Genomic DNA, 288,358 nt, shown 5'->3' on the forward strand with positions numbered 1-288,358 from the left:
CGGCGTCGTCGGGCGGAGGGGATCGATAATGTGCGAGTGAGGGGGTGGGGGCGCTCGGGCCGGGTTTCTTTTCCTCTAGTAGTAGCGCTGGGTAGAGGCCGGCGCTACTGCTAAGCCCACCAGCTATAGTGCCCGTTCGAAACAACCGCTACAGGTTAGTGGGCTAGCGTTTTTGCCCTGTGGCCCATGTAACAGCAGCGCGGCCCAAGCTAACAAACGCTGTTGTTATTTACTAGTAGTAGCGTGTTTTCCACCTAGCGCTACTGGGAAATACCAGTAGCGTGGGGTCATAAACATGCGCTACTGGTAAACTTCTATCTATAAGCACTTTCCTAGAAGTGCGTCTCCATCGTATCTACTTTTCCAAACACTTTGACCTTGTTTTGGACTCTAACTTGCATGATTTGAATGGAGCTAACCCGACCAGCCGTTGTTTTTAGTAGAATTGCCATGGTGTTATTTTTGTGCAGAAATAAAAGTTCTCGGAATGACCTAGAACTTCATGGAAAATATTTTTGGAATATTTAAAAAATGTTGGCGAAAGAATCAACGTCAGGGGCCCACACCCTGCCCACGAGATAGGGGGCGCGCCCCAGGGGGGCGCCCCCTATCTCGTGGGCAGGGTGTGGGCCCCCTGACGTTGATTCTTTCGCAAGTATTTTTTAAATATTCCAAAAATATTCTCCATGAAGTTTCAGGTCGCCCTCCTATCTCGTGGGCCCCCTGAGGCTCCACCGACCTCAACTCCAACTCTATGTATTCACGTTAGGGGAGAAAAAAATCAGAGAGAAGGATTCATCGCGTTTTACGATACGGAGCGGCCACCAAGCCCTAATCTCTCTCGAGAGGGCTGATTCGGAGTCCGTTCGGGGATCCGGAGAGGAGAATCCGTCACCATCGTCATCATCAACCTTCCTCCATCACCTATTTCAGGATGCTCACTGCCGTGCGTGAGTAATTCCAGCGTAGGCTTGCTAGACGGTGATGGGTTGGATGAGATTTATTATGTAATTGAGTTAGTTTTGTTAGGGTTTGATTCCTAGTATCCATTATGTTCTAAGATTGATGTTTCTATGACTTTGCTATGCTTAATACTTGTCACTAGGGCCCGAGTGCCATGATTTCAGATCTGAACCTATTATGTTTTCATGAATATATGTGAGTTCTTGATCCTATTTTGCATGTCAATAGTCACCTACTATGTGTTATGATCCGGTAACCCCGAAGTGACAATAATCGGGACCACTCCCGGTGATGACTATAGTTTGAGGAGTTCATGTATTCACTAAGTGTTAATGCTTTGGTCCAGTACTCTACTAAAAGGAGGCCTTAATATCCCTTAGTTTCCAATAGGACCCTGTTGCCACGGAAGGGTAGGACAAAATATGTCATGCAAGTTCTTTTCCATAAGCACGTATGACTATATTCGGAATACATGCCTACATTATATTAATGAACTGGAGCTAGTTCTGTGTCACCCTATGTTATAACTATTGCATGAGGAATCGCATCCGACATAATTATCCATCACTGATCCAATGCCTACGAGCTTTTCACATATAGATCTTTTCTTAGTTACTTTTCCGTTGCCACTGTTACAATTAATATAAAACCAATACTATTACTTTTGCCACCGTTACCGTTACTTCCATATTAGTTTGCTACTAAATACTTTGTTGCAGATATTAAGTCTTTCAGGTGCGGTTGAATTGACAACTCAACTGTTAATACTTGAGAATATTCTTTGGCTCCCCTTGTGTCGAATCAATAGATTTGGGTTGAATACTCTACCATCGAAAACGGTTGTGATCCCCTATACTTGTGGGTTATCAGGCTGCAACTGCCCGCGCACAAGTAAAGGGGTACAGAAAGGACCCCTACTTTTTTACACCAACAGGAGCCCCCGGGCTTGGGTCACATATGAGCGCGGAGTGTTATTGGGCCAGGCCCAGAACGGTGCACGGGCGCGCATGCGCCGGGCTTTTACCGCAGTAACTCCATCGCCAGTTGCGCTTCCCCACGACCCGCGTTGAATCGTGACATGGGGGTCGTGCATGGGGTGGTTGATGCACGCCTGCGTCACATCGTGGTAAATGGTAAAGAGGTGGCCTGCACCTTCCCCATAAAAATAGGAAAACACAGGGGCGTGACTCATTTACTAAGTGGACTCGGGTCATGGCCTTCAAGGCGCCCGCCCCCCAAGATCACGGGGTGGAAACCGGTCGCCTCACTTGTCTTCTCGATTCTGGCTTGCTCGCCACGTGTCCCCCATGCCCCAAGGAGGATAGGAGGTGGACGCGGAGGGCAGAGGCCTTAATGGCGAGGCGGGAAACCGGGTCGCCTCTGATTGGAGCAGCGGGTCGGTCCTGATTCCTTGCGCCCCTGGCGGCTGGATTGGTTAAGTGGGGCGGCCGAGCCCCAGCCCCGCCCCTTTATAAGAAGGGGAGGGGGAAGGCACCCTTCAATCCTCCAACATCCATCTTCTTCCATCTTGACTCCTTCCTTCCCTTCGCTATGGCAAGAGGGTGCGCCGGCGCTCCGATGGCAGCGACAAGAGTATCTCCTCGATAGTGTGCTCCCCCTCCCCAAGAGCTCGTGACGGCCGAGCTGGCGGCGAGAGGAAGAGGGAGGGGCGAGGCTGATGCCGCCGTGGCGCTCGAGGGAGAGGAGGACGAGGCAGCGCACCGACCGTGCCTCCGCCAGCGGCTCTTCCCCCAATGGAGGGCCATGTCGGAGACCAGCCCCGCGAATTCTTCATCAGGCTGCACAAGCCAGTGCGCGGCCGTCTTTGTCTCCCCACTCCATCCGCTCAGGAGATGGAGATCGACCCACCACAAGCCTTGAGGCTACATATGAGGGGTTGCGGGAATGGCGGCATGCGGGTCAATGTCAACTTCCCCGCCCCTCATGTCATGTATCTCCGCCACGGGTGGAAAGACTTCGCCCGTGCCCATAGCCTGTAGGAGGGGCTCGTCCTCCACTTCAAGTTGATGTTGAATGGCTTGGTCTCCGTCAAGGTTTTTGGGCACTTGGGAACTTACCTAAGGTACTACGTGGAGAGTTCCACTAATGACGAAACCTCCTCCTCGAGCAGGAGTGATGAGGAGGACAGTGACAGTGGCGACGGGGGCGTCAGGTGGGAGGACGCCGACTTCGACTCCGATTGACCGTGCCGCCCCCTCGCTCGGCCGCGCACCTTGCCAAGGGTCTTCCTCGTCAAGCTCTCCGTCGGCGCGTTCCTGTCCCTTCCTTTTTGCCTTCACCTACCGTACCTGGGAGAAAAGGGGCAAGAACGGGGATTGCGGGGCACTTATCGTTTTAAGTTTTTAAGCCTGCGGGCATTTGTCAGATTTAAACCTTGTAATCCCCTTGCTCATGTTTGCATTCCATATGAGTTTTACTTGTTCGCAATGTATTAATGAAAAAGGGGGCTTGCCGGGTTCTTTTGTGCATGAGCAAAGCTCACACCAAGGGACGAGTCCTTGTTATCTTAAGAGAAGCACTGTTGCCCGGCAACAGACCTTGCCATCCTCCCACTTCATAGCTCGACCATACTCACGCCCTTGGCCGAGGCAGGGGCAAAGTAGGATTAGGCCCTTCGTTTGTTTCTTTGTCACCACAACTACCACCAAGTTCCGGCCGAAAGAAGAGTTCTTAGGCATAGGAAAGGGGGAGCATGGTGGTCCGGGAAAAAACGAAGTCTCATACATCCAAGTCCCATACAGAAATGCATAACAGGAGATAAAAGACTTATCTGAATCTGCAACCCCCGGCAACCTTAGCATGCTGTGGTCGGATACATGAATCTGCAGCCCCCGGCAATGGCTTGCCGGGGTCAAGGATGTCGGTCCGTCTCCCTGCTCTTAAATGGTTTGGCAGAAACGCTTGTGCAGCCTGCGAACCAAAGAAAAGACTAGAAAGGACAGAAAGACACACACTCGACCTCTATGATAGGGGATAGTTGCCACTGAGCACTATCAACCCTAACAAAGAGAGAGACTCAACCTAGCATTCATGCTAAAACTTAGGGCGCCAGTGCTTCATTTATTTGTGCTTAGGGTCTGCGCCTGGCTCTGTACAAAGGGTTACATGCCCTGTCGGCAAGGCTTGTATAAAAGGTGGTTTTCGGGAGGCCCGGCAACCGCGCCTCATGGGTAAAACTTACGAATATGTTCAATGTTCCAGGAGTTGCTCACTTGAATACCATCTTTGGTCTCCAGGCGGACTGTGCTAGGCCTGGTGACTCACATTACCCGATAAGGGCCTTCCCAGATCGACGTCAACTTGTTGGAATTCTTGGCCGACTGAACGCACTGAAGAACAAGGTTTCCTTCCTCAAAACTTCGGGCATGAACCTTGTGGCTATGGTAGCGGCGCAAGGCTTGTTGGTAGCGTGCATCTCGCATAGCCACCCAAAGACAATCTTCCTCCAGGAGCGTCGCGTCATCTTGCCGCAACTGCTCTTGCTCGAGCTCATCATAAGCGAGCACTTGAGGTGACCCGTACATGAGTTCCGTGGGGAGAACTGCTTCTGCCTTGTATACCAGGGCAAAGGGTGTCTAGTCGTTGGCTCGATTTGGCGTCATTCTGATCCACCAAAGAACCGCTGGCAACTCATCAATCCAACGCCTTCCACACTTGTGCACCCTGTCAAAAGTCTTTGTCCTCAGGCCCCGTAGTACTTCAACATTTGCCCTCTCCACCTGGCCGTTGCTCCGTGGGTGCGCCACTGAAGCGAAACAGACCTTGCTGCTGAGGTCCTGGATGTACTGCATGAACGTGAGGCTTGTGAACTGTGTGCCGTTGTCGGTGATGACCTTGTTCGGCACACCAAAATGGCAAACTAGCCCCATGAAGAACTTGACGGCTGACTGTTATGTCACCTTCCTCACCGCTTCCACTTCGGACCACTTTGTGAACTTGTCAATTGCAACGTACAAGTACTCAAAGCCCTCGACAGCGCGGGGGAAGGGGCCTAGTATGTCGAGCCCCCAGACCGAAAATGACCAAGAGAGAGGGATTGTTTGAAGGGCTTGGGCTGGTTAATGAAGCTTCTTTGAATGGAACTGGCATGCTTCACATTTGGTTACTAGTGCAGCTGCATCCTGGAGGGCTGTGGGCCAAAAGAAGCCTTGCCGGAATGCCTTGCCGGCAAGGGCTCCCGACCCTATGTGGGAGCCACACACGCCTCCATGTATCTCCACCAACAGCTCCAGTGCGTCCTCTTGAGGAATGCACTTCAGCTTCACGTTGTTTGGCCTCCATCTGTACAGGGTATTATCCACAAACTGGTACATGTTGGACCGATGGGCTAGTCTTTCTGCTTCTTCCTGTTCCTCAGGGAGTTCCCCTATTTGGAGGAAATAGACGGTGTGCTGCGCCCTTGAACCTCTTCGTTGGGCATCGGAGTCCATTCTTCTATGAACTCTGCCAAGGCCCGGCTCTTGATTGTTGAAGTACTTTCAAACTTGAGGCGAAAGCTCGATAGCTCCAATGCTCACTCCACAATCCTCCCTGTCGCATCTGGGTTGTGCAAAATCTGTTGCAAAGGGAGGCGGGTGATGATGGTGATCTCATGTGCTTAGAAATTGTGATGCAGCTTTCTCGTGGCCATGAGGAGGCCTAAAAGTAGCTTCTGTATGCTAGAATATCTTGACGTAGCCCCCTGCAAGAGGGAACTGACAAAATAGACCAGGTGCTGCACCACCTTCTTCCTCTGTTCCACTTCGCCTACCTGCACAGACTCTGCCTTGTCGGGATCGGGCCTTGCCGGGGGTTCCGCCTTGCCGGCGTCAGGCTCTGCTGGGGAGGGCCCAGGCCCGCCATCCGATGGCTCTGCTGCTACTACTGCTTCTTCCTCAAGTCCCCTCTGCGCCACCAGCGCAGCACTAACCACTTGATTCGTTGCTGCTAAGTACAGCAGCAACGACGCTTGTGGTTTAGGCGCGACTAGTATTGGCGCGGAAGAGAGGTGCCTCTTCAAATCTTGCAGCGCTGTCTCTGCCTCCGGAGTCCACTTTACTAGACACGCCTTTTTCAAAACTTTTAAAAAGGGGAGTGCGCGCTCAGCAGATTTGGAGATGAACCTACTCAGGGCAGCAACGCAGCCGGCGAGCCTACGGACGTCTTTGACCCGTTTCGGTGCCTCAATCTGCTCGATTGCCTTGATCTTGTTGGGATTTGCTTCGATTCCGCGTTGAGACACAAAGAACCCAAGAAGTTTGCTGGAGGGGACACCGAACACACACTTCTCTGGGATGAGCTTGAGGTTGATCTTCCACAGATTTGCAATTGTTTCTTCTAAATCTTGCACGAGCGTGACCCTGTCCTTGGCTTTGACCACTATGTCATCCATATGAGCTTCCATATTTCTATGTAGCTGGGGCTCTAAACCAATCTGGACTGCTCAAGCAAACGTTGAACCAGCGATCTTCAACCCGAAAGGCATTCGTACAAAACAGTACATACCACATGGGGTGATGAACATGGTTTTTTCTTCGTCTTCCTTCATCATGAAGATCTGGTGGTATCCTGAACAGGCGTCGAGGAATGACAGCAGGTCACACCCAGCAGTAGAGTCCACAATCTGGTCGATGCGTGGCAGAGGGAAAGGATCCTTTGGATAGGCTTTATTGACATATGTGTAGTCAATACACAGCCTCCATTTCCCATTTGCCTTACGCACCACCACCGGATTGGCTAACCACATAGGGTGGAGCACTCCTCTAACCAGGCCTGCCGCCTCCAACTTCCTGATCTCCTCGATGATGAACTCCTGTCGCTCCAAAGCTTGCTTCCTGACCTTTTGCTTGACGGGCCGCGCATGAGGACAGACAACAAGATGGTGCTCAATCACCTCCCTGGGAACGCCGGGGATGTCGGATGCTTGCCATGCAAACACATCGACATTCGCCTATAGGAAGGCGACGAGCATGCTTTCCTATTTGCTGTCGAGGGTGGAGCTTATAGTGAAAGCCCCGCCCGTGCCGTCCTCCTTGATGGACACCTTCTTGGTTTCTTATGGTGCACCCTTGGACATCTTGCTCTTTCCGGTGGAGCTCTTTGGCACGTCCTCAACAGGATCGCAGCACTCCGAAGAGGCCCGCTTGCCGGAGTGGGAGCAAGAGGTCTTGCCGGAAGAGGTCTCGCCGGAAGGGGTCTTGCCAGCAGAGGTATTGCCAGCCTTCTTCCTTCCCGAGGCTTGAGCGGCAGGAGCAAGTGCCTTGGCGGCAGTTGCTGCAACTGCCTCTCGGTAGAGTTGGTCGGCGCAGATGAGCGTGTCTTTCTTGCCAGAGGAGACGGTGATGATGGTCAACGGCCCCGGCATCTTCAATGTGTTGTAGGCGTAGTGTGACGCCGCCATGAACTTGGCCAGCGCTGGGCGGCCAAGAATCCCATTGTATGGCAAGGGGATCTTAGCGACATCAAAAATGATCTTCTCTGTCCTATAGTTTAGCTCGCCCCCAAACATAACAAGCAACGTGATTTTGCCTTTCGGCTAGCTCCTTCCTGGGTTGACCCCTTGAAACGTGCTCGTCTCCTCGAGATCTCCATCAGGAATCTGCAGCCTCTTGATCACAGTGGGCAAGATCAAGTTCAAACCGGCCCCACCATCAACCAGTACTTTTGTCACCTTGAGGTTGCGTATTGTTGGTGAAACCAACAAAGGCAAACTCCCGACCGCAGTTGTGTAATCAGGGTGATCCTCGGTGTCAAAAATGATGGGTGTACGGGACCACTTCAGTGGCTTTCTGGGCATCGAATGATGGCTCCACCGCAGTGTCCTCTCATGCCCACTATTTTAGTTGGCGGTGAGAGGTGTGCAACAAGGCGCCACCGTCGACGCACATGGCCTATGTAGCTTTCTGTAACTCGTGCTCGCCTCACTTGTCGTCCTTGTCATGATCATCGTCTTTCTCCTTCTTATCGCGGCCCCGAGCGGGCCTCTCTTGTTGATTATCTTTGCCGCGGTGACCTCCTTGGCCGCCACGCTTCTTGTCGGACCCCTCAGCACTATCCTGACCCTTTTCCTTGTCCCGCCTTTCATATTCAGTCTTCTGTTTTTCTGCAAGCAGCTCAACCTGTCGGCAGTTCTGGAGGTCATGGCCCTTAGTGCGGTGGATCTTGCAGTACTGCTTATCGGAGCCACCTAGCTTGTCGGCGGCCGCCAAGGCCCAGCAGGCGGCGCACCCGGCAACCTCCTTGCCGGGGTCGTCAGCCTTGGCCTTCTTGGCGGCGCCGGGGTCACCGGATCCCTCAACGGCAAGCACAGTCTTGCCCTTACGCTTCCTGTTGCGGCACCGGCCCTTCTTCATCGGGGCGACGACGTCTTCGTCCATGGAGTCGGTTTCCACACCGTCGTCCTCGCCGGGGTACTTCCTTCCTTCTTCAGCCCGAGCACATCTATCTGCTAGAACATAAAGTACGGCTACATCCTTGACCTTGCTCATTGCCACCTCTTCACGCATCTTGCTGTTGCATATGTTCTGATGGAACTCACTGATGACAGCGGCGGGATGAATATCTGGGATGGTGTACTGCACATGGCTGAATCTTTGTATGTACTTATGCAGGGACTCACCATCCTTCTAGGGGATGACAAGCAATTTACTTGCCTGGCCAGGAGCTTCATGGCCTCAGGTAAAGGTGCCAACAAACTCGTGGCACAGATCCGACCAGGAAGAGATGGAATCCACTAGCAGGTGCATCAACCACGACATGACGCTGGGCTTAAGCGCCAACGGAAAGTAGTTGGCGAGCACCTTGTCGTTGCGAGTCCCAGAGGCTTGCATCGCGATGGTGTAGATGTTGAGGAACTCCGACGGGTGAGTCTTGCCATTGTACTTTTCCCCAACATCAAGCTTGAACGTGCGGTGGGAGGGCCACTGGAACTGCCGCAGCTCTCGGGTAAAGTCCGGACAACCCACCTCGTAAGGCAGGTCGCCAGAGGCCCCCGACGCTGGGTGGTCCATAGCAGGCCCTGCAGGCCAATACGATTGATGGCGCACCTCCCGCCGTCGCTCGATGGTAGTCCGAGCGTTTTCCTGAGCTCGCTCTCGAAGAACTCGACGTTGGTCACAGCGGGTTCGCGGGCCGGACGACGCTGTGGAAACATTGTCATAGGCGTTGGCCCCATGAGCTGGTGGCTGTTGTCGCGGCTGTGGGGGAGGAGAGTGCACCATAGTCCCAGCATATCCAGTCCCGTCACCGCTGGCATGCACTGGCTCGATAGAACGCCGGCATGAGGGTCCTAATGGGAGCGGCTCATCTTTATTGGTGAAGTTGATGAGGCTTCAGATGGTGGTTCTCCACTCGTCGAGCTTCTCCGCAGCAGGGGGAAGTCAAGGAGCAGTTGCACGCGTGCTAGCGCTTCTGCTAGCGTGGGCGGTGGCGAAAGCCGTGTGTACCGCGACGCGCTCTGACTTCTAACCAGGTTAGAAGAAGCTCTGTCATGGTCTTGCGGTCGCATGTCGCTTTCGCCGGCATCCGGGTGCATAGGCCGGCTTGGTGCGTCCTGAGAGTGGCGCACAGGGCTCTTCCCGCGGCGGTGCCCAGGAGCTCCGACGTCGCGGTTTTGCTCATCGCGCGCGGCTTGGGAAGGCCGTGGCGTGGGTGCCGGCTGGGGGGGCGGTAGAGGTTACCGTGCCACTGATGGCCCACAAGTATAGGGGATCTATCGTAGTCCTTTCGATAAGTAAGAGTGTCGAACCCAACGAGGAGCAGAAGGAAATGATAAGCGGTTTCCAGTAAGGTATTCTCTGCAAGTACTGAAATAAGTAGTAATAGATAGTTTTGTGATAGGATAATTTGTAACGAGCAACAATTAACAAAAGTAAATAAAGTGTAGCAAGGTGTCCCAACCCTTTTTGTAGCAAAGGACAATCCTGGACAAACTCTTATATAGAGAAAAGCGCTCCCGAGGACACATGGGAATATCATCAAGCTAGTTTTCATCACGCTCATTTGATTCGCGTTCGGTACTTTGATAATTTGGTATGTGGGTGGACAGGTGCTTGGGTACTGCCCTTACTTGGACAAGAATCCCACTTATGATTAACCTCTATTGCAAGCATCCGCAACTACAACAAAAGTATTAAGGTAAACCTAACCATAGCATGAAACATATGGATCCAAATCTACCCCTTACGAAGCAACGCATAAACTAGGGTTTAAGCTTCTGTCACTCTAGCAACCCATCATCTACTTATTACTTCCCAATGCCTTCCTCTAGGCCCAAATAATGGTGAAGTGTCATGTAGTCGACGTTCACATAACACCACTAGAGGAGAGACAACATACATCTCATCAAAATACCGAACGAAGACCAAATTCACATGACTACTAATAGCAAGACTTCTCCCATGTCCTCGGAAACAAACGTAACTACTCACAAAACATAAACATGTTCATAATCAGAGGGGTATTAATATGCATATAGGATCTAAACATATGATCTTCCACCAAATAAACCAACTAGCATCAACTACAAGGAGTAATTAACACTACTAGCAACCCACAGGTACCAATCCCGGACATAGAGACAAGAATTGGATACAAGGGATGAACTAGGGTTTTGAGAGGAGATGGTGATGATGAAGATGTTGATGGAGATTTCCCTCTCCCGATGAGAGGAGCGTTGGTGATGACAATGGCGATGATTTCCCCCTCCCGGAGCGAAGTTTCCCCGGCAGAACAGCTCCGCCAGAGCCCTAGATTGGTTCCGCCAAGGTTCCGTCTCGTGGCGGCGGAGTTTCATCCGAGAAGATGGCTTCTTATTTTTTTTCCATCGAAAGACTTCATATAGCAGAAGATGGCCACTTGGGGGCCACCAGGGGGCCCACGGGGTAGAGGGCGCGCCCCCACCCTCGTGGGCAGGGTGTGCCCCCTGGTGAATCTCTTCTACTGAGTATTTTTTATATATTCTGAAAACGTCTTCCGTGAAGTTTCAGGACTTTTGGAGCTGTGCAGAATAGGTCTCCAATATTTGCTCCTTTTCCAGCCCAGAATCCCAGCTGCCGGCATTCTCCCTCTTCATGTAAACCTTGTAAAATAAGGGAGAATAGGCATAAGTATTGTGACATAATGTGTAATAACAGCCCATAATGCAATTAATATCGATATAAAAGCATGATGCAAAATGGACGTATCAAATCCCCCAAGCTTAAACCTCGCTTGTCCTCAAGCGAAAAGCCAAAATCGAAAAATATGTCCACATGTTTAGGGATAGAGGTGTCAATAAAAAATAAAATACGGACATGAGGGCATCATGATCATTCTTAGAACAGCAACTTACATAATTCTTGTCATATGATTTCTTATGCTAGAGTAATAATTCAATCACAATTTCAAGTATGAATCATAAACTTTATTGAAAACTAACAAACTATAATCTCAATCATTGGAGCAATTGCAATTTATCATAACATAGGAAAGAGTCAATGTATAAGAGCTTTTCAACAAGTCCACATACTCAACTATCATATAGTCTTTCACAATTGCTGACACTCACGCAATACTTATGGGTATGGAGTTTAATTCAGACACAGAGAAAGATAGGGGCTTATAGTTTTGCCTCCCAACGTTTTACCTCAAGGGTAATGTCAACAATAATAGTTCATGAAAACTCACATCCAATTAGCCATATATACCAGGATCTTTCCAACATACTATGCTTGCCAAAGGATAAAATGTCAAAAGGAAGGGTGAAGATCACCATGACTCTTATGCAAGGTAGGGGATAAAAGTAAAATATAAGCCCTTCGCAGAGGGAAGCAGAGGTTGTCATGCGCTTTTATGGTTTGATGCACAAAATCTTAGTGCAAGAGAACGTCACTTTATATTGCCACTTGTGATATGGACCTTTATTATGCAATCTGTCGCTTTTATTTCTTCCATATCACATGATCGTATAAAGCTTATTTTCTCCCGCACTAATAAGTCATACATATTTAGAGAGCAATTTTTATTGCTTGCACTGATGACAACTTACTTAGAGGATCTTACTCAATCCATAGGTAGGTATAGTGGACTCTCATGGCAAAACTAGTTTAAGGGTATTTGGAAGCACAAGTAGTGTCTCTACTTGGTGTGATGAATTTTGGCTAGCATGAGGGGGAAAGGCAAGCTCAACCATGTTAGACGATCCATGACAATATAATTTATCTCAGATGTAAGAAAACATAACCCATTAAGTTGTCTTCCCTGTCCAACGTCAACTCTTTAGCATGTCATATTTTAATGAGTGCTCACAATCATAAAAGATGTCCAAGATAGTATATCTATATGTGAAGACCTCTCTTTATTTATTACTTCCTATTAATTGCAACGATGACCAAAACTATGTTTGTAAACTCTCAACTTTTATTCATCATACTTTTTCTATGTGAGCTCATTACTCTCCATAAGACTCACATGATATCTATGTTTCTTTTTATTTCTTTCTCTTTTCTTTTATTCCCTTAGGATCATGGAAAAATAATCAAGCCCTTAACTCAACACTAATCTTTATTATATAGCTCACGGACTCGATTACATAGAAGGATTATAAAGAAAAACTCACAACTAGATCATACTAAAAACTTTTACTCTACTAGATCAAGATATTACCAAAAGGATCGAACTAGGAAAAACGGTAAAGATAAAAGTGATGGTGATACGATACCGGGGCACTCCCCAAGCTTGGCAGTTGTATATGAGCTAACTCGATCATCTTGAAAGCTTCGATCTCAGGTGGGGTAAGAAGATTTTGATCAAGTTGAAGGATGTCTTCTATCGCCGGAACTTGGTCCTCCGTGGTCTTCTTGATCCCTTCAACCTTGTTGATCTCCATGGGTTCTTCTCTCTTCAGCTCTATCTTCATTAGCCAAGCATCGTTGCCCTCATGGTTGGAGGAGGAGGGAGACAACATAATGCCTGGCCTAGATAACCCTGACAGAAAATAGCTCAAAACAAAGACAGGAGATTTTTGCATGATACGGGAGTCAAAACCTCCGGGAGAATATATAATGAATTTTTACCGAGTAAAATACGTGTCGTGTACGAAAACGGAGTCCGGAGAGCACACGAGGTGCCCACGAGGTAGGGGGCGCGCCCTCCACCCTCGTGGAGCCCTCGCGTCCTTCCTGGACTGCTACTTATTTTTCTATTTTTCTAAATATCCCAAAACGGAGAAATATTGCCTTAAAACTATTTTCGAGTCGGTTTACTTACCATACCACATACCTATTCCTTTTCGGAGTCTAAAACGTTCCGGAAAGTGTCCCTTCCTTTGGGGTTACGGTTTCAATAACATTGGTTTCAACATTTATAGGATTAACTGAGATATAATGTTTGATTCTTTGACCGTTCACCACCTTCGGATTTGTGCCTTCGAAGTTATTGATTTTTATGGCACCGGAACGATAGACCTCCTCGATAACGTAAGGACCTTCCCATTTAGAGAGAAGTTTTCCTGCAAAAAATCTTAAACGAGAGTTGTATAGCAATACAAAATCACCTACATTAAACTCACGCTTTTGTATCCTTTTGTCATGCCATCTTTTAACTTTTTCTTTAAACAGCTTGGCATTTTCGTAGGCTTGGGTTCTCCATTCATCAAGTGAGCTAATATCAAATAACCTCTTCTCACCGGCAAGTTTGAAATCATAATTGAGTTCTTTAATAGCCCAATATGCCTTGTGTTCTGGTTTGAGAGGTAAGTGACATGCTTTTCCATAAACCATTTTATACGGAGACATACCCATAGGATTTTTATATGCAGATCTATAGGCCCATAATGCATCATCGAGTTTCTTGGACCAATTCTTTCTAGATATATTAACAGTCTTTTGCAAAATTAATTTGAGTTCTCTATTACTCAATTCTACTTGACCACTAGACTGTGGGTGATAAGGAGATGCAATTCTATGATTAACATCATATTTAGCAAGCATTTTATGGAAAGCACCATGAATAAAATGTGAACCACCATCAGTCATTGAATATGTAGGGACTCCAAATCTTGGAAAAATAACTTCTTTAAGCATTTTAATAGAAGTGTTATGATCAGCACTACTAGTTGGAATAGCTTCTACCCACTTAGTAACGTAATCAACAACAACTAGAATATGTGTATATCCATTAGAGGAAGGAAAAGGTCCCATATAGTCAAAGCCCCAAACATCAAATGGTTCAATAACGAGTGAATAGTTCATAGGTATTTCTTGACGTCTACTAATATTACCAATTCTTTGGCATTCATAACAAGATAAGACAAACTTACGGGCATCTTTGAAGAGAGTAGGCCAATAAAAACCAGATTGCAATACCTTATGTGCAGTTCTATCTCCAGCATGGTGTCGTACATAAGCTTTGGAGTGACACTTGCCTAGGATCTGTTCCTGTTCATGCTCAGGTACACAACATCTTATACCACCATCTACTCATTCTTTATAAAGATGTGGCTCATCCCAAAAGTAATGCCTCAAATCATAGAAGAACTTTTTCTTTTGTTGGTATGTGAAACTAGGTGGTATGAATTTAGCAACAATATAATTAGCATAATCAGCATACCATGGAGCCGTATGAGAAGCATTTATGAAATTTAATTGCTCATCAGGAAAGCTATCATCAATAGGTAGTGGGTCATCAAGCACATTTTCTAACCTAGACAAGTTCTCTGCAATAGGGTTCTCAGCTCCCTTTCTATCAACAGTATGTAAGTCAAATTCTTGTAGCAAGAGAACCCATCTGATAAGTCTAGGTTTAGCATCTTTCTTTTCCATAAGATATTTAATAGAAGCATGATTAGTGTGAATAGTTACTTTAGAATAAATAATATAAGGTCTGAACTTATCACAAGCAAATACAACTGCTAAGTATTCCTTTTCAGTAGTAGCATAATTTCTTTGAGCATTGTCTAGGGTTTTACTAGCATATTGAATAACATTTAATTTCTTATCAACTCTTTGCCCTAGAACAGCACCTACAGCATAATCACTAGCATCACCCATAATTTCAAAGGGTAAATTTCAATCAGGTGGCTGAACAATAGGTGCAGAGATCAATACTTTCTTAAGTATTTCAAATGCTTCTACACAATCATCATCAAAGACAAATGGTATATCTTTTTGTAATAAATTAGTCAGAGGCTGAGAAATTTTTGAGAAGTCCTTAATGAACCTCCTATAAAATCCGACATGACCAAGGAAACTTCTTATACCTTTGATGTCCTTGGGACATGGCATCTTTTCAATAGCATCGACCTTGGCTTTATCAACTTCAATACCTCTTTCAGAAACTTTATGCCCCAAGACAATACCTTCATTAACCATAAAGTGGCACTTTTCCCAATTCAAGACAAGATTAGTTTCTTCACATCTCTGCAAAACTCGATCAAGGTTGCTTAAGCAATCATCAAAAGAAGATCCATAGACGGAGAAATCGTCCATGAAAACCTCACAAATCTTTTCACAGAAGTCAGAGAATGTAGCCATCATGCATCTTTGAAAGGTAGCAGGTGCATTAGATAAACCAAAAGGCATACGTCTATAAGCCAAAGTACCAAAAGGGCAAGTAAAAGTAGTCTTGGATTGATCTTTGGCTGACACAGGTATTTGAGAGAAACCAGAATAACCATCTAGAAAGCAAAAATGTGAATGTTTGGATAATCTTTCTAGCATTTGATCGATAAAAGGTAAGGGGTAATGATCCTTTTTAGTTGCCTTATTTAATTTGCGGAAATCAATTACCATCCTATAACCTATAATAATTCTTTGAGGAATCAGTTCATCTTTATCATTAGGAATGACAGTAATACCTCCCTTCTTAGGGACACAATGGATAGGACTTACCCACTGACTGTCAGCAACAGGATAAATTATACCTGCCTCAAGGAGCTTTAGTATTTCCTTTCGTACCACTTCTTTCATTTTAGGATTCAGCCGTCGTTATTGATCACGAACTGGTTTAGCATCTTCTTCCAAATTTATTTTATGTTGACATAGAGTGGGACTAATGCCCTTAAGATCATCAAGAGTATACCCAATAGCAGCACGGTGCTTCTTCGGAGTTTTCACTAATCACTCTTCCCCATGCCCTAAAAGGTTAGCACTAATAATAACAGGATATATCTTTCTCTCATCAAGATAAGCATATTTAAGAATATCAGGAAGTGGTTTAAGCTCAAACGCGGGATCACCCTTGGGTGGAGGAGGATCCTCTAAGATTTCAACAGGAAAATTTTGTTTCAGAATAGGTTCCTGTTTAAAGAATACTTCATCTATTTCCCTTCTTTCATTCATAAACATATCATTTTCATGGTCTAGCAAATATTGTTCTAAAGGATCACTAGGAGGTACGGCAATAGAAGCAAGACCAATAATTTCATCCTTACTAGGTAATTCGTCTTCACGGTGTTGTCTACTAAATTGAGAGAAATTAAATTCATGAGACATATCATCTAAACCGATAGTAACAACATCCCTTTTGCAATCTATGGTAGCATTACCAGTGTTCAGAAAGGGTCTACCAAGTATAATGGGACAAAAGCTATCTTGTGGGGAACCAAGAACAAGAAAATCAGCAGGATATTTAGTTTTCCCACACAAAACTTCAACATCTCTAACAATTCCCATTGGTGAAATAGTATCTATATTGGCAAGTTTAATTGTGACATCAATATCTTCTATCTCAGCAGGTGCAATATCATGCATAATTTCTTTGTATAAGGAATAAGGTATTGCACTAGCACTAGCACCCATATCACATAAGCCATGATAACAATGATCTCCTATTTTAACAGAAATAACAGCCATGCCTACCACCGGTCTATTTTTATCATTAGCACAAGGTTTAGCAATTCTAGCTGTCTCATCAAGGAAATGAATAACATGCCCATCAATATTATCAGACAAGAGATCTTTAACAATAGCAATATCAGGTTCAACTTTAATTTGCTCATGAGGTGTATAAGTTTTAATATTGTTTTTTCGAACCACAGTTGAAGCTTTAGCATGATCTTTTATCCTAACAGGAAAAGGTGGTTTCTCAACATAAGAAGTAGGAACAATAGGATCATTATAAGTGACAATCTTTTCTTCATCTTTAATAGGTGCAGCTACTTTTACTTCTATGGAAGGATGCTATTTAAACCACTTCTCGTTGGGGAGATCAACATAAGTAGCAAAAGATTCACAGAAAGAAGCTACTATCTCAGAGTCAAGTCCATATTTAGTGCTAAATTTACAGAAAATATTGGTATCCATAAAAGATTTAACACAATCAAAACTAGGTGTCAGACCTGACTCCTTACCTTTGTCGAGGTCCCAATCTTCAGAGTTGCGTTAATTCTTTCCAATAAATCCCATTTGAATTCAATAGTCTTCATCATAAAAGAGCCAGCACAAGAAGTATCAAGCATGGTGCGATTGCTATCAGAAAGCCGAGCATAAAAATTTTGAATAATCATTTATCTTGAGAGCTCATGATTGGGGCATGAATATAACATTGATTTAAGCCTCCCCCAAGCTTGAGCGATGCTTTCTCCTTCGCAAGTCCAAAAATTATATATATAATTGTGATCACGATGAACAAGATGCATAGGATAAAACTTCTGATGAAATTCCAATTTCAATCGTTTGTAATTCCAAGACCCCATATCATCACATAGCCTATACCATGTCGATGCATCTCCCTTCAAAGATAAAGGGAAGACCTTCTTCTTAACAACATCTCCGGGTACACCTGCAAGCTTAAATAATCCACAAACTTCATCCACATATATTAGATGCTCATTAGGATGTTTTGTTCCATCTCCTAAAAAGGGATTAGCTAGCAGTTTTTCTATCATACCCAAAGGAATTTCAAAGCAAACATTTTCATTTTCAGTAGGTTCAGTAGGTTGAGGAGCAACTATTTGCTCTACTGGTCGGGGTGAAGATACCCCAAACAAGCCCCTCAGAGGATTACTTTCCATAGTAACAAGTGACACTAAATTTCAGCACACTATATAAATTTTTCCTTACCAAATTCCACCTACCAAAGGCACTTCACTCCCCGGCAACGACGCCAGAAAAGAGTCTTGATGGCCCACAAGTATAGGGGACCTATCGTAGTCCTTTCGATAAGTAAGAGTGTCGAACCCAACGAGGAGCAGAAGGAAATGATAAGCAGTTTGCAGCAAGGTATTCTCTGCAAGTGCTGAAATAAGTGGTAACAAATAGTTCTGTGATAGGATAATTTGTAACGAGCAACAAGCAATAAAAGTAAATAAAGTGCAGCAAGGTGGCCCAATCCTTTTTGTAGCAAAGGACAAGCCTGGACAAACTCTTATATAGAGAAAAGCGCTCCCGAGGACACATGGGAATATCATCAAGCTAGTTTTCATCATGCTGATATGATTCGCATTCGGTACTTTGATAATTTGGTATGTGGGTGGACCAGTGCTTGGGTACTGCCCTTACTTGGACAAGCATCCCACTTATGATTAACCTCTATTGCAAGCATTCACAACTACAACAAAAGTATTACGGTAAACCTAACCATAGCATGAAACATATGGATCCAAATCAGCCCCTTACGAAGCAACACATAAACTAGGGCTTAAGCTTCTGTCACTCTAGCAACCCATCATCTACTTATTACTTCCCAATGCCTTCCACTAGGCCCAAATAATGGTGAAGTGTTATGTAGTCGACGTTCACATAACACCACTAGAGGGATGACAACATACATCTCATCAAAATATTGAACGAAGACCAAATTCACATGACTACTAATAGCAAGAATTCTCCCATGTCCTCAGGAACAAACGTTACTACTCACAAAGCATAAACATGTTCATAATTAGAGGGGTATTAATATGCATATAGGATCTGAACATATGATCTTCCACCAAATAAACCAACTAGCATCAACTACAAGGAGTAATTAACACTACTAGCAACCCACAGGTACCAATCCCGGACTTAGAGACAAGAATTGGATACAAGAGATGAACTAGGGTTTTGAGAGGATATGGTGCTGATGAAGATGTTGATGGAGATTGCCCTCTCCCGATGAGAGGAGCATTGGTGATGACGATGGCGATGATTTCCCCCTCCCGGAGGGAAGTTTCCCCGGTAGAACAGCTCCGCCAGAGCCCTAGATTGGTTCTGCCAAGGTTCCGCCTCGTGGCGGCGGAGTTTCGTCCGAGAAGATGGCTTCTTATTTTTTCCCATCGAAAGACTTCATATAGCAGAAGATGGCTACCGGGGGGCACTAGGGGGCCCACGAGGTAGGGGGCGCGCCCAGGGGGTAGGGCGCGCCCTCCACCCTCGTGGGCAGGGTGTGGCCCCCCTGGTGAATCTCTTCTGCTGTGTATTTTTTATATATTCTGAAAACGTCTTCCGTGAAGTTTCAGGACTTTTGGAGCTGTGCAGAATAGGTCTCCAATATTTGCTCCTTTTCCAGCCCAGAATCCCCACTGCCGGCATTCTCCCTCTTCATGTAAACCTTGTAAAATAAGAGAGAATAGGCATAAGTATTGTGACATAATGTGTAATAACACCCCATAATGCAATAAATATCGATATAAAAGCATGATGCAAAATGGACGTATCAGCCACCCGTGGGCAGCACGGCCCCGCCCCAGGACCCAGGGGCACGCTGCTCGTCGTCTCGGATCTGAATGACGCCCCTTGCCTAGCTCCGATTGCCAGAATGTCGTGGATGCTCACGGGCCACGTCTTCAGCACCATCCACGGCCACCCGGTCGCCTGCTCGTGGTGGCGCGGACGGGCCGGCTCTGGACGACCCGATCGCTGTGATCCCCTTCTTCTTGGGGGCCATGGTGATGATGAAGTCGATGCGCTAACTTCCTGTAACGCCCTCGATGCGGATATATCTCCCACGTGTCGAAGCACGACTTAGAGGCATAACCGCATTGAAAGCAATGTCGCAAGTGAGGTAATCTTCACACAACCCATGTAATACATAAGGGAAAAGATACATAGTTGGCTTACAATCACCACTTCACACAAATACATGAATAAAGCATTACAACATCCAAATACAATCAAGGTCCGACTACGGAACCAAAATAAAAGAAGAACCCCAAATGCGACAAAAATTGACAGGCGGCCTACCTACAACATAAAAACACCGCACGCCAACTTTCATCCCATTCTGAGAACATTTTCCGGCCACTTATAAAATAATATTTCGGACATGCCGCGGGCACGTGCAAGTGTACCTGGGCTCAGAACGGATAACGGAGAGAACGAGGAGACCGGGACGGATGCAAGTTTTGAAAACATGATGATGCAATGCACATGATGACATGATAAGATGCGACACGCAAGCAAATGACATGGCAACAACAACGAATAACTCGAAGACACCTGGCACATCGGTCTCGGGGCGTTACACTTCCAAACCAGATTTTCACAGCTTGCGCCCCCTACCTGGCGCGCCAAAGATGTCGGGGTGAACGACACCTATGGGATCATAGGGAATCCCTCCTATGGTCGGTGGGCGCAGGGCTATGGAAAGAGCGGGTTTAGGAGATCAACACGGGGGAGTTTATCCAGGTTCGGGCCGCAAGTGATGCGTAATACCCTACTCCTGCTGGTTTGTGTTTATCTACTATTCTTGGACTAGCTACAAAGCGTGCAGGGTCCAAGAAGTCCGAATTGTCTCACAGTACGCCGTGGGCCTCCTTTTATAGTCAAAGGGGTTGCCACAGTGGCACACAAGAGGTGGAAAGTTGTACAGTAGTCAAGTTTATCACATGACATCACGGGACAAAACGTATTATATGTGCTACTTAGCTGTCCTCTTGCTTTATCGGGGATGGCAGCGGAGCCCGTCCCGTCCATCACCACTTCTCCTTACTCCGACACGCGTCCAAGCCAACAAGGCATGGAGCGCCATGTAGGTTGGCAGGCTGCTGAGCTGGTGTGGTGGCATGGTCTTCAGGAAGATCTGCATGCCACCACGTAGGTGCTTGACTAGTTGTCTTAGGAGACAGATAGTGCCACGCGGGTACCTGCTTAGTTGGTGGGTCGGCCGCTGAGTTGGGCTGGTGATGGGGCGGCAAGGCCTTGTCATGGTCTTGGTGATCTTCCCGGCAAGGGTCTTGCCGGGGCCTTGTGAGCGCCCTCTGCAGGAGTCTTGCCGGGGCCTCGTGGGCGCCCTCAGCAAGAGTCTGGCCGGGGCCTCGTGGGTATCTTTGGCAAGAGCCTTATCGGGGCCTCGTGGGCATCCTCGGCAAGGAGCCTTGCTGTTGTCTTGTTTTTTGGTTCCTATCTAGGCCTCGTAGGCCTTTTGTCTTCACAAAGGTCTTCATGCCACCATGGAGGCGCCTCCCGAGCCTTGGTTCCGATGTGGTTGATGGCATCGGGACTCTTAGACTCGAGGGTGGCGGCCTTGTTGGTGTGGGGCAAGTTGCCCGGCAAGACTCCTGCCGGGGCCGTGAAGGTCACCTCGGCAAGGGCCTTACCGGCGGAGTTTCACCTCGCCCCTCTGCTTCTCGTGCCTTCGGCTTGGCATTGCCCTGGTAGTCTTGTGTCTTTGCTTCACAGGTGGCTGCGATTGCCTGCGCAGAAGTAAAGGGGAACAAAAAGGACCCCTACTTTTGTACACCAACAATTTACTGCACATGGAATTAACTCGCACACAATTACAGAAATATGATTTTTCAAATCGTTATGGTTAGCCGTTGCATGTAGATGTAGTTGAAATTTGAATTACGGTCATTAAATGGCTAGAAAATCACTTAAATGTCTTTAAAAGGTCATATGACCCCTGAAATTTTCCAAAATTTCACATGATAGTTGTATTAGTGCATGTTAAATGTAGGAAAAAAATTGAAGGCCGTAAGCGGAAGCTATCTCCCGTTCGTCATCAAACATGCATTGTTTCCTCTTGGAACCATGAGCCTTCTAGTGAGTTGCTCCGATTTGTGAGCGGGTGTGTCCAAACTTTCGTCAAACATTCCAATTTTTTACCACATCATCTTGGTGGCATGACATCACATCAAGCAAGGTTTCATGTTTTTCTGATCATTTTTTGATTTTTTAAATTAAAATGCCATGGCACTCCATGCATACATATGCATGTGTCCATGTCGTGAGACCAATATGTTTGAAAATTCCTTCCAATTTACTGCACATGGAATTAACTCGCACACAAGTACACAAATATGATTTTTCAAACCGTTATGGTTAGGCGTTGCATGTAGGTGTAGTTCAAATTGAAATTACAGTCATTAAATGGCTAGAAAATCACTTAAATATCTTTAAAAGGTCAAATGACCCCTAGAATTTTCCAAATTTTCACATTACAGTTGTAGTAGTGCACGTCAAACGTTGAAAAAAATTGAAGGCCGTAAGTGCAAGCTATTTCCTGTTCGTCATCAAACATGCATTGTTCCCTCTCGGAACCATGAGCCTTATATTGAGTTGCTCCGATTTGTGAGGGGTGTGTGTCCAAACTTTCGTCAAACAAGCCAATTTTTTTACCACATCATCTTGGTGGCATGACATTACATCAAGCAAGGTTTCATGTTTTCTGATCATTTTTTGATTTTTTAAATTAAAATGCCATGGCACTCCATGCATACATATGCATGTGGTGATTGTAAGCCAACTCTTCATCCCTTTCTTATTCAGTACATGGGATTATGTGAAGATTACCCCACTTGCGACTAAACCACCATGTGGTTATGCCTCTAAGTCGTTCCTCGGCACGTGAGAGATATAGCCGCATTGTGGGTGTAACAAAACACTTCGTGAAGGCCTGTATGATGGCCGCGTCCCCCCCCCCCCCCGAGCGCCACTGCCTGTGTCGAGAGCGCAGCTGCCTATGCTAAGAGTGCCTCTGCATCCGCATTGAGCGCGGCCGCTTTTGCGGAGAGGGCGTCTATAGCAGCCGACAGGGGAGCTGCAGCAGCGGAGACAGCTGCAGCTGCTGCTACGACAGCAGCTGCAAACACCAAGAGCGCTCGAGCTGCCGTCCGTGCCGCCGATGTCGCCCTGGCCCGGGTCGATACCATCCGCACCAAGATCAAGGATGCACATGCCAAGATATTCCAGGCCACCTCGGACTCCAGCATGCAACCCACGTCCGAAAAGGCAGCGGTGGCCATGGAGCACCTGCTTCCTCATGAGGTCGCCGAGCGGGAGCTAGAAACGCAGGAGGCGGCGGAGATTGAGGAGTGCCGAGAGGAGTGAGGAGGTCCTGGATTATGGGGTCCTGGGGTGTCCGGGCTATGTAACATGGGCTGGACTGATGGGCCATGAAGATACAAGGCATAAGACCTTTCTATGTGTCCGGATAGGACTCTCCTTTGCATGGATGGCAAGATTGGCGTCCGAATGTGTGGTTTCCTTCTTTTGTAAATCGACTCTGTACAACCCTAGGCCCCTCCGGCGTCTATATAAATCGGAGGGTTTAGTCATAGAGGCTATCATAATTCATATAGGCTAGCCAACTAGGGTTTAGCCATTATGATCTCGAGATAGATCGACTCTTGTAACCCCTATACTCATCAAAGTCAATCAAGGAGGAAGTAGGGTGTTACCTCCATTAAGAGGGACCAAACCTGTGTAAACATCACGTCCCCATTGTCTCCTGTTACCTTCGATCCTCAGACGCACATTTCGGGACCCCCTACCCGAGATCGGCCGGTTTTAACACCGACATTGGTGCTTTCATTGAGAGTTCCATTGTGTCGTCGGCAGAAGATTCGAAGGCTCGTTCAATCATCAACAACGATGCTGTTTCTGGGGAAACCTTCCTCCCCGGTCAAATTTTTGTGTTCGGCGGCTTCGCTCTGCGTGCCAATTCGATTGGTTACCTCAAACAGATCGACAACTACGCCCCTAGTCATCAGATCAGATTTGGGAGCCTGAATTACGTCGTCGACATCCGAGAAGACTTGATCTTCAAAGGGTTCACGGCCTCGACTGCTATTCCTCTGCTCTGAGAGGAAAACCCATCGGACCCATCATCAGGCACCACTCAAGGACCAACTATCATCCCCGCCCTGGCCTTAGATCCAGGGTAGGCTATGTCATCCGAAGATGGGTATCTGAAACACACCGGACTCTCTCCTACTCTGGAACTTTTCTCCGGAGACCCGGAGGCAACTATGTCCTCGGCGAGCCTGGAATCAAGCAGGACCCCCTGTAATCGGGGAGCCGAACCCGCCTCAGGATGCAAACTCCAAACTATCAAGGTCTATATCTTGTAAGCACAGCCTGGCAGAATATGCCATGCCTAGCTTTGCAGGTCCTCAGTTCCCCGTCCGACCTTCGCTCTTAGGCGAGGCCTTGGACTTAATGCGATCCCTCGCCATTACAGAAGTATCACCTCCGAACTATGCCTAGCCCGGACTAGGGGCTGAGAGCGGGGAATTTTACATCCCAACCACCACCCACTTAATAGCCACTATCGAGGATTTAACTGACATGCTAGACTACGCCTCGGAAGACATCGATGGTATGGACGACGATGCCGGAGACAAACAAAGACAAGACCCGCCATTCACCGGGCGATGGACGGCTACCTTCACATATGATGTGTATATGGTGGACACACCCAAAGAAGACGACGACGAAGGTAGGAAAGATCCGATCGAGGAAAAGCCCGCTGAGGCACCACCAAAGCATCGATGTCAGAGGCGCCACTCAAAATCGCGTCGTGAAAAGGAAAGAGGCACCGGAACCGGAGACAATAACACCCTGGGCAATGCCGAAAATCCCGAAGACCCGGTTGAGCCTGCGTCCGGCCAGGATGAATGGGAGGAGGGACAAGTCAATCCCGACGAGCTGATCGGGAATGAGGACTCAGAAAATAGTAAATATCTACCGATCTCCAAGGATGATGTCATACTCGGCAACGAAGACTTCATCGTGCTAGAGGAACCCCTCGAGCAAGAGCATTTTAAGCATCAGCTAATCGCAACTGCGTGAATCCTGAAGAAGCAGCAGCACCAGCTCGAAGCCGAACAGGATACCCTCAATGATAGATGGACCCAATTCCTAGCTGCGGAAGAATACGGCCTCGAGCGCCCAACAAAAGTTATCCGAAGCGTCGGCTACTACCACAATTTGACGACGAGGCCCTTGATCCAATACCGTCGATATATGACCGCGCTGATGAACGAGACCGACCACCACGCGGGAGAGATAAAGCGGCTACTTAAGACGAATACCAGCCCCTACCACCTCGCCGTCGAGGCAAAGAGGTACCGCTCCGGGTTATACCTACGACTTACGCTAGGACCTGGACAATAGAGCCGGTCAGGCTAGATCAATTTATGGATCAAGGGGGCATGCCCCAACACGAGACGAACGACCATCAAGCCTGGCGTGACAGGCACAACCCCACCCGGGCCGAAAACCGAATACAGATGTCATCTGAACTCTATCGCGACGTTTCCCGATACAGAGGCGCCGCACACCCCTTTTGCTTTACCGATGAGGTAATGCAGCACCAGTTCCCAGAAGGGTTTAAACACGTAAACATTGAAGCACACGATGGAACTACTGATCCCACGGTATGGATTGAAGACTTTCTTCTCCATATTCACATAGCTCGCGGTGACGATCTCCATGCCATCAAATACCTCCCCTTAAACTTGAAAGGACCAGCACGACACTGGTTAAACAACCTCCCAGAGAACTCCATTGGTAGCTGGGAAGATCTGGAGGATTCCTTTAGAGACAACTTCCAAGGTACCTATGTCTGGCCTCCGGACGCCGATGACCTTAGTCATATAGTCCGGCAACCCGGAGAGTCATTGCGGAAACTCTGGACTAGGTTCTTGATTAAAAAGAACCAAATCGCGATTGTCCGGACGCTGAAGCCCTCACGGCCTTTAAGCATAGCGTCCGTGATGAATGGCTCGCACGTCACCTCGGACAAAAAAAGCTGAAGTCCATGGCAGCCCTTACCGCACTCATGACCCGATTTTGTGCGGGAGAAGACAATTGGTTAGCTCGTAGAAGCAACAGTACCAGCGACCCTGGCACCTCCGAAGCCAGAGATGGCAACAGCAGGCCATGACGCAACAAACACAAGCATCGAAGCAACAATGAAGATGCTGAAGACACGACGACCAACGCCGGATTCAGTGGCTCCAAACCCGGTCAGCGGAAGAAGCCATTCAAAGGAAATAGGGAGGGTCCATCCAGTTTAGAAAAGATACTTGATTGGCCTTGCCAGATTCACGGTACCCCCGACAAGCCTGCAAACCACTCCAACAGAAATTGTTGGGTCTTCAAACAGGCCGGTAAGTTAAACACCAAACATAAGGGGAAAGGGCCGCCAAGCGAGGACGAGGATCAGCCCCGCCCACCAAACACAGGAGGCAGAAGAAATTTCCCCCTGAGGAAAAAATAGTGAATATGATATATGTCACTCATATCCCCAAGAGGGAGCGCAAGCGTGCACTAAGGGACGTCTACGCCGTAGAGCCGGTTGCCCCGAAATTCAACCCCTGGCTGGCTTGTCCGATCACCTTCGATCGTAAGGACCACCTGAGTAGTATCCATCATGGAGGTTCAACAGCCTTGGTCCTTGATCCAATCATCGACGGATTCCATCAAACCTAAGTCCTCATGGACGGTAGCAACAGTCTTAACTTGATTTATCAAGACACGGTCCACAAAATGGGTATTGACCCATCAAAAATCAAGCCTACTAACACCACCTTTAAAGGGGTGATACCCAGCGTAGAAGCCCGCTGCACGGGCTCAATAACATTGGAAGTAGTCTTCGGTTCACTGGATAATTTCTGAAGTGAAGGCTTGATCTTCGACATTGTCCCCTTCCGCAGTGGTTATCATGCACTGCTCGGACGAACCGCCTTCACTCGCTTCAATGTGGTCCCGCATTATGCTTACTTAAAGCTCAAAATGCCCAAACCCCGCGGCGTTATCACAGTCAATGGAAACACGGAGCGTTCCCTCCGCACTGAGGAGCATACCGCAGCCCTTGCGGCTAAAGTGCAGAGCGGCCTACTTAGGCCGAACACCTTATCGGCCATCAAGTCCCTGGCCACTGTTAAACGCGTCCGGTCTATTCTGCATGATGACAGCTCGGTGACTCCGGAGCTAGACTATCAGTTTTTCCTCATCGATCACCACACATAGCCATGGCACATGTACTGTGTGTGCATAATTACGCACTCAAAATACCCTAGGCAACCACGGAGGCAGAATACGAATAGGTCCATAGTTCGGCTCGACCCTATGCGACCTTGACCTTTTTCCTTTGATCTTTTTTTTCTTTTCCATACCACAAGTGCATTAAAACCTAGCTACTCTACGGTCGCAAAGGACTCTTTTCGGGCCTGTTTCTGTATAAATGACCATGGACCGCTCCTCTCAAGGAATCTTTTCCACAAAGGCCAAAGCGACGCAGACGTGCGGCAGGGCATCAATAAGATCTTCAAGACCTTTTTAGGCCTCGTATACGGCTTTCCCTTGTGTACAAATTTTGGCATGTAAAATAGCCTTGTCACTCTCTGTAATAACACGTCTTGACGTATCAAACAGATTACAATGAAAACAGTTTTTTACCAACCCTTGCTCGGACTTTGTGTGTTTCATAATCTGCATTCCTCTTTGGGACTTCCACATACACATTCTAGTACAGCTTCAATACCAGGGGCTCTATTCGACCACACATGTCTTAAAAAAAGACCGAGTACTTTTAGAGTACACTTCGGCGTCCCGAATATTGCATTATATGCATCAACTCTGAATCATGTCTTTGGTTAATAGTTGGGTTGCCCGGCTCCTGTGGTTGCTACCTTACGTTCCGCTTGTTCGGCTAAGGTGGTAAAGGGAGAACTACTGCAATTGTGTTTCTGGTTCGTCCAGTCAAGCACCTGAGTAGAGAAATCTTAAAACTGACTGTCATGATACGGCGAGAGCTAGTCAGCGATTCAGTGACTTATCATAAATCTCTTACGATTTGTTTTGCATTATACGAAGGACTGGCCTTCATCCAGTCACGCGCCTAAGGCATCCAAGTTCAGATAGCCGTACACCCACCAGGGGCTAGTTCCTAGTCCCATTGTCAAACTCCTATGGCTAAGTGAGAGTGATAAAGCCGCATAGTCTGATTGCCTAGTTCGCTGTGTAGGCACCTCCTTTACGGACCAAGATGTTGGGTCAAGTGTGGTCGTGCGCTATTCTTTACGGACCCCGGTATCATCTACGTGGGGGCTGAAGCTGACGACTGGTAAACTCTCAAAAATAAAAATGGCCGCACAGGAGGAAAATAATTTCAGATAAAGGCATAAATGTATTACAAAACCTTGGTTCATAAAAGAACACCTGGATAACTCGGATACATTCATAAAAACATGATATCCTTCAAGAATTGGCCCTCTACTATCTAGACACCCTCCAGGACGTTGTCAAAATACTGCTCCAGCTTGCGGTGGTCCTTGCCTTCGGGCGGGCCCTCGGTCGCCACGACGGCGGCCTTCATCTTCGCCCATTGCATCTTGACACGGGCGAAGGCCATCCGTTCACCCTCGATGCTTCCGAGCATTTGATAGCTTCAATTCGGGGCAGCACGTCAGTGAGTCGTTTCACCAGGCCGAAGTAACTGTTAGGAATGGGTTCGGTTGCCCAGAGCCGGACTATGACGTCCTTCATGGCCAAGCCGAACATCCTATGTAGCTTTGCCAGCTGCATCATCTGGTTGTTCAACAATGCCGGACGCTCTGGTGCCAGGTATTGTGACCAGAAGAGCTTCTCCGTGGTGTTCCCCTCCTGGGCCCGGAAGAATTGTGCGGCGTTGGCTGCACTCCTCGGAATATCCGCAAAGGCGTCTAGAGAACTCCATAGTCAAGTAAGGAAGGCATATTTCTGAGTGCCAAATTTACTTTGCAAAAGAAAGGGCTTACCAGCCGCTATCTATTCGGCCCGCCGGATCTCCTCACGAGCCGCCCGGGACTCGCTCCGCGCCTCCTTGGCCTCCTGGAGAGACTTGGTGAGATTGACCGATTGGGCCTTATTCTTCTCCTCCAAGGCCTCACACTTACTGGCAGTATCCTCGAGCTCTTGCTCCACTTTGGTCACCCGCTCTTCATACTGGCGGCGGGTGACGTGCTCGGCCTTTAAGTCCACAGCCGCTTTGTCAGCGGCTGCTTTGCTCACCCGTGCCTGATCCTTGGCTTGGGCGAGGGCGCTCTTCAGGGTCTCGACCTCGGTCGCACTACCTGCAATAATGATCAGGGGAACACACGAGCTTAGACTCCGCATTGGCATATTACTTCAGGTGTGTAAATAATTTCTCAAACATACCTTGCGCCTCATCAAACCGCTTGTTAATGCGGACGATATCATCATCGGCCAGCTGCAGCTTCCTCTTGATTTCGGAAACATCAGCGGCCTGGGCAGTCGCCGCTAACAGGGAAGTCTGTTTATCAGTAGATCAGTACATTACCTCCTGCAATTATTATTTGATCCTCTATTCGGCCTTTTTTCAAAAACCGAGCAGAGTCTCCGAGGCTACTATCTATACACAGGCATATTTTTCATATGAAAACGGCTAAGAATATTACATCGCATACCTCAAAGCCTATTAGCAGGTTGGTGAAGGCTTCGTTCAGCCCACTCTTGGCGGACTGAACCTTATCAACCACCACACCATCAGGGTGCGGTGCTCCTCCACGATGGAAGCATGTCGCAGTGCCTCCATCAAAGTGTTCGGCGCCTCTGGAATAATGGAGGTCGGCGTCAGAGTTGGCGCTCCCTTACTTTGAAGGGGGTTGCTCACTCGATTCCGAAGCCACATGGGTCTCCAGAATGGTGTTCAGCTGGGGGTCGGACTGGTCAAGGCCCCCATCGTCAGTCTCCATGGGGGTTGAGCCCCCATGTTCTCGGCAGCCTTGGCGGCTTCCCGCACCTCTCCGTGGCCCAGAGAGGTCCTTTGGGATAACACCTCGGTGTCATCTGCGGTGGGTGGTAGAGAGACTCGTGGAGGCGTCTCGCTCTCCACCATCTCCGGCGCTAGAGAGTTCCCCTCAGATGATGATTGTTGGGGGAGGTCATGGCCCAGACTGAAACACATAATATAATATGTTATCCTACAATCATAAAAGACCAGATATATGTAAAGCATCCTTGGACACTTACGATTTGGCTAGGGGCTTCACCCTGGGGCGCCGCTCGGGGATGGCTTCGGCATCTGAATCCGAGCCGTCCGAAAGGGATATCTTCCCTCTCTTGGACGCCCCCGCCTCCGGGTCTATGGAGGCTGCCCTTTTCTTCTTCCCCCCCCCCCTTAAGGGGAGAATTGCTTTCTGCCTCCTCCTCCTCCTCGTCGTCTTCATCTCCCTCATGGGAGGAGGGAGCTTCGGTCTCTCTGTACATAGCGTCTCAAGTACCTTTACGACGGAGGCCACCTTTGGCCTCCTTGCTCTTCTTCTTGGCCTTCTTGTCAGGCGCCTGATACGGCGTCAGGACCAGCATCCTCGTTAGAAGAGGAATGGCTGGTTCTTCAGGTAGTGGAGCCGGACACTTGATCCACTCCGCCTTCTTTGTTTAGCCCTGATTGAAGGATGGAACGCTCAGCATACCCTTTGATTTGTGAGCTGAAGTCATGTTCGGAAACTAAATGCTTACCGGGGTGGCCAGGTGCACGCTATCGAGGACGATGTCGTCGGTCGTCTCCGGCCACGTCTTTTGGGCCTTGAAGAGCAGCTTCCAGATTTCTTTGTGCGTTGTGCCGAAGAATCACTTCAGGGTTGTGGCCCTGCCAGATTGAACTCCCACATATGGAGAGGCTGGCGCTAGTAGGGGAGGATCCGGCGGAAAAGCATCACTTGAATCGTATCAATGAAACTGGTGTTCTTCTCTATCATATTCTTAATGCGCTTTTGCAGCATCGTCACTTCATCGGTCGACCCACAGTCTAGACCCTTGTTGGTACATGACGCGAGCCGCATTGGGGGTCCGGATCTAAACTTAGGAGTGGCTGCCCATGCGGCGCCGCGAGGTTCAGTGATGTAGAACCACACCTGTTGCCATATCTTGACAGTCTCCACGAAGGCCCCTTTGGGCCAGGTGATGTCGGGGAGCTTTCTCACCATGGCACCGCTGTAGTCCGCGTGCTGCCCGTCGACCACTTTCGGCTTCATGTTGAAAACCTTGAGCCATAGGACGAAGTGGGGGGATGCGGAGGAGCACCTCGCACACGATGATAAACGCCGAGATGTGGAGAAAGGAATTTGGGGCTAGATCATGGAAATCTAGCCCGCAATAGAACATGAGGCCGTGGACGAAAGGGTGGATAGGGAACCCTAGTCCGCGGAGGAAGTGCGGGATGAACACTACTCTCTCACCGGGCTCCGTAGTGGGGGTGACTTGCTTTTTGGCAGGGAGCCTGTGCGTGACGTTCGCAGCCAGGTATCCCGCTTCTCGGAGCTCCTTGATGTCCTTCTCCATAACAAAGGAGGCCACCCACTCGCCTTGTGAGCCGGATCCGGACATGGCTGGAGAGGTTGGTGGTGGTGGGAAGGATCAAAGCTTGGGCGCTCGAGCTCGAGGATGGGAAAGCAGAGGCAGGAAGAAGGCGTGAGGTAAAAAGAAGGGATCTTTATCCGCTTATATAGGTGGTGAATATCAAACACTCCCCTCAAGCCTTAAAATTCGCCTATTCCCAAGGGGTCGTGCAAATGGCACGGTTGGGTTACCCAAACCCGTATTGATGAGAATGCCACGATAAACGGACACGATATCTATTTTAACAAGACATGTCAGTAGAGGTCGCGCCTCGAAACGCGAAGCGGGAGATCAAAAAATGGTTCGAAATAATAAAGAGGCCAGACGCAACATTTTGCCAAAAAAGCTGTCAGTAGACAGACCTTTTCGATTAAGTGTTGTGTCCTTGAGGTTGAGGGTTGTGCTATACAGAGCCGGATACAGTCCTCTTATGCAGAAGACTACTTTGAAGTATTCGAAGGAGGAACCCACCTTGCAATGCCGAAGTCAACCTACGTACCGAACACATTGTCATTGAAAGACTGGTTCAGGGGTTACTGAGTGGGTCCTGGATTATGGGGTCCTCTAGTGTCTGGGCTATGTGACATGGGCCGGACTGATGGGCCATGAAGATACAAGGCAGAAGACCTTTCACCGTGCCCGGATAGGACTCTGATGACCCACAAGTTTAGGGGATCTATCATAGTCCTTTCGATAAGTAAGTGTCGAACCCAACAAGGAGCAAAAGGAAATGATAAGCAATTTTCAGTAAGGTGTTCTATGCAAGTACTAAAATTATCGGTAACAGATAGTTTTGTGATAAGGTAATTTGTAACGGGTAACAAGTAATAAAAGTAAATATGGTGCAGCAAGATGGCCCAATCCTTTTTGTAGCAAAGGACAAGCCTGTACAAACTCTTATATAAAGGAAAGCGCTCCCGAGGACACATGGGAATTATCGTCAAGCTAGTTTTCATCATGCTCATTTGATTCACGTTTGTTACTTTGATAATTTGATATGTGGGTGGACCAGTGCTTGGGTACTGCCCTTCCTTGGACAAGAATCCCACTTATGATTAACCCCTCTTGCAAGCATCCGCAACTACAAAAGAAGTATTAAGGTAAACCTAACCATAGCATGAAACATATGGATCCAAATTAGCCCCTTATGAAGCAACGCATAAACTAGGGTTTAAGCTTCAGTCACTCTAGCAACCCATCATCTACTTATTACTTCCCAATGCCTTCCTCTAGGCCCAAACAATGGTGAAGTGTCATGTAGTCGACGTTCACATGACACCACTAGAGGAAAGACAACATACATCTCATCAAAATATCGAACGAATACCAAATTCAGATGACTACTTATAGCAAGACTTGTCCTATGTCCTCAGGAACAAACGTAACTACTCACAAATCATATTCATGTTCATAATCAAAGGGGTATTAATATGCATAAAGGATCTGAACATATGATCTTCCACCAAGTAAACCAACTAGCATCAACTACAAGGAGTAATCAACACTACTAGCAACCCAAAGGTACCAATATGAGGTTTTGGGACAAAGATTGGATACAAGAGATGAACTAGGGTTTGAGATGAGATGGTGCTGGTGAAGATGTTGATGGAGATTGACCCCCTCCCGATGAGAGGATCGATGGTTATTTCCCCCTCCTGGATGTTTCTCCGGCAGAACAGCTCTGCCGGAGCCCTAGATTGGTTTCGCCAAGGTTCCGCCAAGGCTTTGCCTCGTGGTGGCGGACTTTCGTCCCGAGAGCTTGCTTATGATTTTTTCCAGGGCGAAAGACTTCATATAGCCAAATATGGGCACCGGAGGCCTGCCAGGGGGCCCACGAGACAGGGGGGCGCGCCCCCACCCTCGTGGATTGTGGGTGGTCCCCCTCTGGTGCTTCCTTCGCCCAATATTTTTTATATATTCTAAAATGACTCCTGTGGAGTTTCAGGACTTTTGGAGTTGTGCGGAATAGGTCTCTAATATTTGCTCCTTTTCCAGCCCATAATTCCAGCTGCCGGCATTCTCCCTCTTCATGTAAACCTTGTAAAGTAAGAGAGAATAGGCATAAGTATTGTGACATAATGTGTAATAACAGCCCATAATGCAATAAATATCGATATAAAAGCATGATGCAAAATGGACGTATCAGCTCCCCCTAAGCTTAGACCTCGCTAGTCCTCAAGCGGAAGCCGATATTGAAAAATATGTCGACATGTTTAGAGATAGAGGTGTCGATAAAATAGAATACGGACATGAGGGCATCATGATCATTCTTATAACACCAACATATATATATTTGAAGGAAATATGCCCTAGAGGCAATAATAAAGTTATTATTTATTTCCTTATATCATGATAAATGTTTATTATTCATGCTAGAATTGTATTAACGGTAAACATAATACATGTGTGAATACATAGACAAACTTAGTGTCACTAGTGTGCCTCTACTTGACTAGCTCGTTAATCAAAGATGGTTATGTTTCCTAACCATGAACAAAGAGTTGTTATTTTATTAACGAGGTCACATCATTAGTTGAATGATCTGATTGACATGACCCATTCCATTAGCTTAGCACCCGATCATTTAGTATGTTGCTATTGCTTTCTTCATAACTTATACATGTTCCTATGACTATGAGATTATGCAACTCCCGTTTACCGGAGGAACACTTTGGGTGCTACCAAACGTCACAACGTAACTGGGTGATTATAAAGGAGCATTACAGGTGTCTCCAAAGGTACATATTGGGTTGGCGTATTTCGAGATTAGGATTTGTCACTCCGATTGTCGGAGAGGTATCTCTGGGCCCTCTTGGTAATGCACATCACATAAGCCTTGCAAGCATTACAACTAAAATGTTAGTTGTGAGATGATGTATTACGGAACGAGTAAAGAGACTTTCCAGTAACGAGATTGAACTAGGTATTGGATACCGACGATCGAATCTCGGGCAAGTAACATACCGATGACAAAGGGAACAACGTATGTTGTTATGCGGTCTGACCGATAAAGATCTTCGTAGAATATGTAGGAGCCAATATGGGCATCCAGGTCCCGCTATTGGTTATTGACCGGAGATGTGTCTCAGTCATGTCTGCATTGTTCTCGAACCGTAGGGTCCGCACGCTTAACATTACGATGACAGTTATTATGAGTTTATGCATTTTGATGTACCGAAGTTAGTTCGGAGTCCCGGATATGATCACGGACATGACGAGGAGTCTCGAAATGGTCGAGACATAAATATTGATATATTGGAAGCCTATGTTTGGATATCGGAAGTGTTCCGGGTGAAATCGAGATTTTACCGGAGTACCGGGAGGTTACCGGAACCCCCCGGGAGCTATATGGGCCTTAGTGGGCTTTAGTGGAAAGGAGAAAAGGGGCAGCCCAAGGTGGGCCGCACGCCTCCCCCCTCCCCTAGTCCTATTAGGACAAGGAGAGGTGGCCGGCCCCCCTCTCTCTCTTTCCCCCTCGGGGAATCCTATTCCAACTAGGATTGGGGGGGAGTCCTACTCCCTGTAGGAGTAGGACTCCTCCTGCGCCCTCCTCCTGGCCGGCCGCCCCCTCCCCCTTGGATCCTTTATATACGGGGGCAGGGGGGCACCTCTAGACACACAAGTTGATCCTTGAGATCGTTCCTTAGCCGTGTGCGGTGCCCCCTGCCACCATATTCCACCTCGATCATATTGTAGCGGTGCTTAGGCGAAGCCCTGCACAGTAGAACATCAAGATCGTCACCACGCCGTCGTGCTGACGGAACTCCTCCCCGACGCTTTGCTGGATCGGAGCCCGGGGATCATCATCGAGCTGTACGTGTGCTAAGAACTTGGAGGTGCCAGAGTAACGGTGCTTGGATCGGTCGGATCGGGAAGATGTACAACTACTTCCTCTACGTTGCGTCAACGCTTCCGCAATCGGTCTGCGTGGGTATGTAGACAACACTCTCCCCTCTCGTTGCTATGCATCACCATGATCTTGCGTGTGCGTAGGAATTTTTTTGAAATTACTGCGTTCCCCAACAGTGGCATCCGAGCCTAGGTTTTATGGTCTAATGTTATATGCACGAGTAGAACACAAGTGAGTTGTGGGCGATATAAGTCATACTGCCTACCAGCATGTCATACTTTGGTTCGGCGGTATTGTTGGATGAGACGACCCGGACCGACATTACGCGTACGCTTACGCGAGACCGGTTCTCCCGACGTGCTTTGCACATAGGTGGCTTGCGGGCGACAGTCTCTCCAACTTTAGTTGAACCAAGTGTGGCTACGCCCGGTCCTTGCGAAGGTTAAAACGGAGTCTATTTGACAAACTATCATTGTGGTTTTGATGCGTAGGTGAGATTGGTTCTTGCTTAAGCCCGTAGCAGCCACGTAAAACTTGCAACAACAAAGTAGAGGACGTCTAACTTGTTTTTGCAGGGCATGTTGTTTTGTGATATGGTCAAGGCATCATGCTGAATTTTATTGTATGAGATGATCATGTTTTGTAACCGAGTTATCGGCAACTGGCAGGAGCCATATGGTTGTCGCTTTATTGTATGCAATGCAATCGCGATGTAATGCTTTACTTTATCACTAAGCGGTAGCGATAGTCATGGAAGCATAAGATTGGCGAGACGACAACGATGCTACGATGGAGATCAAGGTGTCGCGCCGGTGACGATGGTGATCATGATGGTGCTTCGGAGATGGAGATCACAGGCACAAGATGATGATGGCCATATCATATCACTTATATTGATTGCATGTGATGTTTATCTTTTATGCATCTTATCTTGCTTTGATTGACGGTAGCATTATAAGATGATCTCTCACTAAATTATCAAGAAGTGTTCTCCCTGAGTATGCACCGTTGCGAAAGTTCTTCGTGCTGAGACACCACGTGATGATCGGGTGTGATAGGCTCTACGTTCAATACAACGGGTGAAAAACAGTTGCACACGCGGAATACTCAGGTTATACTTGACGAGCCAAGCATATACAGAGATGGCCTCGGAACACGGAGACCGAAAGGTCGAGCGTGAATCATATAGTAGATATGATCAACATAGTGATGTTCACCAATGAAACTACTCCATCTCACGTGATGATCGGACATGGTTTAGTTGATTTGGATCACGTGATCACTTAGAAGATTAGAGGGATGTCTATCTAAGTGGGAGTTCTTAAGTAATATGATTAATTGAACTTAAATTTATCATGAACTTAGTCCCTGATAGTATCTTGCTTGTTTATGTTGATTGTAGATAGATGGCTCGTGCTGTTGTTCCGTTGAATTTTAATGCGTTCCTTGAGAAAGCAAAGTTGAAAGATGATGGTAGAAATTACACGGACTAGGTCCGTAACTTGAGGATTATCCTCATTGCTGCACAGAAGAATTACGTCCTGGAAGCACCGCTGGGTGCCAGGCCTGCTGCTGGAGCAACACCAGATGTTATGAACATCTGGCAGAGCAAAGCTGATGACTACTCGATAGTTCAGTGTGCCATGCTTTACGGCTTAGAATCGGGACTTCAACGACGTTTTGAACGTCATGGAGCATATGAGATGTTTCAGGAGTTGAAGTTAATATTTCAAGCAAATGCCCGAATTGAGAGATATGAAGTCTCCAATAAGTTCTATAGCTGCAAGATGGAGGAGAACAGTTCTGTCAGTGAGCATATACTCAAAATGTCTGGGTATAATAATCACTTGATTCAGATGGGAGTTAATCTTCCAGATGATTGCGTCATTGACAGAATTCTCTAATCACTGCCACCAAGCTACAAGAGCTTCGTGATGAACTATAATATGCAAGGGATGAACAAGACTATTCCCGAGCTCTTCGCAATGCTGAAAGCTGCGGAGGTAGAAATCAAAAAGGAGCATCAAGTGTTGATGGTCAACAAGACCACTAGTTTCAAGAAAAAGGGCAAAGGGAAGAAGAAGGGGAACTTAAAAAAGAACAGCAAGCAAGTTGCTGCTCAAGAGAAGAAACCCAAGTCTGGACCTAAGCCTGAAACTGAGTGCTTCTACTTCAAGCAGACTGGTCACTGGAAGCGGAACTGCCCCAAGTATTTGGCGGATAAGAAGGATGGCAAGGTGAACAAAGGTATATGTGATATACATGTTATTGATGTGTACCTTACTAATGCTCGCAGTAGCACCTGGGTATTTGATACTGGTTCTGTTGCTAATATTTGCAACTCGAAACAGGGACTACGGATTAAGCGAAGATTGGCTAAGGACGAGGTGACGATGCGCGTGGGAAACGGTTCCAAAGTCGATGTGATCACGGTCGGCACGCTACCTCTACATCTACCTTCGGGATTAATATTAGACCTAAATAATTGTTATTTGGTGCCAGCGTTGAGCATGAACATTATATCTGGATCTTGTTTAATGCGAGACGGTTATTCATTTAAATCAGAGAATAATGGTTGTTCTATTTATATGAGTAATATCTTTTATGGTCATGCACCCTTGAAGAGTGGTCTATTCTTATTGGATCTCGATAGTAGTAATACACATATTCATAATGTTGAAGCCAAAAGATGCAGAGTTGATAATGATAGTGCAACTTATTTGTGGCACTGCCGTTTAGGTCATATCGGTGTAAAGCGCATGAAGAAACTCCATACTGATGGGCTTTTGGAACCACTTGATTATGAATCGCTTGGTACTTGCGAACCGTGCCTCATGGGCAAGATGACTAAAACACTGTTCTCCGGTACTATGGAGAGAGCAACAGATTTGTTGGAAATCATACATACAGATGTATGTGGTCCGATGAATATTGAAGCTCGTGGCGGATATCGTTATTTTCTCACCTTCATAGATGATTTAAGCAGATACGGGTATATCTACTTAATGAAACATAAGTCTGAAACATTTGAAAAGTTCAAAGAATTTCAGAGTGAAGTTGAAAATCATCGTAACAAGAAAATAAAGTTTCTACGATCTGATCGTGGAGGAGAATATTTGAGTTACGAGTTTGGTGTATATTTGAAAAATTGTGGAATAGTTTCGCAACTCACACCACCTGGAACACCATAGCGTAATGGTGTGTCCGAACGTCGTAATCGTACTTTACTAGATATGGTGCGATCTATGATGTCTCTTACTGATTTACCGCTATCGTTTTGGGGATACGCTCTAGAGACGGCCGCATTCACGTTAAATAGGGCACCATCAAAATCTATTAAGACGACACCTTATGGACTATGGTTTGGCAAGAAACCAAAGTTGTCGTTTCTGAAAGTTTGGGGCTGCGATGCTTATGTGAAAAAGCTTCAACCTGATAAGCTCGAACCCAAATCGGAGAAATGTGTCTTGATAGGATATCCAAAGGAAACTATTGGATACACCTTCTATCACAAATCCGAAGGCAAGACTTTTGTTGCTAAATTCGGAAACTTTCTGGAGAAGGAGTTTCTCTCGAAAGAAGTGAGTGGGAGGAAAGTAAAACTTGATGAGGTAACTGTACCTGCTCCCTTGTTGGAAAGTTGTACATCACAGAAAACTATTTCTGCGACACCTACTCCAGTAAGTGAGGAAGTTAATGATAATGATCATGAAACTTCAGAACAAGATACTACTGAACCTCGTAGATCAACCAGAGTGAGATCCATGCCAGAGTGGTACGGTAATCCAGTTCTGGAAGTCATGCTAGTAGATCATGATGAACCTACGAACTATGAAGAAGCGATGGTGAGCCCAGATTCCGCAAAGTGGCTTGAAGCCATGAAATCTGAGATGGGATCCATGTATGAGAACAAAGTATGGACTTTGGTTGACTTGCCCGCTGATCGGCAAGCAATTGAGAATAAATGGATCTTCAAGAAGAAGACTGACGCTGACGGTAATATTACTGTCTACAAAGCTCGACTTGTCGCAAAAGGTTTTTGGCAAGTTCAAGGGATTGACTACGATGAGACCTTCTCACCCGTAGCGATGCTTAAGTCTGTCCGAATCATGTTAGCAATTGCCGCATTTTATGATTATGAAATTTGGCAGATGGATGTCAAAACTACATTCCTGAATGGATTTCTGGAAGAAGAGTTGTATATGAGGCAACTAGAAGGTTTTGTCGATCCAAAGGGAGCTAACAAAGTGTGCAAGCTCCAGCGATCCATTTATGGACTGGTGCAAGCCTCTCGGAGTTGGAATAAACGCTTTGATAGTGTGATCAAAGCATTTGGTTTTATACAGACTTTTGGAGAAGCCTGTATTTACAAGAAAGTGAGTGGGAGCTCTGTAGCATTTCTGATATTATATGTGGATGACATATTACTAATTGGAAATGATATAGAATTTCTGGATAGCATAAAGGGATACTTGAATAAAAGTTTTTCAATGAAAGACCTCGGTGAAGCTGCTTACATATTAGGCATTAAGATCTATAGAGATAGATCAAGATGCTTAATTGGACTTTCACAAAGCACATACCTTGACAAAGTTTTGAAGAAGTTCAAAATGGATCAAGCAAAGAAAGGGTTCTTGCCTGTGTTACAAGGTGTGAAGTTGAGTAAGACTCAATGCCCGACCACTGCAGAAGATAGAGAGAAAATGAAAGATGTTCCCTATGCTTCAGCCATAGGCTCTATCATGTATGCAATGCTGTGTACCAGACCTGATGTGTGCCTTGCTATAAGTTTAGCAGGGAGGTACCAAAGTAATCCAGGAGTGGATCACTGGACAGCGGTCAAGAACATCCTGAAATACCTGAAAAGGACTAAGGATATGTTTCTCGTATATGGAGGTGACAAAGAGCTCATCGTAAAACGTTATGTTGATGCAAGCTTTGACACTGATCCGGACGATTCTAAATCGCAAACCGGATACGTGTTTACATTAAACGGTGGAGTTGTCAGTTGGTGCAGTTCTAAACAAAGCATCGTAGCGGGATCTACATGTGAAGCGGAGTACATAGCTACTTCGGAAGCAGCGAACGAAGGAGTCTGGATGAAGGAGTTCATATCCGATCTAGGTGTCATACCTAGTGCATCGGGTCCAATGAAAATCTTTTGTGACAATACTGGTGCAATTGCCTTGGCAAAGGAATCCAGATTTCACAAGAGGACCAAGCACATCAAGAGACGCTTCAATTCCATCCGGGATCTAGTCCAGGTGGGAGACATAGAGATTTGCAAGATACACGGATCTGAATGTTGCAGACCCGTTGACTAAGCCTCTTCCACAAGCAAAACATGATCAGCACCAAGGCTCCATGGGTGTTAGAATCATTACTATGTAATCTAGATTATTGACTCTAGTGCAAGTGGGAGACTGGAGGAAATATGCCCTAGAGGCAATAATAAAGTTATTATTTATTTCCTTATATCATGATAAATGTTTATTATTCATGCTAGAATTGTATTAACCGAAAACATAATACATGTGTGAATACATAGAAAAACTTAGTGTCACTAGTGTGCCTCTACTTGACTAGCTCGTTAATCAAAGATGGTTATGTTTCCTAACCATGAACAAAGAGTTGTTATTTTATTAACGAGGTCACATCATTAGTTGAATGATCTGATTGACAAGACCCATTCCATTAGCTTAGCACCCGATCGTTTAGTATGTTGCTATTGCTTTCTTCATGACTTATACATGTTCCTATGACTATGAGATTATGCAACTCCCGTTTACCAGAGGAACACTTTGGGTGCTACCAAACGTCACAACGTAACTGGGTGATTATAAAGGAGCATTACAGGTGTCTCCAAAGGTACATATTGGGTTGGTGTATTTCGAGATTAGGATTTGTCACTCCGATTGTCGGAGAGGTATCTCTGGGCCCTCTCAGTAATACACATCACATAAGCCTTGCAAGCATTACAACTAATGAGTTAGTTGCAAGATGATGTATTACAGAACGAGTAAAGAGACTTGCCGGTAACGAGATTGAACTAGGTATTGGATACCGACGATCGAATCTCGGGCAAGTAACATACCGATGACAAAGGGAACAACGTATGTTGTTATGCGGTCTGACCGATAAAGATCTTCGTAGAATATGTAGGAGCCAATATGGGCATCCAGGTCCCGCTATTGGTTATTGACCGGAGATGTGTCTCAGTCATGTCTGCATTGTTCTCGAACCGTAGGGTCCGCACGCTTAACGTTACGATGACAGTTATTATGAGTGTATGAATTTTGATGTACCGAAGTTAGTTCGGAGTCCCGGATATGATCACGGACATGACGAGGAGTCTCACAATGGTCGAGACATAAAGATTGATATATTGGAAGCCTATGTTTGGATATCGGAAGTGTTCCGGGTGAAGTCGCGATTTTACCGGAGTACCGAGAGGTTACCGGAACCCCCCGGGAGCTATATGGGCCTTAGTGGGCTTTAGTGGAAAGGAGAAAAGGGGCAGCCCAAGGTGGGCCGCGCGCCTCCCCCCTCCCCTAGTCCTATTAGGACAAGGAGAGGTGGCCGCCCCCCCTCTCTCTCTTTCCCCCTCGGGGAATCCTATTCCAACTAGGATTGGGGGGGGGAGTCCTACTCCCGGTAGGAGTAGGACTCCTCCTGCGCCCTCCTCCTGGCCGGCCGCCCCCTCCCCCTTGGATCCTTTATATACGGGGGCAGGGGGGCACCTCTAGACACACAAGTTGATCCTTGAGATCGTTCCTTAGCCGTGTGCGGTGCCCCCTGCCACCATATTCCACCTCGATCATATTGTAGCGGTGCTTAGGCGAAGCCCTGCGACAGTAGAACATCAAGATCGTCACCACGCCGTCGTGCTGACGGAACTCCTCCCCGACGCTTTGCTGGATCGGAGCCCGGGGATCGTCATTGAGCTGTACGTGTGCTAAGAACTCGGAGGTGCCGGAGTAACGGTGCTTGGATCGGTCGGATCGGGAAGACGTACGACAACTTCCCTTACATTGCGTCAACGCTTCCGCAGTCGGTCTGCGTGGGTACGTAGACAACACTCTCCCCTCTCGTTGCTATGCATCACCATGATCATGCGTGTGCGTAGGAAATTTTTTGAAATTACCGCGTTCCCCAACAATATTGTCATATGATTTCTTATGCTAAAGTAACAATTCATTCACAATTTCAAGTATGAATTAGAAACTTCATTGAAAACTAACAAAACTACAATCTCAGTCATTGAAGCAACTGCAATTTATCATAACATCGGAAAGAGTCAATATAAGAGCTTTTCAGCAAGTCCACATACTCAACTATCATTTAGTCTTTCACAATTGCTAACACTCACACAATATTTATGGGTATGAAGTTTTAATCGAACATAGAGAAATATATGGTCTTATAGTTTCGCCTCCCAACCTTTTACCTCAAGGGTAATGCCAACAATAATAGTTCATGAAAACTCACATCCAATTAGCTATATACATCAGGATCTTTCCGACACACAGTGCTTGCCAAAGGATAAAATGTAAAAAGGAAAGGTGAAGATCACCACGACTCTTGTATGAAGTGTAAGACAAGAATAAAAGATAGGCCCTTCGCAGAGGGAAGCAGAGGTTGTCATGTGATTTTATGGTTGGATGCACGAAATCTTAATGCAAAAGAACGTCACTTTATATTGCCACTTGTGATATGGACCTTTATGATGCAGTTCGTCGCTTTTATTTCTTCCACATCACAAGATCGTATAAAGCTTATTTTGTCCATACTAATAAATCATACATATTAAGGGAGCAATTTTTATTGCTTGCAACAATGACAACTTTCTTGACGGATCTTACTCAATCCATAGGTAGATATGGTGGACTCTCATGGCAAAATTGGTTTTAAGGATATTTGGAAGCACAAGTAGTATCTCTACTTGGTGCAAAGAATTTGGCTAACATGAGGGGGAAAGGCAAGCTCAACATGTTGGATGATCCATGACAATATAATTTATTTCGGATATAAGAAAACATAACCCATTACATTGTATTCCTTGTCCAACCTCAACTTTTTAGCATGTCATATTTTAATGAGTGCTCACAATCATAAAAGATGTCCAAGATAGTATATTTATATGTGAAAACCTATCTTTCTTTATTACTTCCTATTAATTGCAACGATGACCAAAACTATGTTTGTTAACTCTCAACAACTTTTATTCATCATACTCTTTATATGTGAAGTCATTACTCTCCATAAGATCAATAAAATCTCTCTATTTCTTTTTATTCTTTCTTTTATTCCCTCATGATCAAACCAAGGTGATCAAGCCCTCGACTCAAAACTAATCTTTATTGTATATAGGTCACGGACTCGATTACATAGAAGGATCATAAAGCAAAACTCAAAACTAAATCATACTGAAACTTTATTCTACTAGATCAAGATATTACCAAAATGATCGAACTAAGAAAATTGGTAAATATAAAAGTGTGATGGTGATATGATACCGGGGCACTCCCCCAAGCTTGGCAGTTGCCAAGGGGAGTGTCCATACCCATGTATTTATGTCTCTTTCTTCGAAGGTGGAGGAGATGATGATGATGATGACAATTGTGCCTTCAGCTTTTTCATATTGTAATTGAGAAGAGCGATTTCCTCCTTTAAATCATCGACCTCCGATTTCAGCTTCAAGATCTTGCCACATAAATTTCCTTTGCTTTTCTGCCGAAAATGAGAAGGAATAGATCAGTTGTTAGACAGTTTGTCGGGGGTGTCATGCGACATATGCCAAAGGATGGCTTATCATGGAGGTGGCTAATAAGACGTCGCTGGTGCCAGGAAACGGGATGAGGCGAAGACATGCACGCCGACAAATCTTACCCAGGTTCGGGGCTCTCCTAGGAGATAACACCCCTAGTCCTGCTCTGCGGGGTCTCCGCATGATCACTAACTCAACAAGAGTGGCTACAAGATTGCTCCTTGAGCTGTGTTTCTAGTGGAGGAAGAAGGCAAGGCTAGCTCTCTCCTCTCTCTATGTGTGTGTATTTGCTAAAGATCTCAACCCTTTGCATGGGTGCCCTGGGAGGTTTATATAGGCCTACCCCCCAGGGGTACAATGGTAAACTGGCCGGGTGTAGGCCCAGGACGTTGGTGTCTCCTATGGCTGGCTTCTCCACTGGTCGCTGGGCCCGCCGGCTGGTGGGCCCCGCCGGCTATCTTGTACTTGGCCAACAGGCCACGCCCGCCGCTTGCGGGTCTTGCCGGGTGCTCATTACTGTAGCCATGCTTCTAATGACCCTTGCTTTGTCGGGGAGGCGTGGCTATAGTTCCGTCGCCTTGCGGTTGTTTACTGTAGCCATTCCCATCTCTTCTGGTTGATGGCACAAAAACTCCTAGGGAAGGGAAGGGCCGCCTGCTGGAAGCCGGCCCTCCCTCAAGCCGTCTGGCTGAGCTTGCAGCCCTCTGGCTTCTCAAGGGCAAGTAGGGCCCGCCGCCTGTGAGCCGTACCGATAGCCCATCGTTGGAGCGGGGGCCCCTGACCTGAGTGATGTCATGGGCGGAAGGGCAATAGTGCCGCGCTGTGTGGGAGATCACCAGCCGGTACAGAGCACTGTGGCCATGTCCTGTGCTGGATTCGAGGGTGGCAGGCTTCTCTGTAGCCATGCCACATCTCATCGCATTCATGGGGGCTTAGATTTTGAGGGTGCTTGGGGCTGCCTGCTAGGAGCCGGCCTCTCTAGAGGCCGCCTGCTAGGAGGCGGCCCAGTTCATGGTCGTCCTCTTGGTCCTCCGTCTTCTGGGAGCCGACTTCTTGGACCAGTCGGCCACAAGAAGGCGGTGATTAATCTTTGACACTTGAGGGGCGCAGTCGGCCCCGATGTCTTGAAATGTCATGGGAGGCAGATGAGGCTACCCATGGCCAAGAACTCCGACAGTAGTCCCCGAAGCTAGTGGGTCGCCGCGGCTGACAAAACGGGGGCCCCGGCAGCTTCCTACTCCTTGAAGTCCTAGTTGCCTGTCTTGTCTGTCTTTTGGAACACCGATTGCCAGAAGCCGCCCCAGGTCAGGCAAGCCGACTGGTGGAATTTGAATCGTCACGGCGGGAGGAACACGGCGTGCTGGCTAGGCGCTTACGCTTGCCGCCCCCCGCGTGCGCGCCACGCGGCATTAGCTGGCCGGGCCGGCCCACGCTCGATGGGACACATCAGCAGGCTGAGCCTGCCACTACCGGGCCTCGGCACGCGCGTGGATCCGCTGCGGCCGAGGCAGGCGGTTGGGATCCCTTGTGTTTTTACCACACGCCATTATGGCATGGTAAGTGCGGGGCCGTGGGGTTGTGGGCGCAGTAAATCCCATGCCCCGCCCCCTTGGCTTCGCAGCCAGAGGGCTATAAGTAGGGTGAGAGGAGAGGGGCAGAGGCACGCGTGCCCTCCTCTCACCCTTTCTTCTTCCTCACTGCTGTTGCACTCCACGCTCTACTGAAGTGCTGCCACGGTTTGCTGTCGTCGTCGAGCTTCTTCTTCCCAAGCCCTTTCTCCGTTCCATCGCAGGCCCGCGTGCTCTTCACTGCCCCTTTGCCTTCATCGAGCTCGAGTCAACATGGAGCGCTCCGTCAACTGGGACGGCACCAACGTCCACGAAGACCACCTCACTTTTCTTCGTGACACGCGGCGACTGCCCGGCGCAGACCGCGTCAGGGTGCGCGTGCCGCCCGCCAACGAGATCTCGCCGGTGCCCGAGGAAGGCGAGCGCGTCATCTTCCGCTCGCACTTCCTCCGTGGCTTCAGCCTGCCGGCGAGCGATGTCCTCCACACTTTCCTTACCTTCTACGGACTCCAGCCGCACTGTAACAGCCTAGTTTTTGGCCCTTTTCTTTTTGTTTTTGATTTATTTAGTTTTGCTCTGTTTTCTTTTTGGAGTGGTTCTGTGGCCTTGCCACCAGGGAAATCATCATCATTCCCCCTCCAAAGTGGCTCACCATTCTCAAAACCTTGCAAAGATCATGTCACTCCACTGCTTGACCAAACCCTAATTTCTTTTTCTCAGGAATATTCCTTTTCCTATTAAAGGAATAACCCTGTCTGCCCTAGGTTGTGAAGCAACCCATATTTCTGTCCATCCAAAAATTCCCAAATAATTCTCATAATTCCTTTGGGTCATATGTTGATCAAATATGCCCAAACTTTCCTGTCCTAGCCCAAGAATAATTCCCCAATAATTATTCTTCCTTTCTGTCCAGAGTGGCACTTTGTGAAGGAAGTGTCATTTATCTTATCTTGTTTGCTCCCAAGCTTGTTGGGCATTCTTTTATGTCCAAATAATTTCCACATGCCAAAATTAAACTTTATTTGCCTAGCCAATCTTCCCTAGTGATTTTTTAAAGTTTTTGTCAAACAGAAGCCACTCTGAAGTACTAGTAAGGAGAATCCAAATGAGGTTAAATTTTGCATGCCTCTTCTTGTGCTCATATTATCTCACTCCTACAAATTTCAGCCCCATCCAATCATCTATGTGAGCATAGGACCAAATCTTTGATTCTGCCAATATTTTCAGGTTGTGAAAGCAAGTATATTTTATATTGCTTCATTTTGTGTGAAAATTTACCAGAGCATTATCCTACGCAAATAACTTCTATCCACCAATTTTGGGATCAATTATTAAAGCAATATTTCATTAGAATTTTTGCAAGTTCCTGGACAGAGGGGATAGCTGTGTAGGAAGTACCATTTTGGTGAATCCATTTGGTGCAAACTTTTTACAGAATCTTCTTATGACCAAATAACTAAGCCTTGCCAAATTTGAGCTCAAGTTGATGCTCCATGTGAGTGCATCATCCAAATCTTATTTCTGGACCAAAAATGCAGTTGTGAAGCAACTATTTTCATTACTGGTCCAAATCTTCTCAAAGTTACCAGGATGAAAGTCTTTCTTACCCTAAACCTCGTAGACAACTCCATTGCTCGCAATCACTTTCCTGTGGATCACCAGTACACGTTCAAGTTTACTGCAGTAAACTTCAGACAATGATTACCATTTAACTAGTGCAGTTTTCATCTATCTACCACCGCAGTTGTAACCTCCCCTGGAAGAACTTACCCCTAGACAACAATTTCCAGCCCATCTCCCCCGCTACATGCCGGTGCACGCGGTGACCGCGTTAATGGCATCACTGTGCACGCGCTCAGTGTGAAGTGGCCGCGTCTAGTGGCCGTTTATGCTTCGGCACCTCCTCCTCTCATCGGCTTCGCGCACATGAGCATGTCCAGGAGTTTTACCGCGCCGTCGCCATCCCCCTGGAGCCATCTCCCCCTCCGTAAGCCCTCCGTCAGCTCTCGTCGCCGCGTGCCCACGGACGTGTTGTAGCCGACCGTCGTTTCCCTCCTTGGTGTCCTCTTCCTCTTCTTGTCCCCGTGCTCCGCTCGTCTCCGTGACCTCTCCGGCTCGTCCGCACCCCCCTCGTAGCGTTCCCGTGCCTCCCCGTGGTGGATGAGCGTCACTAGTGCTTTGACCTGGCGTGCACGGCGGCGACCGGCTCGGCCTCCCTCGCCCACCTATATATAGGCCTCCCCCGAGCCTTTCGAGCACACCAGCAGCCTCCCCGCACTCCACTACTCCTCCCCAGCCTTTCATTCGAGCTCGAGGAGCTCCCGTGCCCTCCATTGCCACCATGCCGCCGCGGTGCTCCGCCTAAATTCTGGCAAGCCGCGCCTCCTCTCCCCGTTCCAACACCACAAGAGCACTCCTCTCCTCCCCGTAGTTTGCCCCACCCCCTCTCCCTTCGCCGGAGACGACCTTAATGCCAAGAACCACCGCCGCCCGAAGCTCTCTGCCCTCCTCATGGTGCCACCCCTCCCCTCCATCTTGGTCCTCCCCGGCGCTGTCCAACCCTCTAAATGGATGTGGCGCCCCTCCCCGAGTCCGTTGGTGCCTCCCGCTCGGCCAGTGGTGCCCGGAGCCGGCCGGGCCGCCGCCGCGCCCCTCCCTCTGGACCACGGGCGAGCGCGGGCGAGCGCTTGAAGATGAAGACACCGACCCCCTACCCGTGGGACCCGCCCATCAGCCTCGTAGGCGTTGACCAGGCATTGATGACGTGGATAAGTGGACGCGCAGTTCCGGTCGGTACGTGTTCATAAGCTAAAAGCATATTCTCTAGGTAGTTCAGCTCAAAATACGTTCTTGTTATCCCGAAAGCGTATTTCCTCTCTGCTTCAGCCCTGAATGCATTTTTCTATCTAGAAAGCGTATTCCTGGAAAGGCACATTCTTTTTTTTCCAGCCGAGGGCCTGTTTGTGATGATTTCTTTACAGATAGGTCCCTGGCAGAAAAACCTTCATATCTTTTTGCCCACAACTCCAAATGACGTGATTCCAAAGCCAACTTCTTCGTCTCATCGAGCCCGTTCTGTTGATTTTATTTTCATCATGTGTTAATATTCTGGGGAAAGGCAAGCTCAACATGTTGGATGATCCATGACAATATAATTTATTTCGGATATAAGAAAACATAACCCATTACGTTGTCTTCCTTGTCCAACCTCAACTTTTTAGCATGTCATATTTTAATGAGTGCTCACAATCATAAAAGATGTCCAAGATAATATATTTATATGTGAAAACCTCTCTTTATTTATTACTTCCTATTAATTGCAACGATGACTAAAACTATGTTTGTTAACTCTCAACAACTTTTATTCATCATATTCTTTATATGTGAAGTCATTACTCTTCATAAGATCAATACGATCTCTCTATTTCTTTTTATTCTTTCTTTTATTCCCTTGATCAAAGCAAGGTGATCAAGCCCTCGACTCAAAACTAATATTTATTCTATATAGCTCACGGACTCGATTACATAGAAGGATCATAAAGCAAAACTCAAAACTAAATCATACTGAAACTTTATTCTACTAGATCAAGATATTACCAAAATGATCGAACTAAAAAATGGTAAATATAAAAGTGTGATGGTGATATGATATCGGGGCACTCCCCCAAGCTTGGCAGTTGCCACGGGGAGTGTCCATACCCATGTATTTATGTCTCTTTCTTCGAAGGTGGAGGAGATGGTGATGACGATGACAATTGTGCCTTCAGCTTTTTCATATTGTAATTGAGAAGAGCGATTTCCTCCTTTAAATCATCGACCTCCAATTTCAGCTTCAAGATCTTGTCACATAAATCTCCTTTGTTTTTTTGCCAAAAATGAGAAGGAATAGATCGGTTGTTAGACAGTTTGTCGGGGGTGTCATGCGACATATGCCAAAGGATGGCTTATCATGGAGGGGGCTAATAAGACATCGCCGGTGCCAGGAAACGGGATGAGGCGAAGACATGCACGCCGACGAATCTTACCCAGGTTCAGGGCTCTCCTAGGAGATAACACTCCTAGTCCTGCTCTGCAGGGTCTCCGCATGATCACTAACTCAACAAGAGTGTCTACAAGATTGCTCCTTGAGCTGTGTTTCTAGTGGAAGAAGAAGGCAAGGCTGGCTCTCTCCTCTCTCTACGTGTGTGTATTTGCTAAAGATCTCAACCCTTTGCATGGGTGCCCTGGGAGGTTTATATAGACCTACCCCCAGGGGTACAATGGTAAACTGGCCGGGTGTAGGCCCAGGAAGTTAGTTTTTCCTGTGGCTAGCTTCTCCGCTGGTCACTAGGGCCCGCTGGCTATCTTGTACTTGGCCAACAGGCCACGCCCGCCGCTTGCGGGTCTTGCCAGCTGCTCATCACCGTAGCCATGCTTCTAATGACGCTTGCTTTGTCGGGGAGGCGTGGCTACAGTTCCGCCGCCTGGCGGTTGTTTACTGTAGCCATTCCCCATCTCTTGTGGTTGATGGCGCACAAACTCCTAGGGAAGGGAAGGGCCGCCTGCTTGAAGCCGGCCCTCCCTCAAGCCGTCTGGATGAGCTTGCCGCCCTCTAGCTTCTCAAGGGCAAGTAGGGCCCGCCGCCTGTGAGCCGTACCGACAGCCCGTCGTTGGAGCGGGGCCCCCTGACCTGAGTGATGTCATGGGCGGAAGGGCAACAGTGCCGCGCTATGCCGGAGATCACCAGCCGGTACGGAGCACTGTGGCCATGTCCTGCCCTGGATTCGAGGGTGGCAGGCTTCTCTGTAGCCATGCCACTTCTCATCGCATTCATGGGGGCTCATATTTTGAGGTTGCTTGGGGCCGCCTGCTAGGAGGCGGCCCAGTTCGTGGCCGTCCTCTTGGTCCTCCGTCTTCTGGGAGCTGGCTTCTTGGACCAGTCGGCCACAAGAAGGCGGTGATTAATCTTTGACACTTGAGGGGCGTAGTCGGCCCCGATGTCTTGAAATGTCATGGGAGGCAGATGAGGCTACCCATGGCCAAGAACTCCGACAGTAGTCCCCGAAGCTGGTGGGTCGCCACGGCTGCCAAAACGGGGGGGGGGGGCAGCTTCCTACTCCTTGAAGTCCTGGTTGCCTGTCTCTTCTGTCTTTTGGAATGCCGATTGCCAGAAGCCGCCGCAGGCCAGGCAAGCCGACTGGTGGAATTTGAATCGTCATGGTGGGAGGAACACGGTGTGCTGGCTAGGCGCTTAGGCTTGCCGCCCGCCGCATGCACGCCACGCGGCATTAGCTACCTTGGCCGGCCCACGCTCGATGGGACACATCAGCAGGCCGGGCCCGCCACTACCGGGCCTCGGCACACGCGCAGATCCGCTGCGGACGAGGCGGGCGGTTGGGATCCCGCGTGTTTTTACCACGCGCCATTATGGCGTGGTAAGTGCGGGGCCGTGGGGTTGTGGGCACAGTAAATCCCACGATCCCACGCACCGCCCCCTTGGCTTCGCAGCCAGAGGGCTATAAGTAGGGGGAGAGGAGAGGGGCAGAGGCGTGCACGCCCTCCTCTCGCCCTTTCATCTTCCCCACTTCTGCTGCACTCCACGCTCCGCCGAAGTGGTGCCACGGTTTGCTGTTGTCGTCAAGCTTCTTCTTCCCGAGCCCTTTCTCCGTTCCACCGCAGGCCCGCGTGCTCGTCGCTGCCCCTTTGCCTTCGTCGAGCTCGAGTCGACATGGAGCGCTCCGGCGACTGGGACAGATCCAACGTCCATGAAGACCACCACATGTTTCTTCGCGACACGCGTCGACTGCCCGGCGCGGACCTCGTCAGGCTGCGTGTGCCGCCCGCCAACGAGATCTCGCCGGTGCCGGAGGAAGGCGAGCGCGTCATCTTCCGCTCGCACTTCCTCCGTGGCTTCGGCCTGCCGACGAGCTACGTCCTCCGTGCTTTCCTTACCTTCTACTGACTCGAGCCGCACTGTAACAGCCTGGTTTTTGGCCCTTTTCTTTTTCTTTTTGATTTATTTAGTTTTGCTCTGTTTTCTTTTTGGAGTAGTTATGTGGCCTTCCCACCTGGGAAATCATCATCATTTCCCCTCCCAAGTGGCTCACCATTCTCAAAACCTTTCCAAGATCATGTCACTCCACTGCTTGACCAAACCCTAATTTCTTTTTCTCAGGAATATTCCTTTTCCTATTAAAGGAATAACCATGTCTGCTCTAGGTTGTGAAGCAACCCATATTTCTGTCCATCCAAAAATTCCCGAATAATTCTCATAATTCCTTTGGGTCATATGTTGATCAAATATGCCCAAACTTTCCTGTCCTAGCCCAAGAATAATTCCCCAATAATTATTCTTCCTTTCTGTCCAGAGTGGCACTTTGTGAAGGAAGTGTCATTTATCTTATCTTGGTTGCTCCCAAACTTGTTGGGCATTCTTTTATGTCCAAATAATTTCCACATGCCAAAAATAAACTTTATTTGCCTAACCAATCTTCCTCGGTGATTTTTCAAAGTTTCTGTGAAACAGAAGCCAGTCTGAAGTACTAGCTAGGAGAATCCAAATGACGTTAATTTTTGCATGCCTCTTCTTGTGCTCATATTATCTCACTCCTACAAATTTCAGCCCCATCCAATCATCTATGTGAACATAGGACCAACTCTTTGATTCTGTCAATATTTCCAGGTTGTGAAGCAAGTATATTTTATATTGCTTCATTTTTCCTGAAAATTTACCAGAGCATTATCATAGGCAAATAACTTCTATCCACCAATTTTGGGATCAATTCTGGAAGCAATATTTCTTTAGAATTTTTGCAAGTTTCTGGACAGAGGGGATAGCTATGAAGGAAGTACCATTTTGGTGAATCCATTTGCTGCAAACTTTTTACAGAATCTTCTTATGACCAAATAACTAAGCCTTGCCAAATTTGAGCTCAAGTTGATGCTCCATGTGAGTGCATCATCCAAAACTTATTTCTGGACCAAAATGCAGTTGTGAAGCAATTATATTCATTACTGGTCCAAATCTTCTCAAAGCTACCAGGATGAAAGTCTTTCTTACCCTAAACCTCGTAGACAACTCCATTGCTCCCAATCACTTTCCTGTGGATCACCAGTACACATTCAAATTTACTGCAGTAAACTTCAGACAGTGATTACCATTTAACTAGTGCTGTTTTCATCTATCTACCACTGCAGTTGTAACCTCCCCTGGAAGAACTTACCCATAGACAACAATTTCCAGCCCATCTCCCCCGCTACATGCCGGTGCACGCGTTAATGGAATCACTGTGCACGCGCTCTGTGTGAAGAGGCCGCGTCTAGTGGTCGTTTGTGCTTCGGCACCTCCTCCTCTCGTCGGCTTCGCGCACATGAGCGTGTCCATCAGTTTTACCGCGTCGTTGCCATCCCCTTGGAGCCATCTCCCCATCCGTAAGCCCTCCGTCAGCTCTCGTCGCCTCGTGCCCACGGGCGTGTTGTAGCCGACCGTCGTTTCCCTCCTCGGTGTCCTCTTCCTCTTCTTGTCCCTGAGCTCCGCTCGTCTCCGTGACCTCTCCGGCTCATCCGCACCCCCCCTCGTAGCGTTCCTACGCCTCCCCGTGGTCGATGAGCGTCGACAGTGCTTTGACCGTCGCCCGCCTATATATAGGCCTCCCCCGAGCCTTTCGAGCACACCAGCAGCCTCTCCGCACTCCACTACTCCTCCCCAGCCTCTCATTCGAGCTCGAGGAGGAGCTCCCGTGCCCTCCATTCCCACCATGGCTGCCGCGGTGCTCCGCCTAAATTCTGGCGAGCCGCACCTCCTCTCCCCGTTCCAACACCACAAGAGCACTCCTCTCCTCCACGTAGTTCGCCCCACCCCCTCTCCCTTCGCCGGAGACGGCCTCAATACCAAGAACCACCGCCGCCTGAATCTCTCTGCCCTCATCATGGCACCACCCCTCCCCTCCATCTTGCTCCTCCCCGGCGCTATCCAACCCTATGAATGGATGCGGCGCCCCTCCCCGAGTCCGTTGGTGCCTCCCGCTCGGCGAGAGGTGGCCGGAGCCGGCCGGGCCGCCGCCGCGCCCCTCCCTCTGGACCACGGGCGAGCGTGGGCGAGCGCTTGAAGATGAAGACGCGGACCCCCTGCCCGTGGGACCCGCCCATCAGCCTCGTAGGCGTTGAACAGGCGCTGATGATGTGGATAAGTGGACACGCAGTTTCGGTCGGTACGTGTTCATAAACTAAAAGCATATTCTCTAGGTAGTTCAGCTCAAAATACGTTTTCGTTATCCTGAAAGCGTATTTACTCTCTGTTTCAGCCCTGAATGCATTTTTCTATCTGGAAAGCGTATTCCTAGAAAGGCACGTTCTGTTTTTCCAGCCGAGGGCCTGTTTGTGATGATTTCTTTACAGATAGGTCCCTGCTAGAAAAACCTTCATATCTTTTTGCCCACAACTCCAAATGACGCGATTCCAAAGCCCACTTCTTCGTCTCATCGAGCCCGTTCTATTGATATCATTTTCATCATGTGTTAATATTCTGGAAATGACCTTTTTTCCCTTGCACGTAAACAGCCCCTTCGAGAGAGAACTGTTTTCGGTAAATCTTTCCGCGAGCTTCTCGCACTTTCTCCCGGTGCTTTCTTGCACCCCAAGAAAGCCACACCCTCCATTTGCATGATTTTAATGCAGTTACATGGTTTATTTATTTGAACTTGTTTAAAATATTGCATTAGCTATGATTTGTTCATGGCATTTCTCGGAGTATTGTTTTGATCTTGATATTGCCATGATATTGCTTGGAGTTCTAGGACTCATGTTTTGATGATTATGTGGATGGCATGTGCCTTTGGATTCTTAGTGGCTAGTATGATTATTTTCATGATGGTATATGGTATAATTTTGGAGTATTACTTTGGATATCATGTTGCCTTTGGATTATTAGTGGCTAGTGTTAGTTTCATCATGATGCTAGTTGATATTATGTTTTGGAGTATGATGACGGAGATGATGCTTGCATGTGGATCATAGCTTGATAGTTAGTTCTTGATATTTGAGTAGTAGTATTATCGTTCTTGGATTCATCATGATAGTAGTGTTATACTGTCCTTGGAGTATTTTGATATGACGATATTAAGCTTTGGATTATTTGTTGGATATTTCTATGACTTGGATTATAGTTTGATAGTTGATATCGGAGTATCGTTCATCACAGTTATAAATTTGGGGATAAATTCCATCATTATGTTGGTCAGGTGCCACCGAACCGGGCTTTCTCTAGTGCAACCACATTTGCCTTTATGGGAAGGTCCTAATGCAATGCAATTGTCGTGTCTCTCGCCGGTGCCTCCAATGAGGGAAGGTTATGGGCGCACGCTACCCTGATCAGGTAGGCGGACATAAGCCTTCTGTGCCCGTAGTTGGTTTTCGCACGCTTTTGTCCTCGTATGGGACCGTTTTGTTTGCCACGGCGGTGGCCGTTGGTGCCTTTGGTAGGCACGGGGCCACCCAGGACTGAACCCAAAGGGGGTGTTGGTCGGAGTGGCCGGGAGAGTGTCATGGCAGTATGTGACGCCCCCGATTTGACCGTACACTAATCATACATGCAAACGTGTACGATCAAGATCAAGGACTCACGGGAAGATATCACAACACAACTCTACAAAATAAAATAAGTCATACAAGCATCATATTACAAGCCAGGGGCCTCGAAGGCTCGAATACAAGAGCTCGATCATAGACGAGTCAGCGGAAGCAACAATATCTGAGTACAGACATAAGTTAAACAAGTTTGCCTTAAGAAGGCTAGCACAAACTGGGATACAGACCGAAAGAGGCGCAGGCCTCCTGCCTGGGATCCTCCTAACTACTCCTGGTCGTCGTCAGCGGGCAGCACGTAGTAGTAGGCACCTCTGGTGTAGTAGGACTCGTCGTCGTCGGTGGCGTCTGGCTCCTGGGCTCCAGCATCTGGTTGCGACAACCAGGTAGAAAGGATAGAGGGAAGGGAAGGAGAAAGCAACCGTGAGTACTCATCCAAAGTACTTGCAAGCAAGGAGCTACACTACATATGCATGGGTATCAAATGGAATAAGGGTATCATATGTGGACTGAACTGCAGAATGCCAGAATAAGAGGGGGATATCTAATCCTTTCGAAGACTACGCTTCTGGCAGCCTCCGTCTTGCAGCATGTAGAAGAGAGTAGACTGAAGTCCTCCAAGTAGCATTGCATAGCATAACCCTAACCGATGATCCTCCCCTCGACGCCCTGTGAGAGAGCGATCACCGGGTGTATCTGGCACTTGGAAGGGTGTGTTTTATTAAGTATCCGGTTCTAGTTGTCATAAGGACAAGGTACAACTCCAAGTCGTCCTATTACCGAAGATCACGGCTATTCGAATAGATTAACTTCCCTGCAGGGGTGCACCAGATAACCCAGCACGCTCGATCCCATTTGGCCGGACACACTTTTCTGGGTCATGCCCGGCCTCGGAAGATCAACACGTCGCAGCCCCACCTAGACCAACAGAGAGGTCAGCACGCCGGTCTAAACCTAAGCGCCCAGGGGTCTGGGCCCATCGCCCTTAGCACACCTGCACGTTGCGTGGGCGGCCGGAAGCAGACCTAGCCTAGTAGGCGTTCCAGTCCAATCCAGCGCGCGCCGCTCCGTTGCTGACGTCACGAAGGCTTCGGCTGATACCACGACGTCGAGTGCCCATAACTGTCCCCGCGTAGATGGTTAGTGCGTATAGGCCAGTAGCCAGACTCAGATCAAATACCAAGATCTCGTTAAACGTGTTAAGTATCTGTGAACGCCGACCAGGGCTAGGCCCACCTCTCTCCTAGGTGGTCTCAACCTGCCCTGTCGCTCCGCCTCAAAGTAACAGACGGGGGCCGTCGGGAACCCAGGCCCACCTCTACCGAGATGGAGCCACCTGCCCCTTCAGCCCCCAACTCCGAACAGTACCACGGGTAATGTAACTGTGTAAAGTATATAGTATATGCCCGTGATCACCTCCCGAAGTGATCACGGCCCGGTAGTATAGCATGGCAGACAGACAAGAGTGTAGGGCCACTGATGGAACACTAGCATCCTATACTAAGCAATAGGATAGCAGGTAATGGTAACAACAGTAGTAGCAAGGACAGGCTATGCATCAGGATAGGAATAACGGAAAGCAGTAACATGCTACACTACTCTAATGCAAGCAGTATAGAGAAGAGTAGGCGATATCTGGTGATCAAAGGGGGGGGGCTTGCCTGATTGCTCTGGCAAGAGAGAGGGGTCGTCAACTCCGTAGTCGTACTGGGTAGCAGCAGCGTCGGTCTCGATGTCTAGCGAGAGAGGAGGGGGAAGAAACAATAAATATTAAGCAAACAGATGCATGACGATGCATGACAAGACAAAGTGTGAAGCTAGGCGTGCCCTAATGCGGTATGAGGTGGTACCGGTGAAAGGGGAAAACATCCGGGAATGTATTCCCGGCGTTTCGCGTTTTCGGACAAATGAACCAGAGGGGGAAAGTTGCGTGTTCGCTATGCTAGGGATGCGTGGCGGACGAACGGGCTGCGTATCCGGATTCGTCTCGTCGTCCTGAGCAACTTTCATGTACAAAGTTTTTCCATTCGAGCTATGGTTTAAAATATATGATTTTCTAAAGATTTTATTAATTTCTGAAATTTATTTAATTATTTAAATTAATTCAAAATTATGTTTATGACATCAGCATGATATCATGCTGATGTCAACAGTCAACAGGGTTGACTGGTCAACCTGACCAGTGGGTCCTACTGGTCAGTGACACATTTTAATTAATCATATCTATTAACCTAATCAGGATTAATTAGGGGTGGGCCCCACTGTCATACTAATTAATTATTTAACTAATAGTTTAATTAGTTTAGTTAATTGATTAGTTTAATTAATCAAAATTAATTAAGTTAACTATTTCATTAATTAATTAGTTATTATTTTTATCATATATATACTTTTTTTATTCTTTTTTTGTTTTCATTTTCGTTCTGGGCGTGGGCCCTGGCTGTCATTGGCCCATAGGCCAACCGGGGCGGGTGAGGGCGGTGTGACGCTGCGGGCGCGGGCGCCCGGACTGGGTGTGGCCAGTCGGTGCCACGGCGAGGGGAGGACGCCGGCGCGGCGCCGGCCGGCGACGACATGGCAGCGGAGAGGCCACGGAGGGGCGAGGCTATGGTGATGCAGGCGGTGCCGGTGCGCTGGGACGGTGTGTCGGGGCGGACGAGGTGAGGCCGGGGCGCAGAGGAGGCGAGGGCGCGCACGGGCGGCTGCGGATACGCACGGGGGAGGGGGCGGCGAGCAGCACTGCCGTGCGGCGTGGCCTGGCCAAGGAAGACGGGCGCGCAGCGCGGTCATCGCGGGGGCGCACGGGAGCACGCAGGCACGCGCTGGGTCGAGCAGGGGCGAACGGGGCGCGGGCAGCGCGCGTGCAGAGGCACGCCGGCCAAGGCGAGGCCACGGTGAGCAGGGACGCGAGTGCGTCGCGCACACGGGACGGCGCGGGCGCGTGTGCCGGCGTGGAGCTGCGGGACGAGGGAGCAGCGGGGGAGAGGGAGGGAGCGAGGAGACGAGCGTGGCGGCGGGGCTCACGTTGCCGGTAGGGGAGTGGCAGCGGCGGGTTGAGGAGGAAGACGACGACGACGTCGTAGAGGAGGCAGGACGGGGGGGTGGAGGAAGCAGTCCAGCGGGGGGGAGCTCCGGGCGCTGGCGTCGGTGTCGACGTGCAGGGGCGAGGGGATCGGGAGTCCTCCTGATCCAGATCCAGCGGGAGGTGGAGTGGGGCGAGTGGGGGGTGGTTAGGTTAGGGTTCGGGTGAGGGAGTGGATAAGGAGGGGGGGTAGTGGGCCGGCCGACTGGGCTTGGAGGGCGAATGGGCCGGTCCGCTGGGTCTGCTGACCCGGGGGGGTCTTCCTCTCTCCTTTCTTCCAATTTTAGTTTTAGTTTTTTTGTTTTGTTTTTATCTATTTGCTTTTCTGTTTTAAATCATTTTAAATTATTTAGACATTTTATAAAAATGTGTTTGCTGCACCATAATTACCTTTGTAATATTTGGCAACCACCGAACATTTTCGTTTCAATTTTTGAAAACTTTTATTGTCGACATTAATTTTAAATTTAAATTTGACGCAATTTGAACTAACGGACGTTTAGCAACAGTAATCGGGATGACGTGGCATGATTAGCGTGGGATTACTGTAGCAAGATTATCCGGGCGTTACAAATCTCCTCCACTACAAGAAATCTCGTCCCGAGATTTAGGAGGTAGAAGGAAACAGTGCGGGGGATTCATCACGAAGACGATCCTCGCGTTCCCAGGTGGCTTCGTCTTCAGAGTGATTCGACCACTGGACCTTGAGGAACTTGATCGCCTTCTGACGTGTGCAGCGTTCAGCTTGGTCGAGAATGCGGACCGGATGCTCTTTATTGGAGAGGTCCTGTTGCAACTCATGCACTTCATGATCCACTGCTCGGATTGGGTCCTTGAAGCAGCGTCGGAGTTGTGACACGTGGAACACATCGTGAACCTAAGAAAGGTTCGGCAGAAGCTCCAGTTGATATGCCACCTTTCCACGCCTTTCGAGAATAGTGAAAGGACCAATATAGCGGGGAGCTAGCTTTCCTTTGATCCCGAAGCGGTGTGCACCCTTCACTGGTGTAACTCGAAGATAAGCCTTTTTGCCAGGTTGATAGACCATGTCTTGGTGATGACGGTCATACTGACTTTTCTGACGTGACTGAGCAGTCTTGAGATTCTCGCGAATAACGCGAACTAGTTCTTCGGCCTGTTGGATAATATCCGGACCAAAGAGTGGACGTTCCCCTGTTTCTGACTAGTTCAGAGGGGTTCGACACTTTCGTCCATATAGGACTTCGAAGGGGGACATCTTCAGACTAGCTTGATAGCTATTATTATAAGAGAACTCGGCATATGGAAGAGATTCCTCCCATTTCTTGCCGAATGATATTACACAAGCTCGAAGCATGTCTTCGAGAACTTGGTTGACACGCTCAACCTGTCCTTGAGACTGAGGATGAAACGCAGTACTGAACGACAGATGAGTCCCCATAGCTTCTTGGAAACTTGCCCAGAATCTTGAAGTGAATAAGCTGCCACGGTCTGAACTGATAACCAGTGGAATATCGTGAAGTGAAACAATTCTGGCCATGTAGAGAGTAGCAAGCTGACTAGCAGTGATTGTCTCTTTGACCGCCAGAAAATGTGCAACTTTAGAAAGCCGGTCAATGACGACAAGAATAGCATTATTACCTTTCTGCGATTTGGGAAATCCAGTGACGAAGTCCATCTCAACATGGTCCCATTTCCATTCAGGAATAGAGATAGGTTGCAGAGTTCCAGCAGGCCTCTGATGCTCTGCTTTGATACGGCGACATACGTCACACTCAGCAACATAACGAGCAATGTCCTGCTTCATATTAGACCACCAGAATCTTTGACGAATATCCTGGTACATCTTTGTACTACCAGGATGGATGGACAGAGGCGTATCATGAGCTTCTTGCATAACCCTTTTAGTCTTATCCAGGTTTTTCTTCGAACATGGTACCACTAGGCGGCCTTTGAAATACAAGGCGTCATCGTCGGCGATAGTGAAGAATGAGGGCTTTCCTTCTGCTAGATGGCGTTTAATCTTATGGACTTCAGAGTCATAACCTTGTATAGTCTTTATACCAGCTACGAGATCTGGTACGACAGTCAGGGTATTTAGAGAACCCTTAGTAACAACAAGAAGATTCATCTTGCGGAATTCCGGGGGAGGGGGAGCGAGTGCTCCAGGAGGAACAATATGGAGGTTCAGCTTTCTAAATTCTTTGACAAGCGAGGGCTGAACTTTATGAACATGGAGGTGGTTGCAGTAAGACTTGCGGCTCAAGGCATCAGCCATTACATTAGCCTTGCCGGGGGTATAGGATATACCCACGTCAAAGTCTGCAACAGTCTCCATCCATCTCTGTTGACGGAGGTTCAGATCTGGCTGAGTAAACAGATACTTCAGACTTTGATGGTCAGTGAAGATCTCGCAATGATTACCGAGAAGGTAATGTCGCCACTGTTTCAGTGCATGAATGACAGCAGCAAGCTTGAGGTCGTGAACTGGGTAGTTTTCTTCGTGAGGGCGCAGTTGACGAGAGGCATAAGCAATCACTCTGCGCTCCTGCATTAGGACACAGCCTAATCCTTGACGGGAAGCGTCGCAGTAAATGACGAAGTCCTTCTTAGTATCAGGTGGGGCAAGCACGGGGGCAGAAGTCAACTTGTCTTTGAGCACCTGGAAACTTTCCTGACACTTGTCTGTCCAGTCAAACTTGACACCCTTATGCAACAGATTAGTCAGGGGCCTGGAAATCTTGGAGAAGTTCTCGACGAATCGACGGCAATAGCTGGCGAGACCGAGGAAACTTCGGACTTGCTTCACATTCTTTGGAGGAGTCCAATCGAGAATAGCCTGAACTCGTTCAGGGTTGATGGCAATACCATCCTTGGAGATGACATGCCCAAGATAGGTTACTTCGGGGAGCCAGAATTCACACTTGGAATACTTAGCATACAGTTGATGCTCCCGAAGCTTTTCCAACACAAAACGAAGATGTTCAGCATGTTCTTCCTTGTTCTTGGAAAATACAAGGATATCATCCAAATAAACCACGACGAACTTGTCGAGGTAATCCATGAATATATAGTTCATCAGACGAGAGAAGGTGGCTGGAGCATTCGTTAAGCCGAATGACATAACGGTGTACTCGTATGATCCATACCGAGTCACGAAGGCGGTTTTTGGGATGTCCTCTTCACGAACACGGATCTGGTGGTAACCCAACCTCAAGTCGAGTTTGGAGAACACTGATGAGCCAGCCAGTTGATCATAAAGATCATTGATCCAAGGAAGAGGGTATTTATTCTGAATGGTAGCTTGGTTTATAGGACGGTAGTCTTGGACTAATCAGTTTGTCCCATCCTTCTTCTTAACAAAGAGAGAAGGTGCTCCCCAAGGAGAGCAACTTGGGTGAATGAAACCTTTGACAAGAGATTTGTCGATTTCCTCCTTAAGCTCAATGAGCTCATGCGGCGGCATCTTGTAGGGTCGTTTAGCTATAGGGGTGGTGCCGGGTTTCAAGTCGATGATGAATTCGACAGCTTTAGCAGGGGGAATCCCTGGAAGCTCTTCTGGGAAGACATCTTGGAATTCACGAACGACGGGAATGTTTTCAATGCCCTCGAGTGGTGCAGCGTTCAACGCATTCAAGGCATAAAGCCGTGCCTCGGCGTTTTGCACCAGATGAGCTTGGTAAGTAACTATTTCGTCTGAAGGGTGTAGCAGATGGACGGTCTTAGTGGCGTAAACTATAGAAGCAGCATGCGCTTTTAACCAATTCATTCCCAGAATGAGATCAATGCTACAGGACTTCAGTACGATGGGAGAGACAAGGAATTCCAGTCCTTCGATTTCTACAGGGACGTCGTTGCAAATCATGGAGGTTCGACATTGGCCCGCAGGGGTGTGTACTAATAGTGAAGCATTCATGTCCTCACATTTAATGTCGTGCAAGCATGCAAAACCTTCTGACATGAATGAATGCGATGCACCTGTATCAAATAAAACGGATGCTGGTACTGAGTTTACGAGGAGGGTACCCATCACAGTAGCAGGCTGGTCTTGAGCTTCGCTCAGATCAATGTGGTTGGCATGAACACGACCATAAGACTTGGCATTGTTGCTACGGGGCTGGTTGCTTCCATGGCCAGTTGCTGGAAGGGCCAGTTGATTCTGGTTCTGGTTGCATTCCCTAGCACGGTGCCCTGGTTGTCCACACCTGAAGCACAACCCATTATTGGGAGTGGGAACAGGAGCTTGTGGTGGTGGAGCTGGGAGTCTTGGCTGCCTAGTCGGAGGAGCAGGCAGACGAGGTGCAGCATAGGTCTGCCTTGGGGCAGGTGCATCCGGCTGGTACATGCTATTGGGAATCCATATCTTGCGCTTCTGCGAGGACGGGCCCGAAGATGAACCCGTGTCACGGTTGCGCCTGTGAGAGCTCTGGTATTCCTGCAGACTAGTTTCGACATTGATGGCCTTGTTCACCAGAGTGGCGAAATCAGCAAAGTCATGCACTAGAAGTGCGAGCTTGATGTCAGCTTGAAGGCCATCACGGAACTTCTCCTGTCTGCGTGCATCAGTTGCAATGTCCTCTTCAGCATAGCGGGACAAGTCAAGAAACTCCCGTTGATAAGCTTCAACAGTCTTGTTGCCTTGGGTGAGGTTGCGAAACTCACGCTTCTTACGGTCCATGACTCCCTGAGGAATGAAGCGAGCACGGAAGGCAGCTTGGAAGTCTGGCCAGGTGATGATTGTTCCACCTGGCAGAGTACGCCTGTGGCTGTCCCACCATTGAGCTGCGGGTCCCTTCAGGAAGAAGGAAGCAAAGGTGACATAGCTGGCAGGGGCTACATCAGCAGACTCCATCTCATAGGTGATGTCACGGATCCAGTCGTCAGCATCCAGAGGCTGAGTTGAGCTGCGGTACACAGTTGGGTTCAAGCACATGAAATCCTGCAGAGTTACTGGGGTTGGCTGCTGGTTCATATTGGCGCGAGGAAACTGAGCCATCATATTCTCCATGAACTGGCGATTCATCTCAAGCTGTTGGATCATACCAGCCATGTACTCAGGCGGTGGTGGGAGGTTGCCACCACATCCACGACCACCTGGTCTAACCATCCTGCTAATATACAACAGGGGTAGTTCAGCATCGAGAAATTTTGCAAGGACAAGAATCATTCATGATGAAACATGCACAATGAAAGCAGCACGATAGATACTACATAGCAGTCGGCATATCTTACAAAAGAGATCATGCATAGGGTTCAGTACACAGAGTTCAGTACATAGACTAATACATCATAGGCGGCACGCAGGCTCGCGACGAATGCATCTAACACTAATAAGAAAGCCTTCATCAGTCCCAGGAGGAACTGTGGAGGTAGGTGTAGCCTGTCAGCTGGTAGTGACGTGAAGGGAAGACCTCCACGCGAGTAGCCTGGGGTCCGCGGATACTCTGGTGCGGAACCCGATGCACAGGTGGCAGGAGAGGACCAAGTGCAGGAGAGTAGCCTCCCACATCTGGCCAGCCGACGCCCTGGGGCATCACGGTCCTGGCAGGGTAGACCGCAGAACGCGCCAGATCACCCGATCGGACAGAGGGGTGCAACAGCGTCAGAGCGCGGTACAGGTGCCGACGGGTGGTGTACAACTCGTGGCGAAGAGCTCGGTTAGCTCTATCCAGCCCATCAGCATGCAGAACCAGGTTCTGATGGTAGAAGGGCTCTCGGGTGACGGTGGAGTAGGCAGCAGTGTAGTATCCCTCCGCACCAACATCAGATGCGATAGCAATGTGCCTGAAGGGGGAGGTGTCCAACTCCTGATACTCTCCGCGAAGACGTGTCAGAGCAGCATAAGCAGCATCGTGGACCGCCATGTCAATGGTCACTCCATCACCATGAGCAGTGTGCAGCACGGTAATGGAGTCATACTCTCGAGAGTAGAGGTGGATGATGGCACGGTACTGCTCCTGGTTCAAGTCCTGGTACTCCTCATAGACGGTGTATTCAGGGTGCCAGCGATAACCCAGATAGGTCATCATCTCAACCAACACAGCAGGCGATCCTGAGGCACCAATGGCCGTCGTGTGGCGCACGACCTGCCTCGTGGGTTCCATCTGAAAACAAAGATGTTTTCACAGGAGTCAAATGACAATGTGGATAATGTTCAAATACTACTCTAAAGAATAACTAGGGCTTATCCAACTTTGGGGTGAACGTGGTCACGGGATCCTGGCGTTAGAGTTAGTAAAATCGTTTAACCCGAGTAGGAGAGAGTAGAGAGTCCCAGAGTAAGGATCGAGGAGTAAAAGATCCTAATACCACCCAATGGCGACGTGGGCTCGTAAGCCACACAGTCATGTTAGTAAAAGTTTCGCAATCACTAGACTCGACTTCGGCCAAGGAGTGTGGAAGGGGGATTCCTACAGGTAGTCGGCTCTGAAACCAACTTGTGACGCCCCCGATTTGACCGTACACTAATCATACACGCAAACGTGTACGATCAAGATCAGGGACTCACGGGAAGATATCACAACACAACTCTACAAATAAAATAAGTCATACAAGCATCATATTACAAGCCAGGGGCCTCGAAGGCTCGAATACAAGAGCTCGATCATAGACGAGTCAGCGGAAGCAACAATATCTGAGTATAGACATAAGTTAAACAAGTTTGCCTTAAGAAGGCTAGCACAAACTGGGATACAGACCGAAAGAGGCGCAGGCCTCTTGCCTGGGATCCTCCTAACTACTCCTGGTCGTCGTCAGCGGGCAGCACGTAGTAGTAGGCACCTCCGGTGTAGTAGGAGTCGTCGTCGTCGGTGGCGTCTGGCTCCTGGGCTCCAGCATCTGGTTGCGACAACCAGGTAGAAAGGATAGAGGGAAGGGAAGGAGAAAGCAACCGTGAGTACTCATCCAAAGTACTCGCAAGCAAGGAGCTACACTACATATGCATGGGTATCAAATGGAATAAGTGTATCATATGTGGACTGAACTGCAGAATGCCAGAATAAGAAGGGGATATCTAATCCTTTCAAAGACTACGCTTCTGGTAGCCTCCGTCTTGCAGCATGTAGAAGAGAGTAGACTGAAGTCCTCCAAGTAGCATTGCATAGCATAACCCTAACCGATGATCCTCCCCTCGACGCCCTGTGAGAGAGCGATCACCGGTTGTATCTGGCACTTGGAAGGGTGTGTTTTATTAAGTATCCGGTTCTAGTTGTCATAAGGTCGAGGTACAACTCCAAGTCGTCCTGTTACCGAAGATCACGGCTATTCGAATAGATTAACTTCCCTGCAGGGGTGCACCACATAACCCAACACGCTCGATCCCATTTGGCCGGACACACTTTTCTGGGTCATGCCCGGCCTCGGAAGATCAACACATCGCAGCCCCACCTAGACCAACAGAGAGGTCAGCACGCCGGTCTAAACCTAAGCGCCCAGGGGTCTGGGCCCATCGCCCTTAGCACACCTGCACGTTGCGTGGGCGGCCGGAAGCAGACCTAGCCTAGTAGGCGTTCCAGTCCAATCCAGCGCGCGCCGCTCCGTTGCTGACGTCACGAAGGCTTCGGCTGATACCACGACGTCGAGTGCCCATAACTGTCCCCGCGTAGATGGTTAGTGCGTATAGGCCAGAAGCCAGACTCAGATCAAATACCAAGATCTCGTTAAACGTGTTAAGTATCTGTGAACGCCGACCAGGGCCAGGCCCACCTCTCTCCTAGGTGGTCTCAACCTGCCCTGTCGCTCCGCCTCAAAGTAACAGTCGGGGGCCGTCGGGAACCCAGGCCCACCTCTACCGGGATGGAGCCACCTGCCCCTTCAGCCCCCAACTCCGAACAGTACCACAGGTAATGTAACTATGTAAAGTATATAGTATATGCCCGTGATCACCTCCCGAAGTGATCACGGCCCAGTAGTATAGCATGGCAGACGGACACGAGTATAGGGCAATTGATGGAACACTAGCATCCTATACTAAGCAGTAGGATAGAGGTAATGGTAACAACAGTAGTAGCAAGGACAGGGTATGCATCAGGATAGGAATAACGGAAAGCAGTAACATGCTACACTACTCTAATGCAAGCAGTATAGAGAAGAGTAGGCGATATCTGGTGATCAAAGGGGGGGGGCTTGCCTGATTGCTCTGGCAAGAGAGAGGGGTCGTCAACTCCGTAGTCGTACTGGGTAGCAGCAGCGTCGGTCTCGATGTCTAGCGAGAGAGGAGGGGGGAAGAAACAATAAATATTAAGCAAATAGATGCATGACGATGCATGACAAGACAAAGCGTGAAGCTAGGCGTGCCCTAACGCGGTATGAGGTGGTACCGGTGAAAGGGGAAAACATCCGGGAAAGTATTCCCGGCGTTTCGTGTTTTCGGACAGATGAACCGGAGGGGGAAAGTTGCGTGTTCGCTATGCTAGGGATGCGTGGCGGACGAACGGGCTGCGTATCCGGATTCGTCTCATCGTCCTGAGCAACTTTCATGTACAAAGTTTTTCCATCCGAGCTACGGTTTAAAATATATGATTTTCTAAAGATTTTATTAATTTCTGAAATTTATTTAATTATTTAAATTAATTCAAAATTGTGTTTATGACATCAGCATGATGTCATGCTGACGTCAGCAGTCAACAGGGTTGACTGGTCAACCTGACCAGTGGGTCCCACTGGTTAGTGACACATTCTAATTAATCATATCTATTAACCTAATCAGGATTAATTAGGGGTGGGCCCCACTGTCATACTAATTAATTATTTAACTAATAGTTTAATTAGTTTAGTTAATTGATTAGTTTAATTAATCAAAATTAATTAAGTTAATTATTTCTTTAATTAATTAGTTATTATTTTTTTTATCATACATATACTTTTTTATTCTTTTTTTGTTTTCATTTTCGTTCTAGGCGTGGGCCCTGGCTGTCATTGGCCCATAGGCTAACCGGGGAGGGTGAGGGCGGTGTGACGCTGCGGGCGCGGGCGCCCGGACTGGGTGTGGCCAGTCGGTGCCACGGCGAGGGGAGGACGCCGGCGCGGCGCCGGCCGGCGACGACATGGCAGCGGAGAGGCCACGGAGGGGCGAGGCTATGGTGATGCAGGCGGTGCCAGTGCACCGGGATGGTGTGTCGGGGAGGACGAGGCGAGGCCGGGGCGCAGAGGAGGCGAGGGCGCGCACGGGCGGCTGCGGATACGCAAGGGGGAGGGGTCGGCGAGCAGCACTGCCATGCGGCGTGGCCTGGCCAAGGAAGACGGGCGCGCAGCGCGGTCATCGCGGGGGCACACGGGAGCACGCAGGCACGCGCTGGGTCGAGCAGGGGCGAAAGGGGCGCGGGCAGCGCGCGTGCAGAGGCACGCCGGCCAAGGCGAGGCCACGGTGAGCAGGGACGCGAGTGCGTCGCGCACACGGGACGACGCGGGCGCGCGTGCCGGCGTGGAGCTGCGGGACGAGGGAGCAGCGGGGGAGAGGGAGGGAGCGAGGAGACGAGCGTGGCGACGGGGCTCACGTTGCTGGTGGGAGTGGCAGCAGGGGGTTGAGGAGGAAGACGGCGACGACGTCGTAGAGGAGGCAGGACGGGGGGGTGGAGGAAGCAGTCCAGCGGGGGGGAGCTCCGGGCGCCGGCGTCGGCGTCGACGTGCAGGGGCGAGGGGATCGGGAGTCCTCCCGATCCAGATCCAGCGGGAGGTGGAGTGGGGCGAGTGGGGGGTGGTTAGGTTAGGGTTCGGGTGAGGGAGTGGATAAGGAGGGGGGTAGTGGGCCGGCCGGCTGGGCCTGGAGGGCGAATGGCCCGGTCCGCTGGGTCTGCTGACCCGGGGGGGTCTTCCTCTCTCCTTTCTTCCAATTTTAGTTTTAGTTTTTCTGTTTTGTTTTTATCTATTTGCTTTTCTGTTTTAAATCATTTTAAATTATTTAGCATTTTATAAAAATGTGTTTGCTGCACCATAATTACCTTTGTAATATTTGGCAACCACCGAACATTTTCGTTTCAATTTTTGAAAACTTTTATTGTCGACATTAATTTTAAATTTAAATTTGATGCGATTTGAACTAACGGACGTTTAGCAACAGTAATCGGGATGACGTGGCATGATTAGCGTGGGATTACTGTAGCAAGATTATCCGGGCGTTACACAGTAGATCGGTTTTGTCGGAACGCCGTTGGTCCACCTGAATGGGAGTGCAAGGCCATGGGTTCCGTGGTGTGGGTAAAGTGCGCTACCTCTGCAGAGTGTGTTTGTTTAAACAATTGATAGCCGTGTCCTCGGTCATGGGCATGGGTTCGTACTAGTTCACACCGTTCGATCAACACTCACATGACGGAATGACTTATAGGTGATTTATATGTTGAGCAGTACAGATTGGCAGGATGTTGATGATGATGTTGGAGACCAAGTGTTGGTCATGGTAGTGATCGCCGAAAAGATCACCGTTTGGTTACAAGGTAACCCGAACCAAGACCATGAGGTTGGTCCGTTTGTGATCCGTGAATGATCACCATTTGGTTTTAATCACGAGGTGATCGAGATGGTATATTGCTTGGCCGGTTAGCCAAGAGAAAAATGGTTATAGAGATCTGAGATGGTGGTTTATCAGTATTGTATTAGTTTCGTACCATGCTTAGTAGTTGCTTCATTTCATTTTGATGCAGGAAAGAAAAGAGGAACAAAACAAAAGCGGTGTTGCAGCGAACCACGGGGGCAGGCCTTCGGCGACGTCCCGAGCTTAGCCGGATCCCTCCTTGCACTTCACGGAGGCGCGGCGACGAGCCGACCCTCTACCACCTTCGAAGCGAGCGCGGCAGCGTGGCGGCTGGTCGTAGCCGCCACTACTAGAGCTCTCGCCAAGAGAAGAGCCACCGTAGTTGGACGAGGCGCGGTCGGCGGGCTCGCCCTCGTCGCGGCCATCACCGAGACCGAGCACCTCCTTGCCGTAGTTCGTCTCGGGGAAGCACCCGACGCGGCGACCATCTTCCCCAAACACCCTCACATAGAGGGTCACATCACCGTCATACTTGAAATGGAGGGTGCACCGCCTGCCCAGGCCGCGCGCGAGGGCGAACGTTTGCCAACCGCGGGTCAGAGCTATGTTGCCCGCGGCGGAGACTTCAACCGTGACCCAAGAAACCCTGCTAGAGTAGTCGTCTGCATGTGGCCAGAGCCCGCCTGGACCAAAGTCTGGCATCTCGTCGAAGAAGAAGCGCGGAAGCTGAAGCAAGTTGCCGGCCAGATCCTCCGACCAGACAACGAACTCCAGCAGCACCTCTGCCGAGTGGAAGCGTGGCCGGGGAGGCCGCGCAACCACGGCACGTCTCACCTCATCGACAGGGCTGCCGCGACCGGAGCGACCCCCACCATGCGCAGCGGCGCCACCCCGGAAGCGGGGGGCATGGCGGCAGTCGTGGTGTGCTTGTGGGGACGGCCGCGTCCCTGCTTGGGCGCCGGGGAGCCGGACCCCTCGTGAGGGGCCTTTCCTTTCTCCACGGCAGAGAACCTCTTCGACGGCGCCATTGGAGTCGGTGGGGAGCAGAGGAGGAAGAAGTAGGCGGAATGGCAAGAAGTGGGGGACGGGAGCTCCGCCCCCTTCCTCATTTATAGCAGGAGAAGGCCAACCAGCGCCACCCCCCCATGATCACAGGTAATGATGGTTTTCCTTGCATGTCGCAGGGACTTGTCAAGTCGGGCAATTGCCGAGGCAGCATGGGGAAGCGGAACCGCCCACGTCCAATCAACCACCACGCGTCAACCGAGGCCACAGGCTTTTGGGGCCCGCGACGCTCCGCGCTTGAGCTTTGGCTTTGCCCCAAAGCCAAGCCCGAGCGCGCCTTGGGCCCAGGGGGTATTGTCAGTGTTCTGGGAATGGGGGTCCCCAGACTTGCCTACCTGCGGTCCACGGCGTGGCTTAGCTAGCAGGCCCGTATGGCCCGTCTTCATTGACAAGGCATTCAAGACCCTCGCGAGGGGCCAAGCCTCGTGAGGCGGACGATGCAAGACCTTCTCAGGAGCGGCCTCGCCAGGCAGGATCACGAGGGGCGGAAAGATCAAGGCAAGGCAAACCTCGCGAGGTCCTCGTGACGTGAGCCATGACGATCGAGACCAGGCGGGCGCCAGCGCGTGCAGTGTCCTTGCTTTCTCTTTGGTGCCAAGGGGGCAAGCGCAAGCGCGGAGTACCGACGCATCAAGCAAAGGTTTCCATATCGGTGCAACGAGACCAAGACTAGCAGGACGGCAAGACGGAGGTCGCCAGGGAGCCCAAGACGGCCTCACCACCAGAGCCTGTCGCAGGCGAAGACCACTTTTGTCAGGATAAGCTGTACTAGCTGTCCCCTTTCAAATTGACCGTAGGGCCTATATAAGTAGAACTAGCCACCACAGTAGGGGGGACCGGAGGAACTGATTGGAGAACAGATCCAGAGGCATCTCACCCACACAAGTTTACCAAGCACAGGAACACCTCAACCTCAGGAGGCTGTCCTTCCCCTTGTACTGTTCATCATCAACCAAGAGGCAATCCACCACCACCACACTGGAGTAGGGTATTACACCATAACGGTGGCCCGAACCAGTATAAATCTTGTCTTTCTGTGTTGTGAGTTCATCGAGTTTGTCCATGAGATCTTAGAGAGCTAGGGCGTGGATCGATAGGGAGAAAACCTTCGCGCGCACCCTAGTGTTCGAATCTTGAGGGTTTTGCCGGAACCCGTGATCTGACAGTCATAGCTTTGCAAACACTGCACAGAGTTTAAACAACATATGCCCTGGTGACTTAACGTCGAAAACCAGGGCGGGTTACAACCCAAACATAATAGTCTTATGCAACTATGGAAAAGACTAGAATTAAAGCCATTCAAGCCTAAACTTACTGGCGACTTAAAGTCAAAAGCCAGGGCGGGTTATCAAACCTCGCATATTCATATAACCAGGAAAACATACCTGTATGATTGATTTATACTGCTGGCTTATATCGCCATATCCAATGAGATTAATAATCCAAAGATTCATAAGCACATGATTCCAATGGCGCAATCCAAAATATACTGGCGACTTAACATCCAAAGCCATGGCGGTTTAATCAAACCCAAAATATTTATATCATTATTGGAAGACATACCTGTAGATTAATACCATGGTGATGCCTTGATAATTATAATGTGGGGTTAATATCAACCCGGAATCATGAAATGTCATCATTTTGATTGTTCAAGGCAAAATATCTTGGTGACTTAAAGTCTGCCATCGTGGCGGGTTAATAAACTCCGGATATGCTTCAAATATGAGCCATAGAGATGAAGGCTACATGGCCTGAATTGTCTCAAGCCATATGTTAATATGGCGTAAATATATGAATCCCAAAAAATTCTCAGAAAAAATACAACAAATAAAAATCGAGAAAACAAGGCTTTCATAGGCTGCCAAGCTCAAAAATTCAAAAAAATTCATGGTGTATGAGCCGGACCAAGAGGGATTTTATAGCTATGATTCGAATACGATCAGGAAGCCCCCAAGTGGCTTGCGGCCATAAGTGTTAGTATTGAGCCGGTTAAAAGGGATGCTTTACAGCTATGCTTCGAATACGAGCAGGAAGCCCCCAAATAACCGTAATTGTGGCATTGTGCCGATCAAGAGGGATATTCACAGCTATGATTCGAATACGGTCAGGAAGCCCCCAAGTGACCATAATTCTGGCATTGCGTCGATCAAGAGGGATATTCACAGCTATGATTCGAATACGATCAGGAAGCCCCCAAGTGACCATAATTGTGGCATTGCGCCGATCAAGAGGGATATTCACAGCTATGATTCGAATACGATCAGGAAGCCCCAAGTGACCATAATGTGCCATTGCGCCGATCAAGAGGGGTATTCACAGCTATGATTCGAATATGATCAGGAAGCCGCCAAGTGACCATAATTGTGGCATTGCATAAATCAAGAGGGATATTCACAGCTATGATTCGAATACGATCAGGAAGCCCCCAAGTGACCATAATTATGCCATTGCGCCGATCAAGAGGGATATTCACAGCTATGATTCGAATACGATCAGGAAGCCGCCAAGTGACCATAATTGTGGCATTGCAGCGATCAAGAGGGATATTCACAGCTATGATTCGAATACGATCAGGAAGCCCCCAAGTGACCATAATTGTGCCATTGCGTCGATCACGAGGGATATTCACAGCTATGCTTCGAATACGAGCAGGAAGCCCCCAAGTGACCATAAGGCAGGATACCCATGTTTGAACCGCACGTCATGGCAGCAAATTCTCGTCGGCAACCTTTAATTTTTCTTGAGCCGGATTTTAAACCGGATATTAAGAGCTTCAACGCTTTGTGGGAGACAGATTTCCCTTGAGCTGGATTTTGAACCGGATCCTTCTTTTTAAGCCGGAAATCTTCTGACGGCCTTTAAATATTCGCCAATAAGACAGTAGCCTCCAGGGCCAGGTTATATTTCCCTCCAATGACCCGGAGTTCTTGAATTCACTAAAACTGGCCAATTCTGCCGAGTCATGTCATTGTAGCCCCTGAGTCTTAAGACGACTCAAGGAGTTGGCTTGAGATTCTCCGTATTTGACCGTGATATAAACTGGCATGAGTCATTCAATATCTTAGTGATATAATAGTCCCTTTTGAAGTAGACAACGTGTCCTGCATTAGATAACTTGCAAGCTAGAGTAATTGCTCTTTTAAAGAAATTAATATATAATATAAAAATATACTGGATGGATTTCACCTGATATATTAGGCCGGCCTTCTATCCACCACGGAGTTGATGATCACCACGGTGAAACTGGAACCAATCACGGCCGAGTCAGCCACGGGAGCAGACAAATGAGTCGTCCACAGTGTTGTAAGCCATCGCGGAAGGGCGACGCAATCGCAGGCGCGGTAAGCCGCGTGGAGGGGCGAATCAACCATGTCATATTGATGTAAATTGGGCCGTAAAAACGGCGGTTTTCATATATATTCGTTGAGCATCATGGCATGGTCAGATGCTAGCGCATGATAATGATTGCGTGAGCTATAAATCTGTGACACGACTATCGCTCTTGTAATGAACAATTGTCCTGCATTAAAAAATATAACAGGCCAGAGTGAATGTTTTCAATCAATGAATTAACACGTATAGAAAAATAGATAGGGAAAATAGCACCTAGTATTTCTGCCGCACGAACACGGATGCTGATGATCAAAGACATAGCAAATGTTTGATATAGCTCTTGACGTGAGCAGTAGCGGGAACAATCGATCCAACTTGCCTCTGCCCCACTGTTGTACTAGTTTTTTTACGTGCACACGCAGCAGTCTTCTAGTTAAGATAACCAGAGATATAGTGGCATGTTGTAGACGCCTTCGTTTTTTTAACAGCGCTGTCAGCCCTATGTAGTATATTCTTTTGGAATTATTTTTGCACAAGTATTAGCTGGCGCTTCTCCTCTCCCGTTCACCTTATGACGGCCAACACAGATCTCTGGGACTCGTGCTCCAGTTCAGTTGGCAGAGTGGTCTTCAAAGCAATTATGCATGCATGCACTTCCTTTCCACGTGAATGCTCTAATGGAAACAAACTTGTACTTTGACCACTATTGTTTTTGCTTCGTTCACTGAGCGGCAATGATGGAAGCCCAGTTTAAAAATGACTCAAACTGTAGTCGTTCGGCGAGGATGGCTTGAAGCAGTTTGACGCGAGGCGACAGGTGGCTCGCAGGCCAGCAGTGGGCCAGCGGTGGTGGCTCATGAGCAAACATGCGGGAGAGGCCGAATGACTCAAAACAACGCCGTTGTAGAGGCGGCTCAACCGCGGAGATGAATAACCGGCCCCGACGGAGACCATAGGGGAGCGTGAGATAAAGACAAGCGGCTCACAGCAGCTCGGCGATTTGAAGGTTGTGGTGGCGACCGCAGCGGCTCAGGGGCAGGCCATCAGGGCCGGCCACAAACGGATGGCGGCTCAAAGCACAGCAAGATGGCCCAGAAGTGGCCATAGCGATGGCTCGGCAGAGGTGGCTTACAGCCGATCAGTACAGGTGTGGCGACTCGGAGGAAAGTGAGGCGAGCGGAGGAGGCTGGAGTCTACGGCCAAGTCCGCTTCCGAGTCGCGCGTTTTGCCAAATCGATGTTCGTCTCAACCTCCAGGTCGTGGCTCTCCTTTTTTTCTTTGATATAGAGTCTGATTAGTAATGATGGTATGAATTAGGGTAGCCTCCCTCCTGCATGTAGTGGCTTGTCTTGTTGTGCACATATTCTTGAATAAAGAAGGAAAATCTCCTGGGAGTCCGTGATGTACCCAAAAAATTTGCCTTTTGGAACCAAGACCGGGTCTGTGCGGGTCTTCGCTGATTCTGTTTCATGGAGATGACCTGGCGCGGTTTGCGCGCTGCAGACATCACTGCTGGCCCTTCATGTGAATCGTCTTTAACGATGATATGATGATTTTTTTCGTTGCAAGCATCCGTCGAGTAAATAAATCCAGTGTACCAAGAATTCATCCAGTGCTTGTATTGTATGAGGGATTTGACTGATGTACAAATTCCATGTGACCTTCTCTGGGTGATTGGACAGTAGGAAATGCAGGATGCCTCCGGACACGCAGCCGCCTGCGACATGTAATTAGAGCTGAGCCCTAAAACTTTTTTTCTTTCAATCTCGACTGATGAACACAGAGTCGATATAGATCCTTCTGATGTCGGCTCTCCTTAACTCGGCTGATCACAAGCTACTCGATCCCTTGAAGATCTCCCTTCAAGAACTCAATACCACCATGAGCCAACTCCACGGTGGGCGCCAACTGTTGTGAAATTGTCACGGCAGATGTCCTACCAAAAGGATTATTCGTGGGGCCAACGCATCTATGTGGTAGCTTGTACGGGGTTGGTCGGAATCGAGAGACATGAGATTTTACCCAGATTCGGCCCCTCACAGTGGAGGTAAAAGCCTACATCCTACTTCATTGATATTTATGATGATGATCACGATTATAAGGGTGCTCTAACTCGAGAGCTATTGACTTGTCTGTCTAAACCTAACTTGTGAAAACCTGTGAAACTTGTCCCTCTTGGGGTGCCCTGGCCCTCCATATATAAGTTGGAGGGGCAGGTTACATGTGGAGTCCTAGTAGGACTAGGACTACTCTATTACAAGTGGAATCCTAGTCTTGCTCCCTTTATAAGAGAATATTCCTTATGCCTTAAACTGGCCTACTATAATATGAGTCGGCCTTCCATGAGCCGCCTTCTAGGCCACCGGGTCTTTGTTGCTACTTTGACCCGCCTGCCGGGTCACCAATGAACCGCCAACTCTAGGTGGGTTACTAGTTAGTCACCGGGTTAGGGCAGGTCACCAGCGAGTCGCCAAGTCCGTCCGGGTCGTTCATCCGGCCGGGTTACACCGCGGGGTATATCCCCGACATTAGCCCCGAGTTTAATTTGGATTTATCCAGGTCAGGGCAGGTCACCAGTGAGTCGCCAAGTCCGGCCAGGTTACACCGCGGGTTATATCCCTGACAGAATACTTTTATGGATTTGATAGCACTTGATATATATCTTGCATATGAATACTCGTTGTGACAATGGGGTATCATATTGATTAACTTGTCATATGTTTTCGCAGTCAACTCGCGGATTCCCGAGGTGACATTTGGGTAATCTACGCATAGGGGTTGATGCACGTTCTTCTCTTTGTTTCTCCGGCAGAAATCTTGGAGCACTCTTTGAAGTTCCTTGTGTTGGATTGAGTATTTTGAATCTGAATTTGCTTTGGTGTTATTTTAGTACGAACTCTTGATAGATCGATCGGAAAGAATAACTTAGTGTTAGTTTAGTACGAACTCTTGATAGATCGATCGGAAAGAATAACTTGGTGTTATTTTAGTACGAACTCTTGGATAGATCGATCGGAAAGAATAGCTACAAACAATTTCTTCTTATGTTCTCCGCTAGATAGGAACTTTGGAGTGATTTTTCATCGCACGTTGAGGGATGGTTATATGATCCAATTATATTAGCATTGTTGAGAGATTGCACTAGCGAAAGTACGGACCCTAGGCCTCATTTTCGAGCATTACAATACCATTTGTGCCCCGTTTTATCGATTGCTACCTTGCTGTTTTCATTGTTCCTATTATAAAAATCAATATCTACTATCATTACTACACTTTTATTACCATCTCTTCGCCGAACTAGTGCACCTATACAAATTACCATTGTATTTGGTGTGTTGGGGAAAAAAGAGAATATTTATTATTTGGTTGCAGGGTTATTTGAGAGAGACCATCTTCATCCTACGCCTCCCACGGATTGATAAACCTTAGGTCATCCACTTGAGGGAAAATTGCTATTGTCCTACAAAACTCTGCGCTTGGAGGCCCAACACGTGTCTACAAGAATAAAGTTGCATAGTAGACATCATTTAGCCCCATTGTCAAACTCTTATGGCTAAGTGAAAGTGATAAAGTTGCATAGTTCGATTGCCTGGTTCGCTGTGCAGACACCTCCTTTACGGACCAAGACATTGGATCATGTGTGATCATGCGCTATTCTGAAGACCCCCGTAGCATCTACGTGGGGGCTGAAGCCGACGACTGGTAAACTCTCAGAATTAAAAACGACCGCACGACAGGAAAATAGTTTCAGATAAAGGCATAAATATATTATAGAGCCTTGGTTCGCAAAATAAGGTCTAGAAAACCCGGATACATTTACTCGAACATGATATCCTTCAAGGACTGGCCCTCTACTATCCGGGCGCCCTCTAGGACATCGTAGAAATACCGCTTCGGCTTACGGTGGTCCTTGCCTTCGGGTGGGCCCTCGGTCGCCACGACGGTGGCCTTCATCTTCACCCAGTGCATCTTGACACGGGCAAAGGCCATCCGCGCACCCCCTATGCACGCCGAGCGCTTTACAGCTTCGACTCGTGGTAGGGCGTCAGCAAGTCGCTTTAGCAGGCCGAAGTAGCTGCTAGGAATGGGTTCGGCTAGCCAAACATAGACTATGATGTCCTTCATGGCTGAGCCAGACATCCTATGCAGCTCCGCCAGCTACATCATCTGGTTTTTCCACATTGCTGGACGCTCCGGCGCCAGGTACTGTGACCAGAAGAGCTTCTTTGTCGTGTTCCCCTCTTGGGCCCGGAAAAATTGCGCGGCGTCGGTAGCGCTCTTCGGGAGATCCGCCAAGGGGTATGGAGAACTCCATAGTCGAGTGACCAAGGCATATTTCTAACTGCCAAATTTACCCTGCAAAAGAAAGGGCTTACCAGCCGCTATCCGTTCGGCCTGCCGGATCTCCTCACGAGCCGCCCGGGACTCAGTCCGCGCCTCCTTGGTCTCCTGGAGAGCCTTGGCGAGATCGACCACTTGGGCCTTATTCTTCTCCTCCAAGGCCTCGCACTTGCCAGTGGTGTCCTTGAGCTCTTGCTCCACTTCGGTCACCCTCTCCTCATACTGGCGGAGGGCGACCTGCTCGGCCTTTAAGTCTGCAGCCGCTTTACTCACCCTCGCCTGCTCTTTTGCTTGCGCAAGGGCGCCCTTGAGGGTCTCGACCTCGGCCGCACTACCTGCAATCATATTCATGGCAGCGCATGGGCTTAAACTAAGCATTTGAATATCAGTTCAGGTGCGTAAAATAATCTTTTAAAAAATGTACCTTGCGCCTCATCGAACCGCTTGTTAACGCGGTCGATATCATCATCAGCCAGCTTCAGCTTCCGCTTGAGTTCGGAAACTTCAGCGGCCTGGGCGGTCACCGCCAACAGGGAAGCCTGTTTACCAATAGACAAGTACGTTACCTCCTGCAATTATTACTTGATCCTCTATTCGGCTGTTTTTTTAAAGCCGAACAGAGTCTCAGGGGCTAGTATCTATACACAGGCATATTTTTCACATGAAAAGCAGCTAAGAATATTACATCACATACCTTGAAGCCTATTAGCGGGCTGGTGAAGGCTTCGTTCAGCCCGCTCTTGGTGGATTGAACCTTGTCAACCACCACACCCATTAGGATGCGGTGCTCCTCCATGATGGAAGCACGTCGTAGTGCTTCCACCAGAGTGTTCGGCGCCTCCGGATTAGTGGAGGTCGCCGCCAGAGTTGGTGCTCCCCCTCCTTTGAAGGGGGTTGCTCGCTTGATTCCGGAGCCACATGGGTCTCCGAAATTATGTTCAGCTGGGGGGGCCTGGTCAGGGCCCCCATCATCAGTCTCCATGGGGGTGGCACCCCCCATGTTCTCGGCAGCTGGTGCATTACCCTCTGGCACCGTCTTTGCGGCCTCCTGCACGTCTCCGTGGCCCGGAGAGGCCCGTCAGGACAACACCTTTGTGTCATCCACGATGGTTGGCGGAGAGGCTCGCGGAGGCGTATCGCTCTCCACCATCTCTGGCACCAGAGAATTCCCCTCAGATGATGATGGTTGGGGGAGGTCGCGGGCCGGACTGAAACACGTAATATAATATGTTATATTGCAATCATAAAAGACTGGATATATGTAAAGCATCCTTGGATACTTATGATGCGGCCAGGGGCTTCACCCTGGGGCGCCGCTCGGGGATGGCTTCAGCATCCATATCCGAGCTGTCCGAGAGGGATATCTTCCCCCTCTTGGACGCCTTTGCCTCCGGGTCTATGGAGGCCGCCCTTTTCTTCTTCCTCCCCTTAAGGGGAGAATCGCTTTCTGCCTCCTCCTCCTCTTCGTCTTCATCTCCCTCGTGGTAGGAGGGAGCTTCAATCTCTCCGGACACAGCGTCCGAAGTACCTTTACAGCGGAGGCCACCTTTGGCCTCCTTGCTCTTCTTCTTGGCCTTCTTCTCTGGCGCCTGATACGGTGCCAGGACCAGCATCCTCATTATCAGAGGAGTGGATGGGTCTTCGCGTAGCAGAGCCGGACACTTGATCCGCTCCACCTTGTTTGTCCATCCCTGAATGAGGGATGGAAGACTCAGCATACCCTTTGATTTGTGAACTAAAGTTATGTTCAGAAACTTAATGCTTACCGGGGTGGCCAAATGTGCACTGTCGAGGCTGATGTCGTCGGTCTTCTCCGGCCACGTCTTCTGGGCCTTGAAGAGCAGCTTCCAGATCTCTTCATGTATTGTGTCGAAGAATCATTGCAGGGTTCGCGGCCCTTCCGGATTGAACTTCCACATATGGAGAGGCTAGCGCTGGCAGGGAGGATCTGGCGGAAAATCATTACCTGAATCACGTCAGTAAGACTGGTGTTCTTGTCTATCATATTTTTGATGCATTTTTGCAGCATCACTTCGTCGGTCGACCCCCAGTCCAGACCCTTGTTGGTCCACGACACGAGCTGCATAGGGGGTCCAGATCTAAACTCAGGAGTGGCCGCCCATGTGGTGCCGTGAGGTTCGATGATGTAGAACCACTCTTGCTGCCATACATTGACGGTCTCCACGAAGGCCCCTTTGGGCCAGGTGGTGTTGGGGAGCTTGCTCACCATAGCACCGCCGCAGTCTGCGTGCTGCCCATCGACCACCTTCGGCATCGTGTTGAAGACCTTGAGCCATAGGCCGAAGTGTGTGTGTGTGTGGGGGGGGGGGTGCAGAGAAACACCTCGCACGCGACGATGAACGCCGTGATGTGGAGGGAGGAATTTGGGGCTAGATCATGAAGGTCTAGCCCGTAATAGAACATGAGGCCGGGGACAAAGGGGTGGATAGGAAACCCTAAACCGCGGAGGAAGTGGGGGATAAACAAAACCCTTTCGCTAGGCTCCGGGGTGGGGATGACCTGCTTCTTGGTAGAGAGCTTATGCGCGACGTCCTTAGTCACTACCCTGCCTCCTGGATCTCCTTGACGTCCTTCTCCATCACGGAGGAAGCCACCCACTTGCCCTGTGAGCAGGATCCAAACATGGCTGGCGAGGTTGGTGGCGGTGGGAAAGATCGAACCTTGGGCGCTGGAGCTCGAGGATGGGAAAGCAGAGGGAGGAAGAAGGCGTGGGGTGAAAATAAGGGATCTTTATCCGCTTATATAAGCAGTGAATATCAAGCGCCCCCCTCAAGCCTTAAAACATGCTGTTTCCAAGGGGTCGTGTGAATGGCACAGTTGGATTACCCAAACCTGTATTGATGAGAATCCCGCAATAAGGGGACACGATCTCTGCTTTGAAAAGACGTATCAATAGAGGCTGCGCCTCGAAACGTGAAGCAGGAGGCCAAAAAACGGTTCGAAATGATAAAGAGGCCAGACGTGGCATTTCACCGGAGAAAGTTGTCAGTTGACAAACCTTATTTTGGTTAAGTATTTTTCCTTCGCTGTTGAGGGTTGTGACTATTATACGGAGCCGGATACAGTTCTTTTATTCAGAAGATTGTTTTGAAGTATTCGGAGGAGGAACCCGCCTTGCAATGTCGAAGATAATCTACGTGCCGAACACATCGTCATTGAAGACTGGTTCAGGGGCTACTGAGGGAGTCCAGGATTAAGGGGTCCTCGAGTATCTGGCCCGAGTGTTATGGGCCGGACTGATGGGCCGTGAAGATAAAAAGTAGAAGGCCTTCCCCTGTGTCCGGATGGGACTCTCCTTTGCCTGGATGGCAAGATTGGCGTTCGAATGTATAGTTTCCTTCTTCTATAAACTGACTCTGTACAACCCTTGGCCCCTCCGGTGTCTATATAAACTGGAGGGTTTAGTCTGTAGAGGCTATCAGAATTCATATAGGCTAGACATATAGGGTTTAGCCATTACGATCTCGAGGTAGATCAACTCTTGTAACTCGTATACCCATCAAAGTCAATCAAGCAGGAAATAGGGTTTTACCTCCATTAAGAGGGCCCGAACCTAGGTAAACATCGTGTCCCCTTTGTCTCCTGTTACCTTCGATCCTCAGATGCACAGTTCGGGACCCCCTAACCGAGATCGGCCGGTTTTGACACCAACATTGGTGCTTTCATTGAGAGTTCCACTGTGTCATCGGCAGAAGGTTCGATGGCTCGTTCCATCATCAACGACGATGCTGTTTCCGGGGAATCCTTCCTTCCCGGTCAACTTTTTGTGTTTAGCGGCTTCGCTCTGCGTGCCAATTCAATTGGTCACCTTGAACAGATTGACAGCTATGCCCCTGGTCATCAAATCAGATTCGGGAGCCTGAATTACGTCGCCGACATCCGAGGAGACTTGATCTTCGAAGGGTTCACGACCTCGTCCACTGTTCCTCCGCTCCAAGAAGGAAACCCATTGGACACGTCATCAGGCACCGCTCAAAGACCAACTATCATCCCTGCCCTGGCCTTAGATCCGGAGCAGACTACTTCGTCCAAAGATGGGTGTCTGAAACCCACCGGACTCTCTCCTACTATGGAACTTTTCTCCAGAGACCCGGAGGCAACTATGTCTTCGACGAGCCTGGAATCAAGCAGGACTCTCCCTTCAGAGAGCCAAACTCGCCTCTGGATCCCAACTCTAAACTCTCAAGGTTTGCGTCTAGTGAGCACAGCCCGGTAGAATCTGTCGTGCCTAGCCCCGCAGGTCCTCGGTTCCCCGTCGGCCTTCGCTCTTAAGTGAGGCCTTGGACTTAATGCAATCCCTCAACATTACGAAAGTATCACCTCTGAACTACGCCCATCCCAGACTAGGGGCTGAGAACGGGGAATTTTACATCCCACCACCCACTTAATAGCCAATATCGAGGATTTGACCGACATGCTAGATTACGCCTCTGACGACATCGACGGTATGGACGATGATGCCAGAGACAAACAAAACCAAGACCCGTCATTCACCGGGCGCTGGACGGCTACCTCTAGATATGATGTGTATATGGTGGATACACCCAAAGATGACGACGACGAAGGCAGGAAAGATCCGATCGAGGACAAGCCCGCTGAGGCACCACCAAAACGTCGACGTCAGCGGTGCCGCTCAAAATCGCATCATGAAAAGTAAAGTAATATCGGCACTGCAGACAATAACACTCCGGACAATGCCAAAGATCCCAAAGACCCCATTGAGCATGTGTCTGAATAGGATGATTTGGAGGAGGGACAAGTTAACCCCGAGGAGCCGGTCGGGAGTGAGGACTCAGAAGATAGTAACTATCTACCGATCTCCGAGGATGATGTCAGCCTCGGCAACGAAGACTTCATCATGCCAGAGGAACCCCTCGAGCAGAAGCGCTTTAAGCGTCAGCTAATCGCAACTGCGAGAAGCCTAAAAAAGAAGCAGCAAGAGCTCCAAGCCGAACAGGATACCCTCAACGACAGATGGACCCAGGTCCTAGCTGCCAAAGAATATGGCCTCGAGCGCCCAACAAAGAGTTATCCGAAGCGTTGGCTACTACCACAATTCGACGACGAGGCCCTTGAGCCAATACCGTCAATATATGACCAAGCTGATGAACCAGACCGACCACCACATGGGCTAGACAAAGCGGATGCTTATGTCGAACACTAGCCTCTACCACCTCGCCGTCGAGGCAAAGAGGTAGCAGCTCCGGGCTATACCAACGACTTACGGCAGTACCTGGACAATAGAGTCGGCCAGGCCAAACGCACAGTTACCTTTGTCTCCTGTTACCTTCCATCCTCAGACGCATAGTTCGGGACCCCCTACATGAGATCGACCGGTTTTGACACCGACACGCGGCATGAGGCTTCTCGTGGCCACGCGGCGCCTGAGGCCGACATCACCTTCGACTTCAGAGATCATGCCAAGACCACGGGTGCCGAGGGCGCTCTTTCCATGCTTTGCACGCCTACCATCAGCAACATCGCAGTCACTAAGACCCTCATCAATGGCGGCGACGGCCTCAACGTCCTCTCTGTGGAGACCTTCGACCTGCTCCAGGTGCCTTATGACCAGCTCGTGCCCACCAAGCCCTTCTCGGGGGTGGTCAAGGGCTCGGCCACCCCCTGGGCAGGTGCGCCTCCCCATCACCTTTGGCAAGCGCGACAAATCTCACACCGACCTGATCGATTTTGATGTGGCCCGCATCGTTCTTCCTTACAACGCCATCCTGGGGTCCTTGCCAAGTTCATGGCGGCGACCCATCCGGGCTACAACGTCATCAAGATGCCGGGCAGCAGCGGCATCATCACGGTGGCTGGAGACACAAAGGATGTGATCCGGGCCCTCAAGCTCGTCTACAAGGCCGCGAGGGCCTCGTGCACCAATGCCAGGGATGCCCCAGAGGCTGTGGAGGCCGCACCTGCAAAGAAAAAGCAGTTGTTCTCTCAGGACCAGGTCGAGACGAAGCAGGTGCTTGTCGACAGCGGGGGCCTGGGCCCCACCTTCATCATAGGCGCTGGTCTTCCCCCGGACCAAGAGGAGTCATTGGTTGGCTTCCTTCGAGCCAACAAAGACGTATTTGTGTGGGAAGTGTCTGATTTGGTCGGTGTGCCGAGGGAGGTGATCGAGCAGCACTTGGGGGTATGCCCCAATGCACGCCCGGTGAAGCAAAAGGTGCGGTGTCAAGTACAAGAGAAGCAAGTGTTCATCGTCCAGGAGGTCTGGAAGCTACAAGAGGCTGGTGTTATTCGGTAATTACAGTGCTCGGATTGCCTGGACAACCCAGTGGTCGTCCCCAAAAAGGGGGAAGGAGCACATGTGCATCGACTTCACAAGCATCAACATGGTCTGCCCCCAGGACCCCTTCCCGCTCCCGCACTGATACGTCTCCAACTTATCTATAATTTTTTATTGTTCCATGTTGTTATATAATCAATCTTGGATGTTTTATAATCATTTTATAGTCATTTTATATCATTTTTTGGTACTAACCTATTGACATAGTGCCAAGCGCCAGTTGTTGTTTTCTGCATGTTTTTTACATCGCAGGAAACCAATACCAAATGGAGTCCAAATGCAGCAAAACTTTTTGGAGATTTTTTTGGACCAGAAGACAACCAATGGGCTGAAGAAGCACCTGGGGGTGCTCCGAGGGGAGCACAACCCACCAAGGCGCGCCAGGAGGCCCAGGCACGCCCTGCTGGGTTGTGCCCACCTCGGTTAGCCCCTGGACTGCCTCTTTACTCTATAAATACCCCAATATTCTAGAAACCCTAGGGGAGTCGACGAAAATCAATTCCAGCAGCCGCAATGTCCAGAACCATCAAATCCAATCTAGACACCATCACGGAGGGGTTCACCACTTCCATTGGTGCCTCTCCGATGAAGCGTGAGTAGTTCTTTGTAGACCTTCGGGTCCATAGTTAGTAGCTAGATGGCATCCTCTCTCTCTCGTTTTATTCTCAATACAATGGTCTCTTGGAGATCCATATGATGTAACTCTTTTTGCGGTGTGTTTGTTGGGATCGGATGAACTTTGAGTTTATGATCAGATCTATCTTTTTATCCATGAAAGTTATTTGAATCTTCTTTGATCTCTTATATGCACGATTGCTTATAGCCTCGTATTTCTTCTCGGATATTTGGGTTTTTTTGGCCAACTTGATCTATTTATCTTGCAATGGGAAGAGGTGCTTTGTAGTGGGTTTGATCTTACGGTGCTTGATCCCAGTGACAGAAGGGGAACCGACATGTATGTATCGTTGCTACTAAGGAAAAAACGATGGGGTCTATCTCTACATAGATTGATCTTGTCTACATCATGTCATCATTCTTATTGCATTACTCCGTTTCCCCATGAACTTAATACACTAGATGCATGATGGATAGCGGTCGATGTGTGGTGTAATAGTAGTAGATGCAGGCAGGAGTCGATCTACTAATTGACAGATCACGGGTTCATGCAAAACCCTCAAGGTTCAAACACTAGGGTGCGTGTGAATATCTCCCCCTACCGATCCATGTCCTAGCTTTGCTAAGATATTATGGGCTAACTCGACGATCTCGTAACACAAAGGACACAAGATTTATACTGGTTCGGGCCACCGTTGTGGTGTAATACCCTACTCCAGTGTGGTGTGGTGGACTGCCTCTTGGGCTGAGGATGAACAGTACAAGGGGGAGAACAGCCTCCCGAGGAGAGGTGTTCTTGTGCTCGGTGAACTTGAGGTTGTTCTGGTCTCTCTTGATCCGACCGATCGATCCCCTAGCTATGGTGGTGGCTAGTCCTATTTCTAGAGGCCCTGGTCCTCTCCCCAAATATTGAGCGGGAAGGGACCAACAATGGCCAATTTGAAAGGGGACAACTAGTATATCTTATCTTGACAAAAGTGGTCTTCGCCTGCCAAAGGCTCTGGTGGTGACGCCGTCTTGGGCTCCACGGTGACCTCCGTCTTGCCGTCCTGCTGGTCTTGGTGTCGTTGCACCGATATGGGAACCTTTGCTTGACGCCTCGGTACCCCGCGCCTGCGCCTGCTTGCTTAGCACCAAAGAGGAAACAAGGACACTGTGCACGCTGGCGCCCGCCTAGCGCTCGTCTGGCGTTGGTCGTCATGGCTCACGTCATCGGAACCTCGCAAGGTTTGCCTGGCCTTCATCTCTCCGCCCCTCGCAAGCCAGCCTGGTGAGGCCGCTCCTGAGGAGGTCTTCTATCGTCTGCCTCATGGGGCTTGGCCCCTCGCGAGGGTCTTGAGTCCTTGCTGGTGAAGATGGGCCGTACGGGCCTGCTCGCAGAACCACGGCGTGGGCCCCAGGCAGGCAAGTCTGGGGACCGCCATTCCCAGAACACCGACACTAATCTTGGACGTGATGCCTATATAATGATCATTGCCCAGATATTGTCATGATTATTTGAAGTTCTATCAATTTCCCAACAGTAATTTGTTTACCCACCGTTTTCTATTTTTCTCGAGAGAAGCCACTAGTGAAACCTACGGCCTGCGGGTCTCTTCTTTAATATATTTGCCTTTGCGATCTATTTTATTTGCATATTATTTTCAGATCTATTAAACCAAAAATACAAAAATACCTTGTTGCAATTCATTCTTATTTATTTTATTTGGCGTCCGATCTATCAATCTACTACAATTTATTCTCGTCCGTTTTGCCAATTTCTGGCACCGTTGCCCAAAAGGGATTGACAACCCCTTTAATACGTCAGGTTGTGAGTAGTTGTTATTTGTGTGCAGGCGTCACTTACGTGTTGTTGCTTGGTTCTCCTACTAGTTCGATAACCTTGGTCTCATCACTAAGGGAAATACCTACCGTCGCTGTGCTGCATCATCCCTTCTTCTTTGGGGAAATACCGACGTAGCTTCAATCCGCATCAAAAGGAATATCTGGCGCCGTTGCCGGGGGGGGGGGGGGGGGGGTCTTCAACATATACCAGGTCCGTAATCACAAATCTGATCTCCTCGCAATTTACATTATTTGCCATTTGCCTCTCATTTTCCTCTCCCCCACTTCACAAAAATTTGTCGTTTTATTCGCCCCTCTTTTTTGTTCATCATTTTCTTGTGGGATCTGTTTTTGACTGCAATCTTGTTGCGTAGTCAACATGACTCAAGAGAACACCAAGTTGTGTGATTTCTCAAATACCAACAACAATGATTTTATTGGCACTCCGATTGCTCCTCCCGCCACTAGTGCGGAGTCTTGTGATATTAATTATGCTTTGCTGAATCTTGTTATGAAAGATCAATTTTCTGGTACTCCTAATGAGGATGTCGCGTCTCATCTTAATACCTTCGTGGAATTATGCGATTTGCAAAAGAAAAAAGATGTGGACAATGATGTTGTGAAGATGAAATTATTTCTGTTTTCTTTGCGTGATTCTGCAAAAAATTGGTTTTCTTCTTTGCCTCGCAATAGTATTGATTCTTGGAATAAGTGCAAAGATGCTTTTATCACTAAGAATTTTCGGCCTGCAAAAATTATTTCCCTTAGAGCCCAGATCATGAATTTCAAGCAACTTGAACATGAGCATGTTGCAAAATCATGGGAAGGATGAAAATGATGCTAAGGAATTGCCCAACTCATGGGTTAAATCTTTTGGATGACCATACAAAATTTTTATGCGGCACTACTGCAGGATGGTCCAAATGCGACACTATGATCAGTGACCCTTCGATGGAACTGTGTGCGATGCCATAATCGCAATCGATGGTATAAAAGAACCGTCAAAAAAGGTGCAAAACATATGCGATGACGGATGCATCAAACACGGTTCAGATTTTAGTTGCATGTGCGATGCAGGGCATACGGTTCAGTTCAATTAACTATTTGCGATGACGAGGAAGAAAATAAACAGGCAGCCAGATGAAGGTGTCTGCGATATACAGCATACGGTTCACTAGGATGAACTATGTGTGATTAGGCAACATAATGGAAATGGTTCCACTGAACAAGATGTGTGTGATACGCGACAAACAGGTTTGTAATCAGAAATGTGTGTGAAGACCAATAATACACAGACGATTGTTGCTAATAAGTCATGTGATTTTCTTTGTCAACAGAAGAATAACATGTATATATATAAATGAAATAAACGTCCAATTAGATAAGTGATTATACAGATCATTCGCACACACCTCAATAAACAATTGCATGCATTCTAAAGTAGGAGAAACGATGGTCTAGTCATCTACTTCTTGTGACGCTCCCGCCACTGCTCTGTGGCTCGATCCCTCGTCTAGGGCAGGAAGAAGACAGTCCTTATGTCAATGATCCGTGTGTACATCTCGTAGCTTGTGTATGCGTCCTTGGCTGCGAATTTGACGTGTTCTTCATCCAGTCTCTCATGCCAAACACTGTGCCAGGTGTTCTTGTCCTTCTTGCTCTCTTCCTTCATCTTTGTGTAGTAGGGGTCGATTATGGCCGAGGCGAGGTCAACCAGGGAGTTCAGTTTGTTGTTATTGCTCCCCCAGACCTTGTAGTTGTGCTCGATGTTGACAAGATTCGGGCATTTCAAGCCTTAAACCTTGAGCACTTTTAGATCGTTGGTGGTTTCCACCATAGCAAAACTGTAATCGGAGCTATTGATAAATCTGGAGAAACGCTCGCGAGGCCTTGTGGCTAGGTCGTAGTGGTAGACGAGCACATCATGTCGCACGCACAACTGGGTGATGGCAACCTTCTGATCGTGCCCGGCATGACCCATGGTGTACTCGAGGTCGAAGCCGACCACTTGGTACTTGTCCTCGGCAAGGAACTGCTCTATAGTTTGGATGGAGCTCTCCACCGAGACTAGATCGTTCATGTACACCACCGAGAGAGCCTTCCCTTCACGTGGGTGTCCACGACGTGTTGCATGGTGAACTACCCGCCGTTGTCGGCGGCGGCCGCTGGGAGCGCCATTGGAATCGCTGGATGTCCTCTCTGTATGTGTCCTCGTGGGTGTGCTTATTGTGTCGTATGAGATGAGAGATGAAGGTAAATGGCCGCAAGAATAAAAGGGGGCCGGGCTGCGTGGATTCTCGGCGCGTCCGCATGGCAGTTTTTGCAGCGGGTAACTGCATCGTCGCACCGCGCCCAGCGCAACCGCATGCACACGAACGTGCGTGATCGTGCTCTGGCCCCAAACACTGGCAGCGCACGTGGAGGGATGAGGGCAGAGCACCCGGAGGGACGCGAGAGCAGAGCGCGCGCGGTGGGACGCGAGCAGAGCGCGCCGCGGCCGCCTAAACCGCAAGCAGCCACACGCATAGAGCAGTTGAACATGCAGGAAATGGTCGCCTACAAGCCGGCCGACGGTTGTGTCGTTGCATAGAGATCGGCCGTGTGCTACTACCTCTGTCTAGTCTATAGTCCCCTTTATATTCCGTGCCATACTTTGCCCTCAAATATAACCAACAAAATGTTAATACATGTTATAAAAATTATATAATTTGAAACTATGTTCAAATACGAATCCAACAATATAATCTTTGGTGACATGCATTCGTATTTAATTAGTTAAATCATACTAATAAACCAGGGCGGGGGTATAGTAGGTAATTAAATCACAAATGTTTTTTTATTAACCATATGTATACGTGGCCTTTAATCCTCCTCTCGCACGTCTTGTCACCCCGCTGTCGCAGACGGCTTACAATGCAAGCTTGCGCAGCATGCGGGGACGTTCTTTTGGCCAAACGGTGGCGCCAATGAATCGTCGGTAAGCCCGTTCCCGCGCAACCTCATAGGTTCCCGCGCTAGCTTCCCGTCCAAAATCCCCATGCTTACCAGCATGCTATATAAACCCTCACGGCCGGCGAGTCCTGCGTCGCATTTCCCCTCCCTCCCTGTAGCTTATCTCGTCTGCTTCTCCCACAATCATCAATGGCACCGGTCTGTCTTGTCGCTCGGACACTCCGTCGTCATTAGAGGACAGCTCCAGCTAGGAGGCAACACCGCGGCGGCGGCGCAGTCCCTGGCATAATGTAGTGCGCCTAGCGTCCCTGTTGGGTGTGCGCGGACCACCCATCACACGGTCCGCCGCCGCTGTCCATCGATAGCTGTTGCCGGCCGCCGTTGCCGCCACACCACCGTCAAGAGCTAGGGCGATCTCCCGCTCCGCCGCCGCGGCCCGAAGGCGGGAGGTGGTCATCGTGGCTGGCACCCCACTGCCGGCCACCGCGGCCATCACCGCTCCGCCACCACGGCCCGAAGGCGGGAGGTGGTGGTGGCCACCACCCCATCGCCGGACGCCATGGCCACCAGCCCATCGTCGATCGCCGGGGTCATCACCCGCTCCGCCACTGCCTCCCGAAGGCGGGAGGCGGAGGTGGATTCCTGCACGTGCGTCAATGACCTTGCGCGCTACACCGAGTTCCTGCGGGAGGAGGAGGAGCGCCTTGTCGAGCACGCAAAGAGCCTTACCGCCGCCGTGGCCACGGCACACGCCGCCTCAGAGGCAAGGAATCAGGAGATCTACGAGGAGAACGACTACTTCGAGAGGGGTCGTCTGGAGCGGCAGAGGGCGTTCGAGGTGGGCGTCACTGAAGCTGCAGCAGTGGCAGGCACCGTATTGCAGTTGTCCAGCTCATCGGTAGGCTCCTCCTCCTCTGCCTCTTACTGAGCATGCTCGGCAAAGGAGAGGCAGCCGGAAGTAGTACAAAGCCCCTCTGTAGTAGTAGTATTTAGGGGCTATTTTGTTCAGTTCATCTTACTATAGATGTGGTGGAACTGTACAACGTACTTAAAATTAGCTAGTATATATAGTTGAACTAGCTATTTCAGTACATGGTTGGCAACAATTTGGGAAAAGTTTGATTGGTTCAGCTGTCGAGTTTAACTATTTGTATAAATTAAGAATGACTGCTTAATCTATGAATGAAATCTATGCTCAATTACTGAATTTTAGTTGCACAAATTAGATACAACTAGTGACTTTTAGCTTCATATTTTGATATGTCGCAGTGTTACAAGGTTGACAAATGGCAATGTTACTATATCAACAAATGTCAATCTTTCCAGTTTGACAAATGGCAACATACCCAATATGACAGATGCAAATCTTGCCAAATTGTTTGTAAGTGGATGCACACAGGTCATCCAAAATAACCGTTTGCGTTGAAGAGATGCACAAATCCTGCTCTCAATTTGCATACGGTGTTCTATCTAAAATGTTTGCGATCAAGAGCCGCAAAAATCCTGCCCGGCACATTTTCCCTTGGCTTCAGGGGGAAGCTCCCGGTTTGCATACGGGTGTAATTAAAACATTTGTGATGAGTGTTTTATATTTAAAAACCATTGAGATTTTTTTTCAAAAGAAAATCGTTTGATAAGTCTGTACATTAAGAGAGAAAATGCAAGTTGGCTCAAACCATATCTTTCCTTCAGTCATACTGCGAATTTATATTCGTATGATTGAGATACAGTATTAAACCCAAGAAAGAACTATTTCCGGCGGCGGCGGAGGCAGCGTGCCGCGCCGTCGTTGTCATTGTTGTCCTCCGGGATGCCGTTGTTAAAGTCTTCAATGCAGCACATAATGTTATTCACTTGTAAATCAAACATCATGTCATCCCGGGATTGATGGGCGTGGCACGGGAGGACGGCAGCTGGCGGCGCTGAGAGGTAGCGTTCGATGGCGGTGTACCATGCCGCTGAGGGGGGCGCGCGCACAGAGAGGAAGGTGAGCGGCCATGGAAGTCAAAGGGATCGCTTCCTAGGGAGCCTGCGCAGCGTACAGCTCGCACGCTTCCCTGTGATCCTGCGCATTCGAGGACATCTTGCACCCCTCTCGGTCAGTCTGCGCACCGGACTGCGCTCACATGCCTCCCGCTCAGTCAAGGTCAAGCAGCTGTCAGCACGGCACCTTCTACAGCCATTAAAACCAAGACACGTGGCATCACGTGAATGGTTAACAGAACGCACATGGTTTAAATTATACAAACATTTGACATATTAAAGTGGCAGCTATTTTTTCAAAATGCCTTTGTTGGGTGTCATTATTCGAGTGCGCCTTCTCTCAAAATGGACACGAAAAATACCACAGCATGTCGGGTGCCATTCCATGATAGCATGCCAAGTTTCATGAATTTAAGACGAGTTTTGGATTTACTTGAAATTAAAAATAAAGTATCTCAAGGTTTTGCTGGCAATCAATGGTGCCCTAGTGTTAGAAATTCATTCCCATTTCTTGCATGGGACCTAAGCATGCACCCAAGGACACATATTTGATTCTTTAACCAATTTATATGCATTGGAGCATGTGCATGTAGTTTGAAGTTGAATTATACACATAAATGCATTGAAAACTCAGTTAATGCATAAAAATGTCCAAACAAACCCCAAAAAATCACAAAAATTGACACAACACTCCTATTGTTCTATGTTGACACGAGAAATTTTTTGAAAGCAATAAGAGGCAATGGATATCGTTTTGTCCCCAAAGGTGGGACGTTCCCTACCGAAACCATCATGCTTGTTGTGAGAAGCTCTGGTTTGTGAGAAGCATAGACGCAAACCTGCCCCAAATGGGACAAAAATTTTACCATGGCATGTTGATGCCGCTCCATGATAGCATGCCAAGTTTCATGAATTTTAGACGGGTTTTGGATTCACTAGAATTTAAAAACCAGGTATCTCAATGTTTGCGGCTGAGTGACGGTGGCAGGGTGCTTGAGATTCATTCTCATTTCTTGCATGGGACCTAACCATGCAACCAAGACCACACATTTCAATTTTCAACCAATTTATATGCATTAGAGCATGTGCATGTAGTTCAAATTTGAATTATTCACATAAATGCATTGAAAACTCAATTAATGCATAAAAATGTCCAAACGAACCCCGAAAAATCCCCAAAATTAACACAACACTCTTGTTGTTCTATGTTGACACTAGGAAAAAATTGCAATCGAGAAGAGGCAATGGATGTCGTTTCGTCCAGAAAGGTGAAACGTTCCCTACCGAAACCATCAGGCTTGTTGAGAGAAGCTCTGGTTTGCGAGAAGCATATACCCAAACTTGCCCCAGATGGGACAAAAAAATTACCACGGCATGTTGATGCCGCTCCATGATAGCATGCCAAGTTTCATGAATTTCAGATGAGCTTCGGATTTACTAGAATTTAAAAACCAGGTAATTCAATATTTGCGGCCGAGAGACGGTGGTAGGGTGCTTGACATTCATTCCCATTTCTTGCATAGATCCTAAGCATGCAACCAAGGACACATATTTGAATTTTCAACCAATTTATATGCATTAGAACATGTGCCTATAGTTCAAATTTGAATTATGCTCATGAATGCATAGAAAACTCAGTTAATGTATAAAAATGTCCAAGCGAACCCCGAAAAATCCAAAAAATTGACACAACAATCCTGTTGTTCTATGTTGATGCTAGGAAAAAATTTGAAATCGAGAAGAGGCGATGGATATCGTTTTGTCCAGAAAGGTGAAACGTTCCCTATCGAAACCATCACACTTGTTCTGAGAAGCTCTGGTTTATGAGAAGCTTATACCCAAACCTCCCCCAAATGGGACAAAAAATTTACCATGGCATGTTGATGCCGCTCCATGATAGCATGCCAAGTTTCATGAATTTCGGATGAATTTTGGATTTACTACAATTACAAAAGCAAGTACGTCGACGTTTTCCGGAGAGCCACGGTGTCGTGGTGTTCGAATTTCATCCCCATTTCTTGCGTGGGACATAAGCATAAACCCATGGACAGATATATGATTATACAACCCATGTTGGGGCACCGGAGCACGTGCATATAGTTTAATTTTGAATTGTGCACCTGAAATTGCCAGAAAACCAATTTAATGTATAAAATATTCAAACAAACCCTGAATAAATCCAATTCTTTTATGACACACATATAGTTGCATGTTCACTACAGATAAAAAGGTCTAGCAATTCAAACACCATCCATTGCCGCTGTGACCTCATTATGTAATTCAAATCAAGATGAAAAATCGAGTAGATCGCACATAGTTTACTATCACCAACCGTGTGAGATGCAACACAAAATATCCTGGAGCACCGTCGGTGTATAGTATGCCTATGGCTTACGCGAGAAGGTGTGTCGCCTATAGTCCACAGCCGGCATCTCAAGCACACTAGCTCGCTCCCAAATATCATTTCACTGTTCAATCGCTGCCGATGAAAGATGGGCACATGGACCCGCGTCGTGAGGGCAACTTCGGTGACCCACTCCGGCGAGAGCACGACCGCAGCCGCCATGCGCGTGCTAACAAGGTGCATGAGCGCGGCCACAATCTGCGACCGGGCGGCCAAGGCAGCCCAAACGGCCGCTGTTGCTTCTCAGGTGGCGGCAGCAACATCTGCCTCGGGGATAGAAACTGGCGGGAGCGGCACAACAGCTGTTCGTTCCACAGTGGCGGCCTTAGCCCTGATGGAGGCCGCCCACGGCCATGTCGAGGCCACCCACGCCCAGCTCATGGCGGTCACCACACAAATCGAACAAAGCTTCTCCAACGACAGTCGGCAACCCACGGCCGAAGAGCTGGCAATCACCGAGAGCGTTCGAGCAGCCGTCTGTTCCTCCGCCGCATACCTTGCGACAATGGAGCCCGTCCAAGCCCAGATCATGGCCGCCCATGCCCAGCTCGTGGCGGCCTTTTCCAAAGAGATGGCGGACGTGGATGGCGAGATGCTTGCCGAGTATGGTGCGATGGATGCCATGGAGCCCCTTCCCCAGGAGACCGTCGGGCGCGAGCTAGACATGGAGGCGGTGGCGGAGATCGACGAGCACCAGCCGTAGTAGTACTCTTTGTTTTCTTTAATTAAGAGTGTTGGTCTTTAATTTGTTCGAGTAATGTTTAGGTCAACTAGCTCTGTTTAATTGCTGAAGTTGCTCGATTAAGAAGTGTAGGTGTGTTGTAGTCTCCTTTGTGTACCCAAATTATGCAATGACATGGATGACCACTGTAACCATGCAAATACGAACCAAAATTTTTGACGTTCAAACTCATCACACACGGGTTAAGCTATCTGAATCATTTGGGATGTTCACATGTCGTACACAGTTCTGAATAAGGGACCGTGTGTGATGACACTTTGCGCACCAGTTTTTTCGCTGAAGCGATTCCAAATTTTCGTCTTCCACAGAAATATCTACCTCCCCGCCCCTCCCCCTTACCAAAAGCCACATTTCCCCTGTTTCCGCCTTCTTTTCCAAGTTGAAACCCTCACTCCTTGATTGCAGCGCTGCCTCCTCGCCGGCGAGCCTCCTTCACGCTGCTCAGCCCCGTCTATCCAGGCAGGTAATGCACACTCGACCCCCATCCTCCTCCTCCTTCCACATCCCACATGCCCCGACCGTCAGCGCGAGTGCGACACCTTCCACCCAAATCACCGACCCCTCCGCCAAATAAGCGCCGCCCTAAGCCATGGTGCACGCAGTATAGCCAGGATCTCAAGGAGCATTTGGCAGCGGAGAAGCAAATCGCGGCCGCACACACGGATGAGGTCGCGATGGCTGCCATTCGTGCCGACCCCCAAATCTTGGAGGAGCACCTTGCCATTTTCTAGCTACGCCAGTTAACCATACTCGGTTTACCCGTTTGCGTGTGCTGCTCCTGCCTTTCCTTCACAAATTCTAGTGAATTGTGCTATCTAATTTTACCATGCATTCTTTTGCTCTAGTGTATATGTTCTATATGTCGTGCAGTGTGGTGCTCACTTATTAACTGTTTTGTTAATTATTTGTCGTCTTCAGTTAACTGTTTGGTTCAATTCTGCAAATGTGATGTTCAATTCTTCAGGCTGCAATTTTGTATTGTCTTCCATGTGAGAAATAAATTGAATTTATCTTTACAAAATACATGAGAAATGAATACAATTGCTATATTTCCAAGTTGTCAAGCATGCTTGGTTTGGTTATACATTGTGCAAATGTGGTGCTCAGTTAACATTCGGTTCATTTGTGTTGTGGTGTTTAGTTAAATGTTTGGTTCAATTCTGCAATGCGATGTTCAATAGTTGTTGGTGCATTTTGTTATTGTATACCATGTGAGGAATAAGTTGAATTTGGTTATAGTAAATACATGAGAAACAAATACAATTGCTATATTTCCAAGTTGTTAAGCATGCTTGGTTTGGTTAACTGTCTAATCTTCTATTAGGAGTATGTTATATTGTGCAATGTGGTGCTCAGTTAATGGTTGGTTCATTTGTTGTGGTGTTTAGTTAACTGCTTGGTTCAATTCTGCAATGTGATGTCCAATTGTTATCGATAGAATTTTGTATTGTTGTGCATGTGAGGAATAAATCGAATTTGGCTGCACTTAATACATGAGAAACATATACAAGTGCTATATTTCCTAGTTCTTAATCATTCTTGGTTTGGATAAATGGGTTTTCCATTTGTATTGAATTAATCTGATGAATCTGCAATGTGCTTATTTTTCATCAACATATTTTACTGATAGCATGCGAACCCTTACTTAACCTGATGACTAACTACCTTATATGTGTTGTAGGGAAACAATGGGAAGCACTGAGGTTTACAATCGAGGTTAGCACATGCACGATCCGTTTTCTAATAGCACATTATTGTGCAATTGCAAAAACCATTCTAATATTTAGGTTTTTATCAATTTGGTCTTGCACATGTAGGTCCTGCCCTCGGAGGTTTTGACCCACTGTTCGACCCTTTTGCATATGGGGAAATGAGTTGTCCATGAATATCAATCAAATCAAGAAACATAGAAAGATTGTTAGGATAAAGAAATTAGCAACAAAAAACAACAAGATCTTTGTCTGCACAATGAAGAAGACATCAGTTCACTACAAGATGGTACTAACTATTATACCTTGCCTTTTTTTATTCCTTTGCCCCATTTCCAATATAGAGAAGATATTTATGCACATCCTTGTTTTCAGGCCTTTCCAAAGCAGTTCACTAATGATTACCTCCCAAACCACCTCTATGGTCAGGAGGCGAGGAAGGTTTTCATACAACACCCACGGTGCAATATTGAAGTGTTCCTGAAGAGGACGAAGGACAGACGATCAATCATCCACAGGCACTGGCCTAAAGTTGCAAAGACCTTCAACATGAATGAAGGCTCAATATTTGCCTTCCGCTTCAGCAGTTTTCCAGATGAGATGCATCTGTCTATATACTATCTATGATGCTAATTTTGAAAGTTCTACATGTTGCATGTGAAATTTGGTGCTGGTGCAGTTGTGTAATGGGGTAGCTGAGTGCTGAAAATATATCATGTTGTACTCTGATGTATTTCAATTATGAAATTCTGCTTCCATAATATGGAAATGAAATATATTATGTGCTTAATATGAATGTCAATTAGATTAACAAATGGATTATTAATAATTGGGCAATTAGCCTGCTAATGGAAAATTATCCTACTAATTGGGTTTTTCTATTGCAAACGGTTCTTGAAAAAATACCGTGGGCGATGACCTCAGGCAACGCACACAGTTTCTAGGAATAAACCGTGTTGGATCAATGAACAATCACACACGACTTTCTCTTGAAAATTGTTTGTGTTAGGCCACCTTGCGCAAACGTTTACCACATAAAAACTATGCGTGTTGGACAGCCTTTGCCACGCAGTTTCTTCTACGGACCGTGTCTGATGCATTCAATAACACAAACGATAAAAGTGTTAATATCGTGTGCAATGGCAATGCTATCACAAACGATTTAACGGGAAAAATTGTGTGTGATGTACCTGTGAACGGAAACGTTTTCCTTGGAGCGACTATGTGGGATGTACATACGAACGAAAACGTTTAGCGGGGACTGACTGTGTGGGATGTACTTGCGACCGGAAACAATTTCGCTTGTATAATTGTATTTTTAGCTCTTCTGTACATATTTCCATATTTGAGCGCTCGGCGGTCGCACACGACCTCATTTTGCCGAGCGTGTGTGCCGGGAGGGCATATCCCCGATGGTTTCTGGGTCGTGTGGGAAGGACCCCCTATCGCCGTCACTCACTAGGCGACGGTTCCAAATGTCGTCGCGGAAAGGGGTTAAAAACCATTTGTATAACACCGACGCGTACTAGTGCGGGATTGAATTTTGTTTCTCGTAATCTTTTTTATTCCACTGCGGGTGGTACTTTTATGGAAATTACTTTGGGTGAAGCTACCAAATTTCTTGATAATATTATGTCAAGTTATTCACAATGGCATACCGAAAGAGCTCCTACTAGTAAAAAAGTTAATTCGGTTGAAGAACTTTCTTCTTTGAGTGAAAATGTTGATGCTCTTATAAAATTGGTTGCTAGTAAAAGTGCTCCTATTGATTTCAATGATATGCCTTTGTCTACTTTTATTGAGCAAACAAGTGATGCCGTAGATGTGAATTTTATCTCTCGAAATAATTTCAATAGCAATGCTTATAGAGGTAATTTTAATCCTAGGACTTTTCCTAGTAATTCCTCTAATAATTATGGTAATTCCTATGGAAATCTTTCTTATAATAATAATATGAACACCTCTGATCTTGAGAATAATATTAAAGCATCTATGAACACGCAAAAGGTTTTCAACACTACCATAGAAGAAAAGTTGAATAACATTGATGATTTGTCTAGAAGTGTTGATAGAATTGCTCATGATGTAGAAAATCTCAAGATGAAAATTTTTATGCCTAAAGTTGAGGAATCAATTAAAGCTCTTTATGTTTCTATGGATGGAAGTAAGAAAAGAACCGCTATGCTTAGAGCTAAAAGAAAATATTTAGAGAAAGCGTTTTCTAGTGATTGCTTTCATAAAAATGTTGAAGATCTTAAAATGATTGGTGTTTCTTCTATTGATTCCTTGTTTAGTAAAATTAAGATTGGTGAAAAATAGACCGGATAAGAGTCAACTTTAGTTAGAAGGCGTCCTGATAATTCAGAGGGTGAAAATCTTGAGGAGAAAATTGATGAAAGTGGGTTTGAAGAGGTCAAAACTTCAACTAGTGATGTGCCCACTCTTCTATATTACAACGACTTTAATTATGATAGTTGCTCTTTGATTGATTGTATTTCTTTGTTGCAATCCATGATAAATTTACCCCATGCTTATAAACAAAATAAAGCTTTTACTAAACATATTGTTGATGCTATGATGAAAGCTTTAGAAGAGAAGTTGGAATTAGAAGTTTCAATTCCTAGAAAATTGCATGATGAATGTGAACCTACTATCAAATTAAATATTAAAAATTATGAGTGTTTTCCTTTGTGTGACTTGGGTGCTAGTGTTTCTACAATTTCGAAATTTTTATGTGATGTGTTTGGTCTTACCGATATAAAAGAATGCTCTTTAAATTTGCACTTGGCGGATTCTACTATTAAAAAGCCCATGGGAAGAATTAATGATGTTATTATTCTTGCAAATAGGAATTATGTGCCCATAGATTTTATTGTTCTTGATATTGATTGCAATCCGTCTTGTCCAATTATTCTTGGTAGACCACGCACTATCGGTGTCGTGATTGATATGAAAGAAGGCAATATTAAGTTCCAATTTCCTTTGAGGAAGGGTATGGAAAACTTCCCTAGAACAAGTACTAGGACACCATATGAATCAATCATGAGGGCATATTATGGATCTCAAAACAAAGATGACAAAACTTATATTTTTGCTTTATGCCTAGCTAAGGGCGTAAAACTATAGCGCTTGTTGGGAGGAAACCCAATGAATAAAATTTATTTTTTCTTTTTGCTTTATGTTCTTGAGTGCTAGCACAATTATGCTACTGTTATGATTGTGTTTTTTGTGTTTTATTTAGTGTTTGTTCCTAGTAAATCCTTTAGGATCTTCTTGGGTGATAGTTGTTTGATCTTGCTGAAAAATAGAAACTTTTGCACTCACGAAAAAAATTATCATTTTTTACCAGAGCGAGGTAAAATACCAATTCTTTTTCCAGAAGATTAATATACAAATTTCTCAGGTTTTCCTAATTTCTCAAAAAAATTGGAGTTTCAGAAGTTTTCAAAATTTTCAGGTTGCTATAGGTTGTTCTGTTTTTGACAGATTCTGTTTTCTTTGCGTTGTGTGCTTGTTTTGATGGCTCTATGGTTTTCTTTGATGAGTTTTTGCCATATAAAAGTTGGAATACAATAGATATAATGCAAGAACAAAATATGAATTGGTTTTCTATAGTACTTATAGTAGTGATTTGTTTTCTTATTCTAACGGATCTCACGAAGGTTTTGTTGAGTTTTGTGTGATTGAAGTTTTCAAGTTTTGGGTTATCTTACGATGGATGAAAGAACAAGGAGTAAGAAGAGCCTAAGCTTGGGGTTGCCCAGACAAACCAAGCTATTATCCAAAAGAGAGTAAGTAACTAAGCTTGGGGATGCCCCAAGTGGCATGCCCTCTTTCTTCTAACGACCATCGGTATTTTACCCGAAACTATATTTTTATTCGTCATACACTATGTGTTTTGCTTGGAGCGTCTTGTATGACAAGAGTCTTTGATTGTTTTATTTTGTGTTTTAAGTCTTTATTCCTTGCTGGAAACACCTATTTGAGAGAGCCAAAATTATGCCATGACTTGTTAGAATTTCTCTCTATGCTCCACTTAAATTTTTATGAGCTATGGACTTGCTCTAGTGCTTCACTTATATATTTTTCGGCACGGTGTGCTTTAGTATTTTCGAAGAAATGCTCTCTTGCTTCACTTAGATTTATTTTAGAGTTAGTACAATTTTCAAGAAGTTCTCTCTTGCTTCACTTAAATTAATTTGAGAGAAAGAAAAATTATGCTCATGTTCTTCACTTATATTTGTTTGAGCTCAACATATGAAAATTAGTTCCAAAGTGATGGATATCCAAGAAGGATATAATAAAACCTTCATGAAGATCATTGGACAAAATAAACTTGATTCTTAGTAATAGTTTCTAGATATGATGATGTGATATGTGAGTCATGTTGATGAGTAATTATGCTTTAGTAAGAATATTGGTGTTAAGGTTTGTGATTCCCTATGCAAGCACGAAAGTCAATAATTATGCAATTAAATTATATCCTACTTGTGGTGCATTATTCGGTGTTAATTATGCTTAATGCTCGCTTATGAGATTATTCGTTTCTTTGTTGGTCGCTTCTCAATCTTTTGCTAGCCTTCATTTTGCACTAAGTATTATCACTGCTTGTGCATCCAAAAACCTTTAAACCAGTTTTGCCATATGAGTCCACTATAGCTACCTATATGCGGTATTCTTTTGCTATTCTAAGAAAATTAGTATCTGCCATCTCTAATATTCAAAATAAATTTCTCTTTTGTGTGCTTGTACCGCTAACAAGGCGGTGAGGGATGGCTAATATTTCCATGCTAGATGTGTTATTCTCACGATGAGTGTTTATTCACTTTTCATTGCATGAGAGTAAGGCAAAGCTATTAGGGATGCCCTATCCCGAAATAAAAAATGAGTTTACTTTATGTTGTCAAATAATAAATTCCTTGGAAAGTGTTGGTATGGAGGGCAACCGTCGATACGGCTAGCCATGGAAAGTGAAAGTATGGTTGAAAAAGGAATAAACTTTAATTTCTGTTTGGGAACCGCCTATGATATATCTAGCATGGAAAGTGTTAGGAACTCTAAGTCATTTTCATTGGTGGGAAAAGTATGCCTCTCAAAATGTTTTTATCTCTCAATTTTCGCTTTGAGCTCTGGCACCTGTACAAATCCCTACTTCCCTCTGCAAAGGGACTTTCTTTTACTTTATGCAATTTTTATTTTGAATTTGAGTCTCCATCTTCTCTTATAAATCACCAACTAGGAGGCACTATGATCGTACTTGAGCATTGGGTGTAGTTAATATGCGAGTGTGTTTCATGAATGGATCAATGATTGAGCATAATGGGCTAGGGATAGCTTATTTTAGTGTTGATATTTTGAAAGACATGGTTGCTCGTTGGAATGCTTGAGTATTTAAGTTGTCATGTCAAAACTAGACTATTGCTTTAAACAATATAAAAGTCCAAATGTCCATGCTATAAAGAAAAAGAATATGATATGACATGTTATGCAGCATTCCACATCAAAAATTCTGTATTTATCATTTACCTACCCGAGGACGACTAGGAATTAAGCTTGGGGATGCTGATACGTCTCCACCGTATCTATAATTTTTTATTGTTCCATTCTGTTATATTATCAATCTCGGATGTTTTATATTCATTTTATAGTCATTTTATATCATTTTTTGGTACTACCAAATTGACATAGTGCCAAGTGCCAGTTGTTGTTTTCTGCATGTTTTTTATATCACAGGAAATCAATACCAAATGGAGTCGAAACACAGCGAAACTTTTTGGAGATTTTTTTTGGACCAGAAGACAACCAATGGACCGAAGAAGGACTGGGGGGTGCTCCGAGGGGAGCACAACCCACTAGGGCGCACCAGGAGGCCCAGGCACGCCCTGGTGGGTTGTGCCCACCTCGGTTGCCCCCTCGCTGCCTCTTTACTCTATAAATACCCCAATATTCCAGAAACCCTAGGGAAGTCGACAAAAATCAATTTCAGCCATCGCAGAGTCTAGAACCACCAGATCCAATCTAGACACCATCACGGAGGGGTTCACCACTTCCATTGGTGCCTCTCCGATGATGCGTGAGTAGTTCTTTGTAGACCTTCGGGTCCGTAGTTAGTAGCTAGATGGCTTCCTCTCTCTCGTTTGATTCTCAATACAATGGTCTCTTGGAGAACCATATGATGCAACTCTTTTTGCGATGTGTTTGTTGGGATCAGATGAACTTTGAGTTTATGATCAGATCTATCTTTTTATCCATGAGAGTTATTTGAATCTTCTTTGATCTCTTATATGCATGATTGCTTATAGCCTCATATTTCTTCTCCGATATTTGGGTTTTGTTTGGCCAACGTGATCTATTTATCTTGCAATGGGAAGAGGTGCTTTTTAGTGGGTTTGATCTTACGGTGCTTGATCCCAGTGACAGAAGGGGAACTGGCACATATGTATTGTTGCTACTAAGGATAAAACGATGGGGTTTATCTCTACATAGATAGATCGTGTCCACATCATGTCATCGTTCTTATTGCATTACTCCGTTTCCCCATGAACTTAATACACTAGATGCATGCTGGATAGCGGTCGATGTGTGGAGTAATAGTAGTAGATGCAGGCAGGAGTAGGTTTACTAATCTTGGACATGATGCATATATAATGATCATTGCCTGGATATCATCATGATTATTTGAAGTTCTATCAATTGCCCAACAGTAATTTGTTTACCCACCGTTTGCTATTTTTCTCGAGAGAAGCCACTAGTGAAACCTACAGCCCCGGGGTCTCTTCTTTAATATATTTGCCTTTGCGATCTATTTTATTTGCCTTTTATTTTCAGATCTACTAAACCAAAAATACAAAAATACATTGCTGCAAATTATTCTTATTTATTTTATTTTGCGTTCGATCTATCAATCTACTGCAATTTATTCACGTTCGTTTTGCCAATTTCTGGCACCGTTACCCGAAAGGGATTGACAACCCCTTTAACACGTCGGGTTGCGAGTAGTTGTTATTTGTGTGCAGGTGCCGCTCATGTGTTGTTGCTTGGTTATCCTACTGGTTTGATAACCTTGGTCTCATCACTGAGGGAAATACCTACCATCATTGTGCTACATCATCCCTTCCTCTTTGGGGAAATACCGACGTAGCTTCAAGCTGCATCACGCGCATTAACCAAATCGTGGACTCCACCGCCGAGTGCGATCTGTTGTGCTTCCTGGACGCTTTTTCAGGATATCATCAAATCAAGATGGCGACAAAGGACGTCGAGAAAACAGCCTTCATTTCCCCGTGCGGCATGTACTGCTACACCTACATGCCCTTCGGGCTGCGGAATGCCGGTGCAACCTTCCAGCGGCTGATGCATATCACGCTGGGGCCGCAGCTAGGGAGAAATGTGGAGGCATATGTCGATGACATCGTGGTCAAGTTGCGGGAGGTGAGGACCCTAATCGAAAACCTGGAGGAGACGTTCACCAACCTGGGTAAGGTGAACCTGAGGCTTAACCCGGAGAAGTGCATGTTCGGGGTTCCGTCCGGCAAGCTACTGGGTTTCTTGGTATCACCCAGAGGGATCGAGGCTAACCCCGAGAAGATCAAGGCAATAGAAAGGATGAGCCTGCCTCAGACTCTCAAAGAGATGCGGAAGCTCAAGGGTCGCGTGACCTCCTTGGGGTGCTTCATCTCCAAGCTCGGCGAGCGCACCATCCCTTTCTTCAAGCTGATGAAGAGGAAGGGCCCTTTCAAGTGGACCTCGGAAGCTGAGGCGGCCTTCGAAGACCTGAAGAGATACCTCACGAGCCCACATATCATGGTGGTGCCTCGTCCTCGCGAGCTCCTGGTGCACTACTTGGTGGTGACCCCGACTCAGCTAGCGCATCACTCGTGGCCGTCCGGGAGGAGCATGCCGGCGCAGGCGCAAAGCAAGGTGACCCGCGAGGAGTCGCACAACCTTCCCGCCTCAGGACGACACTCTTGAGGATCTCGTTGCTTCATCAGCCTGCGGGGCTCCCGAGTCCCTTGCGCCCCACGTAGAGCAAGGCACCGTCGATACCTCGCCCCTCGTCGAGCATCTGGTGTACTTTGTTAGCACAGTGTTGTGGGATGCACGCACGCACTACCCCATGCAGCAGAAGCTCATGTTCGCGCTCCTTGTCGCCTCAAGAAAGTTGTGTCATTATTTCTAGGGCCACCCCATCAAGGTCTTCTCCGCATACCCACTAGAGAAGGTGCTGTGCAGCCCCAACGTCGCTGGGAGGGTTGCTGAGTGGAACATCAAGCTACGGGCCTTCCAGCTGGAGTTCAGCACAACCAGGGTTGTCAAGGGTGCGACCCTCGCTGATTTCATGGCGGAGTGTAAGGATGCTCCTGACCGGGTGCTGGATGAGGGCCAATCCCTCACACCTGGCGATGAGGCACCCGATGGCTAGGTCATGCACTTCGATGGTGCCTTCGCGCGGCAGGGCGCGGGGGCTGGAGTCGTACTCAAGTCGCCGACCAAGGTCAAGCTCTACTATGCCGTACAGCTTTGCTTCCAGCATGGCGAGAAGGTCTCCAACAACATCGCAGAATACGAGGGCTTGATTCCTGGCCTCAAGGCTGCAGCCGGCCTGGGGGTCAAGCGACTCTCCATCAAGGGAGAATTCCAGCTCCTCGTCAAATTTTCCAATAAGGAATACAAACCGAAGGACGAACACATGGAGGCTTACCTAGAAGAGGTATGTAAAATCGAAAATCACTTCTTGGGCTTGGAAATGAAGCATGTCCAGCGCGGCGCAAACAAGGAAGCTGACGACATCACCAAGAGGGCATCTCGCCGCGAGCCCCAGAAGCCTGGCGTCTTCAAGGAAAGGCTCTTCAAGCCTTCGGCAGCGTCCCCCGCCGCAGGCCTAGCGCTGGTCCAGGAAGAGACGCCTCTGGCCCCGCCCTCGGGTGCCCCGGCCTCTGGCCCAACCTCAGGAGCCCGCCTCCTCCTAGCATTGGAGCCTTAGGAAGGCTGCTGGAACAAGGAGCTCAAGGCGTACTTGCTCCACGGCGCCTTTCCAGAGAAGGAGGAAGACGTAGAACGCATGGTTCATCAGGCCACTACTTATTGCTTGCAGGATGGTGTGCTATACCGAAGGCGCCCCAACGACATCTCGCTGTGGTGCATATCCAAGGAGGAAGGGCATGAGTTGTTGGCTGACATCCACAGTGGAGATTGCGGACACGAGTCCTCATCGCGCACCCTCGTCGGCAAGGTGTACCGCAGCGGGTTCTAATGGCCTACGGCGCTCCACGACGCCACCGAGCTCGTGCGAAGCTGTGAGGCCTGTCGGTCCCACGCCAACCAGATTCACTAGCCCACGCAAGGTCTCCAAACCATCCTGCTCTCATGGCGCTTAGCAGTTTGGGGGCTGGATATCCTTGGCCCATTTCCTTGAGCAGCTGGCGGTTACCGCTACCTCTCCGTCACCATCGACAAGTTCTGTAGCGACCAGACCTCAAACAGTCTGATCTCTGTGCATTAGTGTCATCCCTGGATCGGTAATGCTGACACACACAGTACTTGAGGATTTATAACAGAGTAGCAATCACACACTTATTACATCGAATGTCTCAAAAGATAACTTATTACAATAAATATGGCTTAAGGCCATCTAATACGATAACAACGGAAGGCTTGGAAGATAAAGTGAGTTCATCAACTCCAACAACATCACTGACTGAAAGACCATGACCTAAGGCTCCTTACTCGTCATCTGAAAAGTCTGTAACATGATACGTTGTAGCCCGAAACGGGTCAGCACATGAAATATCCTGGCAGTGTAACACAAGAGAGTAATGAACAATGTAAAGCTATCACTACATGCATATATGGCTGGTGGAGGCTGTATGGTTAATAGGTTTTGCGAAAAGCCAATTTTTCCCTACTATAAAGGAATATATTTTTCTTAACTACAAAGTTGGTTGAAAAAAAATTGAGAAGGTAAACCCCCTCTCAATCCCAATTAAAAGTAATTAATAACCCAACAAAATTAACTTAGAGTGATGAGATCCAGATGATAATCCAAGAACTAGATACTCAAGATATCCATAACCAGGGACACGACTAACCATGATTAGTTTGTACACTCTGCAGAGGTTTGTGCACTTTTCCCCACAAGACTCGATCTCCTCCATTGGATTTCTCGCACTACATAATGTTTTGAGAAACGGATGACCGAGACACAGTCTTTCCGGAGAGGTCCCCTTAACCGATAGATAGGCCGGTACACCTGAAATCCCCTACATCTGCTAGCCCATCATGGAAAGGTTTCCCATAACTTACTCAACTATGCCAGAACCCATAATGGCATGTGGCTGCACACGAAAGTTTCCAGCATGAATAATCTTATGATCCCTTTGAGCCTGGGTGGCGGTCCATAGGAAAATCACATGGTACCCCAGGATTTCCAAAAATACAGGCAATCACTGGTTTCCCCAGGTGCCTCAATCCACCCAGATGTGTATTAAAGTTGCCACCTTAAGTTAACCATTAATTAACAACTCACATCTGTCATGGACACTCTCAAACCCAATCCACGTCTACGAGCATAGCATGGCAATATAAGCATAATGTAGAAATAACTCCCAAGGTTTGATAATAAAACAGGTGAATAGGTACCTCATCTACTTCCCAGCCCAAAATTTATTCAGATCCTAACCATGCAATTGTTTGAGGGTTGATCTAATGCAATAAAACTGGGTAGTAAAGAGGTATGATCAAAGTGTTACTTGCCTTGCTGGTGATCCGTGAAACCTAGAGACTCGATGTGGCACGCTTCGCACTCCGGGTACTCTATCGCAATAAAACAAGCATACAATAAGCAATCAAGCAAGGGCACGGGTAAAACTCAAATAAAAGATCTAACCAGAAGGTTCAACTTAAGAACTCCGGTTTGCAAAAAGAATCAAATCAAACGAAGCAACAAAACTCAAACGGCGAAAGAAACAAGCTTCATTTACTAATCTGGTCTAAAGACAAATTTTACCGTAGCAAAAACTTGTTTAAGTTGGTTAAACAGAAAGAGTGCTTCGAGACAAAAATCTAGGCGCTTGAATCGCCTGATTCCGATAAACGAGCGAAAATTTATAATAAAACGAAAATCGGATTAGAATTCGCGATCGAAAATAATCATGAAAAATCCTAGAAAAAGAAAAACTGACGAATAGGCTAACGAATGAACGTTCGCTACCTGCAGCTAAAAGGTGAAAACCATTCGTTAAAACGAACGTCCGCTAAATAACTAAACCGAAAAAACCGATCTAAAAATAAAAAACGTAATCTAGGGTTTTTGAAAAAAATTGATCTGTTTTCTCGCAAAAACCGAGGCGGCTACCTCAAGTCCGGCGAGGTCCGGCGAGACAACGGCGGCGGCGGGGCGGCTCCGGTGCGGCAGGTCGGCGGCGCGGGCGGCGGGGCAGCTTGGCGGCGTGACGGCGGGGCTGCTCGGCGGCGCGGCGGCGGGACGGCTCGGCGCGGCTAGGGTTTGGGCACGGGCGTGGGTGGGCTTCGGCGGCGGGGCTGGCACGGCTTATGAAGCCCCCCGAGCGGAGTCCCGCTCGGGTACGGCCCGGAGTCGGTTCCTCTTTTTTTTAAATAATTTCGACGTGCAGAAAAAGAAAGAAAAGAAATACTAAACGGACTCCAAAAATCCCGAAATAAATTTTCCCCATCCTCTAAAAATATGTCGGACAAGGTGAACATTTATTTGGGACTAAAATGCAATTTTGAAAAACACACATTTCTCCTAATTCAAATAAAATAGCGATAAAACTCCAAAACCAAATCTTATTTAATATTAATATTAAATCTTCTATATTTCTTTATTTTGAGAAAGTCATTTTATCCTCTCTCGTTTATTTTTTTATAAAAGAAATATTTGAAGAGAAAATAATTAAAATCAAACGATCCTCTTTTCAAAATTCAAGAAAACTCGAATATGAAAATAATGAAATCCCCAACTCTCTCTGTGGGTCCTTGAGTTGCGTAGAATTTCTCGGATCAACCAAAATGCAATAAAATATGATATGCAATGATGATCCAATGTGTATCATTCCAAATTGAAAATTTGGGATGTTACAAACCTACCTGTCGGTGTCCAAACCGGCGGATCTCGGGTAGGGGGTCCCGAACTGTGCGTCTAAGGCGGATGGTAACAGGAGGCGGAGGACACAATGTTTACCCAGGTTCGGGCCCTCTTGACGGAGGTAATACCCTACTTCCTGCTTGATTGATCTTGATGATATGAGTATTACAAGAGTTTATCTACCACGATATCGGAGATGCTAAACCCTAGAAGCTAGCCTATGGTATGATTGTTGTTGTCCTACGGACTAAACCCTCTGGTTTATATAGACACCGGAGGGAGCTAGGGTTACACGAAGTCGGTTACAAGGGAGGAGATCTACATATCCGAATCGCCGAGCTTGCCTTCCACGCAAAGGATAGTCCCATCGGGACACGAGACGAAGTCTTCAATCTTGTATCTTCATGGTCCAACAGTCTGGCCAAGGGATATTGTCCGGCTGTCCGAGGACCCCCTAATCTAGGACTCCCTCAGTAGCCCCTGAACCAGGCTTCAATGACGATGAGTCCGGCGCGCAGATTGTCTTCGGCATTGCAAGGCGGGTTCCTCCTCCGAATACTCCATAGAAGATTTTAAACACAAGGATAGTGTCCGGCTCTGCAAAAAAAATTCCACATACCACAGTAGAGAGTATAATATTTCCACAAATCTAATCTGCTAACAAATTTTCATAACGTGACATCACGCCCTGGCCTTGGTCATCATTCAAAACATTTTTCCCAACTAGCCACTGCACGTGTTGCGAGGTGGTTTTATTGGCAGGTCTTGTCGAAGCAGAGGTCGTGTCCCCTTATCACGGGATTCTCATCAATACGGGTGTGGGTAACCCAATCATGCTCGTTAGTACGACTACTTGATTTTAGGCAAGTTCCAAACGACCACGCGGAGGACGCTTGATATTTTCCCTCTTTATAAAGGGGCCAAAGCTTGTCCTTTTCTTATCGCGCTCAATCCCTCCCTTCCCCCACCCCGAGTTCCAACAGCCAAGGATCAGGCGAAGCTCTTCGGACCTCCAATCATGTTTGGATCCAACCTTCAGGGCCGGTGGATGGCTTCCTCTATCACAGAGGAGGACGTCAAGAAGCTAAGGGAGGCCAGATATCTGACCGCCAAAATCTCGCACAGGCTGCCTGCCCGAGGACAGGTTATCCCCACTCCCGAACCCAATGAGAGTGTTGTATTTGTTTCCCACTTCCTCCGAGGGCTAGTCTTTAGTCTTCATCCCTTCGTCAAAGGGCTCATGTTCTATTATGGGCTCGACTTCCATGATTTAGCTCCGGATTCCATCCTTCACATCTCATTGTTTATCGTCGTATGTGAGGCCTTCCTCCGCATCACCCCACACTTCGGCTTGTGGCTCAAGACCTTCAATCTGAAGCCGAAGATGATCGATGGGCGACATGCAAAATGTGGAGGTGCCAGAATAAGAAAAGGCGTCGATGCCCCATGGCCAAAGGGTTCCTTCCCGGAGATATCCAACTTATGGCAGCGGGAGTAGTTCTACATCACAGCTCCCCGAAGTACTAAGTGGGTGGCTGCCCCCGCCTTCCGTTCGGCCCTCCCCACCACAACTGGCGTCATGGGTCAACAAGGGGCTAGACTGGGGGCCGGTTAATGACGTGCCGACATTGCAAAGTCGCATCCGAGATCTCCTCAAGAGGGACGTCGGTCTCGTCAAAGTAATGCAAGTTATGCTAGTTTGTCGGGTCCTGCCATGCCAACGTCAATCTCTTCGTATGTGGGAGTTCAACTTGGAAGGACCGCGAACTATTCAGCAATTCATCAGCGGGACACTCGAAGAGATGTATAAATTGTTCTTCGGATCACGAATAAAGTGTCCGGACACCACCGAGGATGCGGGACTCAACTGTAATCGTCCAGATACCCAGGTAAGTATTTCCACGACCAAACACACTATCTTTTCATTTGCCCTAACATAATTCTAAAAGAATTGCTCTTGGCCAGGACTGGGTAAGAAAGGCAAAGATGATCAGGTGTTCGGCCCCCCTTCCCGAGGGGTCGCCGGATCCTGTACTAGCCAGGATGCTGTAGTACGCACCTTATCAAGTGCCCCCGGGGGAAGATAAAAGGAGAGACGAAGAAGCCGAAAGCGAGCCTCACGTATTACTCATCCAAGCCGGGGGAATTAGTACCTCCATGAAGGAGGATAATCGGGGAGAAGAATCCGAAATTCCCTCTTCCCAAGGAAGGAAAAAGGACCGCTCCTGAAGACTTGGAAACAAAGGTTTCCAAACGAGAGAAGAAACCCTTGCTAGGAGGCCCTGCCTCGGAGGGCATCCTTGCCGCCCAATGCCCGCAAGGGGGTCAGCCTCCACCAAGATGTAAGTGAACAAAAGTACTTTTGGTAAATATATTTTGCCTTATATTCCCGACAGAGTTCGTCTTCGGGGGATCTTCTTCCGGAGATGATGGAGAGCGAAACGCCTCCCCTTGTCTCCCTGCATCCTGGGGAGGATGACCCTGAGGTATCATCATGAAGGATTTCTCTTCATCCGCCAAGGTCAGAAGGTATCCCTTCGGCTACCTGAAGTCCGGAGTATTCGGCTCGTAAGGGGAGCGACAGAAAGAGTCTGGGATTGTCCGGTGTGTACCCGGACGCACTGATGAATCTTTTGGAGAAAGCGGCAATCTCAGAGGAGCATCGTACCTTAATGGGTATTGTGATCGAGAGGATCTCATCCGCCAAAAGTGGGTTGCATGAAGCTTTTGCGAGCTTGCTAAGAGGCTTTGAGGTATGCAAAGTAATATATAAATTTTTGACGGTACCGCACTCGCTAGGTGTGCTCTATACCGATAGTAGCCCCTGAGACTCTGGTTGCTATCGAGAGGCGGCAAACAGAGAATCACAATCCCAGGTAATGATCACGCTTCTATCCTATGCAGGAGGCTGACGGTCCGGTGGCTGGCCGGACTGCCGAGCTTGCCGGACTAAGCCGGCAACTTGACACGGCAGATGCCGACATTGCGCTTGTGAACAAACGTCTTAACAAGGCACAGGGTATGTATTTTCGGGTGGTCGACGGATATTAAGTGGAGCATGCTGCTAGTATCTAATGTATGATGTGACTGCAGATGGAGCTGCCGCCGTGGAGACCCTTCGGGCAGAACTTGCCCGAGCCAAGGAACAAGCCAGGAGAAGTGATGCGGCCGCCCTAAAGGCGGCCGAAGACTTAAGAACCAAACAGGCTGCTCATCGCAACAGCAAAGATAAAATAGCTAAGATGGCCGTTGAGCTGAAAGATGCCACCGGCCGGTATGAGCTTCTTGAAAAGGAAAGCCAAGTGAGAGCGGCTGACCTGAAGAGAGCCGTGGAGGCAGCCAAGGAAACCTGTTCTAAAATCAGAGCAGCAAAGGAGGAGCTCCGTCAAGCCAGAGATATCACGTCTGGGAAGCCCTTTTTGTTGCGGACGAAGTTTGGAGATCCGAAGTATGCCCCTATGGATCGATTATGCAGTGCTACAAATGCGTATGCGGACTTGGCAATGAGTGCTACTGATGCGACTGCATTTTTCAAAGATCAAGAAGATCACGAAGTAGAGAAGTTGTTTTGGTCGCTATTCAGTGCTCCGACGCGTCCGCTGCTCTTAAATGAGCAAATGGCCGAGTGGGCGGAGCTCCATAGGTTGTCCGGGCTTGCTATGAGGTATGTCGTGGATCATCTTTGGCCGGAAGGGCCAAAGACAAATAGTTATTTTGGTTTAGTGCAACGATTCCTTGGTGTTGTGCAGCATATCGATGCCGTAAAGAGGTCGACATGCATATAGGGTGTGCGGATGGCTCTTGCCCGTGTTAAGACATACTGGGCAGAGATGGATGCTACCACTATTGCAACCCAGGGTCCGGCCATAGGCCAGGTCTTGACCGAGCACTATTTAGGAGAAGTCCTAGAAGGCACTCGGTTAATAGAGGCGCAGTGCTCGAAGAGTATCATGTTCGAGTGACATGTGTCCCAATTGTAAAAACAATATTCTTTGAATTATAAAGGCTATGTTTATACTTTTGCCCGAAAGTATTATGATGCCTCCTGTGCGGCCGTTTTATGTATGTATATAACCTGCAAGTTTGCAGTCGTCGGCCTCAGCCCCCACGCACATAATGCAGGGGTGTTCGGAAAAGCACGTATTCACACTTGATCCAACGTCTTGGTCCATGAAGGAGGTGATAGCGCGGCGAACAAGGCAATCAGACTATATTTCTTTAACACTTTCACTTAGCCATAGGAGTTTGACAATGGGGCTACTATATAGCCCCTGGTACCTTCGCGCTTATCCGAATACGGTGTGCGTACATACATGACCGGGAAACTGGTCCTTTGTTAATGCGGAGGAATCGCAAAGATTCCGCTGAGTCATCGACTGGTTGACCAGTCTCGCGCTTTATCATGACAGTTAGTTTTCGGCTTTCTCTACTCAGGTGCTCACCCAGATGAACCAGGGCACAATCGTAGTAGTTCTCTCGGTGCCACCTTAGCCGATAGAGTGGAACGTAAGGTAGCAAAACACGGGAGTCGGGCAAACCCAACATTTGACCAAAGACATGATTCAGAGCTGATGCATATAAGGCCAAACTCGCGACGCCGAACACTCCCTAAGGTATTCGGACTTTACGACATATACCAGGCTGAGCAAAGCCCTTGATATTGAACCCTGAATTTACAGGTACGTGCATTACTCTGACATGGTGAAAATGCCAATAACGTCAGCATCCCTCTCGGTTGTGTTAAGTATCCGGAGGGCGTAAAGCAACAAGAGACAGTGAGAAAGGTTTACACAGGGTCTTAATCTAAAAGGAAACCTTTGAGCGGGGCCCTGCTACACGTCTGCGCCTGTGTCTCCGTTGTGCCGTGTCCTGGAAGGGTGTAGCACGATTTTCATCTACAAGAGAGGAAAAAACCCAGGTGAAAGCCTACGTGTGGAAAATTGGTTATTATTAATAGACCATTGAAATTCAATCTGAGTAAGGTCAAACCGAACTATAGTCCCGTTTTACATGCGGGAAGGCCCTAGCGCCACCTATGGGGGCATATCCATTGACCCAATCTCGGGTTTATCTGAACTGTTACAGCGAGGGAGGTGCCAGACTCATCTAGCCGTGTCCGCGGTCTTGACAACCGATCATTTCTTCTGGTTGGAGGGGTCGTTCAGTGTTTGGCTGCGAAAGCCGCCGTACATTCCTCCGCATGTAAGGAACGCTCTGAGTTTCCGCTAACTATGATGATGCCACGTGGACCGGGCATCTTGAGCTTAAGATAAGCGTAATGTGGTATTGTGTTAAAACAAGCGAAGGTTGTTCTTCCGAGTAGTGCTTGATAGCCGCTTCGGAATGGAGCAATGTCGAAGGTTAATTCTTCGCTTCGGAAGTTGTCGGGAGAAACGAATACAACCTCTAGTACTATAGAGCCCGTGCTGCGGGCCTCTGGGCCTGGTACTACTCCGTAAAAGGTAGTATTGCTTTGGCTAATTCTTGTTGGGTCTATCCCCATTTTGCGGACTGTGTCTTGATATATCAGATTAAGACTACTACCGCCGTCCATAAGGACTCGGTTGAGATGGTATCCGTCAATTGTTGGGTCTAGTACCAAGGCAGCCGATCCTCCATGTCAAATACTAGTCGGGTGATCCCTGCGATCAAAAGTGATTGGGCAGGCCGACCAAGGGTTGAACTTGCGGGTAACGGGCTCTACGGTGCATACGTCTCGGAGCGCGCATTTGCTCCTCCTCTTCGTTACGTGAATCATGTTCACTGTTTTGACTTCTGGTGGGAATTTTTTCTGTCCCCCAGTGTTTTGTTGGTGAGGCTCATCCTCGTCTTCACTTGGTGTCTCCCTCCCCTTGTGTTGGGTGTTTAGCTTGCCGGCCTGCTTAAAGACCCAACATTCTCTGTTGGTGTGATTTGCAGGTTTATCGGAGGTGCCGTGAATCTGACATAATCTGTCCAGAATCTTGTTTAGGCTAGACGGTCCATCTCTGCTGCCTTTGAATGGCTTTTTCCGTTGACCGGGTCGATAGCCCCTGAATCCGGCGTTTACCGCTGTCTTGTCTGGGCTGTCTTCGTTGCTTCGATGCTTTCTTTTATTGCGTCATGGTTTTCCATTGCCATCCCTGACTTCGGATGTGCTTGGGTCACTGGTGCCGCTGCGGGCCAGCCAACTATCCTCGCTCGCGCAAAAGCGGGTCATAAGGCTTGTTAGGGCTGCCATTGTCCTTGGTTTTTCCTGGCCAAGGTGTTTGGCAAGCCATTCGTCCCAGACACTATGTTTGAAAGCCTCTAAGGCTTCAGCGTCCGGGCAATTGACAATTTGATTCTTCTTAGTTAAGAACCTGTTCCAAAGCTTTTGGGCTGACTCTCCGGGTTATTGAAGTATGTGACTTAAATCATCTGCATCCGGAGGTCGGACATAGGTCGAGCTCTTCCCAACTTCCAATCGAGTTTTCAGGGAGGCTTTTCAACCAGTGCCTAGCTAGTCCTTTCAACTTTAAGGGCAAGTATTTGATGGTGTGGAGATCATCTCCACGAGCCATGTGGGTGTGAAGGATAAAATCCTCAATCCAGACCCCAAGGTCTGTTGTTCCATTGTATGACTCTATGTTCATGGGTCTGAATCCTTCTGGGAATTCATGATCCAGTACCTCGTCGGTGAAGCATAGGGGGTGCGCGGCACCCCTGCATTTGGGTGTGTCTGACAGTTGTAGTGTTCGGTTTTGATTCCGAACTATTATTCTGTCAGTATAGTCATTTGGGCGGCTATGATTCTGTGCCGAAACGCGCTTCTTAGGTCCATAAATGGACCTGGTCAAACCGGCTTTTTATGTAGGTCCTCATGTAGGTCATGTGCTGACCTGTGTACGTCATCGTTAGCCGCCCTGTCGTGATCACGGGGTGGCCTGTCCGTTTGATCGGCCGTTTTATTTTCCGGCTGAGTGGGCTCTAAGGCCTGATCGTCGAATTCAGGCAACAGCTTGCGCTTTGGATAGCTTTTTGTGTGGCGATTACCGCCGTACTTTTCTTCCGTGTCAAGCACTTTATTCCATCTGCTGTTGAGTGTATTATGCACGGTCTTAAGCCTTTGCTTCTCCTTCTTCAGGCTCCGCGCGGTTTCAATGAGCCTTTTATGAAGGTTCTCTTGTTCCAAGTGTCTTTCAGGGATGATGTGTGCATCGTCGTCCGGACTATTCATGTCTCCGGAGACAGGTTGATGAGTTTTACCCTCGGGGTCATTGTGACCTGACAGCGGCTCCGTACTATGTTTGCCGTCCGCTGGTTCACCCTACTCCGTCGCTGGGTTAATGTGGTCGTTGTCTCCTTTGGGGTCGACCGGGGTGTTACTCTTTCGTGCACTGTTATCATTGTTTTTGCCGGGGCGGGATTTGGAGCAGCGCTTACGCCGTGTCTTTGGTTGCTTATCGAGGGAATTGTCCTTCGCTTCTTCCTCCTGTTCCTCGTCATCATTTTCTTGGGGTGTATCCACCATGTATATATCATACGATGAGGTGGCAGTCCAGCGCCCTGTGGGTGGTGGTTCCTGTTCGTCTCCCGCATCGTCGTCCATACCGTTGATTTCTTTGGAGTCGAAGTCGAGCATCTCGGTTAGGTCGTCGACAGTGGATATTAAGTTGGTGGTGGGCGGGGAACGAATTTCTTCGCCATTCGCTTCCCACTTGAGCCGGACATAGTTCGGCCAAGGGTCTCCTGACAAGGAGAGAGACCGTAATGAGTTTAGCACGTCGCCTAGGGGCGATTGCTGAAAGATATCCGCGGAGGTGAACTCCATGATCGGTGCCCAATCAGATTGGATGGGCACGGACGCGAGTGGTTCGGAGTCTGTGGTCGGGGACGAATCCGAGTGTCCGGCAACAAAGGTCTCATAGGAGGTGAAGTCAGTATTCGGCTCTATCGCCGCTGAGTGTGCGGCCTCCGTGGCGGGGTCCATTCACCCGTCCTTGGATGGCGCGATCTGTTCTGGATTGAGGGCCGGAGTAGTTACAGGTGTGATCTCCCGAACACTTTCTGATGGCAGAGCTAAATCATGCTCATCTTGACTGTGCGGCGTACCTGACATGGGTTCGAATCCGTCGAAGATCAAGTCTCCGCGGATGTCGGCGGTATAGTTCAAGCTTCCAAACCTGACCTGATGGCCAGGGGCATAGCTCTCGATCTGCTCCAGATGGCCAAGCAAGTTGGCCCGCAATACAAAGCTGCCGAATACGAAGATCTGTCCGGGAAGGAGAACCTCACCCTGGATCGCATCGTTGCCGATGATCGAAGGAGCCATCAAGCCTTGATTGTGACGGCATAGTGGAACTCTCAATGAAAGCACCAATGTCGGTGTCAAAACCGGCGGATCTCGGGTAGGGGGTCCCGAACTATGCGTCTAAGGCGGATGGTAACAGGAGGCGGGGGACACAATGTTTACCCAGGTTCGGTCCCTCTCGACGGAGCTAATACCCTACTTCCTGCTTGATTGATCTTGATGATATGAGTATTACAAGAGTTGATCTACCACGACATCGGAGAGGCTAAACCCTAGAAGCTAGCCTATGTTATGATTGTTGTTGTCCTACGAACTAAACCCTCTGGTTTATATAGACACTGGATGGAGCTAGGGTTACACGGAGTCGGTTACAAGGGAGGAGATCTACATATCCGAATCGCCGAGCTTGCCTTCCACGCAAAGGAGAGTCCCATCCGGACAAGGGACAAAGTCTTCAATCTTGTATCTTCATAGTCCAATAGTCCGGCCAAGGGATATAGTCCGGCTGTCCGAGGACCCCCTAATCCAGGACTCCCTCACTACCCCCCTTAAGATGAATCGAGCCCTCGAGATTCGGGTTGGCTAGAAAATAGGTGTGGATGGTCTTTGCGTAGATCTTCCTCTCACTCCCAGGTGGCTTCATCTTCAGTATGGTGGCTCCACTGAACTTTACAGAACTTGATAACTTTGTTGCGTGTAACTCAGCTGGCAAACTCAAGAATCTTGACTGGCTTCTCCTCGTAGGTCAAGTCGCTATCCAACTGTATCGCTTCTAGTGGTATCGTACCTCTCAGAGGGATATCAGCCATCTCTGTGTGGCACCTCTTCAACTGAGAAACGTGGAACACATCATGAACTCCCGACAATCCTTCGGGTAATTCCAACTTGTAAGCAACTTCTCCCATACGTTCCAAAACTTTGTATGGTCCCACAAAACGTGGTGCTAACTTTCCCTTAACTCCAAAGCGCTTAACTCCTCGGAGTGGTGATACACGAAGATACACTTTGTCTCCAATTTCGTAAGTTGTCTCCTTGCATTTAGAATCTGCATAGCTCTTCTACCTGGACTGGGCTACCTTGAGTCTATCACGAATCAGCTTAACCTTCTCTTCCGATTCTTTAATCAAATCTGGTCCAAACAACTGTCAGTCTCCAACTTCATCCCACAACAATGGTGTTATGCATGTCCTTCCGTACAATGCTTCGAAAGGGGCCATCTTCAAGCTGGCTTGGTAACTATTGTTCTAAGAGAACTCTGTGTAAGGCAAATTATCGTCCCAACTAGATCCATAATCTAGCGCACAAGCACTCAACTTGTCCTCCAGAGTCTGATTGACTCTCTCAGTCTGTCCCTCTATTTGCAGGTGAAAAGCCGTACTGAACTCTAGCCTGGTTCCCAAAGTTTCATGCAACTGATTCCAAAACTTTGAGGTAAACTGGGTTCCTCTATCTGATACAATTGTCCTCAGAACTCCATGCAAACATACGATCCTGGTCATGTATATCTTTGCCAACTTAGCACTGGTGTAAGTGGTCTTCACTGGGATGAAATGAGCTACTTTCGTCAAACGATCGACTACAACCCATATCGAGTCATAGCCTGAACGAGTCCTGGGTAATCCTGCGATAAAATCCATGCCTAGCTTATCCCACTTCCATTCGGGTATCGACAATGGTTGCAGCAATCCTGCTGGCTTCTGATGCTCTGCTTTCACTCTCTAAAATACATCACAAACTGGTACATGCTCCGCAATATCCTTGTTCATTCCGGTCCACCAGAATCTATCCTTCAGATCTAGGTACATCTTGGTATTTCCTAGGTGAATCAAATATGGTGAGTCATGGGCCTCCTACAAAATCAGCTTCCTGATATCCTGATCATTTGGTGCATATACGCGGTCCTCAAACCATAGGGTATCATGCTCATCCTCACAAAATCCCCTGGCTTTTCCTTTGCCCATCCTTTCCTTTATATCAACAATCTCCGTGTCCGTCTTCTGCGCTTCTCTGGTCTTATCCATCAAAGTAGACTGAACCTCCATAGCTGCTACATAACCTCTCGGGACTATCTCCAAACATAGCTCACGAAGGTCTTCTACTAACTCCTTGGGTAACTCTCCTGTCATGAGTGTATTGACATGACTCTTGCGGCTCAATGCATCGGCTACTACATTAGCCTTTCCGAGATGATAATGTAATATAATATCATAATCCTTAATGAGTCCCAACCATCTCTTCTGCCTGAGATTCAACTCCTTCTGCGTGAAGATATACTTCAAACTCTTGTGATCCGTGTATACCTCACTATGGTTTCTGATGAGAAAATGTCTCCACGTCTTCAACGCATGTACTACGGCTACTAACTCCAAATCATGCGTGGCATAATTTAACTCATGGGGTTTAAGTTATTGTGAGGCATATGAAGCAACTCTTCCTTCCTGCATAAGCACTGCTCCAAGTCCTCGACGAGAAGCATCACAATACACTTCATAATCTTTGCGTTGATCTGGCAGAATCAACACTGGTGATGTAACCAAACGTTTCTTCAATTCCTAAAAACTAACCTCACATTCCTCAGTCCATTTGAACTTGGTGTCCTTCTTTAACAACTCCGTCATAGGCTTTGCAATCTTCGAGAAATTCTCAATGAATCTCCGGTAGTATATTGTGAGTCCAAGAAAACTCCGGATTTCTCCAACTGACGTGGGCGACTCCCAATTTGTCATAGTGACAACCTTGGTGGGGTCTACTGCTATTCCTTCTCCGGATATAACATGTCCAAGGAATCCAACTTCCTTCAACCAAAACTCACACTTGCTGAACTTGGCGTATAGTTGATGTTCTCTAAGCTTCCCAAGTACTAAACGCAAATGCTCCTTATGCTCCTCTTCATTCTTCGAGTAGACCAGAATATCATCAATGAACACCACAACGAACTTATCCAAAAACTCCATAACACATTGTTCATCATGTTCATGAAATAGGCAGGTGCGTTAGTTAGGCCAAATGACAAAATGGTATACTCATATAGCCCATACCTTGTGGTAAAAGTTATCTTAGGTATATCCTGCTCTCGAATCTTCAACTGGTGGTACCCTGATCACAGATCGATCTTGGAAAACACCTTAGCTCCTTGCAGCTGATCAAACAAATCATTGATCATCGGCAGTGGGTACTTGTTCTTGATCGTTACTTCATTCAATCCACGATAATCAACAACCATCCTTAACGATCCATCCTTCTTCTCCACTAGAAGTATTGGTGATCCCCAAGGTGAAGAACTTGGGCGAATATATCCTTTATCCAGTAACTCCTTAATCTGCTTCTTAATTTCCTCTAAATCCTATGCATGCATCCTGTACAGTCTCTTAGATATTGGCCATGTGCCTGGCAAAACTTCAATCAAAAACTTGATGTCTCTATCCGGTGGCATGCCTGGCAACTCTTCTGGAAATACATCCGGGAAATCCTTCACCACTGGTACTTCCTCCTGTACAACTCCTGTTAAGGAATTTACTTGAGTCCAATCGTCACATGCCGGGATACATACTTGATCCTTCTTCCTTCTGGGGTGGTGAGCAAAATCGACTTACTAGCGCAATCGATGTTTCCTCCATACATCAATAGCCAATCCATACCCAGAATCACATCCAAACCTTGCGACTCCAGAATTATCAGATCTGAGGGGAAAACATGCCTACATATGGCCAACGATATCTGAAAACATCCTTGGCTTGCCATATACTCAGCTCCTGGCGAGCTCACTAACATAGGTGTACTAAGAACTTTGGTGGGCAGTTTATACTTATCCACAAATCCCCTTGATATGTATGAATGTGATGCACCAGTATCGAAAAGTACGACTGCAGTAAAAGACTTAACCAAAACATACCTATTACTGCATCTGGCTAGGCTTCAATCTCCTCCATGTTAACATGGTTCACATGTCCTCTATTGAAAGGGTTAGGCTTCTTCCCAGAGCTTCCATTGCTGTTTCCGTTCTTAGCTTTAGGACATTCATTGGCGTAATGTTCGGTCATCTGGCACTTGTAGCAAGTAACATGGCTTAGATCTTTCTTGACGGGCGTTGCTGGGTTGGAACGCTTCTGTCCGTTGCTTCCTCCATTACCATTCTTGGAGCCACTATGCTTGTGAGAATTTCCTCCATTGTGAGTGTGGCCTCCATGGTTATGGACAAGTCCTCCCGAGTTTGGGGTAAAACGGGGTCTCTGATGAGCTCCAGAATTATACTTCCCTTGTCCATACTTCCTCTTGCGGTTATCAATCTGCTGCTGCTTCCCTTCAATCATGAGAGCTCTATATACCAACTGCATGCTCATCTCATCATTCAGTCCTTCCAAAAACTTCTCCTGCTTAGCTGCATCTGTAGCAACGTCATCTGGGGCATAACGTGCTAGCTTGCTAAAGTCATCCACATACTGGCTAACGGTGCGTCCTCCTTGGCGTAAGTTGCGAAACTCACGCTTCTTTATGGCCATAGCTCCTGCTGATACATGGGCACTGTGAAAAGCCTGCTAGAACTGGTCCCATTTAACAGTGGCTATAGGATAGGTGACAGTGTAATTCTCCCACCATGAGGCTACAGGTCCATCCAATTGGTGCGCGGCAAAACGCACCCTCTCAGCATCTGTGCATCCTGCAGTGGTTAACTCCCTTCCAATCCTGCAGAGCCAATCATCTGCCACAATCGGCTCGGTGCTACTGGAAAACACCGGCGGCTGCAACCTTAGAAAACGGGCTAAATTGTCAACTGGGGGTGGTGGTGGTGGGTTGTTGTTGTTGTTGTTGTTGCCTTGGTTCTGAACTAACAACTGCATCAGGGTATTCTGCTGGTCGATCAACTGAGTGAGCTCCGGTGGAAAGGTAAATCCAGGGTCACGTCTCAGAGGCATCTGAATGTTTAGAGGGAAGAGAATAGAATAGAATGAGGTCTAGTGAGAAAACACTACCCATATGCACATGAGACAAACACAATCATATCACTCAATCAATCAAGCAAGGGCATACAATTGGTCTAGAACTATCGTTACAAAGTCCTTGGACTATACTATTTACATGGTGGAATACTACTACTGATATGGTGGTCGACTAGAAATATTGTTTGGTCGAAGACTCCATGATATCCACTCCAGCTTCATCAACATAGTCATCATCACTATCGTCGAGGTCCGAGTCGGTCTTGTCAATGATGATGTAGTTCTCTGGGCAAGTGGAACCGTCATCTTCTCCTCCTGGCGTGGGGTCTCCCATGAATACTCCTAGCTTCCTTGTCAGGTTGTCATTCTTCTCCACTAGTACGATGATTTCTTCCTCATAATCTTCGCGAGTTGCCTTGAGTTCTTCCTCAAGCTCCGTGATCCTGGTCATCGCCTTCCTTAGATCTATCATTCCTGCGCACATCTAATTCTCCTGGCGACGAATGTGCTGGTTTAACTCCTGGATGAAAGCGGCAATTGATCTATCCTTCCTGGTGTTGATCATCTCCCATTGCTCATCTCTGCGCCCACAAATCTGGTAGATAGTATCTGAGGGAGTCCTGGATTAGGGGGTGTTCGGGTAGCCGGACTATACCTTCAGCCGGGCTCCTGGACTATGAAGATACAAGATTGAAGACTTCGTCCCGTGTCCGGATGGGACTTTCCTTGGCGTGGAAGGCAAGCTTGGCGATGCGGATATTCAAGATCTCCTACCATTGTAATCGACTCTGTGTAACCCTAACCCTATCCGGTGTCTATATAAACCGGAGGGTTGTAGTCCGTAGGCAATCAAATCCATATACAACAACCATACCATAGGCTAGCTTCTAGGGTTTAGCCTCCTTGATCTCGTGGTAGATCTACTCTTGTACTACCCATATCATCAATATTAATCAAGCAGGGCGTAGGGTTTTACCTCCATCAAGAGGGCTCAAACCTGGGTAAAACATCGTGTTCCCTGCCTCCTGTTACCATCCGGCCTAGACGCACAGTTCGGTACCCACTACCCGAGATCCGCCGGTTTTGACACCGACATTGGTGCTTTCATTGAGAGTTCCTCTGTGTCATCGCCTTTAGGCCCAATGGCTCCTTTGATCATCAACAACGATGTGGTCCAGGGTGAGACTTTGCTCCCCGGACAGATCTTCGTCTTCGGCGGCTTCGCTCTGCGGGCCAATTCGCTCGGGCACCTGGAGCAGATCGAAAGCTATGCCCCTGGCCATGAAGTTAGGTTTGGAAGCTTAAACTACACGGCTGACATCCGCGGAGACTTGATCTTTGACGGACTCGAGCCACGGCCAAGCGTGCCGCACTATCTCGAGAGGCATGATCTAGCTCTGCCCCCGGACAGTGTCCTGGAGGCCGCACACGCATCAGTTCCGACCCCTAACTCGGAGCCTATTGTGCCAATCGAGGATGAGCGGTTGGACGTCACCTCGGGGGCTGCGATCCCAAAAGCGATCGAGCCGAACGCTAGCCCCGCACTCTGCACGACCCGTGACTCCGAGGATCCGGACTCCTCCCCGGACTCCGAACCCCCCGCGCCGCTGCCAATCAAAACCGATTGGGCGCCGATAATGGAGTTCACCACCGCAGACATCTTTCAGCATTCGCCTTTTGGCGACATCCTGAATTCTCTTAAATCTCTCTCTTTATCAGGAGAGCCCTGGCCGGACTACGGTCAGCGAGGGTGGGATACGGGCGATGAGGAAATTCAAAGCCCACCCACCACCCACTTTGTAGCCACTGTTGATGATCTAACCGACATGCTTGACTTCAGCTCCGAAGACATTGACGGCATGGACGACGATGTAGGAGACGAACAGGAACCAGCACCTGTAGGGCGCTGGAAGGCCACCTCGTCATATGACATATATATCGTGGATACTCGAAAAGATGGAGATGGCGATGGAACAGTGGGGGATGACGCCCCCAAGAAATAGCCAAAGCACCGGCGTCAGTGGCGCCGCTCTAAATCCCGCCAAAGCAAAAACGGTGATTCCAGCACGGGAGATAATACTACCCCGGATAGCGCCGAAGAACACCCACCTCAGCAAGATTCGGCACAGGAAGATGGAGAAGCCAGCCCTCATGAGAGAGCGGCAGACCGAGAGGTCGAGGATGATAACTATACGCCTCCCTCCGAAGACGAGGCAAGCCTCGATGACGATGAATTCGTCATACCATCAGACCCCGCCGAACAAGAGCATTTTAAACGCAGGCTTTTAGCCACGGCAAGCAGCCTCAAGAAAAAGCAGCAACAACTTAGAGCTGCCCAAGATTTTCTAGCTAACAGATGGACTGAAGTCCTTGCGGCCGAAGAGTATGAACTCGAACGCCCCTCCAAGAGTTACCCGAAGCGCAGGCCACTACCCCGATCAGAGGAGGAAGCACCTACATCACCAGCACATGACATGGCAGACCGGCCACCTCGCGGCCGCGACAGAGAGGCCTCTCGGCCCTCCACCCAAGCCATGCCCCGATGCCGCTCAACTAAGACACGGGAAAATGCGCCCGACCTGCGAGACATACTGGAGGATAAGGCAAGACAAACAAGATTGATCTACGGATCGCGCAGGCGCCCTACGACATGTGACAATGATCTTCACTCCGGATACAACAAATCCGGCCGGGCCGAACACAACAGACATAGCTCTTCCGAGCTGCGGCGTGATATAGCCCAGTACAGAGGCGCCGCACACCCGCTGTGCTTCACGAATGAAGTAATGGATCATAAAATCCCAGAGGGTTTCAAACCCGTAAGCATCGAATCATACGATGGCACAACAGACCCGGCGGTATGGATCGAGGATTATCTCCTTCACATCCACATGGCACGCGGCGATGATCTACACGCCATCAAATACCTCCCACTCAAACTTAAAGGACCGGCCCGGCATTGGCTTAACAGCTTGCCAGCAGACTCAATCGGTTCTTGGGAGGACTTGGAAGCCGCATTCCTCGACAACTTCTACGTGCGACCGCCGGATGCCGACGACTTAAGCCACATAATTCAGCAGCCAGGGGAATCGGCCAGACAATTCTGGACACGGTTCCTAACAAAGAAAAACCAGATAGTCGACTGTCCGGACGCAGAGGCCCTAGCAGCCTTCAAGCATAACATCCACGATTAGTGGCTTGCCCGGCACCTGGGACAGGAAAAGCCGAAATCCATGGCAGCCCTCATGACACTCATGACCCGCTTTTGCGCGGGAGAAGACAGCTGGCTAGCTCGCAGTAACAACTTATCAAAGAACCCTGGTAATTCGGATACCAAGGACAAAAGTGGCAGGACACATCGGAATAAGCAAAAACGCCGCGTTAACAGCGACAACAATGAAGACACGGCAGTCAATGCCGGATTCAAAGGCTATAAATCCGGTCAGCGGAAAAAGCCATTCAAAAAGAATACTCAGGGCCCGTCTAGTTTGGACCGAATACTCGATCGCTTGTGCCAGATACATGGCACCCCCGAAAGGCCAGCCAATCACACTAACAGGGATTGTTGGGTGTTCAAGCAGGCAGGGAAGTTAAGGGCCGAAAATAGAGACAAGGGGCTGCACAGCGACGACGAGGAGCCCAAGCCGCGGAACAACAATGGACAGAAGGGCTTTCCCCCACAAGTGCGGACGGTGAACATGATATATGCAACCCACATTCCCAAGCGGGAGCGGAAGCGTGCGCTACGGGACGTATACGCGATGGAGCCAGTCGCCCCAAAGTTCAACCCATGGTCCTCCTGCCCGATCACTTTTGATCGAAGGGACCATCCCACTAGCATCCATCATGGTGGCTTCACCGCATGTGTTCTCGACCCAATCATCGATGGATTTCATCTCACAAGAGTCCTCATGCACGGCGGTAGTAGCCTGAACCTGCTTTATCAGGATACAGTGCGGAAAATGGGCATAGATCCCTCAAGGATTAAGCCCACAAGAACGACCTTTAAAGGCGTTATACCAGGTGTAGAAGCCAACTGTACAGGCTCAGTAACACTTGACGTGGTCTTCAGATCCCCGGACAATTTCCGAGGCGAAGAGTTAATCTTCGATATAGTCCCGTTTCGCAGTGGCTATCACGCCCTGCTCGGACGAACCGCATTCACAAAGTTCAATGCGGTGCCGCACTACGCATATCTCAAGCTCAAGATGCTAGGCCCTCGAGGAGTAATTACGGTCAACGGAAACACCGAACGCTCCCTCCGTACGGAGGAGCACACGACGGCTCTCACAGCGGAGGTACAAAGTAGCCTTCTCAGGAAATTCTCCAGTCCGGCCATTAAAAATCCAGACACTGCCAAGCGCGCCCAGAGTAACCCACAACAGGACCGCCTGGCACACTCTGAGCAAGCATAGTAATGCGGCCCCAACCCCAGCTTTCGCGACATAGCGAAACCAGTACCTCGCGTACATAACTACGCCCTTGAAATACCATGGGCACAGGGGAAGGGGCACAATAATGGCACGCCAAAAACACGGCTTAAAACGTATTAGGGGCTGCCGGATTCTTTTTTAATTTTTTCTTACTTTCAGGACTCCATACTTCGGACGACCTGTTCGGCAATTCGACTGCCGCACAAACGATGCAAGATCCAGGGAGGCAGACAAGCCATGTCGCATTATGGAACTCCCAGGTGGTCTCTATTACGAGCGGTATACCTGTTTTAAATACAATTCCGCGGCCTGCCCCTGGTTAGGACATACTGAATAGTCCAATATCTTTTGCTTACCGCACTATTTGTATCGTTCGGCTTTGATAAATAGCCTCTCTATGAACAATGCATAGCTTTTGTCTATTTTCTGCATTACTCTCTTTTATATATGTTCATTAATGACATGTTGCACCCGTACACCGTGGTATGACAAGTACGCCAGGGGATTCAGTACCCCTCATAATGGTGTGAGAAGTCTGTACACTTTCACAAGTGCGACACCCCGAACTTATAGCACTATATGCATCGGCTCCGAGTCATGATTTGGGTCAATAGTTGGGTTTGCCCGGCTCCTATGTTTTGGTGCCTTACATTCCGCTATATCGGCTAAGGTAGCACTAGGAGAACCACTGCGATTGTGCCCCGGTTGAGCTGGGTTAAGCACCTCAGTGGAGAAAGCTAAAACTGACTGTCATGATGAGGCGAGAGACCGGTCGCTGTTCGAGAGGTTTTTCGAGTCCCTAAAGACTTATGCCGCTTCGAGCGAGGAGCCGGATTTGTCCGGCCAAGGCGTGGATAGCGCCCCGAACTCAGTCTTCCGAACTAGGGGCTTCGCCAAAATTTAAAATTATAAAGTTCTATGGCTAAGTGAGAGTGTTCAAGCATTATAGTCTGATTGCCTGGTTCGTTGTGCTGAGCGCCTCCCTCGAAGGACCCAACTATGGGAAAAAGAGTGCTCAGGTTTATCCCGAACACCCCAGCACTAGTGGCATGGGGGTAGAAGCCGACGACTGGCCATCTCTCAATTTTTTGATAAACGGCCGCACAGAAAATAATATTTTAAATTCAACAAGCATTGCTTAAGCGCCTATGAACAAGTTTTCAGCGCACAGGATAAAAACGAGCGAGTTTATTCAAAAATTACATCCTTGGTACATTCATCCGCCACAAGGCGGGCACCCGCAAGAACATCCTTGTAATAGTTCTGGGCTTGCGATGCTCCTTCCCCGGCGGCGGCCCGTCCTTCACAAGCTTCTCACCGTCCAGCTTACCCCAGTGCACCTTTGCACGGGCAAGGGCCCGACGGGCACCTTCGATGCAGACGGAGCGCTTGATGACCTCGAGCCTTAGACAGGCCTCCACCAGCCGCCGCACCAGCCGAAGTAGCTCCCAGGCAGGGCCTCTCCAGGCCACAGCCAAACTATGAAGCCCTTCATGGCCTGTTCGGCCGCCTTGTGGAGCTCGACCAGCTGTTTCAGCTGGTCGCTCAAGGGCACAGGGTGTCCGGCCTCAGCATACTGAGACCAGAACACCTTCTCCGTCGAGCTGCCCTCTTCAGCTCGGTAGAATGCGGCGGCGTCGGATACGCTGCGGGGAAGATCTGCGAATGCCCCTGGAGAACTCCGGATTCGGGTAAGTAACAAGTAGTTTACTTTTATATTTCTGGTTTGCATAAAGAATGCCTTGCCCGCTGCTATCTTCTTCATCTCCTCCAACTCTTGGAGGGCCTTTTGGGCTTCGGCCTTGGCAGACTTGGCAGTCTCAAGGGCCGCCGCGAGCTCGGACGCTTGGGTCTTTGACTCAAGCTCCAAACTCTCATGTTTTTTCATGAGAGCCTGAAGGTCTTGCTGCACCTCGCCGACCTGAGCCCCAAGTTTCTCTCGCTTGGTGCGCTCCGCGGCCGTTTTCTTTTCGGCCTCGGACAACGCCTGCTTGAGGGTTGCCACCTCAGTCGTGGCCCCTATAATAAGCAGTGCAATCCTGTTATTTTTTGCAATCACGCCTCTCTATAGGCACTTTTTCTGTAAGGTATTTCCTACCTTCTTTTTCCTCGAGCTGCCGCTTGGCAAGGCCGAGCTCTTGCTCGGTCCGCTTGAGGTCCTGTTTCAGGACACCCACCTCCGCAGTCAGTGCGGCGGTGGATAGCAGCGAAGCCTGCACACGCATATTGACTCTTTATTGTTAGACTCCTGCGAAATTTACTAGATCCTCTATTCGGCTTTTCTTACCGAACGCGAAACAGAGCATCAGGGGCTACTGTCTATGCGGTACTATTTTTATATATGTTTACTTACCTTGAAGCCTGTTAGAAGGCTAGCGCAAGCTTCAGTCAGTCCGCTCTTGGCGGACTGAACCTTCTGGATCACCGTACTCATAATAGTACGGTGCTCCTCGTCGATGGAGGCGCCGTCAAGCACCTCAAGCAGATTGTCCGGCACCTCCGGTTGGACGGAGGCTGCCGGCTCAGAAGGCTTGCTCCTCTTGGAAGGAGTTCGCCTACCGCGGTCCGGAACTGTTGAAGATTCCGGCGCGGTGTCCGGCACAAAGCCGGACTTGGAGCCCTGGGGGGCCTTATCCCCTTCACTCCTAGAGTCCGGGAGGTTGCCTTGCGGCTCCTCTGGGACCACCTCCTCCTGTCCCGGAGCTTGTCGCGACGCCACTTCGGCGTCGTCTGCAGTGCGGGGGGAGATAGCGGGCGGAACTGAGTTCACGTCTGATGAGTCCAGGGAGCCGCCCGACGATTCGTTGAATTCGGCCCGGGGCGGGCTGCATAATTACGTTCGACATTAGGGAAAGCTGTGCAGCAAAGGAACATCATGAGTTACTCTGATATCCGAACTTACGATTTCGCCGGACGCTTGGCCCTGTTTGGCCACTCCTCTCCGCCCTCTTCAGTGTCGGGGGAGTAGTCCGGCGGAGGGGTCTTCCTTTTCCTAGACCCCTCGGCCTCTCCCGTTGGGGCGGCCTTCCTCTTCTCTCCTCCCTCCGCTAGGGGGGAGAGTTTTCTTCTTCCTCCTCCTCGTTTTGATGGGAAGAGGGCGTCTCGGACTCGTCGGATGACGAGTCTGACACCACCACGTTGCGGGCACTCTTTCGAGTCCCCATGGTCTTCTTCTTCTTGGCCTTTTTCTCCGGCACCACATAAGGCGCCGGAACTAGCAGCTTCACTAGTAGAGCTGGGGCTGGGTCTTCGGGCAGCGGAGCCGGATAGTTAATCGGTCCGGATATCGCCCGCCAAGCCTGTCAAAGGTAAGGGAGTTTAGATCCCGCATAGATTCAAACTATGAAGAAAGCTTAACATCCTGTAAAAGGTGAAGATAGCTTACCTCGCTAGCGTGACGCTGCGAGCTGTATCCGCGGTCCTCGGAAGCAGATGCGGGAGCCTCGGCGCCCTTGAATAGCACCTTCCAGGCATCTTCGTATGTCGTGTCGAAGAGCCTGCTAAGGGTTTGGTGCTGCGCCGGGTCGAACTCCCACAGATTAAAATCCTGTTGTTGGCACGGGAGGATCCGGCGGACGAGCCTAACCTGGATTACATTAACAAGCCGGATTGGCATGTTCACCAGGGACTGGATGCATGTTTGCAATCCGGTCACCTCTTTTTCTTCACCCCACGACAGGCCCGTCTCTTTCCAGGACATAAGCCGCGTGGGGGGTCCGGATCGGAACTCGGGGGCTGCGGTCCATTTCGGATCGCGTGGCTCGGTGATGTAAAACCACCCGGATTGCCACCCCTTTAGGGTCTCCACAAAAGAGCCCTCGAACCATAGGATGTTGGCCATCTTGCCCGCCATGGCGCCTCCGCACTCCGCCTGGTTGCCGCACACCACCTTGGGCTTGACGTTGGAGGTCTTGAGCCAGAGGCCGAAATGGGGGCGGATGCGGAGGAAAGCCTCGCACACGACGATAAACGCCGAGATGTTGAGGATGAAGTTCGGGGCCAGATCGTGGAAATCCAGGCCATAGTAAAACATGAGCCCCCGGACAAATGGGTGGAGTGGAAAACCCAGTCCGCGGAGGAAGTGGGGAAGGAATACTACCCTCTCATGGGGCCTTGGGGTGGGGAGAAGCTGCCCCTCCTCGGGAAGTCGGTGCACGATGTCTTTGGGCAAGTATCCGGCCTTCCTTAGCTTTTTGATATGGCCCTCCGTGACGGAGGAGACCATCCACTTGCCTCTCGCTCCAGACATTGCTGGAGAAGGTTGAGGTGGGAAGTGCGGGCTTGGGCGCTGGAGCTCGAGTGCGCAGGAGATGGATAGGCAAAGGAGGAAGAAGGCGTAGGTAAGAAGGTGGACCCTTATCCCCTTATATGGGCGGATGCGGTTGTGCGTCCCCACCTGCCTAGTAAAACTCACTTGCCTCCCAAGCGCCGTGATAAGTGGCGCGATTGGATTACCCACGTCCGTATTGATGAGAATCCTGTAAAGGGGGTACACGATCTCTGCTTTGACAAGACGTGCGAAGGAAACCGCCTCACAAAACATGCTGAGGTGGAAAAGTAAAAATGATTCGAGTAAGGGACTTGGCTGTAGTGTGATGACGCACTGCGGAAATACGTCAGCAGATTTGATTTGTGTTAATATTATTCTCTCTATGGCAATATGTGGAAGCTTATTTTGCAGAGCCGGACACTACTCTTGGTGTTTACAATCTTCTATGAAGGACTTGGAGGAGGAACCCGCCTTGCAATGCCGAAGACAATTTGCCTTCCGGACTCGTCGTCATTGAAGCCTGGTTCAGGGGCTACTGAGGGAGTCCTGGATTAGGGGGTGTTCGGGTAGCCGGACTATACCTTCAGCCGGACTCCTGGACTATGAAGATACAAGATTGAAGACTTCGTCCCGTGTCCGGATGGGACTTTCCTTGGCGTGGAAGGCAAGCTTGGCGATGCGGATATTCAAGATCTCCTACCATTGTAACCGACTCTGTGTAACCCTAAACCTATTCGGTGTCTATATAAACCGGAGGGTTGTAGTCCATAGGCAATCAACTCCATATACAACAATCATACCATAGGCTAGCTTCTAGGGTTTAGCCTCCTTGATCTCGTGGTAGATCTACTCTTGTACTACCCATATCATCAATATTAATCAAGCAGGACGTAGGGTTTTACCTCCATCAAGAGGGCCCGAACCTGGGTAAAACATCGTGTTCCCTGCCTCCTGTTACCATCCGGCCTAGACGCACAGTTCGGGACCCACTACCCGAGATCCGCCGGTTTTGACACCGACAGTATCCTTGAGATCCTTGTGGTAAACTTCTCCAATGCGTCTCATGGTGATGTGGGCTGCCATACTCTTTCCTAGACTCCAGGATGGTGCATCGAAGGAAAACTCTATGGGCTTAGTGACTGGCGTGAATGTTCTTCCTGGAACTTGAACATGAATCATCCAGCGCTCTTCTTCTGGTAAAGTGGCGTTGTAAGTCCCGTGAAGCTTGGTATTCCAATGTTCAGGTACTTAGTGACTTCCTTCCACTACTAGGGAAAAGCCGAGCAGTAGCGCGGGTAAAATGCTTATCAGTAGCGCGGGCAGCTGCGCTACTGATACGGTGCTACAGCTACTGCTATCTAGGGATAGCAGCAGCGGTCGTCGTAAAAATGCGCTGCTACTAATATCTATAGCGCCCTAGTATAAAAGGCGCTACTACTAAGACCTCGCTGCTACTAAAGCCATACCCCGCGCTACTGTTATTAGTTTCTGAAATTTTTTTCTGCTCCATATTTTGTGCTGCTGAATTTTGTTTAGTGTTTTATACAATAGTCTCTAGCATATCATACACATACAAATCTGATCATAACATACACATACAAATAGCCTCATCAAATCGATCATGTCATCACCATAATCATCATCCAACACAAAATGATGTCTCTCTCAAAATAGCGATACAAGTTATGAGATGCCTCAAATACTTGCAACTACATCGTCATCCATCTAAACAATGATATAGACAAGAAGAGCTATCACTATGAGTGAGAGCAGAACTATGCAGTACATGAGGCGGCGGTTATGAGTCCTCTCTTGCGTTAGCGTGAACCCAAGTAACTAGCTTCTGCTTCATGTCTGCTTTTGAACCATTTATGCCTGGCGCCCGAGAACCACTCGGATCATTTACCCTGCACATAATCATCTTTTTCTGAATATAACATGTCCAAAACATCACATGTACAAATATGACATGTGCAAATTCCAAATGTGGCATGTCCAAATCACATGTCCACATATCACATGTCCACTTCAAATTTTCATATAGCAGGAAGAAAAATATAGAAGTTGAAGAAAAATGCAAGAAGGTTTTTTAAATAGCAACAATTGCTTTAACTAAAATAATAATAAATAGCAATAATTGCTTTAATTCAAAAATAGCAATAGTTTGAAACCTAGGGTTCATACTAAGTACCACTAAAAATTAGCCAATAATCTGTCCTAGGTTTTTTTAACTAGGGTTCATACTAATTGTAATTAACTAACTAGCACTAAAAATAGCCTAGGGTTCATACTAAATAGAACTAAATAGCTAGGGTTCATACTAACAAAGAGAAGAGAGAGAGAGCAGAGAAGAGGGGAGGGGAGAGTGCTTACAGAGGGCAGAGAGAGATGGGGTCAGGGGAGACAGCGGCACCGAGGCGCGGCGAGGAGGAGTCGAGGAAGACGACGGCGAGGCGGGGTCGGGGAGGCGGCGGCGAGGTAGGGTCGAGGGAGACGACGGCGAGGCGGGGTCGGGGGAGACGTCGGCGGAGAGCGAGGGCAGGGGCTCTGGCAAGGTCGAGGTCGAGGGGGAGGAGCACAGGCGTACAGCGACATCAAGGGCAGACTCCGACGAGGGCAAGGGCAGGGGCTACGGCGGAGGCGACGAGGGGAGAAGAGAGAGTGGGGAATTGGGGGAGAAAGCAGAGGAGGGAAGCCCGCGTGGGGGTTATGTCAAAATAGCTTTAGTAGTAGCATGGGAAAAGAAAACGCGCTGCTACTAAAATCCGCAGCAGTAGCGCGCTCCTCACAAACTCGCTACTGCTAAGCTGGGCCTGTCCTGTGGACAAGTTCAAACTTACCAGTAGCACCCTACCCTAAAAGCGCTCTACTACTAATTTGATAGCAGTAGCACGGTTTGTCGAAGGGCGCTACTACTATACCTAGCATATCGGCAATGGTGTGGGAATTATAGTAGTAGCGTGTTTTATTCTTGCTGCGCTACTGCTAAGTGGATAGCATTAGCGCCCTTTCTGACCACGCGCTACTGCTAAGTAGTGTTCAAGGGAATTATAGTAGTAGCGTGTTTTATTCTTTCCTCATTTTAAGACGCGCTACTTGTAAGATTCTGTGTATAAGGTTTTTCATAGTAGTGTTCAAGTGTCGTCCAAAAGGTGCTTCTTCATCCGATTGTGCAAACTTGTTCCTTGCGTCCGCCATCCTAAAGAGTAGAAAATGGAGAGGAGTCAGAAATGAGAAGAGCGTAGTGATCTAGGTCTTTAGCTTAGTGGTCGTGTCCTACAGTCAGCATGTGCTCTGATACCATCTTGTAGCGACCAGACCTCAAATAGTCTGATCTCTGTGCATTAGTGGCATCCCTAGATCGGTAATGCTGACACGCACAATACTTGAGGATTTATAACAGAGTAGCAATCACACACTTATTACATCGAATGTCTTAAAAGAGAACTTATTATAATAAATATGTCTTAAGTCCATCTAATACGATAACAGCGGAAGGCTTGGAAGATAAAGTGAGTCCATCAACTCCAACGGCATCACTGAGTGAAAGACCACGACCTAAGGCTCCTTACTCTTCGTCTTAGAAGTCTGCAACATGATACGTTGCAGCCTGAAACGGGTCAGCACATGGAATATGCTGGCAGTGTAACACAAGAGAGTAATGAACAACGTAAAGCTATCACTACATGCATATATGGCTGGTGGAGGCTGTATGGTTAATAGGTTTTGCGAAAAGCCAATTTTTCCCTACTGCAAAGGAATATATTTTTCTTAACTACAAAGTTGGTTGAAGAAAAATATTGTGAAGGTAAACCCCCTCTCAGTCCCAACTAAAAGTAATTAATAACCCAACAAAATTAACTTAGAGTGATGAGATCCACATGATAGTCCAAGAACTAGATACTCAAGATGTCCATAACCAGGGACACGGCTAACCATGATTAGTTTGTACACTCTGCATAGGTTTGTGCACTTTTCCCCACAAGACTCGATCTCCTCCATTTGATTTCTTGCACTACATAATGTTTGAGAAACGGATGACCGAGACACAGTCTTTCCGAAGAGGTCCCCTTAACCGATAGATAGGCCGATACACCTACAATCCCCTACATCTGCTAGCCCATCATGGAAAGGTTTCCCACAACTTACTCAACTATGCCAGAGCCCATAATGGCATGTGGCTGCACACGGAAGTTTCCAGCATGAATAATCTTATGATCCCTTTCAGCCTGGGTGGCGGTCCATAGGAAAATCACACGGTACCCCGGGATTTCCAAAAATACAGGCAATCACTGGTTTCCACAGGTGCCTCAATCCACCCAGCTGTGTATTAAAGTTGCCACCTTAAGTTAACCATTAATTAACAACTCACATCTATCATGGACACTCTCAAACCCAATCCACGTCTACGAGCATAGCATGGCAATATAAGCATAACGTATAAGTAACTCCCAAGGTTTGATAATAAAACAGGTGAATAGGTACTACCTCATCTAATTCCAAGCCCACAATTTATTCAGATCCTAACCATGCAATTGTTTGAGGGTTGATCTGATGCAATAAAACTGGGTAGTAAAGAGGTATGATCGAAGTGTTACTTGCCTTGCTGATGATCCGTGAAACCTAGAGACTCGATGTAGCACGCTTCGCACTCCGGGTACTCTATCACAATCAAACAAGCATACAATAAGCAATCAAGCAAGGGCATGGGTAAAACTCAAATAAAAGATCTAACCAGAAGGTTCAACTTAAGAACTCCGGTTTGCAAAAAGAATCAAATCAAACGAAGCAACAAAACTCAAACGGCGAAAGAAACAAGTTTCGTTTATTAATCTGGACTAAATTCCAATTTTACAGTAGCAAAAACATGTTTAAGTTGGTTAAACAGAAAGAGGGCTTCGAGAAGAAACACTAGGCGCTTGAATCACCTAATTCCTATAAACGAGCGAAAAGTTATACTAAAACGAAAATCGGATCAGAAATCGCGATCGAAAATAATCGCGGAAAATCCGAGAAAAAGAAAAACTAATGGACAGGCTAACGAACGAACGTTCGCTACCTGCGGCTAAACGGTGAAAACCGTTCGTTAAAATGAATGTCCGCTAAATAACTAAATCGAAAAAACTGATCTAAAAATAAAAAAACGGAATCTAGGGTTTTCGAAAAAACCGATCGGTTTTCTCGCGAAAACCAAGGCGGCTACCTCTAGTCCGGCGAGGTCCGGTGATACAACGACAGCGGCGGGGTGGCTCCGGTGCGGCGGGTCGGCGACGGCGGGCGGCGGGGCGGCGGCGATGCGGGCGGCGGGGCGGCTCGGCGGCGCGGGCAGCTTGGCGGCGCGGGCGGCGTGGCGGCGAGGCGGCTCGGCGCGGCTAGGGTTTGGGCGCTGGCGGGGGTGGGCTTCGGCGGCGGGGCTGGCGCGGCTTATAAAGCCCCCAGAGCGGAGACCCGCTCGGGTACGGCCTGGAGTCGGTTCCTCTTTTTTTTAAATAATTCCGACGTGCAGAAAAAGAAAGAGAAGAAGTACTAAACGGACACCACAAATCCCGAAATAAATTTTCCCCGTCCTTTAAAAATATGCCGCACAAGGTGAACATTTATTTGGGCCTAAAATGCAATTTTGAAAAACGCACATTTTTCCTAATTCAAATAAAGTAGTGATAAAACTCTGAAAAAAATCTTATTTGATTTTAATATTAAATCTTCGATATTTCTTTATTTTGAGGAAGTCATTTTATCCTCTCTCTTTTATTTTTTATAAAAGAAATATTCGAAGGGAAAATAATTAAAATCAAACGATCCTCTTCTCAAAATTCGAGAAAACTCGAATATGAAAATAATGAAATCCCCAACTCTCTCTGTGGGTCCTTGAGTTGTGTAGAATTTCTCGGATCAACCAAAATGCAATAAAATATGATATGCAATGATGATCTAATGTATAACATTCCAAATTGAAAATTTGGGATGTTACGAGTTCATCAAGTGGGCGGAGGTGGAGCCCGTGCGCACCATCCCCGCTGGCTCAGGTGTCAAGTTCATCTAGGGCCTCGTGAGCCACTTCGATGTTACAATGGCTCCCAATTCACAAGCAACCTCTTCACAACATATTGTGCTAACCTTGGAACACAGATTTGTTACGCTTCGGTGGTGCACCCATGGAGCAACGACTAGGCTGAGCGTGCTAACGCGGAGGTCCTGAGGGGTTTCAAGACAAGGAGCTTTAAGAAGAAGCTTGAGGCCAGCGGTAGGGGTTGGATCGATGAGCTTCAGTCCATGTTGTGGTCCATCTGCACCACCGTGCCTAAGCCCATCGGCTAGACCCCATTCTTCCTCGTCTACGGGGCTGAGGCGGTCCTCCCGCACGAGCTCAAGCACCGTTCCCCGCCGAGTCCTAGCGTTCGATGAGGCACGTCAGTATGCCTCATGGGGAACGGATCTCGTGCTCGGGGAGGAGGCCCATCGCCAAGCCTCGCTTCGCACGGTGAGGTACCAGCAGGCGCTGCAGCGTTACCATTACCGCAGCATCCGCTCCCGAACTCTCGTGGTTGGAGACCTCGTCTTGAGTCGGGTCCTCTCCACGGAGGGCATCATAAGCTCTCACCCATGTGGGAGGGACCGTTCAGGATCACCCACGTCTCCAGGCCCAGCGCCGTATGCCTGCAGACGCAGGACGGGGTCCCCATCCAGAATGCTTGGAACATCCAGCATCTTCGCAAGTTCTACCCATGACACTCTCACGTAATAATGAGTGGGGTTGTACACGCCTCGGAGTCTCCAGGTGCGCCGCCTCTCGGCCCCATGGGGGCTCCCGCCCATGCCCAAGTGGAAGCCCCATGCTCCGCGTTGGTGGACAACATGGTCTTACAGCGACTATGCCCACGCCTAGTGGAGGCCCCATGCTTCGCGCTGGTGGGAAGACTAGCATAGGCGCCGGATGCGGCTTTTTCTTTCGCTTGGTCTTGTAATCAATTTGCCACTTTCTGGAATGAAGTTTGAAGTTCTCGCATATTTGTTTGAAAAGGGGTGGGACTTTCTTTTTCCTCCTTCCAGTGTTTTTCTCTCCTTGAATCTCATTTTTGGAGGAAGTGGCGCTTGCTCGTTGCTCCCTCCCACATGTCCCGCAAGCGGGGGCTGGGCACGGTGTTACGCTCAGGCTAGCCCCAGCGACATGGGAGCCCTAGGCCGCAATGGCCGTGGGTCCGCCTGCATGCACACCTCGCCAAGGCCTTGGCGTCCGAATCCTCGCGTGACGCTCTTGAGAGAGCCAACTGGCACGAATAGCTTTCGACCCCTGGCCTCAGGAGCGTTTATCTCCTGGCCTTCCCGAGCATCACGACCCAGCATGCCAGCAATGATCGCCCCTTTCTCGAGGGCTCTGGACACAAGATGAGTGCCAAGGAAGAGTGGCCGGATAAAAATCGGCATGATCTGACGAATTATGGAGGAATCCTACATCGAGTACCCTTTACATCTCCACAAGATCCGACGCCTGGCGGATGCATCTGTGGAGGCTCTGTAGCCCCACAAACCCCCCAGCGACCTTGCGGGCTGCGAGCCCCTTGAGGCCCCGGAGTGACCCAGTCCATAAGGGGGGAGCCTCCTCAGGACCCCAGGGGTGTACCTAGGATCAAGGCTCCTGAGGAGTACGCCCCCATGACGCAGCAGCCCGCCAAGGGTCACGAGCGCACCAATATAAGTTACCCTAATCGCGCAAGGAAGGAACCATTCAATTAATAACAATATAAATGCTAGAACATGAACAGGAAACATGGGTATAAAGGCGCAAGCGCTGCAGTTCATTACACGCCCCCACGGGGCTCTTCATGGTTCTTAATGCAGCAAATAAAAAAGGCAAAGAAGCGGACTCCCGAGGACCGCTACTCCTGAACCTAGTTCCGACGCTGCCCACGCTCAGTAGGAGTCCTCCTCCTCCTTGACGGGGGCATGGCGGCATGGCAAATCGGCGTCCTCCTAGGCGGGAAAGTGACGGCGCGGAGGCCCAGCCTCCTCCTTGGTCCGGGTGCGGTGACATGGTGGCTCGTCGTAGTCGTCGTTGCTCAAGCTTCCCCCGAGAGAGGCATCACTGCTACCAGAGGTGTCGCGGCCGTCGCCAAGGGCAAGTTCACCAAGGAGGACGCCGCCGCCATGATGTTCGTCGTCATCAGAGAGGTGGTCACTGTCGTTGTCGTCGCACTCGATGCAGCACCCCAAGCGCATGTCGTCTTCCCCGAAGACCTTGATGAAGAGCGTCGCCACCCTGGTATACTTAAGGTGGAGGGTACGTCTCCCCTGCAAGCCACTGGTGCGGGCGAATGTCTGCCACCCGCGGTTCAGGACCTCGACCTCTACCCACGAGGCCTTGTTGCAGCAACCGTCGGCCTGCAGCCATAGGCCGATAGGTCCGCCGACCGACAGCCCCTCCGTGAAGAAGTGCAGGAGCTTGAGCCAAGTGCCCTCTGGCCTTTCCACCCACACGACAAACTCTTGGGCCATGTCGCCCGTGTGGGATTGCGGGAGCGGTGGCCGGACGGCCGACATGGGCCTTCCACCTCGACCATGGCCGCCACGGCTTCCGCGACCGTTCCCACAGGAGGTGCCCTTCCCACGGTCACCAGTGGCAATGCGGACTCCCGTGGCGGTGCGCTCGCACCCCTGGGAAACTGTGACCGGTGTCGCGGTGGACTACCTGCATGCACTTTTCTATCAAATGCCCAACAGTAATTTGTTCACCCACCGTATGCTATGTGTTTGAGAGGGAAGCCTCTGGTCAAAACTATGGCCCCTGGGTCTACCTTTATCATATTACAAAATGCAGAATTACATTACTGCAATTTTTTTGCAATTTATCTATCTACCACTACGAGATTTGATCCTTGCAATTAATGAGTTCAAGGGGATTGACAAACCTCTTGCCCGCGTTGGGTCAAGTATTTGCTTTTGTGTGTGCATGTGTTGTTCACGAGGCTTTGCGTGATTCTCCTATTGGTTCGATAAACTATCGTTCTCACTAAGAGAAATATTTATCTCTACTGTACACCATCTCCCCTCCTCTTCGGGGAAAATCCCAACGCAGCTCACAAGTAGCAGGAAGAATTTCTGGCACCGTTGTTGGCAAGACATCACCAAAACCTATCAAGTACCTTCGCACAAACTATCATCTACTTGATCTCCTTTTTATTTGCCTTTGCCTCTCGTTTTCATCTCCCCCACTTCTCATTAAATACAAAAACGCAACATATTTTGTTTTCTTTGTTAGTTTGCTCGTCGCTATGTCTAGTGTTACTATCCCTCCTTTATCACAGATTTTGAAGTTCTTTACTTAAAACAAAAACAAGGGGAAAATCTCAAAGATGCTTGGTATAGAATAATGGAATCTTATAGTATATGCACTGCTACTTGTGAGCTGTGTTCGGATTTCCTTGAAGAGGAGAGGATAATGTTGTACGGTAGAGATAAGTATTTCCCTCAGTTAAGAACCAATGTTATCAATAGGAGAACCACACAAGACCTCGTGAACAACACCTACACACCAAAGAACAAATACTTGCACCCAACGCAAACAAGGAGTTATCAATCCCTTGGCAGTTAATTGCAAGGATCAAATCTCATAGTGATAGATAGATAAACAAAAACACAAAATAAAATAATGATAAATAAATTGCAGCAAGGTATGTTTGGATTTCATATATGATAAAGATAGGCCTAGGGGCGATAGTTTTCACTAGAGGCTTCTCTCTCGAACAAAAATCATATGATGGATAAACAAATTACGTTTGGGCAATTGGTAGAAAAGCGCATAGTTATGATGATATCCAAGGCAATGATCATGTATATAGGCATCACGTTCGAGATAAGTAGACCAACTCCTTCCTGCATCTACTATTATTACTCCACGCATCGACCACTATCTAGCGTGCTCTAGAGTATTAAGTTCATAAAGAACGGAGTAACGCCTTAAGGAAGATGACATGCTGTAGACAAAGTAAATCCAATCAATATGAATAAACCCCGTCATTTTACCCTTAATGGCAACAATACAAATACGTGTCTTGTCTGTTGGCGTTCCGGGATCGGGGGTACCCAAATCTGCCAGTCTACGGCCCATGGCGTGGCTCCCTCGACGGTCTGGTATGGCCCAACGGCAAGGCCTCCAAGACAAGACCCTCGAGAGGCCCCCTAGCCTCGCGAGGAAAATGACACTGATACGTCTCCATCGTATCTATAATTTTTTATTGTTCCATGCCAATATTATACAACTTTCATATAATTTTGGCAACTTTCTATACTATTTTTGGGACTAACATATTGATCCAGTGCCTAGTGCCAGTTCCTGTTTGTTGCATTTTTTGTTTCATAGAAAATCCATATCAAACAAAGTCCAAACGCGATAAAAACTTACGGAGATTGTTTTGGAATATATGTGATTTTTGGGAAATATAATCAACGTGGGAAGATGCCCGGGGAGTCCACAAGGCACGAGGGCACGCCCTAGGGGGTAGGGCACGCCCTGGGCCCTTGTGGCCACTCTGTAAGGTGGTTCGTGCCCTTCTTTCGCCACAAGAAAGCTAATATCCGGATAAAAATCGTATTAAAATTTCCTCCCAATCAGAGTTACGGATCTCCGGGAATTTAAGAAACGGTGAAAGGCTAGAATCTAGGAGCGTGGAAACACAAGGAAACGGAGAGAGAGATCCAATCTCAGAGGGGCTCCTACCCCTTCGCCGCCATGGAGGCCATGGACCAGAGGGGAAACCCTTCGCCCATCTATGTGGAAGGTCAAGGAAGAAGAAGGAGGAGGGGGCTCTCCCCCCCTCTCTCCCGGTGGCGCCGGAACACCGTCGGCTCTCCCCCTCTATGCAGCAGTGTAACACCTTGTAACGCCCTCGATGTGGCTATATCTCCCACGTGTCGAAGCACGACTTAGAGGCATAACTGCATTGAAAGCAATGTCGCAAGTGAGGTAATCTTCACACAACCCATGTAATACATAAGGGAAAGAGATACATAGTTGGCTTACAATCGCCACTTCACACAATACATGAATAAAGCATTACATCATCCAGATACAATCAAGGTCCGACTACGGAACCAAAATAAAAGAAGACTACCCCAAATGCTACACAGATCCCCGATCGTCCCAACTGGGCTCCACTACTGATCAACTAGAAAACGGAACAACATAAAGAACACGATCTTCATAGAGCTCCTCCGAGAGCTTGGTTGCGTCATCTGCACGATTCAACAACACCTGCAAGCTGGTTTTGGAAGTATCTGTGAGTCATGGGGACTCAGCAATCTCACACCCTCGCGATCAAGACTATTTAAGCTTATGGGTAAGGTAAAGGTATGATGTGGAGCTGCAGCAAGCGACTAGCATATATGGTGGCTAACATATTCGCAAAAGAGAGCGAGAAGAGAAGGCAAATGCACGATCGAACAACTATGATCAAGAAGTGATCCTAGAACAACCTACGTCAAGCATTACTCCAACACCGTGTTCACTTCCCGGACTCCGCCGAGAAGAGACCATCACGGTTACACACGCGGTTGATGCATTTTAATTAAGATCAACTTCAGGTTTTCTACAACCGGACATTAACAAATTCCCATCTGCCCATAATCGCGGGCACGGCTTTCGAAAGTTCAAATCCCTGCAGGGGTGTCCCAACTTAGCCCATCACAAGCTCTCATGGTCAACGAAGGATATTCCTTCTCCCAAGACAATCCGACCAGACTCGGAATCCCGGTTATAAGACATCCTCTACAATGGTAAAACAAGTCCAGCAAGACCGCCCGATGCGCCGACATCCCGATAGGAGCTGCACATATCTCGTTCTCAGGGCACACCGGATAAGCAATCCGTACAACTAAAACCAGCCCTCGAGTTTCCCCGAGGTGGTGCTGCAAGGGGCTCTAGTTTGGACCAACAATTAGACAACCACTGGCCCGGGGGGGTTAAAATAAGATGACCCTCGGGATGCGCGACTCCTAAGGGAAAAAGGCTAGGTGGCAAATGGTAAAACCAATGTTGGGCCTTGCTGGAGGAGTTTTATTCAAGGCGAACTATCAAGGGGTTCCCATTATAACCCAACCATGTATGGAACGCAAAATTCGGGAACATAACACCATATGACGGAAACTAGGGAGGCAAGAGTGGAACAAAACACCAGGCATAAAACCGAGCCTTCCACCCTTTACCAAGTATATAGATGCATTAATTAAATAAGAGGTATTGTGATATCCCAACAATAATATCCATGTCCCAACAAGGAACAAACTCCAATCTTCACCTGCAACTAACAACGCTATAAGAGGGGCTGAGCACAGCGGTAACATAGCCAAACAATGGTTTGCTAGGACAAGGTGGGTTAGAGGCTTGGCTTAGCAATATGGGAGGCATGATAAGCAAGTGGTAGGTATCGTAGCATAGGCATAGCAAAAGAGCGAGCAACTAGAAAGCAAAGATAGAAGTGATTTCGAGGGTATGGTCATCTTGTCTGAAATCCCACAAGGAAGAAGAACGAGTCCATTAAGAAGACAAACAAACGTAGTCGAACGGGTCCTCACAAACACGACGTTATCGGAACCAACCCGAAGAAGCAACACCAGAAAGAAAGCAAACAACATAGTAAACAACCACCACATAATCATGGCATGATGCACAATCAAGTATGATGCATGTCCGGTTTAATGAAGCATGGCATGGCAAAATGCACAAACAATCCTACAACTTAAGTGGAGCTCAACATGCAACTCCATTGCATATTGACGAAACACCAGATGACTTATTTAGTTCGATCTTATTTATGTACCCAACAATATTAAATGTTGTTAAACATGGCAAGAGGGTGAATCAAAAGAAAACTACCTATCTAGGCAAGTTTAAATGAGGCCGGAACAACAAACAACAAGTCCGGAAAAATCCTCATATGCATATTTTAGGTTTGGTACTGATCTGCCCTAAACACAATTTTAGAGTTGTTAAACATGCAAAGTAAGGCCACCATGTTAAACTAGGCATAATTCTACCCCATTTACATATAAAGTTTGTTAGGTTTGGAGCTACGGTTATTTAGTTATGAAATAAATCATTTTAGCAAGTTAATTAAGCAAGTTTAAACAAACAGCATCTTAAGCATTTTAAACATATATGAAAGTTGGATATTATTAAACTAGATGAAATTCTAAGAAAGTTTCATATATAATTTATTTAGATCCGATGCACGGTTGTGAAGTTATTGAATGCATGAAGTTTAGGGGGCTTTCTGTAAAACAGTAATTCGCTGGATAAACGGACAAATTCGTGGAACGGAAAAAAACATGACATGGGCCAGATCTGCTGGGACTGGGCTGCTCACATTGGGCCTTATTTGGCCAGGCCAAAATAGTGGCTGGGCCTCGGGCGCTGGACGCAGGAGCGGGCCTCGGGGAGCTGGGACGGTGGAAGGAGGCAGGCTGACGCAGCGGGTCAATGAGAGCCAACGCGGGCGCTTGGGCGAGGCGTTCGTCCTCTTCCTGGTTCGAAAGAAGCAGAGCAGCTTGACAGGGGCTCAGCGGGCATGGCGTCACTGCGTCGGGACTCGACGGAGATGAAGCAGGCGAGGTGGGAGAGGGTTGTGGGGGTCGGGAACGGGCGCGGTGGCGCTGATCTCCTCTGGATCTGGCGCGACGGCATCGGACGCTGACGAGGGCACTCGGCGGGTGGTTGCTCCCTCGAGCACCATGAGAGAACTCCTGAGAGAGAGAAAACAGAGAGACACCGGGGCATGAGAGAGAGAGATTAGGGAAGGGGAATGGGATGGAGAGGGCGCGAGGGGACCCTGGCCTGATCCGGCGGCTCCGCTGCTGCTGCTGGACAACGAGGAGGAGTCAGGAGCAGGGCCTCGGTTGCTGCTACTGCGGTGGCGCTCGGCGAGGTCTGGTGGCTACGCTGGTTTGGGGAACGCGGAAACTGAGGAGGAGCGGTGTGGTGGGATTAGTTCCATGGGACAACGAGGAGGAGACAAGGGGAGGTTTGTGGTTGGCTTTGGGTGAGATTCCGATGGGGATTTGGGGAATAAGTGCGGCGGCAGCGGTAGGGACAAGTGCCTAGAAGTTAGGGTTTGGTCTAGATTTAGACTAGAGAGTATATATATAAAGAAAGAGGGAGACATTTAGGGGCTAATCCGTCCCTCCGATCGTAATCGGGCGGTCGGGAAAAATAGACTAGGAAGTCCAATTGAAAAAACGGAGACGTTGTGTAGATGTTTGGGGATGGTCCAGATCCAATGGTGACGACTGCCCGGGGCGGGTCCGGGACAGCTTTTCGGGCACGCGCGCGAGGAGGGCCGCGGGCTGACGAGAGAGGTTAGGTTGGACCTGGCGGTAGGTAGTGGGCTATGTAGACGGTCTCGAGCTGGGAGAAGAGAAGGGAGGGAGGCCCGGCGACTGTTTCCGGAGACCAAAAACGTCCGACGTTTGACCGACTATATTGTCGCTATAGTTATACGTTGGGGCGTCAAACAAACTCCGAATGCGATGAAACTTGGCAGGCAGCCTACCTACAACATAACAACACCGCATGCCAGCTTTCAACCCATTCCGAGAACATTTTTCGGCCACTTATAAAATAATATTTTGGACGTGCTACGGGCGCGTGCAAGTGTGTCTGGGCTCAGAACGGAAAACGGACGGAACTGGGGAAACCCGGACGAATGCAAGTTTTGAAAAACATGCAGATGCAATGAGCATGATGACATGACAATATGTAACACGCAAGAAAATGACATGGCAACGATGGCGAATAACTGGAAGACACCTGGCGCATCGGTCTCGGGGCGTCACACACCTCTTCTCCCTGCTGCAATCTCTACTTAAACATGGTGCTCAATGCTATATATTATTTCCCAATGATGTATGGCTATCTGATACGTCTCCAACGTATCTATAATTTTTTATTGTTCCATGCTATTATATTATCTATTTTGGATGTTTTATATGCATTAATATGCTATTTTATATTATTTTTGGGACTAACCTATTAACCTAGAGCCTAGTGCCAGTTTCTGTTTTTTCCTTGTTTTAGAGTTTTGCAAAAAAGGAATACCAAACGGAGTCCAAACGGAATGAAACCTTCATGATGATTTTTCTTGGACCAGAAGACATCCAAAGGACTTGGAGTGCAAGCCAGGGAAGCCACAAGGTTCCCACAAGGACGGAGGGCACGCCCAGGCGGGTAGGGCATGCCGCCACCCTTGTGGGCCCCTCATGACTCCACCGACCTATTTCTTCCACCTATATATTCTCAAATATTCCAAAACCTACCAGGAGAGCCATGAAAACACTTTTCCACCACCGCTACCTTCTATACCAGTGAGATCCCATCTAGGGGCCTTTTCCGGTGTCCTGTCGGAGGGGGATTCGACCATGGAGGGCTTCTACATCAACACCATTGCCTCTTCATGAAGCGTGAGTAGTTTACCTCAGACCTATGGGTACATAGCTAGTAGCTAGATGGCTTCTTTTCTCTCTTTGATTCTCAATACCATGTTCTCCTCGATGTTCTTGGAGATCTATTCGATGTAATACCTTTTTGCGGTGTGTTTGCCAAGATCCAATGATTGTGGATTTATGATCAGCTTATCTATGAATATTATTTGAATCTTCTCTAAATTATTATATACATGATTTGATATCTTTGCAAGTCACTTCGAACTATTGATTTGGTTTGGCCAACTAGATTGGTTTTTCTTGCAATGGGAGAAGTGCTTAGCTTTGGGTTCAATCTTGCGATGCTTAATCCCAGTGACAGAAGGGGGACTGACACGTATTGTATTGTTGCCAGTGAGGATAACATGATGGGGGTTTTCATATTGCTTGATTTTATCCCACTACATCATGTCATCTTACTTAATGCATTACTCTGTTCTATGAACTTAATACTCTAGATGCAGGCAGGAGTCGGTCGATGTGTGGAGTAATAGTAGTAGATGCAGGCAGGAGCTGGTCTACTTGACACGGACGTAATGCCTATATTCATGATCATTGCCTTAGATATCATCATAACTTTGCGCTTTTCTATCAATTGCTCGGTAGTAATTTGTTCACCCACCGTAATAATTTCTATCTTGAGAGAAGCCTCTAGTGAAACCTATGGCCCCCGGGTCTATTTTCCATCCTATAACATTACAGGAATCAGGCACTTTGCCGTCTGCCATGGCTAACGGCAAAGGCATGCATGGCGGACGGCAAAGGCCTTTGCCTTCAGCCAGCAGACGGCACCACATCCGGCTGAACAAACTATGGCAAAGGACACTTTGTCTTCTGCTGGCTGATGGCAAAGCTCTTTGTCGTCTGCCAGCAAAAGGCAAAGAGCCTGTATAGCCCCTGTTTTTTCTTAAATTCATTCAATTTCACAGAATTTCACAGATATACATATATATACACACACACACATTTCAAAATACTTTCAATAAGCATACCAACACATGAATCGTGAAGAGAGGCACATATGCAACATATAGCCAACATATCCAACAACAAACATACAATGGTTTCATCCATACATACATATATAGGTCACAAGTTTCACATCGTTCATCGTACAAAATCAAACAAAAAGGAAGCACATGGATAAGAGTAGACTCCATCAACGCAAGCTTCCTCATCTAAAGCAAATCTGCAAATTGGGAAAGAAGAAAGTTAGAAGAAGAAGAAGATTAGCTAGAACAAGAAGAAGAAAAAGAAGAAGAAGAAGAAGAAGAAGAATTTTTCTTCTCTTTCTTTTTCTCCTCTCCTCTTCTTTATCTTCCTCTTCTAACTAAGGTAGGTAAAAATGCCATTTTTTAGCTAAGCTAGGTAAAAATGCTAAGTGTAGCTCATTTTAGAGCTAAGCTAGGTAAATAGGTCATTTTGGAGCTTAGTAAGGTTATTATGTCATTTTTGAGGAAAATAAGCTAAGTCTGTGTCATTTTGGAGGTAACCAAGTTATCATGCGATTTTTGACCTAAGTATGCTAAGTATGTCATAAATGAACAGAAGAAGCTAAGTATAGGTCATTTTGGAGCTAAACCAAGGTTATCATGCTATTTTTTACCTAAGTATGTCATAAATGAACTAAAGAGGCTAAGTGTAGGTCATTTTTTAGCCAACCTAGGTAGTTATGCCATTTTTGAGCTAACTAAGCATATTTATTCATTTTGGAGGACAAAATGGTAAGTGTAGGTCATTTTAGAGCTATCCTGGTTAAAATCGGTCATTTTGGAGCTAGGTAAGGTTATTTTGTCATTTTGGAGGAAAATAAACTAATTATATGATGGTTTGGAGCTAAACCAAGGTTATTATGCCATTTTTACCTAAGTAAGCTAATTATGTCATAAATGAACTAGGTAAGCCATGTATAGATCACTATTGAGCTATCCTAGGTAGTTATGCCATTTTTTAGCTAACTAAGCATATTAAGTCATTTATGAGGACAAAAATGCTATGTATAGGTCATTTTATATCTATCCTATGTAAAGTTTGTCAATTTGGAGCTAAGTAAGGTTATTATACCATTTTCAAGGAAAATAAGCTAAGTATAGGTCATTTTGGAGCTAAACCAAGGTTATTATGCCATTTTTTTTACCTAAGTGAGCTAATTATGTCATATTGAGCTAGCTAAGCTAAGTATAGATCATTATTGAGCTATCCTAGGTAGTTATGCCATTTTTAGCTAACTAAGCATATCAAGTCATTTTGGAGGAAAAATGCAAAGTATAGGTCATTTTATAGCTTTCCTAGGTAAAATATGTCATTTTGGAGCTAAGTAAGGTTATTATATCATTTTCGAGGAAAATAAGCTAAGTATAGGTTGTTTTGGAGCTAAGTAGATCATTTCTTAAGCTAAGTATGCATTTCTTAAGCAAAACACTTGGGAAAACTTACCATCATCACGGAGGTGAAGGACCGATCAGGTTTATGCCAATGCCAGACGGAGAAGGAACGGTCAGGGTTGCGCCAGTGCCAGACGGAGAAGGATCGGTCGATGCTTCTCGGGAGGCCTGCTGCACCAAAGATCATTTGCAATGTCTCGTTAGCATGATGCAACTGAAATGTGAATACTAGTAACTAATGACCATTCAAATGAAACTCACCGTGGGTGCTATACCAATCCAGGGCATCGGCGGAGGGGTCTGGCCGATGTTCTGGCACACGGTCTGCACATTTTGTTTTCACGAGTCAGTCATATTAGTTAGTAATGAAACGAACATTACGTGCATGATTTAGCTAATATGCAGGAGAAACTTACCATGAGGAGCTCGTATAGGACAGGTGAGATGCGTCGTTCCGGTTCCTCTCCGCCTCTAACAGACTAGCCGTCCTCTCCTCCAAGTCTCTCTCCTTCTCCGCCGCCTGCCTGTTTGCCTCCGCCAGAAGCTCGTGGGCCCTAGCCTTGGCCATGGACGAGGCATTTCTCGGGATCGAAGCTCGTCTGATGCTTCTTGATCTCCGGGAGAGTTCTAGGACAACGTATGAGTCCATCCCCAATGGCTACCGAGCCATGGTACCTCCCGCCACCAGATAAATATTTTTGGTATTTTTATGAAATAGATTGAAAGTAAAGATTGCAAAATAAAATAGATTTGAAACTTATATGATGGAAATAGACCCGGGGGCCATTGGTTTCACTAGTGGCTTCTCTCAAGATAGCATTAGTATTACAGTGGGTAAACAAATTAATGTCGAGCAATTGATAGAAAAGTGCATAATTATGAGAATATCTAGGCATGATCATGTATATAGGCATCACGTCCGCGACAAGTAGACGGAAACGATTCTGAATCTACTACTATTACTCCACACATCGACCGCTATCCAGCATGCATCTAGAGTATTAAATTCATAAGAACAGAGTAACACATTAGGCAAGATGACATGATGTAGAGGGATAAACTCAAGCAATATGATATAAACCCCATCTTTTTATCCTCGATGGCAACAATACAATACGTGCCTTGCTGCCCTGCTGTCACTGGGAAAGGACACCGCAAGATTGAACCCAAAGCTAAGCACTTCTCCCATTGCAAGAAACATCAATCTAGTAGGACAAACCAAACTGATAATTCGAAGAGACTTGCAAAGATAACCAATCATACATAAAAGATTTCAGAGAAGAATCAAATGTTGTTCATAGATAATCTTGATCATAAACCCACAATTCATTGGATCTCGACAAACACACCGCAAAAAGAATTACATCGAATAGATCTCCAAGAAGATCGAGGAGAACTTTGTATTGAGATCCAAAGAGAGTGAAGAAGCCATCTAGCTAATAACTATGGACCCGAAGGTCTATGGTAAACTACTCGCACATCATCGGAGAGGCCATGGTGTTGATGTAGAAGCCCTCCGTGATCGATTCCCCCTCCGGTGGAGCTCCGGAAAAGGCCCCAAGATGGGATCTCTTGGGTACAAAAGGTTGCGGCGATGGAAATAGGGTTTTGTGGTGCTCCTGGATGTTTTCGGGGTATATGGATCGATATAGGAGGAAGAAGTAGGTCGGCGGAGCTGCGAGGGGCCCATGAGTGAAGGAAATATGCCCTAGAGGCAATAATAAAGTTATTATTTATTTCCTCATATCATGATAAATGTTTATTATTCATGCTAGAATTATATTAACCAGAAATTTAGTATATGTGTGAATACATAGACAAACGGAGTGTCACTAGTATGCCTCTACTTGACTAGCTCATTAATCAAAGATGGTTAAGTTTCCTAACCATAGACATGAGTTGTCATTTGATTAACAAGATCACATCATTAGGAGAATGATGTGATTGACTTGACCCATTCCGTTAGCTTAGAACTTGATCGTTTAGTTTACTGCTATTGCGTTCTTCATGACTCATACATGTTCCTATGACTATGAGGTTATGCAACTCCCGATTACCGGAGGAACACTTTGTGTGCTATCAAATTTCACAACGTAACTGGGTGATTATAAAGGTGCTCTGCAGGTGTCTCTGATGGTACTTGTTGAGTTGGCATAGAGCAAGATTAGGATTTGTCACTCCGATTGTCGGAGAGGTATCTCTGGGTCCACTCGGTAATGCACATCACTATAATCCTTGCAAGCATTGTAACTAATGAGTTAGTTGCGAGATGATGTATTACAAAACGAGTAAAGAGACTTGCCGGTAATGAGATTGAACTAGGTATTGAGATACCGATGATTGAATCTCAGGCAAGTAACATACCGATGACAAAGGGAACAATGTATGTTGTTATGCGGTTTCACCGATAAAGATCTTCGTAGAATATGTGGGAGCCAATATGAGCATCCAGGTTCCGCTATTGGTTATTAACCAGAGATGTGTCTCGGTCATGTCTACATAGTTCTCGAACCCATAGGGTCCGCACGCTTAAAGTTCGATGACGATCGATATTATGAGCTTTTGTGTTCTGATGTACCGAAGGTAGTTCAGAGTCCCAGATATGATGACGGACATGACGATGAGTCTCGAAATGGTCGAGACGTAAAGATCGATATATTGGACGACTATATTCAGACACCGGAAGTGTTCCGGGTGGTTTTGGAGAAAACCGGAGTGCCGGAGGGTTACCGGACCCCCTAGGAGAAATAGTGGGCCTTATGGGCCTTAGTGGAGAGAGAGAGGGATGGCCTAGGGCAGGCCGCGCGCCCTCCCCCTCTGGTCCGAATTGTACTAGGAGAGGGGGGCAGCGCCCCCTTTCCTTCTCCCTCTCCCCCTTCCTTTCCCCCTGGCGTGCCTACAGGAGTCGGCCGGCCTCCCCCTTGCTCCTTTATATATGGGTGCTGGGGGGCACCTCTAGACACACAAGTTGATCTGTTGATCTCTCCCAGCCGTGTGCGTTGCCCCCCTCCACCATAATCCACCTCGATCATATCGTAGCGGTGCTTAGGCGAAGCCCTGCGTCGGTAGCATCATCATCACCGTCATCACGCCGTCGTGCTGACGGAACTCTCCCGTGAAGCTCTGCTGGATCAGAGTTTGTGGGATGTCATCAAGCTGAACGTGTGCTAAACTCGGAGGTGCCGTGCGTTCAGTACTTGGATCGGTCGGATCGTGAAGACGTACGACTACATCAACCGTGGTGTGCTAACGCTTCCGCTTTCGATCTACGAGGGTACATGGACACACTCTCCCCTCTCGTTGCTATGCATCACCATGATCATGTGTGTGCGTAGGATTTTTTTTTTAAATTTCTATGTTCCCCTACAGTGGCATCCGAGCCAGGTTTACGCGTAGATGTTATATGCACGAGTAGAACACAAGTGACTTTTGGGTGATACAAGTCATATTGCTTACCAGCATGTCATACTTTGGTTCGGCGGTATTGTTGGATGAAGCCGCCCGAACTGACATTACGCGTATGCTTACGCGAGACTGGTTCTACCGATGTGCATTGCACACAGGTGGCTGGCGGGTGTCAGTTTCTCCAACTTTAGTTGAATCGAGTGTGGCTACACCCAGTCCTTGAGAAGGTTAAAACAGCACTAACTTGACAAACTATCGTTGTGGTTTTGATGCGTAGGTAAGAACGGTTCTTCTCAACCCGTAGCAGCCACGTAAAACTTGCAACAACAAAGTAGAGGATGTCTAACTTGTTTTTGCAGGGCATGTTGTGATGTGATATGGTCAAGACATGCATGATGCTATATTTTATTGTATGAGATGATCATGTTTTGTAACCAAGTTATCGGCAACTGGCAGGAGCCATATGGTTGTCATTTTGTTGTATGCAATGCAATCGCCCTGTAATGGCTTCACTTTATCACTAAGCGGTAGCGATAGTCGTAGAAGCAATATTTGGTGAGATGACAATGATGCTACGATGGAGATCAAGGTGTCGCACCAGTGACGATGGTGATCATGACGGTGCTTCAGAGATGGAGATAACAAGTGCCATATCATATCACTTATATTAATTGCATGTGATGTTTATCTTTTATGCATCTTATTTTGCTTAGAACGACAGTAGCATTATAAGATGATCTCTCACTAAATTTCAAGGTACAAGTGTTCTCCCTGAGTATGCACCGTTGTGGAAGTTCATCGTGTCGAGACACCACGTGATGATCGAGTGTGATAAGCTCTACATTCACATACAACGGGTGCAAGTCAGTTTTGCACATGCAGAATACTCGGGTCAAACTTGACGAGCCTAGGATATGCAGATATAGCCTCGGAACACTAGACACCGAAAGGTCGAGCGTGAATCATATAGAAGATATGATCAACATAGTGATGTTCACCATTGAAAACTACTCCATCTCACGTGATGATTGGGCATGGTTTAGTTGATATGGATCACGTGATCGCTTAGATGATTAGAGGGGTGTCTATCTAAGTGGGAGTTCTTTAATAATTTGATTAACTAAACATTAATTTATCATGAACTTAGTACCTGATAGTATCTTGCATGTCTATGTTGTTGTAGATAGATGGCCCATGCTGTTGTTCCATTGAATTTTAATGCGTTCCTTGAGAAAGCAAAGTTGAAATATGATGGTAGCAATTACACGGACTAGGTCCGTAACTTGAGGATTATCCTCATTGCTGCACAGAAGAATTACATCCTGGAAGCACTGCTAGGTGCCAAACCTACTACAGGAGCAACACCAGATGTTATGAACGTCTGGTAGAGCAAAGCTGATGACTACTCGATAGTTCAGTATGCCATGCTTTACGGCTTAGAACCGGGACTTCAACGATGTTTTGAACGTCATGGAGCATATGAGATGTTCCAGGAGTTGAAGTTAATATTTCAAGAAAATGCCCGGATTGAGAGATATGAAGTCTCCAATAAGTTCTACAGCTGCAAGATGGAGGAGAATAGTTCTGTCAGTGAGCATATACTCAGAATGTCTGGGTATAACAATCACTTGATTCAACTGGGAGTTAATCTTCCGGATGATAGTGTTATTGACAGAATTCTTCAATCACTACCACCAAGCTACAAGAGCTTCATGATGAACTATAACATGCAAGGGATGGATAAGTCGATTCCCGAGCTCTTTGCAATGCTAAAGGATGCGGAGGTAGAAATCAAGAAGGAGCATCAAGTGCTGATGGTCAAGAAGACAACCAGTTTCAAGAAAAAGGGAAAAGGGAAGAAGAAGGGGAACTTCAAGAAGAATGGAAAACAAGTTGCTGTTCAGGAGAAGAAACCCAAGTCTGGACCTAAGCCTAAGACTGGGTGCTTCTACTGCAAACAGAGTAGTCACTGGAAGCGGAACTGCCCCAAGTATTTTGCGGATAAGACGAATGGCAAGGTGAACAAAGGCATATGTGATATACATTGTCACACCCTGATTTTCATGCCACAACACTTAAGCTAATAAATCATGATAAAATGTGGTTTGACAAAACCTTTTGAGTGTTTTGTCTTAGCTTTGATTGAATGTTTGATTGTTGTTTGCAAATGCTCTAAAAATCAAATAAATCCTCCAACTCTTATACTCCTTCTCCTTGATCCAAAACCTTTTCCCAATGATCATACCATGTGTATAGAACAATATAGTATTTTCTTACAAAAATAATTTGGGCAAATAGTATTTTCAAAAATTAGTTTTCCAAAAAACCCTGAATTGTCCAGATCAAACAAAAATTAGTTTTCCAATAAGCTAATAATTAGTTTCATATCAATCAAAATAACTATGGTTCACAAAAGTGCCCCAAAACCCTCTCTGTCCAGATCCAAGTTTGAACAACTCTACATTGCCAAGTGTGTCCTTTTGATCTCAACTTTTGTGGACATGTTCAGAGCCTCAAATGATGACACTACACTAAGTGGTGCATCAAGGAGAATAGATTTGCATGACTAAATCTTGAAAAGTCCATTTCTGCTAATTTCTAGGGTTTACAAAAGTTGCATTGGAAACTTTGCCCAAATGAGCTCAAAATTGGTGGAAGGCCCTAATTATATGTGACATTTTCACCCTGTGGAGTCTCATGGCAAATGGAAATCATATGCTTTCCCAAAACACCATCAAACACCTTCTGGCAGAAATTAAAATGCATGTTTTGGCAATTTCCACTAATCTCCATGAGCTCAACTTTTTCCCACAGCCTCATCTGCTCCTGCTCTACCTCCTTCATGCTTGGCTGCCCAAGGATCAATGATTAAGGGGGGCAGAGACCCAATTTTCCTCTCTGGAAAGCCACTTTCCCCTCCCTTTCTCATCTCTCTCCCACTCCTGGCAAGTTCCAGAGCATCCAATGCCACTTTCCCATGGTTTACTCTCCCCTGCAGCTTCCAGACACAAGTGGACGCGCGAGTGTGTGCGGAAAAGCCACGGATGCCGGCCAAAGACATGCTCTGGAGCGCGAGGCAGAGCAGGCGACCGTTGACGCCGCGTCCCCCGACCACCTCGAGCCTCCCCCTTGCACCAGTCGAGGTGCCTCGACGTCCGCAACACGCCACCGTGCAGGCCCCCTCGTCTCTCCCTCTCTCTCACCTCCTGCGGCGCGTGCCCAGAGCCGCCCGGCTCGGCCAATGCATGGCCTCGCACGCACGAGCACTAGAGCCTTGCCTCGCTCCTCCTCTCTCTTCCTGGCTCCCCACTCAACTCCCACAGACGCCGTAGACAGCCCCTCGCCCTCTCTCCTGGCCTCCCGAGCCGTTGCCGCGGCCACCCGTGCGCCGCGTCCATGGTGAGCCACGGGACGGCTAGTTAAGGCCACCCCCGAGCCCCCTCTCTACTCCTTTGGCCCTCTCTCCCTTCCGTGCATCCCCTGGACCAATCCGCACCTCCTCCCGTGCCCTCCAACCTCGTCCATGGCCGGAGTCGAGCCGCCGAACACCGCCTAAATTCTCGTCGTCCGGGCCCCCTCCTCCCCACCTATGGGTTAGCTCGCATCTCTACTGCCCCGCGGAGCTCCCACGCACTCCGGTTAGTCCTCCCGACGGCCGGAGCGCCGTGCCCGCCATCGCCGTTGGCCACGTCCACCACGGACGGCGCTCTCCTTGACCAGGTCCTCCCCGGCATGCGTACGACCAGTGGCTGGAAGCGCCTCTCTGCGCTGGTCACGCCGGTGGACAGAACGTCGCCGGGGGTGCTCTATAGCCCCGGCAATCGCCGGCGGGAGCCACTCCTCCTCGCTTCCAGAGCGCGCGCGGGAGGTGGAAGACGACCTACCGCTGGGGCCCGCACGACAGCGACCCAGCAGGTGGGCCCGTCCGTTTAAGTGGATATGGCTCAAGTGGATCCGCTTCCCCCGCACGGAAGCGTACCCCGCGAGGGCGCCTTCGGCATCGCTCTGTCGTCCGCGTGGCCGAGCCGCAGGGCCGGCCCAGCGCGCTGCGGCGCTATGCTGCGCTCGGTGCACGGTATAGGTATAACCCCCCACTTCCTTTGTCTTTTCCTTTTTCCAGAAATTTGTAAAATCTCCCAAATATTCATATTAACTCCAAATTGAATGATTCAAATTTCTGGTGACTCCATAAATCATGATCTACCTGTTGGTGCAGCATGAACATTTTTCTAGAATAATTTTCCTCACACAAATTAAATAAAATCCCATTTTCCATTTCTGTGATAAACTTTAGAAAATCACAGAGGGCTCAAATTTGATCCAAATTCCATGATTCAAATTTCTAGATGCTCCTATGTTTATAACTTAGGTCATGAATGTTTTTCTTAATACTTTCTGTACCCCACAAAATAATGAGCCATTTCTTCATGTTTGTCAACTTTGCAAATCCATAGAATATTCATTTGAACTCCAAATCCAGTGAAACCAACTCCTAGATGCTTCTAAAATAATGGTTTGTTAAATGGGTGCCTTCGCTCATTTTTCAAAAATATAATTCTATACACTTCTTGCAAACCCATAAACCCCTTGATTCCATCATATCAAAATGTTTAGAGATATCCACTGACCCAATTCCAATGAAACCACTCTGGTTATTTTTCATATAACCAAGGATGTCCTAGAAAAGTCAAATTAATATTTTTAGAGCACTTTTATTTCCTGCCTTGTTATGTTGCTTATTATGGTTGCTTTCGACGATAGTTTACGAAGTAGACGAAATGCTCGGAGTTGGACCAGAGATATTTGAAGATCTCAAGACTCTGATGAACCAGGCAAGCAGCCCTTTGGCCATGTCTATGAAACCCTTTTTATGCATGTCATATAGCACTTTATTAGTGTTGCATCGGAATCATGATGAGATGGTAACCACATTGATGGGTTGCCTCTATTACTTCCTTGTTGATACTTGCATTGTGCATGACCCTACCTCCTTATGAGGGTTATGCTGGTGGGAGTAGATAGGATGCTAAAGTAGTGCTACACAAAAAAGGGACGGGAATATGCATGGTGATGGAGACATAGTATTTTCAAAAGACTTTTCGGAAACCCCATCGGTTGACACTTATGCCTGGGGGAGATGATGAGTTGGGTAACCGCTTGATGACGAAGTGGTGTACCAAGGCAAGTGTGTGTGTTGTTTTTCAAAACGGATTGGTTTAAGTTGGAACCGTTATTCCAACCTTACATGCGCAACCACTCTAACCTTGTATGGGAAAGGGCATTATTGATTACCTAGGCCGATACTAGCTTGGAGCCCGCATTACTAGTGACGGGAGAGTTGTTGGTGCGCTCTCTTGGGACGGGGTCGTGCCAGGTAGGGCGGCCATGACTATTTTCACAGGGCACCGGATACACCGTTGTGTCCCCTCTCGGGTGATACGATCTCGAGTGAGTCTCGTATGATGTACATCGTGAGGATATGGAACAACGAGTGGACTCCTTGTTAGTGTCGTCTAGGGAAAGATAGTGATCGGGTGCTTACCCCGGGTACTTGAGGTACCGCAGGTCATGGATGACACGGAAGTTCCCCGGATCTTGTGGGTAAAGTGTGCAACCTCTGCAGAGTGTAAAACTATTCGAATAGCCGTGTCCACGGTCAAGGACAGTTGGGTAACCACTCTTGGGCTACGTCCACATGTTTACAAACCTGTGTATGTGTTTGGATAAGTGGGAAGAACTACTTGGGTCAAGTCAAAGGACTTGACATGATTGAATTGGGTTGGTGCCCACTCTATTTATGTTGATATCTATAACCGTCCTTATGGTTACTTGAATTCTCCCGATGCATGTATTACAAGTTTTTGAACATGGCATTGCACTCAAAACTAGCTTTCTGCAAAAAAAATTACCTATATCATGCATTGATGTATCTTGAGCCAAAACATGGGTTGCTTGCGAGTACATTCAAAGTACTCATTGGCTTGCCACTGGTTGTTTTATTGGCCAGGCTGGAAAAACAGGATATGATGAAGAATACTTCGGTGACGAACATGCGAGCTAGGACGCTTCCCAGTCAGAATGCATGTAGGGTTAAGGCACATGGCATGGGTCCAAGTTATCGACGAAGATTTCCGCTGCGAAGTTATACTCGAGGCTCGACCATAACAGTCATAATTTATGTAAGACGGTATGTATGGATGTAAGACTCTTGTTATTCAGCTTCTGTGTGTTCAGTGAGCATTGATCTCTGGGATCACTGTACATGTGCATTCGGTGATCACGACTTAAGAGTCGGGGTCCCCACAGAGCTGGTATCAGAGCCATCCTGACTGTAGGAAGCCTTAGTTAGCATGGTCGTTAGATAGGGTAAAGTTATTTCTAAAACTATTACTGGTTTTCAAAACTATCTATACTTCTCTTCCCTTCTCAGTTTTTCAAAAACTAAGGTATACTTTCCCCATCGATCTCTTCCCTTCAAAACTATTGCAAACGGTCGGTAGCACCCTCAAGCCCCTAACCATGGGATTCCTTGTAATTCTCATGGATAGCCTAGAAGGGGTACACCTTGCCAAATACTCACCCACCTCTTCTGAACCCAAGATTCGCGACACTACAACAAGACGATGCCAACAGAAGATACGCCTTTGAAGAATGAGGACATGAAGACCCAGAGGATGGTGACACCTTTGAATTTTCCCCAGGATGATGCAACCTTGTCCTATGATGATCAGGGTGTAAGATATGCAAGACCATGATAGACATCGCTAATAGAGCAATCATGTCCTTACCGTTGTTGTATCGGCAACCACCGGTGGATGAGAACCTCGCCATTTGGCCCGCCTCACTATAGTGAGTAGGAAAATGGTTCTCTTTATCCCCCGCTCTTGGTGTCGATGTCTTCATCAACGTAACCGACATGTTGGACCTCCACTATGCCTTGTTAATATCATTGCATAAGGGATTACCTACCTAGTACCGTCGACGCCTTAGAAGGCAAAAGGGGTCGTCATGATTAAGAAGACAACAGAAGACCGAGTCAATGCCTGCTACGAGGAGCCACCTTCACCCCATCACTTCAAAAGGCGAGAAGTTGTTGAAGACTCTTCAGGCTCAACCCAGATCATTTCATCGAACAACTACAAGAGACGTAGCAACACCAGAGGAAAACTCAGAAGACTGCACGAGGCACAAGGCATGACTACTGAGTCCGAGAACCCCTAGGGTAGGATGAGTCGTGTACCCCCCTATGCGCAGTCGAGTCCGTATGATGGTTCGAATAGAACCATGATTGTGTGTTGCTTGTTTTTATTTTATTGTGTTTTGATATCAGCCACCCTTTTGCCCTAGGCAACTAGTATGCGGCTATATCACCTGCCTTATTTTATTGTTTGTGTTTGGCCCTTTCAGCCCCTGTTTGTTTGTACTTGCACTATAGAACCCCCTTTAGGCATTCCCCTCCTCTATGATACTTTTCCCTCCCATCTCTCTCCTCAATTCAAGACCAGGAAGACAAGCTACATCAAGGATTCCACCTCGGCAACCAACTAGCAATGAAGACTTCTGCTACAATCTCCACGACCAAGTGCAACCCCGTCGAATTATGTTTAACCCTCCAGACTAGAAACCCATTCCTAGACCCTTCGAGACTTCACAAGATACCCCAGCTTGAATCCTTAACCATGTGCTTAACCCACAGAATTGCAAGAAAACAAGTTAAGCTACAGAAGTCCTTGCTTGTCACTGGGTTCATTATGGAACTAATGGGCATAGTGAACGAGCACATTATCATCCTAAGGTAGCACCAGAACTGATGATGCCATAGGGAAGACAAATTGAGGATATATGAATAGAGGACAAATGACTTGATGAGTTTATATCAGTGACCTAGAGGGATTTATCTGAGACTATTTGGTGGATTGTGAGGCTTTCATGTTGGTAGGTGAACTCGGTGGGATCATGTTAATATGGCAGCATAGCTTTCATTACCCCTGAGTAAATTCGATTTAGTAGGACAATTATGGTCGCAAGCTGAAATTCTTGGACGCATGAGGATTAGACTTAGCCAAGGGGTATTGATAGAAGATAGTTGGCATTACGATGATAACTTGAGGGAAACATGTAGGAATTCTCGTTGGACATGAGATTTGGATTTAAGCAGATGATTCTAGTTGAATATAGATGCTGACTAAGTCTACATGGTTTGGAGTAAATTGGATTTAGACCGATGATCTCGATCACGATACCATGTTTCTCGATTGGGCGATAAACTAGGATATTGGATTAATTGTCAGAGTTGATATAAGCTTGACCTTGGAGTTTACTTGACCATGATAATGGAAATTGGTGGACTGACTATAGTAGAGATAGCCTTTTCAAGTATTTTGGGATTATAGGACTTTAGGAGATCATGTGGAACACCATAGACACTGGATTTGTAGATTATGTAGTGATTAATGGTAGTTAACGGGTTGTTGGAGATGATTCATAGGAAGGAAACAAGATTTTGGAGTGGCATGTGACGTGTTTCCTTAGGATAGATGTGCTTTATCTTAGACCCTGGAAGAATAGGCTGAGCACTTCGATTGTCACGTTCAGGCTTAGCGGCTTATATGCTCTACCCATGGATTTTTAGGGGTAGCCATACATATGAGTTTGGGGATCGTAGACATATATGATTTTGTTAGACCTCCCCTCGGGAGTCACGAGCATATGGATCACAGGAGTGATGATTGGATTTGGCCTATACGAGATGATGCTTTCGGTGGTATAAAGTTATATATTTGAAGGACTAGATAGACTATTGGCATCTCAGAAACCGTGCTTAAGGATAAGATAATAAACGTTCACCCACACACTAGAATCCTTGAAACCCTTAAGCCCTACCAAGCCACCACATGGTTGGATTATGACCATGAGCTTGGGCTGTAGGTCAAGTAGACCTTGACCAACACTCAACCGTGATCACCACCACTCCCCACCCTACTTTATGTACCCCGTGAACAAGTCTCCATGGAGTACTTAGACAAGATAGTTGTCATCATTATTTGGTAACCTACTTGTCTACCCGAAGACGGAAGAAGAGTCGTTCAGTTGGTTAAGGAACATCTGAAGACCGCCATGTCAAGGGGGAAGAACTAAACCAACCGCCATCGTGAAGAAGTAAACTCCGGCGTCGAAGACCATGTGCACCAACGGGTCACTCCTCTCAGAAGAACCAAGCATTTCCATGTCAAGCAGAAGCTCACTCCAAGATTTAACAACACCCACCGAGATCGTCACAAGATGAAGAGAAGACAGTTACCAGATGGAGTTACCACCCGAGTTATCCACTGTGCGTAATGTGTCCACATGACACGACTCCGGAAGTGTTTTCGACTTCTTAGCTAGCCCGATCACTAACAAGGATATCGATCACCGAGCCATCGACCTCCAGCCCAATATGACCTACGCGAGAGACCCCAATTGCAATCTGGATCAAGCAGGATGACAAACACGAAGCCACGCCATCGAGTACTTCAAGGTTCAATGGAGCACCAAACGGAAGCAGAAGCAGTATGGGGACGTGAAGACTACCCCAAATCCAAGTTTCCGTATTCCTTCCCGCGCCTAGTCTGGGAATCTCGGGGACGAGATTCTTGTAAGGGGGGTAGGTCTGTCACACCCTGATTTTCATGCCACAACACTTAAGCTAATAAATCATGATAAAATGTGGTTTGACAAAAAACTTTTGAGTGTTTTGTCTTAGCTTTGATTGAATGTTTGACTGTTGTTTGCAAATGCTCTAAAAAACAAATAAATCATCCAACTCTTATACTCCTTCTCCTTGATCCAAAACCTTTTCCCAATGATCATACCATGTGTATAGAACAATATAGTATTTTCTTACAAAAATAATTTGGCCAAACAGTATTTTCAAAAATTAGTTTTCCAAAAACCCCTGAATTGAGGTTTGCACTGCAAGTACTTAATTAAGGGCAGTAAAAATATTTCCAAAAATATATTTGACTCCTATTAGATATAGGACACCCAGAAACCACAAAAATATAATTTTGAAAGTTATTTTCCTATTTTATTTAAAGGCTTTTTCTTTAGGCCAGAAATGGTCTTTAATAGGTTAAAATTATTTTAAAGCTTCAAAAATATTTGAGAAAAATCAGGGAAGCTCAATGGACATATATTATCCATATATATGAGTTTAAACACATGATCATGATCAAAATATTGGACAAAACCCTCCAGAACCATTTCAGCTCATTTCAAATATTTGAAATATTTCTATAAGAAATATTTTAAAATAAATCTAGGAAAATTCTAGCAAGTCACATATTCATAATGTGATGATCTTGCAAAGTTTCATATCAATCAAAATAACTATGGTTCACAAAAGTGCCCCAAAACCCTCTCTGTCTAGATCCAAGTTTGAACAACTCTACATTGCCAAGTGTGTCCTTTTGATCTCAACTTTTGTGGACATGTTCAGAGCCTCAAATGATGACACTACACTAAGTGGTGCATCAAGGAGAATAGATTTGCATGACTAAATCTTGAAAAGTCCATTTCTGCTAATTTCTAGGGTTTACAAAAGTTGCATTGGAAACTTTGCCCAAATGAGCTCAAAATTGGTGGAAGGCCCTAATTATATGTGACATTTTCACCCTGTGGAGTCTCATGGCAAATGGAAATCATATGCTTTCCCAAAACACCATCAAACACCTTCTGGCAGAAATTAAAATGCATGTTTTGGCAATTTCCACTAATCTCCATGAGCTCAACTTTTTCCCACAGCCTCATCTGCTCCTGCTCTACCTCCTTCATGCTTGGCTGCCCAAGGATCAATGATTAAGGGGGGCAGAGACCCAATTTTCCTCTCTGGAAAGCCACTTTCCCCTCCCTTTCTCATCTCTCTCCCACTCCTGGCAAGTTCCAGAGCATCCAATGCCACTTTCCCATGGTTTACTCTCCCCTGCAGCTTCCAGACACAAGTGGACGCGCGAGTGTGTGCGGAAAAGCCACGGATGCCGGCCAAAGACATGCTCTGGAGCGCGAGGCAGAGCAGGCGACCGTTGACGCCGCGTCCCCCGACCACCTCGAGCCTCCCCCTTGCGCCAGTCGAGGTGCCTCGACGTCTGCAACACGCCACCGTGCAAGCCCCCTCGTCTCTCCCTCTCTCTCACCTCCTGCGGCGTGTGCCCAGAGCCGCCCGGCTCGGCCAATGCATGGCCTCGCACGCACGAGCACTAGAGCCTTGCCTCGCTCCTCCTCTCTCTTCCTGGCGCCCCACTCAACTCCCACAGACGCCGTAGACAGCCCCTCGCCCTCTCTCCTGGCCTCCCGAGCTGTTGCCGCGGCCACCCGTGCGCCGCGTCCACGGTGAGCCACGGGACGGCTAGTTAAGGCCGCCCCCGAGCCCCCTCTCTACTCCTTTGGCCCTCTCTCCCTCCCGTGCATCCCCTGGACCAATCCGCACCTCCTCCCGTGCCCTCCAACCTCGTCCATGGCCGGAGTCGAGCCACCGAACACCGCCTAAATTCTCGTCGTCCGGGCCCCCTCCTCCCCACCTATGGGTTAGCTCGCATCTCTACTGCCCCGCGGAGCTCCCACGCACTCCGGTTACTCCTCCCGACGGCCGGAGCGCCGTGCCCGCCATCGCCGTTGGCCACGTCCGCCACGGACGGCGCTCTCCTTGACCAGGTCCTCCCCGGCATGCATACGACCAGTGGCTGGAAGCGCCTCTCTGCGCTGGTCACGCCGGTGGACAGAATGTCACCGGGGGTGCTCTATAGCCCCGGCAATCGCCGGCAGGAGCCACTCCTCCTCGCATCTAGAGCGCGCGCGGGAGGTGGAAGACGACCTACCGCTGGGGCCCGCACGACAGCGACCCAGCAGGTGGGCCCGTCCGTTTATGTGGATATGGCTCCAGCGGATCCGCTTCCCCCGCACGGAAGCGTACCCCGCGAGGGCGCCTTCGGCATCGCCCTGTCGTCCGCGTGGCTGAGCCGCTGGGCCGGCCCAGCACGCTGCGGCGCTATGCTGCGCTCGGTGCACGGTATAGGTATAACCCCCCACTTCCTTTGTCTTTTCCTTTTTCCAGAAATTTGTAAAATCTCCCAAATATTCATATTAACTCCAAATTGAATGATTCAAATTTCTGGTGACTCCATAAATCATGATCTACCTGTTGGTGCAGCATGAACATTTTTCTAGAATAATTTTCCTCACACAAATTAAATAAAATCCCATTTTCCATTTCTGTGATAAACTTTAGAAAATCACAGAGGGCTCAAATTTGATCCAAATGCCATGATTCAAATTTCTAGATGCTCCTGAGTTTATAACTTAGGTCATGAACGTTTTTCTTAATACTTTCTGTAGCCCACAAAATAATGAGCCATTTCTTCATGTTTGTCAACTTTGCAAATCCATAGAATATTCATTTGAACTCCAAATCCAGTGAAACCAACTCCTAGATGCTTCTAAAATAATGGTTTGTTAAATGGGTGCCTTTGCTCATTTTTCAAAAATATAATTCTATACACTTCTTGCAAACCCATAAACCCCTTGATTCCATCATATCAAAATGTTTAGAGATATCCACTGACCCAATTCCAATGAAACCACTCTGGTTATTTTTCATATAACCAGGGATGTCCTAGAAAAGTCAAATTAATATTTTTAGAGCACTTTTATTTCCTGCCTTGTTATGTTGCTTATTATGGTTGCTTTCGACGATAGTTGACGAAGTAGACGAAATGCTCGGAGTTGGACCAGAGATATTTGAAGATCTCAAGACTCTGATGAACCAGGCAAGTAGCCCTTTGACCATGTCTATGAAACCCTTTTTATGCATGTCATATAGCACTTTATTAGTGTTGCATCGGAATCATGATGAGATGGTAACCACATTGATGGGTTGCCTCTATTACTTCCTCATTGATACTTGCATTGTGCATGACCCTACCTCCTTATGAGGGTTATGCCGGTGGGAGTAGATAGGATGCTAAAGTAGTGCTACACAAAAAAGGGACGGGAATATGCATGGTGATGGAGACATAGTATTTTCAAAAGACTTTTCGGAAACCCCATCGGGTTATACTTATGCCCGGGGGAGATGATGAGTTGGGTAACCGCTTGATGACGAAGTGGTGTACCAAGGCAAGTGTGTGTGTTGTTTTTCAAAACGGATTGGTTTAAGTTGGAACCGTTATTCCAACCTTACATGCGCAACCACTCTAACCTTGTATGGGAAAGGGCATTATTGATTACCTAGGCCGATACTAGCTTGGAGCCCGCATTACTAGTGACGGGAGAGTTGTTGGCGCGCTCTCTTGGGACGGGGTCGTGCCAGGTAGGGCGGCCATGACTGTTTTCACAGGGCACCGGATACACCGTTGTGTCCCCTCTCGGATGATACGATCTCGAGTGAGTCTCGTATGATGTACATCATGAGGATACGGAACAACGAGTGGACTCCTTGTTAGTGTCGTCTAGGGAAAGATAGTGATCGGGTGCTTACCCCGGGTACTTGAGGTACCACAGGTCATGGATGACACGGAAGTTCCCCGGATCTTGTGGGTAAAGTGTGCAACCTCTGCAGAGTGTAAAACTATTCGAATAGCCGTGTCCACGGTCAAGGACAGTTGGGCAACCTCTCTTGGGCTACGTCCACATGTTTACAAACCAGTGTATGTGTTTGGATAAGTGGGAAGAACTACTTGGGTCAGGTCAATGGACTTGACATGATTGAATTGGGTTGGTGCCCACTCTATTTATGTTGATATCTGTAACCGTCCTTATGGTTACTTGAATTCTCCTGATGCATGTCTTACAAGTTGTTTAACATGGCGTTTCACTCAAAACTAGCTTTCTGCAAAAAAATTACCTATATCATGCATTGATGTATCTTGAGCCAAAACATGGGTTGCTTGCGAGTACATTCAAAGTACTCATTGGCTTGCCACTGGTTATTTTATTGGCCAGGGAGGAAAAACAGGATATGATGAAGAATACTTCGGTGACGAACATGCAAGCTAGGACGCTTCCCAGTCAGAATGCCTGTAGGGTTAAGGCAGATGGCAGGGGTCCAAGTTATCAATGAAGATTTCCGCTGCGAAGTTATACTCGAGGCTCGACCATAACGGTCATAATTTATGTGAGACGGTATGTATGGATGTAAGACTCTTGTTATTCAGTTTCTGGGCGTTCAGTGAGCATTGATCTCTGGGATCACTGTACACGTGCATTCGGTGATCACGACTTATGAGTCGGGGTCCCCACATACATGTTATTGATGTGTACCTTACTAATTCTCGTAGTAGTGCCTGGGTATTTGATACTGGTTCTGTTGCTAATATTTGCAACTCGAAACAGGGACTACGGATTAAGCGAAGATTAGCAAAGGATGAGGTGACGATGCGCGTGGGAAATGGTTCCAAAGTCGATGTGATCGTAGTCGGCATGCTACCTCTACATCTACCTTCAGGATTAGTTTTAGACCTAAATAATTGTTATTTGGTGCCAGCGTTTGTCGGATGTGGGGTTCCAGCAAGCCCTTAAGGTTCGAACATTGGGGTGCGCACGAAGTCTTTTCCTTCCACTGATCTACGCCCTAGCTCTCTAAGATCTCGCGGACGAACTCGACGAACTCGCAACACGGCAAGACACAAGATTTATACTGGTTTGGGCCACCGTTGTGGTGTAATACCCTACTCCAGTGTGGTGGTGGTGGATTGCCTCTTGGGCTGATGATGAACCATACAATGGGAAGAATAGCCTCCTGAGGTTGAGGTGTTCTTGTGCTTGGCTAACTTGTGTGGGTGAGAGTGATCTAAGATCTCGTCGTCCCCCCGCCTATGGTGGTGGCTAGTCCTACTTATAGAGGCTCTGGTCCTCTTCCCAAATCATGAGCGGGAAGGGAGCCAACAATGGCGGGCAAATTTGAAGGGGGGCAGCTAGTACAAGCTATCCTAACAAAAGTGGTCTTTGCCTGCCAAAGGCTCTGGTGGTGACACCGTCTTGGGCTCCATGATGACCTCCGTCTTGCCGTCCTTCTGGTCTTGGTATTGTTGCACCCAAATGGCAACCTTTGCCTGATGCCCCGGTACTCCTCGCCTACGCAGGTTTCCTTAGCACCAAAGAGGAAATAAGGACACTGTGCGCACTGGCGCCCGCTTGGTGTCGATCATCATGGCTCACGTCAAGAGAGCCTCGTGAGGTTCACCTCACCTTGATATCTCCGCTCCTCGTGAGCCTGCCTGACTAGGCCTATCCGGAGGAGGTCTTGTGTCGTCCGCCTCATGAGGCTTGCCCCTCGCGAGGGCCTTGGATGCCTTGTTGATGAAGATGGGCCGTACGGCCTGCTGGCTTAGCCACGCAGCGGGATGCAGGCAGGCAAGTCTGGGGACCCCCGTTCCTAGGACGCTGACAGTAGCCCCCGGGCCCAAGGCATGCTCGGGCTTGGCTTCGCGGCGAAGCCAAGGGCCAAGTACGGAGCACCGCAGGCCCCAAAAGCCTGCAGCCTCACTTGACGCGTGGCGGCTGATTGGACATGGGCGTCTCCACTTCCCCATGCTGCCCTTGAATCTATGTGGCTATGCGGCCCCCGCTTCTTACTCAGTTATTCTTCCTTTGCCGCGCCCGACTCTTCCAATCTCCCTGCTTCCTCGAGGCCCTGCTCCGTCCTCCCAATCTGATTGCGCTCCGCTTGCTTCTCCGCCATGGCGTCGAAACAAGCCAAGAAGGGGAAGAAACCTCTGTCCTCGACAACTGCGCCTCCATCCTTCGAGCCGGCGCTCGGCCGGCCCCGGGTGCTCAACAACGAGGCCATGGACAAGGTGCGCCCCATGCTTGCCTCCAGTTTCAACGAGTGGGGAGCAACGGCAGCTTGGCCCGTGTCTCGCACTCGCATGGCTCGGGCAGTCACCGAGGTTCTGATCTTCATTGAGGCCCTCTGGGCTGGCCTAATTCCTCCCTTCTCCGCTTTCTTCAACGCGGTGCTCGAGCACTATCATATGCACATGCTCCATCTCGACCATCAATCTGTGACCCTTCTTGCTGTCTTCGCCTTCTTGTGCGAGGCCATGGTGGGCATCGCTCCTTCCATGGCACTCTTCCGCCACTTCTTCTCGCTGCATCTCAACGGTCCCCGGCAGAGCTCAGGGTGTGTGGGCTTCCAGGCCGTGGCTGCGACAACAGGCGCGGGGATCGACTTCGAGCTTCCTTCATCCACGAGCGAGTTCCGTACTCGATGGGTGTTTGTTGACACCGGTGTGCTCAACCCTCTGCTCCAAGCTCCGGCGGGGCCTGCTATTCCAAACTCCGGCTAGGGTCATCAGAAGATCACGAGCCCCTGCCTTGCCCCCGTCTGGGCCAGGCTGAGGTGGTTGAAGGACCTCGGCATGACTGCGCCCATGGTGGGGAGGGAGTTTGTCAGGCGTCGAGTTGCTCCACTTTAGCGCCACTCCCGCCTGATGTGGGATTTGCTCCGCAGCCAGGACAACATGAGGTTTCAGGAGGAGGTGCTTCCTCTTGCGGCGCGGCAAAAGTGCTCACGGTCCTATCAGGTGTCCCCTCTGCCGGATGAGATGCCCAGGAACAGCTGCGTGTTGTACCACTGCGAGAACAAAGTCACATTTGCCGCGAACATGCCTTCCTTTGATGAGTGGGGGCTGCACCCAGTCGGCTTGACGGGGCCTGCGAGAACCCCGTCATCGTGGTCCCCTTCCCTGCGGCCGGTGTCGAGCTCGCCCTAGGTGATGGTGCGGGGTGGCGAGCTCCGACGGGGGCCGGCGGCTCAAGTGCCGAGGAGCACATGATGAACGGTGATCCTGGGGCGTCGTCCTCGGGGGCCTACGACCCCCCTCCTGAGGCGTTGGTTGTTGAGGAGACGCGGCATGCGGCTCCCAAGGCCGAGGCTCTGATACGTCTCCAACGTATCTATAATTTTTGATTGCTCCATGCTATATTATCTACTGTTTTGGGAAATATTAGGCTTTATTATCCACTTTTATATTATTTTTGGGACTAACCTATTAACCGGAGGCCCAGCCCAGATTTGCTGTTTTATGCCTATTTCAGTGTTTCGAAGAAAAGGAATATCAGATGGAGTCGAAACAGAACGAAATCAACTAGAGAAGTTATTTTTGGAACGAAAGCCACCCAATGGACTTGGACCCCATGTCAAGTAAGGAACGAGGAAGCCACGAGGGTGGGGGCGCGCACACCCCCCTAGGGCGCGCCCCCTGCCTCGCGGGGCCCCTGTGGCTCCTCCGACGTTCTTCCTGCACCCATATATATCGTCGTACCCTAAAACTTCTAGAACGGACAATAGATCGGGAGTTCCGCCGCCAGAAGCCTCCGTAGCCACCAAAAGCCAATCTAGACCCGTTCCGGCACCCTGCCGGAGGGGGCAATCATTCTCCGGTGGCCATCTTCATCATCCCGGTGCTCTCCATGACGAGGAGGGAGTAGTTCTCCCTCAGGGTTGAGGGTATGTACTAGTAGCTATGTGTTTGATCTCTCTCTCTCTCTCTCTCGTGTTCTTGAGGTGATACGATCTTGATGTATCGCGAGCTTTGCTATTATATTTGGATCCTATGATGTTTCTTCCCCCTCTACTCTCTTGTAATGAATTGAGTTTCCCCTTTGGAGTTATCTTATCGGATTGAGTCTTTAAAGATTTGAGAACACTTGATGTATGTCTTGCCGTGGATATCTGTGGTGACAATGGGATATCACGTGATTCAATTGATGTATGTTTTGGTGATCAACTTGCGGGTTCCGCCCATGAACCTATGCATAGGGGTTGGCACACGTTTTCGTCGTGATTCTCTGGTAGAAACTTTGGGGGTACTCTTTGAGGTCCTTTGTGTTGGTTAAATAGATGAATCTGAGATTGTGTGACGCATATCATATAATCATACCCACGGATACTTGAGGTGACATTGGAGTATCTAGGTGACATTAGGGTTTTGGTTGATTTGTGTCTTAAGGTGTTATTCTAGTACGAACTCTAGGGCTATTTGTGACACTTATAGGAATAGCCCAACGGATTGATTGGAAAGAATAACTTTGAGGTGGTTTCGTACCCTACCATAATATCTTCATTCATTCTCCGCATTAGTGACTTTGGAGTGACTCTTTGTTGCATGTTGAGGGATAGTTATGTGATCCAATTATGTTAGTATTGTTGAGGGAACTTACACTAGCGAAAGTATGAACCCTAGGCCTTATTTCCTAGCATTGCAATACCGTTTACGCTCACTTTTATCATTAGTTACCTTGCTGTTTTTATAATTTCAGATTACAAAAACTATTATCTACTATGCATATTGCACTTGTATCACCATCTCTTCGCCGAACTAGTGCACCTATACAATTTACCATTGTATTGGGTGTGTTGGGGACACAAGAGACTCTTTGTTATTTGGTTGCAGGGTTGCTTGAGAGAGACCATCTTCATCCTACGCCTCCTACGGATTGATAAACCTTAGGTCATCCACTTGAGGGAAATTTGCTACTGTCCTATAAACCTCTGCACTTGGAAGCCCAACAACGTCTACAAGAAGAATGTTGTGTAGTAGACATCAAGCTCTTTTCTGGCCCCGTTGCCGGGGAGGTTAGCGCTTGAAGGTATATCTTTAGATCTTGCAATCGAGTCTTTTAGTTTCTTGTTTTATCACTAGTTTAGTTTATAAAATAAAACTATAAAAAAATGGAATTGAGTTTGTCTCATACGCTTCACCTTTTTAATATTTTTTGTAAGTATGATGGAAAGGAAAATTGTGCTCCAATGCTAGAAGAAGAATTACATAGAATGCTTGGCATAAAATATGTGAATGATGAGCATGATTGCAATGTTGTTAGTACGAATTCTTTGAATATCCATGACACTAATGATGATTGCACTAGTTATGATGAAAATGTCTCCTATAAACATGTCAATTTTTGTGGAGTGCATTGGGTTTGTAAGTACACACCAAATAGGGAAGATAGATATTGCAAGAGGCATAAGTACTTAGAAACTAAATTGTTGCAAGAAAGTCTTGATGATTGTGCTGAAAAATTCAATATTTTTCGCGCCCCTTGTGAACTTTGCAATGAACACGGTCATTTAAAGCTCCAATGCTATTTGTTTCATGATCAAGTCGTGTCCAAACATTGTGATAATTTGATTACCCTTGAGCATCATAAAGAGCTTAGCCTTCTTTTGGGTTATGAAGAAATGAAACATATAACTGAGGGTATTCCAAAATTTAATCTTGATAGAGTTCTTCATTTTGATCTAGAGGAAATTTATATGTATTGTGCGGTGAATTGTATTGAAAATCCTTATATTGCCAACTACATAAAGAAAACAAAACAAATAGAAGATGAAGAGAATACTAATTAAAGGGAAGAGACTTCCCAATACCCTCCTATTATTTCTTATGATGAATCGGGTAACGAGGAAGAGCCTCCTATTCAACCAATCTCATTAATAAGGAGCTCCAAAAAGAGGATTGAACCCACACATGATGTGGTGAAGAAGAAGAAAATAAAAAGGAAGAGAGGTAAAAAGATATCTCTTCCAAATAATGCTGCTCCAATTACTATTGTGCCTCATGAAAATATAATTGTGGAAGATAATGATACTTCTTATGATATTGAAAATCTTTTTGGCACTTGCTTGGAAGAATATGATAATTTCTATACTATTGGTGCTATTCATACAATTAATTATGAGAGTGATTATGCTTATGATATGAAAAGGCCCAAGCTTGGGGATGCTATGTTTGATGAAGATGATGTTTTTGAGAATATATTTTCTGCAATTAATGTTTGTCCCAAGCTTGGGATGCTATGTTTATTAATGATGATATTTTTAGTCTTCCAAGTTTTGATATGCAAAGTTGTTATGATAAGAACAAAGTTGCTACTTATGATGATTATTGTGATGAAACTTATGCTATAAAGAGTAGTGATGATTATATTTATAAAACTTTTCATGATTATATGTACCCTTTCTCTGAACATTACTCTTTTAATGTGGAAACAATTTATAGTATTCAAGTCTCTTATGATACTCCCACTATTCCGACTGAGAAGAAATTTGCTTATGTGGAGAGTAGTAAAAATTCTATGCTTGTAGATCATGAAAAGAATGCTTTAGGTGATGGTTATATTGTTGAATTCATTCATGATGCTACTGAAAATTATTATGAGGGAGGAACATATGCTTGTAGGAATTGCAATAATATCAAGTTTCCTCTCTATGTGCGTAAAGTTTTGAAGTTATGCTTGTTTTACCTTCCTATGCAAGTTGATTCTTGTTTCCATAAGTTGTGTGCTCACAAAATCCCTATGCATAGGGAGTGGGTTATACTTAAATGTGCTAGTCATATTCTTCATGATGCTCTCTTTATGTTACGAATCTTATCTTTTATATGAGCATCATTGAAATCATCGTGCCTAGCTAGGGGCGTTAAACGATAGCGCTTGTTGGAAGGCAACCCAACTTTATTTTAGTTTGTTGCTTTTTGTTCATGTTTAGTAATAAATAATTCATCTAGCCTCTGTTTAGATGTTGTTTTATGCTTTTAATTAGTGTTTGTGCCAAGTAGAACCTTTGGGAAGACTTGGGGAAAGTCTTGTTGATCATAATGTCAAAAACAGAAATTTTAGCGCTCACGAGAACTGCTGCCATTTTTATTTGGAGAGTGCTATTTAGTTAATTATTTTCGCAGATGATTAATAGATAAATTTCTCAGGTCCAGCAATTTATTTGAGAATTTTATGAGTTACAGAAGTATACGTTTGATCCAGATTACTACAGACTGTTCTGTTTTTGACAGATTCTGTTTTCGATGTGTTGTTTGCTTATTTTGATGAATCTATGGCTAGTAAAATAGTTTATAAACCATAGAGAATTTGGAATACAGTAGGTTTAACACAAATATAAATAAATAATGAGTTCATTACAGTACCTTGAAGTGGTGATTTATTTTCTTATACTAACGGAGCTTACGAGTTTTCTACTTTAAGTTTTGTGCTGCGAAGTTTTCAAGTTTTGGGTAAGGATTCGATGGACTATGGAACAAGGAGTGGTAAGAGCCTAAGCTTGGGGATTCCCAAGGCACCCCAAGGTAATATTCAAGGACAACCAAGAGCCTAAGCTTGGGGATTTCCCGGAAGGCATCCCCTCCTTCGTCTTCGTTCATCGGTAACTTTACTTGGAGCTATATTTTTATTCGCCGCATGATATGTGTTTTGCTTGGAGCGTCAATTTATTTTGCTTTGCTTGCTGTTTGAATAGAATAACAAGATCTGAAATTATTAAATGTTAGAGAGTCTTCACATAGTTGCATGATTATTCGACTACTCATTGATCTTCACTTATATCTTTTGGAGTAGTTTGTCATTTGCTCTAGTGCTTCACTTATATCTTTTAGAGCATGGTGGTAGTTTTATTTTGAAAAAATAGATGAACTCTCATACTTCACTTGTATCATTCTGAGAGTCTTAAATAGCATGGTAATTTGCTTAAAATCCTAATATGCTAGGTATTCAAGAATAATAAAACTTTCTTATGAGTGTGTTGAATACTATGAGAAGTTTGATGCTTGATAATTGTTTTGAGATATGAGGATGGTGATATTAGAGTCATGCTAGTTGAGTGGTTATGAATTTGAGAAATACTTGTGTTGAAGTTTGTGATTCCCGTAGCATGCACGTATGGTGAACCGTTATGTGATGAAGTCGGAGCATGATTAATTTATTGATTGTCTTCCTTATGAGTGGCGGTCGGGGATGAGCGATGGTATTTTCCTACCAATCTACCCCCCTAGGAGCATGAGCGTAGTACTTTGTTTCGGTAACTAATAGATTTTTGCAATAAGTATGTGAGTTCTTTATGACTAATGTTGAGTCCATGGATTATATGCACTCTCACCCTTCCACCATTGCTAGCCTCTCTAGTACCGTGCAACTTTCGCCTGTACCATACACCCACCATATACCTTCCTCAAAACAGCCACCATACCTACCTATTATGGCATTTCCATAGCCATTCCGAGATATATTGCCATGCAACTTTCCACCATTCCGTTCATCATGACACATTCATCATTGTCATATTGCTTAGCATGATCATGTAGTTGACATAGTATTTGTGGCAAAGCCACTGTTCATGATTCTTTCATACTTGTCACTCTTGATTCATTGCATATCCCGGTACACCGCCGGAGGCATTCATATAGAGTCATATCTTGTTCTAAGTATCAAGCTGTAATTCTTGAGTTGTAAGAAAAATAAAAGTGTGATGATCATCATTATTAGAGCATTGTCCCAGTGAGGAAAGGATGATGGCGACTATGATTCCCCCACAAGTCGGGATGAGACTCCAGACGAAAACAAAAAAAATAAAAGAGGCCAAAGAAGCCCAAATAAAAAAAAGAGAAAAGAGGCCATAAAAAAGAGAAAGGCCAAAAAAATGAGAGAAAAAGAGAGAAGGGGCAATGCTACTATCCTTTTACCACACTTGTGCTTCAAAGTAGCACCATGATCTTCATGATAGAGAGTCTCCTATGTTGTCACTTTCATATACTAGTGGGAATCTTTCATTATAGAACTTGGCTTGTATATTCCAATGATGGGCTTCCTCAAACTGCCCTAGGTCTTCATGAGCAAGCGAGTTGGATGCACACCCACTAGTTTCTTTTGTTGAGCTTTCATATACTTATAGCTCTAGTGCATCCGTTGCATGGCAATCCCTACTCACTCACATTGATATCTATTGATGGGCATTTCCATAGCCCGTTGATACGCCTAGTCGATGTGAGACTATCTTCTCCCTTTTTGTCTTCTCCACAACCACCATTCTATTCCACCTATAGTGCTATATCCATGGCTCACGCTCATGTATTGTGTGAAGATAGAAAAAGTTTGAGAACATCAAAAGTACGAAACAATTGCTTGGCTTGTCATCGGGGTTGTGCATGATTTAAATACTTCGTGTGGTGAAGATAGATCATAGCTTGACTATATGATTTTGTAGGGATAGCTTTATTTGGCCATGATATTTTGAGAAGACATAATTGCTTTATTAGTATGCTTGAGGTATTATTATTTTTATGTCAATATGAACTTTTGTCTTGAATCTTTCGGATCTGAATATTCATATCACAAGTAAGAAGGATTACATTGAAATTATGCCAACTAGCATTCCACGTCAAAAATTATCTTTTTATCATTTACCTACTCGAGGACGAGCAGGAATTAAGCTTGGGGATGCTTGATACGTCTCCAACATATCTATAATTTTTGATTGCTCCATGCTATATTATCTACTATTTTGGGAAATATTGGGCTTCATTATCCACTTTTATATTATTTTTGGGACTAACCTATTAACCGGAGGCCCAGCCCAGATTTGCTATTTTATGCCTATTTCAGTGTTTCGAAGAAAAGGAATATCAGACGGAGTCAAAACGGAACGAAATCAACTAGAGAAGTTATTTTTGGAACGAAAGCCACCCGATGGACTTGGACCCCACGTCAAGGAAGGAATGAGGAAGCCACGAGGGTGGGGGGCGCACCCACCCCCTAGGGCGCGCCCCCTGCCTCCTGGGGCCCCCGTGGCTCCTCCGACGTACTTCCTGCACCCATATATATCGTCATACCCTAAAACTTCCAGAACGGACAATAGATCGGGGGTTCCGCCACCAGAAGCCTCCGTAGCCACCAAAATCCAATCTAGACCCGTTCCGGCACCCTGCCGGAGGGGGCAATCCTTCTCCGGTGGCCATCTTCATCATCCCGGTGCTCTCCATGACGAGGAGGGAGTAGTTCTCCCTCGGGGCTGAGGGTATGTACCTGTAGCTATGTGTTTGATCTCTCTCTCTCTCTCTCTCTCTCTCTCTCTCGTGTTCTTGAGGTGATACGATCTTGATGTATCGCGAGCTTTTCTATTATATTTGGATCCTATGATGTTTCTTCCCCCCTCTACTCTCTTGTAATGAATTGAGTTTCCCCTTTGGAGTTATCTTATCGGATTGACTCTTTAAAGATTTGAGAACACTTGATGTATGTCTTGTCGTGGATATCTGTGGTGACAATCGGATATCACGTGATTCACTTGATGTATGTTTTGGTGATCAACTTGCGGGTTCCGCCCATGAACCTATGCATAGGGGTTGGCACACGTTTTTGTCGTGATTCTCCGGTAGAAACTTTGGGGCACTCTTTGAGGTCCTTTGTGTTGGTTGAATAGATGAATCTGAGATTTTGTGACGCATATCGTATAATCATACCCACGGATACTTGAGGTGACATTGGAGTATCTAGGTGACATTAGGGTTTTGGTTGATTTGTGTCTTAAGGTGTTATTCTAGTACGAACTCTAGGGCTGTTTGTGACACTTATAGGAATAGCCCAACGGATTGATTGGAAATAATAACTTTGAGGTGGGTTCGTACCCTACCATAATATCTTCATTCGTTCTCTGCTATTAGTGACTTTGGAGTGACTCTTTGTTGCATGTTGAGGGATAGTTATTTGAACCAATTATGTTAGTATTGTTGAGGGAACTTACACTAGCGAAAGTATGAACCCTAGGCCTTATTTCCTAGCATTGCAATACCGTTTACGCTCACTTTTATCATTAGTTACCTTGCTGTTTTTATAATTTCAGATTACAAAAACTATTATCTACTATGCATATTGCACTTGTATCACCATCTCTTCGCCAAACTAGTGCACCTATACAATTTACCATTGTATTGGGTGTGTTGGGGACACAAGAGACTCTTTGTTATTTGGTTGCAGGGTTGCTTGAGAGAGACCATCTTCATCCTACGCCTCCTATGGATTGATAAACCTTAGGTCATCCACTTGAGGGAAATTTGCTACTGTCCTACAAACCTCTGCACTTGGAGGCCCAACAACGTCTACAAGAAGAAGGTTGTGTAGTAGACATCAGGCTCCAGGAGCCTCGGGAGGTTGCAATGAGAGGGCGCAGGGCTGTTCGCCACGATCGGGCCCCTCTGAAGCCATCCCTCTTGGTTCTTCTTCGGCTCTGCCGCGCACCGGCCGTCACGTCCAGCGCTTTGGTCGTCTTTGTGTGGACTTCGAGGAGCTCGGCAAGAGGAAGGGATCCACCAGTGGAAGCAATATCTTTGGGCCATTGAAGCGACAGAAGTACATCGCCATTGACGCGTGAGTATCTTATTGTCGTGTCTTCTTGCGTGTGGTCTTCTTATTCTGACGTCTTTCTTTCAGGGCTTCTTCCGTTGAAGCTGTTGCGTCTTCCGAGAGGCTGCCTCCTCCTTCATCAACTTCCCCATCAACCTTGAGCGTTCCTGGCATGCCTGCCGCCCTTGGAGCAGGGTCGGTCGGGGGAGCGTCCTCACCTTCGTGGCGCGCTGAGTCCGCGGTTCGGCCACCCCTCCCCCGTGGCCTGGTGTGGAGCTCGGCGGGCGTGCCCAAGACTCCTCCCTTGCTCATGAACAGCCGCTGGTTGACCTCGATCATTGGTTCCTCTTCAAGCGGCGAGCCCCTATTAGCTTGGGCTCCTCGTGAGGACGGGCTGACATCAGGCGCGGCGCCAGCCCCGGCCCCCCGCTGGGAGGTGGCGCGCCACTTGATGCCCCGCCCGCTGCCCCCGAGGTGGAGCACGAGGGGGTAGAGCGTTCGAGCTCGAGCGCGGGCGGAGCGTGGTTCGTCATGAGCTCTTCCAGGAGGCAATGGGCACGATGAGCCGCCATGGTGAAGAGCTTGCCGATGTCGATTCGCGTCTTGAGGCTAAAGGTCTCCGGCTGGTGGAGGAGTGGCGCAAGCTGAAGGTGGCCATCAACCTCGGTCGCTACCAGCGCGACCTCAAGAATGCGAAGGCCGAGGCATCCCTCAAGATCACCCATGAAGCCTGCTCGCGAGCCTTGGAAGAGGCTCGCGAGGCCGATCGCCCTCGCGAGGTAGCAGAAGAGCGCGCGCGGGGGCTCCGGGCCTGGAGCATCCCTCGAGCAGCGGGTGGAGGCGTGTGGGGCCGCTCTTGCATCGCTGAGGGGGACGCCCTCGGAGGAAGAGGAGGTCCAGAAGCGCGAGGAGACGCTGGCCCTGGAAGCCGTGGAGCGCAGCCTCGAGCTCGAGCAACTGGAGACGAGGGAGCGTCAAGTTGCTCAGGCAGAAGACGCCGTCGGGGCCCGCGAGGCCGGAGTCAAGGAGGAGATCAATCGCCGGGTGGCCGAGGTTCACGCAGATCTGGAGGGCATGTACGACTCGAAGCTGAAGCTCGCGGGTCTGGAGGATGTGGGCAGAGCCGCCGCCCTCAAGCCTAGGCTGGATGAGGCCGAGAGGCGTGCGGAGGCCACAGCCGCCGCCCTGGTTACGGCGCAGGCAGACTTGGCCTCCGCCCGCGCCGAGCTGCTTTCTCTCCGGAACCGGGTAGAAGGTGCCGAGGCCGTCGCACAGAAAAATAGGGAGGAGGTGCTCTAGCGCCAGACGCTGGAGCGCGAGCATGCTCCTATGCTTCAAGGCCTCCGGAACAGGGCCAACACCGCCCTGGGTTATATCTGCGACGAGAATGCTCCGGCCCCGCACTTGAACGACTATGCCAGCCACCTGACCTTCTTTATCGAGGTGGTGACGCGCCTGGAGGCTCGATCTGCCTGAGCTCGCTAGCTTGTGGAGGAAAGGGGTCATGGCCTGCTTGAACGCGCCTTCTCCCGTGTCTTCAGCCACCTTCTGAATGCCGACCCCAACTTTGACTTCGACGCCGCCATTGCCCCCGTACCCACGGCTGTTCGGGGAAACCTGGCGCGTTGGGTAGAGGACCATGGGGACGCATTGGTCAGGGCCATCACCTCGGAGGATGAAGCGGTGGTGGTCGTCGCAAACGAAGGCGACGTGGTTGACGACGGCGATGGGGGCGTTGCCGACGGCGGCGACGACGCCAACGAAGATGATGACGACAAGAGTGACGCGTCCACGGGTGATGTAGCGAGTGATATTTCTGGATGATCCCCTGTTCTCCTGTTGTTTCATCCTGCACGTAGAACTCGGGCGTGGCCCTGGAAGACTTGTAAGAGCATTTTGAGAGGGGGATCCCCTCATGTAAGAAAATTGCAGTTTTTACTTTCCCATGCGATGTGGGTATGTGTCCTCGTGAACTCGTGAGGCCGGGGGCGAGCTTCCCGTCATGGTTTACCTTAGTCAGCACCAGCTCCGGGCTAGGTCATGAAGCGACGAGCTTCTGAGAATCCTGTGGAGCCTATCGCTCCGTCTGAGGGGGGGCCCTCAAGAGGTGAGTGCCAACCGCAGCGCTGGCGCGTGCTTGACTAGTGTGCGCCTTGCGCAGTCCGGGTCGCGAGGAGCTTGTGAGGGAATGGCGATGGACATGAGTCCCAAACCAAACCAGATCCAGAAGGCGGGAAATAGCTCTAACGAGAAAAGGCACCCCCCGCGCGCATCGATAAAAATTCAGCTTCAACTTAAATCCAGATCCAGAAAGCAAAGCCATAGAAAAATAGATCCAAAGCAAAAGGTCGCGTCCGGCACCTAGCCTAGTCTTCAGGTCTTCAAGTCTTCTCACCAGCGCGGAGTTAAGTGCTGCCACTAGGTGTGGGAGGGAGCCCCAGGGCCTGAGGCCAGCGCTCCTGAGACTCTGGGGCGTGTACAGCCCCAACTCATTATTACATGAGAGTGTCACGGGCGGCGAGCTTCACAGGAACAGGGCCTTCTTCACAGGAACCGGCCTTGCTTCATATCACCAGACGAGGGCCCCGCCTTGCGCCGCCCTTGACCTCCTCTGTGCCGACCGGTCACTAGGACGACACAAAGGAGGGAAAGGGGACGCCAGCGGTTCCCTCGGCGACCATAGGTCCTCTGTCGGGGAAGGGTCGTCGAAGCCTCCCGGCAGAGGGCCTACCTCCGGGTATCCCCTGGCCTTGTACGCTTTGGGGAGGGGCCTGCCTCCTGGCCCCTCTCTTGCAGCCCCCAACGCGATCCTCCCGCTGCCAGGGGGGCTGTCGAGCTAGGGGCCGCCTGCTGCTGCGGTGACCTGCTCCTCCTGCGACTCATGGTTAGCGTAAGCTTGCTCCTGGGGGTTAGGGGTACCCTGTAGTGGTCGTCGCACGCGTAGTCGTGGTGGTTCCCCGGCAGCTCCTGGATGGCCTCGACTCCTAGCGTCCCTTCTTCCCAATCTCCTCCAACGAACGAGTAGGGGTCGTCCTCCGGCGTGTACTCCTGGTCCGTCATGCGGGGCACGTAGGATTCTGGGGCTGTTACCCCAAACACCTCGCCATGGTGCCCCACACTCCATGTCGCCTGGCCCAGCGTGACATCCTGGGAGTGATAGCGCGGCATCCCACTCGGGCCATGGAAGACAAGCTTGTGCCCATGCTTGTCGCATGCGATACGGGGGTGGTAGAGCCCCCGGCGTCGTCGGCCATGCTGGTGTTGACGAAGCCCCCTGGCGCGCCTGATGGTGCGTGGCGGTGGCGTGGCCCGCCGAGAATCCCCGTAGCGTCCTGAGGAGAATGTCGGATGTGGGGTTCTGGCATACCCTTAAGGTTCGAACACTGGGGTGCATGCGAAGTCTTTCCTTCCTACCGATCTACGCCCTAGCTCGCTAAGATATCGCGGACGAACTCGACGAAATCGCAACACAGAAAGACACGAGGTTTATACTGGTTCGGGCCACCGTTGTGGTGTAATACCCTACTCCAGTGTGGTGGTGGTGGATTGCCTCTAGGGCAGATGATGAACAGTACAAGGGAAGAACAGCCTCCTGAGGTTGAGGTGTTCTTGTGAGTAGGATCTTGATCGGGTTGGATCAAGCTAAGATGAGATGCCTCTACTATGGTGGCTAGCTCTACTTATATAGGCCCTGGTCCTCTTCCCAAATATTGAGCGGGAAGGGAGCCAACAACGGCGGGCAAATTTGAAGGGGGCCAGCTAGTACAAGCTATCCTGACAAAAGTGGTCTTCGCGTGCGAAAAGCTCTGGCAGTGACGCCGTCTTGGGCTCCACGATGACCTCCGTCTTGCCGTCCTCCTGGCCTTGGTCTTGTTGCACCAATATAGCAACCTTTGTCTGATGCCTCGGTACTCTTCGCCTGCGCTGGCCTCCTTAGCACCAAAGAGGAAATAAGGACGTTGTGGGCGCTGGCGCCCACATGGCGCCCGCCTGGTATCGTGCGTCATGGCTCACGTCATGAGGGCCTCATGAGGTTTGCCCCGCCTTGATATCTCCGCTCCTCGTGATCCTGCTTGGCTAGGCTACTCCAGAGGAGGTCTTGCGCTGTCTGCCTCGCGAGGCTTGGACCCTCACGAGGGCCTTGGATGCCTTATTGATGAAGATGGGCCGTACGGCCTGCTGGCTTACCCACGCCGTGGGCCGCGGGCAGGCAAGTCTGGGGACCCCCGTTCCCAGAACACCGACAGTAGCCCCCGGGCCCAAGGTGCGCTCGGGCTTGGCTTCGCGGCAAAGCCAAGGGCCAAGTACGGAGTGCCATGGGCCCCAAAAGCCTGCAGCCTCGATTGACGCGTGGTGGTTGATTGGACGTGGGCGTCTCCGCTTCCCCAGCTGCCCTTGAATCCACCAGGCAATGCGGCCCCGCCTCTTACACAGTTATTCTTCCATCGCCACGCCCGGCTCTTCCAATCTCCCTGCTACCTCCATGCCCTGCTCTGCCTTCTCAATCCGACCTGTGCTCCGCCCGCTTCACCGCCATGGTGCCGAAACAAGCCGAAAAGGGGAAGAAACCTCTATCCTCGCCAACTGCGCCTCCATCCTTCGAGCCGGTGCTCGGCCGGCCTCGGGTGCTCAACGACGAGGCCATGGACAAGGTGCGCCCCATGCTTGCCTCTAGTTTCAACGAGTGGGGAGATACGCCGGCATGGACCGCATCTCGCACCAGCCTAGCTCGGGCAGTTACCGAGGTTCCGATCTTCATTGATGCCCTCTGGGCTGGCCTGATTCCTCCCTTCTACGCCTTCTGCAACGCGGTGCTCGAGCACTATCAGATCCACATGCTCCATCTCGATCCTCAGGCTGTGACCCTTTTCGCCGTCTTCGCCTTCGTGTGCGAGTCCATGGTGGGCATCGCCCCCTCCGTTGCACTCCTCCGCCACTTCTTCTCGTTGCATCTCACCGGTCCCCGGCAGAGCTCAGGGCGTGTGGATTTCCAGGCCGTGGCTGCGAAGGCAGGCGCGGGGATCGACTTCGAGCTCCCTTCATCCAGGAGCAAGTTCCGTACGCGATGGGTATTTGTTGACGCAGGCGTGCTCAACCCTCTACTCCAAGCTCCGGTGGGGCTTGCTATTCCAAACTCCGGCTGGGGTCATCAGAAGCTCACGAGCCCCTGCCTTGCCCCCGTCTGGGCCAGGCTGAGGTGGTTGAAGGACCTTGGCGTGACTGCGCCCATGGTGGTGAGGGAGTTCGGCAGGCGTCGAGTTGCTCCACTCCAGCACCATTCTCGCCCAATGTGGAACTTGCTCAGCAGACATGACAACATGAGGTTTCAGGAGGAGGGGCTTCCTCTCGCTACGCGGCAGATAGTGCTCACGATCCTATCAGGTGTCCCTCTGCCAGACGAGATGCCCAGGAACAGCTGCATGTTGTAACGCTACGAGAACAAAGTCACATTTGCCGCGAACATGCCTTCCTTTGATGAGTGGGGGCTGCGCCCAGTCGGCTTGTTGGGGCCCCGCGAGAATCCTATCATCGTGGTCCCCTTCTTCGTCACCGGTGCCGGGCTCGCCCCAGGTGACGGTGCGGGGGAGCGAGCTGCGGCGGGGGACGGCGGCTCAGGTGCTGAGGAGCACATGTCGAGTGGTGATCCGGGGGCGTCGTCCTCGGGGGCCTGCGACCACCCTCCTGAGGCGTCAGTTGCCAAGGAGATGCAGCATGCGACTCCCAAGGCTGAGGCTCCAGGAGCCTCGGGAGGTCGCAGTGGGAAAGAGCTAGGCTGTTCGCCTCAGCCAGGCTCCCCTGAGGCCATCCCTCTTGGGTCTTCTTCGGCTCCGCTGTGCACCGGCTGTCACGTCCAGCGCTTCGGTCGCCTTTGTGTGGACTTCGAGGAGCTCCGCAAGAGGAAGGGATCCCCCATCGGCATCAACATCTTTGGGTCGTTGAAGCGACGAAAGTACATCGCTATTGACGCGTAAGTACCTTGTCGTCGTGGCTTTTGCGTGTGGTCTTCTTATCCTGACGCCTGTCCTCCAGGGATCCTTCTGCTGAAGTTGTTGCGTCTCCCGAGAGGCGGCCTCCTCCTTCATCAACTCCCCCGTCGGCATTGAGCGTTCCTGGCCTGCTTGCTGCCCCTAGAGCAGGGTCGGTCGGAGGAGCATGCCCGCCTTCGGGACGTGCTGAGTCCGTGGTTTGGCCGCCCCTCGCCAACGGTCTGGCATCGAGCTTGGCGGGCGTGCCCAAGACTCCTCCTCTGCTCATGAGCAGTCGCTGGCTGACCTTGGTCTTTGGTCCTCTTCAAGCAGTGAGCCTCGATTAGCTTGGGCTCCTCGCGAGGATGGGCTGACGTCAAGCACGGCTCCGGCCCCCAGCCCCCAACCGGGAAGTGGCGCGCCACTTGATGCTCCACCCGCCGCCCCTGAGGTGGAGGACGAGGCGGGTCGAGCGTTCGAGCTCAAGCGCGGGCGCTACGTAGTCCGTCACGAGCTCTTCTAGGAGGCGATGGGCGCGATGTGCTGCCTTGGTGAAGATCTTGCTGGTGTCAACTTGCGTCTTGAGGCTAAATGTCTTCGGTTGGTGGAGGAGCGGCGCAAGCTGCGAGTGGTCATCAACCTTGGTTGCTATTAGCGCAACCTCGAGAACGCAAAGGTCGAGGCATCCCTCAAGATTGCCAATGAGGCCCGCTCGTGAGCTTTGGAAGAAGCTCTCGAGGCCGATCGCCGCTGCGAGGCTGTGGAGGAGCGCGCGTGGGGGCTTCACGCCTGGAGCGCGTCCCTTGAGCAGCAGGTGGAGGCGCGCGGGGCCGCTCTTGCATCGCTGAGGGGGACGCCTGCGGAGGAAGAGGAGGTCCAACAGTACGAGGAGACACTGGCCCTTGAAGTCGTGGAACGCAGCCTCGAGCTCGAGCGACTGGAGACAAGGGAGCGTCAAGTCGCTTAAGCAGTAGATGCCATCGGGGCCCGCGAGGCCGGAGTCGAGGAGGAGGTCAATCATCGGGTGGCCGAGGTTCGCGCAGATCTGGAGGGCAGGTACAAATTGAAGCTGAAGCTTGCCAGTCTAGAGGGTGCGGGCAGGGCCGCCGCCCTCGGGCCTAGGTTGGACGAGGCCGAGAGGCATGCGGAGGCCACAGCCGCCGCTCTGGTTACGGCGCAGGCGGACTTGGCCTCTGCCCGCGCCGAGCTGCTTTCCCTCCGGAGATGAGTTGATGACGCTGAGGCCGTCGCACGGCAAAACAGGAAGGAAGTGCTCCAACGCCGAACGCTGGAGCGCGAGCATGCTCCTATGCTTCAAGACCTTCGGAACAAGGCTAACACCGCCCTGGGTTACATCTGCGACGAAAACGCCCCGACCCCTCACTTGAATGACTACGCCAGCCACCTGACCTTCTTCACCGAGGTGGTGACGCGCCTGGAGGCTCACTCTGCCAGAGCTCGACAGCTTGTGGAGGAGAGGGTTCGGGGCCTGCTTCAGCGCGCCTTCTCCCATGTCTTCAGCCACCTTCTGAATGCCGAACCCAACTTCGACTTCGACGTCGCCATTTCCCCCGTACCCACGGCCGTCTGGGGCGACCTAGCGCGTTGGGTAGAGGACAATGTCGATGCGTTGGTCAGGGCCTTCACCTAGGAGGATGACGCGGTGGTGGTCGTCGCAGATGAAGATGACAACGACGCAAGTGACGCGTCCGTGGGTGATGTAGTGAGTGATATCTCTGGCTAATCCCATGTTCGCATGTTGTTTCATCCTGCACGCAAAACTCGGGTGTGGCCCATGGAAGACTTTGTAAGATCATTTTGAGAGGGGAGCCCCTCATGTAAGCAAATTGCAGTTTTCACTTTCATATGCGATGTGGGTATGTGTCCTCGTGAACTCATGAAGCTGGGGGTGAGCTCCCCGACGTGGTTTACCTTAGCCAGCGCCAGCTTAGGGCTGGGTCGTGAGGCGATGAGTTCCTGAGAATCCTACGAAGCTTATTGCCCCGTTTGAGGGGGCCCCGTAAGAGGTGTGCACCAGGCGCAGTGCTAGCGCGTGCTTGACGAGCGTGCGCTTTGCGCGGTCCGGCTCGCGAGGAGCTTTGCGAGGGAAAGGCGATGGACATGAGTCCCAAACCAAACGAGATCCAGAAGGCAAGAAACGGCTCGAACAAGAAAAGGCACCCCCCGCGCGCATCGATAAAAATTCAGCTTCAACTTAAGTCCAGATCCAGAAAGCAAAGCCACAGAAAGAGAGATCCAAAGCAAAAGGCCGCGTCCGGCACCTAGTCTAGTCTTCAGGTCTTCAAGTGTTCTCACTAATGCGGAGCTAAGTGCTGCCACTAGGTGTGGGAGGGAGCCCCAGGGCCTGAGGCCGACGCTCCTGAGACTCCGGGGCGTGGATAGCCCCAACTCATTATTACATGAGAGTGTCACGGGCGGCGAGCTTCACAGGCACCGGGCCTTCTTCATAGGTACCGGCCTTGCTTCATATCGCCAGACGAGGGCCCCGCCTTTGCCACCCTCGACCTCCTTTGAGCCGACCGGCCATCAGGATGACACAAAAGAGGGAAAGGGGACGCCAACAGTTCCCTCGGCGACTATGGGTCCTCTGCCAGGGGAAGGGTTGTCGAAGCCACCCCGGCAGAGGGCCTACCTCCGTGTGTCCCCTGGTTTTGCGTTCCTTGGGGGGCTTGCTCCTGGCTCTCTCCCGGCGGCCCCCACCATGTCTCCCTTGTTGGAACGGGAGTCGTCGTGCCAGGGTCGTTGATCGATGCTGCAACCTGATTCATCGGCAGCCCATGGTTAGCATAAGCCTGTTCCTGAGAGATTAGCGGTACCCTGTAGTTGCTGTTGTCGGCGCGATCGTTGTGGTTCTCCATTGGTTCTTGGAAGGCTTCGACTCCTAGCACCCCCTCTCCCCAATCTTCTCCAATGAACAAGCCAGGGTCGTCCTCTGGTGCGTACCCTTCGTCCATCATGCGGGGCACGTAGGCTTCCGGGGCCGTCACCCTGAACACCTCGACGTGGTGCCCCATGCTCCATGTTGCTCGGCCCATTGTGGCGCCCTGGGGATAAGAGCACGACATCCGGCTGGGACCATGGGGGTGATGCTTGCGCCCGCGCCTGCCGCGGCCGGCATGGGGGAGTCGGAGCCCCCTACGCCGCTGGTCGTGCTGATGTTGATGAAGCCCCCGGGCGTAGTTGATGGCGCGCGGATGTGGTGAGGTTCGCCGCGCGGCCCTGCAGTGGCCTGGGGAGGAAGTCGATAGCTGAAGGGTGGTGCTCCCGACGCTGCTGCATCCAGCAGCTCGGCAATACGCTACAGCAGTGTGCCCCGACCGCTTTCCATCAGCCTGCACCGCAGCAGCTCCCTTGCCACGGTGAGAGCTGCCCGCATGTTTGCTTGCTCCCACCGTGAGTGCGGCGCCGTTGCTGCAGCATGGCTCGCCGCTCTTGCGGCGGCCCGTACCTGCCGTGGGGTGAGGGTGGATGACGCCTGGCCATGCTGCCTGCGCCCGACGGAGTTTGGAGGCACCCGTGCCATCTGGAGTGCAGGGTCGAGACCTTCATGGGCAGGCGGCGCTGCTCGGGCTGGCCGGGCTGCCTAGCGGTCGGAGCCGGCCCTTGAGTCGCCGGACATCGTGGCTGAGGAGCGTCGATGAGCTGGCCGATGGAGGAGGAGCTCCGGCGCACCCCTACCTAGCACGCCAAATGTCGGATGTGGGGTTCTGGCATACCCATAAGGTTCGAACACTGGGGTGCGCGCGAAGTCTTTCCTTCCTACCGATCTACGCCCTAGCTCGCTAAGTTCTCGCAGATGAACTCGACGAACTCCCAACACAGAAAGACACGAGGTTTATACTGGTTCGGGCCATCGTTGTGGTGTAATACCCTACTCCAGTGTGGTGGTGGTGGATTGCCTCTAGGGCAAATGATGAACAGTACAAGGGAAGAACAACCTCCTGAGGTTGAGGTGTTCTTATGAGTAGGCTCTCGATCGGGTTGGATCAAGCTAAGATGAGATGCCTCTACTATGGTGGCTAGCTCTACTTATATAGGCCCTGGTCCTCTTCCCAAATATCGAGCGAGAAGGGAGCCAACAACGGCGGGCAAATTTGAAGGGGGACAACTAGTACAAGCTATCCTGACAAAAGTGGTCTTCGCCTGTGAAAAGCTCTGGCGGTGAGACTGTCTTGGGCTCCACGATGACCTCCGTCTTGCCGTCCTCCTGGCCTTGGTCTTGTTGCACCAATATAGCAACCTTTGTCTGATGCCTCGGTACTCTTTGCCTGCGCTGGCCTCCTTAGCACCAAAGAGGAAATAAGGATGATGTGGGCGCTGGCGCCCGCTGTAACACCCCGGATGTAACTTTCCCAATTTGTACTCCAACTCTTGCCGTTTCCGGTGTTAAGTTATTTTATTTCTTCGGGTTCGGGTCTTTGTCTCCGTGTGTTGTTATCATTGTCATGCATCTCATATCATGTCATCATGTGCATTGCATTTGCATACGTGTTCGTCTCATGCATTCGAGCATTTTCCCCGTTGTCCGTTTTGCATTCCGGCGCTTCGTTCTCCTCCGGTGGTCATTTCTAGCTTTCTTTCGTGTGTGGGGATTAAACATTTCCGGATTGGACCGAGACTTGCCAAGAGGCCTTGGTTTACTACCGGTATACCGCCTGTCAAGTTTCGTATCATTTGGACTTCGTTTGATACTCCAACGGTTAACCGAGGACCGAAAAGGCCTCGTGTGTGCTGCAGCCCAACACCTCTCCAATTTGGCCCAAAACACACCTAACTCTGCTCCATCTTCTAGATCGTTCGATCACGACCGCGTGGCCGAAAACCGCACCTCATTTGGACTCTCTAGCTCCCTCTATGCCTATTTAAACACCCCCTCCAAATCCGGATCTTTCTCCCCCCCGAAACCCTAAAAATCCACCGCGCCGCACCGGACATTGTCCGTCCGGGCCGGACATCATCCCCGCCGCGAATCGTGCGCCGCCACGTGGCCGCGGGACCGCATCGCCGTGCCTCCCCGCCGCCTGGCCCGCCAAGGCCCGTAGCGGGCCCCCACGGGCCCAGTCGCCGCCGCTCGCACCCGCGTCGCCCCGCCGCCATCTCCCCCCGAGCCGGCGACGCCCTCCGCCACGCTCCACCGTCTTCCCCAGCCCCGGCTGCCTGAGCCGCCGCGCGCCATCGCCGGCGTAGTCGACCCGCGGGAGGCAGCCGCCTCCGCCCGGCGCCGCCGCCTCCGGCCGCCTCCCAGTGCCGCCCGCCGCAGCCGCCGACGCTGACTCCGCCCCGGCCAGATCCGGCCGCTGCCCCACTGGATCCGGCCACTACCTCCTCTCTCCGGCCGTCTACAGTGCAGATCCAGCGAGCTCCTCGATTTCCGCGCTGGGTCAAACCCTAATACGGAGGTTGAATTTTTCCTAAGTCCTGAAATTGCAGATCCAAGTGCTCCTGTTCGAGACCCCGTAACTTTGCATCCGTAGCTCCGATTCATGCATATAGCATATCAAAATGTTCACCTCAGAGAGTACATCATTTCATTCCATTGCATCATTTTCATTTGAGCTTATCTTGGTGCCCGAAATGCTGTTAGAAGAGGGCTACTTGAAATAATTGTCAGATCTGCTACTCCGTTTAGGCTTTTGTCATTTTTGCCATGATTATTGTGTGCATGCTATGCCCATGAGTTCTACATATGTTTTGTTAAGGGTTTTGTCATCTTTCCAGAGGTGCAACCCATGTATTTTTGTGATGTGTGTGGTGACTAGTGCAAGCTTGCAAAGTGGTGCACTTGCTAATTCTCTTTTCAGGGACTTAGCAATTCCACTAAGTCCTTGATCTGTTTAGCTCATGATGCCATATGTTCATGTTGTTTCCTAGTGATCCGTGCCTCTTTTGAGGATGATCAGTAAGGATGTTTTGTTAATATTGTAGTGCTCTATCCATCCATGTCTTTGTTTGCAATTATGGAGCACCCTAGCTTGAGTCAATCGAGCTCTACTTTTGCTACTCTGTGAATCTGGGCAGAATGTCAACTTGTTTCCAATTTTGCCGGTGATGTTGTAGTTGATCCGTGCATGCTATGCTATTGTTCTTGCCATTTCTAGCTAGCATTTTGTGCCTTGTTGATGGATGTATGCTTGTCTTTCCATGACTTGCAACGTAGTGAGTGCATCGAGCTCGTAAACATGCCTACTTGAGTTATATTTCAGCATGTGCCAGTTTTCACTAAGTCTGAGAACTGATTATGTTTTTGCTATGTTCACGTGCTTGCAATTGTATTTTCTGATCCCTTTTGGCTCAAGGTCACTAAGGGACTTTTGTTAAGCTCTTTGAGTAGCTCCATGCCATGCTTTACTTTGCCATGTTCAGGTCCTGTAGCATGTAGTTTTGTTGCTCCGAAGAGAGCTACCTGATCTGAAATCCCAGACAAGTGTTAATTTCACTAAGTCCATGCATTTTTGCCATATGCATTTTTGCCATGCTTGTTTGAACCTGTTAATGGATGAATTGGCCGTAGCTCAGTGCTAGACTTTTGTTAAGCATCATGAATGCATCCATGCCATGTATTTTGTTGTCATGATTGGGTGCTGTAGCATGTTCATCTCATTGCATTTAGATGACTACTTGCTGTAAATCGCAGACCGGTGTCATTTTTGAATCGCTTGCCATTTCCAAACCGTAACTCCGATTCTGGCATTCTTTATATCGTTTTCAAGCAATTTCGTCTCATATTTCCAGTGGCACACTTTGTTTTCCAAGTTGAGGCCAGGTTCATGCATTTCCTGTCATATCTTGCATTTCGCATCCCGCATCGCATCCCGCATAGCATACCATCTTTGCATTGCGTTGTTTGAGTTTGCACGTGGTTGATTGTATCCTTGTTGCTTGTTTGTCTTGTTTGGGTAGAGCCGGGAGACGAGTTCGCTAATGAGGAGCCCGTTGAGTTTGCTTTCGAGGATCCAGTAAACTCTGACAACTATGCAGGCAAGATGATCATACCCTCGAAATCACTACTATCTTTGCTATGCTAGTTTGCTCGCTCTTTTGCTATGCCAATGCTACGATGCCTACCACTTTCTTGCAAGCCTCCCAAATTGCCATGTCAAACCTCTAACCCACCATTGTCCTAGCAAACCGTTGATTGGCTATGTTACCGGTTTGCTCAGCCCCTCTTATAGCGTTGCTAGTTGCAGGTGAAGCTTGGAGGCCGTTCCTTGTTGGAACATTTATTTACTTGTTGGGATATCATTATATTGCTATGTTATCTTAATGCATCTATACACTTGGTAAAGGGTGGAAGGCTCGGCCTCTCGCCTAGTGTTTTGTTCCACTCTTGCCGCCCTAGTTTCCGTCATATCGGTGTTATGTTCCCGGATTTTGCGTTCCTTACGCGGTTGGGTTATAATGGGAACCCCTTGATATTTTGCCTTGATTAAAGCTTTTCCAGCAATGCCCAACATTGGTTTTACCATTCGCCACCTAGCCTTTTCTTTCCCTTGGGTTCTGCAGACTCAAGGGTCATCTTATTTTAACCCCCCCGGGCCAGTGCTCCTCTGAGTGTTGGTCCAACGAGCGATGTCCGGGGCTACCAGGGGCAACTCTGGGCTGGCCTACCCGACGTCTTGCTCATCTGAGTGTGCCCTGAGAACGAGATATGTGCAGCTCCTATCGGGATTTGTCGGCACATTCGGGCGGTGTTGCTAGTCTTGTTTTAACCTGTCGAAGTGTCTTGAAGAACCGAGATACTGAGTCTGATCGAAACGTCTTGGGAGGAGGTCTATTCCTTCGTTGACCATGAGAGCTTCTCATGGGCTAAGTTGGGACTCCCCTATAGGGATTTGAACTTTCGAAAGCCGTGCCCGCGGATATGGGCAGATGGGAATTTGTTAATGTCCGGTTGTAGATAACTTGAACCTTAACTTAATTAAAATGAATCAACTGAGTGTGTTACCGTGATGGCCTCTTCTCGGCGGAGTCCGGGAAGTGGACACGGTGTTGGAGTAATGTTTGCGCAGGTTTCTCTCTAGTTTCTTGCTCGCGCTTTGCCTCCTCTTCTCGCTCTCTTTTGCGAATAAGTTAGCCACCATATTTTGCTAGTCGCTTGCTGCAGCTCCACTCATATTTACCTTGCCTTTACCTATAAGCTTAAATAGTCTTGATCGCGAGGGTGCGAGATTGCTGAGTCCCTGTGGCTCACAGATTACTATCACACCAGATGCAGGGCCTGATGATTCCGCTCCAGGAGACGCGTATGAGCTCAAGTGGGAGTTCGACGAGGACTCTCAACGTTACTATGTTTCCTTTCCCGATGATCAGTAGTGGTGCCCAGTTGGGGGTGAACGGGACCGTTGTCGCATGTTGGGTTCTCTTTTATTTTGGCGCCGTAGTCGGGCCATGAGTGTTTGGATGATGTAATGTTATTTATGTACTTGATTGACGTGGCGAGTGTAAGCCAACTATGTTATCTCCCCTTTATTATTCTTATTACATGGGATGTTGTGAAGATTGCCTAACTTGCGACATATGCCTTCAATGCGATTATGCCTCTAAGTCGTGCCTCGACACGTGGGAGATATAGTCGCATCGAGGGTGTTACACCCGCCTGGTATCGTGCATCATGGCTCACGTCAAGAGGGCCTCATGAGGTTTGCCCCGCCTTGATATCTCCGCTCCTCATGAGCCTGCCTGGCTAGGCTACTCCGGAGGAGGTCTTGCGTCGTCTGCCTAACGAGGGTCTACGATGCCTTGTTGATAAAGATGGGCCGTACGGCCTGCTGGCTTAGCCACGCCATGGGCCGCGGGCAGGCAAGTCTGGGGACCCCCGTTCCTAGAACGCCGACAGAGAAAGCTGATGGCAGAAGGGCGGGGCTCTCGAGGCCGCCGCGTCCAGCAGCTCGGCAACACGTTCCAGTAGTGTGTCCCAGCCGCTTTCCATCAGCCGGCACCGCAGCAGCTCCCTTGCCATGGTGAGTGCTGCCCGTGTGTTTGCTTGTTCCCACCGTTAGAGCGGCGCCGTCGCTGCGGCGTGGCTTGCTGCTCTGGCTGCGGCCCGCACTTGCCATGGAGTGGGGGTAGATGGCGCCCCGCCGGATTGGACGGTTCTCATGCCGCCTGGAGCGCGGGGTTGAGGTCTTCATAGGCGGGCGGCACCGATCGGGCTGGTCTGGCTGCCCAGCGGTCGCAGTCAGCTCTTGGGTCCTCGGACATCGCGGTCGCGGAGCGTATGCAAGTCAGTTGTCGGATAAGAAGCTCCGGTGCACCCCTACCTGGCGCGCCAAATGTCGGATGTGGGGTTCCGGCAAACCCTAAAGGTTCGAACACTGGGGTGTGATAACCCACAAGTATAGTCGGATGTGGGGTTCCGGCAAACCCTAAAGTTTTCGAGGGTAAAGTATTCAACCTTGATACGTCTCCAACGTATCTATAATTTTCGATTGCTCCATGCTATATTATCTACTGTTTTGGACATTATTGGGCTTTATTATCCACTTTTATATTATTTTTGGGACTAACCTATTAACCGAAGGCCTAGCCCAGAATTGCTGTTTTTTTGCCTGTTTTAGGGTTTCAAAGAAAAGGAATATGAAACGGAGTCCAAACGGAATGAAACCTTCGGGAACCTGATTTTCTCAACGAACAAGACTCGGGGGACTTGGACCCTACGTCAAGAAAGAAAGAGGAGGCCAAGAGGTAGGGGGCGCGCCTACCCCCCCCCCCCCAGGTGCGCCCTCCACCCCCGTGGGCCCCTGTTGCTCCACCGACGTACTCCCTCCTCCTATATATACCTACGTACCCCCAAACGATCATATACGGAGCCAAAACCCTAATTCCGCCGCCATAACTTTCTGTATCCACGAGATCCCATCTTGGGGCCTATTCCAGAGCTCCGCCGGAGGGGGCATCGATCACAGAGGGCTTCTACATCAACACCATAGCCCCTCCAATGAAGTGTGATTATTTTACCTCAGACCTACAGGTCCATAGTTAGTAGCTAGATGGCTTCTTCTCTCTTTTTGGATCTCAATACAATGTTCTCCACCTCTCTTGTGGAGAACTATTCGATGTAATCTTCTTTTTGCGGTGTGTTTGTTGAGACCGATGAATTGTGGGTTTATGATCAAGTCTATCTATGAATAATATTTGAATCTTCTCTCAATTCTTTTATGTATGATTGGTTATCTTTTCAAGTCTCTTTGAATTATCAGTTTGGTTTGGCCTACTAGATTGATCTTTCTTGCAATGGGAGAAGTGCTTAGCTTTGGGTTCAATCTTGCGGTGTCCTTTCCCAGTGACAGTAGGGGCAGCAAGGCACGTATTGTATTGTTGCCATCGAGGATAACAAGATAAGGTTTTCTTCATATTGCATGAGTCTATCCCTCTACATCATGTCATCTTGCTTAAGGCGTTACTCTATTTTAAACTTAATACTCTAGATGCATGCTGGATAGCGGTCGATGAGTGGAGTAATAGTAGTAGATGCAGGCAGGAGTCGGTCTACTTGTCTCGGTCGTGATGCCTATGTACATGATCATACCTAGATATTCTCATAACTATTCTCAATTCTGTCAATTGCTCAACAGTAATTTGTTCACCCACCGTAGAATACTTATGCTCTCGAGAGAAGCCACTAGTGAACCCTATGGCCCCCGGGTCTATGTTCATCATATTAATCTCCTACTACTTAGTTATTTCCTTTGCCTTTATTTTACTTTGCATCTTTATCACAAAAAGTGGCCTTATAGGGATTGACAACCCCTATTTGTGTTGGTTGCGAGGATTTATTTGTTTTGTGCAGGTACGAGGGACTCACGCGTAGCCTCCTACTGGATTGATACCTTGGTTCTCAAAAACTGAGGGAAATACTTACGCTACTTTGCTGCATCATCCCTTCCTCTTCGGGGAAAACCAACGCAGTGCTCAAGAGGTAGCAAGAAGGATTTCTAGCGCCGTTGCCGGGGAGGTCTACGCAAAAGTCAACATACCAAGTACCCATCACATACCCTTATCTCCCGCATTCGATTATTTGCCATTTGCCTCTCGTTTTCCTCTCCCCCACTTCACCCTTGCCATTTTATTTGCTCACTCTCGCTATCCTCCCTCTCTTTTTCTATTTGCCTCTTTTTGCCCGCTTGCTTTTCGTTTGCTTGTGAGTTAGTTCGCTTGCTTGTTACGATGGCTCAAGATAATACTAAATTGTGTGACTTCACCAATACCAACAATAATGATTTTATTAGCACTCCGATTGCTCCTCTTACCGATGCTGAATCTTGTGAAATTAATGCTGCTTTGGTGAATCTTGTCATGAAAGATCCGTTTTCTGGCCTTCCTAGTGAAGATGCCGCTACCCATCTAAATAGCTTCGTTGATTTGTGTGACATGCAAAAGAAGAAAGATGTGGATAATGATATTGTTAAATTGAAGCTATTTCCTTTTTCGCTTAGAGATCGTGCTAAAGCTTGGTTTTCGTCTTTGCCTAAAAATAATATTGATTCATGGAAGAAGTGCAAAGATGCTTTTATCTCTAAGTATTTTCCTCCCGCTAAGATCATCTCTCTTAGAAACGATATTATGAACTTTAAGCAACTTGATCATGAACATGTTGCACAAGCTTGGGAGAGAATGAAATTAATGATACGTAATTACCCTACTCATGGTTTAAATTTGTGGATGATTGTTCAGAATTTTTATGCCGGATTGAATTTTGCTTCTAGAAATCTTTTAGATTCGGCCGTGGGAGGCACTTTTATGGAAATCACTTTAGGATAAGCTACTAAACTCCTAGATAATATTATGGTTAATTATTCTCAATGGCATACTGAAAGATCTACTAATAAAAAGGTGCATGCGATAGAAGAAATTAATGTTTTGAGTGGAAAGATGATGAACTTATGAAAGTATTTGCTAATAAGAGTGTTTCTTCTGATCCTAATGATATGCCCTTGTCTACTTTGATTGAGAATAATAATGAATTTATGGATGTGAATTTTGTTGGTAGGAACAATTTTGGTAACAACGCGTATAGAGGAAATTTCAATCCTAGGCCTTATCCTAGTAATCCCTCTAATAATTATGGTAATTCCTACAACAATTCTTATGGAAATTATAATAAGATGCCCTCTGATTTTGAATCTAATATTAAAGAATTTATTACTTCGCAAAAGAATTTTAATGCTATGATTGAAGAAAAATTACTTAAGATTGATGATTTGGCTAGGAACGTTGATATAATTTCTCTTGATGTTGATTCTTTGAAACTTAGATCTATTCCACCTAAGCATGGTATCAATGAGTCTCTCAAAGCCATGAGAATTTCCATTGATGAGTGCAAAGAAACAACCGCTAGGATGCGTGCTAAGAAAGATGCCTTTATAAGAGCGTGTTCTTCTATTTCCTATGAAAATAAAGATGAAGATCTAAAAGTTATTGATGTGTCCCCTATTAAATCTTCTTTTTGCAATATGAATCTTGATAATGATGGAACTGAATATGATCCACCTTTACCTAGAAGGCGTTCTAAGAATTCGGAATTTGTTGATCTTGATGCTAAATTTGATAAAAGTGGGATTGAAGAAATTAAAACCCTAGATGTTTCTAAACCCACTATTATGGATTTCAAGGAATTTAACTATGTTTTTTTTCTCTTTGATTGATTGTATTTCCTTGTTGCAATCCGTGCTAAGTTCTCCTCACGCTTATAGTCAAAATAAAGCGTTTACTAAACATATCGTTGATGCATTGATGCAATCCTATGAAGAAAAACTTGAATTGGAAGTTTCTATCCCTAGAAAACTTTATGATGAGTGGAAACCAACTATTAAAATTAAAATTAAAGATCATGAATGCTATGCTTTATGTGATTTGGGTGCTAGTGTTTCCACGATTCCAAAGACTTTGTGTGATTTGTTAGGTTTCCATGATTTTGATGATTGCTCTCTATACTTGCACCTTGCGGATTCCACTATTATGAAACCTATGGGAATAATTAATGATGTTCTTATTTTTGCAAATAGGAATTATTTGCCCGTAGATTTTATTGTTCTTGACATAGATTGCAATCCTTCATGTCCTATTATTCTTGGTAGGCCTTTCCTTAGAATGATTGGTGCAATTATTGATATGAAGGAAGAAAATATTAGATTCAAATTTCCATTAAGGAAAGTCATGGAACACTTTCCTAGAAAGAAAATTAAATTACCTTATGAATCTATTATGAGAGCCACTTATGGATTGCCCACCAAAGATGGCAATACCTAGATCTATTCTTGCTTGTTATGCCTAGCTAGGGGCGTTAAACGATAGCGCTTGTTGGGAGGCAACCCAATTTTATTTTTATTCCATGCTTTTTGCTCCTGTTTAGTAATAAATAATTTATCTAGCCTCTGTTCTGGTTGTGTTTTTTGTGTTTAATTAGTGTTTGTGCCAAGTAGAACTGTTCGGAAGACTTGGGGAAAGTCTTGTTGAACTTGGTGTAAAAAACAGAAATGTTAGCGCTCACGAGAACTGCTGTCATTTTTATTTGGAAAGTTATATTTAGTTAATTATTTTTGAAGATGATTAATAGATAAATTCCTCACGTCCAGCAATTTATTTTATAATTTTTGGGGTTCCAGATCTTGCGCTAGCTACAGATTACTACAGACTGTTCTGTTTTTGACAGATTCTGTTTTTCGTGTGTTGTTTGCTTATTTTGATGAATCTATGGCTAGTAAAATAGTTTATAAACCATCGAGAAGTTGGAATACAGTAGGTATAACACCAATATAAATAAATAATGAGTTCATTACAGTACCTTGAAGTGGTATTTTATTTTCTTTCGCTAACGGAGCTCACGAGATTTTCTACTTTAAGTTTTGTGTTGTGAAGTTTTCAAGTTTTGGGTAAAGATTTGATGGATTATGGAACAAGGAGTGGCAAGAGCCTAAGCTTGGGGATGCCCATGGCACCCACAAGATAATCTAAGGACACCTAAAAGCCAAATCTTGGGGATGCCCCGGAAGGCATCCACTCTTTCGTCTACTTCTATCGGTAACTTTACTTAGAGCTATATTTTTATTCGCCACATGATATGTCTTTTGCTTGGAGCGTCTTGTATGATTTGTGTCTTTGCTTGTTAGTTTACCACAATCGTCCTTGCTGTACACACCTTTTGAGAGAGCCATACATGATTTGGAATTTGTTAGAATACTCTATGTGCTTCGCTTATATCTTTTGAGTTATATAATTTTTGCTCTAGTACTTCATTTATATCTTTTAGAGCACGGTGGTGGATTTGTTTTATAGAAACTATTGATCTCTCATGCTTCACTTATATTATTTTGAGAGTCTTAATAGCATGGTAATTTGCTTAAAATCCTAATATGCTAGGTATTCAAAGTTAGTAAAATTTTCTTAAGAGTGTTTTGAATACTAAGAGAAGTTTGATGCTTGATGATTCTTTTGAGATATGGAGGTAATAATATCAAAGTCGTGCTAGTTGAGTAGTTTTGAAATTGAGGAATACTTGTGCTAAAGTTTGCAAGTCCCGTAGCATGCACGTATGGTAAATGTTATGCAACAAATTTGAAACATGAGGTGTTATTTGATTGTCTTCCTTATGAGTGGCGGTCGGGGACGAGCGATGTTCTTTTCCTACCAATCTATCCCCCTAGGAGCATGCGCGTAGTACCGAGGTTTTTGATGACTTGTAGATTTTTGCAATAAGTATGTGAGTTCTTTATTACTAATGTTGAGTCCATGGATTATACGCACTCTCACCCTTCCAACCTTGCTAGCCTCTTCGGTACTGTGCATTGCCCTTTCTCACATTGAGAGTTGGCGCAAACTTCGGCGGTGCATCCAAACCCCGTGATATGATACGCTCTTTCAAACATAAACCTCCTTATATCTTCCTCAAAACAGCCACCATACCTACCTATTATGGCATTTCCATAGTGATTCCGAGATATATTGCCATGCAACTTTCCATCATTCCGTTCATCATGACACATTCATTATTGTCATATTGCTTACCATGATCATGTAGTTGACATAGTATTTGTGGCAAAGCCACCGTTCATAATTCTTTCATACATGTCACTCTTGGTCCATTGCATATCCCGGTACACCACCGGAGGTGTTCATATAGAGTCATCTTTTGTTCTAGTATCGAGTTGTAATCATTGAGTTGTAAATAAATAGAAGTGTGATGATCATCATTTTGTAGAGCATTGTCCCAAGTTAGGAATTCTAAAAAAAGAGAAAGGCCATAAAAAGAGAAGGCCCAACAGAAGGTGAATCAAGTGCAGAGCTAGATGGCAGTTCCTTACCTCCCCGTGCCCAAAATCCTTCTTGCTACCTCTTGAGCACTGCGTTGGTTTTCCCCGAAGAGGAAGGGATGATGCAGCAAAGTAGCGTAAGTATTTCCCTCAGTTTTTGAGAACCAAGGTATCAATCCAGTAGGAGGCTACGCGCGAGTCCCTCGTACCTGCACAAAACAAATAAATCCTCGCAACCAACACAAATAGGGGTTGTCAATCCCTATAAGGCCACTTACGAGAGTGAGATCTGATAGATATGATAAGATAATATTTTTGGTATTTTTATGATAAAGATGCAAAGTAAAATAAAGGCAAAGTAAATAGCAAAGGAAATAACTAATTAGTAGGATATTAATATGATAAAGATAGACCCTGGGGCCACAGGTTTCACTAGTGGCTTCTCTCGAGAGCATAAGTATTCTACGGTGGGTGAACAAATTACTGTTGAGCAATTGACAGAATTGAGCATAGTTATGAGAATATCTAGGTATGATCATGTATATAGGCATCACGTCTGAGACAAGTAGACCGACTCCTGCCTGCATCTACTACTATTACTCCACTCATCGACCGCTATCCAGCATGCATCTAGAGTATTAAGTTAAAAACAGAGTAACGCCTTAAGCAAGATGACATGATGTAGAGGGATAGACTCATGCAATATGAAGAAAACCCCATCTTGTTATCCTCGATGGCAACAATACAATACGTGCCTTGCTGCCCCTACTATCACTGGGAAAGGACACTGCAAGATTGAACCCAAAGCTAAGCACTTCTCCCATTGCAAGAAAGATCAATCTAGTAAGCCAAACCAAACTGATAATTCGAAGAGACTTGCAAAGATAACCAATCATACATAAAAGAATTCAGAGAAGATTCAAATATTATTCATAGATAGACTTGATCATAAACCCACAATTCATCGGTCTCAACAAACACACCGCAAAAAGAAGATTACATCGAATAGTTCTCCACAAGAGAGGGGGGAGGACATTGTATTGAGATCCAAAAAGCGAGAAGAAGCCATCTAGCTATTAACTATGGACCCGTAGGTCTGAGGTAAACTACTCACACTTCATCGGAGGGACTATGGTGTTGATGTAGAAGCCCTCCGTGATCGATGCCCCCTTTGGCGGAGCTCCAGAACAGGCCCCAAGATGGGATCTCGCGGATACAGAAAGTTACGGCGGTGTAATTAGGGTTTTGGCTCCGTATCTGATCGTTTGGGGGTACGTAGGTATATATAGGAGGAAGGAGTACGTCGGTGGAGCAACATGGGGCCCACGAGGGTGGAGGGCGTGCCTGGGGGGTAGGCGCGCCCCCCTACCTCGTGGCCTCCTCTTTTCTTTCTTGACGTAGGGTACAAGTCTCCCGGGTCTTGTTCGTTGAGAAAATCAGGTTCCCGAAGGTTTCATTCTGTTTGGACTCCGTTTGATATTCCTTTTCTTCGAAACCCTAAAACAGGCAAAAAACAACAATTATGGGCTGGGCCTTCGGTTAATAGGTTAGTCCCAACAATAATATAAAAGTGCATAATAAAGCCCAATAATTTCCAAAATAGTAGATAATATAGCATGGAGCAATCAAAAATTATAGATACGTTGGAGACGTATGAAGCATCCTTGGCAACGGCACCAGAAATCCTTCTTGCTACCTCTTGAGCACTGCGTTGGTTTTCCCCGAAGAGGAAGGGATGATGCAGCAAAGTAGCATAAGTATTTCCCTTAGTTTTTGAGAACCAAGGTATCAATCCAGTAGGAGGCTACGCGTGAGTCCCTCGTACCTGCACAAAACAAATAAATCCTCGCAACCAATGCAAATAGGGGTTGTCAATCCCTATAAGGCCACTTACGAGAGTGAGATCTGATAGATATGATAAGATAATATTTTTTGAATTTTTATAATAAAGATGCAAAGTAAAATAAAGGCAAAGTAAATATCAAAGGAAATAACTAAGTAGTAGGAGATTAATATGATAAAGATAGACTCGGGGGCCATAGGTTTCACTAGTGGCTTCTCTCGAGAGCATAAGTATTCTACGGTGGGTGAACAAATTACTGTTGAGCAATTGACAGAATTGAGCATAGTTATGAGAATATCTAGGTATGATCATGTATATGGGCATCACGTCCGAGACAAGTAGACCGACTCCTGCCTGCATCTACTACTATTACTCCACTCATCGACCGCTATCCAACATGCATCTAGAGTATTAAGTTAAAAACAGAGTAACGCCTTAAGCAAGATGACATGATGTAGAGGGATAGACTCATGCAATATGAAGAAAACCCCATCTTGTTATCCTCGATGGCAACAATACAATACGTGCCTTGCTGCCCCTACTGTCACTGGGAAAGGACACTGCAAGATTGAACCCAAAGCTAATCACTTCTCCCATTGCAAGAAAGATCAATCCAGTAGGCCAAACCAAACTGATAATTCGAAGAGACTTGCAAAGATAACCAATCATTCATAAAAGAATTCAGAGAAGATTCAAATACTATCCATAGATAGACTTGATCGTAAACCCACAATTCATCGGTCTCAACAAACACACCGCAAAAAGAAGATTACATCGAATAGTTCTCCACAAGAGAGGGTTAGGACATTGTATTGAGATCCAAAAAGAGAGAAGAAGCCATCTAGCTACTAACTATGGACCCGTAGGTCTGAGGTAAACTACTCACACTTCATCGGAGGGGCTATGGTGTTGATGTAGAAGCCCTCCGTGATCGATGCCCCCTCTGGCGGAGCTCCGGAACAGGCCCCAAGATGGGATCTCGCGGATACAGAAATTTACGGCGATGGAATTAGGGTTTTGGCTCCGTATCTGATCGTTTGGGGTTACGTAGGTATATATAGGAGGAAGGAGTACGTCGGTGGAGCAATAGGGGGCCCAAGAGGGTGGAGGGCGCGCCTGGGGGTAGGCGCGTCCCCCTACCCCGTGGCCTCCTCTTTTCTTTCTTGACGTAGGGTACAAGTCTCCCGGGTCTTGTTCATTGAGAAAATCAGGTTCCCGAAGGTTTCATTCCGTTTGGACTCCGTTTGATATTCCTTTTCTTCGAAACCCTAAAACAGGCAAAAAACAACAATTCTGGGCTGGGCCTCCGGTTAATAGGTTAGTCCCAAAAATAATATAAAAGTGGATAATAAAGCCCAATAATTTCCAAAATAGTAGATAATATAGCATGGAGCAATCAAAAATTATAGATACGTTGGAGACGTATCAAGCATCCCTGGCAACGGCACCAGAAATCCGTCTTGCTACCTCTTGAGCACTGCGTTGGTTTTCCCCGAAGAGGAAGGGATGATGCAGCAAAGTAGCGTAAGTATTTCCCTCAGTTTTGAGAATCAAGGTATCAATCCAGTAGGAGGCTACGCGTGAGTCCCTCGTACCTGCACAAAACAAATAAATCCTCGCAACCAACGCAAATAGGGGTTGTCAATCCCTATAAGGCCACTTACGAGAGTGAGATCTGATAGATATGATAAGATAATATTTTTTGTATTTTTATGATAAAGATGCAAAGTAAAAGAAAGGCAAAGTAAATAGCAAAAGAAATAACTAAGTAGTAGGAGATTAATATGATAAAGATAGACTCGGGGGCCATAGGTTTCACTAGTGGCTTCTCTCGAGAGCATAAGTATTCTACGGTGGGTGAACAAATTACTGTTGAGCAATTGACAGAATTGAGCATAGTTATGAGAATATCTAGGTATGATCATGTATATAGGCATCACGTCCGAGACAAGTAGACCGATTCCTGCCTGCATCTACTACTATTACTCCACTCATCGACCGCTATCCAGCATGCATCTAGAGTATTAAGTTGAAAACAGAGTAACGCCTTAAGCAAGATGACATGATGTAGAGGGATAGACTCATGCAATATGAAGAAAACCCCATCTTGTTATCCTCGATGGAAAAAATACAATACGTGCCTTGCTGCCCCTACTGTCACTATGAAAGGACACTGCAAGATTGAACGCAAAGCTAAGCACTTCTCCCATTGAAAAAAAGATCAATCTAGTAGGCCAAACCAAACTGATAATTCGAAGAGACTTGCAAAGATAACCAATCATACATAAAAGAATTCAGAGAAGATTCAAATATTATTCATAGATAGACTTGATCATAAACCCACAATTCATCGGTCTCAACAAACACACCGCAAAAATAAGATTACATCGAATAGTTCTCCATAAGAGAGGGGGAGGACATTGTATTGAGATCCAAAAAGAGAGAAGAAGCCATCTAGCTATTAACTATGGACCCGTAGGTCTGAGGTAAACTACTCACACTTCATCGGAGGGGCTATGGTGTTGATGTAGAAGCCCTCCGTGATCGATGCCCCCTCTGGCAGAGCTCCGGAACAGGCCCCAAGATGGGATCTCGTCGATACAGAAAGTTACGGTGGTGGAATTAGGGTTTTGGCTCAGTATCAGATCGTTTGGGGGTACGTAGGTATATATAGGAGGAAGGAGCACGTCGGTGGAGCAACAGGGGGCCCATGAGGGTGGAGGGCGCACGTGGGGGGTAGGCGCGCCCCCCTACCTCGTGGCCTCCTCTTTTCTTTCTTGATGTAGGGTCCAAGTCTTCCGGGTCTTGTTCGTTGAGAAAATCACGTTCCCGAAGGTTTCATTCTGTTTGGACTCCATTTGATATTCCTTTTCTTTGAAACCCTAAAATGGGCAAAAAACAGCAATTCTGGGCTGGGCCTCCGGTTAATAGGTTAGTCCCAAAAATAATATAAAAGTGGATAATAAAGCCCAATAATGTCCAAAACAGTAGATAATATAGCATGGAGCAATCAAAAATTATAGATACAATGGAGACTCGGGCCCTAGTGACATGCATTAAGCATAGCAAAGTCATAGCAACATCAATCTTAGAACATAGTGGGTACTAGGGATCAAACCCTGACAAAACTAACTCGATTACATGATAGATCCCATCCAACCCATCACCGTCCAGCAAGCCTACGATGGAATTACTCACAGACGGTGGTGAGCATCATGAAATTGGTGATGGAGGATGATTGATGATGACGATGGCGACAGATTCCCCTCTCCGGAGCCCCGAACAGACTCCAGATCAGCCCTCCAGAGAGGTTTTTGGGCTTGGTGGCGGCTCCATATCATAAAACGCGATGGATTCTTCTCTCTGATTTTTTTCTCCCCGAAAAACAATATATGGAGTTGGAGTTGGAGTCGGAGAGGCAACAGGGGGCCCACGAGGTAGGGGGCGCGCCCTAGGGGGCAGGCGCGTTCCCCACCCTCGTGGAGAGGTGGTGGCCCCCCTGGCCTTCATCTTTTGCAGGTATTTTTCATATTTTCTGAAAACTTGCTCCGTGAAGTTTCAGGTCATTCCAAGAACATTTGTTTCTGCACATAAATAACACCATGGTAATTCTGCTGAAAACAGCGTCAGTCCGGGTTAGTTCCATTCAAATCATGCAAGTTAGAGTCCAAAACAAGGGCATAAGTGTTTGGAAAAGTAGATACGACAGAGACGTATCAACTCCCCCAAGCTTTAACCTTTGCTTGTCCTCAAGCAATTCAGTTGACAAACTGAAAGTGATAAAGAAAAACTTTTACAAACTCTGTTTGCTCTTGTTGTTGTAAATATGTAAAGCCAGCATTCAAGTTTTCAGCACAGATTATAACTAACCACATTCAAAATAACGCTCAGGTCTCAAGTTTACTCATATCAATAGCATAATCAACTAGCAAGCAATAATAATAAATCTCGGATGACAACACTTTCTCAAAACAATCATAATATGATATAACAAGGTGGTATCTCGCTAGCCCTTTCTGAGACCGCAAAACATAAATGCAGAGCACCTTTAAAGACCAAGGACTGACTAGATATTGTAATTCATGGTAAAAGAGATCCAGTCAAGTCATACTCAATGTAAACTAATAGTAATGAATGCACATGACAGTGGTGCTCTCCAACTGGTGCTTTTTAATAAGAGGATGATGACTCAGCATAAAAGTAAATAGATAGGCCCTTCGTAGAGGGAAGCATGGATTTGTAGAGGTGCCAGAACTCGGTTTTAAAATAGAGGTGAATAATATTTTGAGCGGTATACTTTCATTGTCAACATAACAACCAAGAGATGGCGATATCTTCCATGCTACAAACATTATAGGCGGTTCCCAAACAGAATGGTAAAGTTTATACTCCCCCTTCCACCAACAAGCATCAATCCATGGCTTGCTCGAAACAACGACTGCCTCCAACTAACAAGAGCCCCAGGGGGAGTTTTGTTTGCAATTATTTTGATTTAGTTTGCATAAAGCATGGGATTGGGCATCCCGGTGACCAGCCATTTATCTCGTGAGTGAGGAGCGGAGTCCACTCCTCTTGAGAATAACCCGCCTATCATGGAAGATACAGACATCCCTAGTTGATACATGAGCTATTCGAGCATACAAAACAGGATATTTATTTGAAGGTTTAGAGTTTGGCACATACAAATTTACTTGGAACGGCAGGTAGATACAGTATATATGTAGGTATAGTGGACTCATGTGGAATAACTTTGGGGTTTAAGGGATTGGATGCACAAGCAGTATTCCGGCTTAGTACAAGTGAAGGCTAGCAAAAGACTGGGAAGCGACCAGCTAGAGAGCGACAACAGGCATGAGCATTCACTAAAATTAATCAACACCGAATGCAAGCATGAGTAGGATATAATCCACCATGAACATAAATATCATGAAGGCTATGTTGATTTTGTTTCAACTACATGCGTGAACATGCGCCAAGTCAAGTCACTTAAATCATTTAGAGGAGTATACCACCCTATCATACCATATCATAACTATCTCAATATCTTGTTGGCATGCAAGGTAAACCATTATAACTCATATCTAATCAAGCATGGCACAAGAAACTATGATCTCTAGTTGTCATTGCAAACATGTTTATTCATAATAGGCTGAATCAGGAATGATGAACTGATCATATTTACAAAAACAAAAGAGGTCGAGTTCATACCAGCTTTTCTCATCTCAGCCAGTCCATCATATATCATCATAATTGCTTTTCACTTGCACGATCGAATGATCTGAATAATAATAATAATAGTGCACGTGCATTGGACTAAGCTGGAATCTGCAGGCATTCAATAAACAGGAGAAGACAAGGCAATATGGGCTCTTTTGTCAGATAAACAATAATGCATATAACAGCCATTTCAACAATTTAATTCTGGTCTTCTCCTATCTACCCCAAAGAAAAGAAAAGAAATAAAACTATTTACACGGGAAAGCTCCCAACAAGCAAACGAAGAATAGGAAATCTTTTTGGGTTTTCTTTTTAATTACTACTACAAGCATGGAAATTAAACTGATTAAAAGCTACAACTAATTTTTTTTTGTTTTCTTAAGGTCTATTAAACACACAAGAAGAAAGCATAAAAAGGAAATAAACTAGCATGGATGATACAATGAAAAAGTATGAGCACCGACATCTAGCAATGAGTGTGTGAACATAAATGTAATGTCGGTGGGAAATACGTACTCCCCCAAGCTTAGGCTTTTGGCCTAAGTTGGTCTATGGACATGGCTGGCCTGGCGGATATCCATAATAATAGTTGGGGTCGTACTGCGATGCAGCGGCTATCGCCTGCTGAGCTGTAGCGTGGCGACGAGTGGCCTCCGCTCTCCTCTCGTACTCATCTGCCTCCTCTCTGGTAATAGTATATCTTCCTTTTGCCTGATGATCAAAGAAGGCAGGAGCAGGGAGAGTAATATGGTGTAACACCCTCGATGCGACTATATCTCCCACGTGTCGAGGCACGACTTAGAGGCATAATCGCATTGAAGGCATATGTCGCAAGTTAGGCAATCTTCACAACATCCCATCTAATAAGAATAATAAAGGGGAGATAACATAGTTGGCTTACACTCGCCACGTCAATCAAGTACATAAATAACATTACATCATCCATAAACTCATGGCCCGACTACGGCGCCAAAATAAAAGAGAACCCAACATGCGACAACGGTCCCGTTCACCCCCAACTGGGCACCACTACTGATCATCGGGAAAGGAAACATAGTAACGTTGAGAGTCCTCGTCGAACTCCCACTTGAGCTCATATGCGTCTCCTAGAGCGGAATCATCAGGCCCTGCATCTGGTGTGATAGTAATCTGTGAGTCACAGGGACTCAGCAATCTCGCACCCTCGCGATCAAGACTATTTAAGCTTATAGGTAAAGGCAAGGTAAATATGAGTGGAGCTGCAGCAAGCGACTAGCAAAATATGGTGGCTAACTTATTCGCAAAAGAGAGCGAGAAGATGATGCAAAGCGCGAGCGAGAAACTAGAGAGAAACCTGCGCAAACATTACTCCAACACCGTGTCCACTTCTCGGACTCCGCCGAGAAGAGGCCATCACGGTAACACACTCAGTTGATTCATTTTAATTAAGTTAAGGTTCAAGTTATCTACAACCGGACATTAACAAATTCCCATCTGCCCATAACCGCGGGCACGACTTTCGAAACTTAAAATCCATGCAGGGGAGTCCCAACTTAGCCCATGACAAGCTCTCACGGTCAACGAAGGAATAGACCTCCTCCCAAGACGTTTCGATCAGACTCGGTATCTCGGTTCTTCAAGACACTTCGACAGGTTAAAACAAGACCAGCAACACCGCTCGAATGTGCCGACAAATCCCGATAGGAGCTGCACATATCTCGTTCTCAGGGCACACTCAGATGAGCAAGACATCGGGTAGGCCAGCCCAGAGTTGCCCCTGGTAGCCCCGGACATCGCTCGGTTGGACCAACACTCAGAGGAGCACTGGCCCGGGGGGTTAAAATAAGATGACCCTTGAGTCTGCAGAACCCAAGGGAAAGAAAAGGCTAGGTGGCGAATGGTAAAACCAATGTTGGCATTGCTGGAAAAGCTTTAATCAAGGCGAAATATCAAGGGGTTCCCATTATAACCCAACCGCGTAAGGAACGCAAAATCCGGGAACATAACACCGATATGACGGAAACTAGGGCGGCAAGAGTGGAACAAAACACTAGGCGAGAGGCCGAGCCTTCCACCCTTTACCAAGTGTATAGATGCATTAAGATAACATAGCAATATAATGATATCCCAACAAGTAAATAAATGTTCCAACAAGGAACGGCCTCCAAGCTTCACCTGCAACTAGCAACGCTATAAGAGGGGCTGAGCAAAGCGGTAACATAGCCAATCAACGGTTTGCTAGGACAATGGTGGGTTAGAGGTTTGACATGGCAATTTGGGAGGCTTGCAAGCAAGTGGGAGGCATCGTAGCATAGGCATAGCAAAAGAGCGAGCAAACTAGCATAGCAAAGATAGTAGTGATTTCGAGGGTATGATCATCTTGCCTGCACAGTTGTCAGAGTTGACTGGATCCTCGAAAGCAAACTCAACGGGCTCCTCGTTAGCGAACTCGTCTCCCGGCTCTACCCAAACAAGACAAACAAGCAACAAGGATACAATCAACCACGTGCAAACTCAAACAACGCAATGCAAAGATGGTATGCTATGCGGGATGCGATGCGGGATGCGAAATGCAAGATATGACAGGAAATGCATGAACCTGGCCTCAACTTGGAAAACCAAGTGTGCCACTGGAAATATGAGACGAAATCGCTTGAAAATGATATAAAGATTGCCGGAATCGGAGTTACGGTTTGGAAATGGCAAGCGATTCAAAAATGACACCGGTCTGCGATTTACAGCAAATAGTCATCTAAATGCAATGAGATGAACATGCTACAACACCCAATCATGACAACAAAATACATGGCAGGGATGCATTCATGATGCTTAACAAAAGTCTAGCACTGAGCTACGGCCAATTCATCCATTAACAGGTTCAAACAAGCATGGCAAAAATGCATATGGAAAACAGATCTCAGACTTAGTGAAATTAACACTTGTCTGGGATTTCAGATCAGGTAGCTCTCTTCGGAGCAACAAAACTACATGCTACAGGACCTGAACATGGCAAAGTAAAGCAAGGCATGGAGCTAATCAAAGAGCTTAACAAAAGTCCCTTAGTGACCTTGAGCCAAAAGGGATCAGAAAATACAATTGCAAGCACGTGAACATAGCAAAAACATAATCAGTTCTCAGACTTAGTGAAAACTGGCACATGCTGAAATATAACTCAAGTAGGCATGTTTACGAGCTCGATGCACTCACTACGGTGCAAGTCATGGCAAGACAAGCATACATCCATCAAGAAGGCACAAAATGCTAGCTACAAATGGCAACAACAATAGCATAGCATGCACGGATCAACTACAACATCACCGGCAAAATTGCAAATAAGTTGACAATCTGCCCAGATTCACAAAGTAGCAAAAGTAGAGCTCGATTGACCCAAGCTATGTTGCTCCATAATTGCAAACAAAGACATGGATGGATAGAGCACTACAATATTAACAAAACATCCTTACTGATCATCCTCAAAAGAGGCATGGGTCACTAGGAAAGAACATGAACATATGGCATCATGAGCTAAATAGATCAAGGACTTAGTGGAATTGCTAAGTCCCTGAAAACAGAATTAGCAAGTGCACCACTTTGCAAGCTTGCACTTGTCACCACACACATCACAAAAATACATGGGTTGCACCGGATTAGGGTTTGACCCGGCGCGGAAATCGAGGAGCTCGCCGGATCTGCACTGTAGACGGCCGGAGAGAGGAGGTAGTGGCCGGATCCGGTGGGGCGGCGGCCGGATCTGGCCGGGGCGGAGTCGGCGGCGGCGGCTGCGGCGGGCGGCGCTCCGGAGGCGGCCGGAGGCGGCGGCGCCGGGCAGAGGCGGCTGCCTCCCGTGGGTCGACGACGCCAGCGATGGCGCACGACGGCTCGGGCAGCCGGGGCTGGGGAAGACGGCGGAGCGCGGCGGAGGGCGTCGCCGGCTCGGGAGGACATGGCGGCGGGGCGACGCGGGTGCGGGCCGCTGCGACTGGGCCCGTGGGGGCCCGCTACGGGCCTCGGCGGGCCGGGCGGCTGGGAGGCGCGGCGATGCGGTCCCGCGGCCATGTGGCGGCGCGCGATTCGCGGCGGCGGTGATGTCCGGTCCGGACGGACAATGTCCGGTGCGGCGCGGTGGATTTTTAGGGTTTCGGGGGGAGAAAGATCCGGATTTGGAGGGGGGTGTTTAAATAGGCATAGAGGGAGCTAGGAGAGTCCAAATGAGGTGCGGTTTTTGGCCACGCGATCGTGATCGAACGATCTAGAAGATGGAGCAGAGTTAGGTGGTTTTTGGGCCAAATTGGAGAGGTGTTGGGCTGCAACACACACGAGGCCTTTTCGGTCCCTCGGTTAACCGTTGGAGTATCAAAGGAAGTCCAAATGATACGAAACTTGACAGGCGGTCTACCGGTAGTAAACCAAGGCCGCTTGGCAAGTCTCGGTCCAATCCGGAAATGTTTAATCCCCACACACGAAAGAAAGCTAGAAATGACCACCGGAGGAGAATGAAGCGCCGGAATGCAAAACAGACAACGGGGAAAATGCTCGAATGCATGAGACGAACACGTATGCAAATGCAATGCACATGATGACATGATATGAGATGCATGACAATGATAACAACACACGGAGACAAAGACCCGAACCCGAAGAAATAAAATAACTTAACGCCGGAAACGGCAAGAGTTGGAGTACAAATTGGGAAACTTACATCCGGGGTGTTACAACACTCCACCACCACGAAAGGATCTCGTCCCGAGATCTAGGACTGAAAGAACGCCGGATACTCAGAACGGAGGTGATCCTCGCGTTCCCAGGTAGCTTCATGGTCGGAATGGTGTGACCACTTGACTTTGAGGAATTTGATCGACTTGTTGCGAGTCTTGCGTTCAGTCTCTTCGAGAATAGCAACGGGGTGCTCACGATAGGAGAGATCTTCTTGGAGCTCAATGTCCTCGAAGTTGACGGTGCGGTCAGGAGTCTTGAAGCACTTTCGGAGCTGAGAGACATGGAACACATCATGAACATTTGCAAAGTTTGAAGGAAGGTCGAGTTGATAGGCGAGATCGCCTCTCTTGCTGACAATCTTGAAAGGTCCCACGTATCTGGGGGCAAGCTTCCCTTTGATACCGAAGCGACGAGTACGTTTCATAGGAGAGACGCGGAGGTAAACATGATCTCCGATCTCGAAAGCCAAATCACGGTCCTTACTATCATAGTAACTCTTCTGGCAGGATTGGGCTGCTTTGAGGTTATCACGAATGACTTTGCACATTTCCTCTGCCTTTGTGATTAAGTCATTACCCAAAAGCTGACGTTCACCGGTTTCAGACTAGTTGAGAGGGGTACGGCACTTCCTGCCATACAGAATTTCAAATGGGGCCTTGCCCGAACTTGCTTGAAAACTGTTGTTGTAGGAGAATTCAGCATAAGGAAGACAATCCTCCCACTTCATGCCGAAGGAGATCACACAAGCCCTGAGCATATCTTCAAGAATCTGGTTGACACGCTCGACTTGACCGCTAGTTTGGGGATGGAAAGCTGTGCTGAAGTGGATGTTGGTGCCCATGGCCTTCTGAAAAGAATCCCAAAACTTCGAGGTAAAGATTCTGCCACGGTCTGAAAAGATCACTTGAGGAATACCGTGCAGAGAGACAATACGAGAGGTATAGAGTTCCGCCAATTGAGCTGCAGTGATCGACTCTTTGATAGGCAGAAAATGAGCCACTTTGGTGAGTTTGTCGATGACAATGAATATAGCATCATTGCCATGCTTGGACTTTGGAAACCCAGTCACGAAGTCCATTTCAATGTGGTCAAACTTCCATTGTGGAATGGCAAGAGGTTGGAGTAGACCAGCTGGTCTTTGGTGTTCTGCCTTCACTCTTCTGCAGACATCGCATTCATTCACAAATTGAGCAATATCGCGCTTCATTCGAGTCCACCAATAAGCTTGCTTGAGGTCCTGATACATCTTCGTGCTCCCAGGGTGGATGGAGAGGAGAGAATTGTGAGCCTCGTTCATGATCACTTTACGGAGGTCACCTCTGGGTACAACAATACGATCCTCGAAGAAGAGAGTGTCCTTGTCATCAAGGCGGTAGCACTTGTACTTGGACTGGCTCTTGGCAATCCCAATCTTCACCTTTTTCACCATAGCATCAAGAAGCTGGGCTTGGCGAATCTGGTCTTCCAAGGTAGGAGAGACTTGAAGGTTGGCGAGGAATCCTTGAGGAACAACTTGCAGGTTAAGTTTGCAGAAAGCTTCACAAAGCTCAGGTTGATAAGGCTTAAGAATCAGACTGTTGCAGTAAGCTTTCCTACTCAAAGCGTCAGCAATCACATTGGCCTTGCCTGGAGTATACTCAATACTCGGATTATACTCTTGAATCATTTCGACCCATCGAGTTTGCCTGAGGTTGAGATTAGGCTGAGTAAATATGTACTTGAGACTCTTGTGATCAGTGAAAATGTCCACTTTTCTTCCCAATAGAAGATGTCTCCAAGTCAAAAGAGCATGCACAACTGCCGCCAACTCGAGATCATGAGTGGGGTAGTTCTTCTCATTAGGCTTCAACCGGCGAGATGTATAAGCAACAACTTTCTTCTCTTGCATCAAAACTGCGCCAAGACCTTGGAGAGAGGCATCACAAAAGACCTCGTACGGCTTGGATTCATCAGGCGGAGTGAGAACTGGAGCAGTGATCAATTTCTCTTTCAAAGTGTTGAAAGCAATGTCACACCCCGGAGACCAAACGTACTTGACGTGCTTCTGGAGAAGATTTGAGAGATGCTTCGCGATCTTAGAAAAGTTTTCAACGAATCTTCGACAATAGCTTGCGAGACCGAGGAAGCTACGGAGTTGTTTCACGTTCTGAGGAGGTTCCCAATTCACAATTGCAGACACCTTCTCAGGGTTCATGGCAATGCCCTTGGCAGAGATGATATGACCAAGATAAAGAACCTCATCGAGCTAAAATTCACACTTGGAGAACTTGGCGTAGAACTGATGTTCTCTGAGCTTATCAAGAACCAAACGCAAGTGCTTGGCATGATCTTCCTTGTTCTTGGAGAAAACCAGAATGTCATCGAGATAGACCAAAACGAAGTCATTGGTGTAGGCGTTGAAGATAAAGTTCATCATGCGAGAGAACGTCGGAGGGGCATTGACGAGAACAAAAGACATGACAGTGTATTCATATGAACCAAAGCTTGTCCTGAAAGCCGTCTTGGGAATATCTTGCTCACGGATTCGAATCTGATGATAACCCATACGGAGATCTAGCTTGGAGAATACTTGGGCACCTTTGAGTTGTTCGAACAGCTCATTGATGTTGGGAAGTGGGTATTTGTTCTTGATGGTCTTCTTGTTCACTGGACGGTAATCAACACAAAGTCGGTCTGTTCCATCCTTCTTCTTCACAAAAAGAACACCACAACCCCACGGAGAAGAACTAGGCCGGATGAGACCCATTTTCTCTTGAATATCGAGTAGCTTCTTCAGCTCCTTCAACTCTTCAGGTCCGAGCTTGTAAGGATGTTTGCACACAGGTTCCGTGCCGGGCTCAAGATCAATAACGAATTCAACTGGCCGGTGCGGGGGCATTCCTGGAAGCTCTTCTGGAAAGACGTCTTGATATTCGCAAACGACTGGAATTTGCGAGATGGCATCGAGTTCACCCTTCTCATTGAGAGAAAACAGACGGATTGTATTATCCCGAGCAGAAAAGACAATTACATCCTTAGACGAATGAGTCAATTGAATCTGCCTGGCAGCACAATCAAGCTGAGCCTTGTGCTTAGAAAGCCAATCCATTCCGAGAATAAGATCAATATCCGAGTTACCAAGAACCATTGGGGAAGAAAGGAACTTGTAGTCACCCAACGTGATAGTAACATCCGGAGCCATCATTTTGGTGTTCATGAACAAACCCGGAGAAGAAACCTCTATCGGCTTAGGCAAATCAATAGTATGCACATCATGCATAGATGCAAAAGCCTTCGATAAAAACGATAAAGATGCACCAGTGTCAAAAAGAACTCTTGCAGGAATGTCATTAACAGGAAGGTTACCCATGATCACATTTGGTGAGTCCTCTGCCTGAGCTGCATTCAGCAAGTTGACCTTGGCAGACTTGGGGTTATGCTTGACCACAGCTGTACTTGCCGATCTGACAGGAGGAGGAGGAGGAAGACGCCTCTGGTTGAAACACTTGTTGGCATAGTGACCCTTCTGTTGGCACTTGTTGCACGTGACCTCTGAAAGCGGACGGTGATACAGAGCACTCGATCTTGGAGCTTGAGACGAAGTCTTGTTCTGAAAGACAGGGTTGGGTGGGTGGGAAGAACCACTGCCACCTTTGCTCTTCTGCTGATACGGCTGACGGAACGGAGGAGGAGGAAGCCAATACTTCTACTGCTTGGCCACTTGAGTAGAGGAAGAAGAAGTAACATCTCTGGCTCGCTTCTTGGAAGCATCACACCTCAACTGAGCAGCCTCTTGCTTCAGTGCCATGTTGTAGAACTCATCGTATCTCAAGGGCTCGAAGAGAACAAGAGCTAGCTGAATTTCTTCTCTGAGACCACCCCTGAACTGGTATATCATGCTCTTCTCATCAGGTACGTCCTGCTTGGCAAAGCGGGCGAGCTTCTGGAACAACTTTTTGTAGTCATAGACAGACAAAGAGCCTTGCTTCAGGTTGCGGAATTCCTCACGCTTGCTTTCAACCACGCTCTGAGGAATATGATGAGCTCGAAAATCTCGACGGAAATCATCCCAAGTGATAACACATCCACCTCTGGAGTCCTTGTACTGCTGGAACCATTCTGCAGCTTGATCTTTGAGTTGGAAGGAAGCGAACTTGACAAAGTCCTGAGGCCTGACGTTACTGCACTCGAAATGCTTGCACAGATCCACAAGCCAATCGTCAGCATCGGTTGCCTCAACACAATTACAGAAAGTCTTTGGCCCGTTAGCAAGGAACTGGTTGAGTGAAGCAAAGTGATTCTGCTTGCTGCCGTGATTCCCTTGGTTGCCTTGATTGCGCTCTTGAAGAATTTGCATGATCAGCTGTGTGTTTGCATTGGTTGCGGCCATCACAGCTTGCCATGCCTCCGGAGGAGGTGGAGGTGGTGGCGGATCAGGATTCGGAATCATGCGTGTTGGAGGAGCCATCTTGAAGAGATTTAGCACCATTAGCACATTGACAGATAAATATTGAAGCTGAATCCAACGGAATGAAAATTGCAACATATAGTCTTCACATCCGAGCAAAATGAACGAATGCATTCCTCTTGAAATGGTCACATATCCATAAATTGAGAAACCACGTAGAATTAAGGTAGAGAAATAAATCAACAAGGTACGGATGAAGAATGAATAATCGGTAAGAAATCCCAATCTCAAACCAATATCCGTGGAAGAAAAACTAGAGCTACTAGAATTCCTACCTATGAAACTCCCGAACCTCTATGGTTATGCAATCAGGTGTTGGGGATACAGGGGAAGCATAATATCTCACCCAAACTAGCAAATCCTACATCCAGCTGTATCCATCCTTCAACACATAACCAAGAAACCTTCGGAAACCATCTACCTCAACCTTCGAAAAGCATCCGTTATACAAGTTATGGCGATACTCCCGAACTCCCGCCCCAGTACTGGGTGGCGTCAAGGTTATCTCACCAACGAACCGCATAAAAGAGATTTTCGATGTTGGCGTACTAAACTCAGGTATTCCAGAACTGCAACGATAAAATTATGATGACAACACCTCAGAGCTCAACTCCCCGGGACACTTCCACTAAACCCCTGACAGGAGGCACCAAGACAATGTTCTCATCATAAAACCATCGGAACGATTCCAAGATACCCGCGTGATCCTAAAAAAAATTTAGTGAAATTTGAGAAGAGAAGAGTCAAAACTCTACGTCAGGATGCCTTACCAGAGCGATGAGGAGACTGGGAAGTAAAAAGAATTCCTAAACTCTCCGATATATAATTCCTAAAAGACTCAAAACTTTTTTCTAGACACAACTCGGCCGCTAATAACGATCAAGCAATGGGGCTCCTAAGGTCGGGGAAGGCTCTGATTACCAACTTGTAACACCCTCGATGCGACTATATCTCCCACGTGTCGAGGCACGACTTAGAGGCATAATCGCATTGAAGGCATATGTCGCATGTTAGGCAATCTTCACAACATCCCATGTAATAAGAATAATAAAGGGGAGATAACATAGTTGGCTTACACTCGCCACGTCAATCAAGTACATAAATAACATTACATCATCCAAACACTCATGGCCCGACTACGGCGCCAAAATAAAAGAGAACCCAACATGCGACAACGGTCCCGTTCACCCCCAACTGGGAACCACTACTGATCATCGGGAAAGGAAATATAGTAACGTTGAGAGTCCTCGTCGAACTCCCACTTGAGCTCATACGCGTCTCCTGGAGCGGAATCATCAGGCCCTGCATCTGGTGTGATAGTAATCTGTGAGCCACAGGGACTCAGCAATCTCGCACCCTCGCGATCAAGACTATTTAAGCTTATAGGTAAAGGCAAGGTAAATATCAGTGGAGCTGCAGCAAGCGACTAGCAAAATATGGTGGCTAAATTATTCACAAAAGAGAGCGAGAAGAGGAGGCAAAGCGCGAGCGAGAAACTAGAGAGAAACCTGCGCAAACATTACTCCAACACCGTTTCCACTTCCCGGACTCCGCCGAGAAGAGGCCATCACGGTAACACACTCAGTTGATTCATTTTAATTAAGTTAAGGTTCAAGTTATCTACAACCGGACATTAACAAATTCCCATCTACCCATAACCGCGGGCACGGCTTTTGAAAGTTCAAATCCCTGCAGGGGAGTCCCAACTTAGCCCATGAGAAGCTCTCACAGTCAACAAAGGAATAGACCTCCTCCCAAGACGTTCCGATCAGACTCGGTATCTCGGTTCTTCAAGACACTTCGACAGGTTAAAACAAGACCAGCAACACCGCCCGAATGTGCCGACAAATCCCGATAGGAGCTGCACATATCTCGTTCTCAGGGCACACTCAGATGAGCAAGACATCGGGTAGGCCAGCCCAGAGTTGCCCCTGGTAGCCCCGGACATCGCTCGGTTGGACCAACACTCAGAGGAGCACTGGCCCGGGGGGTTAAAATAAGATGACCCTTGAGTCTGCAGAACCCAAGGGAAAGAAAAGGCTAGGTGGCGAATGGTAAAACCAATGTTGGCATTGCTGGAAAAGCTTTAATCAAGGCGAAATATCAAGGGGTTCCCATTATAACCCAACCGCGTAAGGAACGCAAAATCCGGGAACATAACACCGATATGACGGAAACTAGGGCGGCAAGAGTGGAACAAAACACTAGGCGAGAGGCCGAGCCTTCCACCCTTTACCAAGTGTATAGATGCATTAAGATAACATAGCAATATAATGATATCCCAACAAGTAAATAAATGTTCCAACAAGGAACGGCCTCCAAGCTTCACCTGCAACTAGCAACGCTATAAGAGGGGCTGAGCAAAGCGGTAACATAGCCAATCAACGGTTTGCTAGGACAATGGTGGGTTAGAGGTTTGACATGGCAATTTGGGAGGCTTGCAAGCAAGTGGTAGGCATCGTAGCATTGGCATAGCAAAAGAGCGAGCAAACTAGCATAGCAAAGATAGTAGTGATTTCGAGGGTATGATCATCTTGCCTGCACAGTTGTCAGAGTTGACTGGATCCTCGAAAGCAAACTCAACGGGCTCCTCGTTAGCGAACTCGTCTCCCGGCTCTACCCAAACAAGACAAACAAGCAACAAGGATACAATCAACCACGTGCAAACTCAAACAACGCAATGCAAAGATGGTATGCTATGCAGGATGCGATGTGGGATGCGAAATGCAAGATATGACAGGAAATGCATGAACCTGGCCTCAACTTGGAAAACCAAGTGTGCCACTGGAAATATGAGACGAAATCGCTTGAAAATGATATAAAGAATGCCGGAATCGGAGTTACGGTTTGGAAATGGCAAGCGATTCAAAAATGACACCGGTCTGCGATTTACAGCAAATAGTCATTTAAATGCAATGAGATGAACATGCTACAACACCCAATCATGACAACAAAATACATGGCAGGGATGCATTCATGATGCTTAACAAAAGTCTAGCACTGAGCTACGGCCAATTCATCCATTAACAGGTTCAAACAAGCATGGCAAAAATGCATATGGAAAACAGATCTCAGACTTAGTGAAATTAACACTTGTCTGGGATTTCAGATCAGGTAGCTCTCTTCGGAGCAACAAAACTACATGCTACAGGACCTGAACATGGCAAAGTAAAGCAAGGCATGGAGCTAATCAAAGAGCTTAACAAAAGTCCCTTAGTGACCTTGAGCCAAAAGGGATCAGAAAATACAATTGCAAGCACGTGAACATAGCAAAAACATAATCAGTTCTCAGACTTTGTGAAAACTGGCACATGCTGAAATATAACTCAAGTAGGCAAGTTTACGAGCTCGATGCACTCACTACGGTGCAAGTCATGGAAAGACAAGAATACATCCATCAAGAAGGCACAAAATGATAGCTAGAAATGGCAACAACAATAGCATAGCATGCACGGATCAACTACAACATCACCGGCAAAATTGCAAACAAGTTGACAATCTGCCCAGATTCACAAAGTAGCAAAAGTAGAGCTCGATTGACCCAAGCTATGGTGCTCCATAATTGCAAAAAAAGACATGGATGAATAGAGCACTACAATATTAACAAAACATCCTTAATGATCATCCTCAAAAGAGGCACATATCACTAGGAAACAACATGAACATATGACATCATGAGCTAAACAGATCAAGGACTTAGTGGAATTGCTAAGTTCCTGAAAACAGAATTAGCAAGTGCACCACTTTGCAAGCTTGCACTAGTCACCACACACATCAAAAAAATACATGGGTTGCACCTATGGAAAGATGAAAAAACCCTTAACAAAACATATGTAGAACTCATGGGCATAGCATGCACACAATAATCATGGTAAAAATGACAAAAGCCTAAACGGAGTAGCAGATCTGACAATTATTTCAAGTAGCCCTCTTCTAATAGCATTTCGGGCATCAAGATGAGCTCAAATAAAAATGATGCAATGGAATGAAATGATGTACTCTCTGAGGTGAACATTTTGATATGCTATATGCATGCATCGGAGCTACGGATGCAAAGTTACGGGGTCTCGAACAGGAGCACTTGGATCTGCAATTTCAGGACTTAGGAAAAATTCAACCTCCGGATTAGGGTTTGACCCGGCGCGGAAATCGAGGAGCTCGCCGGATCTGCACTGTAGACGGCCGGAGAGAGGAGGTAGTGGCCGGATCCGGTGGGGCGGCGGCCGGATCTGGCCGGGGCGGAGTCGGCGGCGGCGGCTGCGGCGGGCGGCGCTGCGGAGGCGGCCGGAGGCGGCGGCGCCGGGCAGAGGCGGCTGCCTCCCGTGGGTCGACGACGCCAGCGATGGCGCACGACGGCTCGGGCAGCCGGGGCTGGGGAAGACGGCGGAGCGCGGCGGAGGGCGTCGCCGGCTCGGGAGGACATGGCGGCGGGGCGACGCGGGTGCGGGCGGCGGCGACTGGGCCCGTGGGGGCCCGCTACGGGCCTCGGCGGGCCGGGCGGCGGGGAGGCGCGGCGATGCGGTCCCGCGGCCACGTGGCGGCGCGCGATTCGCGGCGGCGGTGATGTCCGGCCCGGACGGACAATGTCCGGTGCGACGCGGTGGATTTTTAGGGTTTCGGGGGGAGAAAGATCCGGATTTGGAGGGGGTGTTTAAATAGGCATAGAAGGAGCTAGGAGAGTCCAAATGAGGTGCGGTTTTCGGCCACGCGATCATGATCGAACGATCTAGAAGATGGAGCTGATTTAGGTGGGTTTTGGGCCAAATTGGAGAGGTGTTGGGCTGCAACACACACGAGGCCTTTTCGGTCCCACGGTTAACCGTTGGAGTATCAAACGAAGTCCAAATGATACGAAACTTGAGAGGCGGTCTACCAGTAGTAAACCAAGGCCGCTTGGCAAGTGTCGGTCCAATACGGAAATGTTTAATCCCCACACACGAAAGAAAGCTAGAAATGACAACCGGAGGAGAACGAAGCGCCGGAATGCAAAACGGACAATGGGGAAAATGTTCGAATGCATGAGACGAACACGTATGCAAATGCAATGCACATGATGACATGATATGAGATGCATGACAACGATAACAACACACGGAGACAAAGACCCGAACCCGAAGAAATAAAATAACTTAATGCCGGAAACGGCAAGAGTTGGAGTACAAATTGGGAAAGTTACATCCGGGGTGTTACAACACTCCACCACCACGAAAGGATCTCGCCCCAAGATCTAGGACTGAAAGAACGCCGGGTACTCAGAACAGAGGTGATCCTCGCGTTCCCAGGTAGCTTCACGGTCGGAATGGTGTGACCACTTGACTTTGAGAAATTTGATTGACTTGTTGCGAGTCTTGTGTTCAGTCTCTTCAAGAATAGCAACTGGGTGCTCACGATAAGAGAGATCTTCTTGGAGCTCAATGTTCTCGAAGTTGATGGTGCGGTCAGGAGTCTTGAAGCACTTTCAAAGCTGAGAGACATGGAACACGTCATGAACATTTGCAAAGTTTGAAGGAAACTCGAGTTGATAGGTGAGGTCGCCTCTCTTGCTGACAATCTTGAAAGGTCCCACGTATCTAGGGGCAAGCTTCCCTTTGATACCGAAGCGACGAGTACCTTTCATAGGAGAGACGCGGAGGTAAACATGATCTCCGATCTCGAAAGCCAAATCACGGTGCTTACTATCGTAGTAGCTCTTCTGACGGGATTGGGCTGCTTTGAGGTTATCTCGAATGACTTTGCACATTTCTTCTGCCTCTGTGATTAAGTCATTACCCAAAAGCTGACGTTCACCGGTTTCGGACCAGTTGAGAGGGGTACGGCACTTCCTGCCATACAGAATTTCAAATGGGGCATTGCCCAAACTTGCTTGAAAACTGTTGTTGTAGGAGAATTCAGCATAAGGAAGACAATCCTCCCACTTCATGCCGAAGGAGATCACACAAGCCCTGAGCATATCTTCAAGAATCTGGTTGACACGCTCGACTTGACCGCTAGTTTGAGGATGGAAAGCTGTGCTGAAGTGGATGTTGGTGCCCATGGCCTTCTGAAAAGAATCCCAAAACTTCGAGGTAAAGATGCTGCCACAGTCTGAAGAGATCACTTGAGGAATACCGTGCAGAGAGACAATACGAGAGGTATAGAGTTCCGCCAATTGAGCTGCAGTGATCGACTCTTTGATAGGCAGAAAATGAGCCACTTTGGTGAGTTTGTCGATGACAATGAATATAGCATCATTGCCACGCTTGGACTTTGGAAACCCAGTCACAAAGTCCATTTCAATGTGGTAAAACTTCCATTGTGGAATGGCAAGAGGATGGAGGAGACCAGCTGGTCTTTGGTGTTCTGCCTTCACTCTTCTGCAGACATCGCATTCATTCACAAATTGAGCAATATCGCGCTTCATTCGAGTCCACCAATAAGCTTGCTTGAGGTCCTGATACATCTTCGTGCTCCCAGGGTGGATGGAGAGGAGAGAATTGTGAGCCTCGTTCATGATCACTTTACGGAGGTCACCTCTGGGTACAACAATACGATCCTCGAAGAAGAGAGTGTCCTTGTCATCAAGGCGGTAGCACTTGTACTTGGACTGGCTCTTGGCAATCCCAATCTTCACCTTTTTCACCATAGCATCAAGAAGCTGGGCTTGGCGAATCTGGTCTTCCGAGGTAGGAGAGACTTGAAGGTTGGCGAGGAATCCTTGAGGAACAACTTGCAGGTTAAGTTTGCAGAAAGCTTCACAAAGCTCGGGTTGATAAGGCTTAAGAATCAGACTGTTGCAGTAAGCTTTCCTACTCAAAGCGTCAGCAATCACATTGGCCTTGCCTGGAGTATAGTCAATACTCAGATTATACTCTTGAATCATTTCGACCCATCGAGTTTGCCTGAGGTTGAGATTAGGCTGAGTAAATATGTACTTGAGACTCTTGTGATCAGTGAAAATGTCCACTTTTCTTCCCAATAGAAGATGTCTCCAAGTCAAAAGAGCATGCACAACTGCCGCCAACTCGAGATCATGAGTGGGGTAGTTCTTCTCATTAGGCTTCAACTGGCGAGATGTATAAGCAACAACTTTCTTCTCTTGCATCAAAACTGCGCCAAGACCTTGGAGAGAGGCATCACAAAAGATCTCGTACGGCTTGGATTCATCAGGCGGAGTGAGAACTGGAGCAGTGATCAATTTCTCTTTCAAAGTGTTGAAAGCAATGTCACACCCCGGAGACCAAACGTACTTGACGTGCTTCTGGAGAAGATTTGAGAGAGGCTTCACGATCTTAGAAAAGTTTTCAACGAATCTTCGACAATAGCTTGCGAGACCGAGGAAGCTACGGAGTTGTTTCACGTTCTGAGGAGGTTCCCAATTCACAATTGCAGACACCTTCTCAGGCTTCACGGCAATGCCCTTGGCAGAGATGATATGACCAAGATAAATAACCTCATCGAGCCAAAATTCACACTTGGAGAACTTGGCGTAGAACTGATGTTCTCTGAGCTTATCAAGAACCAAACGCAAGTGCTTGGCATGATCTTCCTTGTTCTTGGAGAAAACCAGAATGTCATCGAGATAGACCAAAACGAAGTCATTGGTGTAGGAGTTGAAGATGAAGTTCATCATGCGAGAGAACTTCGGAGGGGCATTGACGAGACCAAAAGACATGACAGTGTATTCATATGAACCAAAGCTTGTCCTGAAAGCCGTCTTGGGAATATCTTGCTCACGGATTCGAAGATGATAACCCATACGGAGATCAAGCTTGGAGAATACTTGGGCACCTTTGAGTTGTTCGAACAGCTCATTGATGTTGGGAAGTGGGTATTTGTTCTTGATGGTCTTCTTGTTCACTGGACGGTAATCAACACAAAGTCGGTCCGTTCCATCCTTCTTCTTCACAAAAAGAACACCACAACCCCACGGAGAAGAACTAGGCCGGATGAGACCCATTTTCTCTTGAATATCGAGTTACTTCTTCAGCTCCTTCAACTCTTCAGGTCTGAGCTTGTAAGGACGTTTGCACACAGGTTCCGTGCCGGGCTCAAGATCAATAACGAATTCAACTGGCCGGTGCTGGGGCTTTCCTGGAAGCTCTTCTGGAAAGACGTCTTGATATTCGCAAACGACTGGAATTTGCGAGATGGCATCGAGTTCACCCTTCTCATTGAGAGAAAACAGACGGATTGTATTATCCCGAGCGGCAAAGACAATTACATCCTCAGACGAATGAGTCAATTGAATCTGCCTGGCAGCACAATCAAGCCGAGCCTTGTGCTTAGAAAGCCAATCCATTCCGAGAATAAGATCCATATCCGAGTTACCAAGAACCATTGGGGAAGAAAGGAACTTGTAGTCACCCAACGTGATAGTAACATCCGGAGCCATCATTTTGGTGTTCATGAACAAACCCGGAGAAGAAACCGCTATCGGCTTAGGCAAATCAATAGTATGCACATCATGCATAGATGCAAAAGGCTTTGATAAAAACGATAAAGATGCACCAGTGTCAAAAAGAACTCTTGCGGGAATGTCATTAACAGGAAGGTTACCCATGATCACATCTGGTGAGTCCTCTGCCTGAGCTGCATTCAGCAAGTTGACCTTGGCGGACTTGGGGTTATGCTTGACCACAGCTGTACTTGCCGATCTGACAGGAGGAGGAGGAGGAAGACGCCTCTGGTTGAAACACTTGTTGGCATAGTGACCCTTCTGTTGGCACTTGTTGCACGTGACCTCTGAAAGCGGACGGTGATACGGAGCGGTCGATCTTGGAGCTTGAGACAAAGTCTTGTTCTGAAAGCCAGGGTTGGGTGGGTGGGAAGAACCACTTCCACCTTTGCTCTTCTGCTGATACGGCTGACGGAACGGAGGAGGAGGAAGCCAATACTTCTGCTGCTTGGCCACTTGAGTAGAGGAAGAAGAAGTAACATCTCTGGCTCGCTTCTTGGAAGCATCACACCTCAACTGAGCAGCCTCTTGCTTCAGTGCCATGTTGTAGAACTCATCGTATCTCAAGGGCTCGAAGAGAACAAGAGCTAGCTGAAATTTCTTCTCTAAGACCACCCCTGAACTGGTATATCATGCTCTTCTCATCAGGTACGTCCTGCTTGGCAAAGCGGGCGAGCTTCTGGAACAACTTGTTGTAGTCATAGACAGACAAAGAGCCTTGCTTCAGGTTGCGGAATTCCTCACGCTTGCTTTCAACCACGCTCTGAGGAATATGATGAGCTCGGAAATCTCGACGGAAATCATCCCAAGTGATAACACATCCACCTCTGGAGTCCTTGTACTGCTGGAACCATTCTGCAGCTTGATCTTTGAGTTGGAAGGAAGCAAACTTGACAAAGTCCTCAGGCCTGACGTTACTACACTCGAAATGCTTGCACAGATCCACAAGCCAATCGTCAGCATCGGTTGCCTCAACACAATTGCTGAAAGTCTTTGGCCCGTTAGCAAGGAACTGGTTGAGTGAAGCAAAGTGATTCTGATTGCTGCCTTGATTCCCTTGGTTGCCTTGATTGCGCTCTTGAAGAATTTGCATGATCAGCTGTGTGTTTGCATTGGTTGCGGCCATCACAGCTTGCCATGCCTCCGGAGGAGGTGGAGGTGGTGGCGGATCAGGATTCGGAGTCATGCGTGTTGGAGGAGCCATCCTGAAGAGGTTGACCACCATTAGCACATTGACAGATAAATATTGAAGCTGAATCCAACGGAATGAAAATTGCAACATATAGTCTTCACATCCGAGCAAAATGAATGAATGCATTCCTCTTGAAATGGTCACATATCCATAAATTGAGAAACCACGTAGAATTAAGGTAGAGAAATAAATCAACAAGGTACGGATGAAGAATGAATAATCGGTAAGAAATCCCAATCTCAAACCAATATCCGTGGAAGAAAAACTAGAGCTACTAGAATTCCTACCTATGAAACTCCCGAACCTCTACGGTTATGCAATCAGGTGTTGGGGATACAGGGGAAGCATAATATCTCACCCAAACTAGCAAATCCTACATCCAGCTGTATCCATCCTTCAACACATAACCAAGAAACCTTCGAAAACCATCTACCTCAACCTTCGAAAAGCATCCGTTATACAAGTTATGGCGATACTCCCGAACTCCCGCCCCAGTACTGGGTGGCGTCGAGGTTATCTCACCAACGAACTGCATAAAAGAGATTTTCGATGTCGACGCACTAAACTCAAGTATTCCAGAACTGCAATGATAAAATTATGATGACAACACCTCAGAGCTCAACTCCCCGGGACACTTCCACTAAACCCCTGACAGGAGGAACCAAGACAATGTTCTCATCATAAAACCATCGGAACGATTCCAAGATACCCGCGTGATCCTAAAAATTTTTTTTAGTGAAATTTGAGAAGAGAAGAGTCAAAACTCTACGTCAGGATGCCTTACCAGAGCGATGAGGAGACTGGGAAGTAAAAAGAATTCCTAAACTCTCCGATATATAATTCCTAAAAGACTCAAAACTTTTTTCTAGACACAACTCGGCCGCTAATAACGATCAAGCAATGGGGCTCCTAAGGTCAGGGAAGGCTCTGATTACCAACTTGTAACACCCTCGATGTGCCTATATCTCCCACGTGTCGAGGCACGACTTAGAGGCATAATCGCATTGAAGGCATATGTCGCAAGTTAGGCAATCTTCACAACATCCCATGTAATAAGAATAATAAAGGGGAGATAACATAGTTGGCTTACACTCGCCATGTCAATCAAGTACATAAAATAACATTACATCATCCAAACACTCATGGCCCGACTACGGCGCCAAAATAAAAGAGAACCCAACATGCGACAACGGTCCCGTTCACCCCCAACTGGGCACCACTACTGATCATCGGGAAAGGAAACATAGTAACGTTGAGAGTCCTCGTCGAACTCCCACTTGAGCTCATACGCGTCTCCTGGAGCGGAATCATCAGGCCCTGCATCTGGTGTGATAGTAATCTGTGAGCCACAGGGACTCAGCAATCTGCACCCTCGCGATCAAGACTATTTAAGCTTATAGGTAAAGGCAAGGTAAATATGAGTGGAGCTGCAGCAAGCGACTAGCAAAATATGGTGGCTAACTTATTCGCAAAAGAGAGCGAGAAGAGGAGGCAAAGCGCGAGCGAGAAACTAGAGAGAAACCTGCGCAAACATTACTCCAACACCGTGTCCACTTCCCGGACTCCGTCGAGAAGAGGCCATCACGGTAACACACTCAGTTGATTCATTTTAATTAAGTTAAGGTTCAAGTTATCTACAACCGGACATTAACAAATTCCCATCTGCCCATAACCACGGGCACGGCTTTCGAAAGTTCAAATCCCTGCAGGGGAGTCCCAACTTAGCCCATGACAAGCTCTCACGGTCAACGAAGGAATAGACCTCCTCCCAAGACGTTCCGATCAGACTCGGTATCTTGGTTCTTCAAGACACTTCGACAGGTTAAAACAAGACCAGCAACCCCGCCCGTATGTGCCGATAAATCCCGATAGGAGCTGCACATATCTCGTTCTCCGGGCACACTCAGATGAGCAAGACGTCGGGTAGGCCAGCCCAGAGTTGCCCCTGGTAGCCCCGGACATCGCTCGGTTGGACCAACACTCAGAGGAGCACTGGCCCGGGGGGGGGGGTTAAAATAAGATGACCCTTGAGTCTGCAGAACCCAAGGAAAAGAAAAGGCTAGGTGGCGAATGGTAAAACCAATGTTGTGCATTGCTGGAAAAGCTTTAATCAAGGCGAAATATCAAGGGGTTCCCATTATAACCCAACCGCGTAAGGAACGCAAAATCCAGGAACATAACACCGATATGACGGAAACTAGGGCGGCAAGAGTGGAACAAAACACTAGGCGAGAGGCCGAGCCTTCCACCCTTTACCAAGTGTATAGATGCATTAAGATAACATAGCAATATAATGATATCCCAACAAGTAAATAAATGTTCCAACAAGGAACGCCTCCAAGCTTCACCTACAACTAGCAACGCTATAAGAGGGGCTGAGCAAAGCGGTAACATAGCCAATCAACGGTATTGCTAGGACAATGGTGGGTTAGAGGTTTGACGTGGCAATTTGGGAGGCTTGCAAGCAAGTGGTAGGCATCGTAGCATTGGCATAGCAAAAGAGCGAGCAAACTAGCATAGTAAAGATAGTAGTGATTTCGAGGGTATGATCATCTTGCCTGCACAGTTGTCAGAGTTGACTGGATCCTCGAAAGCAAACTCAACGGGCTCCTCGTTAGCGAACTCGTCTCCCGGCTCTACCCAAACAAGACAAACAAGCAACAAGGATACAATCAACCACGTGCAAACTCAAACAACGCAATGCAAAGATGGTATGCTATGCGGGATGCGATGCGGGATGCGAAATGCAAGATATGACAGGAAATGCATGAACCTGACCTCAACTTGGAAAACCAAGTGTGCCACTGGAAAGATGAGATGAAATCTCTTGAAAACGATATAAAGAATGCTGGAATCGGAGTTACAGTTTGGAAATGGCAGGCAATTCAAAAATGACACCGGTCTGCGATTTACAGCAAGTAGTCATCTAAATGCAATGAGATGAACATGCTACAGCACCCAATCATGACAACAAAATACATGGCAGGGATGCATTCATGATGCTTAACAAAAGTCTAGCACTGAGCTATGGCCAATTCATCCATTAACAGGTTCAAACAAGCATGGCAAAAATGCATATGGAAAACAGATCTCAGACTTAGTGAAATTAACACTTGTCTGGGATTTCAGATCAGGTAGCTCTCTTCGGAGCAACAAAACTACATGCTAAAGGACCTGAACATCGCAAAGTAAAGCATGACATGGAGCTACTCAAAGATCTTAACAAAAGTCCCTTAGTGACCTTGAGCCAAAAGGGATCAGAAAATACAATTGCAAGCACGTGAACATAGCAAAAACATAATCAGTTCTCAGACTTAGTGAAAACTGGCACATGCTGAAATATAACTCAAGTAGGCATGTTTACGAGCTCGATGCACTCACTAAGGTGCAATTCATGGAAATAAAATCATACATCCATCAAGAAGGCACAAAATTCTAGCTAGAAATGGCAAGAACAATAGCATAGCACGCACGGATCAACTACAACATCACCGGCAAAATTGCAAACAAGTTGACAATCTGCCCAGATTCACAAAGTAGCAAAAGTAGAGGTCGATTGACTCAATCTATGGTGCTCCATAATTGCAAACAAAGACATGGATGGATATAGCACTACAATATTAACAAAACATCCTTACTGATCATCCTCAAAAGAGGCACGGATCACTAGGAAACAACATGAACATATGGCATCATGAGCTAAACAGATCAAGGACTTAGTGGAATTGCTAAGTCCCTGAAAACAGAATTAGCAAGTGCACCACTTTGCAAGCTTGCACTAGTCACCACACACATCACAAAAATACATGGGTGGCACCTCTGGAAAGATGACAAAATCCTTAACAAAACATATGTAGAACTGATGGGCATAGCATGCACACAATAATCATGGTAAAAATGACAAAAGCCTAAACGGAGTAGCAGATCTGACAATTATTTCAAGTAGCCCTCTTCTAAAAGCATTTCGGGCATCAAGATGTGCTCAAATAAAAATGATGCAATGGAAAGAAATGATGTACTCTCCGAGGTGAACATTTTGATATGCTATATGCATGAATCGGAGCTACGGATGCAAAGTTACGGGGTCTCGAACAGGAGCACATGGATCTGCAATTTCAGGACTTAGGAAAAATTCAACCTCCGGATTAGGGTTTGACCCGGCGCGGAAATCGAAGAGCTCGCCGGATCTGCACTGTAGACGGCCGAAGAGAGGAGGTAGTGGCCGGATCCGGTGGGGCGGCGGCCGGATCTGGCCGGGGCGGAGTCGGTGGCGGCGGCTGCGGCGGGCGGCGCTGCGGAGGCGGCCGGAGGCGGCGGCGCCGGGCGGAGGCGGCTGCCTCCCGTGGGTCGACGACGCCGGCGATGGCGCGCGGCGGCTCGGGCAGCCGGGGCTGGGGAAGACGGCGGAGCGCGGCGGAGGGCGTCGCCGGCTCGGGAGGAGATGGCGGCGGGGCGACGCGGGTGCGGGCGGCGGTGACTGGGCCCGTGGGGGCCCGCTACGGGCCTCGGCGGGCCGGGCGGCGGGGAGGCGCGGCGATGCGGTCCCGCGGCCATGTGGCGGCGGTGATGTCCGGCCCGGACGGACAATGTCCGGTGCGGCGCGGTGGATTTTTAGGGTTTCGAGGGGAGAAAGATCCGGATTTGGAGGGGGGTGTTTAAATAGGCATAGAGGGAGCTAGGAGAGTCCAAATGAGGTGCAGTTTTCGGCCACGCGATCGTGATCGAACGATCTAGAAGATGGAGCAGAGTTAGGTGGGTTTTGGGCAAAATTGGAGAGGTGTTGGGCTGCAATACACACGAGGCCTTTTCGGTCCCTCGGTTAACCGTTGGAGTATCAAACGAAGTCCAAATGATACGAAACTTGACAGGCGGTCTACCGGTAGTAAACCAAGGCCGCTTGGAAAGTCTCGGTCCAATCCGGAAATGTTTAATCCCCACACATGAAAGAAATCTAGAAATGACCACCGGAGGAGAACGAAGCGCCGGAATGCAAAACGGACAACGGGGGAAATGCTCGAATGCATGAGACAAACACGTATGCAAATGCAATGCACATGATGACATTATATGAGATGCATGACAACGATAACAACACATGGAGACAAAGACCCGAACCCGAAGAAATAAAATAACTTAATGCCGGAAAGAGCAAGAGTTGGAGTACAAATTGGGAAAGTTACATCCGGGGTGTTACAATTGGGCAAATCCTTTTGAGCTTGAAGTACTTGTTCTACTTGAGTGGTAACCATAGAAGCATGTTTACTAATAAGTTTAAGTTCACCTTTGACATTAGCCATATATAATCACCCAAGTGTTCAAGCATATTTGAATTGTATTTCAATTGTCTACCAAAATAAGCATTAAAATCTTCTTGCTTAGCCATAAATTTATCAAACTCATCTAAGCATGGGCTAGCAAACTTAGTAAATGAGATTTCAGCTTTATCATATCTATAGAGAGAATTTACCTTTACTACCTGTGTCGGGTTATCAAGACCATGAGTTTCTTCAATAGGAGAAGGATTTGGATTATATGTTTCTTCAACACGCGGTAAATTAAGACCATGTATTTCTTCAATAGGAGGTAAATTCTTAACATCTTCAGCCTTAATACCTTTTTCTTTCATAGATTTCTTTGCCTCTTGCATATCTTCAGGACTGAGAAATAGAATACCCCTCTTCTTCTGAGTTGGTTTAGGAATAGGTTCAGGAATTGGCTCCGGAGGTGTCCAATTATTTTCATTTGTCAACATATTGTTCAATAGAATTTCAGCTTCATCCGGTGTTCTTTCCCTAAAAACAGAACCAGCACAACTATCCAGGTAATCTCTGGAGGCATCGGTTAGTCCATTATAAAAGATATCAAGTATTTCATTTTTCTTAAGAGGATGGTCAGGCAAAGCATTAAGTAATTGGAGAAGCCTCCCCCAGGCTTGTGGGAGACTCTCTTCTTCAATTTGCACAAAATTATATATATCCCTTAAAGCAGCTTGTTTCTTATGAGCAGGGAAATATTTAGTAGAGAAGTAATAAATCATATCCTGGGGACTACGCACACAACCAGGATCAAGAGAATTAAACCATATCTTAGCATCACCCTTTAATGAGAACGGAAATATTTTGAGGATCTAAAAGTAAAGAGTTCTCTCATCTTTAGTGAACAGGGTGGCTATATCATTCAATTTGTAAGATGTGCCACAACAGTTTCAGATTCATAACCATGAAAAGGATCAGATTCAACCAAAGTGATTCTATCAGGATCAACAGAGAATTCATAATCCTTATTAGTAACACAGATAGGCGAAGTAGCAAAAGCAGGGTCAGGTTTCATTCTAGCATTTAGAGATTGCTTACTCCATTTAGCTAATAACGTTTTGAGTTCATTTCTATTTTTGCAAGCTAAAATAGCGAAAGAAGCTTCTTGATCAAAAACATAACCCTTAGGAATAACAAGTGATTCTTCATCATCACTTTCATCAGTATCATCAGATTCAATATTTTCAATCTCTCTAGCCCTAGCAAGTTGTTCATCAAGAAAATCACTAAGTGGCACAGTAGTATCAGGCGTAGAGGTAGTTTCATCACAAGTATCATGCATAGCAGAAGTGGCATCATCAATAACATTCGACATATCAGAACGAATAGCAGAAGCAGGTTTAGGTGTCGCAAGCTTACTCATAATAGAAGGTGAATCAAGTGCAGAGCTAGATGGCAGTTCCTTACCTCCCCTCGTAGTTGAGGGATAGATCTAGGTTTTTGGATCTCTTAAGTTCTTCATAATGATAAGCAGATATATATCCCAAGTGACTCAAAGAATAGAGCTATGCTCCCCGGCAACGGCGCCAGAAAATAGTCTTGATAACCCACAAGTATAGGGGATTGCAACAGTTTTTGAGGGTAAAGTATTCAACCCAAATTTATTGATTCGACACAAGGGGAGCCAAAGAATACTCTCAAGTATTAGCAGCTGAGTTGTCAATTCAACCACACCTGGAAACTTAATATCTGCCGCAAAGTGTTTAGCAGCAAAGTAATATGATAGTAGTGATAACGGTAGCAAAAGGTAACAGTGGTAAAAGTAATGTTTTTGGTATTTTGTAGTGATGATAGCAATAGCAACGGGAAAGTAAATAAGCAGAGAACAATATATGGAAAGCTCGTAGGAAATGGATCAGTGATGGAGAATTATTCCGGATGTGGTTCATCATGTAACAGTCATAACCTAGGGTGACACAGAACTAGCTCCAGTTCATTGATGTAATGTAGGCATGTATTCCGAACATAGTCATACGTGCTTATGGAAAATAACTTGCATGACATCTTTTGTCCTACCCTCCCGTGGCAGCAGGGTCCTTACGGAAACTAAGGGATATTAAGGCCTCCTTTTAATAGAGAGCCGGAACAAAGCATTAACACATAGTGAATACATGAACTCCTCAAACTACAGTCATCACCGGTAAGTATCCTGATTATTGTCACTTCGGGGTTAACGGATCATAACACATAATAGGTGACTATAGACTTGCAAGATAGGATCAAGAACACTCATATATTGATGAAAACATAATAGGTTCAGATTTGAAATCATGGCACTCAGGCCCTAGTGAAAAGCATTAAGCATAGCAAAGTCATAGCAACATCAATCTCAGAACATAGTGGATACTAGGGATCAAACCCTAACAAAACTAACTCGATTACATGATAGATCCCATCCAACCCATCACCGTCCAGCAAGCCTATGATGGAATTACTCACGCATTGTGGTGAGCATCATGAAAATGGTGATGGAGGATGGTTGATGATGACGATGGTGACGGATTCCCCTCTCCGGAGTCCCGAACGGACTCCAGATCAGCCCTCCCGAGAGGTTTTACGGCTTGGCGGCGGCTCCGTACCGTAAAACGCAATGAATTCTTCTCTCTGATTTTTTTCTCCCCAAAACACAATATATAGAGTTGGAGTTGGAGTCGGAGAGGTAACAAGGGGCCCACGAGGTAGGGCAGCGCGCCCTAGGGGGGCAGGCACGCCCCACACCCTCATGGAGAGGTGGTGGGCCCCTTGGCCTTCATCTTTTGTAGGTATTTTTCATATTTTCTGAAAAGTTGCTCCGTCAAGTTTCAGGTCATTCCGAGAACATTTGTTTCTGCACATAAATAACACCATGGTAATTCTGCTGAAAACAGCGTCAGTCCGGGTTAGTTCCACTCAAATCATGCAAGTTAGAGTCCAAAACAAGGGCAAATGTGTTTGGAAAAGTAGATACGACGGAGACGTAGCAACTCACCCAAGCTTAAACCTTTGCTTGTCCTCAAGCAATTCAGTTGACAAACTGAAAGTGATAAAGAAAAACTTTTACAAACTCTGTTTGCTCTTGTTGTTGTAAATATGTAAAGCCAGCATTCAAGTTTTCAGCAAAGATTATAACTAACCACATTCACAATAATGCTCAGATCTCAAGTTTACTCATATCAACTAGCGAGCAATAATAATAAATCTCGGATGACAACACTTTCTCAAAACAATCATAATATGATATAACAAGATGGTATCTCGCCAGCCCTTTCTGAGACTGCAAATCATAAATGCAGAGCACCTTTAAAGACCAAGGACTGACTAGACATTGTAATTCATGGTAAAAGAGATCCAGTCAAGTCATACTCAATGTAAACTAACATTAATGAATGCAAATGACAGTGGTGTTCTCCAACTGGTGCTTTTTAAAAAGAGGATGATGACTCAGCATAAAAGTAAATAGATAGGCCCTTCGTAGAGGGAAGCAGGGATTCGTAGAGGTGCCAGAGCTCGGTTTTGAAACAGAGGTGAATAATATTTTGAGCGGTATACTTTCATTGTCAACATAACAACCAAGAGATGGCGATATCTTCCATGTTATACACATTATAGGCAGTTCCCAAATAGAATGGTAAAGTTTATACTCCCCCTTCCACCAACAAGCATCAATCCATGGCTTGCTCGAAACAACGAGTGCCTCCAACTAACAAGAGTCCCAGGAGGAGTTTTGTTTGCAATTATTTTGATTTAGTTTGCATAAAGCATGGGACTGGGCATCCCAATGACCAGCCATTTATCACATGAGTGAGGAGCGGAGTCCACTCCTCTTGAGAATAACCCGCCTAACATTGAAGATACAGACAGCCCTAGTTGATACATGAGCTATTCGAGCATACAAAACAGGATATTTATTTGAAGGTTTAGAGTTTGGCACATACAAATTTACTTGGAACAGCAGGTAGATACAGTATATATGTAGGTATGGTGGACTCATGTGGAATAACTTTGGGGTTCAAGGGATTGGATGCACAAGCAGTATTCCGGCTTAGTACAAGTGAAGGCTAGCAAAAGACTGGGAAGCGACCAGCTAGAGAGCGACAATAGGCATGAGCATTCACTAAAATTAATCAACACCGAATGCAAGCATGAGTAGGATATAATCCACCATGAACATAAATATCGTGAAGGCTATGTTGATTTTGTTTCAACTACATGCGTGAACATGCGCCAAGTCAAGTCACTTAAATCATTCAGAGGAGGATACCACCCTATCATACCACATCATAACTATCTCAATAGCATGTTGGCACACAAGGTGAACCATTATAACTCATAGCTAATCAAGCATGGCACAAGAAACTATGATCTCTAGTTGTCATTGCAAACATGTTTATTCATAATAGGCTGAATCGGGAACGATGAACCAATCATATTTACAAAAACAAAAGAGGTCGAGTTCATACCAGCTTTTCTCATCTCAGCCAGTCCATCATATATCATCATAATTCATCATAGTTGCCTTTCACTTGCACGACCGAATGATGTGAATAATAATAATAGTGCACGTGCATTGGACTAAGCTGGAATCTGCAGGCATTCAATAAACAGGAGAAGACAAGGCAATATGGGCTCTTTTGTCAGATAAACAATAATGCATATAAGAGCCATTTCAACAATTTAATTATGGTCTTCTCCTATCTACCCCCAAAGAAAAGAAAAGAAATAAAACTATTTACACGGGAAAGCTCCCAACAAGCAAAAGAAGAATAGGAAATCTTTTTGGGTTTTGTTTTTAATTACTACTACAAGCATGGAAATTAAACTAACCGAAAGCTACAACTAATTTTTTTGGTTTTTCTTAAGGTTTATTAAACACACAAGAAGAAAGCATAAAAAGGAAAATAAACTAGCATGGATGATACAATGAAAAAGTATGAGCACCGACATCTAGCAATGAGTGTGTGAACATAAATGTAATGTCGGTGGGAAATACGTACTCCCCTAAGCTTAGGCTTTTGGCCTAAGTTGGTCTATGGCCACGGCTGGCCTGGCGAATATCCATAATAGTAGTTGGGGTCGTACTGAGAAGAAGAAGAGGAAGACTCCTATTGCCACTGGCTGACAATCATCTCCGGATCCCACTGGTAATTAGACTGTCGTGAAGGATCAACTTGTGGTTCCGGCTCTGGCTCCACGGCTGGTGCAGGATTCCGGTAGGCGTGAATAGCCTTCAACGGAACAAGGTACGTGCCTGAAGATATATCAAACAAAGAAGGAGCAGGCAGGGTAATAGTCTTAGGATGATGTTTATTAAAGAACAATTGATATTTAAGCTCTCCTTCCCTATTCTTAACAATAAAATCATGTGCCACCATACTTTTATAATCTAGATAAACACGAGGCAGCACCTTTTCTTCCTTCTCAAAATGCCTAATAGGTATGTTAAAATGTGCAGCTAGGCGTGAAGCATAGATGCCTCCAAAGATGGGGCCCTTGGTACGGTTCAGACTTAACCGTTTGGCAATAATACCGCCCATACTAACAGAGTTATCACCATATAAACCGTGGGGCAAAATAATAATATCAGGGATACTAAGGTTTCCACAGTTTCCGCGACCAATTAAACAACGACTAGCAAATAATGCAAAGTAACGTAAAACAGGAAAATGTATGCTAGTGATTCGTGCATTGGAAACCTTCCTTGTTTCCCCTACAGTGATAGTATCAATAAACCCCTCCACATCATTGCGATGTGGTTCTTCTGTCTTGCCCTCAAAAGGGACTAAACAAATCCGACAAAAATCATAAAGTGACATCTCCTTATGCTCATCATATAAATGAAACTCCACCGTAGGTGGCGAGTTCCTAGAATGGAAATGAAAGCTTTGCACAAAGGTATTTGTGAGTAAGAGATACTGATCGCATTGGTCGTGGAGGAAAGCGGTGAGGCCTGCATTCTTAGCCAATTCATGAAAATCTTCATAAATACCGGCTGCTCTCAAGAAATCATCGGAAGGCCATTCACACGCCCGAACCCCCCGGCAACGGCGCCAGAAAATAGTCTTGATAACCCACAAGTATAGGGGATCGCAACAGTTTTCGAGGGTAAAGTATTCAACCCAAATTTATTGATTCGACACAAGGGGAGCCAAAGAATACTCTCAAGTATTAGCAGCCGAGTTGCCAATTCAACCACACCTGGAAACTTAATATCTGCAGCAAAGTGTTTAGTAGCAAAACAATATGATAGTAGTGATAACGGTAGCAAAAAGGTAACAGTGGTAAAAGTAATGTGTTTGGTATTTTGTAGTGATGATAGCAATAGCAACGGGAAAGTAAATAAGCGAAGAATAATATATGGAAAGCTCGTAGGCAATGGATCAGTGATGGAGAATTATGCCGGATGTGGTTCATCATGTAACAGTCAACCTAGGGTGACACAGAACTAGCTCCAGTTCATTGATGTAATGTAGGCATGTATTCCGAACATAGTCATACGTGCTTATGGAAAAGAACTTGCATGACATCTTTTGTCTTACCCTCCCGTGGCAGCGGGGTCCTTACGGAAACTAAGGGATACTAAGTCCTCCTTTTAATAGAGAGCTGGAACAAAGCACTAACACAGAGTGAATACATGAACTCCTCAAACTACGGTCATCACCGGTAAGTATCCCGATTATTGTCACTTCGGGGTTAACGGATCATAATACAATAATCGGGATAGGATCAAGAACACTCATATATTGATGAAAACATAATAGGTTCAGATCTGAAATCATGGCACTCGGGCCCTAGTGACAAGCATTAAGCATAGCAAAGTCATAGCAACATCAATCTCAGAACATAGTGGATACTAGGGATCAAACTCTAACAAAACTAACTCGATTACATGATAGATCCCATCCAACCCATCACCGTCCAGCAAGCCTACGAAGGAATTACTCACGCACGGCGGTGAGCATCATGAAAATGGTGATGGAGGATGGTTGATGATGATGATGGCAATGGATTCCCCTCTCCGGAGCCCCGAACGGACTCCACATCAGCCCTCCTGAGAGGTTTTAGGGCTTGGCGGTGCCTCCGTATCGTAAAACGCGATGAATTCTTCTCTGTGATTTTTTTCTCCCCGAAACACAATATCTAGAGTTGGAGTTGGAGTCGGAGAGGCAACAGGGGGCCACGAGGTAGGGGGACGCGCCCTAGGGGGGCAGGCGCACCCCCCACCCTCGTGGAGAGGTGGTGGGCCCCCTAGCCTTCATCTTTTGCAGGTATTTTTCATATTTTCTGAAAAGTTGCTCCGTGAAGTTTCAAGTCATTCCGAGAATGTTTTTTTCTGCACATAAATAACACCATGGTAATTCTGCTGAAAACAGCATCAGTCTGGGTTAGTTCCATTCAAATCATGCAAGTTAGAGTCCAAAACAAGGGCAAAAGTGTTTGGAAAAGTAGATATGACGGAGACGTATCAGGGTGCGTGCGAAGTCTTTTCCTTCCACCGATCTACGCCCTAGCTCGCTAAGATCTCGCGGACGAACTCGATGAACTTGCAACACAGAAAGACACAAGATTTATACTGGTTCGTGCCACCATTGTGGTGTAATACCCTACTCAAGTGTGGTGGTGGTGGATTGCCTCTTGGGCTGATGATGAACCATACAATGGGAAGAACAGCCTCCTGAGGTTGAGGTGTTCTTGTGCCTGGCTAACTTGTGTGGGTGAGAGTGATCTAAGATCTCGTCATCCCCCCGCCTATGGTGGTGGCTAGTCCTACTTATAGAGTCCCTAGTCCTCTTCCCAAATCTTGAGCGGGAAGGGAGCCAACAATGGCGGGCAAATTTGAAGGGGGACAGCTAGTACAAGCTATCCTGACAAAATTGGTCTTCGCCTGCTAAAGGCTCTGGTGGTGACGCCGTCGGGCTCCATGATGACCTCCGTCTTGCCGTCCTTCTGGTCTCGGTCTTGTTGCACCAAAATGGCAACCTTTGCATGATGCCTCGGTACTCCTCGCCTGCGCTGGTTTCCTTAGCACCAAAGAGGAAACAAGGACACTGTGCGCGCTGGCGCCCGCCTGGTGTCGATTGTCATGGCTCACGTCACGAGAGCCTCGTGAGGTTCTCCTCACCTTGATATCTCCACTCCTCAGGAGCCTGCCTGACTAGGCCGCTCTAGAGGAGGTCTTGTGTCGTCCGCCTCGCGAGGCTTGGCCCCTCGCGAGGGTCTTGGATGCCTTGTTGATGAAGATGGGTTGTATGGCCTGCTGGCTTAGCCACGCAGCGAGCCGTAGGTAGGCAAGTCTGGGGACCCCCGTTCCTAGGACGCTGACAGCGTTGAGCATGAACATTATATCTGGATCTTGTTTAATGCGAGATGATTATTCATTTAAATCAGAGAATAATGGTTGCTCTATTTATATTAGTAATATCTTTTATGGTCATGCACCCTTAAAGAGTGGTCTATTCTTTTTGAATCTCGATAGTGAAGATACACATATTCATAGTATTGAAGCTAAAAGATGCAGAGTTGATAATGATAGTGCAACTTATTTGTGGCACTGTCGTTTGGGTCATATTGGTGTAAAGCGCATGAAGAAACTCCATTCTGATGGACTTTTGGAATCACTTGATTATGAATCACTTGGTACTTGCGAACCATGCCTCACGGGCAAAATGACTAAGACACCATTCTCCGGAAGAATGGAGCGAGCAACAGATTTGTTGGAAATCATACATATTGATGTATGTGGTCTGATGAATGTTGAGGCTCGTGGCGGATATCGTTATTTTCTCACCTTCACAGATGATTTGAGCAGATATGGGTATATCTACTTGATGAAACATAAGTCTGAAACATTTGAAAAGTTCAAAGAATTTCAGAGTGAAGTGGAAAATCATTGTAACAAGAAAATAAAGTTTCTACAATCTGATCGTGGAGGAGAATATTTGAGTTACGAGTTTAGTCTTCATTTGAAACAATGCGGAATAGTTTCGCAACTCACGCCACCCGGAACACCATAGCATAATGGTGTGTCCGAACGTCGTAATCGTATTTTACTAGATATGGTGCGATTTATGATGTCTCTTACTGATTTACCGCTATCATTTTGGGGTTATGCTTTAGATACGGTTGCATTCACGTTAAATAGGGCACCATCTAAATCCGTTGAGACGACTCCTTATGAAGTGTGGTTTGGCAAGAAACCAAAGTTGTCGTTTCTTAAAGTTTGGGGCTGCGACACTTATGTGAAAAAGCTTCAACCCGATAAGCTCGAACCCAAATCAGAGAAATGTGTCTTCATAGGATACCCAAAATAAACAGTTGGGTACACCTTCTATCACAGATCCGAAGGAAGGACTTTTATTGCTAAGAATGGATCCTTTCTAGAGAAGGAGTTTCTCTCGAAAGAAGTGAGTGGGAGGAAAGTAGAACTTAATGAGGTAACTGTACCTGCTCCCTTATTGGAAAGTAGTTCATCCCAGAAACCGGTTCCTATGACACCTACACCAATTAGTGAGGAAGCTAATGATGATGATCATGAAACTTCAGATCAAATTACTACCTAACCCCGTAGGTCAACCAGAGTGGTACGGTAATCCTGTTCTGGAGGTCATGTTACTAGACCATGACAAACCTACAAACAATGAGGAAGCGATGATGAGCCCAGATTCCGCAAAATGGCTAGAAGCCATGAAATCTGAGATGGGATCCATGTATGAGAACAAAGTGTGGACTTTAGTTGACTTGCCCGATGATCGGCAAGCCATCGAGAATAAATGGATCTTCAAGAAGAAGACAGACGTTGATGGTAATGTTACTGTCTACAAATCTCGACTTGTTGCGAAAGGTTTTCGACAAGTTCAAGGAGTTGACTACGATGAGACCTTCTCGTCCGAATCATGTTAGCTATTGCCACATTTTATGATTATGAAATTTGGCAAATGGATGTAAAGACTGCATTCCTGAATGGATTTCTGGAAGAAGAGTTGTATATGATGCAACCTGAAGGTTTGATTGATCCAAAGGGTGCTAACAAAGTATGCAAGCTCCAGCGATCCATTTATGGACTGGTGCAAGCCTCTCGGAGTTGGAATAAACGTTTTGATAGTGTGATCAAAGCATATGGTTTTATACAGACTTTTGGAGAAGCCTGTATTTACAAGAAAGTGAGTGGGAGCTCTGTAGCATTTCTAATATTATATGTGGATGACATATTGTTGATTGTAAATGATATAGAATTTTTGGATAGCATAAAAGGATATTTGAATAAGAGTTTTTCAATGAAAGACCTCGGTGAAGCTACTTACATATTGGGCATCAAGATCTATAGAGATAGATCAAGATGCTTAATTGGACTTTCACAAAGCACATACCTTGACAAAGTTTTGAAGAAGTTCAAAATGGATCAGGCAAAGAAAGGGTTCTTGCCTGTGTTACAAGGTGTGAAGTTGAGTAAGTCTCAATTCCCGACCACTACAGAAGATAGAGAGAAAATGAAAGATGTTCCCTATGCTTCAGCCATAGGCTCTATCATGTATGCAATGTTGTGTACCATGTGTGCCTTGCTATTAGTTTAGCAGGGAGGTACCAAAGTAATCCAGGAGTGGATCACTGGACAGTGGTCAAGAACATCATGAAATACCTGAAAAGGACTAAGGATATGTTTCTCGTTTATGGAGGTGCAAAGAGCTCATCGTAAATTGTTACGTTGATGCAAGCTTTGACACTGATCCAGACGATTCTAAATCGCAAACTGGATACGTGTTTATATTGAATGGTGGAGCTGTCAGTTGGAGCAGTTCTAAACAAAGCATCGTGGAGGGATCTACGTGTGAAGCGGAGTACATTGCTGCTGCAAATGAAGGAGTCTGGATGAAGGAGTTCATATCCAATCTAGGTGTCATACGTAGTGCATCAGGTCCAATGAAAATCTTTTGTGACAATACTGGTGCAATTGCCTTAGCAAAGGAATCCACACAAGAGAACCAAGCACATCAAGAGACGCTTCAATTCCATCCGCGATCAAGCCCAGGTGGGAGACATAGAGATTTGCAAGATACATACGGATCTGAATGTTGCAGACCCGTTGACTAAGCCTCTCCCACGAGCAAAACATGATCAGCACCAAGGCTCCATGGGTGTTAGAATCATTACTATGTAATCTAGATTATTGACTCTAGTGCAAATGGGAGACTGAAGGAAATATGCCCTAGAGGCAATAATAAAGTTATTATTTAATTCCTCATACCATGATAAATGTTTATTACTCATGCTAGAATTTTATTAACCGGAAACTTAGTACATGTGTGAATACATAGACAAACAGAGTGTCACTAGTATGCCTCTACTTGACTAGCTCATTAATCAAAGATGGTTAAGTTTCCTAACCATATACATGAGTTGTCATTTGATTAACGGGATCACATCATTAGGAGAATGATGTGATTGACTTGACCCATTCCGTTAGCTTAGCACTCGATCGTTTAGTTTACTGCTATTCCTTTCTTCATCACTCATACATGTTCCTATGACTATGAGGTTATGCAACTCCCGATTACCGGAGGAACACTTTGTGTGCTACCAAACATCACAACATAACTGGGTGATTATAAAGGTGCTCTAGAGGTGTCTCCGATGGTACTTGTTGAGTTGGCATAGATCAAGATTGGGATTTGTCACTCTGATTGTCGAAGAGGTATCTCTGGGCCCTCTCGGTAATGCACATCACTATAAGCCTTGCAAGAAATGCAACTAATGAGTTAGTTGTGGGATGATTCATTAAAAAACGAGTAAAGAGACTTTCCAGTAACGAGATTGAACTAGGTATTGAGATACCGACGATCGAATCTCGAGCAAGTAACATACCGATGACAAAGGGAACAACGTATGTTGTTATGCGGTTTGACCGATAAAGATCTTCGTAGAATATGTGGGAGCCAATATGAGCATCTAGGTTCCGCTATTGGTTATTGACCGGAGACGTGTCTCGGTCATGTCTACATAGTTCTCGAACCCGTAGGGTCCGCACGCTTAAAGTTCGGTGACGATCGGTATTATGAGTTTTTGTGTTTTGATGTACCGAAGGTAGTTCAGAGTCCCGGATATGATCACGGACATGACGAGGAGTCTCGAAATGGTCGAGACGTAAATATCAATATATTGGACGACTATATTCGGACACCAGAAGTGTTCCGGGTGGTTTCGAAGAAAACCGGAGTGCCAGAGGGTTACCGGAACCCCCCACCCCCGGGAGAAATAGTGGGCCTTATAGGCCTGAGTGGAGAGAGAGAGAGGGTTGGCCTAGGGCAGGCCGCGCGCCCCTCCCCCTCTGGTCCTAATTGGACTAGGAGAGAGGGAGGCGCCCCATTTCCTTCTCCCTCTCCCCCTTCCTTTCCCCCTCCTGGTAGGAGTAGGAAAGAGGGGAGTCCTACTCCTACTAGGAGGAGGACTCCTCCTCCTGGCGCGCCTACAGGGGCCGGCCGGCCTCCCCCCATGCTCCTTTATATACGGGGGCAGGGGGCACCTCTAGACACACGAGTTGATCTGTTGATCTCTCCCAGCCATGTGCGGTGCCCCCCTCCACCATAATCCACCTCGATCATATCGTAGCGATGCTTAGGCGAAGCCCTGCGTCGGTAGCATCATCATCACCATCATCACACCAGCATGCTGACGGAACTCTCCCGTGAAGCTCTGCTGGATCAGAGTTCATGTGACGTCATCGAGGTGAACGTGTGCTGAACTCAGAGGTGTCGTGCATCCGGTACTTGGATTGGTCGGATCGTGAAGACGTGTGACTACATCAACCCCGTTGTGCTGACGCTTCTGCTTTCAGTCTACGAGGGTACGTGGACACACTCTCCCCTCTCATTGCTATGCATCACCATGATCCTGTGTGTGCGTAGGAATTTTTTAAAATTTCTATGTTCCCCAACAACAAAGGTGGGGGCACGCCCAGGGGGCAGGCGCGCCTCCCTGCCTCATGGCCCCCTCGCTTCTTTCTTGGCGTCTACTCCAAGTCCCATGGATCACGTTTGTTCCAAAAATTACTCTCTTGAAGGTTTCATTCCGTTTGGATTCTGTTTGATATTCCTTTTCTACGAAACACTAAAATATGCAAAAAAAACAACAATTTGCACTAGGTCTTGGGTTAGTAGGTTAGTCCCAAAAATAATATAAAAGTGTATAATAAGGCCCATTAAACATCCAAAGCAGATAATATAATAGCGTGGAACAATAAAAAATTATAGATACGTTGGAGACGTATCAAGCATCCCCAAGCTTAATTCCTGCTCGTCCTCAAGTAGGTAAATGATAAAAACAGAATTTTTGATGTGGAATGCTACCTAGCATAATTCTCAACGTAATTTTATTTATTGTGGCATGAATATTCAGATCCGAGAGATTCAAGACAAAAGTTTAATATTGACATAAAAATAATAATATTTCAAGCATACTAACTAAGCAATGATGTCTTCTCAAAATAACATGGCCAAAGAAAGTTCATCCCTACAAAATCATATAGTTTGGTCATGCTCCATGTTCATCACACAAGAATGCTCTCATCATGCACAACCAGATGACAAGCCAAGCAATTGTTTCATACTTTAGTAATCTCAAAAAAAATTCAATTTTCACGCAATACATGAGCGTGAGCCATGGATATAGCACTATGCGTGGAATAGAATATAATGATGGGGGTTATGTGGAGAAGACAAAAAAGAGAAAGTCTCACATCGACGCGGCAAATCAACTGGCTAGGGAGATGCCCATCAATTGATGTCAATGCAAGGAGTAGGGATTGCCATGCAACATATGCACTAGAGCTATAAATGTATGAAAGGTCAACAAAAGAAACTAAGTGGGTGTGCAACCAACTTGCTTGCTCACGAAGACCTAGGGCATTTGAGGAATCCCATTGTTGGGATATACAAGCCAAGTTCTATAATGAAAAATTCCCACTAGTATATGAAAGTGACAAAACAAGAGACCCTCTATCATAAAGATCATGGTGCTACTTTGAAGCACAAGTGTGGAAAAAAAGGATAGCAGCCTTGTCCCTTTTTATTTCCTTTTATCATTTTTTGGGCCTTTCTTTTATTTTATTTGGCCTTTCCCCCTTTTTTATTTGGGACAATGCTCTTAATGATGATCATCACACTTCTATTTATTTAGAACTCAATGATTACAACTCGATACTAGAACAAAATATGACTCTGTATGAATGCCTCCGGCAGTGTACCAGGAAGGGCAATGAATCAAGAGTGACACGTATGATAAATTATGCATGGTGGCTTTGCCACAAATACGATGTCAACTACATGATCATGCAAGGCAGTATGGCAATGATGAAACGTGTCATAAATGAAACGGTGGAAAGTTGCATGGCAATATATCTCGGAATGGCTATGGAAATGCCATAAAAGGTAGGTATGGTGGCTGTTTTGAGGAAGATATAAGGAGGTTTATGTGTGATAGAGCGTATCATATCACGGGGTTTGGATGCACCGGTGAAGTTTGCACCAACTCTCAAGGTGAGAAAGGGTAATGCACGGTACCGAAGAGGCTAGCAATGATGGAAAGGTGAGAGTGCGTATAATCCATGGACTCAACATTAGTCATAAAGAACTCACATACTTATTGCAAAAATATACAAGTCATAAAAAACCAAGCATTACGCGCATGCTCCTAGGGGTATAGATTGGTAGGAAAATACCATCGCTCGTCCCCGACCGCCACTCATAAGGAAGACAATCAAAAACACCTCATGCTTCAAATTTGTTACACAACGGTTACCATACGTGCATGCTACGGGACTTGCAATCTTCAACACAGGTATTCCTCAAATTCACAACTACTCAACAAGCACAACTCTAATATCACCATCTTTATATCTCAAAACAATTATCAAGTATCATACTTCTCATAGTATTCAATCACTTTTTTATGAAAGTTTTTATTATACCAATCTTGGATGCCTATCATATTAGGACCAATTTTATAGCCAAAGCAAATTACCATGAAGTTCTAAAGGAATCTCAAAATAATATAAGTGAAGAATGAGATATCAATAATTTCTATAAAATAAAACCACCACCGTGCTCTAAAAGATATAAGTGAAGCACTAGAGCAAAATTATCTAGCTCAAAAGATATAAGTGAAGCACATAGAGTATTCTAACAAATTCCGATTCATGTGTGTCTCTCCCAAAAGGTTTGTACATCAAGGATGATTGTGGTAAACTAAAAATAAAAGACTCAAATCATACAAAGATGCTCCAAGCAAAACACATATCATGTGGTGAATAAAAATATAGCCTCAAGTAAAGTTACCGATGGACGAAGACGCAAGAGGGGAGGCCTTCCGGGGCATCCCCAAGCTTAGGCTTTTGGTTGTCCTTAATTTTACCTTGGGGTGCCTTGGGAATCCCAAAACTTAGGCTCTTTCCACTCCTCATTCCATAATCCATCAAAACTTTACCCAAAACTTGAAAACTTCACAACACAAAACTCAACAAAAAATCTCATGAGCTCCGTTAGTATAAGAAAACAAACCACCACTTAAGGTACTGTAATGAACTCATTATTTATTTGTATTTGTGTTAAACCTAATGTATTACAACTTCTCTATGGTTCATACCCTCCGATACTAGCCATAGATTCATCAAAATAAGCAAACAACACACGAAAAACTGAATCTGTCAAAAACAGATCAGTCTGTAGTAATATGTAGGTTTCGAATACTTCTGTAACACCAAAAATTCTTAAATAAACCGGTGGTCATGAGGAATGTTTCTATTAATCATCTTCAAAAATAATCAACCTAATCTCACTCTCCAGTAAAAAATGGCAGCAAATCTCGTGAGCGCTAAAGTTTTCTGTTTTTTACTGCAAAATCGCAAAAACATCCCCCAAGTCTTCCCAAAGGTTCTACTTGGCACAAAAAATAATTAAAAGCATAAAACCACATATAAACAGAGGCTAGATGAATTATTTATTACTAAACAGAATCAAAAAGCAAGAAACAAAAATAAAATTGGGTTGCCTCCCAATAAGCGCCATCGTTTAACGCCGCTAGCTAGGCATAAAAACAAGAATAGATCTAGGTATTGTCATCTTTGGAATGCAATCCATAAGTGGCTCTCATAATAGATTCATAAGATAATTTAATTTTATTTCTAGGAAAGTGTTCCATGCCTTTCCTTAACGGAAATTGGAATCTAATATTCCCTTCTTTCATACCAATAATTGCACCAATCGTTCTAAGGAAAGGTATACCAAGAATAATGGGACATGTAGGATTGCAATCAAAATCAAGAACGATGAAATCTACAGGCACATAATTCCTGTTTGCAACAATAAGAACATCATTAATCCTCCCCATAGGTTTCTTAATAGTGGAATCCGCGAGGTGCAAATTTAGAGAACAATCATCAAATTCATGGAAACCTAACAAATCACAAAAAGTTTTTGGAATCGTGGAAACGCTAGCACCCAAATCACATAAAGCATATCATTCATGATTTTTATTTTTATTTTTAATAGTATGCTCCTACTAATCATGAAGTTTTCTAGGGATAGAAACTTCTAATTCAAGCTTTTCTTCATAAGATTGCATTAAAGCATCAACGATATGTTTGGTAAAAGCTTTATTTTGACTATAAGCATGCGGAGAATTTAGCATGGATTGCAACAAGGAAATACAATCTATCAAAGAGAAATTATCATAATTAAATTCCATAAAATCTAAAACAGTGGGTTCATTGCTATGTAAAGTTTTGACCTCTCCAATCCCACTTTTACCAATTTTTGCATCAAGATCCAAAAACTCCGAATCATTGGTATGCCTTCTAACTAAAGTTGACTCATCTCCAGTCCCATCATTATCAAGATTCATATTGCAAAACAAAGATTTAATAGGAGACGCATCAATCACTTTTAGATCTTCATCCTTATTATCATCAAAACTAGATGAACACGCTTTTATAAACCAATCTTTTTAGCATGCATCCTAGCAGTTCTTTCTTTGCACTCATCAATGGAAATTCTCATGGCTTTGAGAGACTCATTAATATCATGCTTAGGTGGAATAGATCTAAGTTTCAAAGAATCAACATCAAGAGAAATTATATCCATGTGCCTAGCCAACTCATCAATCTTAGACAATTTTTCTTCAATCAAAGCATTGAAACTCTTTTGCAAACTAATAAATTCTTTAATACTAGATTGAAAATCAGAGGGCATCTTATTATAATTTCCATAAGAATTGTTGTAGGAATTACCAAAACTATTAGAGGAATTACTAGGATACGGCCTAGGATTAAAGTTTCCTCTATACGCGTTGTTACCAAAATTGTTCCCACCAACAAAATTCACATCCATAGATTCATTATTATTCTCAATCAAAGTAGACACAGGCATATCATTAGGATCGGAAGAAAGACTCTTATTAGCAAACAATTTCATAAATTCATCCATCTTTCCACTCAAAACATTAATTTCTTCTATAGCATGAACCTTTTTACTAGTAGATCTTTCGGTGAGCCATTGAGAATAATTAACCATAATATTATCTGGGAGTTTGGTAGCTTCTCCTAAAGTGATTTCCATAAAAGTGCCTCCCGCGGCCGAATCTAAAAGATTTCTAGAAGAAAAATTCATTCCAGCATAAAAAAATTGTATGATCATCCATAAATTAAAACCATGAGTAGGGCAATTGTGAATCATTAATTTCATCCTCTCCCATGATTGTGCACCATGCTCATGATCTAGATGCTTAAAGTTCATAATATCGTTTATAAGAGAGATGATCTTAGCGGGAGGAAAATACTTAGAGATAAAAGCATCTTTGCACATGTTCCAAGAATCAATACTGTTTTTAGGCAAAGAAGAAAACCAAGTTTTAGCACGATCTCTAAGCGAAAACGGAAATAGCTTCAATTTAACAATATCATTATCCACATCTTTCTTATTTTGCATATCACACAAATAAACAAAGTTGTTTAGATGGGTAGCGGCATCTTCACTAGGAAAGCCAGAAAACGGATCTTTCATGACAAGATTCAGCAAAGCAGTATTAATTTCACAAGATTCAACATTGGTAAGAGGAGCAATCGGAGTGCTAATAAAATCATTATTGTTGGTATAGGAAAAATCACACAATTTAGTATTATCTTGAGCCATTGTGACAAACAATCCAACACACAAGCACACAAGAAGCGAGCGAAAAAGATGCGAACGGAAAAAGAGGGCGAATAAAACGGCAAGGGTGAAGTGGGGGAGAGGAAAACGAGAGGCAAATGGCAAATAATGTAATGCGAGGGATAAGAGTTTGTGATGGTGTAACACCCTCGATGCGGCTATAGCTCCCACGGGTCGAGGCACGACTTAGAGACATAACCGCATTGAAAGCAATGTCGCAAGTTAGGCAATCTTCACAACATCCCATGTAATATAAATAATAAAGGGGAGATAACATAGTTGGCTTACACTCGCCACGTCAATCAAGTACATAAATAACATTACATCATCCAAACACTCATGGCCCGACTACGGCGCCAAAATAAAAGACAACCCAACATGCGACACGGTCCCGATCACCCCCAACTGGGCACCACTACTGATCATCAGGGAAAGACACGTAGTATCGTTGAGAGTCCTCGTCGAACTCCCACTTGAGCTCAAGCGCGTCACCTGGAGCGGAAACATCAGGCCCGGCATCTGGTTTAATAGTAATCTGTGAGCCACAGGGACTCAGCAATCTCGCACCCTCGCGATCAAGACTATTTAAGCTTAATAGGTATGGCAAGGTAAATATATGTGGAGCTGCAGCAAGCGACTAGCATATAAGGTGGCTATCCTGTTCGCAAAAGAGAGCAAGAAGAGGGGGCAAAGCGCGAACGAAAAACTAGAGGGCATCCTGCGGCAAGCATTACTCCAACACCGTGTTCACTTCCCGGACTCCGCCGAGAAGATACCATCACGGTAACTCAAACTGCTGATTCATTTTAGTTAAGTTTAAGGTTCAAGTTATCTACAACCGGACATTAACAAATTCCCATTTGCCCATAACCGCGGGCATGGTTTTCGAAAGTTCAAATCCCTGCAGGGGAGTCCCAACTTAGCCCATGACAAGCTCTCATGGTCAACGAAGGAATAGACCTCCTCCCGAGACGTTCCGATCAGACTCGGTATCTCGGTTCTTCAAGACACTTCGACAGGTTAAAACAAGACCAGCAACACCGCCCGAATGTGCCGGCAAATCCCGATAGGAGCTGCACATATCTCGTTCACAGGGCACACTCAGATGAGCCAGACGTCGAGTAGGCCAGCCCAGAGTTGCCCCTGGTAGCCCCGGACATCGCTCGGTTGGACCAACACTCAGAGGAGCACTGGCCCGGGGGAGCTAAAATAAGATGACCCTCGGGCTCCGGAAACCCAAGGGAAAAAGAGGATAGGTGGCAAATGGTAAAACCAAGGTTGGGCATTGCTGGAAAAGCTTTAATCAAGGCGAACTATCAAGGGGTTCCCATTATAACCCAACCGCGTAAGGAACGCAAAATCCGGGAACATAACACCGATATGACGGAAACTAGGGCGGCAAGAGTGGAACAAAACACTAGGCGAGAGGCCGAGCCTTCCACCCTTCACCAAGTATATAGATGCATTAAGACAACATGGCAATATAATGATATCCCAACAAGTAAATAATGTTCCAATAGGGAACGGTCTCCAATCTTCACTTGCAGCTAGCAAGGCTATAAGAGGGGCTGAGCAAAGCGGTAACATAGCCAATCAACGGTTTGCTAGGACATGGTGGGTTAGAGGTTTGACATGGCAATTTGGGAGGCTTGAAAGCAAGTGGTAGGAATCGTAGCATTGGCATAGCAAAAGAGCGAGCATCTAGCAAAGCAAAGATAGTAGTGATCTCGAGGGTATGATCATCTTGCCTGCAAAGTTGTCAGAGTTGACTGGATCCTCGAAAGCAAACTCAACGGGCTCCTCGTTAGCGAACTCGTCTCCCGGCTATACCCAAACAAGACAAACAAGCAAACGGAACACAATCAACCACGTGCAAAGCTCAAACAATATGATGCAAAGATGATATGCTATGCGGGATGCGATGCGGGATGCATATGCAAGATTTGACAAGGGATGCATGGACCTGGCCTCAACTTGGACATCCAAGTGTGCCACTGGAAAGATGAGATGAAATCGCTTGAAAACGATATAAAGAACGCCGGAATCGGAGTTACGGTTTGGAAATGGCAAGCAATTCAAATATGGCCACGTTCTGCGATTTACAGCAAGTAGCCATATAAATGCAATGAGATGAACATGCTACAGCACCCAAACATGGCATAAAAATACATGGTAGGGATGCATTCATGATTCTTAACAAAAGTCTAGCACTGAGCTACGGCCAATTCATCCATTAACAGGTTCAAACAAGCATGGCAAAAATGCATATGGTAAACAGATCTCAGACTTAGTGAAATTAACACTTGTCTGGAATTTCAGATCAGATAGCACTCTTGGGAGCAACAAAACTATATGCTACAGGACCTGAACATGGCAATGTAAAGCATGGCATGGAGATACTCAAAGAGCTTAACAAAAGTCCCATAGTGACCTTGAGCCAAAAGGGATCAGAAAATACATTTGCAAGCATGTGAACATGGCAAAAACATGAACAGATCACAGACTTAGTGAAAACTGGAGCATGCTGAAACAGATATCAAGTAGGCATGTTTACGAGCTCGATGCACTCACTAAAGAGCAAGTCATGACAATCTAAGCATACAACCATCAAGAATACAAAAAATTCCAGCTAGACATGGCAAGAACAATAACATAGCATGCACGGATCAACTACAACATCATCGGCAAAATCGCTAACAAGTAGACAATCTGCCCAGATTCATGAAATAACAAAAGTAGAGCTCGATTGACTCAAGATAGGGTGCTCCATAATTGCAAACAAAGACATGGATGGATAGAGCACTACAAGATTAACAAAACATCCTTACTGATCATCCTCAAAAGAGGCACGGATCACTAGGAAACAACATGAACATATGGCCATATGAGATAAACAGCTCAAGGACTTAGTGGAAATGCTAAGTCCCTGAAATCAGCATCATCAAGTACCTCACTTTGCAAGCTTGTGCTAGTCACCACACTCATCACAAAAATACGTGGGTTGCACCTCTGAAAAGATGGCAAAACCCTTAACAAAACATATGTAGAGCTCATGGGCATATCATGCACACAATAATCATGGCAAAAATGACAAATAACTAAATGGAGTAGCAGATCTGACAATTAACTCAAGTAGCACTCTTCTAACAGCATTTCGGGCATCAAGATGAAATCAAATGAAAATGATGCAATGGAATGAAATGATGTACTCTCTGAGATGAACATTTTGATATGCTATATGCCCAAAACGGAGTTACGGATGAGGAGTTACGATGCGATGAACAGGAGCATATGAGCTAGGGTTTCGGGCAAAAAGTCAACCCTCGAGATTTTAGATCTCAGATCTGGCATGCTCTACGAGGATCGTCGGCTGGAGCTTCGAGGTCACCGGAGGGTCGCCGGACTTGCCGTTCCGAGGAGGAGGAGGGAGAGGGAGCCGGATCCGGGCACGAGGGCAGCGGAGGAGGTGATGGCGGTCGTCGGACGCGGCCCCGACGCGGCTTGGTGGCAGCGGACGACGGGGAAGAGGCGGAGGTCGACGATGGCGCGCGGCGGCGCCATGGCGGCGGCGGCCGGCGACCGGGCGTCGTGGAGGAAGAGGACGGCGACGGCTTGGGCTCCCGGGCGGCGGAGGACCTTCGGGCCCGTGGGGGCCCTACGCGGGCCGAGCGGCCGGCGTGCGGGTGGAGGCGCGGCGAAGGATCGGACGTGTCCGACGCCGTCCGGACGTGTCCGGCGGCGGCGTATCTGAGATTTTTAGGGTTTCGGGGGAGGAGACCTGGGATTTGGAAAGGGGGGTCTTTATATAGAAATAGAGGGAGCTAGGAGAGTCCAAATGAGGTGCGGTTTTCGGCCACGCGATCGTTATCGAACGCTCTAGATGATGGAGAAGGTTTTGGTGGGTTTTGGGCCAACTTGGAGGGGTGTTGGGCTGCAACACACACGAGGCCTTTTCGGTCCCTCGGTTAACCGTTGGAGTATCAAACGAAGTCCAAATGGTACGAAACTTGACAGGCGGTCTACCGGTAGTAAACCAAGGCCGCTTGGCAAGTCTCGGTCCAATCCGGAAATGTTTAATCCCCACACACGAAAGAAAGGTAGAAATGGCCACCGAAGGAGAACGAAGCGCCGGAATGCAAAACGGACAACGGGGAAAATGCTCGAATGCATGAGATGAACACGTATGCAAATGCAATGCACATGATGACATGATATGAGATGCATGACAACGATAACAACACACGGAGACAAAGACCCGAACCCAAGAAAATAAAATAACTTAAGGCCAGAAACGGCAAGAGTTGGAGTACAAATTGGGAAAGTCATATCTGGGGTGTTACAGATGGGTACTTGGTATGTCTTGACTTGTGCATAGATCGCCCCGGCAACGGCGCCAGAAATCCTTCTTGCTACCTCTTGAGCACTGCGTTGGTTTTCCCTTGAAGAGGAAAGAGTGATGGAGCAAAGTAGCGTAAGTATTTCCCTCATTTTTTGAGAACCAAGGTATCAATCCAGTAGGAGACTACACGCAAGTCCCTCGTACCTGCACAAACAAATAAGAACCTCTCAACCAACGCGATAAAGGGGTTGTCAATCCCTTCACTGTCACTTATGAGAGTGAGATCTGATAGAGATAATAAGATAAATATTTTTGGTATTTTTATGATATAGATCGAAAGAAAAGATTGCAAAATAAAATAGATTGGAAACTTATATGATGGAAGGTAGACCCGGGGGTAATAGGTTTCACTAGTGGCTTCTCTCAAGATAGCATAAGTATTACGGTGGGTAAACAAATTACTGTCGAGCAATTGATAGAAAAGTGCATAATTATGAGAATATCTAGGCATGATCTTGTATATAGGTATCACGTCTGCGACAAGTAGACTGAAACGATTCTGCGTCTACTACTATTACTCCACACATCATCCGCTATCCAGCATGCATCTAGAGTATTATGTTCATTAGAACAGAGTAACACATTAGGCAAGATGACATGATGTAGAGGGATAACTCAAGCAATATGATATAAACCCCATCTTTTTATCCTCGATGGGAACAATACAATACGTGCCTTGCTGCCCCTACTGTCATTGGGAAAGGACACCGCAAGATTGAACCCAAATCTAAGAACTTCTCCCATTGCAAGAAAGATCAATCTAGCAGGCCAAATCGAACTGATAATTCGAAGAGACTTGCAAAGATAACCAATCATACATAAAAGATTTTAGAGAAGAATCAAATATTGTTCATAGATAATCTTGATCATAAACCCACAATTCATCGGATCTTGACAAACATACCGCGAAAAGAATTACATCGAATAGATCTCCAAGAAGATCCAGGAGAACTTTTTATTGAGATCCAGAGAGAAGAAGCCATCTAGCTAATAACTATGGACCCGAAGGTCTGTGGTAAACTACTCACACATCATCAGAGAGGCTATGGTGTTGATGTAGAAGCCCTCCGTGATCGATTCCCCCTCAGGCAGAGCTCCAGAAAAGGCCCCAAGATGGGATCTCTTCGGTACAAATGGTTGCGGTGGTGGAAATAGGGTTTCGTGGTGTTCCTGAATGTTTTCGGGGTATATGGATGTATATAGGAGGAAGAAGTAGGTCGGTGGAGCTGTGAGGGGCCCACGAGGGTGGGGGGCGCACCTAGGGTGGCAGGCGCGCCTCTCTGCCTCGTGGCCTCCTCGCTTATTTCTTGATGTCTACTCCAAGTCCCCTAGATCACGTTTGTTCCAAAAATAACTCTCCCGAAGGTTTCATTCCGTTTGGATTCTGTTTGACATTCCTTTTCTGCGAAACAATGAAATAGGCAAAAAACAATTTGCACTGGGCCTTGGATTAGTAGGTTAGTCCCAAAAATAATATAAAAGTGTATAATAAACCCCATTAAACATCCAAAACAGATAATATAATAGCATGGAACAATCAAAAATTATAGATACGTTGGAGACGTAGCAAAGACACCCTCGACCCTCTCCTCCAACGGGGCCGGAGCAGCAACATACAGCCCCCAGCTCAGTGCTAGCTATGGAACCTGTAAGTGCATCTAGTGCCACCCCTAGTTGGTTTTGGAGTATTGACGACAAACCTAGTTGAGGGACTAATGTGTTTGTGAGAATTGCAGGATAACACAGGTAGAAGTCCCTCATTGATTCGGTTTTACTACCAGAGATGACCCCTAAAATTGTATGAAGACATTGAAGTCAAAGGTGGTATATGAAGATATTCACATTGAAGCCTATGGAGCTCGAAGGCTTAGATCTTTCGTAGTTCTTTTTCTCTTGTGTTGAGTCATAGGAACCACCGTACTGTTAAGTGGGGTCCAGGAGAACCAGTCAGAATGACTGAAGTGATGCCTAAACCAAAAACCTATGTCTTCGAGTGAAGACAATGAGAGCGAATCTTGTCTAGAGCCGGACAAGTCAGCTTTGCTTGTAGCCCAAGTAAAGTTGTCGCGTGAGTTTGAAATCTGACCGTTGGAACACGTGTCAGTTCCTTAGTGACCCAGGGTCATTTCGGACAAATTAGGTCGGGTTGCCAAGTGGCTATAAATAGCCCACCCCCTACAACCATTAGCGGTTGGTTGCTCAGATTTCAGTGCACGGCTTTTGTCGTTTGAGAGCAACCCACCTCGAAGCCTTTGAGAGAAAATTCCTAGCGAGGAGAAAGCCCTAACCACCCAGAGCCAGAGTAAATTGGGCATCACTTAAGTCTTCTTGTCTGTGTGATCTGAAGACTTATTACACTTGAGGACTGTGCATCCTCCAGACGGTTAGGCGTCGCGTTCTGACCATCCAAGAGACATTGTGGATTGCCAGTGAACGAAGTCTGTGAAGGTTTGGGAGTCTACCTTGAAGACTTACCTGAGTGATTGGGCGAGGACTATGTGACCTTAGCTCAAGGAGAATACGGTGAGGACTTGGTGTCCTGAGCTGCGTGTTCAGGACTGGGTGTCCGGGACTGTGTGTCGTAAGGTTTAAATACCTAACCGCTCCAACCAGACATACAGTTGTCACAGCAACTGGAACTGGTCCAACACATCATTGTCTTCAACGAGTCACTGGTTTCATCTTCACTTCCTTTTACTTATTGTTACTCATTGTGAAGCCATTGCATGCTTGCTATATCTTTTGTCTTCACAACGTAACTGTATGATTTGTTTGGCTTCATAACTTCTTCCTATCTGATCCTTATTACACTGCAGCTACTTGTCATTGTGCTTTCACTCTATTGAATACTTGACCATGGCTTGCCGAGTGTAATCTAACTTCCGCTGCATAGTGATAGGCATATCTCTACTGTTTGTCTTCATAACTTCCACGTTTTGAAGACTTTCATAAAAATTGCCTATTCACCCCCCCTATAGTCGATATAACGCACTTTCAATTGGTATCAGAGCAAGGTGGTCCCTTGTTCTGTGTGATTCGGTTTAACCACCTGGAGTTTTAGCTATGTCGACTGCAGGGATAATTAAAGTCTCCGCTGCATGCCCCGTCTTCGATGGAACTGAATATCCCTACTGGAAGAATAAGATGCGTATGCATCTTGAAGCCATTGACGTCGACCTATGGTATGTCGTCGAGAACGGCGTTCCCAAGGCTGGAGAAGGTGTCACTGCTGCTGATGTCAAGAAATTCATTCAACTGGACTCTACTGCCAAGAACATCATCTGTGGTCATCTGACCAAAGGACAGTATGGCCGTGTGAGTGCTTTGAAGGCATCCAAGCTGGTCTGGGACTGGCTCTCCAAGGTCAATGAAGGCATCTCAACCCAGAGAGATCAGAGAATCAGTGTCCTTCGCAACCTCTTCAACCGCTTCAAGCGAAATGACAATGAGAATGTCCAGCACACATTTGATCGACTCACTAACATGAAGTCGTCAAGACGCTGCTAAGATCACTTGATAGTTCATTTGACATCCTAGCCCTGATGATTCAAGAACGTCCTGATTTCAAGACACTCGATCCATCTGACATACTTGAGAGGCTCAACACACATGAGTTTCAGCTTTCTGAGAAAAGAGATATCTACGGTCCAAACTATGGGCGAACTCGTGCCTTGAAGGCAAAAGATGTTTCCTCATCTGAAGAAGAATCTGACAGCAGTTCTGATGATCCTGAAGACATTGGAAGGGAACTTGCAATGCTAGTGAAGAAGTTCCAAAAATTCACCAAGAAGAAAGGCTTCAGAAAGTCTTCACGATCAAGCCCAAGGAATGATGAAGCTTCTGCTCATGACTACAAGAAGAAAACATGCCACAAGTGCAAGAAAACTGGACACTTCATCTCTGAGTGTCCACAGTGGGACAATGAGAACAGAAAGAAGAAGAAGAGCAAGGAATATGACTCTGACGACAAGAAGAAGAAGAAATACACAAAGTCTTCTTCCAAGTCTTCCTCAAAGTCTTCATCACATAAGAAGAGCTCATCTGGCAAGGCACGTGCGTTTGTTGGCAAGGAAATGGATTCAGAGGAGGAGTCCGCTTCTGAGGAGGCAGAGGCGGAGTCTGAGGAGGAGTCTGATTCTGGCATTGCAAGTCTGGCTACAGCATACGTCGCCAAGTCTATCTTCAACACTGAAGACAATGACTTCATCACCGACACCGATGCAAATGACAAGGACTACTCCACTCCTACCTACTGCTTCATGGCACGCGGTGCCAAGGTAAACAAACGCACTACTCACTATCAAACATCTAGTGACGATGACTCTGATTGTGATTCAAAACCCAGTTACAAAACACTTGCTAAAATTGCAACTGAACAACGGAAAGCCATGGAACATATTCAAAAACTGTTAGACAGAAGCGATGATCTGTTGGGTGCTGAAATGACTCGATCTGAATCCATAATTGAAGACATAAAAAATCTTCATGTTAAGTATTAGGAACTTGAAGATCGTCATGATACTCTCTCAACAACTCATGAAAAGCTTTCCTATGATTATCTTCAAAGGAAGCAAGAACTTGAGAAATTTAGAGCAGCTCATGAAGATCTTCAAAAGGAAAACGAGTCACTTTGCGTCGAACAGATCAGTTCTGCTCAGGAAGGATTTGAACCACCATGTCTTAAATGCATTGAGCGTGATAATGCTACTTCTGTTGCTGAATGTTCCACTGCTACTGCTATTGCAATATCTTCAACTGTTGATGTGGTAACTAACCCCTCTGCTGAGGATACCACTGCTATTGCTGATGAGAATGCTAGGTTGAAGACATTGCTTGAAACAGGGATGTACAAAAGTCTTAAAGGACATCAGACATTATGTGATGTCCTCAAGAAGCAGATTCTGAACCGAAACCCTAGGAAAGAGGGTGTTGGGTTCGTAAGGAAAATAAATGCAGATGGCTCTTACTGGAAACCTGAGCAGTACCCCAAAACCAAGTGGGTTGTTGCAAATGAACCTTCAGCAGATCCATCCAATTTATCTGGATTCACTTGTGCTAACCCCATTATCATTGATGAATCCTTTGATGCAAACTACATACTGTTTGAGAATCAGAATGGTGAAGTGTTTGCCAGGTACATTGGTACTAACTGCAGGAATGGACCGCCTATGAAGAAGATCTGGGTTCCGAAAAAGTGTCTGGAAAATCTTCCTGTGAATGTCTTCATGACACCTCACTTGAAGAAGAAAAACCTCAGACCAAAGGCTTCATACGGTCCAAAGGCTTCATACAAACAGAGGACTCACCTGAATCACACTAACACAAATGTTTTGCAGGGAAACCATACTCAGGCATGTGAATATGAGAGCGGTTCATCAAACCATCATGTTCATATGACCAAAAATTATTCTACTTATTCTTATGAGTACTATTGTCCACCTGCAAGACTGTTTGCTAAGGCTTCAAAGCCAAAATTCTCAGATGCTGCACTTAGACTAATTGCTTCTAAGCCACCCTTGAAGATGTGGGTGGTTAAGAAGGCTTAACTCTCTTTTGCAAGGAAAGGTCTTCAGCAAAAAAACCAAAATCTTCTGACGCTATTGCTGGGGACCTTAAAAAACTTGTAGCGCGGAAGATAAAATGCTCGAATGGCATCATTATGTACTTCGTTCCTGAATCGCATGCTACTCTCCCTATTATCCCTAGTCTGGATCTAAGTTTTCATAACCCACTGGTTCGTCAAATGCTTTTGCTTCACAATTCTCTTCGTGAAGCCTATCCCCCTAACTGCACTATAGGGTACGACACCAGCGTCTTCAAAGTCTTCAGAATGGATTATTGACAGTGGGTGTACAAATCACATGACGGGCAAAAGAAGTCTTCTTATGGACTCAACCTTACGTCCATCCGACAAGAGCCACATCACATTTGCTGACACTGGTAAAAGTAAGGTATTGGGTCTAGGTAGAGTTGCAATCTCAAGGGATCAACACATGGATAAAGTCATGCTTGCTGAATCCCTTGGCTTCAACTTAATGTCTGTCTCAATGCTTTGCGATTTGAACATGATCGTAATGTTTGGAAAATATCGTTGCCTTGTACTAATGGAATCTGACAAGTCTCTAGTGTTTGAAGGGTATCGAAAAGATGATTTGTACATGGTAGATTTATCAGCAGGGCCACAGCTTGCAGTATGTCTTCTGGCAAAGGCTTCAGAATGCTGGCTTTGGCATCGGAGGCTTGGGCATGCTGGCATGAGGAACCTCCACACCCTTGAGAAGAAGAAGCATGTCATAGGCATCGAGGGCGTCAAGTTCAAGAAAGATCACTTATGCGGTGCCTGTGAAGCAGGGAAGATGACGAGGGAAAAACATCCCTCGAAGACAATCATGACCACTACTCGACCCTTCGAACTGCTTCACATGGATCTTTTTGGTCCCACTCACTACTCAACTTTTACTACTACTGCTTGCCTCTATGGCTTCGTCATTGTGGATGATTACTCTAGATATACTTGGGTGCACATAATCCTTTACAGGACTGAAGTGCAGGATGTCTTCAGATGCTTCGCCAATCGTGCTATGAACAATTTTGGCGCCAAGATAAAGCGCATCAGAAGTGACAATGGCACTGAATTCAAGAACACTGGCCTTGATACATATCTTGATACCTTGGGCATCACACATGAATTCTCAGCTCCGTACACGCCACAGCAGAATGGCGTCGTCGAACGCAAGAACAGAACACTCATTGAGATGGCCAGAATGATGCTAGATGAATACAAGACTCCAAGAAAATTCTGGACTGAAGCCATTGACACTGCATGCCATACAATCAATCATGTTTATCTTCACAAGCTTCTGAACAAAACATCTTATGAGCTCCTTACTGGCAAAAAGCCAAATGTCAGTTACTTCAGAGTATTTGGCGCAAGGTGTTGGATCAAGGACCCACACCACACCTCAAAGTTTGCACCAAAAGCACATGAGGGTTTTATGCTTGGATATGGAAAGGATTCGCACTCCTACAGAGTCTTCAATCTCTTTCATTACAAAGTGGTTGAAACAGTGGATGTGCGGTTCGATGAGACAAATGGTTCACAAAGAGAGCAACAGCCAAATGTGCTATATGAAGTTCCATCCAGTGAATCAATCAAGCTCATGGCAACTGGAGAAATTATACCTTCTGAAGCTCATCCTGAAGAAGAACTTATCATTTCAGCACCTGATCAACATGAAGACAATGCTCAGCCTGAAGACATTCCTTCCAACAACGACAATGAACAGCAAGAGCAAAGTCTTCGCCCTGTACATCCTCGTGTTGCCAATGAAGTGCAGATTGACAGAATAATTGACAGCATCAATGCACCTGGTCCACTCACTCGTTCAAGGGCAACTTAGCTAGCAAATTTCTGTGGGCACTTCGCATTCGTCTCAATATCAGAACCCAAGAAAGTTGAAGAAGCCTTCTTGGAACCTGAATGGATTCAAGCTATGCAAGAAGAGCTTCAACAGTTTGAGCTAAATAATGTATGGGAACTGGTTAAGCGTCCTGATCCACGGAAGCACAACATAATAGGCACCAAATGGATATACCGCAACAAGCAAGATGAGCATGGTCAAGTTGTCAGAAACAAAGCTCGTCTCGTTGCTCAAGGATATACCCAAGTGGAAGGCATTGACTTCGATGAAACATTTTCTCCTGTGGCTAGGCTTGAAGCCATACGCATACTGCTGGCCTATGCAAATCATCATAACATACTTCTATATCAAATGGATGTGAAGAGTGCCTTTCTCAATGGCAAGATTGAAGAAGAAGTGTATGTTGCACAACCGCCTGGCTTTGAAAATCCAAAACATCCTGACATGGTATACAAGCTCAACAAGGCACTATATGGCCTCAAACAAGCCCCTAGGGCCTGGTTTGACACACTCAAATATTTCCTGAAGAGCAAAGGCTTCATACCTGGTTCCCTAGATCCCACTCTTTTCACGAAGACATATGATGGTGAACTGTTTGTGTGCCAAATATATGTGGATGACATTATCTTCGGCTGCACCAATCAGAAGTACAGTGAAGAGTTTGGATATATGATGCAAGAGCAATATCAGATGTGCATGATGGGGGAGCTGAAGTTCTTCCTTGGTCTTCAAATACGACAACAACGCAATGGCATCTTCATATCTCAAGAGAAGTATCTCAAAGATTGTCTGAAGAAGTTCGGTATGCAAGACTGCAAAGGGTTCACAACACCAATGCCAGCCAAACATCATTTGGGTCCTAACGACAATGGTAAAGAGTTCGATCAAAAGGTATACCGCTCCATGATTGGTTCTTTACATTATCTATGTGCATCTAGGCCAGATATTATGCTTAGTGTTTGCATGTGTGCTCGATTTCAAGCGGCACCAAAGGAATCGCATCACTTAGCTGTGAAGCGAATTCTTCGATATTTGGCTCACACCCCAACTCTAGGATTATGGTATCCAAAGGGCTCAGAGTTTGATTTGGTTGGATTTTCATATGCTGATTATGCTGGTGACAAAGTTGATCACAAGTCTACATCAGGCACATGTCACTTTCTGGGATGATCACTTGTATGTTGGTCTTCAAAGAAGCAGAACTGTGTATCTCTCTCCACTGCTGAATCTGAATACATTGCTGCTGGATCTTGCTGCGCTCAGCTTCTGTGGATGAAGCAAACACTTAAGGACTATGGCATTCATCTGAAGCAAGTGCCACTTTACTGCGACAACGAAAGCGCCATCAAGATTGCCAACAACCCAGTTCAGCACTCGAAGACAAAGCACATTGAAATTCGTCATCACTTTCTCAGAGATCATGTTGTGAAGGAAGACATTGATATCATACACGTCAACACTGAAGAGCAATTTGCAGATATCTTCACCAAGCCCTTGGATGAGAAGAGGTTTTGCAAGTTACGGTGTGAGCTAAATATCCTAGAATCCTCAAATGTCCTGTGATCAGGCACACATCCTAACCCTTATGCATATTGATGACTTAGATGTGCAACACACAAAGTGAAGTATATCTTCAATCAATGAAGACTTACATTCTAAGTGTGAATACATTAATGTGGAATTTGACTTTGAAGCGCCACGATAATTGTGCGCCGTGTCTGGGTCTAATACTTCCTATACGGTGGGTAACGCCACCACCAAACGTTCTATTTTGAAGTGTTTCACTCATGGCGTTACCTTGCAATGTCTTCATATTTGGTTTGGCTTCGAACTCAACATATTTTCATGATTATCTTCACTATGTTGATTATAGATATATATATATATATATATGCTAGTGTTCTGTCCTCTACAGCATTCACTTATAGCTATGTCTTCGTGTTGAATCTTTTGAACTAAGTGAATGTGATCGGACCCTAACCTCTCTATGCTCTCTATCTCAAAATTCTATCTCTCCAAGTCATATGCATTCTATTGAAACTGTCGAATGTCTTCTCTGCGTCCTTGTCAGCAGAAGACACAGAGACAAGATTTAAGTTCGTTTTCAATGCTCATTTATCCACATGAAATCCAGAGAAGTAGGAACGACCACCCGACAATCCAGGCGTGCGTGGGACGTGGAACTGCCCCCAAAATACCGCATGATGGCCACGTATTACTCAAATGCGAATCGCCAGGGGCACCTGTGTAATAGCACAGTGCCGCCCCTGTGCCTATAAATACACACTTACAGCGGTAACTATCTCTTCTTCTACCCTCGCATGAACCCTAGTGCCACCGCTAGCTCTCGACGACGCCGGCGACGAAGCGCTTCGCTGCCGCAACCTCTCCGACGCCGTCTTCACGCCGACCGCGGACATCGTCCTCTCCGCCGTCGCTGTAGGTCTCCTCCGTCGCCAAGTTAGGGAACGGACGAGTGAACTGCTCGGCCTCATCTCCCACTCCGTCTAGCAGTTCTCAGTGTGGTAAATAAAACTCCCTTTTTACAGCACCATTGATCCTATTGATCTGTCACATTCTACCACAAGTAGTTTCTGTTCACACAAGCTAGATCTCTCTCAAACTGCATCTCATAACATGCCTAGTATATTCACTTGTGCTTCACAAAGTAGTTAGATTCCTCACTTGTACTGATCTGTGGATTCGTACAAATCTGGAACCAACTTCTTATCTATGAGTGAATGTCTTTGCACGATGAGGTCAATGTCTTCTAAACTGATTTATCTTCAAAATCTTCTGAGAATGCATATGACCTCTTCCCCTTCCCTCGCACCTTAATGCTGTCACAGGTACATGTCCGTGGGAGAATCCTTTGGTTCTCATAGTCTGCATTCATTTGCAGAATTCTTATAGCATCACATAAACTCTCCTGAAGCCAGTTCCTGTTGGTCCAGCAAGAAAAAGCCTTTGAAGCCTTTGAACGTCTTGAAGCCTTTCAAGTTAAAGTTTATGGCTTCAGAAACAGCAGCAAGGAAGGGGGGCAGACAGCAACGTGGAGGAACATCCAAAGATCTACCTGATGAACTGGCAGAAATGTATAAAACAGATCCTGAAGAGAATTATGGTCAGCGCAAGATCCGAATCCAATGGATTCGACACTATTGGGCAGAACAATGGTTGAAATACCGCTTCACAACCCAAGAGTATGCTGAGAAGAGTGCCATCAGAAGACCGTGGGGAGACATCTTATTCAAGAACCTTGTACCCAGGTCCAGAGATGAAGCTATTGCCCAAAGCTTCTATCCATGCATGGTTCGTGGGCCACAGCCTGATGATGCACATCTGTCGTCACTACTCTGGTGTCGTGACGACAATCTGTTCAAGCGCAACTTCCAGTTTGCCCAACAATCAGCGAAGCAGAACAAGAAGAAGTTGGGGTTAGACTTCAACCCTGGTCCCTCCGCACCAAGGGCAGATGGCACACGCAACGCAGAACCCAATATCATCGGTCCGTATGCCAACCTTGAGGACCTCATCACCCGCATCTTAGTCCAAGGGACTGCCGTGAATGACCCTCCAGCTGACTCTGAGTCTGATGAAGCTCCTGCTGTACCGAAGCCAAAGCAGTCGAAGAAGCCAAAAGCTTCAAAGCCGGCCCCTTCACCAAAAATCTCAAGGGCGAAGCCATTGGCAACTGCACCTCCTAAAGACAGTGTGCAGTCTGAAGACGTATCCCACGTCTCCAAGCCCCAGAAGGCCAAGATGCCTCAGCCACACACCGGCAAAGAGCTCATAGCTGCTGCCATTCTGCGCAGCGAAGCCATTGATCTGTCAAGTGATGAAGATCTTGGAGATGACGCTCTCGAGCAGCTCATCAAGAGCAAAGAAGAAGCTGAAATCTTCAACAATTTGCCTCTCTTTGATGTCGCCATCATCCACAACTTCATCAACGAATGGTTTGCCACACCAAACATCAGCTTCGAAGATCTGCAGCTGCCCATTGGCCTCAGCATCGCCTTCCAAGGCGCTATTGCTTCAGAACTTGCAATTGCCCAGCGCATTGTTGAACTGAAGCAGAAAATTGATCATGAAAAGGCTCAGTTCAAGAAGCATATGGCCAAGCTCAGCGTGCAAGAAGTGAAGAGCTTCAAGATCATGTTGCACGAACTAAAGGAAAACTTTCCGAAGAAGCGTGCAGAAGCTCAAGGGTCGCGGGAGCGAATGAAGACTCTGGCAGACAGATGTGTGCAGGCCTACAATGAGGCTGAGAAGCACAAGGCACTTGGGCGTCCTGGCATCGACCCCAAGATGGCCGCAAAGAAAAAAGAAGACTGTTCCAGCTGAACAAGAGGCACCAAGGCAGGAAGCAGTTCCGCTTGTCTTCCCAACTGCAACGACTGGCTCGAAGCCAAAGAGCCGGTCAACAGCTTGAGAGCTCAAGAAGACAAGAACTGCTGAGGCTGAAGCCAGGAAGAGGAAAAGCTCTGAAGCCTCTCCTACTGCCCCCAGCAAGAAAAAGAGAAAGACCAAGAAATCTCAGGCTGCTCCCACAGAGCCCTTGATAGTTGAACCTATTTCTATGGTTCACCCTGACGTAGAACGTCAACTGACGGTGCATGAGCCTGCTTCCACAGAGGCTCCTATTCCTGAAGACATTCCAGCAGTTGATCCCATCGCTGCTGAAGACATTGGTCATTGTGACAATGTAGAAGATGATGCAGCCCTTCCTCAATTAGAACACAGCAAACTCATCAGCATTGGTCGTCAACTGACGCCAATTGCATAGGATGCTTCATGGGCGGATCGCCCTCAAGAGGAAGAAGACAATGAGGCCCAGCCCACTCCAACCCCACAGGCGTCGTCTGCATTCCGCAGGCTTCGCAAAGGTCCAAGGCCTCAAGTCTATGCTGAAGACATTCCGGCTGCATCAGCCGCAGAAGAAGCACCACAAGAGCCCACTCCTATGCTCCACCAAGAAGCAGTTCTCCAGGAGAACGTGCTTGTGACCGACCCTCCAGCTAGTCAAGCGGAGGCTGAAAGTATTGAGGCTGCCACAACCAACACTGAAGCCAATGTGGAGCCCTCCCCACCAAAAGCTTCAAAAGACAGCGAAGCTACTGATCCAGACACTTCTGTTCCTGAGTCTGCTGCAGGTCCTCAATTTGATTACCATGTTGAGCACAGGCCTCATGTCCAGAAGCTAGTCCCAAGGCTGCCGAGGTTCCCAGGTCCTGCATCAGCACCTGGCTCCTTTAACATCAATAGCTTCAAGGCAGATAATACGTTCTTCAACAGCTCCAAGAACCCCTATTCAAGGGAAAGGATTTCATCAGATAGGTTCTGGAGCTATCCTCAGCACAGCTACTATTCATGCATCCTATACAACCAAGGTCGCATCTTCCCGCACAAGCGCCTTGATGTTGAAGCCATTGCTGGTCTGCCCTGTTTAGAGGAAGCGTTGGATTGCTTCAAGCAAGTGGGTCTGCTGCAGTTTGTAACTGATGAAGAGCACTGGAATGAAGAGCTTCTACTGCAATTCTATGCCACCCTCCACATCAAAGGATACAACAGAGATCCGAAGACTTGGGCCCTGGAGTGGATGACCGGCAATGTCCATCACAAAGCCAATGCATTTGATATCATTGAGCTCACCGGCCTACCCACTCCTGGCGAATTCTTCGAGGAAGGCTGTCCACTACACACTAAAGCTCTTGAGAGCATATTCCAGAGGCCTGAACCGAATATGAGTCAGATGCTCTCCATGATGAAGCCAATGCCCCACGATGCTCCTTATCCAACAGAGTTCTTCATTGAAGACTTTGAGTACCTGCCCAGAACCATCTATCACATTATCCGGCGGACTCTCTGGCCTATCAAAGGGCACTCTCCAAATGCCAAGATCGAGGGTGCAATGAAGACTCTGATATTTTGTATCCTTCATGGCAAATGCTTCAACGCACAGGACTTCTTCATACGCCAACTTGCTGCATCAGGCTCAGATTTACTCGGTTTGAAGTTCTATGCTCCTTGGGTAATGAGACTGATCAAGCTTCACTCTGCGATCTCATATCAGCCCTCAGCCCGCAACCATCGGATCTTCTTGCCAGATGTGGATACCTCTGCTGAAGTTATATATCCTGAGCCTACCAAGCAACATTTGAGTCTTCAGAATGCAGAACACCAGAGCTTCACTCAGAACGTTGAAGGTGTTGAAGCCATCTCCAGGGTGTATCCTTTGGCTGGCACTACACGTGCACCACACCCTGCTTCAACTGAAGCCACTGACAGTGCAACTGCTTCAAGACCCAAGAAGCGCACTCGTGTTATCAACGACCGAGAGCTTCTTGTGGCCCTTCATCAAAAGCAGGATAGGCATCATGACTGGTTGAAGAGACACATGAAAAGCCTCTTGGTGGATGTAAATCGCATCCGAAATCTTGCCACCAAGAACGCTTTCGTTGCCCATGAAACCTGTCGCCGCACATGGAAAGGGCTAACGATGATGCTTTCTGAAGCTGATCCTCAAGAGGATGGCTTCACTGAAAGATTCAAGTTTGACTCCACACCTCCTCGAAGAGCTGTGCCGCTGGGAACTCCATCCCTTGAATATTCTGAGTTCTCTTCCTCTGCTGCCACAGTCACTGCCAGAATCATTGAGGAAGAAGACGATGCTACTTCACCGCCATATGCTTCAGCACCTCCAAGCTCTTCTGCACCGCCAACCAACACCAACAACCCTGCTACTTCACCTACTCCTCATGGGAACGACTAGAGACTCTATGTCTTCAAACCTTTTTGGTCATTACTGACAAAAGGGGGAGAAGCATATGAGATATTGATAGTCTTCAAGCAAGTTCATATGGGCGGGTGCCTTATATTTTGCTTCGTGCTTACAACTCTCGTTTTTTTTGCTACATTTGGTTCTTATGAGTTGTGACACTTAAACCAGATGGTCGTCTGCTACTTGTTTGCCACCTTGTTTTGCGAAGATAAATTCCGCATGTGCGACGATAAATTCCGCACTTAGCTCATTCTGCAGACATCCATGTTCCATTATGCATGTCATTATCTTCATATACTTTCACATGCATAGTGGATTGTCATCATAAGCTGAAGTGGATCTCCACAAGTACAACCTGCCATGTGCATTTGCATTCCAAAAGCAAACTAACTTATATGCACATCTTCAGGGGGAGCCCTTGCAACTTATGAAGACAATTCCTTATCCTTTACAATTTCATAGATTATATTCCCCGTTGAAAACTTCAACTAGTTTGTCATCAATCACCAAAAAGGGGGAGATTGTAAGTGCATCTAGTGCCACCCCTAGTTGGTTTTGGAGTATTGACGACAAACCTAGTTGAGGGACTAATGTGTTTGTGAGAATTGCAGGATAATACAGGTAGAAGTCCCTCATTGATTCGGTTGTACTACCAGAGATGACCCCTAAAATTGTATGAAGACATTGAAGTCAAAGGTGGTATATGAAGATATTCACATTGAAGACTATGAAAAAAGAAGACACGATATGAAGCCTATGGAGCTCGAAGACTTAGATCTTTCGTAGTTCTTTTTCTCTTGTGTTGAGTCATAGGAACCACCGTAATGTTAAGTGGGGTCCAGGAGAACCAGTCAGAATGACTGAAGTGATGCCTAAACCAAAAACCTATGTCTTCGAGTGAAGACAATGAGAGCGAATCTTGTCCAGAGCCAGACAAGTCAGCTTTGCTTGTAGCCCAAGTAAAGTTGTCGCGTGAGTTTGAAATCTGACCGTTGGAACACGTGTCAGTTCCTTAGTGACCCAGGGTCATTTCGGACAAATCAGGTCGGGTTGCCAAGTGGCTATAAATAGCCCACCCCCTACAACCATAAGCGGTTGGCTGCTCAGATTTCAGTGCACGGCTTTTGTCATTTGAGAGCAACCCACCTAGAAGCCTTTGAGAGAAAATTCCTAGTGAGGAGAAAGCCCTAACCACCCAGAGCCAGAGTAAATTGGGCATCACTTAAGTCTTCTTGTCTGTGTGATCTGAAGACTTATTACACTTGAGGACTGTGCATCCTCCAGACGGTTAGGCGTCGCGTTCTGAGCATCCAAGAGACATTGTGGATTGCCAGTGAACGAAGTCTGTGAAGGTTTGGGAGTCTACCTTGAAGACTTACCTGAGTGATTGGGTGAGGACTATGTGACCTTAGCTCAAGGAGAATACGGTGAGGACTTGGTGTCCTGAGCTGCGTGTTCAGGACTGGGTGTCCGGGACTGTGTGTCCTAAGGTTTAAATACCTAGCCGCTCCAACCAGACGTACAGTTGTCACAGCAACTGGAACTGGTCCAACACATCATTGTCTTCAATGAGTCACTAGTTTCATCTTCACTTCCTTTTACTTACTGTTACTCATTGTGAAGCCATTGCATGCTTGCTATATCTTTTGTCTTCACAACGTAACTGTATGATTTGTTTGGCTTCATAACTTCTTCCTACCTGATCCTTATTACACTGCAGCTACTTGTCATTGTGCTTTCACTCTATTCAATACTTGACCATGGCTTGCCGAGTGTAATCTAACTTCCGCTGCATAGTGATAGGCATATCTCTGCTGTTTGTCTTCATAACTTCCACGTTTTGAAGACTTTCATAAAAATCGCCTATTCACCCCCCCTCTAGTCGATATAACGCACTTTCAGAACCTCACCCTCACCAGGCAATGTGACCCACCCAGGAAGTGGTGCCGGCAAAGCACACCAATGACCTGGTTGGGCCTGCGGACACCAGGGGCATGTTTCCAACCCCTGCACTATGACAAGGCCAACACATTAGATATTAATTTGAAGAAACATGAAGGCAAAAGGTTAAAAAATAGTAAATGCACTTACTTCTCCCCGTTAGGCTCAATCAACCACCTGTGATCGCGGGTCGCTGGCACGGGCGGGAGCTTTGTACCACCATGGTGGTAGACCTTATTGCCCCCTCAACTAGCTCGCCCTTGCTATAGCTATCCTTAGAATAGCTGTCCTTGCCACCATCAGCATGGCCACTAGTCTCCGGAGTCACGTGGGATGAAGACTCTGAGACTGGAGTCTCGTGGGACGAAGACTCTGGGACCCAAGTCTCATTGGACGAAGGCTCGGCGACCTGAGGCTCGTCGGCCCGAGGCTCGTGGACCGGAGTCCGAGACGGGTCCATGTCAGACAGGTCCACCTCAGATAGAGCAGTCCTGTGGTTGGGACTATCAGCTGGGAGTGGCAGTGAGGAAGGCGTAACAGCCTTCCTACCTCTCCCGCCGCCACGTCCACTTCTAGGACCCCTCTTCGTCTTCCCCCGACCTCTCCTGGCCGAAGAAGAAGCGCCCACTAGTGGTGTCTGCATACTGTCTAGCAGCACTCTCCAGAGGTGCTGGGGTGGAATGGAAACACCCCTCCCAGCACGTGCCGATGAAGGAGGCTCGGATCGCTCTCGACCCGCACCCACCATCTGTCAACACCTGCAATGACAAAGAGAAAACGAAATTGGTACAACATAAACATAATAAAAAAATTAAGTATATCATCATCATGAACATAATAAAAAATTGAATACCTAATAACATGAACTAATTAATAACATATATATGTACATAATAATAATTGACAGGGGTGTCGGGGGTGTCATGTCGGGGTCGGGGTGCCGTGAAGGGGTCGGGGCTGCCGTGTCGGGGTCGGCGTGTCAGGGGTGCCGTATCGGGGTCGGGGTGTCGTGTTGGCGGTCAGGGTGTCGGTGGTGTCGCGTCGGGGTCAGGGTGCTATGTCGGGGTCGGAGGTGTTGTGACGGGGTCGGGGTGCTGTGTCGGGGTCACGGCGTTGGGGTGTCGTGTCGGGGTCGGGGAGTCGGGATCAGGGGGTCTGGGTGTCGGGGTCGGGATGGCAAATCCTCGACCCCTCGGCGACCCTCGACCCCTCGACCCTCAACCCCTCGACACCTCGATCCTCGACCCCTAGACCCTCGACTCCTTTTCCCCTCGATCTTCGACCCCTCGACCACTCGGCGACCCTCGACCATCGGCGACCCTCTTTTTCTACTTTTCGTACTTCTTTTTTTCATCTTCTACTTCTTTTTTTCATCTTCTTTCTTCTTCTTCTTCTTCTTCTTCTTCTACTACTACTACTACTACTACTACTACTACTACTACTACTACTACTTATTGTTCTTTTTTTCATCTTCTTCCTCTTCTTTTCTTATCTTTCTTGTTTATTCTTAAAAAACAGAAGGAAAAAAACCTAAACTAAATCTAACCTAAACTAAACTAAATCTAACCTAAACTAAACTAACCTATACGAACCTAAACTAAAATAATCTAACCTAACCTAAACTAAACTAAACTAACCTAAACTAACATAAACTAAATTTTAAAAATAGAAGAAAAAAACAAAGAAATTCACCACGGGGGAGGGGGCGCAGGTTGAGGAGGCAGGCCACGTGGAGGGCATGCGGGTTGAGGAGGCTGAAAGTGCGTTATATCGACTAGAGGGGGGGTGAATAGGCGATTTTTATGGAAGTCTTCAGAACATAGAAGTTTTGAAGACAAAAGATAAAATTAAACCTATTACCATGCAGCGGAAGGTAGACTACACTAGGCAAACCATAGTCAAGTATTCAATGAAGTGAAAGCACAAAGACTAATAGCAGCTAGGTAGTAAGGATCAGGTAGGAAGATATTGTGAAGCCAAACAGAACATGCAGTCACTCAGTGAAGACAAATGATAGTACAAACATACAATGACTTCACAAGGAGTAATAGTAAGTAAAGGGAAGTGAAGATGAAACCAGTGACTCGTTGAAGACAATGATTTGTTGGACCAGTTCCAGTTGCTGTGACAACTGTACGTCTGGTTGGAGCGGCTAGGCATTTAAACCTTAGGACACACAGTCCCGGACACCCAGTCCTGAACACGCAGCTCAGGACACCCAGTCCTCACCGTATTCTCCTTGAGCTAAGGTCACATAGACCTCGCCCAACCACTCTGGCAAGTGTTCAAGGTAGACTCCCAAACCTTCACAGACTTTGTTCACCGGCAATCCACAATGTCTCTTAGATGCTCAGAACGCGACGCCTAACCGGCTGGAGGATGCACAGTCCTCAAGTGTAATAAGTCTTCAGATCACACAGACAAGAAGACTTAAGTGATGCCCAATTCTCTCTGGCTCTGGTGGTTAGGGCTTTATCCTCGCAAGGAATTCTCTCTCAAAGGCTTCGAGGTGGGTTGCTCTCAAACGACAAAAGCCGTACTTTCAATCTGAGCAGGCAACCGTTTATGGTTGTAGGGGGTGGGCTATTTATAGCCACTTGGCAACCCGACCTGATTTGTCCGAAATGACCCTGGGTCACTAAGGAACTGACACGTGTTCCAACAGTTAGATTTCAAACTCACACGGCAACTTTACTTGGGCTACAAGCAAAGCTGACTTGTCCGACTCTGGACAAGATTCGCTCTCATAGTCTTCACTCGAAGACATAAGTTTTTGGTTTAGGCATCACTTCAGTCATTCTGACTGGTTCTCTTGGACCCCACTTAACAGTACGGTGGTTCCTATGACTCAACACAAAAGAAAAAGAACTACGAAAGATCTAAGTCTTCGAGCTCCATAGGCTTCATATAGTGTCTTCTCTTGTCATAGTCTTCAATGTGAATATCTTCATATACCACCTTTGACTTCAATGTCTTCATACATTTTTAGGGGTCATCTCTGGTAGTAAAACCAAATCAATGAGGGACTTCTACCTGTGTTATCCTGCAATTCTCACAAACACATTAGTCCCTCAACTAGGTTTGTCGTCAATACTCCAAAACCAACTAGGGGTGGCACTAGATGCACTTACAATCTCCCCCTTTTTAGTGATTGATGACAAACTAGTTGAAGTTTTCAACGGGGAATATAATCTATGAAATTGTAAAGGATAAGGAATTGTCTTCATAAGTTGCAAGGGCTCCCCCTGAAGATGTGCATATAAGTTAATTTGCTTTTGGAATGCAAATGCACATGGCAGGTTGTACTTGTGGAGATCCACTTCAACTTATGATGACAATCCACTATGCATGTGAAAGTATATGAAGATAATGACATGCATAATGGAAAATGGACGTCTGCAGAATGAACTAAGTGCGGAATTTATCGTCGCACATGCGGAATTTATCTTCGCAAAACAAGATGGCAAATAAGTAGCAGACGACAATCTAGTTTAAGTGCTACAACTCATAAGAACTTAATGTAGCAAAAACGAGAGTTGTAAGCACGAAGCAAAATATAAAGCACCCGCCCATATGGACCCGCTTGAAGACTATCAATCTCATATGCTTCTCCCCCTTTTGTCATTAATGACCAAAAAGGTTTGAAGACATAGAGCCTCTACTCGTTCCCATGAGGAGTAGGTGAAGTAGCAGGGTTGTTGGTGTTGTTTGGCGGTGCAGAAGAGCTTGGAGGTGCTAAAGGAGGTGGCGGTGAAGTAGCATCGTCTTCTTCCTCAATAATTCTGGCAGTCACTGTGGCAGCAGAGGAAGAGAACTCAGAGTCTTCAAGGGATGGAGTTCCTAGCAGCACAGCCCTTCGAGGAGGTGTGGAGTCAAACTTGAATCTCTCAGTGAAGCCATCCTCTTGAAGATCAGCTTCAGAACACATCATCGTGAGCCCTTTCCATGTGCGGCGACAGGTTTCATGGGCAACGAAAGCATTCTTGGTGGCAAGATTTCGAGTGCGATTAACATCCACCAAGAGGCTTTTCATCTGACGCTTCAGCCAGTCATGATGCCTATCCTGTTTTGATGTAGAGCCACAAGAAGCTCTCGGTCGTTGAGAACACGAGTGCGCTTCTTGGGTCTTGGAGCAGTGGCACTGTCAGTGGCTTCAGTGGAAGCAGGGTGTGGTGCATGTGTAGTGCCAGCCAAAGGATACACCCGAGAAACTGCTTCAACGCCTTCAACGTTCTGAGTAAAACTCTGATGTTCTGCATTCTGAAGACTTAGAGGTTGCTTGGCAGGCTCAGAATATATGGCTTCAGTAGACATGTCCACGTCAGGCAAGAAGATCCGATGGTTGTGGGCTGAGGGCTGATACGAGATGGCGGAGTGTAGCTTGATCAGCCACATGACCCAAGGGGCGTAGAACTTCAAACCAAACAGATCAATGCCTGATGCAGCAAGTTGGTGTATGAAGAAGTCCTGGGCATTGAAGCATTTGCCATGAAGTATATAGAAGACCAAAGTCTTCATTGCACCCTGAAGCTTGGCATTTGGAGAGTGCACTTTGATAGGCCAGAGAGTTCGCCTGATGATGTGATAGATGGTTCTTGGCAGGTACTCAAGGTCTTCAACGCAGAACTCTGTGGGATAAGCAGAATCTTGGGGCAATGGCTTCATCATGCTGAGCATCTAACTCATATTAGGTTCTGGCCGCTGAAAGATGCTCTCAATAGCTTCAGCATGCAGCTGACAGTCTTGCTCAAAGAGATCGCTAGGAGTGGCCAAGCCAGTGAGCTCAATGATGTCAAATGCATTGGCTTCGTGATGAACGTTTCCAGTCATCCACTCCCGGACCCAAGTCTTCGGATCTCTGCTGTACCCTCTGATGTGAAGTGTGGCATAGAATTGAAGCAGCAGCTCTTCATTCCAATGCTCTTCGTCAGTAATGAACTGCAGTAGTCCAACTTCCTTGAAGCAATCTAAAGCTTCTTCCAGACAGGGCAGACCAGCTATAGCTTCAACGTCAAGGAGCTTGTGTGGGAAGATGCGACCTTGGTTGTAAAGAATGCAAGAGTAATAGCTTTGCTGAGGATAGCTCCAGAACCGATCAGATGATATCCTTTCCCTTGAGTAGGGGTTCCTGGAGCTATTGAAGAACGTGTTGTCTGCCCTGAAGCCATTGATGTTGAAGGAGCCAGGTGCTGATGCAGGACCTGGAAACCTTGGCAGTCTTGGGATTGGCTTCTGGACCTAAGGCCTGTGCTCAACATGATAGTCGAATTGGGGACCGGCAGCAGACTCAGGAACAGAAGTGGCGGGATCAGTGGCTTCGCTGTCTTCTGAAGCTTTTGCTGGGGAGGGCTCCACATTAGCTTCATTGGTGGTTGTGGCAGCCTCACGATTTTCATCCTCCACTTGACTAGCTGGAGGGTCGGTCACAAGCACATTCTCCTGGAGAACTGCTTCTTCGTGGGACAGGGGAGTGTGATCTTGTGGGACTCCTTCTTCTGCGGCTGATGCAGCCGGAATGTCTTCAGCAGAGACTTGAGGCCTTGGACCTTTGCAAAGCCTGTGGAACGCAGACGACGCCTGTGGAGTTGGAGTGGGCTGGGCCTCATAGTCTTCTTCCTCTTGTGGGCGATCCGCCCATGAAGCATCCTGTGCAATTGGCGTCAGTGGACGACCAATGCTGATGAGTTCGCTGTTTTCATGCTGAGGAAGGACTGCACCATCTTCTACATTGTCATGTTGACCAATGTCTTCAGCAGCGATGGGATCAGCTGCTGGAATGTCTTTAGCTTCATAAGCCTCTGTGGAAGCAGGCTCATGAATTGTCAGTTGTCGTTCAGCTTCAGGATAGACCATAGAAATGGGTTCAACTATCAAGGGCTCTGTGGAAGCAGCCCGAGCTTTCTTGGTCTTCCTCTTCTTCTTGGAGGGGCAGTAGGAGAGGCTTCAGAGTGTTTCCTCTTCCTGGCTTCAGTCTCAGCAGTCCTTGTCTTCTTGAGGTCTGAAGCTGTTGACCGGCTTTTTGGCTTCGAGCCAGTCAGTCTAGTTGGGAAGACAATCGGAACTGCTTCTTGCCTTGGTGCATCAGGTTCAGCCGTAGCAGGCTTCTTCTTCTTCTTTGCAGCCATCCTGGGGTCGATGCCAGGACGCCCAAGTGCCTTGCGCTTCTCAGCCTCATTATAGGCTTGCACACATCTGTCAGCCAGAGTCTTCATGCGCTCACGCGAACCCTAAGCTTCTGCACGCTTCTTCATAAAGGCTTCCTTGAGCTCGTGCATCATTGTCTTGAAGTTCTTCACTTCTTGCACGCTGAGCTTGGTCATATGCTTCTTGAACTGAGCCTTTTCACAGTCAATCTTCTGCTTCAGTTCAACAATGCGCTGGGCAATAGCAAGTTCTGAAGCAATGGCGCCTTGGAAGGCGACACTGAGGCCAATGGGTAGCTGCAGATCTTCAAAGCTGATGTTTGGCGTGTCAAACCACTCGTCAATGAAGTTGTGGATGATGGTGACATCAAAGAGAGTCAGATCATTGAAGATTTCTGCTTCTTCTTTGCTCTTGATGAGTTGCTCAAGAGCGTCATCTGCAAGATCTTCATCACTTGACAGATCAATGTCGTCATTGCGCAGAATGGCAGTAGCTGTTAGCTCTTAGCCAGTGTGAGACAGAGGCATCTTGGCCTTCTGGGGCTTGGAGACGCGTGATAAGTCTTCAGACTACACACTGTCTTCAGGAGGTGCAGTTGCCAATGGCTTCGCCCTTGAGATTTTGGTGAAGGGGCCGGCTTTGAAGCTTTTGGCTTGTTCAACTGCTTTGGCTTCGGCACTGCAGGCACGTCATCAGACTCAGTATCAGCTGCAGGCTCATTCACTGTAGTCCCTTGAACCAAGATGTAGGTGATGAGGCCTTCAAGGTTGGCGAAAGGACCGATGACATTGGGTTCTGCATGTCGTGTGTCATCTGCCCTTGGAGATGAGGGACCAGGGTTGAAGATACTTGAATAGGATGTATCCCCAAGGTCTCTTGATGGTGTTTTTCTCAGCATACTCCTGGGTCACAAATCTGTATTTGAACCATTGTTCTGCCCAATATCTTCGAATCCATTGGATTCGGGTCTTGCGCTGACTGTAATCCTCTTCAGGATCTGTCTTGTACATTTCTGAGAATTCATCTGGCAGATCTCTGGAGGTCTCACCACGACGCTTTCGGCCACCCTTCCTTGCTGCTTTCTCTGAAGCCATAAACTTTAACCTGAAAGGCTTCAAGACGTTCAAAGGCTTCAAAGGTTTTCGTTTGCTGGACCAACAGGAACTGGCTTCGGGAGAATTTATGTGATGCTGTAAGAATTCTGCAAATGAATGCAGACTATGAGAACCAAAGGATTCTCCCACGGACATGTACCTGTGACAGCATTAAGGTGCGAGGGAAGGGGAAGAGGTCATATGCATTCTCAGAAGATTTTGAAGATAAATCAGTTTAGAAGACATTGACCTCATCGTGCGAAGACATTCACTCATAGATAAGAAGTTGGTTCCAGATTTGTACGAATCCACAGATCAGTACAAGTGAGGAATCTAACTACTTTGTGAAGCACAAGTGAATATACTAGGCATGTTATGAGATGCAGTATGAGAGAGATCTAGCTTGTGTGAACAGAAACTGCTTGTGGTAGAAAGTGACAAATCCATAGGATCAATGGTGCTGTAAAAAGAGGAAGTTTTATTTACCACACTAAGAACTGCTAGACGGAGTGTAAGACGAGGCCGAGCAGTTCGATCTTCCGTGCCCTAACTTGGCGACGGAGGACACCTACGGCAACGGTGGAGAGGACGATGTCCGCGGTCGGCGTGAAGACGGCGTCGGAGAGGTTGCGGCAGCGAAGCGCTTCGTCGCCGGCGTCGTCGAGGGCTAGCGGTGGCGCTAGGGTTCATGCGAGGGTGGAAGAAGAGATAATAACTGATGTGAGTGTGTATTTATAGGTACAGGGGCGGCACTGTGCTATTACACAGGTGCCCCTGGCGATTCGCATCTGAGGAACACGTGGCCATTATGCGGAATTTTGGGGTTTGTTCCACGTCCCACGCACGCCTGGATTGTCGGGTGGTCGTTCCTACTTCTCCGGATTTCATGTGGAGGAATGAGCATTGAAAACAGACTTAATGGTTGTCTCTGTATCTTCTGCTGACAGGGACACAGAGAAGACATTGGACAGTTTCAATAGAATGCATATGACTTGGGGAGATAGAGTTTGAGATAGAAAGCATAGAGAGGTTAGGGTCCGATCACATTCACTTAGTTCAAAAGATTCAACACGAAGACATAGCTATAAGTGAATGCTGTAGAGGACAGAACACTAGTATATATATATATATCTATAATCAACATAGTGAAGATAATCATGAATATATGTTGAGATCGAAGCCAAACCAAATGTGAAGACATTGTAAGGTAACGCCATGAGTGAAACACTTCAAAATAGAACGTTTGGTGGTGGCGTTACCCACCGTATAGGAAGTATTAGACCTAGACACGGCGCACAATTATCGTGGCGCTCCGATGTCAAATTCCACATTAATGTATTCACATTTAGAATGTATGTCTTCATTGATTGAAGATATACTTTACTCCGTGTGTTGCACATCTAAGTCATCAATATGCATAAGGGTTAGGATATGTGCCTGATCACAGGACATTTGAGGATTCCAGGATATTTAGCTCACAACGTAACTTGCAAAACCTCTTCTCATCCAAGGGCTTTGTGAAGATATCTGCCAATTGCTCTTCAGTGTTGACGTGTATGATATCAATGTCTTCCTTCACAACATGATCTCTGAAGAAGTGATGACAAATTTCAATGTGCTTTGTCTTCGAGTGCTGAACTGTGTTGTTGGCAATCTTGATGGCGCTTTCGTTGTCGCAGTAAAGTGGCACTTGCTTCAGATGAATGCCATAGTCCTTGAGTGTTTGCTTCATCCACAGAAGCTGAGCGCAGCAAGATCCAGCAGCAATGTATTCAGATTCAGCAGTGGAGAGAGATACACAGTTCTGCTTCTTTGAAGACCAACATGCAAGTGATCATCCCAGAAAGTGACATGTGCCTGATGTAGACTTGCGATCAACTTTGTCACCAGCATAATCAGCATCCGAGAATCCAACCAGATCAAACTCTGAGCCCTTTGGATACCATAATCCTAGAGTTGGGGTGTGAGCCAAATATCGAAGAATTCGCTTCACAGCTAAGTGATGCGACTCCTTTGGTGCCGCTTGAAATCGAGCACACATGCAAACACTAAGCATAATATCTGGCCTAGATGCACATAGATAAAGTAAAGAACCAATCATGGAGCGGTATACCTTTTGATTGAACTCTTTACCATTGTCGTCAGGACCCAGATTATGTTTGGCTGGCATTGGTGTTGTGAAGCCTTTGCAGTCTTGCATACCGAACTTCTTCAGGCAATCTTTGAGATACTTCTCTTGAGATATGAAGATGCCATTGCGTTGTTGTCGTATTTGAAGACCGAGGAAGAACTTCAGCTCCCCCATCATGGACATATGATATTGCTCTTGCATCATATATCCAAACTCTTCACTGTACTTCTGATTGGTGCAGCCGAAGATAATGTAATCCACATATATTTGGCACACAAACAGTTCACCATCATATGTCTTCGTGAAAAGAGTGGGATCTAGGGAACCAGGTATGAAGCCTTTGCTCTTCAGGAAGTATTTGAGTGTGTCATACCAGGCCCGAGGGGCTTGTTTGAGGCCATACAGTGCCTTGTTGAGCTTGTATATCATGTCAGGATGTTTTGGATTTTCAAAGCCAGGAGGTTGTGCAACATACACTTCTTCTTCAATTTTGCCATTGAGAAAGGCACTCTTCACATCCATTTGATATAGAAGTATGTTATGATGATTTGCATAGGCCAGCAGTATGCGTATGGCTTCAAGTCTAGCCACATGAGCAAATGTTTCATCGAAGTCAATGCCTTCCACTTGAGTATATCCTTGAGCAACGAGACGTGCTTTGTTTCTGACAACTTGACCATGCTCATCTTGCTTGTTGCGGTATATCCATTTGGTGCCTATTATATTGTGCTTCCGTGGATCAGGACGCTTAACCAGTTCCCATACATTATTCAGCTCAAACTGTTGAAGCTCTTCTTGCATAGCTTGAATCCATTCAGGTTCCATGAAGGCTTCTTCAACTTTCTTGGGTTCTGTTATTGAGACGAATGCGAAGTGCCCACAAAAATTTGCTAGCTGAGTTGCCCTTGAACGAGTGAGTGGACCAGGTGCATTGATGCTATCAATTATTCTTTCAATCTGCACTTCATTGGCAACGCGAGGATGTACAGGGCGAAGACTTTGCTCTTGCTGTTCATTGTCGTTGTTGGAAGGAATGTCTTCAGGCTGAGCATTGTCTTCATGTTGATCAGGTGCTGAAATGATAAGTTCTTCTTCAGGATGAGCTTCAGAAGGTATAATTTCTCCAGTTCCCATTAGCTTGATTGATTCACTGGATGGAACTTCATCTAGCACATTTGGCAGCTGCTCTCTTTGTGAACCGTTGGTCTCATCGAACCGCACATCCACTGTTTCAACCACTTTGTAATGAAAGAGATTGAAGACTCTGTAGGAGTGCGAATCCTTTCCATATCCAAGCATAAAACCTTCATGTGCTTTTGGTGCAAATTTTGAGGTGTGATGTGGGTCCTTGATCCAGCACCTTGCACCAAATACTCTGAAGTAACTGACATTTGGCTTCTTGCCAGTAAGGAGCTCATAAGATGTCTTGTTCAGTAGCTTGTGAAGATAAACACGATTGATTGTATGGCATGCAGTATCAATGGCTTCGGTCCAAAATTTTCTTGGGGTCTTGTATTCATCTAGCATCGTTCTGGCCATCTCAATTAGTGTTCTGTTCTTGCGTTCGACGACGCCATTCTGCTGTGGCGTGTACGGGGCTGAGAATTCATGTGTGATGCCCAAGGTATCAAGATATGTATCAAGGCCAGTGTTCTTGAATTCAGTGCCATTGTCACTTCTGATGTGCTTTATCTTGGCGCCAAAATTGTTCATAGCTCGATTGGCGAAGCGTCTGAAGACATGCTGCACTTCAGTCTTGTAAAGGATTATGTGCACCCAAGTATATCTAGAATAATCATCAACAATAACGAAGCCATAGAGGCAAGCAGTAGTAGTTAGAGTTGAGTAATGAGTGGGACCGAAAAGATCCATGTGAAGCAGTTCGAAGGGTCGAGGAGTGGTCATGATTGTCTTCGAGGGATGTTTGGCCCTCGTCATCTTCCCTGCTTCACAGGCACCGCATAAGTGGTCTTTCTTGAACTTGACGCCCTCGATGCCTATGACATGCTTCTTCTTCGCAAGGTTGTGGAGGTTCCTCATGCCAGCATGTCCAAGCCTCTGATGCTAGAGCCAGCATTCTGAAGCCTTTGCTAGAAGACATACTGCAAGCTGTGGCCATGCTGAGAAATCTACCACGTACAAATCATCTTTTCGATACCCTTCAAACACTAGAGACTTGTCAGATTCCATTAGTACAAGGCAATGATGTTTTCCAAACATTACGATCATGTTCAAATCGCAAAGCATTGAGACAGACATTAAGTTGAAGCCAAGGGATTCAACAAGCATGACTTTATCCATGTGTTGATCCCTTGAGATTGCAACTCTACCTAGACCCAATACCTTACTTTTACCAGTGTCAGCAAATGTGATGTGGCTCTTGTCGGATGGACGTAAGGTTGAGTCCATAAGAAGACTTCTTTTGCCAGTCATGTGATTTGTACACCCACTGTCAATAATCCATTCTGAAGATGCTGGTGTCGTACCCTACAGTGCAGTTAGGGGGATAGGCTTCACCAAGAGCATTGTGAAGCAAAAACATTTGACGAACCAGTGGGTTATGAAAGCTTAGATCCAGGTTAGGACTAATAGGGAGAGTAGCATGCGATTCAGGTATGAAGTACATAGTAAGACCATTTGGGCATTTGATCTTGCGGCCTACAAGATGTTTAAGGTCCCCAGCAATAGCGTTAGACGATTTTGGTTTTCTGCTGGAGACCTTTCCCTGCAAAAGAGAGTTAAGCTTTCTTAGCCACGCACATCAAGGGCGGCTTAGAAGCAATAAGTCTAAGTGCAGCATCTGAGAATTTTGGCTTTGAAGCCTTAGCAAACAGTCTTGCAAGCGGACAATAGTACTCATAAGAATAAGCAGAATAGTTCTTGGTCTTATGAACATGGCGGTTTGATGAACCGCTCTCATATTCATATGCCCGAGTATGGTTTCCCTGCAAAACATTTGCGTTAGTGCGACTCAGGTGAGTCCTCTTTCTGTATGAAGCCTTTGGGCCGTATGAAGCCTTTGGTCTGAGGTTTGTCTTCTTCACGTGAGGTGTCATGATGACATTCACAGGAAGACTCTCCAGACACCTTTTCGGAACCCAGATCTTCTTCATAGGCGGTCCATTCCTGCAGTTAGTACCAATGTACCTGGCAAACACTTCACCATTCTGATTCTTAAACAGCATATAGTTTGCATCAAAGGATTCATCAATGATAATGGGGTTAGCACAAGTGAAGCCAGATAGATTGGATGGATCTGCTGAAGGTTCCTTTGCAGCAACCCACATGGTTTTGGGGTACTGCTCGGGTTTCCAGTAAGAGCCATCTGCATTCATTTTCCTTACGAACCCAACACCCTCTTTCCTAGGGTTTCGGTTCAGAATCTGCTTTTTGAGGACATCACATAGTGTCTGATGCCCTTGAAGACTTTTGTACATCCCTGTTTCAAGCAATGTCTTCAACCTAGCATTCTCATCAGCAATAGCGGTGGTATCCCCAGCAGAGGGGTTAGTTACCACATCAATAGTTGAAGATATTGCAACAGCAGTAGCAGTAGAGCATTCAGCAACAGAAGTAGCATTATCACGCTCAATGCATTTAAGACATGGTGGTTCAAATCCTTCCTGAGCGGGACTGATCTGTTTGGCATGAAGTGACTCGTTTTCCGTTTGAAGATCTTCATGAACCGCTCTCAATTTCTCAAGATCTTGCTTCCTTTGAAGATAATCATAGGAAAGCTTTTCATGAGTTGTTGAGAGAGTTTCATGACGACTTTCAAGTTCCTGATACTTAACGTGAAGATTTTTTATGTCTTCAATTAAGGATTCCGATCGAGTCATTTCAGCCGCTAACAGATCATCACTTCTGTCTAACAGTTTTTGAATATGTTCCATAGCTTTCTGTTGTTCAGTTGCAATTTTAGCAAGTGTTTTGTAGCTAGGTTTTGAACCACAATCAGAGTCATCGTCACTAGATGTTTGATAGTGAGTAGTGCGTGTGTTTACCTTGGCACCGCGTGCCATGAAGCAGTAGGTAGAAGCAGAGTAGTCCTTGTCATTTGCATCGGTGTCGGTGATGAAGTCATTGTCTTCAGTGTTGAAGATGGACTTGGCAACGTATGCTGTAGCCAGACTTGCGACGCCTGAGTCGGATTCCTCCTCAGACTCCACCTCCGCCTCCTCAGAAGCAGACTCCTCCTCTGAATCCATTTCCTTGCCAACAAGCGCACGTGCCTTGCCAGATGAGCTCTTCTTGTGTGATGAAGACTTTTAGGAAGACTTGGAAGAAGACTTTGAGTATTTCTTCTTCTTCTTCTTGTCGTCAGAGTCATATTCCTTGCTCTTCTTCTTCTTTTTGTTCTCATTGTCCCACGGTGGACACTCAGAGATGAAGTGGCCAAGTTTCTTGCACTTGTGACATGTTTTCCTCTTGTAGTCATGAGCAGGAGCTTCATCATTCATTGAACTTGATTGGGAAGACTTTTTGAAGCCTTTCTTCTTGGTGAATTTTTGGAACTTCTTGACAAGCATAGCAAGTTCCCTTCCAATGTCTTCAGGATCATCAGAACTCCAGTCAGATTCTTCTTCAGATGAGGAGACAGTTTTTGCCTTCAAGGCACGACTTCGCCCATAGTTTGGACCGTAGATATCTCTTTTCTCCGAAAGCTGAAACTCATGTGTGTTGAGCCTCTCAAGTATGTCAAACGGATCGAGTGTCTTGAAATCAGGACGTTCTTGAATCATCAGGGCCAGGATGTCAAACGAACTATCAAGTGATCTCAGCAGCGTCTTGACGACTTCGTGTTTGGTAATCTCAGTGGCGCCGAGGGCTTGAAGCTCATTTGTGATATCAGTGAGTCGGTCAAATATGTGCTGGACATTCTCATTGTCATTTCGCTTGAAGCGGTTGAAGAGGTTGCGAAGGACACTGATTCTCTGATCTCTCTGGGTTGAGATGCCTTCATTGACCTTGGAGAGCCAGTCCCAGACCAGCTTGGATGTCTTCAAAGCACTCACAGGGCCATACTGTCCTTTGGTCAGATGACCACAGATGATATTCTTGGCAGTAGAGTCCAGTTGAACGAATTTCTTGACATCAGCGGTAGTGACACCTTCTCCAGCCTTGGGAACGCCGTTCTCGACGACATACCATAGGTCGACGTCAATGGCTTCAAGATGCATGCGCATCTTATTCTTCCAGTAGGGATATTCAGTTCCATCGAATACGGGGCAAGCAGCGGAGACTTTAATTATCCCTGCAGTCGACATAGCTAAAACTCCAGGTGGTTAAACCGAATCACACAGAACAAGGGAGCACCTTGCTCTGATACCAATTGAAAGTGCGTTATATTGACTAGAGGGGGGTGAATAGGCGATTTTTATGAAAGTCTTCAGAACATAGAAGTTTTGAAGACAAATGATAAAATTAAACCTATTACCATGCAGCGGAAGGTAGACTACACTAGGCAAACCATAGTCAAGTATTCAATGAAGTGAAAGCACAAAGACTAATAGCAGCTAGGTAGTAAGGATCAGGTAGGAAGATATTGTGAAGCCAAACAGAACACGCAGTCACTCAGTGAAGACAAATGATAGTACAAACATACAATGACTTCACAAGGAGTAACAGTAAGTAAAGGGAAGTGAAGATGAAACCAGTGACTCGTTGAAGACAATGATTTGTTGGACCAGTTCCAGTTGCTGTGACAACTGTACGTCTGGTTGGAGTGGCTAGGTATTTAAACCTTAGGACACACAGTCCCGGACACCCAGTCCTGAACACGCAGCTCAGGACACCCAGTCCTCACCGTATTCTCCTTGAGCTAAGGTCACATAGACCTCGCCCAACCACTCTGGCAAGTCTTCAAGGTAGACTCCCAAACCTTCACAGACTTCGTTCAGCAATCCACAATGTCTCTTAGATGCTCAGAACGCGACGCCTAACCGGCTGGAGGATGCACAGTCCTCAAGTGTAATAAGTCTTCAGATCACACAGACAAGAAGACTTAAGTGATGCCCAATTCTCTCTGGCTCTGGTGGTTAGGGCTTTATCCTCGCAAGGAATTCTCTCTCAAAGGCTTCGAGGTGGGTTGCTCTCAAACGACAAAAGCCGTACTTTCAATCTGAGCAGCCAACCATTTATGGTTGTAGGGGGTGGGCTATTTATAGCCACTTGGCAACCCGACCTGATTTGTTCAAAATGACCCTGGGTCACTAAGGAACTGACACGTGTTCCAACGGTCAGATTTCAAACTCACACGGCAACTTTACTTGGGCTACAAGCAAAGCTGACTTGTCCGACTCTGGACAAGATTCGCTCTCATAGTCTTCACTCGAAGACATAGGTTTTTGGTTTAGGCATCACTTCAGTCATTCTGACTGGTTCTCTTGGACCCCACTTAACAGTACGGTGGTTCCTATGACTCAACACAAAAGAAAAAGAACTACGAAAGATCTAAGTCTTCGAGCTCCATAGGCTTCATATAGTGTCTTCTCTTGTCATAGTCTTCAATGTGAATATCTTCATATACCACCTTTGACTTCAATGTCTTCATACATTTTTAGGGGTCATCTCTGGTAGTAAAACCGAATCAATGAGGGACTTCTACCTGTGTTATCCTGCAATTCTCACAAACACAATAGTCCCTCAACTAGGTTTGTCGTCAATACTCCAAAACCAACTAGGGGTGGCACTAGATGCACTTACAGAGGCCGAGGGGAAGGGCGGCCGGCGACGGTGCGGCTCTGGCGGCCAGGGTGGTACGGCGCGGCTCTGGCGATTGGGCGGGGCGACCGGGCAGCCGACGACGGGGCGGGCCCCGGGGGGCGGGGCCATGCGGCGGCTCGGGCACGGGGTGGCACGGGTGAGGTGAGGGGAGAGTGAGGGGTGGGGCGCGGGGCGCTGACCATTTTTTAGTTAGGTCAAATCTCTTTGCCGTCCGCTAGCAGACGACAAAGTGCCTAGGTAGTGGGGTGGGGCTGGTGGGGAACGACTGTTAGATTGGCCACTTTCTTTGTCGTATGCTACTTGACGGCAAAGAGCTGGCTGACGGCAAAGATCCTGATTCCAGTAGTGTAAGTTTTCGATCTACTATTTTGCAACCTTTTAGTTTCCGATCTATAAACCAAAAAATACCAAAAATATTTATTTTACCATTTATCTATTAGATCTCACTTTTGCAAATAATTGTGAAGGGATTGATAACCCCTTATCGCATTGGGTGCAAGTTGTTGATTGTTTGTGCAGGTATTCGCTGACTTGTTCGTTGTCTCCTACTGGATTGATATCTTGGTTCTCAAACTGAGGGAAATACTTACTCTACTTTGCTGCATCACCCTTTCCTCTTCAAGGGAAAAACCAACGCAAGCTCAAGAGGTAGCAGGAAGAATTTCTGGCGCCGTTGCCGGGGAGATCTACGCCAAGTCAAGACATACCAAGTACCCATCACAAACTCTCACCTATCGCAATACATTATTTGCCATTCGCCTCTCGTTTTCGTCTCCCCCACTTCTAAAACAATTTTCGAAAAGATTTGCTTTTTTCTTCCCTCGTCTTCCGTTCGTCTTCTCCGCTTGCTTTTTGTGTGCTCGTGTGTTGGATTGCTTTCTTTGTCATGATGACTCAAAAGAATACCAAATTGTGTGACTTTTCCAACACCAATAATAATGATTTTATTAGTACTCCGATTGCTCCTGCTACTAGTGCGGAAACGTGTGAAATCAACACCACTTTGTTGAATCTTGTTATGAAAGATCAATTCTCCGCCCTTCCCAATGATATGCTGCATCCCATCTTAATAATTTTGTTGATTTGTGTGATATGCAAAAGAAAAAAGATGTGGATAATGATATTGTTAAATTAAATCTATTTTCGTTCTCGCTTAGAGATCGTGCTAAAACTTGGTTTTCATCTTTGCCTAAAAATAGTATTGATTCATGGAATAAGTGTAAAGATGCTTTTATTTCCAAGTATTTTCCTCCCGCTAAGATCATCTCCCTTAGGAACGATATTATGAATTTTAAGCAACTTGATCATGAACATGTTTCACAATCTTGGGAGAGGATGAAATTGACGATACGAAATTGCTCTACTCATGGTTTGAATTTGTGGATGATTATATAAATTTTTTATGCCGGATTGAATTTTGCTTCTAGAAATCTTTTAGATTCGGCCGCGGGAGGTTCTTTTATGGAAATTACTTTAGGAGAAGCTATCAAACTCCTAGATGATATTATGGTTAATTATTCTCAGTGGCATACCAAAAGATCTTCCACTAGTAAAAAAAGTGAATGCAATTGAAGATATTAATGTTTTGAGTGGAAATATGGATCCTAATGATATGCCTTTGTCTACTTTGATTGAGAATAATAATGGATCTATGGATGTGAATTTTGTGGGTAGGAACAAGTTTGGTAATAACGCGTATAGAGGTAATTTTAATCCTAGGCCGTTTCCTAGTAATTCCTCTAATAATTATGATAATTCCTACAACAATTCTTATGGAAATTATAATAATATTCCCTCTGATTTTTAGAATAGTGTTAAAGAATTTATGAGTTCACAAAAGAATTTCAATGCTCTGATTGAATAAAAATTGCTTAAGATTGATGATTTGGCTAGGAACGTGGATAGAATTTCTCTTGATGTCGATTCTTTGAAACTTAGATCTATTCCAACCAAGCATGATATCAATGAGTCTCTCCAAGCCATGAGAATTTCCATAGATGAGTGCAAAGAAAGAACCGCTAAGATACGTGCTAAAAACGATTGGTTTATAAAAGTGTGTTCTTCTAGTTTCCGTGAGAATAATGATGAAGATCTTAAAGTGATTGATGTGACTCCTATTGAATCTTTGTTTTCCAATATAAATTTTGATAAAGATGGGACTGGAGATGAGTCAACTTTAGTTAAAAGGCGTCCCAATGACTCGGAGATTTTAGATCTTGATGCAAAAATTGATAAAAGTGGGATTGGAGAGGGAAAAACTTTAAGTAGCAATCAACCCATTCTTTTGGATTTCAAGGAATTTAATTATGAAAACTGTTCTTTAATAGATTGTATTTCCTTGTTGCAGTCCATCTTGAATTCTCCTCGTCCTTATAATCAAAACAAAGCTTTTACTAAACATATCATTGATGCTATGATGCAATCTTTTGAAGAAAAGCTTGAATTGGAAGTTTCTATACCTAGAAAATTTTATGATGAGTGGGAACCTGTTGGGGAACGCAGTAATTTAAAAAAAAATCTACGCACACGCAAGATCTATCTAGGTGATGCATAGCAACGAGAGGGGAGAGTGTTGTCTACGTACCCTTGTAGACCGTATGCGGAAGCGTTATGACAACGCGGTTGATGTAGTCGTACGTCTTCACGATCCGACCGATCCATGTACCGAAAGTACGGCACCTCCACGATCTGCACACATTCAGCTCGGTGACATCCCACGAACTCTCGATCCAGCTGAGTGTCGAGGGAGAGCTTCGTCAGCACGACGGTGTGATGACGGTGATGATGAAGCTACCAGCGCAGGGCTTCGCCTAAGCACTACGACGATATAACCGAGGTTGATTATGGTGGAGGGGGCACCGCACACGGCTAAGACAATGATCAACTTGTGTCCATGGGGTGCCCCCCTCCCTAGTACATAAAGGAGTGGAGGAGGGGGGACGTCCGGCCCTCTATGGCGTGCCCTAGGGGAGTCCTACTCCCACCGGGTGTAGGATTCCACCCTTCCAAGTAGTAGGAGTAGGAGAGAAGGAAGGGGAGGAGAGAGGGAAGGGAAGGGGGCCCGGCCCCCACCCAATTCGGATTGGGCTAGGGGGCGCGCCTCCCACCTTTTCCCTTCCTTTCCTCTATTCCACTAAGGCCCAATAAGGCCCATATACTCCCCGGGGGGTTCCGGTAACCTCTCAGTACTCCGGAAAATGCCCGAACTCATCCGGAACCATTCTGATGTCCAAACATAGGCTTCCAATATATTGATCTTTATGTCTCGACCATTCCGAGACTCCTCGTCATGTCTGTGAGCATATCCGGGACTCCGAACTACCTTCGGTACATCAAAACACATAAACTCATAATACCGATCGTCACTGAACGTTAAGCGTGCGGACCCTACGGGTTTGAGAACTATGTAGACATGACCGAGACTCATCTCCGGTCAATTAACAATAGCGGAACCTGGATGATCATATTGGTACCTATATATTCTATGAAGATCTTTATTGGTCAAACCGCACAACAACATATGTTGTTCCCTTTGTCATCGGTATGTTACTTGCCCGAGATTCGATCGTTGGTATCTCAATACCTAGTTCAATCTTGTTACCGGCAGGTCTCTTTACTCGTTCCGTAATGCATCATCTTGCAACTAACTCATTAGTCACATTGCTTGCAAGGCTTATAGTGATGTGCATTACTGAGAGGGCCTAGAGATACCTCTTCGATACTCGGAGTGACAAATCCTAATCTCAATCTATGCCAACTCAACAAACACCATCGGAGACACCTATGGAGCATCTTTATAGTCACCCAGTTACGTTGTGACGTTTGATAGCACACTAAGTGTTTCTCCGGTATTCAGCGGTTGCATGATCTCATAGTCATAGGAACATGTATAAGTTATGGAGAAAGCAAGAGCAACAAACTAAACGATCATCGTGCTAAGCTAACGGATGGGTCAAGTCAATCGCATCATTCTCTAATGATGTTATCCCGTTAATCAAATGACAACTCATGTCTATGGTCAGGAAACATAACCATCATTGATTCAACGAGCTAGTGAAGTAGAGGCATACTAGTGACACTCTGTTTGTCTATGTATTCACACATGTACTAAGTTTCCGGTTAATAAAATTCTGGCATGAATAATAAACATTTATCATGATATAAGGAAATATAAATAAAAACTTTATTATTGCCTCTAGGGCATATTTCCTTCAGTCTCCCACTTGCACTAGAGTAAATAATCTAGATTACATTGTAATGATTCTAACACCCATGGAGTCTTGGTGCTGATCATGTTTTGCTCGTGAGAGAGGCTTAGTCAACGGGTCTATAACATTCAGATCCGTATGTATCTTGCAAATCGCTATGTCTCCCTCCTTGACTTGATCACGGATGGAATTGAAGCATCTCTTGATGTGCTTGGTTATCTTGTGAAATATGATTTCCTTTGCCAAGGCAATTGCACCAGTATTGTCACAAAAGATTTTCATTGGACCCGATGCACTAGGTATGACACCTAGATAGGATATGAACTCCTTCATCCAGACTCCTTCATTTGTTGCTTCCGAAGTAGCTATGTACTCTGCTTCACACGTAGATCCCGTCACGACGCTTTGCTTGGAACTTCACCAACTGACAGCTCCACCATTTAATAAAAATATGTATCCGGTTTGTGACTTAGAGTCATC

At 47.0% G+C, this 288,358-nt stretch overlaps 1 protein-coding gene across 1 annotated transcript; it reads left to right on the forward strand.

Moving 5' to 3' along the window:
• Positions 1–103,291: 103,291 nt before the first annotated feature.
• On the forward strand, positions 103,292–105,032 carry LOC147959427 (uncharacterized). The gene is made up of 3 exons (XM_087532650.1): positions 103,292–103,969; positions 104,229–104,417; positions 104,505–105,032. Exons 1-3 carry the CDS (start codon positions 103,292–103,294, stop codon positions 105,030–105,032), a joined length of 1,395 nt encoding a protein of 464 aa, XP_087388776.1.
• The last annotated feature ends 183,326 nt before the right edge of the window (positions 105,033–288,358 follow it).

The sequence above is a fragment of the Triticum urartu genome, chromosome 7A (genome assembly GCF_056163025.1).
Source record: "Triticum urartu cultivar PI428250 chromosome 7A, HENAU_Tu73, whole genome shotgun sequence".
NCBI lineage: Eukaryota > Viridiplantae > Streptophyta > Magnoliopsida > Poales > Poaceae > Triticum > Triticum urartu.

What these genes read in the sequence shown, in the direction of transcription:
- LOC147959427 (XM_087532650.1), top strand. Translation starts at nt 103,292, where the DNA reads ATGGCGACAAAGGACGTCGAGAAAACAGCCTTCATTTCCCCGTGCGGC. An exon ending in CGGCGCAGGCGCAAAGCAAG is followed by an intron (nt 103,970 to 104,228) that starts GTGACCCGCGAG and finishes CATTATTTCTAG; the next exon opens with GGCCACCCCATCAAGGTCTT. An exon ending in GTAAGGATGCTCCTGACCGG is followed by an intron (nt 104,418 to 104,504) that starts GTGCTGGATGAG and finishes TTCGCGCGGCAG; the next exon opens with GGCGCGGGGGCTGGAGTCGT.